Here is a 227133-nt window from a genome sequence, read left to right on the forward strand (position 1 = left end):
TTGAAGCAGGACAGGAATGAAAAGACTCTGACTCAGAAGGCTGTCAGAGTAAAACTCTGATTTAATTCAAAATGCACCGCTCTTTATACAGAGCTTCGTGCAGACCAATTCCATAGGTCCTGAAGTGAAAATAACTTACACCATTGGTGCAGAGTTCTTGACGCACAGTGATAGAACCATAAACAATGTGAACAATAAGGAGATAAACCTCTTATTTACATTCTTTTCCAACAGATTCCCAGGCTTCTGCCTGGTTAGAAACTCTCAGTTTCTCTCTTTGACTGAATCTGAGACCCACAGTGGCCCACTGACGTGCTGGGCTGGTAGGGATAATCACTGAAGCCCGATGAAGCCTGTGCAGGTTGTTGTGGGGAAAACAAAACCCTCTCCAATTCAACAGGAACACCGCGGTGGGAAGTGCAGGGAGCAGGGAATGTCCCTGAAACCTCTGTTCCATGCCTTGGTCTTTCGGTGGCAGCGCAGCACCATCTGTTGGGAACGCACGGAAACCAGCCAGGGCTGGGACCGGCACCGTGCCCTGCTCACACGGGCAGGTGTGCCCAGAAAAGCACCAGTGCCCTGGTTCACCCCTGTGGTTATCAACCAGAAAGTGGTAAACGTGTACCTCTCCTTCAGAAGAAAACCTTTTAAAACCCAGTCAGATCTGACACCCACCCCACACGACGGTGCTCCTTCTGCTGCTGGAGCTGGTGACTGCAGCAGCAGCAGGACGCAGCACGGCCCTCGGCAGTGCAGTGTGAAATGCAGGAGCCTCATGAAGAAGAGATGCCAGAGAGGGGTCACCACATCCTGAGCCCGTGCCACAAGCTGCACAGACACCATGGCTCATGGAAAATTGCTCAGCAAGGGATGATAGATTTGCTCCAGGAACAAAATTTAGCCCTTTGTGACCTTTTTGGACACAGTGCTGATCTTTACACTTGGAAAAGTTGACACAGGTTGAAACAAAGAATTACATTTGGATCATGGCTTTCTCATGGGAGAGCTCTGATTTCTTGTCTGAAATTCAGGAGGGCAGGCCAAATGGCACAAACCTCCAGACTCCCTTCCCACTGGCAGGCACAGTGCCCTTGCACCAGGAAAGCAGCCAGAGCAAGAGTGTTACCTGTGGAAAAGGTGAGCACACCATAAGTGGTCCTTGTATGCTGAGCAGAGCCCATGTTTGCATTTGGGCTGATCACCTGCTACCTGCCCAAACAATTCTAAACTTCATTTTCACTGAGAAAAGCCCTTCTCAATGCCCTGTGCCAGATTCAGGGATCTCAGAGCAGTGAGTCCTGCCCTGGGAGCTGAGCTGAAGCATTCGCTCCACTGGGCATTCCTGCCATGGCCTCTCTGGGCTGTGCCCACACACATTAAACCAGCACTAGCACTGCCCCCTCCTACTGCTGCCATGGCAGAACTGCCCCTGCCCTCTGTCCTGCAGCTCACTGACCACATTTCAGTTTGAAATGCAACCAACAGAGGCAGATTTCCAAAGGCTGTGTCTGCTGACCTGTGCTGCTGCGTGGCCTCGCTGTGCCTGGTGCCTGCAGGGGCATTGCCATCTGCCTCCATCCAGCACAGGGCTGCAGCAGGAGGATTCCTGCTGCACTTGCTCCATGTCAGCAGCACCTGGTGCTTCCTGGGCAGGCTTAAATGTACCAACCTGGAGACCCTCCTTCTGCTTCATTCCCAGCACCTGCAGTGACTCAAGCTCCACTACTGCTGCCAGATTCCTTCTCTGTGTTCAAGCACTGCCTTCCTCCCCTGGATTTCCATTTTATGTAATTGGCCATGTCAAAAGAGCCCTTACATAACCACAGCCACCCCAGGCACATGTCTTGAAACACATGCATGCCTCCCCTCTCTGTCAGTTGGGATCTTTTGCACATGGATGGATTCAGCCCTTACCAGGAACTACTAAAAATAAATAAACCACACTGGCAAACATCAGGGACTCACAGAGCTTGGCATAACAGTTTTTCATGTCTCTCACAGACAGTCTCTGTACACTGGAATATAAAGACCTGGGCACAACACATGCCAGTGGGAAAAAAAAATAACTTGCTTTATTGAGTTGCCTGCTCTGCATTCAAACAGAGAAAGTTTTCTTAATGGAAATGTTCTTTTTTGATCTTTGCAAGTGTGCAAGCCATCCATACAGATCAGGGACCTGTACAGAGGCTAAAAACACTTTGGACAAAGTTATTTTAATCATCTAAGTGATACCATTGATTTTCCTGGGCTACTTACATATCTAAATTAATCTGAACATTTGCATAACTTCTGCCCAAAAGTTTACTGTCTAAAAGCATTGGCACAACTCCCCATGAGATCAGCTTTATCACTGGCACAGGGAATCACACTGGATCATTTGCAGGGGCAGAGTATCACTTACAGATGAAACAAGCTGGAGCCTGTTGGGCAGTGGTGAACCAAGGGGCACTTTGGCACTCACTTCAGGGAAAGCCAGATCAGGGTCTAGATAACCATGGCATGATTTGTTTGCAAAGCTAGGAGACATTCACTCCACCTGACCAGGCACTGCAGCCTCACTTCTCTCTGACAGCAAGAGTTGGTAGTTTCTTTTTCTGTTCATCTCCCTACTCTGCTCCCACGTCCCTTGTGCCCTAGCAGGTGGCACTTCCCACCCCTGCTCTCAGTAACTGCAAAGCTGTTAACTCCATGCTAAAAGGAGATGGCATCTGGTCACATCTATTTAAATTATTTTGGCCTCATACAACTCCCAGAATGCTGAAGGCAAACAGTTGTTTGTTCCTTTTTATATTCAGCATTTCATTTTACAAGGCTCATTGCAGCAGCCCTTCAATTCCCACATAGACTACAAAAGTGTTGTCTGGCCTGAAAATCTTCCTAATTTATGAGATGATATCAAAGCCTTGGACTTGGGAGGCTGTGCTGACATCAGTTCACCTAATGATGGTCTTTTTGGAAGGATCACAGATTGTGTTAAGGTTATTGATGGTGATGGAGTCACCACATAGAGGCCAATCAGTAATCATTTACTTACATGAATGACTTTTCCAGCCCAGCAATTCAGCTGGCACAGAAATGACTGACAGTGGCTTCCTCCTGCTTGGATTTGGGTTGAGCTGGGCTTTGTCCAGACCTGGGCATCAGCTCACTGTCAGCCCCTGGGCAGGACTCTCCCTCTCTGAGATTCCCAGCAGCGAGGCTGCAGTGCCCAGCAGGTCACAATGCATTTAGGTACTCAGCATTTAGGGAAGGGCAGGAGAGCAGGGAATCTGGGGACAGGAGATAAACTCTTTTCACTCTTTTGCACTGAGATGCTCTGGTATTTTGTTTGTTTGTTTGTTTGGTTGGTTGGTTGGTTTTTTGGGTTTTTTTAATTTTTTTTTTATTTGTGGAATGGATTTAAGGTGAGTATGACTTAACAAAAAGTCACCACATTAAGGCAAAACTGTTGCATTTCTGATGGAAATAGTCAGGCAGTCGTGTGTTCAACAGCCTTCCTCAGACACAGGTGTTGGGTTGGCACCTGCATCTGATCTCTGCCTCCTGACTGTGCAGACTTCAAAATAATCCACATCTGGAACAACTAATCCAGCTGTCAGAAACCCCACCGCTCAGTATTCTGACAGAAAGTTTTCAGGCAGCTCTAATGAAAAATCAAAAATCCCCACGAGCCTCCTTTGACTGCCACCCACCCCCACCGGGCTGCTTTCCTTGGGAGAGCTCTCTGTCCTATGAGCATTAATTAATTAACTCCTCACAACACGCTTGAGCTGCTTGATGTGAGGTGAGGCAAGGATTTCTGGATGGCTTCCCTGCTGCCTGAGCTCGTCTGTGCTGCTGCTGCTGCTGCTGCTGCTGCTCCACTGCTGCTGCTGCTCCACTGCTGCTGCTCCTCTGCTGCTGCTGCTCCACTGCTGCTGCTCCACTGCTGCTGCTCCTCTGCTGCTGCTGCTCCACTGCTGCTGCTGCTCCACTGCTGCTGCTGCAGAACCGTAGAGCACGGCCCAGCCAGAGCAGCAGTGATGGGGAAATGTGGGTATGTGCTTGGGAACCCAGAGACAGGCAAGGCACCCACTGGAGTTTGCTTAAGCTCAGTGCCTTCCTGCTGTTAGGAACAGTGGATGGGCTTTTTCTGAGCTGGCTGAGATTCCCAGCAAAGCTATTTTACTTTAAAAGTTAAGCTCTCTGTAATAGCAGAACTGCATTACGAAAGATCAGCAGCCTAAACACTCATCAGAGCACTGAGAGAAACACCCAATATGGTTTTTGTTTGCATTTTCCCAAAGATATAATTCAATCATGTTCAGTCTCAGAGCAGAGCAAATGAGCAAATGAGCAGGGATAGGGAAGCACAATGCAGTGCACACAAGCACTACACAAGCTAAACCCTGTTTTCCTCCTCCTGGCTTCCCACAGATCCTCCATATCTCTGCTCCCAAATGCACAGGACTGTCATGGGAATAAATGCATGAAGGCTGCATGTCCTGAGCTGCAGTGGTAGGTAGGACCATAACACAGAGCAAATACCTTGCCAGAATTACAGAAAAAAATTGCATAGAATTGTTCATATGAGAGAAGTTTGGCTCATTTAGCTTCAAACAACATCTAAGTGAGTTGTTCACCCATTTCCTCTTGAGGCACAAGGACCTTGCTGAACAAACACAAGTTTACCTCTGAGCCAGCCACCCACATTCCCAGGTGTCAAAGTCAGGAACTGGGATCTGGCAGCTGTGGTCCAATACAGAGTTCATCATGCTCTGCACGAACACACAGCAAGGACATGAGCATTGACATAAATATGCTTCTATTTTTGCTGAGATGGCACTGGGCTGCCAGTGACAGATGCCAGGGGTAACCCTGCAGACCCAGGGACCAGCACAGAAGGATGCTCTAGGTGGGAGGCAGCCTGATGGTTTCAGTGCTGTGCTTAGCAGCAGTTTGGGTAAAAATGTTAAATTCACCCCAATTTTTTAAAAGTCTGGTTCAGTATTGAAAAGTTTCTTCAGATTGAACAACAAATAATGTTTTAATAACCAATCAATCTTTTGTGGTCAGTCACCAGCCTCCCTATTTACCACATACATCCCCCCTGTTTATTCAACCCTGCTCTTAACTTTTCCTGTGGGATTTTAAATCTGCACTTGGAAATTTCATTTTACTGTCTTTATTTCCCACCTTCCTTTCCTTTCTCCTGTAATCAATGCCATAGAGCAAAACACTGGGATTCTTCATGGAGCTGAAACCAAAAACCCTCTGGCTTAGGAGTCTTCCTCAGCAAGCTTTGACAGCTCCCCCAGTTCCAGGAAAGTAAAGCTGGGTTGAGTCAACAGCACAGCTCGTGACAGCACAAAGCATCCATCTCTGGGGATAAACAAGTTATTTGCATGCTTTTTCACTCTTCACCATCGTGCTTTCCAGCCACTGTAAACAGCAAAACAAAGCCACGCTTCATCCTGCTGGCCAGGGGCCTCCATCTTCTGAGGGTGCAATGGCAAACAACAGGCAAGTGAATTCTCTCCTAAATACAAACAAAACAATGATTCAACCCAGTTGTTTTTCTCTTTTTTGCCACATGGGTGTACAAATGAAGCTGCCAGATTAGGAAAGTATAAATATTATGTGGGTCCATCTCTGTGTGCAGCACCTGGAGCAGTGTTTGCAGGGAGCTGGAGCTCTCACACCCCCAGGAATGGGACCTCTCCACTGGCCAGATCAGAGCTGGGAAATACCCGCAGAGCCACGACACTTGAGGGACTTGCTGACGAACACAGTGCTGCTTGCATCCGTGTTTGCAAAATCAAACACCTTAAATGCACTTTCAGGCTTCAGTCTCTGGCTGTGGCAGCCCAGCTCCTGCCCCAGGGCACGGCCCCTGGTCCTGCCTGCCAGCTGGGAGCACTCCAGGGCTGGTGTGCACAGCCAACAAATGCTGCCCTTCCAGGGATGCTGCAGAGACAGTCTGTGTGCACAAATCCCATTCAAACACAGACTTTCTGCCTAGGCAGCACCTGTTTGGATATCATTCCTTAAGGCCAAGAGTTCATTAAATTCAACCATTAATATTTGTAAAATGAAGTTTGTAATTTTCTGTCTGTTCAGTTTGTTCATTTTAGATCCTGAAGATAGAAAGGGTCTTTTATTCTTCCCTACAGCAATATTAACCCCAAGAAAGAGCAGAAACCAGAAGGAGCCTGGAAGAACATGACCCTCGTGACCTCAGAAATATCAAATGTCCTCCAAAGCCCCTTCCAATATCAGCCAGATTTGCAGCCTGAACCTGAGTAAAATAAAATCCTTCTGTATCATGTAGGAGGAACATCAGCTGGCCAAAGGGAGGGGGAGGAAAAGGGCCACATTTCTGCAGCTGTGTTTGCTAGGTAGCTTTGCTAATGATAATTTAATCCATAGCCCCACTGGTCTGGCTGTATCTGGTGGCACTGAGTGCCCCTTCAAGAGCTGCTGTCTCATTGCAGGCCTCAGACTCTCCAGTTTTCCAGCTGGCTGGATCAAGGACAACCTGCCCTTCCATAGCTCCAGGGAGGCAGAGGAAGGGCCCAAAGTCCTGCCCAAGAGGCAGGAGGGAGCACACTTGGGCTGCCTCTTGTCAGCAGGGCAGTGGCTCCTATAAAAGCATCCTGACAAATGTGTGTTTCTGGCCTTTCATTGCCTCTCAAAGTGTGACAGCAGTGGCACCCTGCACCAAGGAGAGGGGGTGAAAGGTGCAGGTCTTTGAATTAGGTACACCGAAACGTCTCCCTCATGGTGAGCTCTATGAAGAAGATCAAAAGGCTTCTGACCTCAAAGCTAGGCATCACCTGAAAGAGAGAGAAAAAAAAAAGACAGTTAACTTTCTAAACAAATTCAAAGTCAAACTACTGGTGGCAGAACATGCTGCTCTCTGCCTACCCTATTTGAAGGCTTGGCTGCGAGTCAGTGGCGTTTGAGCTGCAGCCAGCTGTGCCTGTCCAAGTGGATCCCTGGGGAGCCCCAAGCCTGGCTGCTCCCTGCCCACGCCTCTGCAGTGCCCTGATCTCTGTGGGACAGGCTGGATGCTGTGCTGCACGCTGCAAGCCATGGCTGAGGCTCCCCAAGAAACCTTCTCCCAAGCTGCCCAGCCCAGCTGGTGTGGCTCCCCTCTCCTCCCCGGGCAAAGGCAGCATTCCTGAGGGCAGGTGCCAAAGAAACCTCCTGCATCCATGACACAAGAGCTCCACTCTCCTTCCTCAACAACCTCAGTCAAAAATGCTGTGCCTTGACCCAGCCCCAGCAACTGTGTCAGCCCCAAGCTTTGGGCAGATGTTCACCATCCTAGCACTGAAATACAAGACAGAAACAGTGCCTGTTAACTCTGGGGCTGTTTCTGAGGGAAGGCACATGAGCAGGATTGGCTCATCTCACTGTGATGGCCCTGTCACCAGAAACATCACTGAGTCCAGACAAGCTTCAGGTGATGAAAACTGTAATGCAGCACAAGGACTCTTGACCTTCAATTCTCCTTTTGCTGAGATACGTCACTGTGCTCTCACAGCTTGAGCAGTGCCTTTGCTGGATCCATTTGTGATGTGTCATGTTCTTGCCCAAACTCCATTTCCTTCCTTCCAAAGCACTGAGATTTGCTTATGACTCAGCCTCAATAAAACACACAGCAAAGACCATCAAAATGTATGTGCAGTGCAAGGATAAAATTCACAGGCTACATTCTTTAGGCTCGGATCTCCAGTACCCTTTATCTCCCCTCAAAAAGAATATTAACTCACACTTAGGTCTCGGTGCAAAGTAAATCTACCAGCAAAAGAGAAGTTTGATAAATAAAGTGATGGATGGGGCTGCAGAGGCTGTGATGGCCCTGCAGAGCCCACGCTCCCAAGCCTGTAGAGGACTGAGAGCAGCAGAGCTGCCCAACCATCCCCTGCCTGAGCAGAGATCCCACCAGCTCCGAGGAAATCACTTGCTGAGCAGTGTGGGCGGGAAGCAGAGAAGGAAGCCACGGGGATTTTTTCTAGTTTAGCATTCACAGATTTGAAAAGAGCATTTCAGGCAAAGCCTCGTTTATTCTCAATGAAGATGGAGAGGCTGTGGGTTCGCCCTGTTGGTGTTTGAGAGCTGGCTCCAGGGCTTATCTGGTTGTGAGCCAGGGCTCTTCAAGTTCTCCTGACACAGACTGGCCTTGAAGAGCCTTGCTCTTTACAGCAGCACGAGAAGGGAGAAGGGAGGCAGCTCTGGGGCAGGTAAATGGCATTAACTGTTCTGCACAGGGGTGGAGATGGAGACTCAGCACCCTGTATTAATCCACCAGTTTCAAAAGTCTCTCATGATATGCATTTGAAATCTGATCCTAAATTCTTTGAAGTTATGCTTTTCACTGAATTTAGTGGAATTTCACACAGTCTCTAATCTCTCTGGTTTTCTTTTTTAAGCAGACACTTGGTGTCATAAGACAGACATCCAGGCACCCCATGTTCTCTAGCAACAATAAAATTTGTAAGTGTCCAAGCACAAGAATGGAGTGAAGGGAAATAAAAGGAAATTATAAACCCAAAAAGCAACCAATCAACCAAAAAAAAAAAACCAAAAAAAAAAAAAAAACCCACCAAACAAATAATTTTAATTTCTAATAAGAAATAAAAATATGGCCACTTTACATAAATTCACTTCTAGGGATTGACTCCAGAGTCAAAAAGTATCTTGTGCATGAAATCTATTTTTTACAGATGTGAATTAAGAGGCTTATGGGAAAACATCCATTAAGAAAATCTCTTCTTAAAGTTTCAGTATGACATGCAGCACTGAACTTGAGGGTTACTTTAGACATGCTTTCAGGCAGCAATACCCTGTGTAACACCAAGTGAGCTGAGGATAATTGTAATGAAACAGCCTCTATGGCACCAGCTTTCCTTCCTATCAGCAATCCTGCAGGATGCTGGTAACAAAGCTCAATTACATAAGAAAAAAACAGATTTTTGGGAAGAGTTCTAGAGAGTGTTACTCCACTGGAATAAGAGGTGCAGTTCAGCACCTGTTGTACAGTTCAGATCTCATTTCTGTGCCTGAAGCAGAAAAATCACAACTGAACAATGCACTCCAGGCACTGTAGTAACCTGCTCTCAGGTCTGGGGGGAACTTCTCAAAACGAGGAGAATAAACCACCCTGCAAACCCTCATTCCAGCTGTGAATTCAGACTTGCTCAGATTTACACCAGCTGAGATTCTGGCCCAAAGACTGGCAGAAAATGAGCTATCAGTGACAACAGATGGAGGGCAGGACAAGGGCAGGGCTGAAAGAGCTTTTCAGAGCAATTCTTTTCCTTTCCTGCAAAAGCTCTAGTGTAGAGCCTCAGTAAAGGTCCTTTGATTTCTGTTGAGCTCTGCTGGTCAGTACAAAGATGTGACCCTTTCCTAAGGTCATCTTGTATCCATGGCTTAATGTGACAGAAATCTGCCACAGGCGGGATAACCAGCCTTTAGTTTCTTTTTTTTTTTTTTCCCTTTCCCCTGCTTATTGGTTGTAGCTTAGTTTGCCATAGTTAAGCTTACTTAAATTTACTGGAACCAGCATTTTACCCCACATGTTTACTGTGATTAGAACTCAGTTTCCTTCGCATTAAAACTGCATTAAATTTAAAAGTTTTATAAATGAGGAAGCTTTCCTGGTCTACCTCCACTTACAGAATTACCATCCTGTTTAGAGTTAGATAAAGCAGAAACATCTCAATGTGCAATTTCTAAACTCATACCTGAGAATTTAATCCATCAGGTCCTGAGGTTTTTCCCGAGATCCTGGCGAGCTTCTTTGTGGCCAGCAGGTGACAGTCTCAGCAACAGAAACTCTGAGCACATCACGAAGAGGAGATTGTCCAATCCACTGCGGGTATGCAAACTTTTTTTTTTTTTTTAAGATACATAGACAGTCCACAGCAGGGGCCAATATTTTTCACCAAACATGCCCCTAAAGAGGAAGGAAAAAAAAAAAAAAAATTCTGGGTATGATTTCCTACTTCCCTGAGGAGATATTACAGATAAGGGCATTAATGACACTGTATTCAAGAGGTACCAGCACCATTCTTAGCAGCATTCAGAAAAAACCCTTTACACCTCAGCATAGGCGTGAAACCAGCAGATGTAAATAAAAGCACTTATAAATCAAACCCATTTGCAGCATAAGTGCAGTCAAGGGTGGCACAGTTACACTGGCTGGTATCTTTAATGTTGAGGAGTGAACAGGATGTAGAGAATCTCTCTGTGCATTGTAGGTGCAGCAGTCACCCTAACAAACCTCACTGCACCCAGCACCATGCACAGATACACACCAGAAGGAAGCTCAAGGTTCTCCAGCAGAAGTTGCTGTTCTTGGCCAGGGTCACTATCTCCCCAACACAAGGAAGTTTTCTCATGCTCAGAACAGAAAGCCACAAATCATTTGCTTGATCAAATTCATTTTAATACAACTGGGACTTTGTCTGTGCAAAGGTCAAGTATAAACTTTTCAAATCCAAATGCTTTGGCCAGTTTGAAATTTATCTGGGCAGAACCTCAGAGAGGCTATAGCAATAACTCACTATACCAGAAATATGCTGATTTAAATACCTGTCTCTGGTGGTTTTCCTTGTGAAATGAAGATGTGAAGGTGTGCAAATTCCCAGTCACAAGAACTTTAATCTTATGCCTGGTGTCACAGACCATCCTGGCTCAAATTTTGTTTTAACTGAACTCTTACCAGCTGCATTAAATCATAAAACTTGTCCATGTTTCTCTACAGTTTAAAGAAAGCACTTGTGCATTACTAGTGAGATAAAGGAATGTGTTGAGAAAACAAACAAATGTCATATTGACTGCACTGTAAATCTCACCTGCATTGCTGCTCCCTTGTCCTGGTGTGAGCTGTGACTGTTACATGGAGGAGACTCACAGCCTCCCCTGTATGGCCAAACAAGTGATGGGTGAACCACAGGACAGGTTGTATTTATTACCAAACAGAAAAGGAATTACCAGTAGGTGTGCTGTCATAAAAGTGTGTCTTTCTCTTGGTTTGTTTAACCAAGCTGAAAAAACAGGGATAATTTGGATTTGAATGTGGATGTGACATCCAACACACTTTCCCTCCTGAGAGCACCTTTCTTTTGTGCCATGGATAGTTTTTCCAGATTGTGTTTCTCCATAATGTTTCAATAATTCTTTCTTTCTCTGTCCCCCGTGTATTCATCTCCTTCCTGATGCCCATCCTTTTCTCCATCGTGATTTCAAGATTCTCCTTTTTCATTTTCCCTTCATTAGCCCCACTTGGTGACTCAGACCCGTTTCACAGAACACCGTGGAGAGCAGACTCTGCCCTGGGCAGTGCCAGGAGTGAGGTGTGAAACCCTCTGCAGTGACAGAGAATCCATCTCACGGTGGTCACACAAATCTCACTGCCTCCTTGGTGCTGCCAACCAATGGGAGCACCAGGATTTGTATCCTGCCCTGAGAAAAAGCAGGGCATGTATTAAGCAAACTAATCACGCTGCAGGGATTTGTGTAATGAAAAGCACCTCTGCTCAGGGCTCAGAAATGGTGTGAATCAACCACACACCACTGCCAGGGGCAAATTCACCTGGGATCTCCTTATTCTCTTCTGTCATATTCATTATTGCAGCATCTCAGCCTCTAGGAGCAGATAGCAGAGCCTGGCCACCCCATGCTGAAGGCACTCAGCCTGTCTGGGGCAATCTGCAGTGATTTACAGAGGGCTGGCTTCCCCCTGTGCCTGCAGCCTGCCTGTGCCTGGGCCTCTACAGCTCCCCAGTGCAAACAAAGCAATGCAGACTTCCATGTGCCTGCTGCCGATCTCTTAATGAAATAGCCCACTTAAATTGCACTGGCACAAGCACAGCTCCCTGCTGGCAGGAGCTGCAAAACCGGAGTACCCAGTGAAAAGGTTCTGCAGGACAAAGGAAAGCTGGTGGTGAAACACTGCTCGACTGTTTGTGTGCCTGCTCCTGCAATAAACACACCTGCCAGGCTTTCTGAAGGGTTAAAGGAGAGCCGAGGATGGAAATTGCCTTTATCTCAGGTTGGGACTGGGGAAAACCAGCTGAAATGAGGAGGGCAGTCTGTGGGGATATGGATTTGGCATCCATGGGTGGGAGAGTGGTGCCCGCTCAGCGCTGCTCTAGCAGCCTTGCTCCCTCCTGTCAAATCCTGCTGGGAGCACTGCTGCAGAAGAGAAACTCTGGGAACATGCAGCACCACACAGACTCTTTGTTTACCTATTGTCACAAGCAGTAAACCAAATATTGGTGGGGGGGAAAGCTAAAAATTAAAAGCTAAATTGGTTTAATGACCCAATGTGTGTTGTATAGGAAATAGGAGGGGTAAAATTACTGAAAGCAGTGGGGTTTTCAAAAGTTGACTATGTTGCACACTCAGCCTAAAATAAAAACAAATAGATACTGTACATGCTCTTTGCTATTCCAGAGATGAACAAAAGCATCGAGCTCACCTTTTTTTAAACCATCAGCTCTTACAGAATTGCATGGTATAAGTGGAGATCTCTAAATTTTGCCTCTGCTTTGGCCTTGCACACGTCACCCCTTCCCCAGCTTCCTCTAAGCACTGATCACATGCAAGCAGTCACTGGCTACAGGCACTGCAGGGTCCCAGGAACTAGGAGTAGAGAGCACCATCTGAGATCAGGGAATTCACACAGTCTGCCTGGGTCACGGCACCCACTCCACCCTTCTACCTGCTCTCTCATGGTGAGGAAATGCTGAAGGTGCTGATGAGTTTGTGGTTGACTGGTAGAAATACTTTTCCCCTAAATAAAAGCCTATTTTAAGAGCATATTTTTCAAAGCTAACTAGGTGGAATGTAATGCAACAGGAGCTGTGATTTAGTCCAGCTATTCTACCAAGCCCTCCTATAATTTCCTGGATGATTTGGAGTCCTGTCCTATACTTTTTCATGGTAGCTAACACTAAAAACTGCTTCAGAAGGCAAGAAATCAGCCCTATTCAGTAGTGACCCACAAGCAATGGTTGAGAGAGGCATTATCTTCCCTGTTCTATCAGTACAAGGCAAACGAGGGAGGCAGTTTCCTTCAGGGAACCAGGGCTGTGTTAGAGACACAGGAAGAAGGGAACAATGCCCAAGATTTGCATTTGCTGAAGGGCTCAGCACATTGCTCCCTTGTGAGCCGGCCAAGACTGACCGCGCATGAATCCTTGTGATTCATCCTTCCCCCTGGTCTACCTCTCTGTATCCAGCACGGCACAGAGAACTCTGTGTGTTTATTTATACACAAAAAGGTCTTTGCTTGGTACTGTAGTATTTGGGTGCTTGGCTCAGGCTCCCAAGATGGAGCAGGGGTACAGACTGATCTGTTGAACCAGTATTTTCCACTTTTCTGCCAGACTGCTGGGTGACCTTGGGCAGTTCACAGCAACTTCATCTCTCACCACTTCGGTTTCTGTAAAATTATCCTGCTTAACTTTGAATGGAGTGTAGCTGTCAACTGATGTGAGGGCAGGGTTTGCTGTTAACATGTGACCAAAAAAAAAAACAAACAACCATACAGTGCCTAAAACCTGAAAGCAGCAAGATAGAGAAATTGAGAAAGAACAGAGTGCAGAGTGGAAATGTGAAATTGTCCCTTGGCCTCAGCTTTTCTTCACCTGCTGCCCTTCCTAAACACAGGCAATTACAGTCCAACCCCACCATCCAATTTACTCCCTGTCAACCACGCTGAGAAGTTCAGGTTACCCCCCAAGGCATCATAAATGACAGGTAAATAAGCCCACGCACGTTAGGAAGAGTCTCTTTAAAGGTTACAGTTCTGCTGCACTGCAGAACGCACGTTTCAGGGCAGATATTTCCCCTTGGAAGGCTCTGGATATGGAAACCTGGCAAGAAGGGCAGGTGTTCAGGAAGGACACATTCCACGTACTCCCTGCTGCTGATGCCATGTCAGCTGTGCCTGCCCAGACTGTTGGTAGTGGTTTTAGGAGAAGAATAACCCAGGAAGGCAGGGGTGCATAACCCAGGGATGCACAACACACTGAGGCTGTCGGTCATGGACGTGTCAGGCAGATGGACTCTAAGCTGTTGAAATGGCTCATGAATTTCTGCTGCTCATGCACATCATATACAGAAACTGTCTTTTCTTCCTACAAATAACTCCTCCTGGAGTTTGTGGGAAGCCCTGGCTAAGGGTTCTGACTGTCTCAGGGTTGAGCTGTGGAGAAGCCGAGAAGCAGGGCAGCAGCTGCCCGTCGAGGGTAGGAGGCACACAGGGGCAGGGCCCAGCACCTTGGCAGGACCTGCCGCGCTCGCAGGGGCTGACCCTGCGTGTGAAGCGTCGCTCGCACCCTACACACGCTCCCAAGGTTTTCTCTTCCGAGTGTTTGTTTAGCTGTTGTCGCCGGCTGTGGCAGGTCGGAAGCTACACCTAGAGAGGGTTTGAACGTAAAAAAGCCCCCGTTGTCAGAGGGCTGAAAAGCTCCTCACCTCTGCACACGCGGGGCGCCGGGCTGCGGAGGGGGAGAGCGGGACTGGGAGGATGTGGTAGCGTGTTTGAGAGTGTGTGTGTGAGCAGTGTGTGAGCAGTGCGTGTGTGTGTGTGAGCAGAGTGTGTGAGCAGTGCGTGTGTGAGCAGAGTGAGTAGTGCGTGTGGGTGTGTGTGAGCAGAGTGTATGTGAGCAGTGTGTATGTGTGAACAGCATGTGTGAGCAGGGTGTATGTGTGAGCAGTGTGTGAGCAGTGTGTGTGTGTGAGTGTGCGCCCGCGCCCCCACCGTGCCCCTGCCCTGGAGCCGGGCAGCTCCGCGCAGCCAGGGCGCCCCGGCGCTGTGGGACGCCCCGTCCCTGTCCCGGTTGCCCGTGCCGAGCCGAGCCGTGCCGAGCGGGGCGGGGCGGTGGGAGGGGGCTGGCCGCGGGGCCGTGGCGCGGCGGAGCGGCGGGCGCAGAGCGCGGCGGGCACGCTCCGCTCCGCTCCGCTCCGCTGGGCGCGCACCGGCGCCGAGCGCTCCATGAGCCGCCGCGGGCGCCGCGCTCGCTCCCCGCCGCGGAGCCGCCGCGCCGCCGGAGCCGGGATGTGACTTGCGGAGGGCTGGCGGACAGAGCTCCCCGCCGCCCTCGGCCGCAGCAGACAGCGGGTGAGCCGGGGGCGGGGGGACGGCGGCCCCGGGCCGGCTCCGGGGGTACGCCCGGGGTAGGGCTGCGGGCCAGGGCACCCGGCTCGGCGCCCTGCGCTGCCCGCAGAATTAGCTCCGGTGGCCGCCAGCAGACAACAGGCTGGATATAGGAATCCTGGGGGGGATTAGATGGGATATAGGGCAGGACGGGGGGGGGCTCGGAGCAGGGGGCTGCGCTGCGGGAAGCGGGGCGGAGGGCTGGCGAGGAGGGCAGTGGAGTTCAGAGAGGATGGGGAAGAAGAGCGGGGACAGGCGGGGGACGAAGAGACGGCAAAAAGAAACCGAAGAGAGAAATGAGCGAAGGGACAAAAGAGCGGAGGCTGAAGCGAGATAGGTATCGTCCAGCAGGAGGAGGCTGCAGGCGGATCGAGGCGAGCGCGGAGCGGAGGCAGCCGCGCACCGGCCGCACGGAGGGGCCGCTTGGCCTCGCACCGCGGTCGTACGCGGGGTAGCTGCAGCCGAGCCCGGCACCTCATCGCATTCCCCAGCGGGAGCTCCGGGGCAGTGACAGGGAAGGAGCCTTTGTTGGTCCCTGGCCGCCGCGGTCCGGTCCCGGGGCTGGCGGGAGCTCCGGCGGGGTGCGGGTGCGCAGCAGTTTTCTCTCGAGTTAATAAAAGCTCTGTTTCTGTGTTACCTCTCCGCAAAGCCACGCAGAGAGAGGATTTAGCACTTATGTGAACCCTTTGTTTACACCTGCCCTTAATGTTTATCCCAAGGCTAACTGGATTTCCTGCGTGCTGAACCCAAACACCCAGCTCGGTGATCAGCGCTAGTACCGAGTAGCTGTTTAACGGGGATCCCCTTGCTGCTTACCAGCAGGGAATATCGGGGTTGAGGTGTTGTCTCGCTACATCAGGAGAAATCAAATGACAGATGTAGCCATCTGCTAGAAGGCTCTGACATGAATAGAAACAGTCGGAGAATTAGCAAAGAAAATAAAAACGTTGATTACTGTAATTGATTGCTATCGCTTGTGAATTCAACACCAGGCGCTATGGTCAGAAGTACCTGGGCACACGTGATACACAGATCTGACCACAGGGAATTCAGCTCCTAGAAAACGAGAGAGATCATTTCATAGGGTATTCAGCATCACAAAGTATTTCTAAATGAAAGCAATACGTTTTCTGCATATCCTTTTTGGAGCGGGGTCTTGCCTTCTGTAACCACGAGGCTGTAACAGAGCATGATGTGTATCTGATGCAGAGGCTGTCAAAATCACTGCTGTATTTTTGCCTGCAAAGTACAATTGCACTATTAATTATTATTCTGGAAATATACACGTCTCTTGAGTAGTCTGATCTCAACTTGGCTGTTGCTGCTCTGTTATCAGTCCTGGAGCTCATTCTTCAGTTCTGATCAAAAGCAGCTGGCAGAGATCCTGTGTTGTGATTAATTCCTCACTCACTCACATCTCTCCACAACAATTCGTGGCGGGGGTGGTTTTCTTTTGGAAATTACACAGTGAACCAGTCTTCTGCTTGGGTGGCAGAGCAGGTGACTATTTGTGCTATTATTGCTTATATTTACTAGCTTGTTTTTTCTTCTCTGCCATTTAATGCATCTCCCTGTGTCAGTTGACTAACATTTGAACTGCAGGTACAGGAGCAGATAATGCATCTAACCATGAATAGCCTAACCTTAACTCTTTGCATGATTACACATTTATTCTGTGTATATATTCTGCAGCAGCATACAGCCGTGTCTTTTTGATCCCTTTGTAAGCTTTGGTCAGAAGACTTTAGCTACAGAAAGCCTCATTGATTTTTAACTGTGACAACTTTTTGATGACAACTAGGAGATTTTCTGTTTCTGCTTAGTTGCTTGTAATTGTAGTTTGTACCCGCTGGGGCAGCTTTGTCTCTGCAATTTCTGTAGTGACTCTGTGCCAGATAATGGAATGTAATGAAGGGGACCTCACTCTGTAGAAAACAGTGGAGTTATTACAGCTGTCATTGAGAGCAAATTTTGAGCCAAAAATTGAGTACTGGATTTGAAGCTGCCCTGCTAATTGTTCACTTCTTTTGTTCAAAATGTGTAAGGCTTATTGATTAGAATATTGATTGTAAATGTTCCTGATTGCTCTGGTTTCAGGTATGCTGCCTTAATGGCTTTACCAAAATAAAATTTTGGAGAGGAAACTGGGAGAGAAAAAAAATCTCAAGTTACTTTTGTTCCCTGTGCACAGTTCATTGGAGTATGCAGGGGTTGTGTCTGTGCTGGAGTGTTTCGGTGGCACTCCTGTGGTACTGTAGTTCTCTGGCAGCAGGAGTGAAGTGCCAGCCGAATAGAGCGCTATTGTTACTACTGTGAGGTTGCATAACTTTTGTAAGACCTAATGTAAAAATACTCTTCCTCTACAGTTACTGATTTAAATAACAGCCAGAGAGAATGTGCAGTAAAATTTTGCCATAAAATCTCAAGAGACACAGAATTCTGCCATCCTACCCACTGCACAGGCTTGAGGAAGATACTCTTTTAATAAAACCCTCATAATGATGTATTTCTGGTTTTTGTACAAAAACAACTTTTCTGAAAAATAAACTTCACAGTTTTCCCTTAAAATGATAGAATCTGTGATTTTAGATGAAGTGTGGTATTCACTTGCCAAACTTGTGTGCTTGTAATGCAGTGTTTTCCCCTGTTTTTATAACTGTATTCACTGCTGATTATCAGCACTAGAAAGAGGAAATGTTTTTGGCTGGTAATGTCTCCGGGGGTAGATTATTAATATTGCCTGGTTTTACCCCATTAGGCAGAAACTGATAGTAAACAGGTTAGAAACAAACTGCTTTGTTGATAGCAGTTAGGAGGAAAAGATTCCTCCTTTGGAGACTTCAAGCTCTGCTTGCCAGCTTTGGTCTGGGCAGGATCTAGAGTTTAGTGAGACTCACTGACATTGGGTAGGAAGTTGTTTCACCAGGAATAACTGTCAGCAGCCCTAGAGATTTTCTTGGTCAGTACTGTGGCTGTCTGGGACCTTTCTAAGAGGACCACAGATTATGTCCCATCAGCTTTCCCAAAAGTAGAAAGTAACTTGGGAAATCTTGAGTTGAACACCTCTATATTTCAGAATATGTATTTTAAATTCTGAATATATTTTGTCACAACTTAATCCCCCCTTTCCAATACTAACCACTTCTTCATGGAGGGGGAAATACTCAAATTCATTAACCCTCCCTTCCCCCTCCCAAACACTTCCAAATAGGAAGAGGAAACAAATGATGCCCTGACAATATGACTGCTTACCCATGCAGCACAATCTCCATGGAAACAGACTGTCCTAGAATAGCTCAATCACATGAGGGTTACATGACATGAATAAAGTAACCAGAAAACTGGAAAATATCCTAGAACTGGGGATACTTGCACTTAATTAATTCCCCCCCAGGTCGTTGGAGAGTAGCTAATAAACAAAGCTAGCATTGGAAGCAATTTAGTCCATGCTTGCCATAATTTGTAAGTGATGGGATAGTGGAAAGTTAACATGACCCTCACTTTAGGGCTGTTTATTGTTTCTAGTTTGGGTGACATTTAGAATGAATTCTGAATCATTTTCCACATGACCTCCTACTTCTTGAAATGGTTTGGGGCATTGCCTTAGGAGATCCCAGTGGGTTTCCCCCTCGTGTGTCAGCAGGCACCGACCATTTCACACTTTTCAGGACGTTTCAAATACTCTAAAGAGGAAATTCACTAGTTGCAGTAGGAATTGACTGTGCATAAAAGGAATTGGAGAACTATCTTTGGAATGTTTTCGTCTAGTTAATTATGTACTTGAAGGGCAAGGAGGTTTATTGAGCATATATTCAATACAAAAATGAATATATTTCACTGTCTGTAAAGTCAGTGTTTTTAACATGGGTGTTGCAACAGAGTCAGTGAATAACCTGTTACACAGATCAGATATAAACAAGTGTATATTCTACGAATCAACCATAAAGTACCTTACTTTAGGTAAGAAAAAACCGAATAATTTGTCCTTAGCAGGTCATTGCATCATTAGAACATTGCAGCCCTTCCAGTAGTGCAAAGATTAATATCTATGGGCTGGCAGAGATTGCCCATTACCCATTTCCTGTTTGTCCAAGCCCACATCACATTATTTGTCACAGCTTCCACTTCGGAGATGAAGGTTTGTAATGGGATGTTTTGTACCCTGTGGGAGTGAAGACCATGGAGTCATTCCAGGTTTACATTGGCATGTTTGCAGTCTTGGTGCCCCTGATAGGAAACATCCTGAGCTTCATCATCTGTCTCTGATAGAGGCTGAAAATGGCCATTGATCACAACACTGGTTTGAAGATTCTGATGCTCAGGATTTAACTTTGGTTATTACAGGACTGTAAAGCACGAGAAAATCCATAGTTCTCATCTCTAAGAGACACAGTACAGTTTCAGACAGTCTATGTAAATAGTTTTTGTGTTGGTTATGACTGATAGTGCTCAATGCAACATTGCACCACTACTTTGAATTGTTAAAGTTTTCATTAAAAGCAGTTCTAATCTGTGAAATCTCTTTGGACAGGTATTCAGGGTTGTTGAATGGCTTACAAAAGAGCTCCTGATAGTTTGTCTGCTTTTCACTTTGCATCCTGAACATGTCCCATGAGCTGTGTGGCTCACATGGACTAACATTAGTGCCTTCCTTCCTCGTGGTCATGCAGTACCAGGGGGAGCCTGAAAGTGCCTCACATCAGTGAGGAGAATGCTGCTGGAACCTGCAGCACTGACTGCTGGTGAAGGTTAACAGAGTCAGGTTTCAGGTCTGCTCCTCACAGTGTTTACTCCGGACTGCCCTTACTGGGCTGTGGCTGAGGCAGACTGGGAGTTAAAGGTTACATTTTTTAACAATCTCCTTTGCCCTGTTTTGCTTAATGAAAGCAAATGCCATAATGTGTATTTTTAAAGCACCTAACCCATGTTATTCCTGAAACTAAGTTGGGATTTCTCTAGGCTTGTGGTCCTAGTGGTCAAGTGGGATGTATTGGGTTCCTGGAGAGTTTGCCATGTTCACTCTCTGGATCCAAGAAAGAGATGCTCTGGTTTTTGTTATTTGTTTCCTTTGAGTGGCTTTGGACTGGCTAAGAAGCACAATGAGGCATTTATTTTTGATTAGTTAATTGATGACACTGCATTTGTGCACCATTGTCACAGAACATGGCATTTTTCTAGACTACCATTCCCATTTCCAAATGCAATCTAATATCTGGGCTTTGGAAGAGGATGAAAGAAATGAATATGATAACTGCCTACTGACCAAGCATGAAAACAATATTTTTCTTTTTTTTTTTTTTCAATATACAATGTTTATTTTCCTTGGATTGCTTTATCCTTTAAAAAGTAGTAATTTAAAAGTGGTTTTGATTTTGTCTTTGTTCCAGTAAAAGGAGCAAAGGCTGTGGGACAGTCTAATTGTGATATTGCTCACACCTGCATCAGGCCCAGTGCCACTTAAACATGCTTTAAGAACCTTGATTTGAATGGCGTATTACATTTAAACAGGTAGTAAGTGTCCAAGTGTTGCAGATAATGTAATATTTGCAACAGGATACATAATTTTTTCTGGCTGGTGTAGGCCATTTGCAGGGTCAGAGTTTGGAAATGTTGTTTTCAATCTGTGCAAACAGAGCAATGAGTCACTTTTCATTCTGAGTACAACAGGCAAAAGCAGCTTTTGGGAGGGCAGTGGAGGGGGCTGGGGGAGGCTGTACCAGCTGCAAATCCAGTGCAAAAACTGTAACCATGGGCTACTGAAACGAGCTGGGCTTCAGTGACTGTGAAATCCTCCAAACTCAGCTCTAGCTAAACAAATACTTTGTTGTCTCAGACAGAAAAATGAAAACCTACCCAGCCATTGGTTTCTTCCTCCTCTTGGTGATCAGCTATGGCTCTTCAGAGAACTCCAGCACCCCTCGAGGGTGCGGGCTGGACCTGCTCCCGCAGTACGTGTACCTGTGTGACCTGGATGCCATCTGGGGGATCGTTCTGGAGGCCGTGGCGGGGGCGGGTGTGCTGACCACCTTACTGCTGATGCTGATTTTGCTGGTGAGGCTGCCCTTCATCAAGGACAAAGAGAAGAAGAGCCCCCTGGGAATGCACTTCCTCTTTCTCTTTGGGACTCTGGGACTGTTTGGGCTGACGTTTGCTTTCATCATCCAGGAAGATGAAATGGTGTGCTCCACCCGAAGGTTCCTGTGGGGAGTTATCTTTGCTTTGTGCTTCTCCTGCTTGCTAGCCCAAGCCTGGAGGCTTCGCAGACTCGTTCGCCACGGGAAGAGCCCGTCTGGCTGGCACCTGGCCGGGGTGGCCACCTGCCTGATGCTGGTGCAGGTCATCATCGCAACCGAGTGGCTGATCCTGACCATTGTCAGAGATAACAAGCTGGCCTGCAGCTACGAGCCCATGGATTTTGTGATGGCTTCCATTTACGTTATGTTCCTGATGGTATTTACCATGGGATTTTCGTTTTTCACTCTCTGTGGGAAGTTTAAGAAATGGAAGAAGAACGGAGTATGCCTCATTATCACCCTTTTCTTTTCCATTCTGATCTGGGTAGCCTGGATGACTATGTACCTCTTCGGTAATGCCAAGCTCCAGAGAAGAGACAAATGGAGTGATCCCACTCTGGCTATTGCACTGGTGTCCAGTGGCTGGGTGTTTGTTATTTTTCATGCCATCCCAGAGGTCCACTGTACCATCCTTCCATCACAGCAGGAAAACACACCCAATTATTTTGACACTTCACAGCCAAGGATGCGTGAAACCGCTTTTGAGGAAGATATACAGCTTCCTCGGAGCTACATGGAAAATAAAGCCTTTTCAATGGATGAACATAATGCAGGTAAAAATTGGCTATAAAGGACTATATTTTTTGTAGTGTAAAGAAGACTCTCTGTACGAGGCATTTTTAAGGTATTCAAAACAAAGGTCATGATAAAAACAATAATTTCCATACTACACCTTGTTCCCTTTTACAATTTTCATTAAAAAATTACCTAGTTAGAGAGAAAAAAAATGCAGACGATACATAGGTTAAAATTATCTTCTGCATGTTGATTTTTCTTTGAAAAATGGAACAATTTAAAATGCAAAGGCAACACCAAAATAATTTAAAAAATCATTGTGGAAAAAATAACCTTTAAATAATTTAAATGACATTTTTTGTAATTAGGAGTTTTCAACATTTGATACAAAATATTTTCTCAAAACTTCAGAAAAAAATGAAGTGGTCTGTATTACAAATTGCTCAATCACTTGAGCAACAAAATAATTGTTATTAATTGTCTTTCCATTGAAATAGATTCAGTGCCACTTTATGCCCTTGTGGGGGGAAAATGCCAAGTGGCTTACAGACAGTTCAAACACAGCCTTTGTTCTGAAGGCTTCAACATCTGAGGTTTCACAGAGGTTTTGAGGTAATTTGCCTGTGAGTAGATACCATGAGGGCAGTAGTAAAACAAAAAAAAATCACATGTATAAAAGAAGGTTGTTATTACTAATGTTCCAAAGCAAGAGGCAGTTGTACTGTGGACTGTTAAAGCCACTTTTTTTTTTTTTTTTTTTTTTTTGCTGCCCTCCATCCCCCATTAAATTAATTTAATAGTAAAGTAACTGCAGTGGCTTCAGTGAAGCTATTTCTGGCTAAGGCAGATCTAAGAACAAAATTGGATCTTTCACTCTGTATCATTCTCATTCATGGATGCATTTTTAAAAAAGAACTGGAAGCTCCTTTTTGATCTAATCATTCAGTAATTAAGGTTTTTTTTGTGAAATGGATAGATGTATGATACAAAATCATTATACTGTCTATTATACTGCAATTTATGTTCTGTTTTAATCTATCTGAATTACAGTACAATACAAAATAGATTTCCTTATCTGATGCCCTTGTTAATGTATACTGTAATAAATGCCTGTCATTCTTATTCCCATGGCATATAGGAATTTTTTATACATCAAAACAGATTAAATATTCTTTGCAGCAGTTCTTTAGGGACTGGCTTGGGACAGCAGTGTTTGGAGACAAACCTTAGTAGCATGGTAGAGACTTAAAATAAATACTTTAATAATAACCAAGTCATTAAGTCAGATCCCCATGCTGATGGTTGTCAGTGGCAAAGCACCTGGAGCCTGTGAGCAATTGGCTCTGCAGGTATGAAGAGAATGTTCTCTTCTTTCATCCATTTAATCAGACTCAGTTTGAGAATTCATCATCAAGAGTTTAGAAATTATTGGAAGGGTACTTTCTTCAACTACTTCATACTTAAGAATGATGTTTATGAATGGAAGATCTACTAGTTGTAAAGTTTGGAAGACATGATAAGCAGAAAACTGTAATACTTGTTTCAGTAAATAGTTAAAGTAGAAAATATGCCTGGACAAACATATTTTCCATTAATTCTTCTTATTTCCACTAATACTTGTATATAACAATTTCATAACTTTGCTCCTTTTAAAGATTTTAAGCAGCATTTCAAGAATCTGAACAGCATTCAGGCTCAAACAAGCATATTTCCTCCTTGATTCCTTCTTTCTTAGCACACCTTCAAGGTGTGCATTGCAACAAGAGCTGCTCTATTCCAGGGACAACATTAAGCATTAATAAACCAAACCTATTTTAAAGTCACTAACTTAAACACCATTTAAAGAGCATACTAATCTGGGATATGATAGGTTGAAATATCTCTTTAAAGAGTTATTTTCATAGGTGTGCCTTCTAAACTTATATTAAAGTATTTAGGAAGCCAGGACAAAGAGCAGTTGACTGAGTTCTCAGTGCCCTCTGGAAGTGCAGTGCACACTAGTAGGGCAGCCTCTGTAGGCAGAGAGAATTTGCCTTAAACAAGAAAAATCTGGATGTGAAATGTAGAATGCTACAGCTGTCAGGAAACCCAAGCCCAAGTAGCTCTGGTATCATTAAATTTCATTTAATAACTTTTAGTACTACCAGTCATCGTCACAGCCAATGCCTAAAAGCAAAATGAACAAAATTTCAAAAGTGTTAAAAAGAGGCATTGACAATATCAAATATCCTCAGTACTGCTTGTTTTTTTACCTATACATACCCTATGCAAGTGGATTTGTTAATTAGTAATGTAAAAAGTACAAGGAAAAATAGTAAAACTGGTGTGAGAAAAAGAATCCAAAATGAGTATTTTGTCTACAAGCTTTGTCACAGATTCTCACGTCAAAAAAGTGTAGCTGTTTGCAGTAATAGGGAAAATTTAGCAATATGAAATTGAATTTACTGGCTCTTTAAGATAGCTTTGAAATGATCACATATATTTTGTGTAAATATCCTGTATAAATATTTTCATGATGGTGTGCATGATACAGGTTTTTTTTGTGTCTGTGTGTACTAGCAAATACCAGTGCAATCATGTGTGTTTATCACAAAAGAAGCAGTCAAATAGCAAAAAAAAAGTTACTGACCTTGAGATGGTTAAATATCTAATAAAAAATATTTAGTTCCAGTTTAGGCATTTTCAAAATTTTTTCTCCCAGTGTTCTGCAAAAATATGTAATTTCCAAATAGAGAGCAAGTGAGGGTCTATATGTATCTGATGTCAACAGCTGAGCATTTGCAGGGTGGAATTTCTAAATTTCCATGCTAAATCAGTACTGTGCTTCATCTTGGTGCACAACTCCCCAAGAGAGAAGTAGCAGTGCATAGAGGACAGCATATGGCACTAGGATCCATTTAAATCTTCTACACAGAGCAACTACATTGGAGATAAATCCTGGCTTCATTAAAGTCTCTGCTGAAATTCTCATAAATTTGAGCTCATTCATGATTTCAGCGAGAGACTGTAGAATTGTAATTTGAATTAAATCTAAGAGAAGTTCTTGCCCCAGGTGCCTGAACTGGGCACGTTTCTGTTCAGCAGCTGACAGATGAGTTTTGCCCGTTGTGACCGCGCACATTGTGTGGATAAATGAGCTCTGTTCCCTGGCCACGTCCGAGTTCGCTGAAGTCATTATTTACCCTCAAAATTAAAGAGGGAGTTTGTATGTGCCAATCCTCAGACTGCTTTAGAGAGAGCAGCGTGTCCCTCATTATGCATAGCTCATTCAGAATTTACATCTTGAACCCAAACTTGTACTAAAATTAATGGGGAGACTGTTTAATTCCTGGTATAAACATTCAAAAGGACACTCAGTATCTTCTCTTTGGCTTCAGTGATTTGCCATGTTTAAGCTATTCAAAAGCAATATTTACTCCATCTTTCTAGTTTCTCAGAGTAAATATAATCTGAAACATCTGGAAAACCCTTATATGCTAGCCATGCTGAAGTAATGCTCAGGGGGTTGTGAGCATTGCTTACTGGCTTGAGCAAGGCTTTGGATCCCTTTCCACTGAGTTTGATAGAAAGCAAAGTCTAACACATTACTTAACCCCACAGTATCCAGACTAACTCAGGGAGCACTTTGCAAAACAAATTGTGCAAGATACATCACAGGTTTGGTGACTAAAGACACTGAGCTCCCACTGAAATGAGATTAAGCAAGCTTCAAAAATTTGGTTCCGTTTTCCCCCCTCCTTAGAAACAATTCATTTAATATAAATCTCATTTTTCTGAGATCCATTCCCAACATGCAAGGGAAACAGCTATTCAAAAGCAACATGGAAGTTAAAATCAGTGGCCAAGTTCCCAGTAACTAAACTGGAGGTAAAAGGCTCTGTGATTGCACAGCTTGAATTGTGTTCTAAGAGTGATCTCTCTTTTCCAAACAGCGCTAAGAACAGCAGGATTTCGGAACGGCAGTTTGGGAAGCCGGCCTAGTGCTCCTTTTAGAAGCAATGTTTATCAGCCAACTGAGATGGCAGTTGTGCTAAATGGTGGGACTGTAAGTATCAAAATGTGATGATTTAAGGAATCTTTGAAATGCACTGATATATACAACCATTGCTAATGGAAAAACCTGCTTTAGCTTATTTACAGTAGGGGGAAAGCTATAAATGAAAACTTAAGGCAGCAAGTATGCATGTAATGTTTCCCTTCCCTCTAGAAAATATGTAGTTAACAAGTATTTTGCATATGTTTACTTGGCTATTCACATTTAGCAGTGCAGCTTCAGTGAACCAAGTCTTTTTGTAAGTCAACATATTCAATGACCCTTTCAAATTAAATTTGTGTTAAGGTATTTAAGATAACTATTAAGTGACACCATTTCTAACCTGATTTTTTTCAAGATGGTGTGAGTTACACAGAGAGTACATTACTTTAAATAATTGTAGATAATGGTTGTCTCTCACATATATTCAATTTTCTTGTAAAATACATGTGATTCTTTGTAACTTACAGATTTGTACATATTTTGAAAAGGGATTCATAAAAGAGGAATATACAATATTTTCATGTTAATAGCATCAATTTTTCTTCCTTGGACAATGGTTTGGCATATTGTTGATAGACCTGTATTTTGCAGCCTGGTTGTTGTAAGAGTTATATAGTGATGCCAAACGGACTTTACAAATGTTTTTCACATTATGTCTAATTTTCACCTAAGACATTTCATATAGAAGGCATAGTGTTGAAAAAGAAAAATTTTCATCCCCACATTTTCCATGCATATTTACATGCTTCTTAAAAATCTACTCATGAGCCAGTTTGTACTCATGTGAGTTGAGCTTTCTTTCTTTTGAATCATGAGCTGATTCCATAACTCAACCTCTACATTTAAAACCAGTTTAAAATGAACTGATCGGAGGTTTGGTTTTGTTCTTAAGTAAGTAAAGTTTTGGTTGATTTTAGTGGACAAGAGGGATTAGATACAAGAATTCTCCGTGGGTAAGACTGTGTGAAACATGTCAACTTGAGTAAAATGAAAAGGCTTGGCTTTGCTGTCAGTAATGGATTGCATCTTTCTGATGTTTCAATTCATCTCTGCCAGAATGTGCAGCTCAGGGAGAAGGCAAAGGATGAGAAGCTTGAGAATTTGTTTTGTTTGTATTGCTTTATTCTGAGCTGGATACAAAGCTCATGTGTATATATAGTCATGGTTTTACAGAGAGAAAAATGCACTGTATGGGTGGAAGATGAGTTTCTTTGTATCACTTTGCTCTAGAACTACCATCTGGAAAGCTGTCGTGTACATGTAGCGTGATAACACTGATTTTTGAACAGTCTAGATCTCTCAGTTATGGGTTTATTATCCTTATTTCCAGATACCAACTGCTCCGCCAAGTTACACTGGACGACACCTCTGGTGAAAGGCTGTAGGCTGTAGAGAGTAAGAATCCCTGTTGCAGATGTTGTTCCCTGGCAGTGTGTCTTTGAGGGAAGGAATCCATAACAGTACCAGAACAAAGCAACAAAACATCCAGGATCTTTCTAAGTCCTACTGAGGATTTTGCCTAAATGTGAACACCGTTGACTGGAGAATTGCAAAAGCAAAACTGTAAAACCGAAGCTGAATCTAATTTAAAACAGAAGTAGGCACACCTTAAATTGGCAGAGGGGATACTGTATTCTGAAGTGTGAGATATTCTCCTGTCTGTAACTTGTGTGCCTGGCAAGCCTGGTTTAGGTGGTTGCCAGTTGCTTGCAAAATACCTTCCTCTCACCTAAAGTTAATTCATGTTGCCACAAGAGATTGCCACTACAGTGTGAAAACACGCGGGGTTTCTCTCCGTTTCTCTCCTTTTCCCGTCGTGTTTCGCCATGAGGAGCCCCGCGCAGTTGTGAGCAGCCCCACGCCGCTGCGGCAGGCGCGGTCCGCGCTGTGCGGGCGCTCTCCGCGCTCCCTGCGGAGCGCCCCGGCGGCTCCCCGGCCCCGGGATGGACCCGGCACGCAGCCCCGGGCCGGGTGCGAGCCCCAGGCCCGCCCGGGGGATGTTCTGGCCAGGGCTGGCAGCAGCCGAGGAGGGGAGGAAGGCGCTGCGCCGGGCTGGGGTCAGGCAGGGCTGGCAGCGCAGGGGTGAGACCCCGAGCCCCGTTCGTACGAGCGGGCCGCTCCCCTCGACTGCAGTTGTTCGTGCATTTACATGTGGTTGTGCGTTTAGTGCCTAGAGAGTAGAATCTCTGTGCTGGAGGTGGTTTGTTGTTGTTTTTGTTTATTTAAGGTGGTTTCTTCCCTAGTCCTCCCCTCCCCATCCATTTTCTTGAGTTGATACAAGGCAGACTTTTCAAAGCTTTTCATCTTCGTTTTTTCCAGGTTATTTAAACGGTTCCCATTGCCCATTTGTTGTGCCACGGTTTTTCATTATGTTCAAGCAATCATTCCTTTCTTTAACATTTAATACATATCGGACATTGAAAACATCACTGTATCCTCACTGTTTGGCCAATGTTAATCTTAGCTTTCCTCAATACTAAAAGCTAATTGTTTTTACTTGAAGGCATAGGAAACGTATAACAATTAAACTTCGCATATGCTGTAATAAAAATATATATTTTCAAACTAAAAAAAAAAGTACAAATAACTGAATAGCTTAGTAGCTTCACAGAGGGAAGTTACTTGCTGTATACTGCAGAAGAAAGACAAGCTTTTTATTTTTCAAGAGTCTTCCTGATCCCTCATGTACCTCCATTTCTACTGAATTAGGAGCCTAGTCCTGCAGACCTGTACTCCCACGAGTAGTCCCATCGACACCAGTAGGTCTTCGTAAGGTACAGAGGCTGCAAGACCAGTCCCTAAGTGTTGCACACAGATATATGTATATATATATATATATATGGAAAAATATCTATTGCCATTCTTGCCATGATCATCTTATGGGGTTTTATTTCAAAGCCCTTCTCCTCCAGAAGCAATGTTTTTCTGTCATGCATGAGTGAAGGAGTCATGTCAGCTCCCCCCTGCCCTCCCCTCCTCGAGGCAAAGGAAGCATGTGCTTGTTTTAGGGATCCTTTATTTCATTTTGTATGTAACTAGATGGCCTTAGTAAGCAAGTAGGGTAGGGGTGGATATTGCATGCTATCCAGTGACTTAGAAATACATTTTGCTTGTTATGAGCAGAGCTTTGATCAAATAAGGTATTTAAGATAATGATAGCCGCCCAGAAGACACGTAATTTGGAACAATAAAAAAACTATTACCACCACTTGCCTGCAGAATTTTGCTTTTTAAAATCAGTTAGAAAAAAAACCCTCATAAAACTCTTACCATAAAAACATATAAGATGACCATGGCATAAATGGTAGGACAGGTTTCTTTTAAAAAGTTTATCATGCTACAACCAAGACTTATGAATTATAATACACATTTTACAGACCTTTGACAAAATCTATACAGGACATTGTTATCGTAAGAAACTTTCTTTTTCTTTTTCTAGATGTGACTGAATTGATAAATAGAATTCCCAATCCTGCTTTTGATGAAGTTCTTTGGAATTTCAGGGCTTATGCAAAGATATGGCCAGATCTTACAAACTGCAATTCACATGACTAGTCTCGCTGGGTTAGTCATGTGGACTATTCACTGAATTAAAAATTAGCAGGATTGGGTTCAAAGTGTGGTGGTGAAAGTGTGGCAATAGATTTAGGAGGGTCTTTATTTTCCAACTTTATACAATTAGTAATGAGCAACTTTTTTTTGTAAGTCACTAGTCTGTGATGTAAAATGCTCCAAAATAAAACTGTAATTGAAGAAAGGCACCTTTATGTTAACTTATATTTTTGTTACAGTATTTACTTTTGCCTTTTTTGAAAGTTTTCTAGAATGTAGAGCATCTGTGAACAACATGAATAAGTAACTAAGCACAAGCCTTTCACAGTTCTCCTGATTATAATTAGCTTTTATACTATAAAAGCTACTATGTTGTCCCTTGATGGTTATGTGCTCATGGTGTTTCCATGCAGAAAAAGGAAATCAAAAAGCATCTGACAAAAGCATGTTAGCAAAACAAGATTTAAAATGACCAGCTTTTGATCAGTGGCAGGAAAAGAGTTCCAAGTCCTACAGATCGTGTCCTGCTTTCAGATGGGTTGAGGGTGTTTGATACTTGCCAGAAAATATGTAGCATCTTCAGAAGAACACTCTCAACACATCCAGCTGTTTCTATAAACAAGGTACATGAAATACTATAGAATTAGCTGTTTCTGCTTTTAGTCTAAACACAGGCATCTTGGTTGGCTTTGTTTGAGCTCGATGCCTTGGGTCTAACCAAAGGCCATACAAAAGGGAGCATTGTAGCTTTTATAATAAAACAATTGGATTATTCTACCAACTTACAGGATTACAAAGCAGGTGCTTTTTATTAATTGATGAGAGCTAAAGCTCATTTTTGATAGATAAATATATATTTATTAAATGTATTAATGTGTATTTTATAACGTACCCTTTTTTCCGCTGATTGTTGCATACTGGTATCTTATTAAGGACATCTTTAAAGGATTTTCAAGACAATCAATGTGTACCATGATGACTGTACATAAGTATACAAAACTACAAAGGTTGTAAAGCATGGGCAAATGTTTTATTTTCAAAATGCTGTTCTTAACGAGAATAAAGGCTTTACTATTTACTTACAATGTTTGTGTCCACTTGGTTTTCAAATCCACACAGATTTTTTTCCATTGCAGTGAGATCCACACAGATTTTTTTTCCATTGCTACAGACAGGATTGCCCCTTGGTGCAGTTCCTCAATGTAAGCAAAGCTAAACTGAAGGAAAGGGCTCCTAAAGCACATTCCTGCACCTTTGGCCACATTCCCACACTTACCCTCAGCTCTGGCACCTCTCAAACCCATGGTGAGCCACTCAAGGAGCTCAGCAGCCAAACTCTTAACACAAAAGGGATATTTTTTTCCCCCTGTTGGCTCAGCAGTTTCCTGTTCTGGTTCAATTGCTTGTGCTTGTGAAAAGAAGGGGACAGAAGAATTCAGCTGGGTTTGAAGAGTGCAGAATGAGAGTTTTTTCTTCAAATGGTTTGATTTTCCAGATCTGGTGCAAGAACAATCATCACCAACCAAGAAAAAAACCCAAGGGGTGGGTACTGGTGTAACAGTGAAGACAAAGTCTGTGCAAGTGAAGGAAGAAATCCCTGTGGAACCACAGCAAATACTAGAGACCACCCATGTTTTATTAGTCAAAACAACTACACCTTTAACTTACATGGAATTATTTCTAGTTCTGCTACTATCTTCTCTAATTGTGAAATTATAAAGGCATAAATAGGACTGTTCTTGACAGGGCTAAATTAAAAAATAATAAGGGTTCCTTAGCAAGGAGCCCAATCTGATTTTTACTGTGCTTGGACCTGATATAAGTAAGTAGCCTGCATAAGATTGCTGAAAATGCTGACACTGGGATCTTAATTCTACACTTTCTCAGCACATGTGCTAAATGGTAACAAAAGGGCCTTTGACTTTTCTCCCCTGCAGAAATGCAGAGCAACCCCAGCTCTCATTGCCTTCCATTGGAATAGCAGGGGCACAGTGTTTCTGCAAATTAGACCGTTCTGAACGGAGCCTGGATTTGTGTAAATTGTTGTAGCTCTGCAGGAGTCAGAGAAGTCCAGTTTATGATAAATGAAGATTTAACACTTGCCTACATGTGGGTAGAACCACATTTAATTTCACCAGACTTTTGTTCCTGTCAGAAAAGGTTTTAAGTGAGCATTCAGGAACACAGGATAAACACAGATTCAACATTTTTGGCTAGATGTGCCCCATTCCATCTGTTTTAACAGAATTGTGCTTAGACTAAGATTGAATTTTGTCTTGGCATGCTGGGTCCTTACATAACCTGCCTTTGATTTACAATACCTCACATGTAAAACTTTAATGCTAAACGCGTTTCTAAATCGGTATCACAAAGTCCATGAGCTCTGAGCTTTGCAATTTTAGTGAGGAAACTAAAACTGAGATGTTGAAGGATTTGTGTGCGTTAGTCCAGCTCTTCTGATTTGCTTCCCACTGCAACCATACAAAAAAAAAAAAATTAACAGAAACAAAAAAGAAAACATCCATACTTCTACAGCAAATACTCTGTTGTTCAATAAATAAATAAAAATCCCCTGCCTGACCCAAAATGTGTATTTCTTCTTTGCATGGCATTTATTTTTCATGTTTTGACATAGCTTCAGCACTCAGATACTTGCACACAGATCTTTGTGCCAGCTGTGGGAGTTGTGCATGTGTAGCTGAGGGCAGAGCTGTTTGCTAGTAAGAAGCCACTGGATTGTTTAAAAAAATTGAAAGCAGCTCTTTGAGGTTTTTGCTTTGAAGAATTTTCAATTAAAAGTCAGTGATGAAGTCATTCAGTTCACCTAGCATATAAATATATTTTTGTCACTTAGGACAGCAAGCAAGGTCAATAAAGAATGGTTTCTCTATGTCTCAGTGGAAAGAAGAATGTTATCCATGTGATTGCAAAGGGTCTGCCAAATGGGAAAAATCAGTCAAACAAAGAGCACAGGGTTGCTTGCTGGAGTAAACAATTCTAAATGAACAAAAGCTCTACATAAAAGTAAAATGTCCCACCCCCTAGTGAAAGCTGTTTTCAAAGCTCTGTATTCTTTCAGAATGTTGTAATACAGATTAACCTAATGTTTTTCTTCTGCTGATACAACAGTGTGGTTCCTCATTCTACTTGCATGATTTCAGCTATCTTATTCTGGTTTTGATATTTTAAAATTTTACAAACTGCCTTTCAACTTTAAAAAAATCTGCTTTTCTATTTCCTACACTTCAGAAGATATGTCTGTACTATACACCTTTTATATCAAGCAAGTTTATTGGGATATTTAAATATAAAAGCAATACTAGAGGCAAAGAAAGCTAAATAAGCCCCCAAAAAAATCCCCTTTTGAACATAGAGTTGCAGGAGAGCTTAGTTACCCTTCTAAGGCATGCAACTGAAAACCAGCAAACAAAATCCTCTTGGTACATAGCAGGAATACTGGGCTGCAACAGGCCCATGTGCTAATTTAAGGTGCTCAGTGTGCTCCCAACCTGGAGAATGTCAGCTCATAGAAAGCATACAGGAAAACTGCTGTATGAGCAGGGACACAGCAACCCCCTAGAAACCCAAAATGAGACTGCAGCAGCAGGAGAAATCCTGTTTTACAATGGTCAAGGCAATATGTGCCCAGTGCCTCGATGGCACAAGACCTTTCTGGATTTTAGGGCTTCTGTTTGTACAGTTAAGGAGAAAAATCAAGAGTGGATTTAATATCCCATATGACTATGAATGTCCTGTATACAAAATAATTTCTATTGCATTGAATTTTAGCTAATATTCCTTGATGTGATGTGGCTGACATTTGCAAATATTTAATAAAAATTGCAACATTCAGAAACCTCAGGGCTCACACACTTCCACATTAAAATGAGCAGGTGTTTTAGGTATCTGCTAGCAGTGCTTTTAGTCAGTAGTGTCCTTGTCTTATCATAACCTGTGTTACTTAAGCATAACAATTTCCAATCACATCACACCAAGCAGGAAGCACAGGCTGTCAGCATAAATCTGGATTTCAGGCAGTTATTTAAATAGTTTTTGACATATACTTGCTTCCTATGCAGATAGAAAAGTAAGATGTCCTCAGGATTCAGATAAGCTGGAAAGATGGAGAAAGAAGCTGTCTGGCTATGTTTTTTTTTGCTAGAAGTTTCCATTGGAGAAATGTATTTTTCAGACTGTGGCACCTCAAACTGAACTAGCTTGCTTCAAATATTTTGAAACGCCTAAGGAAGATGTTTAGAACAACGTACACCGGCTGATAACCCAACCCATTTCTATCAGATAACATGTATCTAAAGCAATGAACAGTGGAAACATCAGCATCAACAACCTGGCTTACAACTGTGCCATTCCTTATGCTGAATTTTCACCATTTCCGTCCTAGAAGTCCTATCATTCTTTCAACAGAGCAAGAAACCCATTTCAGTTTTCAGTGCGCTTCAAAACTTATTAAAATCTGAGCTTGAGCAGCAGGGTTCCCATTGCAGCTCTGTGTCCCCGCAGTCACCGTGTGCAGCCACGCAGGGCCAGCTCCCCCACTGTGATTCTGCTGCACTGGAAACCATTGCCTCTGCTCTGCTGAGATTTCCTGCACGCTGGGGAAAGGTGTAGGGACATCACTGGGCAGAACAAACTGCCCCAGGATGCCATCCACACAGCACATTTGCAACTGTGCACTGCTGCCAGTCTCGGGGCAATGCCAAGAAAACTGCTCTCACAGAAAGCTGGATTCAGGAAAACTACAAGCACTTTAAATCCCGAGATGTTTGTGTGACTGAATGTATGAAAATTATCTACAGAGAATGCCTAATTTAAGGAGGCACTATATTAGAATTAAACAACACAATCATGCTCATGGCAGCATGATCAGTATTTTGAATACTTTTAAAACATCAGCTCCTGTTTGAAGTCCTGAGACACAGAGGAACTGAGGCCCTTAAGTGCTGTAACAGTGTAAGTTAAGACAAAAATAAAAACTCGCATCTCACTTATTTCTTCTAGTACCTGTATTTCTACCTGAATAGGTCATATGGTTTCTCCTATCAGAACAGTTTAATTTTTTTAGCACTATGTTTCAGTCTCTTTACTGTATTTTTCAGACTTTTTACTCATTACTCTTATTTTTTTATAGTCAGAAAACCTGATTAAACTATGCTTTAGTCACATGCAAATTCTAAATCACAGGACACTTACAGCCACCACTGCAGTAATAAGCACCAGTGGGGATAAGTAATTTATTTGGAGATGAGCTGGGGGTGTTCTTGAGGAGAACAACTGTTACCTGCTATTTTTGACCTGCTACTCCTACTAGAATAAAGTAGTCTATTACTTGGTCTGCCACGTTCCTTGGGAATGCAGCTCATTTGACACAGTTTATCATGTCTGTGCTGCAATGCTGAGGCACAGGTGATGGCTAAAGGAAACACTGGAATGTATCTGGGAAGGAAAAATTCAAAAGTCTGCAAAACTTGGAGTGGAATTTTGTCTTATTTATTTAAGCAGTAAGTTCAAATATCCTTATCATCTAATTTGGATGGTAGACATAATTTTCCCTCATCTTAATGTACAGGACTGATGTTTTGGTTTGACATTTGGTTGTTTCAGCATACAGTGAATAAACTATGGCCTACTTTGTGCACTACTGAATAACACAACTGGCTTGTGACAGTAGCTTAGGAAAGGTTTATGCTCCCACACTCTATAAAGAGTGCCCTTCTTGATCAAAGGACTCTAAGAACTACATTTAGTAATTGAAACGGTTGAAATCAGGAATGAGAAATACTATAGACTCAGACTGTAAGAAGATGAAAATCCATTAAAGAAAATATATTGGAATAACTTATTAGCAGGGGCTTAGAGTAAAATATATATATAGAAAGGAGTTTCACCCTAGCCTCCAATGAGATGCCAAAGAAGCCTGAACATGAAATTGGAGCCACCAGCAATCTTGCTGAAATAAGACCTGACTTTTAAAGAGACAGTTTTTTTATAAAGTGTTTATAATTTTAGCCTCTTACTATTGGAAGTCTGCCTGTATACAGTTATTAGTGAAACCTTTCATTCCAGGAAATATTCAGTCACTAGTGATAGGGAAATGATCTATTGAATACAGATACATTAACCAAACAAATGATAAAATGGAAATGGTACCTAATCAGAGACACTCCTGTAAGTCATGAATCTGAAATGGAACTGTTAGAGGATCACTCGGCAGAAGAAGCTTCTGCAAAATGGATTTTTAGAAGTGACAGGACACACCTAATTCTCCAAATCAGGAACAGAGTTTGTCAAATGCTTAGCCTTGCTTTCATGATTGCAGAGGACAAAAAGGGCATTTTTAAATTCACTTAATATCAGATTAGCAAAGCAACAGCTGACATACAGGAGACTTCCGAACACCAACATTCAGGATGCACATGGGAAATAAGGGCTGAAAGATCTCTAGCAGAATTTGTTTGTGTAATGCACCAAATATGTCTTCATATTTTGACAGGAAGATTCAGAATTCATTAGAATATATCTAAATGGTATTTTTACAATTCAAGGTGTAAAAAAAGAAGAGAAACATGGGAATATACAAGTATTGGAGTAGATGAACAACAGCCATTAACACTTGACTTAGGAGGAAAAAAAACCTACAGAGAATTAGATGTACTGGAGACTATTATTTAAAAGTATTCAAGTGTCCTCCAAATCATTCGATAACCTGAGATTTATGAAGAGACAGCCACAGAAACACAACAGTTTATGGCACACAACCCTGGACTGAGAAGAAAATCTGGAACGAAGGCAACAAGCACATCTCCAGAGCATCTGATTAATGCAGTATTTTTCAATGTAAATACTCAAGATAAAAAAAGAGAATGATGAAAACAGAAAGAACTGACCAGAAATAGAAATCATCCTAGAGTGGCAGGCCCTCAGCTAAAAGCATTTGGGGATTTACAGGCAGAAACCAACACGGGCAGAAACCCAGAACTCCAGTTTTGCTGGGCAGCTTCATGAAAACTGCATTTATACCCATTAGCCCCTCTTATTTCTGACTTGATTCCAACTTGCAAAATGTGATGGGTTCTGTGAGGTTACCCAATTTAAACTCTTGTGCAGATTAAAACAAAGCATCAGGTAAGAAAACACATCCTGGTGACTGATGCCACCGGGAGGGCTCCAAGGGAGCTCCTGGGTGCTGCAATCTGTCAGACACTTCCTTGTATTCCCCGAGTTCTGTTTCAGCACTCCACTGTCAGCTCATGGTTGTTCTTTCCCTGCTCCACTTACCCCCTTCTTTTTTTTCAACCAAGAGTTTCAAATCTTGTTTTGCTGCAGGACTATTTGGAGGCTTAATTTTTCAGCTGGTGACAGCCCTTTCTCCAGGCTTCTAACACATCTTATAGTTATAAATAGAAATAAATAGAAATTTGGGGTTTGCTTATCTAAATGGCTTATAAAAAACACCAGCACCATTTTCAATAAAAATGCTCCAATGTTTTTCACATTTAAGGTTAAAAGCAGAAAAAGGAACCTAAGAAGAATGCAGAACCCATGAAGAATTTATTCCCTCCTTATTAAAAAAAAAAAAAAAGTTTATATAATCAAAGGAAAATCACCAAATTGCAATTTTCCTTTTTTTTTTTTTCCCCCCATTATATATGATTATTAACAACTGCAGAGTGATGAGTGAAAATAGAGCTTTGGTGCTGGAGGATTAGTTCAGACTTGTGCTCACAGGCCCACTGCTGTGCTTGTGCAAGCACAGTTCAGAAGATCACATGCTGTAGTTTATCTAAATGATCATCTTTCCCTTTTATTTTTTCAAACATTCCCAACGTAGTTTCAGAAATTAAATGTTACTGTAATCTTTATAAATTTTCAAAGATGTCTGAGTCCGGGGTGTGGACTAATAAATTGGATTCTGTATCATGAGTCTTATGACTTTTATCACTACATTCTCAGCTGTTAGTGCCAAGATTAAACTTTCAGAAACATCTCAAGCATTTTGAATTAAGCTTGATGAAAACCACCAGCACATACTCAGCCTTCGGTACTGCTTTGTTCTTTGACTTTTTTTTCTTAAAAAAAAAAGAAATTTTAAGGTCTTTTTCCATGTAAGTCAAATTTTATACATGTGCTTTTAAATCAAAAGCAATCACATATATGCTCCCTTTAAAACCATTATAACTGCAGCACTTACGTTTTCAGAAAGAAAAAACAAATACCTGTAAATACAGTAATGTTTAAAAAAAAAGGAGAGTGAAATTATTTTAACTGCAGTGTCCTAGTGACAGCAAGCAGCCTTCCACTTTTAACCTGTTTATAAAGCTTAGTTTGAAACCAAATTATTAGAAAAAAATACATTCAACATATAAGATCTTAATATATATATGTGTGTATATATAAATCTGTTATATAATATAACAGATTAGAAGTGTAAAACCATAGAATATGAGGAGGCCATCACTTACAAGAATTCCATTATGAGATTAATTAAAGAATTACAACTCTAATAAAATGAGGGCAGATGAAATTAGAAACAAATTATTTTGTTTAAAATCTTCCTCAATTATTTCAACCACCCTTGGTGAAAGTGGCAGGGGAAAAAATAAACTCTCACATAAAACTGATTAATTCCTTACATTTTACAGGGCTGAATTTCCTAAATAAACCACAGAGATGCAGTCTTTAAGAAACCCACTAGCTATTCAGAATATGCCTTTTCCTAATCCAACATTATTACCTGCAGTAATTTTAAATATTATCTTAAGCCTAGTGTAAGATTTCCCATTTATAAATATATCCTCTTTTCAATATTTTCTTTGGGAAACTACTTAGTCCTACAAACATGCATGTGGTTGTAGCTTCATTTATGGCCCAAATAATAAGGATGTTTATGGATTTAGTTTAAAGAAATTTCACAGTGTAGCCATTTTTTTCTGGTTCTGAATTTAACATTTTTCTATTCGCCAATTAATTCTGCTTTGATGTGATATGATTGCATACAGGCATCCTTCAAAGGTTTGCAGACTAGACTCCTCCTGTTCAGTTTAACTTGATATTTAGCTTTTCAATCCTTCCTCAAGGTTCAGCTGGAGGCATCACAGCTGTAGAAGGAGTGAGTGAACTGCATTTCTTTGCTTCTTGACACTCTGCATCTGTTCCTGCTCTAGCACCATAAATATGCAGCCTGTTCTCCCCTGTATCTCATTGATATTTGCAAGGATATTCCAGAACACCTCAATTTTGAGTTCTTCAGCATATTGCTGCATGCATCTTCCCAAGGGAAAAGAGTATTGCCATGAAAGAAGCATTTTTAAAATCTCTCCAGATAGGTAAGTAATAACTTCTACTGCCAAAGGAAAAATACAGCTTGACAATTGAATAGAATATAAAAGAATATTCCCTCCTGTATCTGGAAATCACCCCCCTCACCTGCTGTGAAGATTACTTTCTGTCTTATTTTGATTTAAGTACATTTTCCACACACTGTGCCCTCTCTGTTACACAAGTGCCTTGCAAATCCTAGGCTATGGTTGATTTATAAGACCTGCCAGCTAACAGGGTCACAATTGGTATTGCCATAAACCCAGGAATATTTTTTTCTTTTACTATTTTCCCTAAGAATACTGATTTTTAAAACGAAAATGTTACAAATTTAATGCAGATAAGAACAAGAAAAAATTCCCTTAGGACATAACATAGCTGAAAGTACTATTTGTGTAACAGCAGCAATGGTCCTTCCAACAGCAGAGAAGCAACCACTGCAACAGAGTGTCAGCAGAGGGTTTGGTCACATAAGTGATGAATGAAGATTTGGTATTTTCTTTAAAAAGTTTAAATATTTTTCTAATTCTTTTCATTATAGGACAGACACTTTTTCAGTTCCAGTGCTTTCCCATCAGTACTAAATCTGCAAAAAACAATGCTCAGAACCAAAATCTGCTATTCACTCATATTCTCTGGAGGTTGAGTTTTAATTAACTGTATTTTCTGAAAAAGCAAACAATTTTTTAATTCTGTAAAAAATTGTGGAACAAATTTATCCCATCAGCTGTGCTATATTAGAGAAAATTCCTTCTCCCCTCAAGCCTAAAGTTGTGAGCCAATAAACTGAGTCTTAAGTGTTATGCTTATCTCTATATTTTCAGTCTGAAATTGTTCAGAGTAAGGACTGTCATACCTTAAATATAGATCATTTTGTGGAATGTAATTTTACACAGCAGTGAAGCAGTATAGCAAATAAAATGTCAGCCAAGAATGCTGTAGCTTTATTATCCTGGATACATGCTGAAGGAAACACACTTTTTTCTTTGCACTCAAAAAGAAATTTTGCCAGCATATGCATTAAGAGGTCAGTGGTCCTGCAAGGTGCTATTAATGCATAAAGTAATCCTCATGCAGTTTTCACACTTTCTATCCTAGGGCACTTTGCAAAACTAATAATAAAGAGTAGAAAAGATGGACTGAGAGAAGACTAAAGAACCTCACAGGAACAAATAGGAAAGTTTCTCATGCTGTGAAGCAGGGGCTGAAGCAGTGGTTTGCATGGGGCACCATCACAGCCCTGCCTGCAAACCACGCAGAGTTTTTGGGATTGGGACATGTCCTAGGGCACAGCAGCTCCTCTGACACCCAGTGGCCATCCCAGAGGGGCACCTCTCCTCCCCTGCATCATGCTGCACCGTGCTCTGCATGCAGGGCTGTGGCACTGCTCTCCTCCCCTGCATCACTGCTGCACCGTGCTCTGCATGCAGGGCTGTGGCACTGCTCTCCTCCCCTGCATCATGCTGCACCGTGCTCTGCATGCAGGGCTGTGGCACTGCTCTCCTCCCCTGCATCACTGCTGCACCGTGCTCTGCATGCAGGGCTGTGGCACTGCTCTCCTCCCCTGCATCACTGCTGCACCGTGCTCTGCATGCAGGGCTGTGGCACTGCTCTCCTCCCCTGCATCACTGCTGCACCGTGCTCTGCATGCAGGGGCTGTGTCACTGCTCTCCTCCCCTGCATCACTGCTGCACCGTGCTCTGCATGCAGGGCTGTGGCACTGCTCTCCTCCCCTGCATCACTGCTGCACCGTGCTCTGCATGCAGGGCTGTGGCACTGCTGTCACTGGGCTGGTCAGGCTGAGCCAGCAGAAAAGCCTCCCAGGGGTGGCAGAGCGGAGGAGCCTCAGTGAAACCACCAGTGCCCCTGCCAAGGGAGGGGAGCAGGGCAGCAGCCTTGGCCAAGGCAGCACAGGGCTGCCTTTTAATGGGGAAGTGCCTGGATCACTCCATAAAAATGAGACTTTTGGTCTCAGCTGGAAAAAGAAAAGACCCTCCAGAAGTATTTCATTCTGGTGCAGTTCTAATGAAAACACAGCTGTTTGTTTCAAAATTAATGGACATGTTTTAACACACTTTCTGAAACCCAAAAATAAGTGAAGAATTACTTTGGATTTTTTAATTACAATCCGTTTACATTTCTAATGTCTTCTTACTATCTTTTTTAAAGTATCATATACAAATATATTTTCATAAAATTGTTTTTACTTAGAACATACCCTTTGCAATAAGGTTTCATTGTGCTGAAAAACCCAACAAAGCAGACTCTGCCTGTTAGCTCACATTAACTGAGTCTTTGGCTGATATTTCCATGGAAGGTATGCTGATCTTTCTAGTAGTGTCAATAGAATCACATTACTGCTCGAGTCATCATTTTCTAAAAGCTATTTGGCAGCTCACCATTCATCCCCTACAGTTAGATTCAACACTGTTTACAGCATCTAATAAACAGAGTTAGTTATATACAGGTTAAAGAGATCCTTCATTATTTTTCCTAGTGTGGTTAATTTCATAATAAAATGCTCTATCTACTTAAAAATGCTACTTTTTTTTTTTTTTGGACCATGAATCTTAATGCTTTATTTGTGATAACTGAGGTTTTAGTAACAATAAATGCTTTGTCAGCTTGATACAAGGAGTTCAGTGGTTTAATTAAAGGGGATTAATTGAATTAACTGAATTAATTAATTCAGTTAAACCAAATGCTTATAAAGACAAGGTTAAAAAGTAGTTGTGTTATCCTATTTATTACTGTGTGTGCTCACAATCCACTTCAGCACAAAGTCAGCTGGGTTGGATGGAGTCACTGGTAAAAGCAGTTAAACTAACCTTGCTGGCTTTACAATTAAATAGGGTTTAATGACACTAATAAGCAGCAGGATAATAAGAGCAGAAAAAAAGAGCAGCTGGAGCACTAACAAAATGAATTATGGCATCACAGCTGAGATTAATAATAAAAACCCCTGGACAGTAACTTCTCCAACTAGTACAGCTGTTTCCAAACAGCCATCTGTCTGGGCCCCAAGGCTATTTGATGTGTGGATACTCTTAAATTAACTTAGCAGAGCTCTTTAAGAAATTACAGAAACAGTGTGATAATATTGAAAGCTGATGTGATATTAGCAATATAAACTTATACTGGTTTAAGAAAAAAAAAATTGAAAAGGGGTAATTTTGCATCTTTCTTGGATGTGATGAAACATCTGTGTGTCCTAGAGTCCTACAATAAATGATTTGATGACAGGAAAGCTCTGTGAGAGTGATTAAAAGGAAATTTGTTTTTCCTTTTGAAACAATTGGCAAAGGAAGTCTTAGGACTACATAAGTCTCCAAAACAACTTCAGCATAGTTTATAGGAAGATCAAATTTCTTCAGACACAGGAGTTTTTTAATCAATTCAACTGTGAAATGACACAGCCCACCCTTAGCCCCTATTTTTCTTCTTTGCAGCATTCTGAGAATGGGTTCACCTTGTCTTCTGAAAATGAACTTGCAATTTTCTCTTTTAAGATTTTAGATGCATGAAGACTGAAAATTATGACTGTGTAAGCATCTAATATCATATTCATCCTTTTTAATATAGGTGTGTTGCAATATATAGGTTTGTTTCTTAGAAGTGGGAAACATGCATCTCTAACTTTTTCTGGTATCATGGACAATGGAATGTGTGAAAAAATATGCCTTGATGAGATGATAAAAATATTAACAAATTTAAAACAGATTCCAAGCCACAAACATTAAATTGCAATCACTTAAAAGGCATTAGAAAGCTTGCGAGCTCAACCCCTACCATTATCTCCAGAAATGCAATTTTCCAACAATTAACACTGACAGAATTAACTATGTATTACAAAGAGAAAAATGTATTTATTATTTTTTCTTTTATGTTTGAAATTTATGAGAATAGTTTTATGATAGAAAATTAGGATTCAGTGTTTTGAGATGCTTAAAGCCAGATATATCTGTATTTTCTTTTAAAGAGAAAAGATGTCTACAATTTTTTACCAACTCATAATAAACTGTAGTAGAGAGGCTATGAAATCCCAGTTGAAGAAACTGGTTGCTCTGCCAAAAATTTCTTTCTATGTCAGTCAAGTCTGCTGGAAGACAATGTCTCACTGATTTTATCTTTTCATCATTTTTTGTGCACTGTTACTACATTATTTAATCTTCTAGGTCTAACGTACTAAAACCAAGAATTTGACTTCCCTTACAGCATATGAACACCCCATATATACAAACATATATAAATAGTTTTTCCCTATTGTGATGTATGGTTTTGTTCCTCAGAATTAATTATTTTCAGCTATAAAATATCCCTTAGGCAATTTCAAGGATTGGTAAATAAAACCTAATATGTCATAGATTAAAACTGCAACATAATATAAATAAATGTTTGAAGAATCTACGGAGCCCTTGTAACAAACTCCTGTCACCAACACTTACCACTGTCCTGTAGTTCAGGGCAAAGATTTGCCATGTGGGAGTACAGTAAAATGTGGCAAACCCTGGCTCAGGGAAGAAATGCTGATGTCTGCCTCCAGATCAGAAGGCTGAAGGATTGCTTTATTAAAACTATACTATATTACATTAATATACCATTTAAATAGATACTATACTATTCTTCATACTTTCTTCTTACTCACCTATCTAACTAACTCAAACTCCTGACTCTGCTGAGAGTCCAACACAGCTGGATCCATTGGTCACTGATCCCAAACAACCTTCACCAGAATCCAACCCAGCAATCACTGCAGGTAAACAATCTCCACACCACATTCCACATGGGCAAAACAAAGGAGCAGAGATAAAGATTGTTTTCTCTTCTCTCTGTGCTTCTCCTGAGAGACAGAATTATGTTTCTGTGTCCTGAGAATGTGAATGTCACATGAGAGCACAGTTGTGGCAGAGCCATCAGACTGGAGGGCACATGGTGCTGATGCTACCACACCATTTCCCTCTCTTCCACAGCTGAACAAACCTCAGAGCTCCTCAGCTCCTGCCATGGGTGTGCAGGTCACTTCCTGCACGGATCAGGGCTCAGCCAGCCACAGAGACAGGAAAATGCAGACTGGCTGAGGAGCCAGTGAATCCTGCATTAGCAGACAAAGAGGCTGGGCAAATAATCATAATGTGATGATCATTATTATTTGTGTGCTTAAGTGAATGGTAACTTGGCCCTGTCAGTAAAGCCTTATCCACAAACAGGAAAAGAAATAACACATTACAGTGCCAGTTCTTGAAGCAATATGGCCTTAATTCCCTTGGCAATTTTTTAGGTTGTTTGGGTTTGTTTTCTATTTTTTTTTTTTTTAGTACTATACAGACCAAATTCTGGTGTAAATAACTACAGGAAAATGCCAACAGAATATCCACCAGAAAGAAATCCCACAGTTCAGAAAAATTGGACTACAACCCATCTGGTAAAAATCAGCTTTACATGATGAGTAGCTGGTAGGTGTCTAATCATGCCCTAGAAAATACTGTGCCAGCAAATTGTCATAGTTTTCTGAAAATATTGAATTTAGGCCCTATATTGTATTTTCCATTGCCATTTTCAGCTGCACAGGCAACTGTAAAGAAACAGCCAAGCATTTCCACCAGACATTACCTTCTCTCTCGAGATTAGTGTCCTACTGTGTAGCCTATTTTTTAATACAACTCAAAATATAAAAATTCAACACAATGTAAAAAACAAACCAACTAACCAAAAAAACCCACAATTTAATTCACTTACCTTTGGCTTCCTGTTTAGCCCAGAATTTTTTCACTACCTCATGAATGTGCCTCTCCTCTCTCAGCTTCTTTTGCCACTGACGTAGCTCTTGTATTTCACTATCACAACGAACCTGTGAAAGGGGAATCAGAAAAGTAAACAAAAATTATATACCTTTGTATTATCCAGGATAAGGATACAATTTTTTTCACAAGGCTGTGGCTGAGCAAACATGTGACAGCCATCCTCTTTGCCAGGTCTGAGATAAAAGCAAAATCCCAGAGGTTTTCCATTTTCAGCTTACACAGAAATAAAATCCACATAATTGACAAATCCAATTGAAAACATAAATATGCCTATTAGGAGATCACTTTGATTACCAAGGACTCCTGAGAATGAGATTGCAGCGAGATGCTAATTCTTTGAGTTAATTAAAATTTAAAGCCTTATGCTGAAGGGTATTAGTGCCTTTAGAAAAGCATAACACTATAAAACCAACCCACTGACCAAAATAATAGAGTAGAAGAGGAGCATGAAGGGTCACGCAGAAGAAAATTTATTCCATCAACCTGATTCACACCTGCCACCAGCTGCAAATAGGCTGACTGGCAATCCCACCCACACAATTTTCACAAACAGGAGAGCCATTAATCTGTTATTTAAAGTAATTGCACTGCATTACATGGTATCTATTCTTTGTCAGTCAGTCACTCCCTAAAAGGCATAATTCTGCTTCCACAAAAAAAATTTACAACAGTCAAAGGCCTAGATATCATTTAGATATAAACTGAATTTTTCCAGTATTGTTTTTGTACTGGTGTAGTTCCTACTAACATAAAAGTGAGCTAGCTCTGCATCAACAGCTTTTACCACTCTGCTACTTACACTTGTAAGCAGGATTTGATTAATTAGCAGTGTGTTGCCCATGGTTGGCATTCACACAATTACTGCCTCCAGTGCACGAGATCCCGTCCTCAACAGAAGTAGAAAGGGGCATGCCAGCATTACCTTGGACACTGAGGATTATTCTCTTTGAGTCATACCCAAATTGTAGTAGAATTATTTTTAAAATGCAGTTTCTGGTGTTTGGTTTTTTTCCTTAAATGTTACATATAGAAATGTCATTATGTTTCAGGACTACATTTAGAGAAGCTGTGGCTGCCCCATCCTGGCACTGTCCAAGGCCAAGCTGGATGGGGCTCTGAGCAACCTGCTCTGGTGGAAGGTGTCCCTGCCCATGGCAGCAGGGTTGGAAATGGATGGTTCTTAAGGTTCCTTCCAACCCAAAACATCTCATGATTCTAAGGTTCAATGTCCAGTAATTCAGTCTGAAGTGGAACAACATGGTAGAAACAAGCAGCAATAAGTTCAGTTTCTCCTGGAGACATTTTTGCTTGTAGGAAGGTAACAACTTAGTTCCCTAGAACATTTCCAAATAAAATTGTATATCTTGAATTCTTACAGGTATGGTGAAGAGTTTGCTCTGTGACTTGAACTCTATTATAGACTCTTCTCCATTACACTCTGCTTTTCTCCCACTTTACTAAGACACATACAGAGCAAAAGAGCACAACTTAGTTTTCCACTAGTTATAAAACAACCCCAAACCTTAAAGAAAACAGTTTAAATTATTTATCAAAAGTATTCTTTCCTCCCAGGATTCCTCCTCTGTGCTGCATCTAAGAATGCAATAAACAGTAGCTGGACTCCCATAGCACTTTTCAATCCACTTAGGAGAAGAAAACTTGCTATGTTTCAGACAGTGCACTGGCAGAGCAGAAATACAATACAAGGTTACTCGATCAATAAAAACAGACAAGACTTTTGCTCGGTGACTTGAGATCAGATACATCTTACACCTCCAATAATATTCCATTATACTGATATAGTTTTGTTGTATCTTCTATAAAAGTTACAAGGACTTCTTACAAGGTTTCTATGAAATTTAAAAAAAAATAAAGAAGTTACAGCTACTAGAGACATCTTCAGATATACAAAAAAAAGGAGAAATTTTTCTATTAAATTAATTAAATACTATTGGCAAAAATATAATCTAAACACAGGATAATTTATTTAGGCTTGCAAGAGACATTTTTTCTTTTATGCTGCTATGTATGGTTTTATACGCCAAATAATTCCTTATTCTATGGAGTCAGTTTGCACAGGAAAGGGTTAAGGAAATGCTTATGGGACACAAGTATATGAATGACAGAAGTGCAAGAGGCAGGGAGATAGAGAAATTACTACCTCTATATGTAAATACAGAATTTCTGAAAACATGATGTGTCCATTTACAACTTCAGCTGTGTAAGATCTGTATTTTGGCCCATGACAGGGCCACAGCTCTCTATGTATATTGAAAATAAAGACAATAATTCCTAACAGCTAAAAGATAAAAGGCAAGAATAGTAGCTTCTGTATAGTCTCCTTAAACAAATAAAACAGTGGCAGTGCAGTGAAATGCCCAGTGAAATACAGAGTTCTGAGATAAAGCAGAGTCAGATACTCAAATACTCCAAAGTCAGCATTAAATCCAAACAGTAAAATGAGCTCCCAGAACAAAGTGTCTTTTTAGAAAAGTGACCAAAACCAGGAAAGAACACAGATATGCCACCTGCAGTAAAACAGGTGATGGGAATGTAACAAAATATATTTACAAGTTCCAAATATGCTTAATAGATTATAGTTCAGCATAGTTATAATCTAGTTTAGCCTACTCATAATGCCTTAGAAAGTTGTTCTGCTTTGAAACCAGAGTGCAATGCCAGCGTGATGAAAAGCCATGACTTAGCAGCAAAATCTCCAGGTAAACACAGAGAGTCCAGAATCTTGTCTAAAGAACTGAAGTGTCTCTCCTGCAGACCAGCACTGCCTGAAGCCCTGGAGGTGTTTTAGCTTTGAAGGGGGAGTTCACTCCTACGTTTGCTGTGAATAACAGGGAATATTTGTGTGACCTTCTGGGTTAAAGCCTTTGCTGGTAGCCACAGCTTGCTAGAAAGCAATATAAACTGTGATAGCAAAAGCACTATGCCTTGCGAGATACAAAGCAAAACTGGAGCATTTTTATCTTCAGCTTTTGCTCAAAGGATGTGTAGTATAAAATAGCACTGATTATTTACATAATGCTGTCCAATTTCAACTCTAAGATCTTACAAGATTTAGTCCAAAATCCCATGCTTTCAGTGCTAGGTGAGAACATGTAGCACAACAGATAAGAATAACACTAAAGGTTCACCCCCAGACATCAAAGGAAATTCTACTACTGAAAAATTTCTGTTAGTCTAGAATAGTTATGCAAATTTTAAAGATTAAAAAGATCACATTAAAAGTGGCACTAAGCAAAGATTCTGCAGTAGAGGGATGAAGGAATATATCATATTTTGCTGGAAAAGTGCCTGGGAAATTGACACCTAGCTGAATACTGCCTTGGCCTGCGACAGATGAATGGGACCTCAATAAAAAAGGATGGTGGAAAGTGAAAATGAAGAATTCTGATGACAGAGCTGTCTCAAGTCTTGCTTGAGTGCTCCTCCTGGCCCTCAAAGAGCCCTCTCAAGATAATGTCCTCCTTTCTGTGATCGCCTCACAGAACTCAGCAGCTCTATTTTCTACTGCTATTTGTTGTAGAATTCAGTTCTTGATTAAACTTGAGTGCCCATCAATGTTTTTGTAGGAAAGACTGTAGCAGGGACTTAGTTGATGATACAACAATTAAACAATGTTAATTGATACAACAATTAAACAAGTGTTTTTCTGAATGTGCTGCAGATAAGGATGAATTTACTGTTTTGATCATGCTTTATTTATCAGAGTTCTCAAGATTCTATACCTATAGCTTTTTTCCCCCCATTACATTTTACTGCCAGACCCATTTTTGCATTTTTTGCCATGTATTTTTGATACTGGCATGCTCAGACAGCTGGAGGTAGCAGAAACAAGTGAAGTATCAAGAGAAGACCGATGCTCAGTCAGTTATATAACTAGATAAACTCTACTGCCTAAATCAATGGGGGCAAGAAAGTACCTCAAAAATGGTCTGAGTCCATAGAAAATGTGTCTTAGAAGACCAAGGATGAAGTACCCTGTTTCTCCATCAGTGTCACATATCTGTGTGCTAATGTTTAATTACCCAGTATTATCACACTGTGTAAATTTTTATTTCAAAAGCAGTATGTCAATGTTCTAAATCCTCTGAATTAAAAAACAAGGTTTAATGAAAAACTTCGGAAAATAATTTAAAACTTTGACACAAAAATATCTTTAGAATGCAAAAAGGCATTATTTGTAAGTATTCAGTTATTACCAGCTATTAACATTAAATCAGCATTAGCTGACTGAGCTATTTATTTTAAAAGCAAATAATCTGAATTCTATCATAATTTTTCATAACATACTTATCATTAATGTGATGAAATCCCATTTAAGCTTAGTGTTCTATTAATCTGCAAGCCCAAGGATAACACATTGCTCTATGTAGCAATTCGTTACTAATGGTTTTTATTTTATATTCTGATTGCAATTTTTAATTTTTAAAACCCCATGTTCCTTCACCTCAAATAAGGTAAAACATTAATAGCTAATTTTATAGCCTGAATTATTTTTTATGTCTCCTACCTTTTATAGCTAGAGTTTCTAATTTCTGGGAATTGGTTTAGAACGATAAATACCAGTGTGAAAATGCTGAAGTTCATCTATGCAAGGAAGGATTGTGCCCTTCACAAGCTTCCAGAGAAGCAGAAGATATCTGAGCAACCTTGCAGTGTTCAGCAGACATAACTGTTATAGGATAATGGTTGCCCCACTGTAAGGATGCCTGCAGGGATACTGTCAGTGCTAATTAATGTTAGTGTCAATGCCGCCTCGGCTCAAAAAAAGAATAATAATGGAAAACAAACAAGCCAAAAGAGCCACAAAAATCCATCAGTCAAGAAGAACATTTCAAGGTATTTCATTGTCTTTGGCTGCACAGCACATTATAGGAGCCACTTATATATTCATGCTTGTTAAAAATAGTAGAGAACTTAACAGAGAGTGTTTTAAACTATTGTTCTTTAAACAACACCTGACATACAGAGATGTCTCACTGTCCATCACAATGAAATTGCTGCTATATCTGGAGGCTACTTAGAAGGTTAAGTTTTGATAAAGGAAGTCAAAGACATTTCTTCATGACCAGAGTCACCTGAATTTCAAGTCCATTTCTTCCTGAAGTGTGAAGGCATAGAGCTTTTAAAAAATATATTTGACAGAACTTGTTCAGGACTTTCAAAATAATTTATTTAGTATCCTAGGGTTAGCATGGCTGTTACCCTCCAAGATAATAGCATTGGACAATTTTATTTGTATTTCTCTTATGCACCTTGCTCTTCCCCCTTAAACTGGAAATGGCACTAGTGCTGTGTTACTAGTGAGCCTTAAAACATCTGCTTGTCATTTTGTTTCCCTTTTCCTTGAACAACAGCCTTCATGCCTCTCATAAATCTCCTGCCTCATTCTTGGTGTCAATTCCTTGTCCTTTCTTTCTGTATGCTTTTATTTCTCAACAGACCTCACCAATCCTCCTCATGCATCTCCACACTCACTCACATATCCCTGCATGAAGCAAAATAACTCTCCACCCTTTAGAACTACCCAAAGTAACTTTCAATTAAAGAAAGAAAATTGTTCAGTGCTAACTGTACTCTGGAAAATCGAATTTCTGTGGATTTTCTGTTGTTGAGGAAAACAGTGAGATTACATCAGCATAAATGCCTATGAAAAAATTGTAGTCACTGGGCATAAGGCAGAGCAACATCCAAAGCCAATGAACCATAGGGGTCTCAGCAGCTATTTATAGTATCCCCTACTTAAAATTTATGTAAGGATTTTCCCTGGGGCCTTCACAGTCCTACAGTTTTCAACATCAAGCAAAATAATTATAGATTACTCTTACCCGATAACCTCTCCAGAAGGACTGAATTAGTATGCTTGCTTCTTCTTCTGATAGAAGCAGAGACAGAGGAACTGGTGGTCTAGGACTTAAAAAAAAAAAAAATATTAACAGACAGCCTATAAATGTAAAACACTTTCATCCCTAACAGTATATTTTATCAAAAAGAGAAATGTTGTTCAGGAGCCTGAAAGACACAGCTTCTTATGCTCTGAAAACAATGCCCAAAGAATGTCTCCTTTACAAATATATTATTATATACACTACCAGAATTCCTTCTTCAAACAATAATTTACAAATGGCACATCAAGCACAGTAATCTTTCTTATTCTTCTACCCCTATTTCAAACTCCCCCTATTATGGTAAGGTTTGGGGTGGCAGTGGGAGGTGGGCAAGGGAAGGAGTCTGTCATTTGTAAAGCAGGGAAGGTTTTAGTGTGTGTGCAACAATGAACAGGCTTATGATGTAAATGTTTATTACATTAAATACACAGAATATAAACACATCTTGGTGCATTAATTTACATTATGGTGTCACTTTAAATTGCAATGTGCTGAAAAATAATGATTATCCTATCTGCATAGCATGAATCCATGTTTAGAAATGTTTAAACTAGTTCTTAAAATGCTGAAATTTTACTTTTGATACCATATACACTTTCTTTTGATGATAAAAAAATATAATACATTTGTGAACTCAACCATTTTCAGCCAAAATATATGGTAGCTTGGAAGTACATTTGGTGATTCTGTTGTAATCAATTTTAATGGGAACAAGCTAGTAATTAAATTCAGCCATCACTAGCAAAACCCCAAATTACTATATCAAACCTTGCTTCCCAAAAGCCATTTTCTATGGGCGTTGATTTATTTCTCAGACACAATGATAAAAAATAAATCATCCATTGGAAAGGACAAAACAAAATTTGTTTCTATACTATCTTTTATAAGAAATGTAATTTGCAGCCAAAGAACTACAGCATAATAACACTGCAACTCATGAAAACACCAGTTCTGAAGAGAAGACTTGGCACAGCATTGGAATGGCTGCCAAGAGCCACTCTCCCTGCATGGGGAACAGACTGAACACAGCCTTGACTTGGAAGAACACATCATGATGAATTTGGATGCAGCACCCACCTGCACGTGCCCATGCAGGAACATGATCTATAGTATTTCTATTATAAATACACTGCAAAGCCCATCAATAACAAGCTATTTATTTATGTAGTCTTACATTTTCTGGTTAAAATGCTGCAATATCTTTTGGAAATTTATTTATGGCATATTACAGCTCAAGCTAGGAGGCCTGACAGCTTACATTTTCCTTTCACTTAATTTCATTCATATTAGTCTCTGCCCTAGTAAGCTGCCTATGCTCTCTGACGTCTTTCTCTTAGGGCTTGTCTTCACTGCAGGAGCATTTCAACTTGGAGCACAGCCTTAGCTCTTATCTAATGCTACACTGACTCCACTGGTTCACTCTGTGTACTCAGCTAAATTGGTCTCATCATCATGTCAGATGGGTTTTGCCCTACATTTATTTTAATGTGAAGTAAAACCTTGGTCTGTTTGGAAAAGTTGAAATAAGGCAAAAATAAAAAGCAGTCTCTCCATTCAGCTAAACTGTCTTAGCTCTGTGAACATTAATTAGCATTTCTCCTGCTCAGGGGAAATCATAAGTGCTGGACAAGCAAGGCTTCCTGAGATAACAGCTTCTTATAATCAGACTTAAAAATCTGAAGTTGGACTGTGCTGGTTTCCCTGATAGACTTTCATCCTCTGTTCTATTTTAGATCTTTTTGAAGACCAAAACTTAGGGAAAATCACAGGAAGACCTACATATTTTACAGCAGTTATATCAAAGACACTGAATTTTCTCTATGAAAAAGTACATCTCCAAAGAACAACTTGAGATTTCTCCTAGCCTGCAAGGTCAACTCTAGCATTTCTTTGGTTTCATTTTCAAATTATAAAAATGTCTAGTTTATAATCCAACACTAAAACTGAGAAAGAAATATAAAAAAATCAAGCAAGAACAGGAATTAATTTTTAGTATGACAGTCACTGGCAGAGATATCAATCCTTTCAATGGCACAATTTTAAAGACCAGATGTCATGCCAGGTCCAGTTTGGTCTAAGAGAATAAATGGAGAATATACACAATGTCTACAGGTCAAATAAAAATAGAATCTGAGCAGAGGCAATCACCCCTCAGCAGACAACGAGGGAAAGAGGAGTCTGGCATTTGTGGCAGAAGACAGCTGGATGCCTGCAAGATGCAAACTGACAGTACAATGTACACTGACTATATGCTGCTTATTTATTCCTGGATTATGCACAATCTTAAAAGCCCACATATGAAACAGTGCTATCTATTTAAATATATATGTATTGTTTAACACAAGTTGCACCTGTAAAAGAGCATCAGAAAAAAAGATTTTTCGGAAGTATTTTATTTTACCAAATCTGCATAAAGCAGACACTGACCAAAGTTAAATTCCAGAAACATGTTTCTTGCTTTCTGAGCAAACTTGTACAGATCTTGATTCTGTGAGATACTCACTACTCAGATGACATTATGAAAGTGGAATTTTGCACCCAGAAGATACAAAACAGACTTGTATTAAATAAATGTAGGAGGCATTGAAAAGAGCTCTTAATGAAGACATGTATCTGATTTCCTCATGGACAGAAGATGGGGTTCTCAAAGAATTCTGAAAATGGAGGAAAAGAGTCCCTCCATTTTCTTGTCTCCAAAACATACAAAATAATCTCTGGGGGTTCATAGCCCCAGTGAAGGGCACTGAATTCAGGCAGTATTTCCATACACTAATGCCCAAAAACTCTGATTATTTTCACATTCTGTCTTACAAACAGGCCTGATTCCTTCCTTGGAAACAAAACATAAGAAAAAATATAATCAAGAGAATGTTCAGCGTATATAATTCAGGGTTTTGTAATGGCTGCTCCTGTTCCAATCTGTCCCCTAAGAGCAGCAGTGCCTGGGGCTCCTGGTGTGCAGGCGAGGCTGGAATCTCCAGGTGCAGCCATGGAATGGCCTGGGCTCCTCTCTGCTTTTAGAAAGCTCTTCTCTAGAAATATTGAAGTGACCCTGATGCAAAGGATGAGGCTTCCTCACTTTCAATACATTGGCCACAGCCAGATTCATTTCACCTTTAGCTTGACTGTGATGGTAATTGTTCTTGAATGTTTAGATCATGTACAAACACAGGCAATGACAGAGTCACTGAAAAATTCATAATATAAAGGAACAGACCACAGAACAGGGGTAAATATAATACACACAAGTAAATGACCATGGTGATCTGCATAACTTTTCAAAACAGGATTCTGAAAAAGTCTTTGTTTTGGGAAATACACAAAAAAATCATGTGCTGATCTGAATAACCAAAAAAACTCTGCTGAAAATTTCTCAAAGTACTCATCTTTCATATTTGCAGTATTTCTAATTCCTAATCATGGAACCTAGAAACACAACAGCAACAGATTTTTTTTTAGGTCTTTCATCTTACATGCCTATCCAGATCCCCAAAATTGTACAATAATAAAAAGTATTATTTTGATTCAAAATAAATGTCTCAAAAAATCTGTTTATAAATACTACTAAGGTCATTTACCCAAAAAGCAGGAAAATGGTGGTTCATGAGCAATCAGACACTGAAGTACTGATTCATCTGACCTGGTATTTAAAATCAATTACATATATTGATCAAATATTACACAGGCATTGTATAAGCCTCTCAGATTTCCAGGGAAATATTCCCACAGACACTTGACAAAAATACCCTGGAACATTTTCACAGGTCAAACAGAGTGTGAACTGAGACCTTTCTTTTTAACATTTTCAGTATTAGTACAACTATTCCATAGTCAGAAATAAATTCCTAATCACTAGTTTTCTTTTGCAACAATCTAAATGCACAATAATAAGATTATTACTATTTTATTTTAAAAATCCTTACAATATATAAGAAAACACTTTCGTGCACTATATGGAGAGTACATTTTTGAAGGATTGTAAATGTGGGAATAACCAAATTTAAACTTCTTGAAAGAGGAACTGCAACCAAGTAGACATCTTAAAGTGTGACTACTGACAGTTAGCAGGAGTCTCAACTCTTCTTGTCTATCATCTTGTCCAAATAAAAGGTCCTTTATACTGTCAATAGTTAATGGAATTTAAAAATGTTATAAATACATTTGAGAGTGTTATCAAAGTGACCATAGTGATAATATGCATTCAACTGCTAGACACATACCAACTATTTATATACTTGCTTATCTATTTATAATGAAGAAAAGACAAGAGAGTGTGGAACTAACATGAGAAAGTTGTTATGTGGGGAGGCAGAGTCATGTAACCAACAGGAGACTGAGGCAGAACAGGTGATTTGTAACCAGAATGTCAGAGGAATTAGAGGAAGCACAGCAAGAAGTCTTTGCAATGAAAACATGCCAAAAAATAGCAGAGCGAGAATTTTTTGTCTTCAGTTCTGTCTGAAAATCACAGTGGATTTCTTGTCTCAATAGACTCTCCTTGGGAGGACGTGCCCACCCTAATGCTCCAGCTCAGCTCTCCTGTGCTTGCATACTTGCCACATATTTTGGAAGTCACAAAGCATTGCCTCAGCTTTCTCTCTCGTAGGACCAATATTTATGTAGTCTGTGAGAGTGTCTGTGAGCCTGGACTGAAGGAAACCAAACATGGACCTGTTCCAAAAGCCATTCATGTCAATGGGAAAATTCCCATCCATGTTTGTGTACTTTGGGTCAGACTTTATAAGCTGAAAACGTGAATAACTCCCCTTAGTGCTCCAACAGCAATATGAGGAAGATGCCACAAAGCACTAATAAGTTTTCAGTTTTCTCATTGCCATTTTGACAACCTGTACATAAATTTAAAGCATTTTTAATGCATCAGATATTACAGCCATAACACCTTCAACCCCATAAAGCACCGCTACAAAATATAACTATTTTACAGAGAAAATTTCTGCAGTCTTTCAACACACAGTTTTTAAGTAAAAAATTTCTCCTTTGTTAACCTGAGTCCTGCCATATTACTTAAATGGCAATTTTCACTTGGAAATACACAGAATAACATCCACAGAGATGTATTTGCTGGACTTCCCATTATTACAATAAAATGTTATTTAAAGCTCAAATTATTAATGAAAACCAAAAAAGAAAATATAAGGCAAATCAAGCACACTCCAAACATGGCTGGATTAGACACAAACCAATGAAATATAGCAGTGTGCAGAAAGCACAGCCTGTAGAAACTGGGCATATTATGGAAAGAAAAAAAATCAGTCACCCGTGCAAAATTACCCCTATTGGCCATCTGAGAGCTGACAATGAAGTCAACTGTAAAGGCAGCTGAGACCAGCAGACTTCACCCAATTAAAATATCTGGGGGAGGGAGAAAAAAATATTCAATGTATATATATGGGTATACAGATATTTGGCAAAAAGCCACTACTCCAAATTTAGTAATAGTTTATATCTTAGCTGTCCACTTCAGTAAAGCCATGATAAAATTATTTCTCTGTGTCTGTACACTTGTTTTGGTACACACAGACAGATTAAACCAGGAAATGTATCCTTCTGAACTGTGTAGCAAGTAAATATCTCCAATAAAAAAGAAGAAAATGCAGATTAAAAAAATCTTGTGAGTTATTTTTTATCTGAACTTCAAAATCCAGGAAATGCTTGTTCTAACATAGGTGCATATACCACATACCACTCTCTCTCGTTGGATGTAAGGTCAAGGGTTATGTTGAACAATGCTATCATATTATTACATTTACATGACAGGCTTTTATGATATCACAGTTTTTCAGAGCACAGGAACAGTGTTTTGTTGGTTTCTTCCTATTTCTTTCATTAATATGCTAAAGAAGGTTGGGAAATGATGCTGTTATGTTACTCAGACTATCTATGCCAGAAGAGTAAAATTTCAGAGGGATAAGAGCATAATCAGAGCTCACTGACTTTCCCTGGCCCCCACTCAGTACACAGAGCTTGGTTACTTGCAACTGAGCTTCAGGGCTGTTCAACCAGAAACACCACTGGAAAATGCTGACAAAAGGCAACTGTGGTGCTCATTAGCATATTCATAGGATTACAAAACATTCCCAGCTCTAATTCTATTTCTTCACTTGGTTCTTTCTGCAGCCTGGAATGGAGGAACAGGTACATGAGTTTGTATCCCAGCAGTGCCCAACAAACGTGTGCTGGGCTTGAGTTCAAACTCCACTTTCCTGCCCTCTGAAAGGTGCAGCTGTCCTTTAAGGCAACAGAAATGTCTGGCATGTGATATGGGGATTACCAGTCAGCACTGAAGCTGCTCCTTCCATTGCTTTTGAAATCTGTTTGGGGAATTGCAGATTCCCAAGAGATGGAATATTTTGTCAGCAGTACTGGTAACATGCAGAACTCAAGTGGAAGACAAGGTACCTATATGAAGATATCACAGCTATTATTACACTAAAGCTGGAAACAAATTCAAAATTTACAAGCTCCTTTACCTACAAAAACTAGATTTTTAAGGTACAAGATCTGCATTTAAAATTCTGAAAACCAGTGCAGCATTTGGGTCTCCATATTAGGGAAAAGTAGGCTGCAAGATCTCATTTAGAAATGCATTGCACAGAAAGTGAAGTTCATAAGACTGTGGCTTTGACTATTCTTAAAAAAAAAAATTGAGCTTCAAAGAAGAAACTGGAGGCACTGGAGGAGAGCCAAAAAAGTCATACTCAAGTATGGAATATATTAAAAAAAGCTAGATCCTGGATAGAACAAAAACAATAGTCCTCTGGGGGTTTTTGGTTTTGGTGTTTTTTTTAAGCATTAAGACTGCTTGGCACTGATAAATCCATCTAAACAGTTGGGATAAGGATGATTGCCATCCAAATTTGACCAGCACTTTTAGAATATTGTCTCTTACATATTTTTAATCCTGTTAAAAAAAATTGAAACGCCTCTAAAAATAGAAATGGAAGTGACAATAAGAAACATAGAATCAATTACAATTTAAGTGTGATAGCTGGAAGGATATAACAATAAACTATTTATGACATATCTAGGACATAATAATAAATTCTCTTTTTTTATTCTTATTTAATATTGCAGCCTTTCACTTTGCTCCAATAATATTTACTTCAGAAGCAGCATTTTGTAAATCTGAAATTTTAGGACAAGATCACTAAAAGTAGTTATTTAATATTTTATTAATGATTAATATATAATCATTTTAATAATTATTATTTTAAGGGCCTACTTGTTTAGAGGATTTAAGATGAAGGGTAGCAACTTAAGTAGGAGTCTGACACTCCAGTGTCCTTGTGGAGCTGTCACCACGTTATTTAGGAGCACCACCACTAACAGAAGCTATGAGTCATCCAGGCTGTGATTCCACAGTGTATTTCTCTTGTTGGCAAAGCTGACTTAAGCAGTTCCTGCCACCACCTCTCCATCTTAGCAGCTCATTTGTTCTATTCCCCTTGCCGAGTCCTTCATTTTAATCCTTTGTTTGTGCCAATACACAGGTTTGCCACTCTCCAAGGTGAAGCAGACTGGAGAAATTACCTGTTCTCAATAGCTGTACAAACCCTGCTCACACATTTTGGCAGAGAGATTCCTAACTCAGAGTAGAGCCCTGATCAGAATAATCAAGCACCCCACCACGCAGACAAGGTGGTATTAGGGTGCCTACAAGCAGGCTGGGATGAAGAACAGGAGAGAGCAGGGAATGTTTTGTTCAACTCCAAGAGAAATTTTTGAAAAACTGTGACCTTAAAGATTTTATCTTTGGCCAAAAAAACAACCATCCACAAACCCACAGTACCAAAACTGCTGTACTGGCCAAGGGCTCTTCTGTGTGCTTAAGAAATGGGTACAACAACCAGGCTGCAGTTCTGCTCACATTACAAAGCATTAAACTACACCTTAAATGGGCATCTTGTTGGCAAGAACTGTGTTTGACAGAATGAAAGAGATGTGTCCCACCAGAGGCAGGTTTGAACAGCAGTGCCAGGACTGCACGATGCCTGGGGGTACCAGAGTTGAGATGAAATGGGTCATTCTCCAAATGGGTCTTGCACTGCAGAAATGTCCTACACAGCTCTGACCACATGATCACCTCTCAGGGAACCAAAGTTAACCAATCTAAGTTAACCCTTTTGACACAATTGCCAGCTTATCCACAAAGACCTCTGATAAGGAGCTTTCCTCTTGCTCCATTGGTGTCTCAAGGTCCCAAGTGTCACATGTCAAAAACTGAAAAAAATTCTATTTCCACTCACATCATGTAAAAAAGTAAATGTTTCTACAAAGATATTAATCTCTATGTTTTCACCAATTCTCAATCCAGATTCCAGTTAAGTTTTCAAAATGAAATTTTTCTTTAAAATCTGACCTCTCTTAGTTTCTTATTCCATCACTGTGGACTAATCCTTTGCTTTTCTCACATAGCAGCTATATTTTAAAGTAAATGCAGTCTCAAGAACAGTAGCATTTCTTTCAAAACTATTGTGCTGTTTGGTTCTAAGAAAATAACAAGGACTATATAATTGAGGCTGCCAAAAACAAGTGCTGATTTCTCAAAGTCATAAATGTCTGCAGAAATGTATCCTGATGCCATGGATTGTTACAGGCATTTTGAAAGCAGCTGCTTACAGTTAAAGAAGAATTTCTTGACTATACTCTCTAAGATTTCCAGAGGAGAAAGTAGCACTGAAAACATTGCTTTACTCCTTAACACAAAGATGTTCATAATACTAGAAGACTATTAAAATGCCCTACATTCTACATTTAAAATGTTTAGGAATTCAAAATTATTTTTTCTGTGAACAATGCTGGTACAAAATACCTTGTAAGTAATACACTGGCCAGTTAGAAACTAGCACATAGTTCTTTGTTGCACACAGTAAAGGGCATTTTTGAGGTCACAGCTGCAACATATTGAGGCTCTATTACTTTTTTAGGATAGCAGAGGCAAAAGAATAAAAGGAGAAAAAATTAGTCTGAGTACTGCAATAACTTACTGGTCCTTTAGCCAGTCCTTAACAAAAGGAATGGAAAACAATTCTGTGAATGACTCATCCTTCCTCTTTGGATTATTGCTAAAGAAAAAGAAAAACAACTCATCTTAATTTAAATTTCAGCTATTCAATTTGCAAATTAATGCCTTGGAATCACTGCACATACTTAAGTAGCAAAAAAACATGATTAACTTACTTGTATAACCACTCAGTTAGGAAATCAGAGGGAATAAATGTGGTTCTTTTTCCCTAAAGACAGAAGAAAGTTTCAAATTATTTATTATCTTCAGATTGGTCATATGTTTAAGATAAATTGACTGTTTTTGTTAAATAAAATATACAGTACATTACTATATCTATGCTTTATTCTACTGCCAACAGCCAGTGACTCAGCCAAAACTTTTAGAAATTTTGTGGAATTATTTCAATTCAAATGATGAGTGAGAAAATTCTACATATATTATCTTGATATTTGATGCAGTATATCTAGAACAAAGATCTCTGAATGGTGCTCTAAGAGGCAATGTCATTGTGAAGAAGTTAACATAATTCATTCATACATGAAAATATGTTGTAAATTCCTTGCCATTTTGTTAAATTATCATACTCAAAATACTTATTTTCTTCCAAAAGACAGAGGGAACATTGATTGGATATTGTTTCCTCCTGCATGGAACCAGCTTGAAGATGTTGTGAATACCCACAGGCAGAGTATTGTATGGCTGCTCTGACCAAATCGTCTGCTGGGCCCAGAAAGGAAGGCAAAACCAAAGAAGGGCTTTTGTCTGTCCACAGCCACAGAGACCATGGACATTACAGAGAACCAGGTAAAAAGTTCAAAACCTGGAGCTTCACAGCAAAACATTTGTGCCCTTTGCTCCCAGTTCTCAATCTTAACCAACAAAGAGGATTTTTCAAAATGTTTTGCAGCAGGTTGTCCTTAGGGACTCAAGCAGCCAGTACCACAGCCAGCCATTCAGAGCCTGAATTTTGATAAAGCCAGAATGGATTAGGAAATCTTTTTTTTAAAAGCATTTCCTCTGACATTCCATCTTGACAGATTGAATGTATAAATGATACAGGTGCTCATTCTGCTTATCACAAACCACAGTACCCATAATGTGGAAAACAGAACATGGAGTTGTGGTTGGAATAACAGAAGAGCTGGATCAGCAGCTTCAGAACCCCTCTGACATGAGATGTGCTCTGGATGGACACAGTCACAGTGAACCCTAAAAGACATCGAGCCCCTGCAGCCCCAGGGCACCAAGTGCTTCATCACAGTAGCAGCTAAAAAAGCAAGCTGAGCTCCTATCCCAACACTTGCCCTGCCAAACAGGAGATTCAGCTGTAATAATTGCTTCTTAGGAGAACAATTCACACTGGTCAAAAGCTTTTGTGAAACTGCTTAATGTCACAGAAGAGGCTGAAGTATTGATTAAAATGTAAGAGGTTAAGATACTACTACCACTTGCTAAGGAAAAAACAATAAACATGTAATTGAAAATTTAATGCATGAAAAATTAATTTATTCTATGCATTATCCTCAGATGTGAACAGAGAGGCAGGAAAAAATGTTGTAAATAGTATAATTCTTTCTGTTCATGGGATATGTCATAATGTGGGGGTCAGCCACAGGTGAAGTGGAAGAGGAACAGGAACGTCGTGTGAGGTGCTGACTGCCCAGGGGAGAACACAGGGCAGGCTCGTAGCTGGGGGATGACAAGTGTGAAGTTCAGTGCTGGACTGCAGGGCAGTCCTACAGGATACCCAAGAAAGCTTTTAATCTTCTAGGAGAATCTTCCCCTTGGTAGAAATACAGTCTGACTCCAACAGGGAAAAAAAATTAAAAAAAGAAAAAAAGAAAAAGAAAAGAAAAAAAGAGAGAGAGCTTTAAAAAAAACCAAGAAAGCAGAAGAACAGAAGATGACATCATCATAAAACAATTTTTAATCCTGAGCCATATCTGCCTTTATGATCTGTTTTGTGACAACCAAAGCTTTGGGGTACAGGTAGGGCTCCATTAAGTGCTTGGTTAAGAAGAAACACAGATCCTCGTGCAATTTTCATACTTATGCTAATACCAAATGCTGTTCCAAGAAGCCTAACACCTAAACCTTAAGAGACCAATACCTTCACTGCAGAGCTTTCTATAAGTAACTTCAAATGTTAAATGGACAAATCTTGCCTTGCACAGAAGCTGTAAGCAAGCAGCAGAGTCTGAATGTCACTGTAGAGCTATTCTCAATCACAGGATGAAAAGGGGTCTCATTACTTAGGGAATTGTTTCAGAGAATAAATTCTACACTTTGACAACAAAATTTGATTTAATCTAGCAGTTGTAATTTAATCTGTTTTAAATAAATTGCTTTTCCTTTGCAATGGGAAAAAATTATCAGTACAGGGTTCTCAAAACAGCCATCACCAAAGTGATCAAATTCATCTTGTTTTATCCTTTTAGAAGCAGTGAACTTAGCAGAGAGGAATTCAATCAAGCTGAATATTTTTTTATTTTCTTTGCCAGGAAACAGTTTATTTTGCTAGTGATTTAAATCATTAGTTGCACAGCAGTCAACATTTATAAAGGGAAAAAATTACATAAATTGACCTGCCTTTGACACATTCCTCCTATGCTGCATGAATCCGGATAAAAAACAGGAAATATCTGTACAATGTGCATTGTTAACCTGCAGATGTGTTTATAAATTGTTTATACTCAGAATTCATTTTCCATTTTTCAGTTTAAATATGATGTGCTTGGTAATAATAATGAAAATATACTGGTGATTGGAAGATGGCAAAGTCATTAGGAAACCTCCTTCCATTCCCTTTCCCTGATCTATCATAATTTTAAATATATTCCATTACAGAGCCTGATACAGCTTCCTCCTTTTGTGATAGCTAACTAGAAAGAAAAGTCAGAGTTATTCTAATAAAAACATTTATACATTGTTCAGTTTAATGCTGAAAAATGAATGCATTAGTTGGTTCTCATGAAAGAAAATATTTAAGAAAATAGTCTTTCCCCTGTAGGCATTTGACAGCAGATGGGATAAAACACAGGAGAACTTATGATAGGAAAAAAAAAAAAATCAGTGAGGGAATACACTGGGCAAAGTAATAGGTTTCTTTCATCTCTAATTTAAAAATGAAGCTTCTGCAGACTGCTGTCATATTTATGTCAGTTTGAAGTCTGCACATGTATCTAGCAGCTGGTGGTTTTTCTAGGCTTTAGCTTTTCAGATTTTTTGTATGCATCACATAATGCAAGAGAGCCTATTTTAAATTAAATGTATAAATTGTTATGTTTCTTTATCACCCTTCAAAAAAGATCTTTCCTACACAAATCCCTGCTTCCAGCATAACCATTTCCCTTTCCTGACTTTCCCATGTGATTGTACAATTCTTCCTCTCCAGACATGGATGCACCTTCTCTGATCTCTCCCTTGAATTCCCCTGTTGGCCCCAGGATCTGATTTCCTTAACACAATTTCAATTGCTCAAAAGCTCTCCTATTTACCTTTTCCTTCTCTTCTCATTCATCCTAATTTTCTTTCAAAACATGAAAACCTTTAGTCCCTCTCATCAAAATCCCACTCTTCTTTCTCTCTCACCATTCCCTCTCTCTTCTCCCGGGCTCATTCAACATTGATTGCAGCCAGTCTGAGTATTCCTCCCTCCCTTCCAGTGCTTCTTCCATTTATCTTCCACTGCTTTATTCTGTACAAGTGCCCTTTGCAGGCTTCAGTGACTCATGTCTAGCCAGAATTTAAACCCAATATTATTTTCTCATTCTTCATGATTTCGGTAGCTTCATCACAATTAATCTTCTTCATGTCCTGTTTTCTCATGAACTCCATGAATCTTTTGAATCTTTGTTGTCCTCTTGTTTTTGTAACCTGTACTCTAATGTGTTTGTCACAAGATCCTTTCTCCCTGTTCCTACTTTGGGTTGTATGGACTCTGCTTTTGATCCTAAAATTCAGTTCAAGTTATTTCATTGGCCATTTTAACACAAATTATAGCAATTGGGTTTTTTTCCCCTCCAAATAAGAACATATTTCTTACCAACTAAAGAATAACTAAAAATCACATATTTATGTCAGATAAGGAAACAGAATGTGCAAGTTCAAGTACCTGGACAACAATGGAAAAGAACATAAATATTCAATTATATGGCAAGCATAAAGAACTATTGTTTTCCCAGTTATTGTTCAAAAGGAGGAAGAAATTAGGTCACAGTGGAAAACTATCCCCTGACCTCAGCCTGCTTTCCTGAGCTTGGATCCCCAATAGTAGGGTATCTCTTCACATAAGTGTGTTTTCTATAAGCTGAACTGATTTTTATCAAGCTTCTATACATTATAAAATAATTGCTTTTAGTAGTTTTCTACAAAGCAGCACACAGACCCATACAAAATCCATATTCAGCACACAAACTTTCTCATATACCACTAAAGATTTGTAAAATTTCTCAGATTAAAAATAGACAAATTAACCTTAAATTTGTTCTGAGTTTTAAACAGAAATCTTTCTAAGAATGTCAATATTTTTAAAATATCTTTCTATTTAAGTTTTATTGCCTTCAGAAATAGCTATCATCTATCAAAGCCTGTATTTTAAACCATTTACAAATGGTTTACATGCCTTTCTCCTAAAGGTTAAATGCTTCCAAAAAAAAACCCAAAAAGAATCAAAATAGATTTTATTAAAAGTGTGATGAGTAATATATAAGTTCAATCTGTTCTTGGCTAGCTAATGTATATGTGATGGCAGGAATGACAGACAGATGTCATATAAATGAACCATTTTCCTATTTGACCTGTATTCATCACAGCTTATAGATATGTATACACACATGTAAATCCATCCGTTTATAGACACACAAATTTTGTGAAGACTGAGAAAAACTTGAAATAACTAGTATTAAATTTACAGGTTTGGATCTGAAATTCAAATTGCCATGGTTTGAGAAAACAGCAGTAATTATGGGAATCCTCCCAGCTCCCAGTACCTAAGCTATTGCTGGGGCTTTGCTAGGCTGCTGTGATACAATGAGGAATGTATTTATACTTTATTTTGCACCAGTCCTAGTTCAAAATAAAGCACTATAGACAGTGAGGAATGTCTCTCTTCTCTAGACATATACTGAAAACAAATTTAGAAAAACACTTGTAGCAAACAATTATTTTTAAATCTGCATTTTTATAAGCTCATTCATGCCAGATACTGTCTTCTAGTTAAATGGGATTTACAGAGAAAAACAAGCTCAAATAGAAAATTTTCGTCTATTACAATGCCAGACCAGCAAAAATAATTGAGTTACAAAGTAAAATTCAAGTTCTGTACATCACCCTCAAATGAGTGGAAAGTATTAATGTGAAAGGAAGCCTGTTCCTCTAAAACACAACAATATTTAGGCTAGATACAATCAGACATTTAAGGAGGATTTGTAGAGAGCTAGAGATTGTCATAATGATCAAGTTCATGTAGAATGTAATCTGCTCTGAATTACTGGAGAAAATAACATTTAAAGCCAAATCCAAAAGAACCCATGATATGTTATATGATATTATTGTGGATGGTTATCTTGCAAAAGACCAAATTTAAAAAAATACTGCCTGGGAAATATAAAGGCTGTAACTTCCAGCCAGTGATTTGAAATGAAAACTACAAACTAACCTCAAAACACTTCTCCTTCTCTGTCTCATGCAGAAGTGCAGCCAGTCCTGGTAAGACCACTGGGAAGATGTAAAACTCCAAATATTCTCGAGGAGAGCCTGAGCAAAACAGGACAGCCTTCACTTACAGCTAAGCACTTGGATTTCACAAAAACAGCACCATAAGATATCATAAAGTCAGTACCAGTCATTTTGTCAATACCATCACAGCTTGGACAAAGCAGATTCAATCCCTTCACATACAGCCACAGGTTTATCTTCACTTCTCAACACAACACAAACTTGGGTAAATTTCAAACTAAATGTGCACCAATACTGCAAACTCAGTGTGCCTCAGAGATGTCAGATTTAGTTTTAAGAGAATAAACTCAGACACCAGAAGCAGTTTAGTCACAGAAGTGAAAAGCTCTGTGAATTAATTTATCCTGACAGGAAGAAATTAGCCTGTGCTGAACTCAGTGCTGCTGCAGTTAGACCACTTTGGTATCTCATGCCCTTTACAATCTGCATTATCAGAGTTAGTCATAAAACTGAATTTCTAGACAGAGGAAAAACCAAAGGTTATATTTTAGTGGTACTGTGATTTCTCTGTCATAAATTGCTCCACACTTGCCATATCCTTCAGAGATTTTAACATGACTCCATGTACCCAACCTTTCCCCTCTCAGAGGGCTGCCTGCATTGCACCTCTCCCCATTCAGGCACTATTCAGGTTTTGGTGGGATCAGCACAGATTAAGTCCTAGGAGTGTTCTCTTCTGACAACACAGCTGAAACACTGAATTTATTCTCAGCTTTATACCTTTAATTGGTTCATATACTGCCAGAAAATGCTCATAATTGGGAGGACACTAGTTATGTAAAAGCCAAGGGTAACATTGCTTCTGACCTGCACCAGGAGTTCCTAATGAGCAAGAATGAATGGAAGAGAAGACAAAATGAAGGGCTAAAATGCATAATAAAAACACACTGCTGCTTAGTAAATTTATTATAAAGTACAGGAATTGATAAAACTGGAAGAACAAAACTTCAGAGCTGCTTCCATTCTCGTCTGAAATCAGGTGGGTAAAGACAGTATTTTGACAGCAGTTCTCAAATTCAATTGTCTACTTAGTCTATTGATCCTAGTTTTGCATTATTAAATCAGAGGAAGAAATGCCTGCCATTTCTGATTTAAGTGCCTAAATAAAAAGTCACTTATTCAGAAGAGCACAGAACTACCTTAGCTAGCTGATGGTTTGTAATGCATAATTTGATATTTCTTCTTGACCAAGTGGCCAAGCTGGTTCCCTGTTTTCAGAGCAGAGGCCTAACCATGCAAATTCCCCACAAGCAAAGCTGTTGTTGCTGCTAACACTCTAAATTAAATAAATTACAAGTCCTTGCCATGTGCAAGACAAATAATCACAGCAGGGTTCAAGGTAATATACTCCTACTCACATTTTTTTGGATCAGGGGGTTCTCCAGGGGGAGCTTCCCCAAGTATGGGAAGCAGATATTGGGCTGCAGGGGCAGAAAAAAGTTGTTCCATAGGAATAGCTGCTTCCAAAGGCACCTGCTCAAAATAAATGTATCCTGTATAAATACCCCAACAGACTAGACAAAAAAATACAAACAAATTAAACAGAAAAAAATTTATAAGGTCAGTTAAAAATTATGGAATTATAATGTCTAATTCAAATGTTGTATTATTTATGTATTTTCTGAATCCTTGAAAATATATAATTACACTTTAAAAACTTCTGCAGTTTACAACACAGTAAAATCATCCAAACCTAACAGAAGGTATATGACACCTTTTAACAGAATATGGTGACATATCACAATTTATAAAATATTTTATCCATTTCAAGAAATAATAATTATTTGGAAATTAATACTGGTAGCATTTTCTGAATAAGTATTTTCCACTCAGAAGTTTAAATATCTCTTTCACATTGTTCAGAAGCCCTGACATTCACCTTTTAAAGAAAATAAACTTTTCTTGTTATCATTATCCAAGTTGTTTTAAATACAAGCAATTATTTGGAATATTACATTTGTTGGTTCAAAGAAGTTGCTTGAAAAAATAATAGTTTTGTTTTCATTTTATGAATGAGTCTACCCTCTGGGTACCTAATTTTCACTTTTAGTTGTATAAAATATTTTAAATACATCTCTATGGAGATTTTTTTACTTGAACTGCACTCACTGATTCTTGTTTTGATACAGGATCTTGTTTTGATTGAGGAACATCTGAAACTTGAGGCTGTTCTGCTTCATGCTCTAAAACTACCAAAAAAAAAAAAAATACATTTACCAGGAGACTCTAAAAAAATATTTATTTTCCTCCTAAACCAACATTCTTTTTAAGGTATTTATTTAGGTTTGAAAGAATAAAAGTTAGTATGCAATAAATATTTGTTTAACATGAAATCTAACGTTTTGAAACAAGCAAGAACTTAAGAGACTCTTGTCATGTCTTCTCTTGAGCTTTAAGTCAAGTGCAAGGCTCTCACTAACAAAAGAACCCTTTATTGGGAAAAAGGTTTTTAACCAAAATAATCATACAAAATATTTCAACAGAAGTAGAATGCACACGCTTGCACTGAATTAACCATTGTTTTTACTAGTGGACAAGACTACTTTCATAGTGGATTCCTCTATAAACAATTAAGTCCCACGGACATTGCTAAGTATTACTGTTTCCACTTTGGAAAAAAAAAAAAGAAAACAAATAAACCTACACAAACAAATTAAAAAACCGACGAACTAAAAGCTGTACACGACCCTCAAGGATTACTGAGTGACTCAGGCTAAGAAAAATAAAGGATCAAGACAAGGATATGAGAAAACCCACAGCTCCCACAGCGCAGAGCCTGGGACCCGAGCCCGGCTCAGCTCCAGCAGCGCGCTGAGTGAGGTTTGGGCACCGCCAATAAATCCATGGGTCTGCAGGCCCGGCTTCAACAACCGAGCTCCTGCAGCGCTGGAAAGGGGCACTGGAGCGCAAAACGCCCGCTCTGGGCGTTCGTGAGTGCTGAGGGAAGATATCCCCGCTGGGGGAGGCAGTGCAGTCTCAGACTCTGGGGCTCTGCTATCAGAATGCTGCCCTGAGAACAGTTTTGTATTAATTTAACGTCAATTTAACGTCCATTTAACCAGCAGTGGCACAGCCGGCTCTGCCTTCCCTCGCGGGGCACGCACAGAGCGCCAGGCCAGCACAGCCGGGCAGAGCGGGGCTGACAGAAGCTGCGGCAGGCCACGAGCAGAGCGCTGCCGGCGGCGTGGGGCGCTCGGCGGGGCGCGGCCCGCAGCGGTGCTGAGGGGAGCGGGCGGCCCCAGCCCGGGGCGGGCCGGCAGCGGGCACGGGCGGCCTGAGGGGCCCCGAGGGCCGGGGAGCGGCGCGGGGCCCGCCCGGGCGCTCGGAGCGGGGCCGGGCCGGTGTCCCACCCGCGCCCGGGCCGCCCGCCGCCATGGCCGCGTCCCGCGCGTTGCCCGGCAGCGGCTCCGGCCGCGCCCGCGCGGGGCGGGCACGGCGCGATCGCTTCCGGGGCGGCGGCGGCGCTGCACGTGGCCGCGGGAGGTGAGCACGGACCGGCACGGCACGGCACGGCACGGCCTGGCCGCCACAGGGACCGGCACGGCACGGCCCCGCCGCCACCGCATCCCGGGCCGGGCCCGGAGCGGGCAGACTCGGCTGACGGCGCGGGCGCGGTGGGCGCGGGGCTGAGCGGGGCCCGCACGGACAGCGAGACCCCCCGTGCCTCCCTGTGCTGGGCGGGGGCTCCCCGGGGTTTGACAGCGTGCCTCGGTGGTGGTGTAAACCGAGTGGGAATCATTGAGTTTATCAGTAAGTGGGTGCTAAAGGCTTCTGTGTTGTAACCAGTTCATTGGCGTAAGTGTCGTGAGAAAAGAAACGGAGAGCAAGGATAGGAAATCGCCCATAGAAGGAAATTGAGGGTAATGATTCCGGTGCCGTGGAAGGGTCGGGTGATGCTGAGCGGGCAGTAAAGCGGTGTGAAGTTCTGTGCTAAGTGAAAAGTCACAGGTACCTGGAAAACTACTCTGTATACACATGGATATGTTTTTCCCTTTAGAAAAGATATTTTGAGGGTAGGTATTTCTGTGGAAACCTTGTGCTCTGGTGCTGCAAAACAGACAAATAGAATCTTATAAACTAAGATAAGGTACACTAAACAACATGATAAAAATAATCACCCTAGTAAACAGTATTTTCTGTATGTGTCTGTATGTCAGTATGTTCTGCTTCCCATCATGGAAGGCAGACTGAAATTAGAAAGAATGTTAGGGACAATGGGAAATCAGGAATGGTTTCAGAATAAAGGAAGACCAAGTAGATTGGGACTTGTATCATCTCTTTGAAGCAGTTCGCTAATAGCTTCATTTCCTTTTTTAGAATGATAAGAAAGAAAAAGAGAAAAGAAATTAGTGAGGAGCCTATTCAGAAAAAGAAAAAGGTGAAGACTAGCGTTAAAATTGAGGAAGATGTTCAAGCTGTCAGTGAAACTGAGGACAATGGTCATTTCAAGAAAAAGACGAAGACAAAGAAAAAGGAAAATTTAAAATATGAATGCTTACACAAATGGCAACCAAAGAATAATAAGAAAAAGAAGAAGAAAGTTGGCTCTGAATTACTCAGAGAAGGTAATTTAGAAAGCTTTGTGAATAGAAAAGGTCATTTGGATTTACAACTTCAAGAAGAATCAGAGAAACAAATTAAAATAATCAAAAAGAAGAAAAAAAAAGTCCAGTGTCATTTCTCCTTGGAGAATAATGAGAGTAGTGATGTGGAGCTTTCAAATCATCGCACAGATGGTACTAAAAAAAATGAATTATCTTTTAAAAAAAAGAGAAAGAATACTGCTTCAGATTTGGAATTGGATGGTGAGGTAACAAAGAAAAAAAAGAAGAAACGCAGTTTTTTGTTAGAGGACATCCAGGACAGTGAACAAAGGCAATCTGCAAAAGTTGGTAAAAACCCCCACAAATGCACTTCACATGAAGCAGTTTCTATGGGTGAGGACTATGACACAGAAAATGCCCAGAATGGTGAGGAGAGTTATGTGAGAAGAAAGAAGAAAAAGAAAGGTAAATCTGATTACTTTTTACCACTGGCAGTAAATGAGGACTACATGCATCGAGTTCCTGGTAGCCCTACTGCATTAAGTGACTTCAGAAAAAGGAAGAAAGATAATTCCTGGGAATTTACATTGACAAGCAGAGAGGAAGAGGACAAAATTAAGAACTTTGGGCGTATCAAAGAGATGAAGAAGAAGAAAAAAAAAGCTGTTTCTTCCTCAGCCTATGAAGATAAGCAAGACTGCAGTCACTGCATTCCTGATAAGCATCTCCCAGCACAGCAAGAAGTTGAGCTTGAGGAAGAAGAGCTGTCTGGAAAGAAACACAGGAAGAATTTAAAGGATAATAATGAAGTCAGTAAGAAGAAAAAGAAGAAGATTAAGAAAAAGGAAAAGGAAAAGGAAACAACATACTCAGAAGTTTCTTTAAACAATGACAGTGCTTCTGAAAGCCAAAAAACACTTCTACAAAGCCATAAGAAGAAAGAGAGTGAAATGGAGCGAGCTCAGTGTGTTACAGGGGACACTGCAGATGGGGCATTATGCAGTAGTAATCCTGTACTCTGTGACAGAAAAAGGAAAAAAAGAGAAAAAGTACCACCACAGGACTTAGCTGAAGAACCAGGTTCAAAAGCAGTTGCAAGAGAGATGAAGACAGAATCGCCATGGAGTGAGTCAGGGGTAAGTTGCAGAGAGGAGAGTAGCTTTGCTCCCTCCTGCTGAGGAGCTGGAAGCCTTTGGGGCAGAAGCTTTGCAGGCTGCTCTGCCTGTGGGTAACACTGAGGGCCCCACTGGGTGTGGGGATCAGGATCAGCTGATCCATTTCAGCAGGTCCTAGTTCAGTTCCCAGGACATTCTGGGCTGGAAGGGACCACGGGGATCATCACATCCAGCTCATAAATGAAGGGCCCATACAGGGATCAAAGCCCAGCTGAGCTGATCTGTAGGGAAGCACTGATGCCTGCTGCTGTCACCATGCAGTGCTGCAGTTGTGAAAATGTAAATATTACCACTAGCAGCAAGTATTGGCCCCAAAATAAAGTGGGGTTGTACAGTCGTAAATGCTCAGTCGCTCTGAGCAAAGTGAAAACATTCCTCATCACACAGGAGTTGAATTCCATGTCATTTACCCTGAGCAGTGGTAACCTGGCAGCATGAGTTCATCTGTTTGTTGGACTTTCCTCAAGCTTTGCTGCTGTCATTGCTGGAGTTAGGTAATATTAGAAACAAAGGGAAAAGTTAGCCAAAACCTGTTCACTAATTCCAACAAAACAGAGAAAAAAAATCTTAGGAATCCTAGGTGTAGACTGGACCAAGAGCATTGAAATACAAATTCTGATAGAAAAATACTAAAGACCTAAACACACAGTTTTAATTAAAACAATAAATCTATGCAAAAAAATAAATAGATGTAAGAACTGTGTGAATTGTAACTGAGGATAACTGGGATTGTATCCTGACTGACTGGTAAAGGAAATCCCATCCAAGAGTCTTGCAGTACTTGCCATTTCTGAGGTAAAATTATCATGGGGAGGAACTGATGAAATATTTGACATACAGACTTTTTTCTTTATATAAATGAATATATATAATATTTCATATCAAATATTTTAAAGCTAAGGGTGCCAAAAGTTAGTACCTACATGCCCAGCTTCTGTTGTCATCATTGGAAATTCAGATGTTAGACGCTCAGAAAATCAAGAGGTATCTATTGTATTTTTAGCTGCTTAAACTTAATTTTGAAAACGGCACATTGCAAGTTACTAGGAGGTTGTTTTTATTCCTGTAGATAATAGGAAGCTGCACTCCAGTTGCTTGCTATCAAGAATTTTGAATGCTTGGCTTATTTAAATTTCAAGCACTAGTTAAGAAAGTATCACAGAAGAATTTTGCAAGTTAAGGGTAGACCATAATGTGAGCTGCTTTTCACTTCATTTGCTTTGTCATGCACTCAGATGCAGTTACCTCAAGTTCTATGGAAACCTGGTGTCTAGTGCTAATAATTAAATCTAGATTCATGTGGAGACCCAGATACAGGCTTTTTTCACAGGGGCTTGTGAGGGGAGTGTGTATGCTTATCAGTCATGAGGTGAGCAGATGTTTGGGGCTTTCAAGGTGGATTTCTCCTTTTGACCTTTCAAAGGACAAGGTGGTTTTATTGCTAGATATATTTTCTAATTAAATTGCATTGCCTTTTTGAGATTGTCAGACATTATTTGGATTTTGCAGCTGCTTACATTGTGTGGAGGCAAGATAAGCCCTACAATGACATGTAAACTTCCATGACCAGTTAATATGGAAACCACAGCAAATACCTTGCAAACTGTTGAGAAGAAGGGAGTAGAGTGATGCATGTTTTGTTCCTCTTTCCCATAGGCAGCTCCTTTAATAATATCAAACTACTCAAAAGAAAACCTGAATATTGAGAGGTCTGTGTTAGTCAGCTCTAGCAAGTTCTAGTTCCTGCCAGGCCAAAAGACACTGCACCAATAAATGGCTGATAATGTGCTCTTGCATTTAACTGTGCCAAGTCCTGAAATGTTTTCATCTACAGCATGTCACATGCTCTGCATACCTTGAAAAACCTTCTGTTGGGCTTGCCCTGCAAGTAAAAGAGCAAATTTTAAAAATGTGGAGTGACACCCATTTAGTGATTGGTGTTTTTCTCGTTGGATCCCATTGCAAACAGCTCAGGCAGTGAGGAGTGAGGACTCTTTTTACTGCTTTGATGCTGTTTGCCAGCAGACAGCATAACCCTACCACATGTGAATGTGCTCCTTTTCCCTGAAGTTGGAGGGAGCTTGGCACACCTCCATGGGGTACTTTTTTCCACTCAGTAACCCTCAGCATGTCAGCACTGTGCTGGGAATGAGCTGGGATGGGGGTGCTCCCTCCTTCCAGCTAAAAAGAAAAAATATGCTGCAGTTGTTTGCAGAGTCCTGTCAGGACAGTTTACCTGCTTGTTTTAATATATCTGAAAAGACAGTACCAGGCCATCTAGAAGTAAATTGGGGGTTGTTTTTGGCTTCTTCTGTTCTTCCAAGAGCATGAGCTGTCCTTCCTGCAGACAGTGTTCTCGCATTTTTAATAGTGCATGTACTTGTGTGTGTGTGAAAGCAGTGTTTAAAAGGTAGCTTCAGAAAATGAGGTAAATCACTGATAGCTTTTAATATAACTAAAGCCTCAAAAAAGTAACAGGAGGTTCTGCTGACAGAAGTATGTTACAAATCTTTTCCTTGTCGTTTCCCTGGCTGTTTCATGCTTGGTTTATTATGTTAGCCGTATCAATAGATCTTCTCTATGGCCACTTTTTCCAGGCTGGTCTAAAGCTTATGGCTCTCATTTACCACTATCCTGGACTTAATACTTACCCTGCTGTACTGGCTGCCCAAAAAGCTTCTCCTCATTACAGATTTGGAAGAGAAAGGCTGGGAGCAGTGGTTTAGGCACGCCAGTCACTGGGAGCTAAAGCTGCAGAAGGGCTGCGCTTCGTAGAGATGTGATCAGGGTGTAGTTGTGTGTGGACTCTCAGATTTACCTCCTGCCATCCAGCACATCCATTCCTTCTGGGGCTGCTCTGTCTCTTCCATCAGCTCCTGTTCCTTGCTCTCAAAGGTGGAATGCTGTGCTGCTGGCTGCCATTGTAGGGGACAGTTCAGGTATGAGTCCTTCCTGTCCCTGTGCTCCTTCCACACTGGGAGCTCCCTGGGCACCGTCATCCACAGGGGAGCACAGTGCAGCTGCCTCTTGGTTGGCTTTTGTTTATTGTTTCAGAGAGACCTTTATTTATTTTAACTCCAACTTCTAACTTTTTTTTAACTTTCACTGTCTCTGTGCCTTTCTTCAAGTATAAATTTAAGCTTTTACAAAATGGTTTAATTTGAAATTACTCTGCCTGCAGACATTAGTGTGCGTGCCAGTGTTGTTGGCAGGTTCCTATTAAATGTGTAAATCTAAAAATCATTTATCTTGATTAAAGAAGAAAATCTCTGAGGTTTTTCCATAGGAATACACAGATTTAATTGGCATTTTCATCTTAGAGCTGACTATTTCTTCTTGCCCCTGAATAATACTACTGATTGTTTACTGTTTTAACTACTTTTGTGGTAAGAGCTGTGTAAATTCCAATTAACCAGAATGTATAAAAATAATCATACAAGCTTTTTCCTGTTCTACAGGAACATCTAGATGACTGTGTAATTATTGTGCAGGAAAAGAAAGGAAACTGTGATGAAATTAACATAGACAAGGTATGCTTTGTCCTAACTGGGTAAGATCTAAAGCAAGTCAGCATTTAACATATGCATAGGAATTGATACCAAAAAAAACTGTTTTGTTGCTTATCTGTACCTAGATTTCCCCAAATAAAGCTCTGCTTAAAATGTGCTTTATGAGTGGGTTAAGTCCAAAATGTACAGTCAATGTCAGAAGTTACTTACTAAGTTAAAGGCACATTTCTTTGTGCCTCTCATCAGTGTTGGCAGTTAGAAAATTAGACTTACCTGATACAGAAACCACTCATTTAACATACACTAAAAAATTACGGTTCTCATGTTGAATGTGTGAAAGGATCCCATGCACCTTTTAATTATCCTTGCAAAATTCTGAAAATAACTAATTATTTTGGTTTTCTCTTATTATTTCATTTTGAATTAATTGTCATTTAACACATGGGACACAGTCTAATGCTGCATGTGGAATTTTTCTGCACACTAGGTAAGGCGGCAGGCCCTGCAAGAAGAAATAGACAGAGAATCTGGCAAAACCAAGGCTCTCAGTTCCAAAGTGGGACAGGTAATGTATGAGTTTAGACCTCAACCTGATGGAAATACTGCCTGTAAAAAGCACTGTGCTCTTTTTTGTATGGTGCTCATGTACAACAGTGTTCCTTCTGACTGCAGATTTCAGGTCATGCTATAGAAAAGTTGGTCCAATGCCAAGAATCTGAGAGCTGAGCAGTGAACTCCTTGCCATTGCACAGTGTTCCAATTCCCATCATCAGTCCTCAAAAGCAACATTTTTCTCTGGTTCCTCTGGAGAATGGGCCATCAAAAATTGCTACAGAAGCATTTTCTGCTTACTGTGAAATACAAGTAATTTTTGGGTTATAGATGCAGCAGTCACTGAAGTGTATCTGATTTCTTACCTGCAAGGCTTTGCACACATTCAGCAACAGGGACACACCTGGAAAGGTAAAGGGAGTGGCAAATGTTAACACACGTGTGATATGTAGAGTCAGTCCTCTCATGGCTTCTGCATCTTCCCTCCACCTCTTTGGAAGATGATTCCTGATTCTTTGCTTTTGCATCCTGCTCAGCCTGGCTCCTGACAGATTCACAGTAAGGTAGTGGAAACTTGCTGCAGTATTTAGCCAAGGGTAAGAAGATTGAGGTGGAAAGAAAGCTTTGCTAGTAATTCCGGCTTCTGTTGTTTTACAGGACTGCCAGAATGCCTAGAAAGCTGGAATATGCCTTAAAAAATGCCAAAAACAACTTCTGTAGATCTAACATAGTGGGAGGGAGTCTGCATAGCTCTGGAACTACAACTGTCTAATAGACTCTGAAGTCATTGAGAAAAATGACATCCTTGGCAGGAGATCTCAGTTCTTTGGCACTGATCTGTCTCTGTTTAGTAGTATGCAGAAGAATAGAAGCTGTGAAAACTTAATTCATCAGCTCCACAAAATGAGCTGGAAATGCTTCAGCAAAAGCTGGCTGTAGTGCCTGCCAGCAGCTCACTTAAAAACAGAGTTTTGACAAGCCATAATTATATTTGCATCTGTGCAGACGTCTCCCATTGCAAAGGGAGGAATTATATTTATCTGTCTTGTGAGTATCTGGATGTGTGCATGTATGTGTGTCACAGACTGGGCTTGTGCAGCAACTTGCAAGGTCGAAAGGCTGAACTATTATGGGTAGCTTTCTTTCAATAGCAGGTATTCTGGCCTGTGATAGTGAATGATACTCCAGCCTTGCATTTTTTAATTTTACAGTTGTGTAGCATGCTGTGTGTCATGTTGGCTGTCTGCTGGAGAATGACTGTTTGATGCAAGCTGCAACTGTTCTGTTGGAAGGATTTCAGGCTGACATAAGCATATCACTGAATTCACTTTTTTTTTTCCTTTGATGTAGCCAGCTCAGTCTGTTTAATTAATAATTGGACATTCTGCCATTTAGTATCATGCCCAATTTTAAAGAAAAAATTCTGAGTAAATCCTGCCAAAAGCATTTATAAGTGACTGCAAAGCTGTAGCTCAGGAGTCAAATACACTTGAATAATGAAGCCTGTTCTTAAGTAAGCCAAAAGTTCATGAACTCTGTAAATCCTACAGTGTATCTGGGTTTTCCACAAACAGCTGAAATCTCATTTTGGCTGGGTATTGTCTCTTCAGAAAGGGGCCAGAATCTACAGATAGAAGAAAAATCTTGAAGGGGTGAAGTAGTTCAGAGAGTACAGTTAAATGCAAGTACAGTAAATACAAAGAGCACAGCAAACTGCAAGGGAGGGAAGGCTTTAAGAGAACTAGAATTAGTCCTGTTGGATAGGGGAGGCCCTCTGGTTTTGCACCCTTGCAATATTAGTTGTAATTAGTAGGATTAGAATGCTTAAATTTAAAAGTGGGATGAGAATTACTTAAAGCTTGTAAGCCAGATTGAACAGTGTCCACAACTAACATAACACTGCTGAAAACAGCAGCTCCCTAACTCGGAAGTGGAAGAATGAAAAGATAACCCTACAAAGTGACAGTAGAAGAGGATTAAGGCTGACAGTTTTCTTAGAATAGGAGATGCTGTCTGGCTGTTGGAGCAGAGAGGGAGCAGAAAGCCAAGATTGCTAAGGACAGAGGGGAAGGAGAGTCTCAAAGCTCATTAACCCCTGGCTCCAGGTGAAATGGCTGAAATGCTGATGAAGGTGCACTCAGGCAGAGTTGGGTCAGTCTTTTACCAGATCCCTGGAGAGGCACTGCCCATGGAATAACACTTCCCAGCTCTGCCCCCCTGTCAGGCAGGCCCCCCCTGTTTGTGTTCTGTTCTCATGGTACCCAGCCAGAAATGATCTTCCTTGGTCTTGGTAGTTTTAAATTTTAGTGTTAACTTTGTTTTGCCTTACAGGATACGAAGCTTGGACAGTGGAGTACAGCTACTTTTAAAAGTTCTGAGCAACAAATGAAGTTTTTTAGACTGATGGGTGGCTTTAAAAAAGGTTCTGTGCCTATCCAAAGTCCCTCAGCAAATACAAACAAACCAAATATGGCTCTGAACCAGGAAGGGCAGGAGAAGTTACAGCAGGCTCTGAAGATGGAGTTTGATAAAGCAATGGACTTGAAGCAACGCAGAGGAATTGGTCTTGGATTTCAGCCTAATGCCAACAAAAAAGTATATATAGACAAATATGCATCTAGATCCATAAAATTTGAAGATTAAAACTCAGAAGTAATAAAGACGTGAAATTTATTTTTGCCTTCTACATCTCTTTACTTGAAATAAAATAACAAAATGCTGAAGAAATTTCATTTATGAAGTACTTGAACAACTGCATGTACCAGTGGAGCTGGGTCCTCACTTCATCCAAACAGTAAGTTTTTCAAACCTTTATCATGTTCTTCAAGGCAAGAGACAGCCTGCTTTAAAGATTGAAGATGTGTGCCATGCCTGCAATTAGTTGAAATTCAGTAGTATTTTTTTTAAATGCTGATTTAATAAACTTATTTTTTCTATATCATAAGTGATTCAAAAGGATTTCATTGTTTTGTAAAATCTTCACATTTTTTACACAGTGGTACAAAATGATGGTGCTTTACTTTGAAGACACAGTACTGGTGTGCCCTCAAATTTGATGAGGGCAGACTTTTAACTGATAAAGTAATTCTTAAAAATCTAACATCTTCCTTATAATAAGACAGCATTGAAGATCTCTGTATTTGAACTATGCTCTGACAGTTGGATTTTCAATCAGCAGCTGTTATCTAAAAATGAAAGTATAAGCATTTTGGAGATTAGCACAAACAGAACTACCTTTCTTTAAGACAGCTTCACTTTTCCACAAGAGTTTTCTGCAATGGACTGCTGTACCTGAAAGCATCTGCCTCCAGCAGAAAACACACTTAACAAAGCAGCACTTGGTTCTGATGCATTTTGGGCAGCTCTGGAGAGGAAGTGAAAATTCTGCTGAGACTCCACTTAAGGGGTTGCCATGAATCCATTCCTGTATCTGGGAAGAGGAAGATGCTCTTCCTGCAGGGTCTAAACTTCTTGGAGAAAACCTCCTCCTTTAAGGTGTCATTTAAGCCACCACTACCTCAGCATGATGCTGATTTGCATCAGTGCTGTCAGTGTTCAGCACCAGCTTCCACCAGCCCTTCTAGGTTTTGGCTCTTGTTTTACTGAAATTCAGGTAGTTAATGTTCTGTTTTCTCTTCTGGTTTGAAACAAATGCTGAATTCAAGCCCTCAGCTGCAAGGAGTAAAAAAAAAAAAACACTAAGCAAAATTAGTAATAGATGTAAGGTCTTAACATGGTTCCTTACCATGGGGCAGAACGGATGAGAGAGATTTTATTAGCAATAGTAACAGTACATGTAACTGAATTCCAGAAGGGTAAGGTGATAGATTTGTATACACAAACACCCCCAGAACACACAGATGAGCTGCAAATTGTTTTATTCAGTGATAGTGCTCTTTGCAAATATAGAGGACTTGGCATCATTTCCATTTTCCTTTCCAACACTTAAAGATCCTTCTACTTTACAAAACATCACTGGACTAAAATGCAAACATAAACATGTCTATGTAAATGTATTGTAGAAATTAGAACGGTAACACCTCAGCCATTTTTCTCTGCTACTGGAGCCAGTCAGACAAATGCTGGCAGCATCCCAAAGCAGAGGCACAACTTAGTCTGACTGTTCTATGGAAATGCTGCTTTCTGCAGAGGAGAATGACTGTTCTGCAAGAGGGATGAAGTTTTGAGGCTGTGAACTCATTTGTACAGACTATCTTCCTTTTTTGTTAAAATTACAACAGATCTCAAAAGGCTTTTGCAACCATAGAGGCTCAAGACACTGCTTACTCAATGTAAATCAGCATTTAAAATAACAATACTATGGTAAAACTGGATACAGAAACTCAGGTTAAATTATTGCACTCAGAACAGTTTTACCTTTGCTGTGCCCAAGTAAATTTGTCTCAGTAAGGAAAATAAAAATACACTGAACTCCTGCAGTGAAAATGTAAATCAGTGATTTCTGGCCTTGGTTCCATGCTCCCTTGTGCAGGTGACTCCTTGGAAGAGGCACTCATCAGGTCCTGGACTGCAGAGGAAGCCGGAGGGCCAAGTCTGTGAAATGACTCATTTCAGGTTGTTTGCTTCTCCTCTTGATGTACTCTAGGGTTTTCACCTAGATTTGAAAAGAAAGGTATTTGGAGATGTTCAGTGTCTTATTTCACAGCCGTCAGTTCATCTTTCTGAAGGTGTTTTATCATGCTCATTATCATGTGTATGTTTCTTACAGGCTCTCAAATGCCACTTTACAAGCTTTCACCAGGCAGTTCCTCCACAAAATAAAAATGCAGCATTTCTCTTCAAGCTAGTTTTCTGTACTGAACAAAAAGTTAAGAACAATCAACACTTTCAGATTTCTTAATGCCTGTCATACTATTAAAATTCTAAAAAGATGCAGACCACTTGAAATAAGAAAAGCTGCTTGTTCATTAAGAAGCATTTAGAAGAATAACTTGCTGGGGTTTTAAAATAACTTGATTTTTTTTAAGTTAGCTTGTAAAGAGATGAGGTTTATTCAGATCAAGAAAATGTTACCTTTTCCCAAATAAAGAGTGGGAAAAGATATTAAAAACTAAAACCTCTCTGCATTATCTGTCTCACTCCCTTACCATAGTCTTGGTGTCAGCAAAGCCATGCTTCTGAGCGAGGTTCCAGAGATTGACTGAAAGCTGGTTCAGTCTGTTGTTCCGCAGGTCCCCATGAGCCAGGATGGTGTTAAAGAAATAAAGTGCCAGCTGGCTCTGCCGCTTCAGGGTCTGGGATGAACACAGAAATATTCCCATGTTACTGTCCACTCATCCCAAAACACCCAGCTTAACCTCACCAGCTTCTCGGAGCCCTCACAAGTTCAAAGGACACTCCTTTTGTAACACACAGCAATAGTTACAGACAGAAGAATACAGAGTTTTCATATTCCATTCAAAATGCACCAAGCAACACTAGCTATAAATCAACATAAGCTGCTGTGAATAAAATAATTACTCAGACTGCTATGTGTCATACCACTTTGGCACAGCACAGTATGTAGGTCTGACACATTTACAACTCCAGACTCCCTACAACTGCATAGAAATCACCCTCCCACCAACCAGCCTTGCACTTAGAGCACCCTAGCTGTAAATTTTTAGAGACCACTATCATCAATCTAAATGCAACTTCAGCCTTTTTTTTTCCCAGTCTATTTCTACTTTTATTTATTTATTTAACCAAAGATGTTTTTTTCCTGCTATTCTTTCACTGAAACTCGGTGATATGAACATATTTGTACCGTATTTGTAGCTACTTCCCCTAACATTGCTGAGGAGGGACCTTAAGGTGCATAAGAGTAGTCTTCCCCACACAAAGCAGAGAGGATTCACTGCTACATGTTCTCTTGACCTGAAACAGCTTGAACTTTACAGAACTGTCCAGAACTAAAAATTTCCATTCCAGCACTGTCACATAAATGAAGCATTCTCTAATACTGTGAAAAGACCACACTGTGTTAACAATAAGATGCATTGTTCTCTTCCAAGTTGCCATTTTGGTGAAAGGATTTTATTGTGAGAAAATAATTTATTTTCCTTTATAGCTTTTAAAGGAAATGAACCAATATAAACACAAAATCATTAAAGTCTTGTTCATTTAAATGAGCAGCCAAGAAGATGAATAATAAAAGGTCACCAACACTGAAGCAATCCAAATACCAGTGATTTTATGACCAGCTTTACTTTAGCACAATTAGAGCTCTCTGACAATATTCTCATCACTTCTATTTCCTCAGCAACAACAGCTTCCTCAAACAACTATTCATTCTTACAGAGCAATTTTTATCTAAATCTCTCAATGACTTTCACTCAACAAAACAAAACAAATGGTCCCTCTTTGCAAATAAGGATGGCCAGAGGAGCAAATCCAAGGCTGCAGAGGCAAAGGCAGGCCAAGCACCTGTATCTGTGCTGCTTAGCCTTAAATCAGTTTTCTATGCAACAACAGCCTCAGTGAACTAACACAGGATCTCCCTACTCAAAGTGTGCTTGAAAGGAGAAAACAAACAAAAAAAGCCCTTTCAGAAACCGTAGATTTCAAGTCCTACAAACATTCCTACACACAAATTCCATACAGGAGTCAGATGCAAACAAACCCCTAATATACAACCCACAGTCCTGAAAATTTTAAATTTTCTTCTAAGACCTGGAACATTGGACATTCTTAGCTGTGCTAGAACGGTTGTTTCTGCTGCACTGTTCTGAAAAAGAACTATTATTCCCTGAGGTGATGTGTACAATGATGCAGAGGATTTGAGCAAAGGATATTTTCATCTTATATCTCTGCTATTGCTCAAGGAAGGACAAACAGGATAGCAAAAGCAGAGAAAAGGCTAAACTTAGCCCAGTGTCCTCCCAATATGTATCACTTAACACATTCTGTATTGGCAAACACTCTGGGCTACTGTGCAAAGAGCCCATCTAAAAAATTCCATCCCATCCATCACGCCCTGCCCTCCCATTCCAGGCCAGGAGCCACAAGATTTCTATCAATAGCAGCCATCAGTGAGGGCTGATTGGGAAGCTGTCCATTCTCAGAAACAGGTACATGAACAGAACACCGAGTTCTCATTATTTCAGCAAACATCAGTCACCTGCCTTTCACATACAATCCATTAAGCTAGATTTGATCCCTCAGAGCCTCTGAATTCCAATCAAGAAATCCAATAAGCTGCCTAGAGTTTATTTTATATTGAACAAATATACTAAAGTCAGAGTAAAGACAAAACAACTATTTCCTCCCTCTGTACCTCTCTCCTGACATCATCTCAGTGCCTGGGATGTGAAACTTTTATAATTAGAGGTGGCTTTTATTGTATTTTCCCCAGTAATAAACTAACTGTGAATTCTCACTTTGCTCATTACAGAATTGGACATCATTAGGTGCCTACCACAAGCCTGCCTACGTGATGGTCTCACTTTCCAAACAAGTTAAAATACCCAATTTCCTTTTGTTAAGAGGTTCCTGAAGCTTTTGAAAAGACCAAGTCCTGGTCAAAGGTGATCTGTTTCTTCAACTCCAAATTATTTTTGGTTCTGTATTGAGTAAGAACTGAAGTAAGAAGCTGAGTAAGAACATACCTCCTCCTTTCCCAGGGTTTTCAGGTGATCCAGGATCTGTGACACCACTGTTTCACTCAGTTTATTAATTTCAGCCAGGAACTTGGAGTCTCCACCATACAGAGCATCATTGGAATCAACTGCAGAGATGAATTCAAGCTCAGGCCTGGCTAAAGAGCTATACATTTATTTACTATTGGAAACATAATATATTGATAGAAGACCACATTTGGAAGTCAAAACAAACTGCATATTATTTTTTTTTCCTTAAAATAAACCCATGATTACCTCAAACTGATGGATAGAAATTCAAAAGGCATATTTTCAGTTTCAAAGACCTTAAAGGATTCTTAGGAGGGAGAGAGATCTTCAAGTTTTTACAGCTTATGTAATTGTGATTTTAAACATGTCTTTTGCCCTAATTTATTTATGTTCTATTAAGAAATAGGGTAAAAGAAATGTTTAGGTTTAAATATATTCTAGGTAAATCAGAAAGCACAAAAGATGAAAGATAATCCCCTGTTTCCAAGTAAACTTTAAGATGCTAAGGTACAAGGTCCACCTAGAAAAAAACCCCATTGCTCCACTACAGGGGAAAAATTACTAATTTATATTTCCACACTTCTCTCCATTAAAATCTAATTAATTTAGATTTCTCATCTTGGGATTATGCAGCTATTTCGGTCATATAGAAAATAGAGTGAAATAAAAAGCTAAATCACACTTCCTTACAAAACTTGAACAGCAGATTTACTACAGAGTAGCACTTCCACTGACAGCTATTTTCTATGCTGCTAGCTGCAAGTGGTATTTTGTCATGGGTGGTAAATCTGGCAGAACTGCAGAACACATTCCAGCCTTCCCCTCTGTGAAAGTCTGTGCAACTGAAAGAAAAAGTCAAACCATCTTGGCCTCTCTGACTCATTAATCTTCAGGGTGCTTGAAAGGATTTTTATTTATTACTCCACCTTAATTCAGTAATCTATAATCAGAAGGCAAATATTCAAATTTTAGAACATATATCAAAATATTCCAAAAATTATTACAAGAAAGATGATAGCTGTTTTTCAAAATGTAAAATCTTTAGAATTTTCTAGCTATTCTGAATATTTTTGTAAGATACTACAATTTCCAGAACTCAAAGCCTGCCTTCAAAGTATCAAATACATAATTTAAATAATGAAGACAAGGCTTTACATCCTGAAAACTGGAGTTGTTAATAAATGTGGATGAAATACCAGTGATAAGTATAAATCAAGTTAATGCTTTTAGACTTAAATAAAACCCTTCATATGCATAATCTTTACTTGAAAAGTTCACATTTATGAGCATTTGCAACAACACCACCAGAAGCAAACCAAGTAACCCACTCTGCACAGATTCACTTTAAAAAATAGACTGCAGCTGTTCAGGAGCCAACTCCTGGGATTATTCTAAGTTACAATACCTGGAACTGGATAGAAAAATAATCCATTCTGTGAGACTCATTACCACTGGTCTTCATTAACTGGCTGTGGTGATTAGACAATACTACAAATGTCCTGGTGGAATGCAAGGAGCCAGAGCCCCCCTTAGGTATTACCTTTATCTACGTGGTAGATAAATGCTTCTTGAGTCATTGCAGACAGCAGATGCAAAACGTTGGTATAAATCCTGACTTTGTCATCACTGTTATCCTCCCAGGTATAATCCTGGATCACATTCAGTAATCCTCGCACAAGAAACAACACTCCTTGTTCTGGATGGTCCTACAGAGAAGAAAAAAGATAGGTCAAAACCAACACCACAACCCCAGAACAAAAACAGGATTATTTGCAGTCATTCGGTGGTGTAGAGTCACAGTTTGAGCTCTATAAAAGCAGAATTACAATATAATTAAATCTGACAGCTACTTTTCTTAAGTGTGTTTCCTGCAAAACCTTTAAAATTTTTTCCAGTTTCCATCTAAAATTCCCATTTAACCCATAATTAGAACATGATCCAGTCAGCCTCCACAGACAAACTTTGAAATGCTTTGTTTTGTAGTCATGGGGGAGCAGTACAAAATTAATTGTCAGCTTCTTAACAGCTAAGCCTCTAAAATTAAACGCTGGTAGATTTCATTATTAAAATTGTATCAGTAAGCTGTAGTGTATTACTCATGTAATTAGGAGATTCAGAAGAACTCCTACAGTGGGAAGTCAGTTATAGACAATAAACAATCTTTTCACATGAAATGAAAAGAAAGACTCTGCTTTTCATAAGCTGGGAGTTTTTACAAGCAGCTTTATACTGCACTGGGCTAATTCCAGCTGGCAGCTGGAGCAGTGGCACCAAGACACACAGGACAAATCCCAGTCCACTGGGGACACTTCCTTTTGATCTTCTGTAAATAGGGAACAAAGTTAGGGAAGCTAATTTCTGAATGCTGGCATCTCATCTAGTTATTTTTCCTTCCTGAATCTGAGAGGTTGTGTCACTCCCTTCTTCAATCACCTGCTGATGATGCCAGTCACCCCACAGCCTTCCCTCAGAGCCTGACTCCTGCACTCATGGAAGCAATGACAGCCCAGGGGCAGCTTCCCCTCCCCTTGCAACAGCACAGCACAGCCTCTCCACCTTTCTGAACTGCCACTGCAGCAGGGGAATGCACAGCTCTGACAGCAGGGATTTGGACAGCACCACACTGTGTGCTGCTTCACCAAACAGGCAAAGGAAAAAGGAAGGAGAAAACCATAAGGGAGGTTTCAGTGAGCAGGAAAAACCCACTCTCTCCAAGAACAAATGAATATACAGGTAATTTACAGTTCCCCCTCATCTTTTAGGTATAACTAAAAATACTGGAGAGAAAAATTACATCTCTCTCTAAACTTGACAGTTAAAAACTGGAAGGATGTAGAATGGTAGTACTTTGTGAAATATTCATCAGAAGAGGAAGGTTACGCCAAAACACATCTTCTAATTATTGTTTCCACTCCAATGATTAGGCAACCTATACCAAAGTAACTGAAACTAGTAGGAACTAGAGCTCTATATTTCCCCCCCCATGTATTACAGATTTTTGAATACTCAGCTAATTAACCAGTAAATGATGTCTACACAGTTAAATAATGGTGAGATTTCACTCTGCCCCAAATCCACTTCTAGTGAGGTGTTGCTGAGAGTGGCAGGGCTGTACCTCCACCTTCACACAGTTCTTCTGCCTCCCCATTTTGCATTGGGGTGAGTGATTTTGCAGTCAGTGAGCACAAGAGTTCATCTTTTCACAGAAAACTAATCCCTGCATTTCCCACTCCAGAAGCCCAGTCTACTCTAAATTTTTAAACAAGAAAGTCAAAATAGTCTATACTAACCTGTGTGCTACTCATACACACTCAACTTACCGGAACAACTAATAATGTGGAAAAGAAATTACACAGGAATTCCAGGAGGAAGGCATCGGAGGGTCGCATCTTTCCATCTACACTTATCATTTTTGGCACTTCAGGAACAAGGCTCACTGCAGCTTTGAAAAAAGCATCAGCTACAAAATAAAAGTAGAGTTGTTGTCATATCACTCCAGCTGTGATGACAGCCATGCCTGTAACCCAATGATTGTTTTGAATTTCTTTCAGAATTCGAAGAAATTACAGAAAATGAATGTGCTGAACTGCAAAGAAACCCAAGACTCAGCAGTGGTCTGATTCTTGAGAAATCTGTTAATTTGAATGAAGCTGTTTCTCCAAAAGAAGTTCCCACATCACTCAAAACTTCTGAAAGTATAACTCTTCTCCTTTGCATAACATGGAGACACCATCATTTCATATGTATTGCATATATATTAAGAAATTAGCACAGGATTCAAAATTGACTTATCAAAGAAAATTCTTATGCTAGGAGAATGGAAAAGGTTCATGTTATTTTGTTCACCAATTCATACACAAAAAGCTGTTAAGTTCTATGGAAGTACCAACAACTTCATATTTCTAATTATTCATAATCCCTAAAAGTAAAATATTAATATAGTACCAGAACCTGGGGTATTGCTGGTTACCTAGATAAAAGAGTATTTTCCAAGAATCACAATATAGGAGTAAGAGAAACCATCCACCATTACAGCCTTGGCAAAATAGCTATTAAGAGGTTTTTCATAACTCTTTACTATGTCTCTAATCTTACAAAAACATAAATTCCAAACACTAGAACATCTATTCCTACGTTTTTTAATATTCACAAATAATAAGTAACAGTATTTTCCCTCTTACACTAGAAGTCCTCCTATATATGCTGGGTTCACAAAAACAATTCTGACAGCAACACTGTTTTGCACTTTCTTGGCAACATTTCAGAATATCCAAGTATCCACATTCCACTCAAGTTGTTGAGCCATATACTTCAAAGCATCCTTCAGAATTAATATTGTATCTTTATTTTACAGGAACAGAGACCCAGGCCATGTAATCAGCTTTTATCAAAAGCAAAAGGAGAATTCTTGGTGAAAGCCAAGAGGTGTTACATGGCTGGGCTGGAGATACCACTGACAGGCAGGCATGGGCATTTCCAGGAGCACAGCTTGCTCTGGAAAAATTCATTTGAGACTCCAAGCAAATTTGCTAAATATAGTACCAACTGATATCTAATTTAAGCTTATGAGGAATACCAGAGAAACATGTGCTTTGGAAAAACTGTAGTTCTTCTCACTCTTGTTTTTTCAGCACAAGTGCTCAAGGACTTTTTAGTGCTTAGAACACAGACCCCTTCCATCAAACACTGTCCTTCCTTCTATTCTGCACATTTGTTTTGAGGTGAAAGAATGTTAATTTCAAACAACTTATAAGTTTAGACAGCCAACCCAAAGGAAGGTAAGCAATCTTTCTCTGCTTTATTTGAGGAAGGAAGGCAGCAGCAGATGTTCATTCTAGCACTAGTAAATGAATCGCTGTCACTTCCACAGTTGTCTCAGCAGAAAAAAAATGAAAGTGCATGTCCCACATCACCATACAATAAAAACATGTGACCAGACAAATGAAAAAATGTGCCTTAGAGAATAGTCTGCATACTAAAGTACCCATGTCTGTGCAGGGAATGCTCTTGCCTTCTAAGTTATTTCATAACAGGACGAGAATGACCTGTGCAGCAATCAGCATCCACAGTGAAAAAGAGCTGCAAAATACCTCACCCTAATTTGCCTGCTCTCCCAGCAATCACAATCCTTCACATTATCCTCTAAACTTCTGCCATAGCGCAAACCCAAAATCTCTTCTATTTGAAAACCTGACATTTGATTCAATTTACTCTCCTTGCCTCCCGCTGGGTCTGTGAATGAGAGCTCCAGAGCCAGCAGCTGCCAGGTTCCTCGGGCTGCTGAGAGCAGTGCCCAGCTGCCCACGGACCTGCCCGTGGTGCCAGCAGCTCCCTGGGCTCCCATCCGTGCCCTCCCTGAGCCTGCAGCCACAGCTCTGCTCCTGGGCTGTCTCCCTGTGGCCACAGGGTCCCCCTGCAAGCCCCAGCACAATGTGGGGCTCCTGCCCCACACTTCTAATCCTTGTTCCTTGCCTTTCTCCCCTCTGCTTCCCCCACTCAATGCAGCGAGGCAAGCCAAAAAAGCAACACAGCACAAAACAGTTGTACTTCACTTTGCTACATCCAGAACTGGCAAAGGAGAATGTGTTCATTTTGTAGTAAGTCCTGCCAATCTGTGCTAACCATGGAATGGTTTTACGCTGGAACACTAAAAGCACATTTATCCAAGATATATGTGCTTCATAAGAAGAAAAAAAAAAAGCATATCAATGCAAAGGTTTTTATTTTTTTTATTACAGATTGCAGAAAATGACCTGTCCTCTAAGCATTACCATCCTGGCAGAGAGGAGTTAGAGTATGCATTACATGCTGTGAGTTTAGAGAAAAGCCTCACTAAAAAGGTTGTCACAGACATGCTGCTTTTTCAAGTATGAAATGAGCATCAGTGTTTAATTCTGAACTACATTAATTATGAGGTTATGCAATGATGGTTTCTCTGTATCTTTAGAAGTCATTTTTTAAAACTATTACTGTAGAGATGTTTTAAAACAAAACCATACATCACTTTTCATGGCTTCCAAAAGATATAAGGAACTACTTAAAAAGCACTAAAAACCACAACAATCTTGATTCTTGATTAAAAAAACAAAAATAAGATAAAAAAGGCTTCTTCTGCTGAAGGATGATGTTTTCTTATCTGCCTGAAGTACAACACTGCTTCTTAAGTGAGCCACTGTTAAACTGGATAAGGGGAGAGCATGCTGTGCATTACAGCAGATCACCATGATGGAGTTTCCCCAACTGCTGCCAATATCTGGTGCAGTGCTCTGAACATAACATACTTCATGCTTCACTACATTCATCCTTTCACAGCAGCTCCTTCATTCTGATTGACCATAATCCTATAAATCTTTCCCCAAGCATACATGCTGACCTTCAGGCTACAAAAACTAACAGTCTTGGATATCCAAGTCAGCACTTCCAGAATTAGCCTTCTACAGAAGAAAAAACAAGTGAAATTGGTGCTGAATGTTCTGCTATTGACAATATTCACTATGACACATGTACATGTTTAATTGTACCTACACACAACTCTATGTACCTCCATATATTTCTACAAATCAATCCCTCTAGATATAAAAATTCAGCTTGCATTGTATTTTCTGTATCTCTGATAGCTAATTAAAGTGCACAAATTCAAGTCTTCAGGCAGGCAAAAATAAGGAGGAACAAAGTCACATGGGAAAACAATTAAACTCCTTAAGGCCACCTTCAAAGAGCAAAAGGGAGCGAGTTTAACATACCTACCCAAAGTATTTTTAGTCACAGCTACAATTACAGCAGGCTAAGTCCACCCAAAGGACAAAACCATGCACATCTTCTGCATTCCACACCACTTCCCTGTCTTACACTGTCAAACCTAATTTAATACTCTGAAGATTTTACTTCCACATCCAACAGATGTTGGAAATTTAATGAAGCTTATACTGTAGTGCAAAAAATTATTGAGAAGCAAGAGTGGGGGTTTTGTTACTCTATTTTTTCTGTTAAATAAATTAATCCATTATTGTTTTGACAACCAACATTGTAAACAGTTGAATCTTCTTCTTCTTCTCACATTGATGAGGTCACTGTGAGAGTTTTGCCACATTCTTGAAATGTAGTTTTCCCTTGAACTCCTGCTAATTGTTCTCCATCTTAAAGATCTCTACACATCACTTCCAATCCAGAAACAACCAAGAATTCTTTGAAGGAAAAAACTTGAAATTAGAAAATGAATGCACTGCTGCTTGGTGAGCTGGAATGTACTATGTTAATTCATACTATGAATTAGGTAGTTATGTGGATGAAACTTGGCAGAGCCAGTTTTAGGCATAGCTTGATTAAAGATTGTTACAAGGCATTAGTACTTGGAGACAAAGGCCTACAGAGACATAAGTGGAAGATTCATACAGGGCCATCAGACAGTATCAGCAAGGACACTGGACACAAAACATTCTATTCTTAAGGTGTAATCACACCCCATCCCACTGCCTCCCCTCCAACCCAGAAAAAAACCAACCACAAATTACAGCCTGCCTCTAAATTCTACTATGAGGTACCACATCAGCAGCAGTCTCTAAAGAAAGCTCCACTGAAAAATTTGAAATAATAAACAGTGCAGTTAAATATTATTGTTTCTACTGTTATTATGAGGCAAAAAAAAAAAAAAAATCAAATGGGCAGACATACAAAAAATATGATGTAAGGCTGGAAAATCTGTATGTTTTTTGCAGAGAGACATCATTTCTCAGAAGTCTTCCAAATCATTCCTCTCTCAGGTTTTCCAAAGAATCAGTGAGATTGTGTTTAAAAGTAATTCCATTTATAAATACTTATATTAAAAAAAAACTTTTAATATTTATCCTTATAGAAATGACTCTTCAAACAACTAAGCTGAAAGAAGGTAAGGAAAAAGGTCCTCATGAGGGTATGTAACCTAAGAAAGGATGGGGTGGATGGGGGAAGGAGAGGGAAGAAAAAGTTTTCAGAGTGGAGCAAAATAACTACTGCATTCCTTAAGGTTTGGCAGAGACATGTCCTGAGGATGAGCTGGGAGGTGACAATGTTTGCAGGCTGGTCTGGAACGTGACTGCAAAGCATCACAGATGGACCTCATGATTCTGAGCAATAAAGCAGCAGATGAACTCTAATATTAGTATGGCATGTGGGGAAAGAAACAGCCCTTGCTATAAGTATAGAAAGAGAAGCTCTAAATAGGCTATTTACACTCATGGAAGGTTTTGGAGTCAGTATAGATGTTTCCTGAAAACTACATCCTAAACAGCTGTTGAAAAGGCAAGGCAATTGTAAGAATCACTAGGAGAGTAAAGGAAAACTGAGGAGTCATTGTATCATTCAGATTGCTGTTGGGCATTTATACCTGGAATAACCTAATCTAGTTACAATCTTCCCATTTCCAAAAGCACAAAAAGATAAAAAAGGTGCTAGGGCTTGGAACTGTTTCCTTATTAAAAAAGGAATACTTACAACTTCTTTGGGAACTTACAGACTACATTATCTCATAGACAGCAAGAAGAAAATGAATCAGGAATGAGTGAATTCTGCTCCAGCAGATCAGCTGCATGCTCTGAGCCACTCACCTAACATTTAACATAAATTAATTCCTAAACATTAGACTTCCAAGCAGCAAGTCACTGTGGAATTCACTATGACATGAAATTACAAAGACCAAAAGTAAAAACTGATTAAAAATATTAAATTCCCAAGGACTGGTCCATCTATTTTATTAAATACCACGGTCCGGTCCATACACAAGCTTTGTTGAAGAATGTATTAAATCACCTGCACCTGAAAGCCAAGCAGCATCATTCTACATTATTGTTTCCCTAGTAGATGCTACAGAACACTTTCAAAAACAGGTCATGGGCTAGAGAGACTTGAAGAACTGACAAATTGCTATGAAGTACCAGTCTGAAAAGCTTACAGAGACAAGAGATGTCCCCTCTCTCACATCATACAGAAAAAGGATTGGCTGGGATAAAGAGAGGAACAAAAATAAGCTCATGGAATGGGAAAAGTCTCCAGCTGTGGAAGTCCCAGGTAACAGAAGAGGTCACAGTTCTGTCCAAATGAAGCAACACTTAGCAATGCTAGTAAGGAAAACAGTATGACATCTTGCTTTTCCCAAAGCTCTTTCACTGCCTTCAAGGAAAGCAGTATTTAAAAAGATAACAGAGTCACCATTCTCACCAGAGAAACATGAGCCAAGAAGTCCTAGTATCTGTAATTAGGAAAATCTCCTCATGTTCCTATTTCCCTAAATTCATCATCTCAAATTCTCTCGTTTATATTCTTCAGATCTATAAAGATTTCAGATTAAACAGAAATACTAAAAACTGTTTTCTAATGGTACTTAGAAAATACTCTAAACCATGATTAGATTATGATTTAAAATTACTTATTAAATATTCCACACCATACTTTTTCCAGAGTGTGACTAAAGCATTTAGAGAATACACATGGAAAAGTAACATTTTCTGCAATAGAAATGAAATTATTTTCCAATCTACTAGGTGTAACTGTGTTTTAGCCACATTTGGAAAACAAAACAAATATCTAGAAGTGCATTAAGCACTGTATGCTTCAGAATTAAAATCTGCATTTTCTTAGGAAAAAGGTCTGCAGCAGTTGATCGGAGGGAGGAGGCTCTCCATTTTTATAAAGTTTAATGTTTGACAATATGGCAGTGAAATCAGTCAGACAGAATCAGATTAATTACCTTATTCACTCAGCATGTTATTTTTCAAGTGAGGCAAAGATTTCACAGTCTTTAAAACAAAAATGCTGCTTCACACACATTACCACAAAGTTATGTCATCTCTACCACCTGCTGAATGCTGTGACCAAACATTAAAAACTCATGCTGTCTCTTTCTTTTTGACAGACAAAAATAGCATTTCCACAGGGAAAAAATGTGTGCAATGAAAACCATACCTGTATCTCAGAAGCCCAAAAGAGTGACACAATGGAGCATGCATTTAATCTCAATTTAGTCCAAGCACCCCCATGACAGAAAGCATGACCAATGAGAATTTATTATTCTCTGTTGGCAGCATGCAGTGCTCAGTGGCTCAGTTAAGAAAAATGAAAAACTCATCTCTGTAAAATCTAGCATCCTCATTTAACAGGTTCTCCAGAGGTACAAATTATGCATCCAGAGCAAATTCACCTAAAACATTTTAAACATAATTACAGATTAATTTCATTTAAAGCAGGTCTTGGGATCTGGCCAAGAAAGAGGCAACAGTCATTTTTAATACATTCTGAACATTCCCAGACAGACATCCATCAGTGTATTAATACTGAAGTTTCATGAACCTATAAATTCACAGTTCTGACCAACGTCATTGTCTTAAAGAAAATCTAGTCCATGAAGAAAGTACAATTTTCTAATACTGAAGTATTTGGATGAGTTCAAACACTTGCATTTGATTTAAAGTGTGGCAAATCCAAGCAAGTAAGGCTGGGACAGAGGAAATGGGAGCAGCGAGACACAAGGACTGATGGTTACTAATTCTGCCCCTTGAAATGGGGAAAGAGGCAAAACCCAAACTTTCCTAAGCAGATTAGCTGTGGCTCTCCAATTGCTGATAGTTTAGAATGCAATCTTCAGACTCACAAATCCATTTATTGTTATGACCTGCACATCCTTCCTTTTTCAAGATAGATACTTTGGCAATTTAGAGAAATCTTCCTATTGCCAACAGAAGTTGTGGAACTCAATTTTATTACGTGTTTAAGTGAAAAGTCAACTCACTGAAACAGCTGGACTCCCCACAGAAACTTAAAATTGAGAAAAATCCAAGACTTCACCTTGCTACAAACACCAGCTGGAATCTTCAAAGAGGAAGTGCATGCACAAAACTCATGCATGCACCACTGCTGACTGAGCTATCAGATCAGGTACATTACCTTTCAGCTTTATTTCTCTTCACAATTTTAAACCAATTAAACTAATTCAAATCAGCATGAAATAAAGGTTACAGACAAGGCACAGTTTCCCTTCCTGGCCTAATGCTACCATTAATGGCACACTCTTAAATCTTCACTTCATGCTGCATTGGTTTTAGCAGATCAGTGTCTAATTGGCACCAGTTAACTGACTGGAGTGAAATTTGCTATTATGAATTAATCAGTACTTCTTACTTCTTACTCATTCAGTTGAGATACAGATTAAACTGTGTGAAAAGTAACTTTCAAGGGCACATTATATGACTTCAGTGCATCAACACATGGAAAGACAGTTCACAAAAAATGTCCCAAGACAGTGCCTGTTTAACACATGCTAAATTACTCATGCAAGTGACATGTCTCTGAGTACAACTTATACCCAAAATAGCTTTGCTAGGGGAGCAAAAAAGTGAATAACTAAAAAACCTTGGTAAATGCAGTGAGTTACTGAACATCAGTTTTGCTCTTGCTTCATTTTAACGAAAGCAGAGATGGACCAAATGGTCCTCTCTCTAACTTGTGGGTCCAAAATTCAGGAGAATATGGTTAATGAACCACACTTTAGAGACTGACTTCATAATACTTTGCATATATCTGCAGCCTTAAAATATTTCAGGATGAGGATCCTGTAAATTGTTTTGTGAGTACACTGTATTCATGTGTCAAACAAGAGCTGTGCAGATTTGTAAACTCTCACAGCGAAAAATCGGGACAATTGTTGGGGCCCAGGAGTCTCACCCAGAGAAGAATTGGCTCACAAAAATAGTTGAAAAGCAGTTTATAAGTTGAAAGATATTAAATCACAGAGTGGGTCCCAACATGGCCAGAGAATAATTCTCGAAGACCAAATATTACAGAAAAACTGCTTTGGATTTGCTTCCAATAAGAGAAGCTCTGCAACACAGCAACAATAATAAAAATTGACATACAGGATAAGGTAAGCTGATCAATTAAATAAAAGACCATACAGAGAAAAGGTGAGCTCATTTTATGTAAACTCTGAAAGAAACTGCACAATGCTATTTGCACAACAACAGACTTTGCAGATCTTTTATTTGCACAACAAACTTGGACACAACAGTCAGCTTTACCCTAAATCCCTCTGCTTTGCTGTATGGGCAACATTAGATTCAAAACAAAGAAATGCAATAGCCATCCTGCAATAAAAAGTCTTAATCAGCATCCTAAGTGAGCTTGTTTGTGCAGCTGGAACTTGCTGGTAAACGCAGAGCTTGGAAAACAAGCTCTCATGAAGAAGCACAGAGAATTAATAGCCACAACAAAAGATGTTGCAAAGTAACCCAATTTACTACTCTCACAGCTCCACTAGAAACAGGAACATGTAAATGAAAAGCATTTACTATTGGAGAGCAGACATTTAAAGTCAGGATTAAAATTGCAAAACAAAGTAGAATGACATCATTTCAAAATGGAAAAGAAGAATACTGCAAGTAGTTAAAAGTACATGAAGACCTGGAATTGATATCTGACTTCCATTTGTAACATGAACAAGATCATACTAAATGGTGATACAGACCTAATGCTCACTCTGATGCCAGAACAGCTCCCACTCTTCTCTTCAAATCACTTTTTGTCAGAATCTACTATTACTTAACACTGAATTAACTGCATGGCTGAAAATGTGCTCCGGCACATTTCAAACAATAATTCAGATCCAAAAAAGAAAATATATTTTTCAGTCTTCATATGGTCTGATATTACACCATTGTTTCACTCTGATATAGTGACACATTTTCCTGGCTAAGCATTTATCATGCAGGTGTGCCTACGTTGCAAGTTTCTGCTGTCACTGACCTAACCTGGAATTCTTTTCCAGCTCATTGGTGAATTTTGTCAGGCTGTGAACCCCTACACAGATGGCTTTATTTCTTTTTTCAGTTATAATAAGCATACTATTTGTGATTAGAGTGTTTGCATAATTATGCAGGAGAAAACCTACCTCATGGCCAGGGCTGTGTCAACTACAGTCAGCTTTCCTGGCTGCTGAGATCACATTGAGGAGCTGCTTTAACATGACAAGGTTTTGCTTCACTAGTTTGAAACAGAACTGTATTTTAATTGCATCATAAATATACATATGACTTAGGATATCAACCAAGTTATTATTCAGTTAGATTTCTGAAATAAGAGAACCTTCAAGTAGACAAATTCATGCCTTACCTTGTGAAAGGCACTGATTTGCCAGAGCAACTTGTCCAGAGTGTAGATACAGATTAAGACGTGTGAAGATACTGCTCAGAGATGGAATTGTTATGAAGCAGAAGGCAACACAAGCCTAAAGTAAATTTTAAAAAATTGAATAAATTCCTATCTCAGAGTTATAACAATCTTTACTGATTTAACACACAATTAGGAATCAAAATCTGTAAGTCAGTTTTGGAAAATATTTTTAATACAAAGCAAATATTAAGTGAAGCCCAAAATCAGCAATTTTAAATTTCTAATGAGAATTTCAATAATTATATATTTTTTAAATTGTTACTATTGCTAGATAAGCTCAAAACTGATTCTCTATTACTGTAGCTCAAAGAGTTCCTCTCTCCTCAGGTATCCACCTTGCAGCTAAGCAAAAGCTAAATCTGGCAGAGTGGTCAGAGGAGGTGCCCTGAGTTACAGGGAGGAAGCAGATGCAGCCCAGGTGCTGCAGCTGCAGACCTGTGGGCACAGCCCAAAGCCTGGCCAGAGCAAGGAGGCCCCGGGCAGGGAGAGGCTGCCCAGTGCCAGCCCCTGCCCAGGACACACACAGGTGCCAGGAGCTGGGGTGCCCTGCACACACAAACAGCTGCCCACTTGCACATGGACACACCTTGGCTGCCACATTTCAGCTTAGAAGAAGGGAACACAAGCAACCTGGATAGCCAGTGATGGTCTGTGCACAGTTCAAAGCACATTTGACCATCTCTATACAGACTCAGAGGCACTAGAGCTGAAAGGAGAACCTTATTTGAAATTCAAATCCTGATTTCAGCATATCAGCACTGATATTATGAGACAGAAGTTTGAATATATTTTATACCCCATCTCCCACTCTCTCTGTGACCGAGTTACATAGAAATTTGGTATTTTATTTCAAATATAATTTGAAAAGCTGAGCTTTCCAGAATTCACACAAACACCTCTCTGGTGAACCTTCCTTTGGAGAGGGAGTCAATCTTGCTGCTCTTTTTCAACACAAAACTGCTATTAGATGGTTTGGGTCTTTTTTTCCTTAAACAGCAACATTTGGTCTTAGAGAGGAAAGACTGCTCTTAGCAGGAGAAAATGGGACTACAAACAGTGTTAAAAATACTAACATACTGGTTTTACAAAAACTATAAACTTAGGTGGCAGCAGACAGTATTATCTGCAAAAAAAGCAGGCTCAGAGTTTATTAGCCAGACTTACCCTGACAAATGCAGCAGTCTTTCTGGAATGATTTCCTTTCATCACCCTTCTGGTTTCCATTGCTAGTTGGTTCACAGACTACACAAACAAAACAAAAGCAAACCATTAAGAAAAATGCACAGCCTCAGTGACAAATAACACCCTGCATGTTTTACTGCATGCATTTAGAGAATAGCCAGTGTCCAAGAAGCCCTGATACAATGTGTCCCCACTGTACTATTTACATTTTACTGGGAGAATTTTAGTGACTGTTCCTTAAAGCAAATATGACTCAATTTGTGAAAGTAGACTTTATTCAAGTCTTTAGCTTATAATTTCCTTCCCCAGTGCTGTCACCTCCTTGCTAGCATAACAATCACAATTTCTAGCTAACACAGCTTAAAAACCATAAACCAAGATAACAGAAGAATTTAAGGGAAGATACAGTCTTGCAAAGGAATCAGATGTAGCTAATGCACACCTGTGACTCAATACAGAGAAGAGATTAACCTTCCCAAGCACATCAGGACTCTGCCTGGATCTGCAGCCAGACACAGTCTAACCTTTCCTAGATGGAGGATTACAGAAGAGGCAACCCAAATTCTGAATGCACAAAAGTGCCATTTATTTTATTATACATGAAATCTCTTGCAAACTAACCAGTTTTCTTTGTTGCAATGATACCATGCATTCCTGTCAAGTAAAACTTCAGAGTGTTTCAGGGAATAAAACCAGAGATGAGATCAACGTTCACTTTATAAACACCTGATTAAAATACTTCAAGGTTATTGTGCAATAGACCAATAATTTGAGCAAGGAATGGAGAAATGGAAATATATCCCTATTTGTTAAGGAAATGTAGACAAACTGTGGCTTACATGAATCAGCTGGACTAGAACAGGCTCCAGATTGCAAAACATTGACCTGGCTTCAACATAGAAACTCAGCTGCTGCTCAAAGTCACGGCCAAATGAAACCTGGAAGAGAAGAAAGGCCCCTAGACTTCACCACTGTATGCCTTAAATAGATGTAAAACTGCATGGAGATAAGCCACAGATATTCAAATGTCAAAATCCCCATATATTGCCAAGGAGAAAACCCAGTAGCAACAAATAGCAGTCAGAGGATCTCTGTTCTTTTAACTGTCTGAAATACTTCAGTTTCAGGGAAATTTTAAGGTTTTACTGTTTTGGTATTTTGGGGGATTTTTTGTCTATACTCCATATGATGGTCTATTTTACAGGTTAAGTATTTTTCAAAAAGAATTAATTCCTGTTTATGAAGTGTTTTCAAGTGTTTTCATTCTTTATGGGAGAGATGAAGACTTCGTTTTGATCATACTTAGAAAGCAAGACAAAAAAAACCCAGAATAATAGCAATAGATCTGTGAATCTCTGTTCAGATTCCTCTAATTTCTAGTTGATAAAGGGCCTTCAACAGAAAATAGCATTTTTCCTAATTAGATAAACCAGTATGAAAAGCAGGTTTTCCCCAAGTTTACTTAATTAATACCTGTTTATATAGTATGGCAAAAGCCTGTAACCTTGCATTCTGGCAGGAAAGAAGTCAAAAAACAACCTTTGTGTGAGAACAACCCTCTTCCAACCCTGTAGATTTAAAAAAACCCAAGTGCTGTCAGCTGGAGTGTCTCAGCTGTCAATTAAAAGCAGAGCATGAGGAACAGTCTCCAGGCAGTTTATGTATTATATTAGAATTTTTTTTTCTAATAGAAGTAAAGGTTGCATTATTTATCATTTCTCAAGTCACATGCAGAAGAGTTTTTTACAAAATTAGAATAAAATTTACATTTAATCCATACAGTGAAAGATCAAAGAAACTGCACCAGAAAACAAAGGATTGCTTCTCACATTACAGACAACTGTCTTTGATTTTCCTCTATTTGTACAACTGCTGATTCTTGAGCCCTAGTCTCAAGAAAACATACTCAAAAATATAAATTTTTCCACAAAAAAGACTGACTGTAACAATTGCTTTTCTCTCCACATCTTAATGTGTGCTGGTTTAAATGCATAAAAAGTCATTTTGCTGCTATGAGATTTTCTTCCCCCCAAACCAGGACTATCAAGACACATCAAATTTTGTTCAATGCAAGAAATCCTGCTAAAGGAAATTATACTATATTATACTGCATGTAAAGCTTAATAAAACAAGACTATATCAGAACATTAATTAGCAAATTATTATAGTTGAAGAAAAAACAACCATCTAGAGTAAATCCATAGAACTGCAACACAGAACAAAGAGGACAAGTAGACACAGAGCCTGTCAGCTCAATGTGAAAGAAAAAACAGGCATTGAGAGTACATTAGAAAATACAAAAAGCTTGAGAAAGTCTCCCTAAAACACCCCAACATCTCAAAACCAACAGAGACCAACAAAAGATTTATTGGAGTAAGAGTAAGAGGGATGGGTTAAAGACTAATTTCAAGACAAAACATCTGGAGTTCTCCAGGGACTACTAATTTAATGATAGAAATTATCTTATAAATTAAGATAAACAGAGATAGAATAACAAAAAAGTTACACCTATTTTGTATTTTTGAAAGCTGGTATTGGTTCCATTTAGAGCTAAGTAGTGGAACTTCCTCCACATAAACCAGTGACACCTCTCTGATGCTTCAGTTGCTGTTTTAACTTTTAAACACATCCTCTCTGTTTTACAGGAGATTTACAGAACTAGCAGAAAATACCATTAAATAAACAACATGTGTACTTAGAACTTCATCTTGCACGGAATCAGCTTCAGCACTGTGTGACATTTCTTTGAACACAGACACACTTATCTCACTGAAATGCACTGCCTGTGGTTTTCAGTGGTCTTAAGCAAGTCAGAGACTGGGCTCTGATTCAGCCACAGGCACCTGCTCCCCATGGGCACCTCACAAAAATCTGAGCTCTAAAGTGCACCCAACACTTGCACACAATTGTCACTCACCATTTTTATGAATCCATTTATCAGGGCTGATAACATTCTTTTCTCATCCTCAAGTGTTAGTGCACTAGAAAAAAAATTATTTGGTAGATTTTAGAATATTTTTTATCCAATTTATCTATAAAGGTTCAAATGATACATAATATTTTATAAATTCTTTCTGTATAAAACAAATTTTTAAACGAATATCACCAAGTCAGCCATGAACCAAACTAAATTACAGATTTTTTAAAAAGTAAAAATTGCTGAGTCTTCAGATTCTCTAAAAAACTCAGACTTTGGCATGTGGAGAAGGAAACTACACCTGTTTTTTATTGTAGCAAACAAATGGCTTCAGTCTTGTGCTGCAACATGAGAAGTTGAGTAAGAATTAAGTCTAAAAACCTAAAGAAATCAGTAAGTCTATTCTTAGAAGAAAGTTTTCCTATTTAAGGAATAAAAATTTTGAAATACCCTTTAAATATTATGCACTGTATAACTAGTTTATTGTTTAGTTTGGGGTTTGTTTTGTTTAAGGTTTTTTGGTTTTTGTTTCAGGTATTTTGTTTTAACTTTTTGCCTCAGAATTTAAAAAATAACTTCACATTGCTACAGTGCTGGTTTTATGTTTTAGTAAGAACTGAACTAAACTGCTATGTAAAAAAGGAGTTTCTTTTCATAACTATCACAGATACCTATTCTACATCAAGAGTCCAAAATCTGATTTGAAACAAATTTACATCACATAAAAATCCAGTCAGTCAAACCTGTTTCACTGAAAACAGATGAACAAAATGTTAAATTACAATTAACTAATACAATTTAATCCCTTTAGTATTATATGCTTGGCTACAGCTTTGACCTTTGGTGTATCAGTTACCAATTTCCAACTCAGACACCAGATGGGAAGAGAACAATAGTTTTACTATACAAATTCAGTAAGGGAGGAAAGAAAACCTCAGCATGATTAGCTCATTAGTGCATTGCCAATCAAAAGAGTCAAGTGATGGGCTCTGAAAGGCTCAGAAGGCTGGTAATGAGATCTCCAGGTCAGTAATAGGTTTCCAGTTCAATTGTGAATCAGACCCCTACCAGTCTAAAGGCTGTTATCCTCCAACAGCTGGTACAGGGCTCAGCCAGCCCCACACAATGGGCTGGGAGTTTCCTCAACCAGGATGCAAAAACAGATGCAGGAGCTACTTAAACGTATCTGGAATTTAGGATGATTTACCGAGAGATGTACAACCATCTTAGCTCAGGAACTGCTGGTTTAAGGGATTTTAAATGTCCCAGTAAATGATGAAATTGTTTTGGCAAAGTGTCAGAGGAAGCACAATATGGATTGCTATAAACTGTTTTATTTATTTTAATAAGCTGGTTTAGGTACAATATGTTGTTCTATTTAAAGCCTGAAGTGGCTTTTAGTGCAATATACAGCCAAATAAGGTACTCTAATCCAAAATAAAGCACTCTAGCTGGTATAAATTTGAATTACATGATAAATCTGACCTCTTTATTGACAATAAATCTTGCATTCATGGCCTATCAAGGATGAGAAACTTTTAAGTTCCTTTGCAGCATCTGCCATACTAAGAGGCTCTGGGCTCAGAGTGGCAAAAGAGATCGTGTCCTTATAATTCAACCTAAACCAGAAGGAAAAAAAGGTTTGTCTTCTTGAGAGCTGGAATTTGCAGCATTTGTGATCCTGGCTCTGTTTTCAATCAGACACAGATTTCAGTGTGATTTTTGCAAATTACATCTAAACCACACTGCACACTGCTTTCCACACTGCACAACAGTGAGGGTGCAACAGGGCACAGGGGAGCCCAAACAACCCCAGCTCTCAAAGTCAAGGGCAAAATAGAAGAGGAGGAATTAGGAGAAAGATATAGATGGTTCAACAGCTTCTCAGTTCTAGCTTCTCCTATTGAAGCTTCTAGAGATCTTCCAGGTATCTTTTTAAAGATTTCACACCATTTGTAATGGCTGAAAACACTGATCCACAAAAAGTATAATTGAATAAGGCAATCTGTGCTTTAGTAGCTACATATTCACTTGAATCTCAGAAATAGCTTATTATTCACTGTAACTCAAAGATTATATTGGTTTCACTCTCAAAGTGTTTTGAAATTTGGATTGCAAAGTGTCTCTGCTTCTAGAAAACTACAAAACCACTGCTACTTCCTTTTTAAAATTCTGCTTCAGTATTCAAAATACAGCAGTAATTAAAGAGCAAATGGTACGTGCTGCCACTTCCCTGCACAGCTCTTCCCTCAGCACTAATTGGATTCATGTCTTAATCCACCTTGAAACAAACAGCCCCAGAAACACGAAAGCACATCAGGCAGCCCAACTCTGCATGAATGAGAGCTCTCAGCAGAAATACATCTTACTTCACAGAATCATGCATCGTCTTGCAGATGTGCAGGAGAGCATTGAGGATAACAGGATCCTTCGTCGACTCCTGCTGGTGCCTAGAAAGTGTTTGAGAAAAAGTGATGAAAAATCCTGCTCTGTCAAAATGGAAAACAATGACTACAACAACACCCATTTAATGCATCATTTCAGTCACCAGCACTGTATGACACAGCACAAGTTTTAAATCCATTTGTGACCCAATGAACACATGGTTAATAGGGGTAGAATTCCAATAAATACAAGCCAAGAAATATTATCTTAATATACACATTTGCATTGCCAAGCCACAGACTCTGACTCCTTAAGGGACACAGTAAGGTGGGTATGTGATACACTGAGGCAATCTAAAGAACATCAAAATAAAACAATCCTGCATTTATCAAGATATATTATAATTTCTCAGCTACTCAGGGACAGGCAGGAAGGATCAGTGTCAGGTTTAGGTACAGAGGCACATGTGCAGTGCAACTCCACTAAGATGATTAAGGGGCCACAGCATCTCTCATATCTTGGCAGTAAAGCCAAGAGAGCTGGCCCCGTGTGCCCTAGGGGAAAGAAGGTCTGGGGGGGCTCAGCAGTGAACCTGAAGGGAAGGTGGAAATGGAAGGAGAAAAATGTTTTAAGAATATTGTTAATTATTTGAAAAGGACTGCTTGATTTTCAGAACAGTTGAAAGTATTTTCATTTTCTAAGTACATTTTCAGCTGTAGCAATACTCTATTCTGTGCTGTCACAGCAACTGGAATGTGAAATAAATTTCATAAACCAACTAAGGCAACACAAAAAAAAACTAGCTCAGAGAACAACTATTCTGTTAACCCACAGCAAGTCAGTATCAATACAATTACTTCAACTTTCTTTGTGAACAGTCAGACAGTCCATCAATAGATTAACTGACACATTTTCTTTTTTCTTTCCCATAGCCTGGAAGACCTTAAATTAAATAGCCAGTATATTGACTCCTCTTCCCTAGACACATTTCAGTAAGTTTCTCAGAGCCTCCAAAGCTCATTTCACTTCAACAGTCTCCACTTACTTAATAAAAGATTCCATAATGCACTTGCAAACCTCCACTCTCACACTTTCCTTCTGGAACATATCCAGAAATGGCAGGAATTTCTCCTGAAAGTACAAATACATAAACAAGTAAAATTAGGTATGTTACAAGCAACACACTTCCTTTGGGTAAGTTTCATAAGCACAGATATTTAGATAAAACTATTTTCATCTGTTTTGAAAACAGTAATTAATTTCAAAGGATGAAAAAGTGGAACTAATGGGAAAGGACTAATGGCTGAAAGATGTATCAATTTATTGATTGCAGTGATCCAGAAGGGAACACAAAATACAGAACTGTTTGACTCAAATGTTGCACTTTATTTCTAAAAGCAATCATATGCTTCAAACAGCTTAGGGTCATCACAAATTCAGACATCTATGGGAAAAAAAAAGGTAAGATATTATAAACAATTAAAATAGTCTACACATCATCAACAATGTCACATCTATCCAGAGCAAGTTAAAAAAATTTCCTTCAAAAAACAAGGGTCTAGGTTGTTTAACATACTAAAATACTTAATTTCTGTATCATCTCAAGAATATAGTGAGGGTAAGCTTTTCAGAATTATCCAAGCAATTTCTGAACAAGACTTGACCCCAAATCCACAGCATCAGTCTTGAGTTTCACTCTTCAAAAGGTTCCTGTACTGTGAGACACACTTGCTGTCTTTGTTTCTATTTTTCTACCTCATATACAGTCTCTGTCCTCCCTGAGTTCCACTTTGTTTCAATGCCAAGTGTAAGTGCTATGAGAAGTGCTATGATAAGTATGTATCATAACACAGAAACAGCATTAATTACATTAACACACACACACACATAAATAAATGGTATTTCATCTTCCATTCATTGTCACTTATGCCATGGTAACAAACAAACTTTTTGGAGAATTTAACAGCCTAATGAAAAAAATAATAAAAAACTGGAACTGGAATAATAAGTACTTAAGTGGTAAGCAGCAGAAAGCTCACAAAATATTTCTGCACTTAGCTACTTGAAAAAAGTTCTTGCATTCTGTGAACTTGCAAACAATCTAAATATCCCAGTCAAGGTAAATGCTCTTACAGAAAAACTGCCAAACAGTTCTTCCTAAAAATTTGTTAAAGAGAGTATCACTTACCACTGAAAAAAGCAGAGCAAAGTCATAGATATAGGTAATAACTTTCTGAATAATTGACTGCAGCTAAAGGAGAGAAAAGGGAAAAGTTTAAAAAAGGGGAAATTATTGTAATATGAGTTAAATTAAGACTGTCCACACTAGAGATTATTCTTCTTTAGCTATTCATAGAAGACTGTTTTGAAAGATGCTTCAAGCATTAATCAACATAATTTCTTTTCTCATGTGGTACAAGCTATAGCTATGCTGTTCCTACACATTTTCCTACATACCCTTCAGAACCCATACTGAACAGAGGCTGACCAGCCTGCCCAGGCTTTATTGGCCCTTCACTTCCATAGTTAGGCACATTTTTTTTAGAGTCTCCATGTCCTCCAGCTCTCTGCACTAAAAATCTCAGCCAAATAAACAAAGAAAAAACACCCCAAACCAGTTTGCTAAATCTTCTGTTGCAGGCACTTTTTCTAGGCACAAAGTAACCACAAAAACCTTCTCAACTAATCCACATCTCATTTGGCATTCAATCTCAAGAACTGGACACAATAATTCAGTGAAGCCTTAACAATGCCTAGTAAAGATAGACTATTTTATGGTTTGCTTCTGTTTAAACAGACTATCATGATTGCTAATTTCATTCAGCAAACCACTGCTGATGTAGGAGTTAACTATTGCTGCTTTCTAAGTACATAATCATCCAAGTTTAGCATTTCTCAGAATTAAAAGATTGATGTGCATGGAAAAAAAAGAGTAATAAATTACAGCATTACAGTGTTCCAATAGGCTTCCCACTTTGTAGTTACTGTTTAAAAATAATTATTTTTTTATAAAATTTATCAGTAATGTTTAAGAATTGATTCCATTTAAGAAAATGCACACCAGATTTTTACAGATTTGGCAAAATGAACTCTTTACCTGTGGGTAAGCATCTTCAAATGCTCGATCAGGAGTCATGTGCTTGATGACATCAGCCAGAACTGTATTGACCTCTCGCTTCTGCATAGCAAAAAACAAGGTTACAAGTGAAATTGGCACATAAATCAAGTCACTAAACACCAGCTGAGTAGGATAATTTATTTCCATTTGCCAAAGCATCAGCTTTTTACAGAACTCTAGTTAAGCCAGGAACTTTAACCATAGCTCCTTACTTAAACTGATCCATCTGCCATTAAAACAAGAGGATAAGAATTGTTCAGTGCTGTGGGGTAGTAAAGCTTCAAAGCTGCATCTTTTGTCCCCATTCATCTTTCATGAAAGGAAACATATTTTTTCATTCCTACAGATTTATACTGAATAGTCAAAGCCTTTCGATCTTTAATACCAGGCTGCTGACACAGCCACTTAGTCTGAATCAGAAAAATTCAAAGGAAACAAAGTAATTTTCACCTACCGTAAAATGTCTGCAGGTATACTCCACCCACACTTCAGCACAGTTGATATAATCCTAGAAATACATGTGTCTTATGACTACCAATATTTGCAGGAGACTGTGAGAAATACACTTGTAAAAATTACACTTAAAATAATTAACTACTGAGGTATGATTCATGCAGACCTACAAATCTAGAACCCCAAAGCTGCATTTGTGTAGTAATGTTATGTAAAATTAAGTTATGCTTCAGCAGAGCTAAGAAAAGCAGGGATGAGCCAAAGATATTACGGCCATCACTAATTTTTTTGTAACTGTGTGTATTTAGAAAAGGCAAACAATGCCATGCCTGAACAACTGGCTACAACTTTGCTCTAAACACAGAATCAGTAGTGAAACAGAATGGACAGTAACTCACCTGTGGATTCTTCAGTTTTGTTATAACCTTCCAGGCTTCATTTAATATTTGAAGGCGATCATTTTCAGGCGGATCAGCCAATGCCAAGTTTAATCCCAGGGAGCGAAAGAGGAGATGCTGAAAGTTAATGAGAAATTTTAAATTAAAAGCAGACAATCCACGTCCATCCAAAACTGGTCTGGCAGGTGTAGTGTGCAGAAAGATTCTCAGATCAAACCACTTGAATAATTTTATTCAAGTGACACACAAGTTATGTAGGCAACTAAGAGCATAAAGACCTCTGTCAAATGAAAAGAATTGGTACAAATGAGATACAAAATGTTACCTTTGGGAATCCAGACTCATCACACTCTTTAATCATGCCAATGAAGTCCATTGATCTCGCAGCAATAAACTCTGCTCTGAACGCCGACATGACTGAATTCAACAGCAAAGCACTGCAATCAACAACATAGATCAATACAGCTCAATAGACACTCAAATTTACTAGTTACCTGCATTTACATTAATCTGAACTTCCTAGACTAACAGCTGTCCAGCATCTATCATAAATTTTAAAAAAGAAAGATAATAAGGAAAAAAAGCAAATCCCTAAGTATTACCACCTTCCAAAGGTTGACAGCAGCTTTACAACTTCCCTTGCTGAATGCCTGTATGGCCTGACTGTAGCCAGTGGAAGACAGGGGGAAAGAAGGGGAGGAAAACCCAGAAAAGTGAAACAAAATCAGGCATCAGAGACATGGCTAAGGGAGAACACATTAGATGTCTAAACTTTGGCTTAGGAGCCAGAATGCAGCAATCAAGTTAAACTAATTAACTTCAGCTTGACAAGTAATCTACCATATTTTAGAATTCATCTCTGGAAAACAGATTTTCATAATTATGATTTAGTAAGCTACTGGGAGAATGAAAGCTGCACTATGCATCCAGTTTCCAAAAGAGAGAGAACATTATTCCAGGGACTCAGGGGTACTCATTACAGACTCCTGTCTTCTACACTCTGCAACACTTACTTGTTCCCCAACTTTTTGCATCTCTCCATCATCTCAGTAAGCAGAACCTGGAACAATTATGTATTAAAATTAGTGAATAGAGACTTTGCAAACATATTCAGCTTTATTTACTGTACTGAAATCTACTAAAAGCTGTTTTAATTACCTTTCCAATACATTCCAATAGTCCGTTTTACCCTGTATTTACAGCACAAGAAAACAGTGGTGTAGCTAAACATAAAACACACCTTCTGGAATAGGCATAGTGGTATTTCAATCAAAACCACCATTTTATGGAAGTCAAATCTGCAATCCTTCATCAATGCCATTACTCCAGGTAATCACTATTTGCCAGCCACGTCAGTTATCTCTGGCAGGAGAGGTGAAAACTCTGCCAGACTGACAGAGAATAAAACAGCTTGTTCACTATGTTAAGTTACAGTTTAGTCAAATCATTTGTATATCTGTGGGACAAAAGAGATGGATGAATTCAGGAAATAAAGATTAAACTAGCTAAAGAACAGCATGAAACAAACAGGAATGCTGCCTCTGAACTTGAAGTGGTCACATTTGAGCTTTGTGGAAGCAAACATTCTTCCTGTAGAGAAGAGAGCATCAGACAGTCCTACACAGGCTCCTTTTACTTGCCTTCACACTCGTAAAAACTGAGGGTTTGCTGTTTAGTAGGCAAAATTAACTCTTCACCACAACTTTAGTATTGAGGATTAACACATTCACTTACATCTGGAGCGTGGTAGGCAATACACTGTAAAATCCAGTCTATAGCAGGAGAATATAGGGTCAAATACAAAGGGATCTCCACACATTGCACCACCAGCTGGTTCTGAACTGTATCCCCATGTATCTGTTGAAATAAGAGACAAAAATATGTTGCTTTGTAAAGGTATTTAATGGAAGATATGATAAACTGGTTAAAGTTTGTATATGAACGGAAATTAAATAGATGATAGCACAAGGATACAGATATTCTGAAGCATTCCTTGCAAGCTGGGGGAAAAAATATTAAGCTCCTAACATTTGTTATTCAAGTCTGGAAACATGCTGAATTGAGCAGTTTCCACTTACCAGAATGTATGTAAAATTTCCCATACTATATCTGGATACAGGAACACCCCTAAATCTAGAATTGAGAACTTCTAAGATTTCTTTTGAAGTATGTGGCAGTTTGATTAAGGAGTGTTATTTATCTGATTTTGCAAATAAACCACTTATTTGCTTACTTGTTTAAATGTTAGGAGAAAGTCAAAAAAGTTTTTATTCAGGCTTTCTTTGAGTTGTGGTGCCACTTCCATCCCAACCTGTATTAAAAGAAAAAGACTTTATCAGCATCTATCAATTCTCCTTCAGAGTGAGATAAAGATGCATTTGCTGAAGCAATACACCCAAGTCACACACATCAAATCAACAAACAGCACTGAATCACATACTTTTGTCTGATTATTTCCTTGCTTACTGTTATAGTCATGTCCACTAACAAACCCTGAGGCAGTTACAGGTGTTCTTAAACACAATCCTAACATCAGCTCCAAGTATCTGCAAGCACTGAGGAAATCAGCAGCTACTCCAGCGCACTGCAACAGCCTACAGCAGCACAGAAAATTATTCTTACTTATTACAAACACTTAAAGAGAGATTCCCCATCTGTAAAACAAAGAGAAATAATTTTTTGTTTGTTGAATGGAAGAGACAGGCTGCTGACTACTTGAGATAAAAGCAGTAGTTCCTTGAAGCAGCGGCAGCACAGGCTGCAGTAAATCTTTGGTACAGATCAGAGGAGGTAAATGACACCTACCCTGCAAAGGTATGCTCTGGCATAGACTGCAACCAGTGGATCTCCAATTCCTCTAATCATAGATGTTAACCGTGGGAGACATTCCGAAATGCCCCTGTTTTTATCAGAAATGAAAATGAGCTTCAGCAGTCAACAACAGAATTATATCACTTACAGATGACTTCAGTAGCTGCCTTGTAGCCTAACAACTGAGCATGAGTTATAGAAATATCTATCAAAGAAGAAGAATACTAGCACAAAAACTTATGAAATAAGTAAAATTGTCTGTGTAAAGTAATACATATCCTATATTCAAATTGCAGTATTTGCTATTCAGAGCAAGACAAAACTAAGCAGAGCTATGGAAAAGCTGTAACTCAGTGCAAGGAAAGGAGATGCTTAAAGCAGAACTAGAACAGGCAGAGCTGTACTAGTGCCTGGATATGAGGCCCACTAACTCCAGTAAAAGAACTGCTTTTTAGGGATAATAAAGTTGTCACCATAGTAGCAATTTGGCTTCCAACACTCATTTCAAAATATAACTGAAGAAGGACAATTACAAGGGAAGGAACATTTTCTGCTCAGCAGCTGGTACTGCTTGGCAACACATTAAACTTATACCAAAGTTTTCAACAGATAGTGGTTCATTGCTCCTAAATTATTTCTCCTACTCTCTCCCAGTATGATATCAATATTTTCCTTTCAGTTTTCTATTATTTTTTCTACACTCCTCCTGTCAACAATCTTCCTTCCCCTCTACCTCCAGAAGCCTCTGGTTTTTAATTTGCACTGGGATTTTTGACACCTCGTGTCACATTTGTACTATGTTTGAAAACTGAGAGCACTGTTGTATTTCAAAGTATATCAGAGCTCACCTTTAATATTTTCATTAAAAATTCCAACACCTCTCTATAGTGCTTCTTCTTAGTTCTACTAAGACCCTACCCACCATTAATCACAGACCTCTAGTGCTTAATTAATTTAATTAGATCCTAAGTCTGCCCATTCCTTCCCATACTTAACATTATTCTTACGTTTTGGATAGGAACTTGTTGCACTTCAGTATTGCTGCTTCCACGTAACTAAATTGAAGCCAAGTCAAGGAAAAAAACTAAGATTCACAACCACTGAAAAACTATAAGCAAACATACACCAAATGCATATTGACCAAACTATTTTAAGGCCTTCTGTATTTAATGTCACTACACTTTGCTGATTTTTACAATTTATCAACAAGATTTTGTTTCGAAATTCTTCATACATCATCTCTGTCACTGCCAAACTGCTCAGAGACAATAATTAAGCATTCAGTTTACTATGAAACATGACTCAAAAGTACATTCAAAACATACAGCCTGAAAAAAAAACAAAACAAAGCCAGTATAAACATTAGATCCTATGAGTTTTATTGAAACAAACGTTCACTTCTGGACAAATCTACAAAAAGCCCGCAGAGACACTGTGAGGGTCTCATTTGACAAGGATACAATCTGGGAATAAGTTCTCTGATTGAAGCAATCTTGAAAAACCAGTTTAAGCAAGTTTCTTTAGCTGTATCGTTAACACTCTCTGGAGAGAAGTTATCTGGGAAAAAAAAAAACCCAGATATAGTTACATTCTTTCTAGAAACAAGGTACTTTTCATGTTAGGTTTAAAACTGTATTCTCTTTCCATTCATTAAGAAATTAAGTTTACAATAATAAACTAGGCAATACATTTGCTTCTCAACTCTCTTGAGCAGCAGAGATGAGTACATAACAAGAGAAAGTACAATCTTGTAGTAAATAATATTTCAAAACCTGAATTCAAGCTCATCTTGGAGCTCATCTCAGAGCAGCTACTGAGAAATCCAACCTCTGCCTCTGCTCTTCCAAAATCAGAAATTGTAAGAAAAAGTAAATACAGAGAATCTATAACAAACACATATATACAAATCTACAATGACTAGAGAACATACAAAAGATATTTAAGCACTCAACTTGTTTATTTTTAAATGCTAATATAAATTTTAAATAACAATATTGCAAGAAATAGGAAATACTGAACATGGACAGAAGCCTTGTTTCTGTACCCTGAACACATTCTCTTACAAACTCCTTCCGAAACCATTTTAAACACCACTCCTGCTTCCAGAAGGTGAGAAGCTCCACAAAAAAGTTTCCAACTTCCAACAAGAGAGAAGCCACATGTTAGAACTCCCTGCACTCACTATCCTTCTCATCTAGGACCTCAGCTCTCATTAAACTTGGTTTCACCTGGTTCCCAAGGGACAAGCTCAGAGGCTGGGCCTGAAATCCCCGAAGGTTCACATGCACAGTCAGCACAGCACAGATTTTCCTTCTCTCCCCCACTTTTAGAGCTGTTTGGGAAGTTGCCACCGGCAATGCCTCTGGCAGCTGTACAGCTGCAGCAGGAGCTCAGCTCAGAACAGAGGTAACTGTGCCCAGAAATCATGACCTGCTATGGGAACTGCCTGCCTTCATTAATGTTTGTAAGAGCAGTTTGTCAGATCTGCAACAACCACATTTATCTGAACTACTTCCTCTAGGTTCATTTCAAATTTCAGTATTTTCTGGTTTCAAGTTTACAGCTCCAATCCTATGGATTTAACTGCAAACTAATGGTACTGTTCCACTGCCAACTACAGAATGTTTATCTTGCAAGGATGTGCATATAGTGCACTTCAAATTACAAGGAAATGCCTTTCCACAGAATCTTTCAGTGTCTTGCTAAAGAGGTTCTTTTGCCTGCAATGTCAAATGAGATTTTTACATTGTGTTGGAACTTCAACTGAAAAAAGGGCCCAAGTTAAAAAGATTATGCTAAAAGCAGCCTGCTGCTACTTCCAAAATTCTTCTTTTATTACAGCAAAACTATTAAGGTTCCAGTGTAGCAGCAAAAACACCTATTTACTAAAAACTGAGATTTTCAGTTTTGTTACATTTCTACCATTAACTTCAACCTTCTAAACTACAGTACTTTAAGAAGAGAGCATATAAGACAAAAAATTTTAAAAAATCTTCCTTAATCTAATTTGGCCATTCCTGTTTAATTCTCCCTCTGACTAATAAACTCTGTATTAGAGAACTTACATAATTCCTTGTGATTTCAAGTCTCAGGAAGACTGAGTTTACATTTAGTAACAGCAGAGCCACAAACATACTTTACTATATCCACAATTAAAATGTAATTTTGCATGAACACTGCAAACAGTGGAAGCTGTAAGCAATGGATTTTACTCTGTTAAAAACTAAAAGCTGCTAGATTCAAATCAGAACCTTTTCTATAGGAGATAGAGTAGCAATGGTCCGCTATTTAACCTTCCTCAAGGTTGGACATGATTTTTTTCTGGAGCACGGTGGAAACAAACACAAAATTACCTGGCAGAGAGACTCGGTTATCCACACACATTGACAGAATTCTTTCATACACCAGTTTCCCTGGTTAAAAAAAATATAATTTTAAAAATTCAAACTAATTAACAAACTGTAAAACACAAAATGCTGGCACAAAGGTTCCCTTTCCACCATACAATGAAATTAGAAGGAAAAAACGTTCTAGAACACTGACATTTTGCTGCCCTCTAGTGAGGATGAAATGTTCAGTGTGATTTAGCACTTCTCACACTATAAAAACATCCTCTGGCTCCCTTAAGTGCAGAGGTAACACACAGGTCAGATTTCTCCCAGGCCAGGAAAGGACAGCTGCTGTCCTGACTTTGCTGAGTTTGAATATTATGTTATCTCTAGCAGCCTTCAGCAAGTAGGAAGGAGCACAAAGAGGAAGCATGACCCAAAAGAACAATTGTATCTCTGTCGTAGCATATCCTGCTGCCACCAAAATACTCTTCAACTTTCAATACCACTGTAAATATTTTCCATAACATGGCAGAAAAATAAGGGAATCACATAAAGTGGATGACAACTTCACTTACAAGATTAAAAACATATTAAAAAAATCAGTAAATACATTCTTATAATTTCATAGTCCCTATTCAGCCAAAGAAAACTTTCTGACTTCCTCAAAATACAAAACTAATGAAATATTGAGTCAAAAGGCTGCTAAAATAAAAAATATTTTTATAAAGACAGTGTGTTTTTAATTTCAAAATGCAGAGATCATGATTTTTCCTAACATTTTGTTCTAGATATTCACTAATACATAAAGCATAGAAGCACAAAGTGAAATGTTTTCATCTTAAGAACTTTTGGCTCTTAGGAGATTTTTTACAATTATATACCATGTTTACCACTGGTGTCCAAATGTTATGTTGGAAATATTCCATGGTAAAACTAAAAGTCATTTTAGCCCTTTTTGGATAACTTTGATACTTTCTAACATTACAAAAAAATAATCTTATTGACAATTGTGTAGTAAGACTGGCAAGGTAGATACTTACCAAAAGTATCAAGGATATCTGTAATTAAAACAAATTTACTTGGATAAAACTGGATTACTGTTGTGTCTGAAAGAAGCTTAGAACACTAGAAGGAGAAAAAAAAAAACAAAAACAAAGAAACATTTTTAGAGGCCAACACAAGTTTATGTTTTTACTCCAGAAAAGCTGGAATGGATGATTATCCACAGGTGGAAAGGGCCCATATGAACTATGAAGCCAAAGGCACAAGGACATCTAACATAACAGACCACAGTGCTTGTTGTAATTGTCAGGTTATTCTTCATTTTCAGAGCTACACAGACCTGGTTTTCCTTTATACATATATAGGGTAATCCACAATGCAGAGTTTCAGCTGACCATGAAGACCTGTGCATTTATTCAGACAAGACAAATTCTCTCCCAGAAAAAGCACTGACACTTCTTCGCTAAAATCACTTTTTAAAAGGACACTGTTCCATTTTTTTACCATCTAAGCATCCATATCAAACACAAATTGTAACATAGATTACATTAAGAAACAATTTTAGAAGTGTAGTTAATGAGCTTTCCAATGCATTTTTGCAGCTCACATAACTAGTTCAAACATTCTGGAAACAGACTGAGCCACAGTCAGCTCCAGAAGGACTCTGTAATCCACCACCACCCACTGGGACACAACCTGATCATGGCATTGGGACTGCAATGATGGCTGGAACAAAGTCACATTTGAAAATGTATTACCCACTTAGTTCTACTCTCATGGGGTGTTCAGGCCAGGAAGGAACATGTCCATTGATTGTATTAATTCAAAATACACACTGAGCAATGAGGATATTTCTAAGATGCTTATTAAGCTATACTTTGTTTTCCAAGATTAAATTGGAGTCAAAAACTTTGGCAGAAGGTTACTCACAAAAACAGACCAGCTTCTACCAAAAGAAAGTAGGTGAATGACTGACTGGGGAGAAATCCACCTCTTCCTTGCTTAAGCCAAATGTGGCCTCTGGCCCTGAGTCTTCTCTGGTCTCTAAGACTGACAGTATTTTCTATGAGCTCCATCCTTTCTCTCTCCTTCACCAGGAGACAGTTCTTCAATCTCAGAGGAATAAATAAAGTTTAAACTTCTGCTACATTTCAAAAATCCAGGACGCAATCCAATACTTCACAAGGCTGCTCTGTTTAAAGAAGGAAATCACATCATTTGAACATGCTTTAATAAGGGGCACACTCAGTCTTTTTCATTTATTCATCAGGGTAACTTGAAGAGTGCACCAGAAAGACAGGTGAGAGCATTCACATCCTACAATCAAAGCAGAATCTTCCCTGCTGTGTGCTAAGTCAGTCACCTTCAAAGAAAGGTAACTCAGTAGCTGTTTAGGACCTACACGTAGCACAAACACTGAATTACCACTTTTCTTAGAGCTCACACACATAATCAACTTAGTCCAGCTTACTCTAAGTAGCTTAGCATATTCCATCTTGACAAGTAAAGTATCTTGCAAAAAGGCACTTGAGGAATCACAGAATCGTAGAATTGCTTAGGTTGCAAAAGACCTTCAATACTGTTGAGTCCAACCTGTAAACCATCACTGCCAAGATCACCAATATAAAAACTATCCCCAAGTGCCACATCTAGACACCCTTTAAATACCTCCAAGGATGGTGATGCTATCACTGCCTTGGGCAGACTGGTCCAGTGATTGAGAACCCTTTTGGTGAAGAAATTTTCCTAACTAAAGCCAAACTCACTCCTCCTACTGCATACTAACCAGTCTGTAATAATAATGGCAGACTATGTATAAAACTATAGCCTGATACCAAGAGAACTGCTCAGCTCTTTCAGAGGATACTGCACTCTGCAGGACAAAGCACAACAAGTAAAGTTCAGTGAGGGTTCTACCCTATCCTGCTTTATAACAACAGAATTATTATCCTTCATGAAAAATTTTAATTCATTAATTACACGGGTACCTGTTTCATTCTTGGGCAGTCTTTCAATTAGTGATAAGCATCTGCAGCAGTAAGTGCTAAGTGCACAACACTTGAGCAGAGATAAACACATTCAGCTTTGGTACCACCTTCCTAAAAGGAAGCACTGGGTCCCAAGTTAGAAACTGTATTATTTCAAAATTGTTGGTGAACCAGTTGCAAAAGAACATATGGAAGTATCAGTGCCTAGACTATCACTGCATTATCACACACACAGATATATATTTCACACAAAGCACAGTAAGTACAGTACATCCCTGCTGCTCTTCTTCTCATCCAAAGACCACATTCACACTTCACAATCCTATATATGGATTTTTTAAAAATAACAATAATAGTGCTGATTTCATAGTATTACAATAGTACATTAGTCACCCTAGGTCACATATAATTGTTTGATCTGACTTCATTAATGTTTCATTTCCTTTTTTGTCTTTACCACAATTTAGGATGAAATTACTTCAAGCAGTTTTCACAAGAGTATCCAGAATGACCAAAAAACCCATGACTTTATATAACCCCACTGGATGACTATGAGCATTACATCAGTTTTACAGCTTTTAAGGATGTCATTATCTCATCTGTCCTCTGCTGTACTCTGCCTCTGGCCTTTTTTAAAGGCCAAGCCAAACAAAAGAGCATTTAACTGTCCTATTTCCCCATGCCCTCCTCAAAGCACATCACCCCAAATGACCCAAAGGAAGACTACGGACAATTTATCAAACAAACAAACAAAAACATACCCCATACACACAATTTTAAAAATCTGGAGCTGTTTTTGGTAGCTTGCTATGGTCCTAAATCCCTTTATTTAATTGCCCTACTAACTTTGGATGGGTAAAATGCTGATGCTCAAAAAGCCATTCTGGTATTATTTGTAGGGAGCAAAGAGCTGAAGGGGAAGAGGACAGGAAAGGAGATTACACATCCTACAAAGAGCTGATTATCACTACATGGTATTTGTTCTAACTACCGTTAAGCAGTTAAAATTTCCACATCTGTCATTTGGGGACTCACTGAGAATTCTATCCCACATAACCTAGTTAAAACCAATATGTAACAACAAAGCTGAAAATCCAACTACTGTCAGAAGTCATAAAACTCTGAAAGAAATGTGTTTCAGAGAAGAACAAAAGAAAATAATACAAAAACAGTATAAAGTCTTCTTTTCCCAAGAAGGAAACTGGACAAGTTGTATCACGAAACTCACTGGCTCTGCACAGAACAACATAAAACTGACCTGGATGACTATTTTCAGAGCTTTTACTTTCTGATCAGAGGACCATGCATCCTTTAAAGACTGGTTCAGTTCTTCAATTCGGTTCATGTAATCCTGCTGAGTCAAATTCAACAGCTCTTTTTGTGATCCCTGGCAAGACAACACAAACCCTCTTAGAGCAGGAGGGAAGGAAGAACAGTGCTGCTATTATAGATTCAAATCACCATGTTGTGGAGGACAATCCTACAAAATTTATCACAACTTCCCTTCAGGTCTTAGGAAAGTAGGTTATGAAACATCTCAGCTTTGCACAGTAAAATACTGCAGCTTGAGAAGTAACTTCAGTACTCAGCATTTCTATCAAGCTCATAATTGTAGCTTAAATTAAACTCAGGTACACATATGCAGCTTCTGCAACAGGGGCAACCAGAATTATCAGATGTTAAGAATATGGGGCTCCACAAAGTTTTACAGCAGTAAGAAGGTAAATCAACAGCAACGGATCAGGTAAACTTTCAAATCACAATTTCTAGTGATACAAAAGTATGATTCTTCCTAGATCCTGTAACAATAAGGAGTAAAATCACTAGAGAATTCCTAGAGAAAGTACATATTTATCTAAATACTGCACTTGCAGAATCAGGACCTTTATAAAAGGTTTCACAAAGATTTTTATTTCACAAATTCCTTTCACTATTATAATGATGCTGTAATTTCATCTGAAAGCTTTCTCACCTCTTCCAGATCATCCAGTTCTTCTAACCTTGTTCTCACTTTTTCAGAAACTGCTGAACCAGTAGTGGTGACTTTTCCTGCAAAGAATTACAGATTTAGGTTTCTTTAAAATTTAAACACTGGGACTTCTAAAGAGAAACAAAGCTGAAGAAGCCTGACAGGGACCAGTAATTTCTGTGACAGAAGACAGGTGGTCTGGTTCTTTTAGTAACTACTCCTGAAGACACACATCTAAACATACCTACAGTGCATTCACTTTTAACAGGGGCAATGGCAAGTAAGCAGAATTGAATATGAGTGGATTTTTCTGCAAGTTTTACCAGTAAGAAAAGAATCATCAGATAGAGCCACAGGATAATTAAGGACAGAAAAGCTCTATGGAGGTCTGTGCTCAACTCTCCTCCTCAAAGCAGGTCCAGTTCTGAAGTTACAACCGTTGCACAGGGTTATATCCCGTTACTTTAACAATATCTAAAGGTACAGATGTCACACTCTGCCTGCACATCCAGTTTCAGTCTCTGGCCATTCTCATTGCAAAAAAGTGTCTTCCATTTTTGCAGATGCTGAAATGCTGCATGCTTATTCATATAGAAAAATCCTGATTTACTATGCTATGATTACCTTGCCCAGATTCCCTTTTGCTAGAAAACACAATAAAATATTTAACATTTGGTTCTTTTTTAAACACCCAGCATACAGTTGAAATCACTTCACTTTCATGTAAAGAGAGTAACTGAACAAGTTCCCAAAGGACTTGTTTGCTTTCCTTCCAGCTAGCAGAAGAGTTGATAAACATGATCTTCCAAACATCACTGCTCATTTAAATGGAAAAAAGTTTTAAGCTACAGTGGAAGGCTGTGCAGTGAAATAATCACAAATTCATCAGCCCATAGGAATAAAAGGTGGTCAGGTGGCTTATTTTCAATAACTATTTTAAACAAACATCCAGACATCCACAAAAAAGCAAGGACCATGATGTCAGAATGGGGGAGGCAGGAAAACACATTTCTTGACCACAAACCTGTCACTGCACTCTGCCTCAAGCAACCTCTGTTACTGATAAAGAAAGTGCTCACCTTTTTCAGATCCCATGTACAGATTCTGTGAAGAAGCAGAAAAAGCAAACAGTTAGAAAACATGTACTCACCAGCATTCCAAGAATGCACAGGGTAATTACACTGCTAATCAACCCTCTAATCATTTAGAAGTAGATGCAAGACTACAAGTTACTTGCATTGTTACAAAAAGACAAAGTGATGGCTTCTAAATATCACAAGACTTGGATCCAGCTCTAAAACAATCTTTACAAGTGAGAGCTTGTGATTCAGTTTTCTACAACATTAAAACTGAAATTTAAGAGTACCAGTATATACCCATGAAAGCATTATAAAATAGCAATATCCAAAATCCATTAAAGGTCTAGTACAAATAAAAACTGTGGTAGCCACCACTTACAATAGAAAGCTTCTCTGTTGTTGTGTATCTAGCAAGGATTTCACCACGTTTGCTTGACCATGGCTCAAAGTCACTCCCGACTGCTGAGCTCTCATCTTTATCCCGTTTCCTTCGTGCACCATCCTGTCACAGGAGTACAAGTGCAAAAGTTAAATACAGATCTAGAAAAAGAAGAGAAGGCTGAAAAAGGTCAACTTAATGTTTCAAGAGCCAGCTGATCCTTTCAAAAGTTACAGTGTTTTTTAAAAATCCATATTTAAATAAATATGTCAACATAAAACCAAATGAAAGTAGGAAAATAAAACAGAATATTCTATTAATATGGTATATTTCCTATATTAACCTCTTCACTGGTGAGACAATAAATTTTATCCAGGATTGGCTTTATGGTTTTGGTTTGGTTTTAGTTTCCTTTTACTTAGTTGAGACAACAGCCCTCAGAGTTACCGTGGGAGGAGCAGTAGTCACAGGATCTGCAGCTGCTGCAAACAACGACAAGGGATCAGTGCCATCCAACACACTGCTCAGAGGGTCCATCATTGAACTAGAGGAAGAGGAGGAGGTAGAAGAAGTACTTCCCTTCCTGTTCATCTTCTTTGTCTTGGATTCAGTAACCTAAAGAAACATTCAGAACTATTAAACAAAAAGGCTTTCTCTTCCCTCACTTTTCTTGAATTCTTTTTCTTCCCGCGTTTTTCCCAGAATGTGGAGGCACTCATTCTTCAGTAGCCTTTCCACTACTTTTTTTTTTCCTCCCAATTTTAGGTCTACAAAATTGTAAGAACAACCAGAACAACCACTCTGAATATCCTTCTAGTACCCCATCTCTACTTTATTAGGTTTGTCCCTGTCCTCCAAACTCTTTCTTGCTATTTAATTTCCTCTGCCAGTTCCATCTTTACGTTTCCTGTACAGCACTCAAGCCTGGACCATAAAATCCATACCTCAGGCCAACATCTTCTCTCCCTACTGACCTTCCTGAGCAGAAGTTGCTGCCCATTTATCATTCATTGATGGATAACTCACCTCTTTGAAGCTGGATTTTTTTCAGTACATCTTTAAAAGCCTCTTACACATCAAAGAAATTATAAATGTTTTAAAGTACACAGCTGACTGGAAGCTAACCCAAAACCAAACCTTACATCAAGCAATTATGCAGGTCATTTGTAATACAACAATTTGATTTTAAATTTACCTATTATTCAGCATTTAATGCAACCAAGAAAACCTACAAGCTGGAGGTGCTGTATTTGTCAGGAGACTGTTTCTGATACATAACAGAACCAGCAAACTCCTCTGAAGAACAAACAGAATAAACTTTGATGCATCTAAAACAGGCCACCAACACAGAAAGCAACTTCACAAGTACCATAACCAACCTCAAAGCCTTTTAGTTTTAAATGAACAGATGTAAAACGAGGAACACAACCAGTCTGAATTCAGATTCCTTTTCCAAAAGCCAAACAAACTCACTGTAATGGGTTTCAGTGGATGGTAATCACCGAAATCCAAGGGTACAGATTCCAGCTTGCACACTTCAGATTCTGACACATAGTTCCTTGATCTTGCATGCCTTAAAAAGTAAGAGTGGAGAGAAAGTATAAATGCATATAAATAACCACATACTAAGAAAGAAGCATTCCTACATCTATAAAGATGCTTATTTACAAAAAAAGCCATACTGAAAAATAAGCAAACATAAAGATCCAAATTATCTACTGAGATAACATAAACTAAAACTGGAGAAATTTTACTTTCAGCCATTTAGTTGTATTCTTTTTTAGCCTTTGGAACATGCAGAGCTGCTAACTGTTCTTTTCTGTTTCATGCAAGATGCTGAGAATGTTTATAGTACATCCTCAGCTGAATGAGGAAAATCAGGGGATACTCACAAAAAAAAAAAAATCTTTAATCAGACCACTAACAAAAGCAAACAGCACTACCCCCATATAACACACATCTTTCCCAGAAAAATTAATCCAAACTTTCAAATAATTCCATTCCTACTGAAAGGCATAATTCATTTGGAAGATTTTTAGTAGCACTAAGCAGACAGCTCTTCTACAGATACCATGTCCAAGTTTCCTTAATAATGAATTACAGATTAGACAATTTATGGCTGTGCCACTCCAAAGAGAAACTTTTGACATCTAATGAGATAAAGCAGAACAAGAGAAAGAGTCCAGTGAAATCCACATGCTTATTTGTTTTCTTGTTTTGTTTTCTTGATCTCCAGTTCCTTTTCTTTTTGCTATTGTCCCATTGTTCAATGACTCTTCTTGCTCATTTGCACCATGGGTTAATCAGCACCTGGGTGGAAAACCAATCAAACTCTTTCTGGCTACAAAATTGTAACATTTCTTTAACTGCTGACAGCTGTCTCAGCATCTCCAGCTCAAAATCAACTGCACTCTAATTAGTGTAAGCACACTGAGCAAGTGCACATGGTAATAATACACAAGAGCTGCAAACCCTGCAAATAAGTATTCAAAAAACTTTTTTTACAACGTGGCTATTCAAGTGATAAGACAGCTTGTAACAGAGCTAATACAGAAGACAAGATCAAGTTTGTTCTGGCATTATGTTCTGCTTACTCTCCAGGGAAAGGAGATTAAGCATTCCTTTCTTAGCCACAGCAGTGCAGCAAACTTTTGAGAAGAAATAAAAATAAGACTCTGATCAAGCTGGGGTTTCATCCTCTGTACATCCTGCATGATTACACTCCTGCTTCAGCTGCTCTTTTAACAGTGGATTTCAACCTTTCCCACACATGAGCACCACTGCACTTGCCACCACTCCTTCTTCTCTCCTCCTGGTAAAATATCCTTTTCCCTGGGACAGCTTTCAGGCACACAGCACCCTCCCAGAGCCAATGCTTATCCTAAAACAAGTGCTTCAAAAAGCTCACAGGGAGCACAAAGGAGCCAGGCATATAAAATGGAAGAGAGTCCCTTTACAACACTAGACATGTATTGATATTGGTAATACAATGAAGCACATACCATGCTGACTGTACCTATTATTATCTGAGTATTAGACATTAAAAAAAATTATCTAAGTATTTATGCACAGCTATTATAAAACTGCATTGTAGCCCTGTGCTTTAAATTATTTTAATACTTTTTACTTCTTTAACAAATTCATTGAAATTTATAAAAATTGCTTAATGAATATTATGTTAATACAACTATTCAGCACAACAGGTGCTGTTTTTTCCTCATATGCAGACTGATGACTGTGCAGACAATAAATCTGCAAAACAGCTTTTTAACATTAACACTGCTTTAAAATAGCTAGGGCTCTGCTAAGCCCCCTAAGATGAAAATATCTTCTGTATTAGGTAACAGCATGATCAAAACATCTTACTCTGGTAAAGGTCTGCTTATTTCCCCATGGCCACTTCTACAACCAGTGTTGCTAGACCTATTTATTAGGCTGTTGTTACCTCATTGCTGTACTATGCAAAAATAAATTTTTCAGCATCTCTGCTGCTCTGCTGTTTTGCTACTTCTTTTGTCCATAACAGAAAGAGTGCCTCTTTTATCCTTCCTTTACCAACCAAATACTAGACTAATTCCATGTCCTACACAGTGCAGCTTCCTCAGATGCACACATCTTCCTGTAAGGAAGCTGTCTGTAGCCCCTGTCTAGTCCCAAAGCGCCTGTGAACGATAACAGAGGCTGAATGTCCAGTATGGGCGAGCAGCCAGCACAAGCCCTTCGGCCCCAGGGCCCGCAGAGCCCCCGCCCGGCCCTTCGCTCCGAGCAGGACACGCTCCGTGACACCAGCCCGGCCACAGACAGCGGCGCTGCGGGAACTCCTGCTTCTTTTCGGGGAAGTAACGGGAGGCTCTCGGCTCACAGCTGCGCCGCGGTCCCAGCAATGTGCTCGGCCCCCTCGGGTCTCCCGGACAGCAGCGCCGCGCTGAGGTCGCACGGCTGCCCCAGGCCGAGCTGCCCGACCCCGGGGCGCAGCGGCCCCGCACCTTCCCCTCGGGCGCACCCGTGGCCGCCCCTCCTTAGCCCCCCGGCCGTGAGGGTGGCCGGGCATGCCGGCAGCCCTGCCCGGCCCCGCCGCCTCACCAGGGGAACGCCGCCATCTTGCGCCCGCTCACATGACCGCGCGCCGCCCCGCCCCGCGACAGCACAGCAACGCCGCTGCTTCGAGGGACAGAGTTTATTGCGCACAATGCGGTCAGAAAAAGGCGAGACTCGTCAAAGTGAAACAAAGTACAAAAATAAATAGACTTCTGTAATGGTGTCACAGTTCCACACAAAATAAAGAGATAAATATGTATAAATACAAAACAGCAAGTACAAAACCAAATTCTGGCACTTGACAAGAGAAAGGCCTCATGAAAGTTAAAAAAAAAAAAAAAAAAAAAAAAAAGACCCTTGTGCTATAATGCTTTATTACACACTGGAAACATGCTTGAAGAACAAGAGGTTTAGATGTGAAACCCTAAGAGAAGGGAAACATTAATTTCTACTAACACACTAAACCTATCTGTGCATCAACATATTGCCTATGCTAATAATAAATACAGCACATAAAACATCCATTAAAAGCATCAATCTTTAGTGGTGCTGTATCAACAGCACCTTCTGTCATCTGTGATACAGGTTACTCTTGTCACTGTAAATTCTTCCCCTCTTGAGATGTTTTCCACTCCTGAGGAAAGCTGGGAACTAAAACACAGCTTTGTTGCCCACCGGGTGAGCAGGAAACTTGCCTCGGGCATTTTCCGTACCACAGCTGCGATGCTAAAGCAGCACAGCATTTGTATGGAGGCTGGTCTTCCACTGGTGTAAACTCTTCTGTTTACACCATCAGGGGAGCCCCTGGCCCCCGGCTTTCAAACAAACCGAGCAGTGCCATTCCTCAAGGTGCTGGGGCAGTGCTTTTGCCACTTTGCAAGCATGCAGTTTGGGTACCTTAGTGCCTGGAATAACACACCTGCTCTGAACAGCAGCACGAGCTGCGGAGGACAGACTTGGTGGCAGGTAAAAGCCACAGGCTGGTGCCACAGTCAAGCCAATCCACTCACCACTGCCCCTGACATAACTGTCCTCATCCTATAATTAATGCTCCTCTTTCATGCTATTTACCACAATTACATTTGCAGTTTGTCTTTCTTCTCTTACATTCCTGTCAACATATTACAAAGCCTCCAAAGTTTAGTGTGTTGTATTATATTGACACTGGGAAAGTAACAAAATATAACCTAATTTACATTCTGGCAGTCAATTCTCTACTGCAAAGATTACACAGCTGAGCTTTTCTCTCCACAACTTTGTTAATATGTCTCAAGTTCATTAAAAGAAGGTGGAGAATGATGCTCTCCTCAAATTGATGGATAATATCCATCAGTTGGAAGACTAAGGTAGAATATGACCATGATCTTTTAATGTCAGATATTCATAAATATGAAAGTGTTGGGATTTGGTAGGGATTCCTGACCTGCAGAAATCATGACTTCAGTACAAGGACTTGTTAGATCACACAGCAGAAGATAAACTGCTCAGAAAATCTGCCACGGTCACAATTAAATATAATGTATCTGAATTACTATTACGGACTGAAATAACAATTTCAGTCTGAAATGGTAAAACAGTTAAAACCTTACCTTCTGAAGTTTTTGTAGAACACACATTTTGTAGAACACACACATCTCCATCTTGGACAGATGTTGTTTCCATAACAAAATGGAGTAGACAGCAGGGCAATAAAAACCCAGGGCTCTTTCAGTAGAGTGGTTTGATCTACCACACATATAAATGCACATTTTTGGTTTGATCAGTGTAAGTATGTCCATCAGCTCAGCAGTGAATTTGGACCACATCTGTACAGCTCAGCAGAAATGCAAAACATTTGGTACAAGGCCTTTAGTACTGCAATTGAGATGATCTCATTCCTACAGAAAAGTACATTCAGAACAGTTTCTGACAAATTCACTGACTTGAAAGCTTACTTTTGTTTAAATTAAGTTTGGGGTTTTCGTTCACATTGAGCTGCTTTAACTTTATGGTATAAAACTAAATATATACCCATGACTTACTTATGGTGACACTCACAAAAACTGCAATTTAGGTAATGCAAAAAACCTATGTCAGACACTAGAATTAGGAAGTGTGGAAAAGTCACAAATTACCTTCATGTTGCCCCGTGCTAGTCTTTAAATAAACAAGATTATGAATCTTTTATATATTAATACTAGCCTGTACACAAGTTCTAGCATGCAATTTTCCCACAAGCGTTAGAGCTTCAAAGCAGCTTCAATATGATTGTGTTTATGCGTCATCTGAAAATGACAAAGTAGGTTTATGATGTCTAAATATACATCTATGTAAAGAAGATTTAATACTAAAAATCAGTGCTGACAAAGTCATTAAAACACAGCCATTTTATCCCAGTGAATGTTGTCTTCTTAAATTATCACAACATTTGGCTTCTTTCTTTGGGTTTTTCCTGCATATGCTCCTAAAAATAAGTAGAAACATTACCACGTTACAATTAATAATCATGGGTTTTGAAACAAGATTATCCAACAAATATAGCTGAAAAAAATCAGGACAGTTTTTTTTTTTTTTTTAAAGCAGTAATATGCATTCAAGTGACTACTTTTAAAACTACAGTTTTCATAATGGTACACCCCAAAAGCCTTATGAAAACTACCTATAGGTTTAAAAGTAATGACATTTTATAGCATTGCCTTACTTGATAACTATTCTGTCTTCTTTTCTGCTATTCTAAAACAACTACAACCACAATTTACAAATTTTTAAAAGAACTATTGCATAACCAAGATAGATGAAATGGCTGATTAAGGTTAACTATGCCATGTATTACTTTTAAACAAATTATCAATTAAAAAATATTATACAAGTTGAATACTTAACATAACTCCTTCCTTTTGTCAGATTAATTAAAACAAGAGATTCCCATAAGTCAATAAGACAACCAGAATTAGAGGAGCAGTATGAAAATCATCAGGCAGAGCCCTTAAAAAGGGAAGGATGCTTAAGAAAAAAAAAGTAATAAATGAACAAATAAATAAGTCTTTCCAGAGGGAACAAGTACATACATACATGTATTAAGAAATCCATATTACACTATGCATAGCACAAGTATCTTCCAGTAATGAGGGTTCAGCACTGCAGGCTGCTAAGAGGTAGCACAACTCAGCATTCTTTAGGTTCAAGCAGTTATCAAGAAAGTGCAGCAGAGTGAGCAAACATTTACACAAAGCAGTGAAACCACATCACAGGGTGCAGAGCAGTGGGAATGGGAGACAGCCATGGAAGAGAAATGACTACCAGGCAGTAAATGAAGTGACAAAGGAAATGCCAGTCCTTTCTGGGCTCTTTGGTTACTCTTGGTCAGAGCTGCAGTGGTTAGTTACTTACAGGTGTCCCGGGGCTATGATCAGCAGAGGCCAAAGCAGCTTTGGGAATGCCCAGAGCCCTCTCATCTCAGCAGGCTCCCACTACACAAAAGACATTCTCACTGGCCCTGCCCTCCCCCGTGCTGTGCTCTTCAGATACCTGGGATCTCGTAGGACAGACAACCAGGCTGACAGACACAGCCCTTTTTTAGTGATTAACACTACCCCTTGACTCACCTCAAGTGTCCTCCAAGTTATATAAAAATGTCACACAACTAAAGGGTATTACAGTGATAGCATATGAGTGTGCAAAAATCCCACAGCAGTCTAGACTAAGGAACTGCAGAAGGCAAATTTGAGTAAAATCAGTGACAGCTCTGAAAACAATTATCACTCATCCTTTTCCAGTGGCAAGGGACAATCACATGAGGCCTCTCTCCTGGGACAAAGGACAGACCTGATACTCACACACAGCAGGTCTGAGGCTTCCTGAAGGACTGGCCTGAAAGCCAACACACTTCACAGCCCCCACCACCTCACATGGGCAGCCTGTGCCCTTGGCTTGGCCAAGAGCTGCCACTACCCAGATGTTCTGCGTGCCTCCTGCCCTCTATTTCCTTTCCACACAAAAGGAAACTGGGCAGAAGATGAATAGGAGCAACCTGATCTCAACCACCTTCTGTCTAACACAATCAGACCTCATTAAATGCCCTGCCTGGCCCCACTTGCAGGCTATTCATGGAACATCTCAGCCTGAATTAAACTACTTGAATTTAAAAAAAACCACTGATTTATGAGTCTGTACTTTTCTCTTAAGCACAGAACTTTGGATTGAATGAGTAAAAACCAACGAAAACTAAGTTTAGGATTGCCACTTGATTCCTAAAGAAAATGTCTTCTTGCCAGAAAAAGAACAATCCGTCTGAGCAGTATTACAGTTGCAACACACTTTGCATATAAAATTTAGAACAACAATCAGGAGAACAAAAGAAAAAAATGCTGGACAAGTATGTTATTTTCTTCTGAGGGTTTGTCTCCTATTGAAGTTGAATGTATTTATAATAACTGTATCTTACTAGCCCTCCTTCCCTTTTTGTCCCTCTAATAAGCACAATTTAATTGGTAGTCAGGAATGAACAAAGAAAAGAGATTAAATCAACACCCTATTTAACATACTGCCAGACTTCACTATTCACATTTCATACATATATAAAGGAAGCCATATTCTATTTAAATATATTTAAGTTCTTTCATTATTGCAAAATTATGCAGATTGTTTCTTTCATGCCCATGTAATAACTTCAGAATGCATTTCTATTCATTTAGTACAAGAAGTCTAACCTATTTCTCAAGGAGCACACAGAGGTGTTGGCATTGCACCACAGGAACATGTGTGATGTCCAAGCTCTACATGAGGTTACACTGAGCAACCAGAACTAACCAGCATAAAACTGGTTACCACATCTGCCTGAAATTCCAAGAAAGCAACATTTCCCTAATTAAGCCCCAAAATTCCCGAATTTTATACTTGACTTGTGGAACTCTCCTTTGAGAACAAAGTGTAATTCCCGTCTTAAATAGTTTTAAAGCCTATCAACCACTTTACCTTTTGATAAATCTAGGTTTATCACTTAAGAAATTTTAAATCTAATTTAAAAAATAGAAATTGTGTAAGACTATTCATAGTGATTTATTAGAGGTTCAGCACTGTTATCAATCCTTTCATATAAAATGTAACCAATCAGTAATCGCTGTATGGTAGCAGACAAATACTCCACTTTTAAGCTTGGGTCATTGCGACTTAAACATGCTGTAAGATGCTACAGGAATATATATATAAATAAAATTTTAGGACTGTATGATGAGTGAACACCCTCTGAGGAGACGGAAACTGTCCTTCCTGTCCTTTCAATACACTCCATGCTGAAGATGTTTGCACAGAACTAAGAATCAAATTACATGAAGGTTCTAATCCAAGTCTATTTTGACTACTAGCAATTTCTCAACAGTTCCAGTGAATGTATCTGGCAATGTTTTTTATGACTGGGCATCTGGTGAGTGAAAGCAAATGAGCTGTGCAGCACATTCTATATACTATGTTTATAGAATTTGAAAGTGGATGGTTCGGTTACCAGCGCAGATTTGTTTGAAGAGATAGGTTAGACTTAAGGCATAGCAAAGCAGGTGCACAAGGAAAGGAAAACAATATATTGCCAATTTACTTTTTCTAGATACTAGTAACTTATTTAGTATCAGATCCAAGCACCAATTTTCTACACACCTGAAACAGCCTTGTTAAGCACTCTGCTCCCTGAGGCCTTCCTTCTATTTTGCTCAACCCCATTCAATGAGGTCTTAGGGGTTCTAATTAAATATAAAACAGTTAATAAGTCATTTGCAACAAACTTGAAAGGCAGTATACAAAAATATAGACACTATCAAAATGTGTTTGGCATGAAATAATTTTTTGCAATATCCCACAGAACCTCTTCCTGAGCACCAGTACAGTTCTTATTGATATTATTATTGCTTACATAGATACATTAAGCAGGAAAACATCTCCCCATGAACAGATTGAAAAACTCTATAGTTGAGAAACTGATTTAGCTTAGATACCATGGCATTACAGTCTACATATAAAAATACAGTATTTCATTAAATGGAAGCAAAGCTTCATGGAATGAATGTTACAAATAGAAATGTTGGAACAATGTAAATGAAGACAATACACAAGAGGATGACAACAACAAATATTTTTCTGTAGTATAAAGTAAAACAAAGCTTCATCACTCTCTCAAAATACTGAGAGAAGTAATTATTTTTACTCTGAACAACAGTTGTACTGTTATGTATACACATTATGTATATGTTATGTGCAAACATTATTCCTCAATCACTTGCACTTTGAGATTAGTTTCATCTTCAGGCTAGAAACATGCTGTGCTCTTACCCTTGTCTGCAAAGCAGTCTATGAACTGGAGCATTCTGTCCTTGGTTTGGTTGAAGTATGCTGTTAAAACACAAACTTTTATTAGTGCTTTTTCCCTTTAAAAATAAAAGTCTCTAAAGAAATACCAAATTATGCATCATCTTTCACATAACAAATTTCAGAAAGGCTAACAGGTTTTGTAATGCAAATGACATGTAGGCAAACTGGCTGGAATTAAAAGTCCACAATGGGATTACTTCTTCCACTATATAAAACAAAGCATGCAGGCAGATGTCCCTCAACAGTGCCTTGGGTTCCAAGTCATTGATGAGAACACACAGGAAAAAGGGCTGAATTGCTCACAGTAGTCCTTGAAAGCTGAAATGTATGAGTAGACAGAATGTCTTCAAAGCTTTTGGGTAAACCTGGGATAAAAACTGGTTTTGAGAGATGCCAGGTATCTGACTTCTAATAGGAGATAAACATGCAGACTCATGCTCTCATAAGCTGTTATCTGCCTGAACAACACGTGCTGAACACTGTAACTTCTGTGATCTGAGCAATCTCACAGTCAAGGAACAAAATTTTCCTCACACTAGAAAGCCACTACTTTTCTGACAGCTTTCTAAAGATAAGCATTATCAATAATTCCACTGCAAAGTAAAGGGTATTAGGAAAAGTAGTAGTGCCAAACTTTAGTTTAATAGTGCAGCTCAGAGAAAAACCTTAAAGCTGAGCACCAAGATTTAAAACCATAAATAAATAACTTCTGAAGATAAAATTTCAGAACTGACTCTGAAGAAAACGTATTTTCCTAACTTATAATGAGCTAATAAATCCTTTTCTCAGGCCATGATAAATCAGATTTCATTAATTTTCATGACAATAGTAGCAGGAATTGATCTGATCAATGGCAAACCAACAGTACACATCATCACAGGATCCATTACTGTAACACAGTTTCCTAAAAGCATTTTAATACAAGTAACCATCACCTACCGATTTTGAGGAGTTTTTTGTTTTATGATTATTTTTTTACTTGGTATTCCCATTTCTGAAGCCCTGGAGAAACAAAAGTATTGAAACATATTTCAATTAGCAACTCATCCTCTGGGTCTTGAACAGAAAAACTCAGAGAAAGCCTACAAGAGAAATTATATCGACCTGTAATACTGCCAGAGCAGTCCTACAAATTACCATTTCTTTACTCAGAAGCAATTGTAACAAGTGTCCACCCTGTTGCAAGATAAAGCCTGCTACCATTTCCCAGAAACACTTTTCCACAGATACTTCATTAAGTGTCTCTATTGCTAGGCTCTTTAGATCGATAAAAATCACTTTTTACCATTTGCAAAATCAACCATAAACTAAGCATCCCACCACTGCATTATAGTGTAAATGCACAACTTAGAACAAACATTTTTCTCCTTACCAATAAGAAGACTTTAAAAGTTAAGAGCAAAATACAATTGGCAAGACGCCATAAACCTCATTCTTCCTAGCAGAGATGGCAATTTGCAAAGAAATTGTTATTCCATAAACTTCTCCTCATTTCCTATGCCTCCTACTCCTTCTCTTGCACCCCTTCCACCTATCCTCCCCACCCAAGGGAGAGCTGCACATACTTCATGCACTTTTTCCTGTCCAGAGATTTCTGTGTAGCTGTTGAAAGTTTCACTCGCTCTCTTGGGCTCTTTACTTTATCCTAAAAAAAAGAGCATACAGAAGAAAGTTGCCTACAAAAGCATAATCAAAAATTTAGATTTAAGAAACATTATACATGGTGAGAAAGAATCTCTTAAAAGCAAAATTACTCAGTACTCAAAGTCCTGAAACAGTTCACATTCCCTGTAAGATAACACACCATTTGCCTGAGCATCTTCTCTTTACGAACTTCACGATCGTGACGCAGAATATTCATTCTCTCCGATGCAGCCATTGTGAAAAAGATGTCATGGATGTCATACAGAGCAGCTCGCAGCTGGAAAGAATCGTTAAAATGTTCATTAAATACTCAATCAAGTTTACATGCCCATGGTTTTAAACATCAAGCTCTTTTTGCTTTCAAACTAAACAAAACGCTTCATAATTTTGAAAACCATTTTTTGAAATAAAATAATTTTGTATCAAGAAAAAAGATTGAATCTTCTCTTCTTTAAACGTTTTACTCTAAACAAAACCACTCTCAAGGTTTAATGTAGTTATGTTACAAAAAGCAGAATAGCTAGGAAAGACAAAAAAAAAGGTTTGAATTGTGTCACCTGAGCCATTACTCTTTCATGAAGGGATGCATCTTGTGCTGACACGCTTCCTCCTTTCAATGGGACTTCAGACTGAAAATTTTTTATGAACTCCAGAGTATCCTGGGAAAGATGGGAAAATAAGAGTAAGCACCAGGCACAACCCTTCATAACAAAATAATCATTACAAACAGTACACACAGCAACAGATTCTTTGGTTGACTTGGACCTTGTTACACTAAGCAATGCAACACCCAAACATGTTCATGTGCAGCCCCAAAATCTTCCAAGAACAGAAAATGCAGGATTGCATCTGTCAATGGAAGGCAGAACAAAAATAAACAGGAGAAGCTGCCTATTACAAAAAAAAAAAAAAAAAAGATTATCTTACTTTTACAGTTTGCTTAAGATGTTTCAGTTTTTCTGTCTGTAGAAGTCTACGAGTGAGAAATCCCTTTGCCACTGCTGTGATCTTGTCAAACTTTGTCTGTATCTCTGGACTGAAAACCTTAAAAAAAAAATTCAGAACGTTTTATAAAAAAGCAAGAATTATGAATTATTTATCAAATAACATCCATGAAGTGACATAAGTCTCCAAGTAAGAAAAAAGCTGTTGATAAAGCTTTGACTGGGCTCAAAGTACCCACTATAATTTAGCAGAAGCAATATATTGCTATGATTATTTTGCATATAGGAATAAGAAAAATAACCTACACAGCTCTCTTACGCAATCAAAGTTGACACAGGAACAGATACTAAAATTTTCTGTTACCGGTGCCTTACAAAAACATGAGGACCTTTTAAGATAAAAATAAATCTGTCTTTTCCCTTACCTGAATCCACCTAGTTTTGATCCTATTGCTTGGCCTGCATACTGAGGTCTTTATAACTCCACTACCTGATGGTCCCCAGAGATAGAATGAAGTTTCACTTGTTGAAGAAAAGGTGTTGGGTGTTGTGTGAGCAAAACCTGCACAGAAAGCAGAACACACAGTTCAACACACCCTTCTGCCCATGAAGTAATGCCTACATCTGTGGATATGCTCAGCTCGAGGGTCACAGCTTTGTCTACAAGGTCAATTATAGGCAAGAAGCAAGCTGAATATTTCTGATTGATTTCCATGCAAAATTTGCTAAACAAAAGACAGAACAGAACACCTCTCACAAAGTTCTGGAACAGGTGAGAGGTGTTCCATCAGCCTGCAGTTGGAAACCCCTTGCAGAGCCCCTCAAAACCTCCACACAAATGTGACCACCTGGCCCGCTGCTGTGCAGCTACATGGCACAAGGATAATCCTTCTGGGACATGACACAAATCCACATCCTCATCCTTGCTCAAAGGAGGCTATTCTTAGCTTGTTTTCCTTGGATGTGCCCTAAAATAGTTACATAACAAATGCAGTACATGGAACTGTTCAAGGATGGCTGAACCTGTGCTAAATGCCAGTGACACAAAGATACAGCAGACTTTGTTTCACAAATGCTGCCCTCAGCTGAGGGCAGCAACCCTCTGTGCACCCTGAGCAGCCCTAGGGCATGAACACTGCATTTATCCACACAGTGGGACAGCTGATACAGTCAAGCACTGTAGAACAAATTATATTACAACACTTAATCTATATTCTTCTCTCCCTGTTTTACCAATGCTGGTGGAGTTTGTGTTATGGACTGTCTCCAGCTGAGACTGCACACTTTCCAGCAAGCCACTTTCACTTTTTTTCCTCCATTCCAACTCCATCCTGCTGTTAATATTCACTTTGGAAATTTCTATTTCCGTCGTAGTAACCTTCTCTCCTTTTGAATTCCTTTTTTGCTCTTCCAGTTCCTACAAAAGGAAGATTCAATCATGAGACTATTTTTCTAACCCTGCGAAGTAACAGAATATACACTCAAACTCAATTGCTTCCTGACAAACTTCCATACAATACAAAACCTTTGCTTAGAATTTTTCCTGTTGACCTTACCTTCTTCAATTCCTCCTGTTCTCTCTCTTGTTCAGCTATAAGAATTGACAATTGTTGTGCATGATGTTTTTCAAGTCTCTTTTTCACTTCTTCAAAGGCCAGCTCATTAGTTTTTAAAATATCTTCTGAGAAAATATGCAAAAAAGAATCAAATATTAAATACTCTATGATCTTTGCCAGAGACATCTAGCCTTTATCAGAGGTAATTTACATCATCAGTAAAAAGTAAAAAAGATGCCTTTCATATCACGTTTCCTTGATATCAAGTACCCATTATGTATTGCACAGAACCCCATCATTTACTAGTCCTTCAAAATATTTGCACGTGCATATTTGTGAACTAAACTTGTGGATGGAACAGCAGTAACACCAAAAGCCTATATTAAAATAGGGACATGGAAAATCCAGCTCTAAGAATTGTTACACTTGCTGGAGTGAATTAACATTATTTATGCCACTTCAGCCTCATTTAGTAGAGACACATGTAGACGTAACATAGTCTTGAATTTGAAGAAAATATCTATATGGTTTTCTTTTAATTTACGTGGGCTATCTATCTTTTCTTTTAGCAGTCTTATTTCAACCTCGTGGCATAAGACAATTGTCTTAGTAAAACTAAATTCCAGCTTCTAGACTGAAAAAAGAAATCAGTATTTGTGGAGTCAAATTAAATTAGAGAAATGAGGATTCTGAAAAAAAACACCAATAACTAATAACCACTGGGGATTTTCTAAAATATTTATAAACTGAAAAGCAACCCTTAAGCACAGGAAATATTTTACCTTTTGCCATGTTTTCAAGGACTGCATTCTTGGTAATGTAAACTGATCCCACAGAATATTTCTGTTCTTGCAACCACTGCTTCTCTTGTCCTTCCATTCCAGCTCCAAGAACACAGGAACTGTTTTCTTTTTGGCAGTAGTCAGTGTCCAAATCAAGTCTACGTTTTACCTTTTCAAAATTTTCTGGGAACTGCTCATTTGCTGAGGAAACATTTGGAGTATTATCCAGCTGCTGTTGCACATTCTTGCTCTGCATTAGTAGTGGAGATGGATTTTCCACATCATAAGATTTATTGAGTTCCATTGGAGAGTTACATTTAGTGTTTTCTGCCAAAGTAGCTGGTTTCATTTCATTCACAGCCAGGATCTTCTGTGTCACTGCAGACTGACTGATGGCAAAGGGCTCATTCACTTTTGGAGGTGCCATCCCAGTACTGCTCTCTGTTTTATATGGCACTCTGCTGTCCATCAGCACCGGTCCTCCCACCACAGCCGACACTGCTCCTCTGCTTTCAAAGAGCCCGAAGGAATGGCGCTTTGGTTTGCCAACCCCCAAGCCATCACAAGGGCCTGAAGAACTCCTGCTGACACCAGGAACTCTGCCAGGGCAGACCGCAGTGAAGTCCACCATAAACTTTGGCACCGATTCAGACACATTGTTCTTATCTGCAATATCTTGCATGATTAAATCCATTGTTCTACCCTTGCCTTTAGGACTTAACTCGTAAGCATTCACAGGGTTGTTTATAATGATGTGTCCCATGGATAAAGGTCTTGGGCGCCGTCGGTGCATTTTAGGGCTCATGCTTGGCTCTGGGCTTGGCAATTTGGCATAAGAGCCTGTGAGGCTCCTGACAATGCTACTGTCACGCTCCAACATAGAATTCTTTTTCAAGTCCTCATCTGAATCAGAATCCACCAAAGGGGGTGTTCCAACTCTCACAGGTATGTCTACTTTAGAAAAACTGGATAAAGTGGATGTACTTGTGCTATTTGTATGAGTAGAGGCACCATGGAGAAGGGTATTTGATCTATTAAGACTGGGTTTATCAAGCATCTGAGCAGTGCTACTCCTGCCTGTAAGCTTTGCCCTCTCTTTCACAGAGTCAGTTGTTTTAACACCATCATTTTCTTTATCCGAATGACTTTCACTCGTACTCCTCTTTGAATTGCTTTTTGAGGTACGCTTGCTCTGCTCTTTCTCTATGTACTCCCTAGACTTCTTTATCAGGTTCTGAAGACTCATTACACATGGATCTTGGACATCCTCATCTGATGGTGACCCCACTCGTCCCTCCTGCTTCTGCAGAGCATGAGATGGGAGCTTGTTACACACCTTGTCAGGAGATGCAGCCCTCAGACACGGCGTATCTTCCACGAAGCGACTCTCACTTGGCTTTGAAAAAACATGATCTTCTGCCACTTCAACTACATCTGTCACATTTGATGTCACTTGCCCTGCAGTACCTGATGGTCTAAGTTCTGATGTCTTTTCCAGGTCCATGGAACTCTGCCTTTCAGGAGTACATGCTGAATCGATATCTGATAGAGGTGTGAAGTAAGTCAAAGGCTTTGAATCCAAATCAGGGCAAGAACTCTCAGCCTTTGATGTGTTCACATCACTCATCCTAGATCCTTTCTTCATCTGCAAATTAAAATTGTAAAAAATGACAGATTTTCAATGAAATCTCAGACTCCTGCAAACTTCACTTGAACTTAAAAAAAATTTTAAAAACCAACTTTATTTAAGTGAGAATTACATGCTACTTCCAGCCAGCATTTGTTTAGAAGGATTTTCATACAATTATCCTATGACCTATGTCTCAGTTATCAAAAGGACACATTTGGAAAAAACAAAACAAAACAAAACAAATTTACATTATTTTTGCACTGAACATACTTTCCTTGTCTGCTGGTCAAACCCCAAGCCAGCTGACTGTTGCCACACACACTCAGTAAACAATGCAAACTACAAAGTGCTGTTTGCCACCTTGGTAACTCAACAAACTCAGTATTAACTGTTTAAGCAACAGTTTAATCTAAAGGCTGTATTACAGCGGTCCCAAAGACATACAATAACTCCTTGATTAGATGTATGTTGTAGTCTTTTAAATTAAAACCTCTACTAAATTCATCATTAAAGCAGCAAAGAAAAAAAATAATCTTAAGTAAAAAAATTTTTAAAGTACACAACAGAATTTGAAGTTGTTGTGAAAGTAATTTTAATTCTGTAATCATGAAGTTCAATATAGATTATTTTATGATTAAGCTATAAGCTTGCAAATAAAGCAGCTCTAACACAGAGGAGTTGTTCACTTGTTTAACAACCTAGTTGTTTCCAACACTTACAAAAAAAAGCAGTGAGCTCTGTCTTTTGCATATAGCAAAAGAAGCAGTGACAAGCAAGCCCCATGCACTACAGTGAGTATCAGTAAATGATCACTTATCAGGACACACAGCATGAAATAGTAGCAAACGCTGGTTCTGCAGAGTTAGCTGCAATTCATTTCATGTTTATCTTGGGGAATACTTCAACCCCAACACTTTCTCAGAATGTCTATAAGCAGGGATTTTCTTTAAATCTATAAGGCAGCTTTGGACTAACACTACCTGGACATTTTTGACAATCTCCTCAACACGATTCAATAAAGCTTTTTTCCGGGACTCCCGTTTCCTGCTCTCTAGCTCCAGTGCTTTCTCTTTATATTGCTGTATTTCCTTTTTCTTTTCAAGGCTAAGCTGCAAAACAGAGTGTAAGAAATATGGTTGATATCAATAAATGCAAATTTCAATACAGAATTACAGAAATAAATCAAAAGAAAAACAACAGAACAAAACAATTAGAAGAACAGAAAACACCTGAGACTTTGTGCACATGTTAAATGCCAGCTTCTTCTCAACCAATTTTTTAAGGGAATGTGTACAAAATGCCTTCTTGGAACAGGTGCAAATGAACGTGAATTTAAAACACCATTTGTAAAATTTTCTATGAACATTACATGCTAGGGTATCAATCTGACACAGGATTCAGAGATTTTTTCTAAAAACCCTTACAATATCCATGCATTTGTAAATGAAGCATGTGACAATATATCCACAATTTATATATGTATTATGACTTTTGGACACTGCTGGAAGAGACTCTTCCATTTCTTCCCATCACTGAAACTAGGAAGACAGCTGAAGTATTGCAGAAACTACTAACAATCTTCAGCTTAGCTCTGTTTGCATTAGCGCAGAATGACTTAACATAATTGATGAGACTGTGGAATACATTAGAGGAAGATGCAAATACATGCAAAAAATTTTTTCTTAAAAGCTTTTTAACTATCTTGGTATTTCTTATTCGCATTTTTACACCATTAAAATAACTCACATGTTCAATATTTGAAATATCAATATGATTTTACATGAAGCTCAGCAGTAACATTATTTAAAACATTTGTGCTCCCCTTAGGAAGATAACTTCTAAAAAATTCAAAGGAAATGTAGTCAGTGTGAAGGGGAAAAAAGTATATTTAACCCCTTATTTTGTAAAATTAAGGTTAGGAATGCTTAGAATACACTAAGCAGCAGGTCAGATGACAGCTGACACAGACATCTTCAGTAGAATCATTACATGTGCACATCAAAGCCAGTGCCAATAGCACAGTTAGCACACCAGAGAGGAAAAGGAATAAAACAAGGCCTTACCAGAGGGGAAAGCACAGGAACTCCATAGAATTGAATGAGGGAGATATTTTTGTTCTGAACAGTCAAGGAGGTTTTTCCTTTTATTGCCTCTTCTTGGATTCTGGAAAGATGCTTCCTACAGAATATTTCATAGTCCTCCATCTTCATGTTGTCTAGCCTGCAAAGAATAATAACATTACTCATCCATGTACTTCCAAGACACTGAAGGGGAAAACAATAACACCACTAATTCTGTGTCTCTACGTTTTGGGAAGCAAATTCTACGTTAGAAAACTGAATTAAGTTTGTCTTCTTTCTACCATTAACAAAGCCTGCAAAATTCTTCCTTATTTTCCCCTATTAAAGGAGAATCTGCATGTAAGAGCAAAAATTATGATCACGGGCACACAGAGAAGAAAGCACGCATTGAGATAATTAGGATTTACAAAACTGTACCTACTATAGATAATTTCCATCAAAGACTAAATCTTTGAGATCTTCCACAACGAGACACATCCTATCAATTGTTACAAAAACCCCAAAACCCGGCCCAAACAAACCTGCAGCCCAATTGAATTAAAAAAAAAAAATTAAAAAAAATTAAAAAGCCTTTATATGTTTAGGGGGCTGAGAGGAATTCGTGTCTCACTCCCGCGAGCTTCCGCGTCTGTATGAACAGACGCCAATACTTACATCACAAAGAAAAAAAAAAAAATCAAATTGCAGCCTCGTATCCTTAAAAGCGGCCAAATACCTGAAAGATGTCTCACTGCCCGTCCCCACCGGAGCGAGCCCCGCAGCGCCGGGCAAGGCCTGACAAGGCTTTGTTCGCCGGCACGCCGCTTCGGCCGGTTCCTGCCCGCCGCTGCGGGGCACGGAGCCCGCCCCAGCCGGGGCCGATGCACGCCCGCCCCGCCCCGGCGCTCCCCCCGGGCCCGGGCCCGTCCAACGCTCGGTACCTGCGCGGGACTGGCGGCAGCTCCGGCAACCGCCGCGCAACGGCCGGGCCGCCGCTCCACGGGCCCGGCGCGCCCCGCCCGCCGCTCCGCCCCCAGAGCACGGGGGCCCGGCGCCGCCGACACCGTGTGCGCTCGCACCGCGGGACAGCGAAGGCAGCCCCGGCCCAGCCCGGTGACAGGGGCTGCAGCGCCGTCCCGCAGCTCCCATTTCCAGCCATTTCCACCCACAGCTCCCCCAGATAAGCTCCCCTGCGAGCACGGGTGTGATCTGTTCTGCTTCATCCCATTACAGACCACACGGCTGTGCGGTCCCTGTGGATGTGCCGCTGCAGGTATCAGTTTCGGCGAGCACGCTAAGATAAGAGAGATAAAGGTGAGCACCTGTTGCCATGCTCTGCGAGGACAGCATCCACCAGGACAGCATCCATGCGGGCATCACCAGACATCCTATCCCTCCCGCCCGGGCTGCAGCCAGCTGCCGGTCTAGCCAGTCCAGCAGCAGGTAACACTCACCTGTCAGGCAGGTCAGGTGGAAGGGAAATCCACACTTGTTTGCCAGGCATAATTAATTTAAATATATGGACGCATCTAATTCCCAGCATTTAGAGCTGTTAAAGCTGTCATTCTAGTTTCAAAAAATAAGTTCATCATCTGTTACCTCTTCAGTGATCATTGAGGAGATTTATTTTTTTAAATTTCATCTTTAATCTTAACAAATGCTATTGTTTATCAAAAGCTTTTAAAAGTATGTTAGACATCTAATTAGACAGCCCATTAATTGTTGTGTTGTGCAATTGCATGTATATCTCTGATTTTTCTTCAGCTACACCTGGCAGAAGCGCAAAGCCACTGACAGAGTATCTGAGATGCTCAGAACCAGCTAGGACATTATGTGACAAATCTTCATCTCAGCAATTTAAACAAAAAACAAAACTAAACCAAAAAAAAAAAAAAACCCTACAACCATTCAGAACATGGTCTTGTGCCTGTTCTACCTCTAGATGGACAGAGCTCCTCACTGGAAAGTCAGTTGCTTCCCATACTTCCCACAGATAGCCAAAGAGGGTCAAACCCACCAGTCACATCAACACAAACTGCTAGTTCCTCACTTTGCTATCCCACTTCTAGACTAATCCTGCTCAGGTTCCCCACCCTTCAGTTAACCGGTTGTTTTCGTGCCTTGTTGCTCACCTCTGGGTTCTTGGCGGATGTTCACAGGTGTCGGGTGGCCGGAGCCGCGCTCCCTGGCCAGCAGCCGCCTCTGGCCGGGCAGGAGGCACCGCCTGCTCCTCCCACGGCTCCCGGGCTGGCCTGCGGACAGGCACGGCTGCATAGAACACACTATATATAACACTGTCTATAACAAACCCAGCAAACAGCTGGAAAATAATCACTATGGATGTTATGTTTCTAATTAGCTAGCTGGCATAGCTGCGGAGAGCCCTCAACACTTTCCATCCACACGGGTGTTCTGCGACTCCCTGGACAGCGCTGCCTTTCCTTCCATTAGCACCCTTCACTTTCATCCGCACCATGTTCCATCAGGAACACCCCGCTTCCCTCAGAGCCCCGTGTTCCATCAGGAACAGCCTTTGTTTCACTCAGTGTTCCATCAGGAACAGCCTTTGTTTCACGGAGAGCCCATGTTCCATCAGACAACCCCTGTTTCCGTCAGTGCCCCGTGTTCCATCAGGCACAGCCCTTATTTCCCTCAGTGTCCATCAGGCACAGCCCCTGTTTGTTTCTCTCAGTGTCCATCAGGCACAGCCCTTATTCCCCTCAGTATCCTTAAGGCACAGCCCTTATTCCCCTCAGTGTCCATCAGGCACAGCCCCTATTCCCCTCAGTGTCCATCAGGCACAGCCCCTGCCGCTCCCCTCAGTGTCCTTAAGGCACAGCCCCTATTCCCCTCAGTGTCCATCAGGCACAGCCCCTATTCCCCTCAGTGTCCTTAAGGCACAGCCCCTGTCGTTCCCCTCAGTGTCCATCAGGCACAGCCTCTTCCCGCACGCCGCTCCCGGCGTTACCTGAAGAGGAGCCTGGGGCCCGGGCCCGCCCTCAGCGCGGCAGGCGGGCGCCGCGCGGACACTGCGGGCGCTGATTGGCTGCTGCGGCAGACAGCCGAGTGCTGATTGGCTGATGGCGCCGCCGTCACCGTCGGCGAGACGGCGGCCGCGGTTCCGGCCCGACAGCGGCCGTGACCCCGGCCCGGCCCCGGCCCCGGCCGCGCCATGCTGTGCCACGGGGAGGGCCTGCTGAGCCCGCTGACGGCTCTGCTGGTGCTGGCGCTGGCGCTGAGCCGCAGCCCGGCGCTGGCCTGCCTGCTGCCGGCCGGGCTGTACCTGGCGCTGCAGCTCTTGGCGCTGGAGCCCGCGGCGCCCCAGAGCGCGCAGCGCGTCCTGCGGCCCCGCGGCGCCGCCGGCCGCATCGCGCACCGCGGCGGCGCGCACGACGCGCCCGAGAACACGCTGGCGGCCATCCGACAGGTCAGCGCGGGCCCCGGGGCTTTGCCTGCCGATCCGCCCCTCCCGCGGCGAGCCGCCCTCGCCGGGATAACTCGGGCCGTCCTTCCAGAGCTGCTGGAAGCTGGGTGGGCGGGGGGTCCTTCATCCCAAAGGGAACTTCAGATCCGGCTCTTGTGGGAACTGTTGTAGCCTTGGTGCTGATGGGTAACTCAGCCGTGCAGCAATAATGAAATACTGGATTTCCCTGATGTAGCAACAGCACACAGAGAGTGCACAGCAAGTCAGGAACCGGTTGTGTGTTTTTTTAAACCTTGAAGATCTGTGATGAAAATCCACATTTAGGAGAAAATTCTGGTGCCAGATTCACTGTGGGCAGCCCTGCCATGCCTTACTGCTGCCTCATCTGCAAGGCACCAAGGCACAGCCAGGATTCACAGTCTCTTTCTGAGAATCATTTGAGATAGTGATTACCAGTCTCTGGAATGTAGTGTTTCTGTGAGGCTGAGACGTTGCTGCTCTGAGGATCTCTTGCCTTTGTGTGAGACAGGATTCTCAGTCCTGATAAATTCTGAAGCTGCACACTCCTTACAAAGCAGACACCTGGAGGCAACCTCTGTACCCGGTGTTTGTCCCTTTTCCCAGGAGGGCATTTGTCCTTCAGAGCAATTGGTGTTGTTAACACTTTACTCAAATGTTTTTCTAAAGAGCTTTTGGGAAAGATCCAGGGCAGGAACAGGGTGTATGAAATGTTCTAAGGCAGCCTGGCTGCTTCTTGCTCTGTGATAAAGCCATTCCTGAGAGGAGCAGGGATTTGCCATCCATCTGCTGCTTGGAATACACGTGGTGAACAGCGTTGACTGCATGTTAAAGTGTAGACATTTGCTTCTCTTGTCTTTTAGAAAATAACATAAGGACTCCAGGGTTATTACATCAGGAGAGAGCAGGATTCTTTTCTGCATTTTTATCCTGAAAGTTCCAATCCCAAGACTGAGGCAGAATCATTATGATTTCAGCTGTAAAATAGATTAGATGGTTCAGCTGATTTTTGAATGCTCAGCAATGACTTGGATAAAACCTACTTTTTTCTGCAGATGAAGACAACTGAAAAGTCCATTAATGTTTTATTATTTTTTACCAAAATACAAGCTAATTATAACTGTACCTGTGTCAAATCTATAAAGCTGTCTCTTCTGTTGTGATTTTTAAAATTTTTTTTAAGGCAGCTGAGAATGGAGCAACGGGTGTGGAGCTGGATCTTGAATTTAGTGCAGATGGTGTCCCCATCCTCATGCACGATGACACAGTTGAAAGGACAACTGATGGGGCTGGGAGACTGCAGGACCTGACTTTTGAGGAAATCAGGAAGCTTGATCCATCTGCGAAACACAGGCTACGGTAAATGAACTGTTCTGAAATTACACTTTTGACAGTGGGAAAATAATTCTAGATGAACAACATTATTGATTTGATCTGTCACTGATTAAATTTTTCTTTTAATTTAAAACTTAGTCCAAAATTTGACTAAAACTTAGTCAAATTACTTCTAATTTGATTTTTTAGGCATATGAAACTATATCTCTTTACTCATCAGTAGATTAAGAACAGTGAAACACATTAAAAAAAAACACAGTCAAGGACAAAATCCACAGGCATCTGATGTGAAACAGGTCAATATCTACATAAGCTTGTCCTAAATTGACTGCAGGACACTGAAGGTGCTGGGATTTTCATGATATGTCAGAATTGTCTAGAGGAATTACTTCTAAGATTAGTTTTATTCACATGTATTTCTTGACTGATTGTGTTTTGGAGATCTTATACATCAGGTTTATACTGTTAAAGAGGAGCTGGACAGATTTTGGGTGGTGGCCTCACTGTGACCCTAGTGGCTGATTAGGTCCTTCCTAGGGGTATGCAGGGGAAAATATTTTTATACATTACTAAGAATTTGATAAAAATGTTATATACATATAATATATGTATATAATATAATAGTACATACATATAATAACATAATATATACATATAATATATGTATATAATATATAATTACAAAGAATTTGATAACAAGGCAACTTCTGCAGTATCATAAGTGAGTCCATTTCAGAGGAAGAACTCGCAGTGTGTGCTCCTGAGACACTGTATTAGGGAATTCCAGAGCTGCAGAGGTGCCTCCTGTGAGTGTGTGGCACAAGGAGTATCTTCCCTGTCTCACTGGAAGGGTGATCACTTGGGCCATGCAGGGGGAATTTCCACAGGCAGTGACTGCTGAGCAGCTGCTGTTCACTGTCAGGAGTGAATGAACTGTCACCCCATCAGGAATGATTTATTGATGGGTTGTTACTTTGGTTTTTTTTGAGAGTTTTAAAGTCCTTTTAAAAGTTCTTACACTTTCTGATATTTACATGTTTTAACTGATTTTTCTCACACACTGTTTATGCAAATAATGATTGTTTTGTGTTTTTCTTTGTAGGTAGAGAGAATTGATGAACTGTTAGTTTGACTAGTGTAATTAGAGAGGTGGTAGTTTCACCCTCTAATCTGCTGTCATTTTGTTATATATATATATATATAAATATATATATATTTGTGTTATATATATATATGTTGTATATATAGGGGAGTTAGAAAATAAAGTTTGCTTTTCAAAGTTCGTTTTCTTTCCTTTTACACCTAGCCTGCTTCTGAAAGTTATTTCGTGTCACAGTGTAACAATGGGTGAAGCTGCTTCTGCTAAATCCTCAGCTTGTCTTGCCTGTTCTGCCAGGATCTGCATTTCTGACTAGGGCTGGGAAGTGCAGTGGGAGCAGGAGGAAGGCAGCAGTTGGGACTGAAAGCTTATTTGTGGGATCTGGGGAAGGAGGTGAAGAACTGGGGCTGGTGTTTTGGGGCAGACACGGGGCCTGTGAGCACTGGATCCCAGCTGCAGTTCCAGTGCAGCAGCAAACTGTGCTGGAATCAGCCCTGTGTGGGTGGCAATATGCAGGCCCATGTATGTGCAGGTGTGTGTTGGCTGCATTCCAAGGAGTTCTCTGTTTCTACAGGAGCCAGTTCCAAGATGAAAAGGTACCAACTCTGAGAGAAGCTGTTGTGGAGTCTATGCATCACAATCTCACAATCTACTTCGATGTCAAAGGCCATGCAAACCAGGTACTGCTCACTGCAGCATGACACCTCCCCTCACCCCTTCTTTGGGTTTCTGACCTGCTGTTGTGTTGGTCTCAGACCAAGTCCCTTCTTTAACATGAGCAAGCCCAGGTCTGCTGCTTGTGTCACCCAGAGTTGTCCTGGGAAGCTGCAGCTTAAAATTGCCCAAGCCTTGTGCAAGTGTTGCACTCAGCTCACAGCACTGCTGTGAAACAGAGCAAAGGGAATTCCCTGCGGTGCTGAGGGGAGTCAAAACCTCATCTTCAGCCTCCAGAAAGGGATCTATAATTTGCATTAGTGAAGGCAGATGCAAATGATCCATCACTAACATTTTATATAAATTAATTTCTTTCTTTAGTTTAGCAAAACATAGCAATAAATAATTTTCCTCTTCAACTTAAGCTTAGGTAGTACTAAAAAATTATATCCATGACATATTTAAGGGTATTTCAAACACTGAGAATCCTACTCGTTGTAAATAATGAACAGAAATTCTTTTGCTAAAAACCAAAATACCATTTCTGTGTTAATGCTATAAACAAGATGCTATTTTTCTTCTCCCTTTCTACTTCAATCTGGCAACACAGCAGGGAAGTGTTTTTAAGATTGTTGTAAAATGACTTTGCAGTGTAAATTAAATATGAGTGTGTGTATAACATCTCTGTGTGTCTCTAATTGCAGGCAGTTGATGCCCTGAAACAACTCTACCAGGAATTTCCACAGTTGTATAACAGCAGCATTGTCTGTTCTTTCATGCCAGACGTTGTTTATAAGGTGATGTTTCCTAAAAGTTTATTTTTAATTTCTTTAGTCCTGTCTGGGAATTTCACTATGGTATTAACCTCCCAGTTCCAGATTACTTTTTGGCTGTTCAAATGCCTAAGGCTTTTATAAACAAATGAAGCATAATGCATAATCTTATTACTTTACTCATTAGATGCAAATAGGAATCTACAGCAATTCCTTCCCTTTTGAAAGCAGTGCAGAGAAACGTGCTTTGGTCTTCTAGTTGGTGTCTGGCCAGGTATCTGTGCGCAAAGTACCGGCTAAATAAACCTTTTATATTTTACATTACTCCTAAAACTCTATCCTCATTCTTACTGCCAAGTGTGTTTATTTTTTTTTCCCCATTATATACATTGCATGACTGCTATGTAATTTCTTTAACTTAAGAGCTGATGCTTATTCAGTATGATTTGGAGGAAGAAACCCTATAAAATACAAACATCTTTCTAAAAAAGTTACAAAAGAGTCTGGAGGGGAAGGGCAGAAGGATTCTGGTAGAGTTGTAAATGCAAGCTAGGAGTTTGTATCTAATCCCTCAAATTGTATTTAATGCTGCTGGGTTTTTGGATGAATTACAGTCTTTTCTCCTTGGTCCTCCAGATGAGACAAGCTGACAGAAATGTTGTGACAGCACTGACACACAGGCCCTGGCAGCTGAGTCACCTGGGCGATGGGACACCCCGATTCAATTCCTTCTGGAAGCATTTCCTGTACATGGTGATGGATGTCATTCTGGACTGGAGCCTACACAGCTTCTTGTGGCGATTGTGTGGGGTTTCAGCTTTCCTCATACAGAAAAATTTTGTTTCTCAGTAAGTGCTGGAAGTTTGCTCATATATCAGGAGATACTCTCTTCTGTTAGTGTATAGCGTGGAGTTAACACAGTATGTGCTTATCAAAATGTTCCATTTAGTGTTGATAATTTCTTTACTCTGTGCTGTTTTATGATTTTAAGCCTCTATCTTTTTATCTGAATTTTTACCTTCTGTTAGAACCTACATTTAGTCTCAAAGAGAAAGTGTATTTGTTGCTTTTGCCCGTTTACAGTAAGAAAACACAAAAAGGTGATGTTGCAGAACGTGGCACACTGTTATTCCTTGATGTGATGCTGATGCAAGACCGAAACTCAGCTGTAGCCTCAGCACTGTCTGCCATAACTCTGTGTCGTGTCAGGCTCCTCTCAGGGTGTCTCTGTTCCTTGCAGGGACTACGTGAGGCACTGGTCTTCCAGAGGAATTGGAGTGGTTGCCTGGACAGTGAACACGTTTGCAGAGAAAAGCTACTACGAAAGCGTCCTTGACTGCAACTACATGACGGACAGCCTGCTGGAGGACTGCGACCCTCACTACTGAGCAGCCCGAGCACGCTGCCCTGCTGGGGCAGCCCTGCAGCCATCAGGGCACCCACAGTGCTGATGGACTGCTGAGGAGAGCTCTGGGAAGGGCACAGCAGCACTTGGCTTCTGCCTGTGGTCACACCTCAGAGTCTGAGGAAATCACTGTAATGTGAAGGAATCAGATTTGACAACCCCGTTGGGCCAACCACCTTGTCTCTGCAGGTGGCTTTATAATTCTCTGGCTATTCCTTAGCTTTGTTTAAATTTTGGTTCTAAATTTTGGTGTTGGCAATTTTGGTGTCAAAATTTCAAATCATAACTTGATGCTAGTAATTTTAACAGCATGTTTTACAAGTGTTTACTAATTTGAGGTTGATTTATAGCACCTTAAAATCATTTACATTACTGTTCTTAAAACAGAAACTGGAAATAACAGTCCAATGGTGCCAAAATAGAAGATGAGTATATTTCCCTGTCCTCTGTTGAAATTTGGCTGTACTGAATCCTGTTGAGGAAGAAAAAGCCAAATTTCCATGTGTGATGTGATGTGAAGGTTATGAGAATTAACAAAGAAAACTTGAGTAGCTTCTTATCTTCCAGACCTTTTAAGAGAACCAAGGGAGGATAAGAAATTGTTTCTTCTAGTGAAGACAAAACACAGCACATGAATGTATTTATTTTAAAGATAAAGCTATATATTGAGTGCTGGTAAGCAGTAGAATAAATGGAGCTGAAATGTCTTTTTAATTGCCTTTGGTTGCATGATTGAAGGGCACTCAGAGGGATATGGAAACTGTAATCCAGATTTAACTTGAACTCCAAAGAGTCTGCAGTTACAATAAACAAGTCTTTGAGAATTCATCGGGAAGTGTTCTTTATCAGCTAGGCAGGGCATTTATATAAAATGTCAAAAATTAGTGTAGATTGTCCTAATTAGGATAAATCCAAACTTCTGGAATACCACAGATCCATGCTATGACCTGCTGGGGAGGGATGGATTTTTTGTTTGTATCCTGAGCTCCGTCCAGGCAGAAATAAACACAGAGGAGATGCTTTTCTCTGTCAGGATGACAAAAACCTCTGCCATTTGTTCACTCACGCCCCTGCACTGCAGAAGCAGCAATCTCAGCCTCCTGGTGCACATCCTATAGAATGTGTAGGTTTGTGTCCAGAGCCTGTCCTGCCCCTTCCTGGGTACTGAGGCCTCTGCTGTTACTGCTGAGCCCCTCGAGGGCTCCCGTGGCCACCAAAGGGCAAATGGCCCTCGATCCAAAGGTCAGGTGTTGGTGCTGCTGGATTTCCTGGCACTGCTGAGTCACCATCCTCAGTGCAAACACCAGGTCCACGGGCAGTGCCACAGCCAGGCTCCACGGCTGTATGTGCAGGGAAACAATAAAATTGAACCTCTGCTCTTGCACTGTGTGTTAAGCCTGTCTTTTTCTCTGTGCCTGTGGCAGCTGGGTTGTCTTTAGCCTAAGTTATGAGCAAGATGAAAAGATATGCCTCTTCCCAGAGCAACAAGAGAGGAAAAAAGCAGGCACTAGTAGAAAATGAGCTAAACAAAACCAAAAAAAATTATCATGGTGGTGGCAAAGTTGTAGCCTTGAATAAAAAGAAGCTGCAGCAAACCTCAGTCATTTATGATAAAAAAATAAGTCTTAGTTGTGTTACTTCCAGTCAATCCTTTAGAGGAAAAGGCACGTGAACTTTCAGTTTACAAGCAATAGTTTTACAGAAATGAGAATTTGATAAGTAGTCATTCTTCGTTTTGATGGTTTCATCAAAGCTGCTTTTAAGTGACTGTAACAAGCTAAAAATGGCTCAGAAAAATGAACCCAGTTCACACAAGTTATTTCACAGCCATTGCAATGTCTCAGTCATTAAAAACAACTGCACTTCAATATACTTCCGTTTATTTGACCAGTACATCAGATAAAAGCTGATAAAACAGATAAAACAATATAACTATTAGAAAAATATTTTTTTTAAATGAAATTTTTATTTACAGTTAGGCACAATTTCCCTTCTATTTAGTCAACAGCACGTGGTCAGCTGTGGAGGGAGCCTTCTGCATCGAAGTGATGCCAGTCCTGGGGGAAGGCTGTCACCAAAAACCACTGCTGCAAAACAACCCCAACAAGCTGGATATTCCCTATCACAGTAAAAAACCAAAGTCCCAACGCATTTTGCAACCTGTTCTTCTATTTTATTCTTCCATTTGGATGTAAAAACAGCTGTTCGAGAGATTCCTTTAGTCACGGTGAAGAGAGGATTGCTCCCCGCAGCCCGTGCCGTCAGCGGGTGCTGTCCGTGCGTGCCCCGGGCTGCGGTCCCGCGCCGCCGCCGCTCCCGGCCCGCAGCGCCGCTGCCCGGGCGCGCAGGGCGAGCTCCAGGGCGCGGGCGGCGCCGGGGCTGCGGCGGGCCGGGCTGGGCTCCCCGCCTGCCCGGCACAAGGCAAACGCGTTACCGGCACGGCCACCCCGCCAGGCGCCCCAGGTCCCCAGGGATCAGTTCTGTCAAGCTTTTCAAATGAAGTTACGTGCAAGTTCAGACTGCAAGATCCCATCGCCTTGTTTTATTCTGAGCATCTAGGGACTCTACAGCATTAGTAAGCTTTTCTGAGATTCACTCCAAGATGTGGAGTCTGTTTCTAAAGGGATTTAAACTTCTTGCTTATCGGTTGGGTGCTCCCATAACACAAAACGGCTCATTTATCCAGGAATTTCACTCTCTGGTACACAGAAGCCGGTGGTCAATCTTTAGAAGTCACCACCAACACCAGAACAAACTACTAAAAAGCACAACCTGTAGAAAAAATTCACCCCACAAGCCCAGTCATTTTGTTTTCTCTTTACACAAGATGCTAAAATGCTGTGTCCCTGACATGTAGCTGTCACACACTATGTCTGTACATCAAACATTTTTACTGAGCTGAATTTTTAAGAGCATTCTGTGTTTCATCTTAGTTGCTCACCTGATGGAAAGTCACTGCTGCTTGAGATCTCAACAGAAAAGGGATGCTGAAAACAAAATTCACAAGCAGATTTAGGTCATTATTTCCCTCCCATGTGTGTTATCTTGTATTTGAAAATATATCAGTTATCTGTAATAAAACCATACTCTCCAAGTCTTGAGCAGGTTTGTGATTATGAGTGTTCAATAGCTATTCTGATCACATTTTTATCTCCGTTCAAGTTAATTTTTAAAGTTATTTCCACGCATACAGGACTTTGCTATACACACACCCATCACCTATGCCACAGCCCAGATTCTATGTAGGGGAATCTACATTTCCCTCTTTTGGCCATCTCACCTCATTGTAGGATGAGTTTTGGTTTCTCTCAAATGCCCTTTCTGGGTAGTCTGGCACCTCCTGGGCAGGTTGCCTGGATGAAGAGGCACTTCTCTGAAAAACAGTATTTGGCATCAGCAGTCTGATCTGGCTCTCAGCTGTGACTGTGTATCAGCACTGCTCATCTCCCTTGTCTCAGGGAGATGGCCTTTCTACTAAATCCACAATGAGATCATTCTGGCATCTCTTCCTGAAATCTGACCTTAACAACTACAAGAAAGTCCACACTTGGTAGGTGACCAAATCTCCCCCTCAGGACTCCCTCTCATGACACTCAACACGGACACATGTTGTTTGAAAATTCCTAGCACATAGAAAATGTCCCTTCATATTCAGCTTACCTCTTTACAGTCAATATTTATTTGTATTATCACACACATAATTATAGTTAACAACAGTTCAATATCAATTATTATCTGTATTTGGGTTTGCATTTCTGTAATCATTTTAATGATAGCCAGTCATACAGGGGGATTTAGTTTTTTGGGAAGAAGGACAGGAACCTGCCAACACCTTTTCTCTATCAGTATTTAGGTCAAGGAGCTTTTACTCAACCTAAATAAAAACACCAGACAGCACCTATATGACCACATTTTAACACTAGATTGATGTCTCAACACGCAGGACTGCACTGAAAAATAAATTCAAGTTTAGTTATCAGTGTTGTATGGGATTTTAAATGGGGTTAGGTCAAAGCCTCAGTTTTACCTCCGTTGAAAATAACCACAAATCACAACCCCCTAAGGAAACCCATTCCGGGGAGGAAGGCAGCCTTCTCCTTAGCCTGGGCAAGGTTCAAGTGTGTCCAAACCCTTTGGTGACCATCACTGCACATGAACATTAGGAATGTTTTCTTGAAGTTTCATAACCATAAATTATGCCTGGTGAGGGTAAGGACTTTTCTACATCCAGATTGAATTCCAGCCTGGAACAAATAGGGAACTTTCACAGCATCCTTTTGGAGTTAGATTGCAAACATTTAGATGAAGCTTTAAGTACAACCTTTCCCCAAACTAGCAGCCTGTTTGCACAGCTGGAGGAGCCCCATGGACCTGTACCAAATAATTAAACAGCAAAAACTGAGTAGACTGACCTGCTGGCCTCTTCCTCCCAGTGCAGACGAGCTTCGCTTTGCCCTTTGCAGTGTCAGTAGCTTCTTAAGCAGAAATATCTTATCTTTTCCTGCCTGTAGTCAAGACATATTTGATCATTAGCTAGAATGCATTAATTATCCTTGAGAGGCTCAAGGCCTGTAAGTAAGCAGCAACCAAAAAAATTCCTTCTATTCTAAAATAATCTGTCTACAGAGGGAGCTGCAGCAGCACATATTGAAGACAAAATTATTTTGCTACAACTCTATTTGTGAGCTAGATTTCCCTGCAACTCCCATGGGGATGGGCTCCCGCCCTCCTACTATACACAGTTATAGGAAAAACAGGTTACAGCCACACAAAGCTGGATGAGACAATCAACATAGAAGCCAAATTATACAAAAGATACAAATGAAAGCCAAACTTACATTATTAATTTGCTTACGTAAGAGCTCAGTCATGGTCTTTCTTCCTTGTATTATTTGCCAGTAAAGATAAATAACAACTCTAAACAAAACAAACAAAAGGTCCATCATATGAGAACTTCATTCTAGTCAGTGTCTAGATAGAAATGTATCTTGTTCATTTTAACCCATTAAAAGACATATATACACACATCTCACAGAAAATAGATGTATACAATTACACAAGGAATGGCAAACACATGGATTTTCCTAAAATATGGTAAATGCATGAAATTGCTTAAAACATTCTTTTGGAAAAGACCCAAAAATTTATGGATTTGTATTCAAGATGAGAGGTACCTTTAAGTGAGTCATCAATACAAGATGCATTTCAGATAACAAAATAATATAGAATGACTCTGTCATTGCCAGTTTTTTCCACTTAAGGCCTTTTTCTAGTTCTTTTCATTAGCAGATACTTACAGTAAAACACTAGACAGGATGAAGAAGAAAAGTTCACTTGAAATTAAATTATGGTAGATCCACACTACCCATTTTGAGGCAGTGTAACTTTGCAGTATTTGTATCCACTCATCGACTGCAGCATACATAGACGACAAACCTCTGAAAGGACCACATTCTTCTGAAGGCTTTAACCTGAGAGGGTGAAAAAACAGCTACTTACTCATATGTTAACCAGTGAATTAGTTAATACTGTGATTGTGTACATCAAGATGGTCCTCAGACTTCTATAGCCCTCTACTGTCTCTGGACTCCCAGGGTACCTCCATGATCTGTATTTCATTTTTAACTTGTGTCCCTCTCCAGCCATTAAATGCCCACCCCAGACCATGAAGTGAGACATGATGCTTGCTGCAATGGATCAGTACCAAGCCCTGTAAGCACAATCTTGGCATAAATATAACATGTCAATCACTGCAGCACACGCTACAGGAAATTGAAAAACTGGATTTTTTTAACTCTTCACCACAAGGTGAAATCTTTTCACCTTGCCTTCAGGGACATGAGTCACTGCAGATCTTCAGTAACAACAGAAGGTGGTAAAATAAGAGAGCCCATTATAAAAATTAACATTTTCAAGTAGACTGAAATAGGAAAGTGTTTGCTTTGAAACTGAACCACTCCAGACAGCCTGAAATTCCCACTTGCCATCTGGAAATTATAGCTCTGATAGCTTTCATCCCATTTGGTTTCATGTGCAGTCACCTGTCTCACTAAACACCAAAATCATGCTGCTGATTATTGTCAAGAGAAAAGCGTATCCATGCTGCCCTCCTTCCTGTGACCAGAGTAACACACACAAAACCAAAGCAGCTTTAAAATATTGGTAACAACCTGGATGCATTACTACAGGGTCAGCACTGCCTGCAGAAAGAGCCTCTGAAGTTCAGGAATAATCCAGAAGCTGACCTCAACTGAGTTTTCCCAGGTGTTTCTCTGCTGCAGACCCAGAATCACCTATTCTATAAGTTCGGAACTAGGACTTGGTCACAGAAACTTTTTTAAGAGGAGGAAAAGTAAAATTTGATGCATTTAAATAGGAATCCAAAACTTCAATGCAACTTTGGTTCTCCTCCCACTTTCTCACAGGACAAGTTACTCAGTGAACCACATTCTCACAAGGTCACAGAGCAAGTCTTGTTTTCAGAATACAGAACATCTCATGAACACCCGAAACCTTCCACAAGCAGTTAATATAAACTTCTTTTATAGAGAAATGCAGACTCTTCTGCCTGGTATCAGGTCACACAACATGATTTAGTAGGCCTGTGTGCCAGTGATCTTCCATACCTCCAGACAGTGACTCCAATGACAGACAGGACTCCAAGGAAGGAAGGACAAAACAGCAGGAAAATGAAGGATGTCATCATCTGAGCAGTTCTCCAGACTTTGCGAGGGGGCTGGCAATTCCTCATCAGACTGACCTTTAAAGAGATGAAGGTGCTTTGCAATGCTGCTACCTGCCACTTCAACTTGGTTTAAGTCAATCCCACTGAATCTATCAGAAGTTTCCAAGAACAACTTTTATGTGAATTTGATAGATAGAGTGTAGTTTTAGAAAATTTCAATAATATAGTCTTAAAATAGTTAAGAAGCAAAATGAGGTTCTGATGGGCTCTTCATACGTCTGCTGAGTAGAGTTTGCTTCTGTAGTATATGCAAACTCAAAGTTCAGGGAAATTTGAATCCATCTTTCTACCTACAGTTTTCTTCTTCTACATTTCACACTACAAACTGCTTCATGGCCTAACAAACAATTTATCATCTGGTCATACTACCGAGACAAAGAATTCTGAAAAGAAGACATTTCCACCATGCTCTTTAGCTGAATCACCCTGCCTACACCTAGATGACTTCACAGGGGGGAGTTGCGGGGGAGCAACTGAGAGGCCAAAGTCACAGCCACCAGCTGAATATCTGTATTAACATATGCATTTGTCCACTGTTAGTTCTCCAGCCTTTAATTTTACCACTTTGTTATTTATGATGAATACATACAAAGTTTGTTACCTTTTTCACAAAAAATACTATAAAAAATGCTATCATCTGGATACCAGGCAACAGAGGTGAGAACAGGATACCAATCCTACAAGGAAGGATTTATAGGAGAAAAAGGTTACATCTTCACTATTCACCATTCAGTTCTCAGTGCATCGAAAGCAGAAAAATACCACAATAACTTCATATACAGATAGTGTGGGATTAGTTGGAAATGTGATTTTGTTACCCTTGATCCTCTAGCAGTAATACACCTTGGAAATTATGCAATTTCAAACACACGTATCTATGTACAGATCTGCAGAACCTTCTTATAACTGGAGTAACATACTCATTCTTGGAAAGAAGGCATCTTTTCCAGCATTTAATACTGAGCCCATTTAAAGAAGAACATCATCCCAGTGAGGAAGTAAATAAAACTCCAGGATATACCTGCAGGAACCTCTCAGGTTTCTCCCAGACCAGGTGGCCACTAGGTAAACTACTGACTGAAATTATTGTTACTGCCTACATAATTACCTTGGCAAGTCACAATCCTTACCAAAAGCACTGAACAGCTCATCTCCCAGTTACTTATCCTGTTCTTTCTGGGAAACACCCACAAACATCAGAATAAGAATTTTTCCATGATAGTTCTATGTGCAAATGAAGTTTTGGCCATAAATTTAACACTTACCAGGTCAAAGTCTGTGCATAGATCAAATCTAAAACATTTCGTCCAATATCAAATTCTGGCAGCCCTAGGTTCATGCAGACTGTAGTTCCAATAATTCTGGGGGAGGAAACAAAAAACTACAGCACAACAGCATTTGCTAAATGACAAAGTCCTCTGTAGAAATCCCTGTAAATAACCTTCTGAAAACAAGTATCAGTGACAAATTATTTAGAGGCTTCATTAGCATAATAGAAAGCAGCCACAGCTTGTTCATTAGCCAGCACAGCAAAAATGAATCAATTTGGCAAAAAAAAATCCTGTAAAACAAATCAGGGTTGAAGTAAGACCTAGTATATATTTCACACAACTGAAACAGAAAACCAACAAGGATTTCTTACTGTATCAGTACATATCTGTACTATAGTAACTACTTGTTACTTTAAGCAAAAATATCCTTGTGCTTAAGCAGCTGAAATGTCAAGGGACCTCAGAACAAAACTGTAACAGCTTTTTCATGTCCTGAGAATTTTCAGTGTCAATAAAAAAGAATTAAATTTGTACACTGATACTTTTAATGTACCCTCAAATACATCCTACTTCAAACTAACTGAGCTTACAAGGAGCTGAAACAGAGGTAAGCAAGTACTAAGAGGATTCCTACTGAGGACCAATGATCCTTTTTTGTCACCTCATTTTTTATGAGCTGGGGAGACTCAGTTTTTTGCCTTGTTGTGGCAAGAACAATAAAGATTTTGGTAACTATCACATTTTGATATCACCTTATCAACTGCATCATCAATAGAGCTGGGCTTTCAGGAGGTTACTCTGAGCACAAAATATTAAATACAAGCAATTGTACTTTGAACCTTTCGTATGTCTATGTCAGGTGCTTTTACGGGAGGCCTAACATTCATCACAGCTGACATTGCAGTTTTAGTTCTGTGACGTTTTGCTGGGAGGTGTTTTCCTACTGAACACAACAAGAACAGGAGGATTAAAGTACACTGGCAAGAGCTGTGGAGGAAAAGCCTTCAAGAGCTTCTCAACATTGTCTTGTATAAATTTAAGAAAAAGTTAACAAAGCTCTACCTTGCAAACCAGTCTTGTTCCAATCATGAGCAGAGAGCAAACAATGGATCTCCTACACAAAAGTATGGCCAGGGATCTAAATGCTCTGTAGAGCTGGCAAGCACTTAAATACTGCTTAAGCCATAAGCAATGTTTGGCACTAAGAAGGTTCACACAACAGATGTCAGAAGTAAATTACTCTTTCCTTACATCCAGTCCACAATACTTTCTCATTTATCATGCTGGAGACCTCTACCTTTGAGAGACTCATTATATGCTTAATAAGACTGATAAAATCAGATTTTAAACTTGTGAACACTATAGTGACATAACTAAGAGGGAAAAAATCACAATGGGTACAGCAAGGAAAGGCAGCAGTGTACCCATGCATATGCAGAGAAGATGGATTTGTGCTTGAGACAACTGGTTGTCACCTCAGTCTCAGGAAATCCATGAGAGTAGAATGTGGCTCCCTCCCTGCACGTGTTTCCATCTCCAAAGGGAAAAAGGACACGCTGACCTTCTAAGGAGGAACAGCAATATACACAAGACATGTACACAGAGACTCTGCCTGGTAGGGAAAATCAAGGAAAATTCAGTGGTCCCACAGCCATGCTTCTGCTGGACTTGTCTCACATGGAGAAAACAGATCCTATCTTTGATTAATGAATGAAAAGTAGATTAGAAAAGTAGTACTCACCTTCGTAAAAACTCCCCAAAGAAAGAGCCAAGCAAACAAAATATGAAGTCAACTAGAACAAGACGATAAATATCTTGGCCAACCAAAGTTTCCCAGCACTTTAAGAAACAGAAGGAAATAAAAAAAAAAAACAAACAAAATCATACTAGAAGTTATAAACTATGCTATTTAAACATTGTTCCCAAATGCTTGGGCATTTGAAATTTGATCAAAGATCTGAAATCTTGATGAAATATATTCTAGCAGCCTGGTAAATCATAGTTGACTTCTCAGTGAACAATGCTGCCATCCAGCTGAGATTTGAGCTGGGCCATTCATTTTTTTCTACAGTTGATTTCTCTCAAGTTGCTAATAAAAATTTTTAGGGTAGGAAACTCAGCTTCCCAAGACACCACATGTGCTTCTCTTTGCTAAATCAAGTCTCTTATCCAAGTGGTTCCTAACCTGGCACTGCAAGTCAGAGATCTGTGGTTTTGAAACTTTACCTGTGACTCTGAGGTAGCCACGATGTTAAGCCAGTAGTAGCACAGTATTCCAACAATTGACATTTTCAGGATGGTATTTCTAAAAAGAAGAAGTAACAGTAACTACACCAACAGCTGGTCCGTACCTGGAGGGAGTGATGGCAGGATGAACACTGGTTACACTTTTTTACCTCCTCTTGGCACTGCAGAGTGCCAGGACTAACAGGAGGTCTCCTGGGAGCTCGGGTGTGGCATTGTTCTATTGTATTGGCAGGAGGGGAGCTGGGCATGACAACCTTGGCATGACAAATGCTTACCAGGCTGCTGGCTGGGTGTGGGGGTTCCTTGAGGGAGGCAGGGCTGAGGGACACCAGGGGTTAGGCAGTGTAAATTCCAGACACCTGTTTTTAAGTAAGATGACCTCAGTCCTCTCACTACTTCCCTTCCTTTCCTGGGGAGGGGCCAACAGCCCAGGGATCAAGGAATGCTACAAGCCCGGTGTCATAGTGCACCCAGCTGAAAGGGAAAGCATTCCTCATCCTCATGCAGAGATATAACATCCCAGAAGCTCAGGAAAGACAAAAGGTCATGATGCAAGAGGGTACAGAAGCCTTTGGAGAAGATTAATTCTCCTCCATAGCTCCCTATTGCCCCCACACCACCCAGACACAGCTTTGTATTGAAAAGAACTCAGCTTCAGGCCAAAAGCACCAAGATGTGGCAGCAAGAAATACCTGGTAATAGTGACATATATGTGCTGTCCAGGAGTCTGAAACTTCTCCAGGTGCCCAAGCCAGGAGAAGAAGAATGGGATCAATGTGTTGAGGAGAGATACAATCACAGGTAGCACCAACATGACAGCTTGGCTCTCTAGATCATTTCTATACCCTTTCATAAACAGCTAAGAGAGGAAAAAAAAATAATGATACAACCCAAACTTAGAGCCCTAACCAAAATGCTGCCTCAAGGTGTGTCCACAGGGAAGCCCCCTGGCTCGCCTCCCTATGTTCTCAGGTTAGAGACTGTCAGACTGTCATGTTTTAGGGGCCCATGAGCAGCAGTACAGTGACCCTCTCCCCTTCCCCTAAATTATATGTGTACCAAGGGTGGGAGCCCCAGCTCAAATGCAGCTCCTGGGAAAGAAGAAGGGGTAAGTCTTGCTGGGGCTGCTTCTTGTTTCTTCCCAGATCACCAGACACACTGTCCTCAAGCTGACCATGGGCCCAGGCAGGCAGCTGCTGGAGAGAGGAGGGGGATTTGCTCAGACCCCTCAGTTCCCTCACTCTTGCCATAGTGCCCAGTGGGGCATGCCTTGCAAAGGCAGTTCTTTAGGCTCAGCAGAATTTGTGTGTGCACTGGAAGCAACAACAGCTCTGCTGCCCTGTGCTCCTCGTAGTGAGCAAACCAGTCCTCACACTCAGTGTGAAATTTCTGTGTAGAAAAATGCAAATTCTGGCCTTACCTTGAGGTTATTAATGGAGAGGAAGTAAACAGCAGCACAAGCAGCTACTGCTGTGCCCAGGGAAGCAAGCCAAGCAAGAAGATGAGTAGCAATACGAGCAAACCTCTCCATCACAGAAAAATTTTGAACTTCTTTGTTGACTTCAGTGAGACTTTCCTGCAAAGAAACAATTCCTGATGAAGAAGTTCTTAGTCAACAGCATAAGGCAAAACTTGTTTCAAGGTACTACCAGAGAAGCTGAATGAAAGATTATTTTTCTAGAAGATGGCAGAGTATCCTAGGAACATTCACTAAGCAACTTTGTGTTCATATCCTAGAAGTGAAGTTTCACACACAATATTTCCAGCCTGCCTTTTGTTTATAAAATATTTAAATAGCAGGAAGGAGAAAAACCTGAATAAATACTCCGTATGGCAAATATTTAATAGTCACAGAGACTCATTCCATAGAACAGAAGCACACAAATATTTATATGTAGCTTCATAAGAAAAGAAAAACAAGCTGCTAAGCCAATGCCAGGAGCCCAGAACAAATAAAACTCAGGAAGTCAGGAAGATTTAAATCTCTTAGGCACAGGACTAGCTCTCTTGTATCACTCTGCCAGAGACTTGTCTGTAGACACACAAATTTGTATGCACAACTAAGTCCCCAACAGAATGACTCATGCACATAAGTTTTGTACTTCTTGTGGTTTGTACCTTTATTTGTGTGTGGAGATTCTTTTGTTGCAGTTTCACAGCTTTTTCATTAGTTATATTGAAGTCCCAAGTGCAGAGCAGCTTGCTGGCATTCACAGAGAATGTCTGAGAGTTAATGTTTCTGGAGAAGAATTTTGCCATGCTGCAATGAAAATTAAATTGGTCAGATGTGTGACAGGGAAATTAATCAAGTCTGTACAGCAGGGCAAGGAGGGAGATTTGTCAGCTTTTCCATCCCATCATACATTTATTGGACCTATGTCAGAGCATGTCACATACAACAATGTAGAAAATAAACTTTATGTAAGAAACTCTAGCATTTCCATCTCAGGATTGTTGCTGACAATCTTTACCTCTGGAAGGCCACATCAATAAGAAACAATGTTAGGAGCAGCATCTTGCAAGAGGATTACAATATTCCCAGTTTGAAGTGGGATTCTCTGTATGTCCTTCACTATTTTGCAGTTACTTTTAATTTCTGTAATAAAGGTTTGATTCCTGGAGACTATCTTTTGAGCAGAAATTTCTACTTAAACTCCACAGCTGTAAATAGGACTTATTGGAAACATACTCAAGTAATTATTACTTCTAACTGTTGACAGGATGGGGTTTTTTTATTGTGTGGCTATTTTCCACTTAACATAAGAGACATAGGAATTCACAATCAGTTTACCTGAACAACAAGATAAGAAAACAGATGACAAAATATATTCCAACAGTGAAAATATAGGCCAGCTGCATGTTGTAAGATGGACCATTCTCCACTTTACTGATTGTAGCATTGGTGTAAAAGCCATAGTAGAGCACTGTTTGTTGAAAATAACCCTGAAAAGACAAGAACATCATTCAGAATATTTGCTGGCAACTCCATGGTGGAAAGCATCATCATCTGAAGACCAATTATTGGAGGTGGGAGCTGTCCTATTCCTTAACATGAAATCACAGATGTGATTAAATTTAAATACTTACAGCTCCAGTGAACACCTCCAGGCCCGTGAATGAAAGGTTATTTGGTTCTGCTGCAAGAAACTGAGGAATTGTGATGAAACCAAAGTTTATGAGGAATGAGAAGATGTTCAAATTTAGCAGCCACTTCAAGAAAACAAAATAAGAAAGCACACTTGTTCCAAACTCAGCACCAATGATCTTCAGAGTCTTGTGCCATAGCCGCAGTTGGTGGAAACATTCTGAAAGGGTATTTCCAAACCGCCGAAATGACTGAAGGGGAAAAGAGGACAGAGATGAATCTCAGCAAGCAAACAGGACTCAATTTCACATAATAAAGCTTCACATTTTAATGTTACCACTTCATTTCAGTGTTAACAACGGATTTGCCCCACTCCATGCACCATAAGGTGGTGAACTGGTGTTCCTAAGGGCTCCTGCAGCACAAGTCATTGTTAATGAACACTGCAGCAATTAACTGGATCTTTAATAACATGAGGCAAGACACCAAATTCCTCTGGAGACAGTGGTAGCATTGCAGCTAGAGTGGTTTGCTCTGTTGTGACTGACAGAAGCTTCTGGCACTTACCACTGCTGCTCCCTGCAGACACTGTGTACTTTGAGCACCACGATGCCTTGATTTTTTTGTTATTTCTTTAAGAACTTTGTTTCTGTGGAAGAGCAGGGCAGGGGTGACAAGCATTATAGTATGAGTTGTAATTGAATCAAGAAGTCCTAGAAGATGCTGCAAATATAGTTTCACCCCTGTGCACATGAAGAGAATTAGTACAACATGGAGATGTTCTTACTGGTTCATTTTATATTAGCTGGTATCTTGGCTCCTGTCCCTGCTGTGACAACATGTTCTAACCCCTCCACTAACTCACACTGGCAGCAGAATTTAAATACATTTTGTGAGGAGACAAAAGGATGGTTGAGATTATGTGGTCTCTTCTCCATTTGCAATGGCCAACATCCAAGTTTCCTTCGAAAATAAATCTTAAATCTCAGGTCATAATTTATAACTAAATCTCAGGACCTTGATATTCTGATTTATATTATCATTAGATATTCTTCTTATCTCTATTGTTAAATTATTTTCTCTTGCAAGACCTTAACTCTTTAAAAGTGCATTAAAAAGTACTTTGTTATAAAGTGGCAAACCACAGCTCACCAAATGGCAAACCACCATAATTGATAGCTAGATGTTGCTAGAAGTCAATGTTTTTAAAACCAAAAAGATAAACTTTTTTTTTTACCTGATCTCTCTTTTTTTTCTCATGGTCTCTGGCATCTTCTGGATTGCTTTAATCCTTTCATTGGTGGACATACTTGCAAGACTTCCAACTAAATCTTCCTCTGCATCAAACCCATGCAAAAAACAAAATTTTGGGATAAGAATACAGTAACTTTTATACACAACCAGAAGTGGCTATAACAACATCCCCCATTTACACTGCTACCAAGGTGTGCAAGCTTGAGACTTAATAATATTGCCCAGAATATCTCCAGCTCCTACAGAACTCTGAGATGCAAGTAAGTAGTCCAGTAATGTTCACAGAAAGAACTGCAATATACAGGAAAATAAACTACTGACAAAACTCCAAGATTCTGGTCCATTGCTTGATCACTGTTTGATAGTGACACTTCTATGATGCTACTTATTGACTTGAAAGCTAAACTTTTGCTTTATTTCTTCTGTAATTTTAGTTGATGTTAGTGCCCACACTTAGCACTACCTATGCCACAGACACACCTCTCTGACCTGACAATCAGGCAGCTTCTGCACAGTTGGAATTTGATGCTAATTCCAGACACAGTAGCTGAAAGCAATCTATTAGCTGGTCAAACAAATTCTAATAAAGAGCTTATCATTTCTTTCTACAATTTAACACCTTCATACTGCACTGCATTTCATTTATCATGGGATTTGAGTGTGTTAGGAGAGCATAAAAGATTAATCAGTACCATAACACAAATCTAAATTGTCCCCATAACCACATAAGGGCTGTAATGCAGTTCTGGTGAGAAACAGAGCAGCATCCACACACCATCCTTGTACAAGACACTGTCAAATATTGAACCCCTTATCTAAACCCCTACCTTCAGTGCACACAGGATCTGTTTCAAACATGCTGGAAGAAGTGCTGAAGATCTCATCAGGCGGTCTTCGGTTGCGTCTCCGAATGAAGCTGTCTGAATAACATACATGTCCTGACAATTTGACTTCTGAAATTCAAATTTCACTTTCACAAGAACAAGTTAAAAGTCTGCACTTCAATCTCACCAATTTCATGCAAACACACTCCCCCACTCCTTTCCTGGTCGTCTTTGACAAGCACAAGCACTTTTTCAGATAAATGCTGGAAAAGAGGAACTGAGCCCAGTCTTCAACTGTCATGGAGCACTCCATCTAACCCATTCACAAATGCACACATTAATTATTCAAGACTTTATTCCTAGAAGACAAGGCCTTTCTTTAAAAATCCTTCCCCAGCCTTCAGGGGGATCATTTTAGAATCACACTCCATCATGCTGGGTAAGTTATATGTGCCAAAATCCCATTTCCCTGGGGCCAAAGTTCAGCTGCTCTCTCCACCTCCTTTCATCCACTTTTTCAAACAGGTGACTACACTCCTTAGAAGCATCTGCCTTCCAGCCATGACACAGATGAGTTTAGGCACAGCTTTCCTTGCCTGACCTTCCCAGCAAGATAATGGCCAGTCCCAGTGTCACATCCCAGTGTGGAGCTCAGCTCTCTGATGTGGAAGGACCCTGTTTATGACCCCTTTTATTATGTGAAGATATCCATGCCTGACCAAGGCTTTAAAATATTTATCAGTATTATTTTATGGAGGGTGAGGTTGACATGCAATCCTTACCTTCTGATCCACTGGAAATTCCATTAATGTAGGGATAATCCAGCATATGGAAGGTAGAATAAGGGGTGTAAGTCTCTTCTGGCTCAGGCTCATCTGTTGAAGCAGATCAGAGTTACACAAAGTTGCAAACTGCTATGGGTTATTTATGGACACAGACTGCCAAGCCTATGACAAAATACAGGTCTAGTGCCAGCACAGCAACTTATTCCTCAACAAAACTCCCATATTCCACTCCAATGTACATCCTAGTACTCAACAACTTACTCAGTCCATATAAGGCATATTTATTAATCTGCTCATACAACAATCCATGGATTTGCTAATAAAACACATTAACTGCTTAAAAAACCAAAAAGCTAAAAATATTTAGAGTTGAGCTTTGCAGAGCAGCAGGACTCCCTTGGGACAGAGCCAACTGTTATTTGTTCCAGGGATTCTCTAAGCTGGTCACATGAGAAATTCCATACCTGTGAAATTTCCATATGGACCTGTTCTGGGTAAATCCTGGCTGTAGTCAGAGCCAGGTCCCAGGGAAGCCATTGGGATGGCAACAGGGTAGTTCTGCTCCCTGCCTCTGTGTTCTCCAGAGGAACCATGCAGAGATGAATCATAAGGGGTTTGGTGAGAGAATCGATTCCTTTGAGAACTCCCCCTGTGCAAGCAACAAAAAAGAAAATCCTGACTGTCATAAAAACCCTCAATAGGTATCCTGAATAATCTGCTACCTATTATCATCAAACTTAAGTACATTAAAGATATTTTGTATTTAGAACTTCAGCAACATAATTCTGATTTGATCATAAATTGAAATAAGAAGGCTAACATTTTCTCCACCTGAAGTTATCTTAGACTCTAACTAAACAGGAATACCTGCTTGGAAAACAAGGATATCTAAGGTTATATCCCATTGTGAAAATTACTCGAACTAAAAAATATGTACAATATTATGTCATAAATACATTTAACTAAAAACTATCCAACATGTAAAAAGCAAACCATCTCCTTTGATTGCTGCCTTCCTGGTAACAGTTTTAAAAAATTGTCTGAGAATGAAAGCATAAAGGAGGGATTAAAATAAATCCACAAATTAAAACCTCACAGAAGAAGTACCTTCTACATCTAAATGAGTATTTCTTATGGCACAGTCACAGAGTAAAATTAAATAAACTCACCTTCTATCAATTTCCAATGTCTCTGAGAAGTGATAGTCTGGATTTTCAAAGGCTTCATTGTAATGATAAGACATGACAAGTCCTTGGTTTGAAGGATGAAACCTTCCTTATTTTTGTCACTACTGCTTCATTAATATGCTAAAAGGAAGACCCATTACAGACCTGATTACAAAACAGATACAGATGCATAAAATTAAAAGGAAGGAACTCCATTTTACCAACTTAGAAGATTCTGCTATTCTACTAACAAATAACATGAAACAGTATAAATCAGCAGTGGTTGTAACTTCATCACCTCACCATCGGGAAATTGGGGTCCACCAGAAATTGCAGGTCAAACAGGAACTCACATTTCTCTATAGTTAGGTCTCTCCAAACCTACAGAACTGCAGTGCCACATTCATTTTCCCAACACTAATGAGGCCAGGCTTTAGAAGCATGTCAAAACACTAAGAAAAAATAAAGTTCTCTCTCTCCTCCTTAAACAGCAAAAGCCAAATGCACAAATTTTCCCCAAAAATTTACCTACATTTCCAAAATGAAAGAGAAGGTGAAACCTGCTCTGCTCCTTGCTAGCAGTGCATCTCTAAGCCTTAGTTGTGAATAAGGGGCTGCAGGACCATGCCTTTGTACAGAGCTGACAATATCTAAAGACTCATTCTTAATGAGGGCTCTTCTAAAGGTTTAATGCCTCAATCCTTTAAATAGGCCTGGTTTTAGATTTCTCACATAGTGCTCCATTTTAATCTTAAACAAGCCAGACTTAGTCAGAATTTATTGAATGGGAGTCCTCATGAGCAAGTAAAAAGGGAATGTTACATTAGAAAAAGAGAATCCAAACTAAGCAGGCAGTTCTTGCAATTAATCAAAAATGGTACTCAAAATAAAAAAGCAAACTATTTTTAGCATTTCTTCTTAAAGGCACCATGCAAGTTTCCTAAGCTGGAAAGCTATTCCACAGCAGGGAAGGGAAAAATAAACTATAAAGGGCATAGCTGGTAATAGCCAGTGGACCCTATTTTTATTTCAGCTCCATTCCTAGAAAAGCAGAGCTGAATCTCACTTAACAGTAGAGTCTCAACAAACTTTACCATTTGCTGTGGATTTTATTTGGCATTTTTACTGCAGCAAAGGAAGTATTATAGGAAAAGTATCTTCAAAATGGATAATTATACAGTGTCTAGTCTCTGAGGGCTTTTCAAAATCTTATTCTGCAAAAGAAGCCCTTAAATTACTATTGTGTCATTTACATGCCTTAAGAGCTTGGAACACAGTCTAAAATCTTGCAGTGTGATGTAGTTGTAAAACAATGCCTAGGTTTTGCACTCTGACTTGCAGAGTTATGTGTATAAACATGAGGGATTGACTGAATTCAAAGTCCTACATTTTAATCAGACCACTGACTACACTTTGATTACAGCATGAGGAAGGGTGCTCTGAGGCCCAATACCCAGCACATCCAGTAAAAGCACACTGGACAATGGGAACACACAGTGCACACTCCTGCATCTGCAAACAACGGGGTGTGATCGCTGCCAAAAAGAAACCATAAAATGGTCTCTCCTAAGTGACGCTTGTGGGTTTTCAGGCGACAGTTTCATACCTACAGAGACAGAATGAGATTCTCATGAAAGCACAAGAGTAGTTAGCAGAGCCCTCTTTCCTCATCTCCAAAAAAACTTAATAAATGCCCCATGAATCCAAGGCTTACTTAAAAGAAATCCAAGGCTCTTACTTAAAAGTCATGAGAAGCTTAAATCTCCTGTAGAGGTAGATTTCCTTTGACAGGAACCACTTAGCTCTTGGTGATCTTTTGAGAACTAGCTCAGAACATATCTGAACTTCTGCACAAACCCTTCAGGAATTAGTACATTCTGTCCCTATATTCTATTAAAAAGCATGGAAATGATCTTGAAAAATATTATTGTGGTCTTCTGCAAAGACTTGCTTGGAAAACGAAACGTCCCCTATAGATGTGGTTTATATTTCAAACTGCAATGAAAAGCTGAAGATGGAAGTATTACTTTCTCAGGGGAAGAAAATTCTGAGACAATTCTCTTTGAAGAGTGTGCAAAATTACATTTTTCTATTTTTTTTAACTGGTTTCCCAGGAATCCAACTCTCTTGAACTCAGCTATGCAAAAAGCTGAGAAGGTTGCCAGCAAGGCAGCTGGAAAGCTGAGCACTGATTTAAACAGTTTGCCAACTTGCCTGGTCTTCACTGGAGCTGTAGAGAGCATAGACATTTTGATGGAAGTGTATGGGTTGTGCAACCTCAGCATTACCCAGAAGCAAACTGGCAGAAAACATCAGCCATCCATATCAACCAACTTGCTGACATCAACCAAACAGAAGAAACAGATCAGCCTGGCTGGAAAATCTACCCAGCATTTCGTTCTCTTACTCATTTGAGAGACCTCGAGCTTTATCCATAAAGGCTTCCCCAGAAACTCAAAAAAGCCCAACATACAGATTCTCTGTTGGCTCTGTCATTATCCACTTTATTTTCTTTGAGTCTTATGATGCATTGCATGCCAGGATCACAATGAAAATCCACAGAGACATTTACAGTCTAACACTGAGCCCAGCATCTGAAAATACAGTTTTTTCTCCACTCACAAAGTTTTAATGACTTGAAGTAAATTTTCAACATATGCTGAGGCAAATTCAAATCCGGCAGTTTATACATTTCTGACCAGTTATAGCTCACTGGAAAGAACCCAAAGCAGGTAATGCTCAAACTAAACCATCTCTTTCTTCCTTTCACCCTATGATGGAATGCAGCAAACCATAGTTCCAGGAAAACATAGGATATTTAGACTTAGTCTTCCCTTTAAAAAGTATTTAGAAGGAAAAAAAAAGTAGCTGGAGGACAGAGGTTATTTGTAAAAGGCAGAAAGTGGAATCTTGACAAATCTTCCCATTGCAGAGTGGCATCCACTTGTGGGTTATGTTTTTGGATTTCAGCAAGAAACTTATTTTGCTGAAACAAACAAATCCTGTGCACCTTCTCTGGAGTGTTTAGGAGAAGTGTTTAGGAGAAGTGTTTAGGATCAGTGGGTTTAATGATCATTGATACATAAATAAGTTAGAAGATCTGTGGAGGGCAGGTGCTTTCCACTTAAATCGTTCAACCCTGTAATGATATAACCAGGAAACTCCAATCAGTGCAGACTCATACTTCTGAATCATCTCCCAGAAAAATAACTACTTTCAAGTCACAGATCAACAGCCTTGACAAAATATTCCAGATTAGTTTCATTTCTTCCTGTGCAGGTAATGTTCTGCTATAGACACTAACCCTCATGTAGAATAGAATGACACAAACATTAATGTCTTGCCAAAATAGCACTTTGTCCTGGCGTCAAGTTTCAGGAAAGCCACTTGGACCTTCAAGCTCTTTAGCTGCAATCCCTTAGTAAAAAAAAGATTTCATTAAGCAAATCCTATTTGCACACATCTTGAAGTGGAATAAAAACCGGGAACTCCAGAACTACATCATAGATAACTTAATAATGTTGAATGAAGGGAATAGAACTCATGGAAGAAGTGATTCAGAAGGCTGAATGTGCTCTATTTCCATAAAGATAGTTTAGTTTTATAGGGTATTACTACACAGGGCTTCACCGTTACTCAAGTTTTATTCATGAATGCCTGTCCTGTTCCACATGTTCCACACGTCTTCAGGATGATAAAGAACCAGACTGATTTCTGGAAGCCAAAAGTGAGTTTGAGAGACAAGCCAGAGTTTTACATTCTGCATCAGCAGCTGGATTCCAGTACTGATCACTACTCTTCCAATGTCTCAGTCCAAACAGTTTCAACACTTTTGCAAAAGACCAGGAAAGCCTCTCATAAAATGTAAAGAGCTGTGTATTGACACTAATCAAACACTACACTGGAGAAAACCTCATCTCTAAATGATGTATTAGCAATGGAACCAGCATGAATCATACACGGAAGCAAAGGCCACTTATCTTTACTGCATCTTGCCAAAGTACCCAACCAGCACCAGCAAGCACCACCTCCTACAGGCCTCCCTTTGTAGTTTTATTGAGATCAGCAGGGTCCATTACAGCAACCAACATCAACTCTGCTATTTTACTCCTTGAATTCAATTTAAGCAATCTAAATTGTGCCTCTGCTAAATGAGATCTTCCCAGTGACAGATGACATGCAGCAGCACTAAAGACTCACTTACTATCGCATAGGGAGAGACAAACAAATGGGAAGAGAGAGTGCCAGCATCCCCCTCACAGCCACCATGCTGCTGTCTCTCCCAACAGCGTGTTGGGTCTGGACCCCAAATGGATTTACTTTCTACTCTTATAGTGCAATGGCACCCACCAGAATCCAGATCCCACTCTGCCTATCCCTCACTTGTCCTGTAAGAGTGGGGTACAGAATGCAGCCAGGCAGAAGGAAGCAGCAAAGTGTCTTTTTGCCTCCAGCTGTTCTTCAGTATCATGAGCTCTGTTCCTTATTTACTCTTTATCCATTTTTCTGCACCTAGTCACTTTTTTGCCTTATCCCTTCCATTTCACATTCCTCTTGTAAATCCCTCACAATATAGTAAGAATACAGTATTTTCATTGTGTTCACTTTCTTTGCAAGTTAAATCCTTCATATCACCTGTGGTTGCTTATGTAAGGTTTTTGGGAAAGGACTGCCAGCTACTTTGTGTATGCAGTGTCTCAGAGGTTCCTACTTCTTCACCTGAGTTTAGAAACCTGCATTATAAAATTGTCCCAGAAACACCTAGAAAATTGTTACAATATGTAGTTAAATTTTAGCGTCCAGTAAAGTGTTATTAAGTGGAGGCACATACAGTTTTTGCATAAAGGGAGTGGGTAAAATTTCAGATACTTCATTAATTCTGTGAAATTCATAGTACTCTCCCTAATCTACCACACAGATCCCTGATTCTCCACCCAAAAGGCCCCACAGATACAATTCCTGTGGACTGAAGCACTCATGACAATGACTTTGAATGATTTAATCCTTTACCTGAAAGCTCCTTTGAGAGCAACTCTCCGTGTTTCCTGCTTTGTTGCTTTTATTCTCCTAACTCTGACAACAAGGGCAAACTTAGTTCATTGGGAAAATCATAAGCACTAAGATATATAACTATGAAAATAGAGAGAGCTGAAGAGCAAGAACAGTATACCTGGCATAGAGAGGCAGGGTTAGAGAATAAGAAACAGAATGCTACATTATTTCTTTAACCATCAAAAACCTAGCTCATCCTGTGACCATTATGGGGAAGAAAAGGCTGAAGCAAGAATCATTTCAAATCAGTGCAAGTCAGTCTTGTGACTAAATTTCCAAATTGCAGACTGTCACATTCTCTGCATTTAGCAGGACTAAATCTTACTTTGCAAAACAAGTTTTTAAAGTCTATTAACCAACATTACCAGCTACTTGCATTTGAAGGAAATAACTGCTTACAAAAAAAACCCAGAAGGAAGTGAGTACCTGGTTAGAATTTAGAATTAATTTTCTGCTTTCAGTGGAAAGGCAGCCAGCAACACCAGGTCTATTAGAAGATACTGCTTACTAGAACAGCTCTGACTGAAAGAAAGCCATAAAAGAAAGCTCTTTTTATTCTGCACCTGCTATGGATACCTCTCCACTTGCAACCTGCAAATTGTACTTTAACAAGCAGTATCTGTTACAGGAGTATCATTCACCAGTTCAAGTAGAAAAGCTTATGAAGACTACACATATTATCACTTTGGATAATAAACAGGGGTTTCCATACACTCAAGAATCTTGGGCTGAAAAAGGACATTGTTCTGTTTGTAATTTCTGGCTAAACTTCCTGTTATGAATATTGTTGTCCTGTTACTATTTGCACAAGCAGCATTTAACAGGACCCTGAGGGAAAACAAAGTTTATCTGTCAGAATATTGGGAATACCCAGAAACTAGAACATTTATAGGGGGAACCAGTCAAAAGAAGATAACAGGTTTTGTCAAAATCCTTATATGCAGTTTTCAAATTTTATGACAAGTAATTTCACATAAACTGAATACTTTTAATTTTCCAGACAAAATACAGCTCCATTAAAATCCAATGTAGCCTACTAGCATGTTAAGGGTGTATTCTGCAATGAACATACACAATCTATGGACTATACAAGTGGCAATTAGAGAGAGACTTCTTCATCAATATGTGAAGAGGACAGCACTGTAAAGTTCCAGTTCCTCTTATATCTGCCTATACAGCACTTTATCACTTTCCAGGGTAAAATTCCTTCTGACAAACATACTTTGAGGGAAAAAACAACGAACAAAACAAAAAGCACCAAAAGATAAACCCATAACTAAAAAAAACCACCTCTAAAAAGTCAGAGATTAATTGCTTTGGGTGGGGTATTGCCATACCAGCCCAGCAGAAGTGCCGTTTGAACTGCGCTCCTTTATCACCTGCAGCCTGCTGCTCCCTCATCCCGCACCAGGGCTGTGTCGTACGGGCAGGGACCATCACCCCACGAATTATCGCACCTTGAACGTGGCTCTGGAGCCACGGACCGGCTGCTTCTGCCACGCGGAGCAGGATCAGGCTGCCGCGGGTCGCAGGGCTGGCACAGGACACAGTGGTGACAGACAGGGGAAGCAGAAGTCAGCACAGCTCCCGTGCAGTGCCACTGCTTGCAGGTTTGCTTTACTAACAGAGCATTACTAATGACAGCGGCTTACCAATAAAATCCAGGACATGAAGATTTGGATTTTAGATGTACATTAAGTATTTTGCATAGAAACGTTTTAGCCTTTGTAGGTTAAATAGTAAGTCTGTGTGTTTTCAGGGAGTGACAGAGGGAAGGACCAGAAAGAACACGAATATTGAAGCCCGAGATTTTCCCCACCTATTTAATACAATTTCCCGTTACCTATTGTAATACATAAAACTCATTGCCTACTACTTGGACAATACAGTGCCACATCCATTCACTAACTAGCAGACACCAACACGCAACCTCCACCGAAGAGAAATGCCACGCTCTAGGCTGCGATCCCAGCCAGGCTGGTGCCACACCTCAGAAGGAAGGGTGACACACTGGCTAAACACCTCCGGGAGGTGTAGCTGGCTCTCCCATGGGACCTTCCAGCTGAAGGCAGAGGCAGCTCGGATGTGACCTGCGGGGCGATCGAGCTGCGAGGCGCGGTTCGTGCGGCAGGGCTGACCCCAGGCTCTGGGCGGTTATTCGCCTCGCAGCGAGCACAAGCCGAGTACAGCCCGGACGTGCCCGCAGCCCGGCCGTTACCGTTCCATCATTCTAAACGAGCCGCAGCCTCTGGGAGCGGCAGCCACCTGTCCGCTGGACCCTGCCGCCAGCGCTGCCCGCTGCAGCCCCCGGCCCTGCCCAGCCTCTCCGGGACACAGCCCCGGAGCTGCCCCCGCAGCCGCTTACCTCGCTCCCTGGCTGGCCCCGGGCGAGGCTGCCCGGCCCCGGCTCTCCCGCTCCAGGTGCCGCCGCCCCGCCCCTCCCACCGCCCGGTACCGCCTTCGATCGCCGTGCCGGGGGACCCGCTGTGGCTGCCGGCTGCCGGCTTCCCTTCCCTTCCCTTCCCTTCCCTTCCCTTCCCTTCCCTTCCCTTCCCTTCCCTTCCCTTCCCTTCCCTTCCCTTCCCTTCCCTTCCCTTCCCTTCCCTTCCCTTCCCTTCCCTTCCCCCCGAACGGGCTGTGCGCGGAAGCGCTGCCCGGAAAGCAGAGCTGAGGTCCTGCTCGTACAGCTCAAGAGACAGAAAAACAGCTCCACGAAGTTCTTTGCTGTTACCTACTGTGCAACACGTTGCTATGTTTCTGTTTGGGCTTCAAGACGTTCACTCTGCTTCTCCCACGAATTTAAACATGCTTTCTTTTGGCCTGGGATAGCAACAACACCACAATAAAAGGACAGAGAGACAGTTGTCAGACACAGGATGCATTACCTTTATCCCTGGATTAATCATTTGTAGAATGATCTTTCCTCACATATTTTTACTTGAATTAAAGGAAGGCTCTTCTAAGGGTGAAAAATTAGTTTGCTCTAGTGAACTCTAGCATATGCTCTCTAGCATAATCCACAATTCCTGGACAGGGAGTTTGATACCAGCCCTTCCTGTACTCTGTATGGACCAGAAGGAACTTCTGCTTTAGTCTGAGAGAGAAATACTGATTTTTCTTGTCTTTCTCCTTTCCCTTCTTCCTCCCATTTCAGGTAAATGTATGAAAAACTATGGATTGGATAAAGCTCCAGCTGAGCATGAGGCAGGGTGCAACACAGAGAAGCCAACAAAGTGCTGCAGTGGTGTTTCTGACGTGAATTTCTATCCCAAAGCAGGGATACCTGCCTCACCTTCACTCACTCCACTGCAGCTGGACTCAGGGATTCCCCAGCACACTGCAGGCACTGCCAGGGTATTCCCAGGGCCCTTCCCAAAGACCAGTGTTTTGGAGCAGGAGCATCTTCAAACTGAACAAGGGGCTGAACAGCCACCAGTGGGGTGGGCACAGATAAAGCAGCAAACAGGGTAATGAAAAGACTGGCTCTGCTGTCCCAGACCTGTGGCCTGCCTTTTTCTTTTTTGCTAATCCTGTATAGATTATAGACTCCCAGTTGCTTCTGTGTTGATATAGCTTCTTATGCCATTTTGGCATATTTTATCTCCCCAGGAAGCCACACATTTTAAAACTTCTACCAACTATTCCTAAGTAACTTCTCTGGTCAGCAAGACTAAAAATGCAGACAGATGAAAAATACCCCTGTCAGCCTGTGGACTAATGCCAGCGGGCAACTGGCAATAAATAAATCAGTCCACTCTGTGTTCAGAAGCTGTGCTGGTGTAACTGCTGACTTTTACCAAATGACTAGTGCTTTTCCACCTCTTGAACTCAGTAAAACGTGTTTAGCCTGTACCAGACACATTCTACATAAACTTAAGTGAAGTTTTCTAATGCTACTTTAAGATTAGGTTTTGCCCTAAGCAACATTCCTGGCATGGCTACAGAGGACATGTCTGCAGATCTCCTGTACTGACCCAGAGCTGCCTGCACCATGCACAGGCCATACACAAGGTACCAGGTCAAACAGGAGATCCCCATAAAATTAAAGCAATCACTCAGAACTTTCCTGAATGCTTAGAAGGATTTTGGAGCTGTGGCATTAGGAAGAGGAACCATACAAAAGAAAGATTGTCCCAGGAATGGATGGTGTTACTAAATGTGACAGACCTATCTCCAGCATCCTGGGAAACAGAATATGGCACTGGCTTCCATGCTCAGCACAGACTGAGAGCTGCTGCTTTTGTGGATAAGGAACACTGGATAAATGATGTACCAGTGGAACTTACTGCATTCCCTGCATGTGACTGTTGTGCTCTGGTAGAATCATCCATTCTTTCCTCCTCAGCATGTCTGTCTTCCTGTTTTTCCACCTGGGATTGCTGTGATCCATAAAATTAATTGAAACATTTCCAAGTGTCATAAAAGCTTTCTCAACTGAAAAGAAAATAATGTTAGAGAATGTTCTCACAAAATTCCTGGGGAAGTCAATCTTGTTTCAATTCCTCCGATCTTTATTTAAATTTGTTCTCATGGGATCATTAACACAATGCTTCTCTAGAACACAGAGTTTCAGAAAGAGTCTCTTTAACCTCAAGTCTATTATTCACCTTTCCTCTTTGTATTTTTCATGGTAAAAAAAGAAACATAAAGAAAAAAGTGAAACTGCCACCCCAGATGACACCCCAGGGCAGCTTTACCCCATAAATATTCCTATTTAGGGCCACACAAAGACAGCCCATGCTTGGGTGGCTTCAAGCTACCAGTAACAGTGGGTACAAATGCACATTCTTATCCAGCACATGAATCACAGGCTCAGCACTAATGCTCAACAACACTAAAAGATTTTTCAGGAGTGCTGCTGAGAGGTTTTATTTTCCATCCCCTGAGTTTTCAGAATGATCAGCTGGAGTTTTCAAATTAATCCCATGAAATGTGGTGCCCAACCAAGGAACAGCAATCACCTGTGCAAATGGGTATCACTGAGGTGTCCAGCTCTGTCACCAGCACCCCAATCCTGCTGACACACTCACAGCATCAGCCTTCGCTATACAAAAAATCCCACCTGGCAAAACCCATCCTGATCTCTGAAATCTCTGAGCTCTCTGAAAAGGAGAAAGGAAAAAAGTGATAGGCCTCTAGAGTGATATACAGAAGGATGAGGGCAAGTTATATGTTGTTCTCATCAAAAATAGCTAAAAATCCATATTAGTTATAGAATCACAGAACCATCAAGGCTGGAAGAAACCTTTGAGATCATCACAAAGACAAACCTGCCAGCACAACGGCAAGAACACCTCCACAGTGTGTTTCTATGTTGGTTTTTAAGTCATTCAGTGCAATAAGGAAGTTGCTGTGCTTTAATTCCACGTCTCTGTATTTCACAACAATTCCCCTCAAGATATACCTTTCACCTCTGCTGGTAACACTGATTACAAACATGTACATCTAAATTACTTTGAGAACTTCTATTTTGATCAATGACATTTTATGGTTTTATTATGAAAATAGATTACCAACATAGATTGTTGCTAGAAAAACAATTTGAAAATTACATACCTGAGCTGATGACACACAGAAGAAACAGAAGCTAACAAAAGCTAACAGAAGAAGCATACTCATTTGTGTCTGATTCAGCATTTTGAAGCCTCATAATGACTTATTTTTAAAACTACTGCAGAAAGTGCATGAAGTATGTTCAGAAAAATCTGGTTATCTTTTAAATATCAGCAGAATAAAGAACGGCTAGAAATAATTTTCTCCCCTCCATATAAGGCTTTTGAGACTTCTGGAGGTTTCATTTCTTTATTTGTCACATATACTGCTATTTTCACACAAAAGGCAAGAATTGTTCCAATAAATAAGCCTCTCTGAGACGTTTACTACAAGTTCACACAAAACCCACCCTCTCTTTCAGATGGGAAAAAAGGTTCCGCATCTACTGACTTTTTTTGCTCCAGTTCACACCAAGTTTTCACATTCAAGAGTAAAGCTGTGCTGCTTCCACTGCAGCCTGCGCCACTGCGCCCAGTCACAGAACAAGCTGTGAGTTCGGGCTTGTGACCTAACGAGAATTGACAAGGTATCGAAGTTTGTAAGTTTTCACAGCACTCAACATCAGTACGGGCAGTTAATACTGACGGAAGACATTGAAACTAAAGTTATTTCCAAGCCAAAGGTCGGTGAGAGATGCCCAGCAGCCAGAACACCCCAGCCCCGCACCTGGGGTGCGTGAGCCCCTTCTAGCGGAGAGGGCGGGCTGGCGGCAGGAGCCTTCACACCCAGCCGTGTATCGTCACGGCAAGTTTAAAACAAGCCTGGGGTAAGAGGAACAGAAAGACTCTCATGTCCCAAAAAGCGATCCTGCTGGCGGCGGGCGCCCCCGGCCGGTGTGGGCCGGGGGAAGGCGGCCCCGGGGCAGGCTCACCCCGCCCTCCAGCCCCAGCCCGACAACCGCCGCCCCACGGCCCCGCCGCGCCCGGAAACGGCAGCACCGGCGCGGGGCTCCGGCTTCCCCCGCGGACATGAGCGGGCTGGGGGCCGCCGCGGGGCCGGCATGGCAGCGGGACAGCGGCGGTGAGGGCGCGGGGCAGCCGGGGCCGGCGGGGCGGCGGCAGCACCGGCGGCCCCGCAGGTGGCGGGGGGATGGAGGCACGGCACGGGAGGGAGCGAGCGGCGCTGCCCTCGCCTCGCCCCTCGCGGCGCTGCGGGGTCCCGGTGCCCGACCCCGACCCGCAGCCCCTGTCTCTCCCTCGCAGGGCTCTCTGTCCTTGCCGAGGAGCCGCACGCCGCCGCACCTGTGCATTTCCTGCAGGAGCTGCCCAGCTGCCAGTCGGCGCGGAGGCGCCGCGGGGGCACCCAGGAGCGCCGGCCGGCCCTGCTGGGCGCCGCCGGCAGCCGCGGGGACGCGGCCCGAGCGGAGACAGGCGAACTGGCTGATCGCCCTGCCAGAGAGCACCCGAAATCCATGGCAGAGAAGAGGAGAATAAGGTTAATCTTCACGCGTTTCTTCTTCTTTTTTTTTTTTTTTTCTTTTAATGACTTTTTCCTAAACACAGCCCAGGTGCGCTGGAAGGGTGAAGCAGAACTGGGTTTGGCTGTATCTGTTTTACCCTGTGGCATGTGATTCTGACAAGAGGGTGCCCGAGTGCTCTTGGCTGGCACGAGGGAGTCGCTGATTAGGGGCAGAAGTAGGTTGCATTGGAAGAAATTAGTCAAAACTGGCAATTACCTGTAGCAAACAAATGGGTTTCTCAATGTTTTCTGTTTTGGTCTTTTGTTACTCTTTTGTTTTTTTCCTCAGGGTTTTGTGCTTTCAGGGGTCGCTGTATGTTATCTGCATGAACACACACACATCCCCGCACCCTCTCGCTGCTATGCGAGTGCTGCTGCTCTTGAGTCTGCTTAGCTGCTCTTACACAATGCAGGGCTCTCTGTCTGCTGTAGCTCTGTACAGTTGATAGGAAACTTCCCAGGCCCTTTGCTTCTTTTTATCTTCTCCCCCCCGGCCCATTCCTTTTTAAATGACTCTTTCCTGTGGGCTGTTCATGCCCCCCTGGTGGTAACCCCCTGGAGGGAGGATTGCAAAAACCTTGCTTTGCCCCGCCTGAATTTCAGTGCTTGTTATCTCATGTCTCACTGCTGAGCTGAGAGCTGCTTTGAGGACGACGATACAGGATGTGGTTTTGCGCTGTCAAACAGCAGCTGCACCTTTAAATCAGGTACACTGTAGTTGTAGTTATGAAGCAGAAGAGAGGTGGAAGTACAATTAATGTCTGGTACTCCAGGGAGAACAAGAGCTACACTATTACAAGAGCAGTGGCAAACAGCCTGACCTTGGAGTTTAACTCTATGGCCTGTACACAAGAAACAGTAGAAGATCTAGGTCATGGTAAAGGAAAGTGCTCGATACTCTGAATTTTATTTGAAGTTGGGTGTCTAAAGTTCAGCTCTTCAAGAAAAAGGAACTGGAGGGAGGAGTGGAGTTGCAATGTCCCAGGCTTGTTTACACATGTTAGCACTGAGAGATTCTGGTGGGGTTTCTTGGCGCTTCTGCAGATCGGTGATCTGCATTTGTGCAGCAACTGCCAACACAAAGTGCTTGGCATAAATGTCCTGAGAGCTGAACACTCAACTTCTGTAGCTCAGATGAATATGCAGCCCACGCCTCTATTTAAAATGCAAACCAAGCATGGGCCAGACAGTTCTGCAGAGTTAAAACACTGCAAACTGCAGCCTGTAGTTTCCACAGAATGAAATCTCTTGAGAGGAGCTGTATTCGCTCTTAAAGCTGAGGTCATCTGCTGCCTGATTCTTTGTATAGGTTTAATTTGACTTCCTGCCAAAATGCTGGAATAGAAATATGAGGAAACAGGCAGCACAGAGCACACATGGCAGTGCATCCCTTGGGCACATGAGTAGAGTTGACTACAAGTCTTTTAAAACTGAAACCTTGGTACCCCAGCACCATGTCCTCATGGGCACTTACTTAACTGCTGCCCTTCTTCAGTGTGTCGAGGCTGGAAAAGAATTTGCTGCATACAAGTCCATTTTCAAACTATGTTTCTGTGAAGTTTTGTCTGGTATTAAGGTTTCTTGAAAGAAATAACAAAATGAAAACTCTGACCACTCAGAATTCTCCTTGATGCTGTTGCTGACCAGGCAGCAATTTTTAAAATGCAAATGTATTCATATAGTAAGAAGATCCATAAGTGAGTGGTTAAAAATTACAGTGACACATTTTCAGTGTTTTGCAACATGTCATTAGAAGAGTGCATCCCCAGAGGTGCTGGCAAAAAATATTTTCTCAAATTCATTGAATTGTCACTTTCCAGCAACTTTTTCAAAAAGTTATTACCAATTTTGTTTTGTTTTGGGGGGTTTTTTGTATTAATTTTTTCTCCAAGAAAGGTGAGTGTTTTTCATGAGACAGCTTGCCCTATTTGAATTAAGTTTAGAGCATTAGAGCAAGATCAGATGGGGAGAGCTTGTGTGTCTGTAGCTATTACCCTGAAGGCTGTGGGCAGGCTCCATCCTGCTAAGCCCTGTTACATAGAAAGAAAAATTATTTCTTGTGCTCAGTAACTGTATTTCTGGCTTCTTAGGGACTTTCAGCAGGCTGATACAGAACATTTATCTAAATGGAAGAAATGGAGAAGAACTAGCAGTAAATCATTGAAAAAAGCACTTGGTGAAGTCAAGGGCTTGTCATCTTACCTGGTGCTTTGGAGACATGATATTCGCAGCATAGAAGGTATTTCTATTCTGATGTCCATTTCTCCTCTGGGAAGTTGCTTCTGTTATTGGCAGTTTTACCTGTGTGAGCATAGTTTCAGATATAACTACATGTGTTTAAGAAGTTACTTTCTTCCCTTATTATTGCTGAATGTAAAATGCGTTATATGGTAGAAAGAAATACGTTGGAAAAATTATTAATATGTCCAACCTGCATTTCAGTTATATTGCTAAAAGTCCGTAGTACTTAAAACTAGCTTTAACAATGTTTCTTTGGTTCAGTGAAACTATTTTATAATCTGCTTTGTCTGTATTTTCAATGGTTTTATCATGTTAATTATTGGCACATGTTTCTTTTATTCCCAGGGAAATTTGGTACTGGCATCCAGTCCTACTTCTCCTTCCTGCGCTTTCTGGTCTTGCTGAACTTTATAATTTTTATCCTGATGTTCAGTTTTGTTACTCTTCCCACCATAATTTCTAAATACGGAATATTCAACAGTACCATTGCTTACATTTCTCCAAAGAACATAGGTAAACATCTTCTCTGTGTACAGCTGTTGTAAGATTCCTCCTTTCCATCAGCTTCCTCTCCACCTCCCAGAAAAAAAGGAAAGCCTTTTTATAAGAGTGGCATGTTTGAATTAATGTGATCTTGCAGTTTGGTGGGCATTACCATTTGAGTGACTTTTCATGCCTTTCTTTTGACAGATGATACCTGCACCATTTATAAACCTAGTGGTAATAAGGGACTTGTTTACTTCTATACTTACCTCAAAGATTTGCTCAGTGGCACTGTAAGTAATTAGTTGGGTTTTTTTAAATTAAGTGTCTCATGTAGCATCTAAAATGAAAAGAAAAATTACTTGTGGAATGAAGCTTTGATAATTTTGAAAAATGGTAAGGCATATGCATCATTGGGGTAGGTTATCTCTGAGAAGGGCAGTTTTCAGACTGGCTTTACTGAGCGACCACAAGGCCTGGCTGGCCACGTGCTGCAGCCTGTGCCTCTCTTCCCCAGCTGCTACCCTTTATTATTCTGGAGCACACTGCCTATTGTGCTCTCTGTGTACGGTCCCAGTGTCTGTGTTCTGCAGTTCTTTGACTGGAGAGGGGAGGGATTTTAAGCACACAGTGCCTGCACTACAGTTTGGTAGAGGCAATGGGAGTATTTAGAAGCTACAGACTTGTACCTTGCTGGGGGCCCTAATTTTAAATTTGCAAAATGATTGCTTAATGTCAGGTTCAATTTAATGGGGCAGTTGTTGCTGCTGTTACAAATTCTATTTCAACTTCATTTTCACAGGGATTCCTTGAAGTGACAAGTTTGTTTTATGGCTATTACTCAATAGATGCTGTATGGATCAGTATCATGAGCTATAACTTGCCACTTGCATACCTCCTGGCTACATTTGCCTACCTGACCTTAAGTTCTCTCTGGATAATAAAGAGGTAAACATTTTGGTGTTGTTTATTTACTGTTACTTGTTGCACAGTTTAGATTGTACTCCTTCTTGAAGGGAACATACTGTGTTCTAGAGCTGTTTATGTGGAAAAGTGGAGCCTTTGCCTGAGGATGTTGAGCCACAGTAGCCTTTTGAGTGCTTGGGAAAAATGAAAAACTGATACTTCAAATTGTTTTCTATGTATGCATACCTATAAGTAAAAGCTCCTCTACTATACTGAATTTTTGGAGGATTTTTAGGGGGTTTTGGTTGAGTTTTATTTGTGCCATCTCAGTTTCCTTTGCTGGGTCTGGATGAGGTGAGAAGGTGTGACTGTGGTGAAGTGCAGGTAGGAATAACCTGTATTAGTCAGGGTCAGCTGCTGCAGAATCTCACACTGAAAGAGTCCCAGACACTGGCTGGTGCTAAGCAAAGGGGACAGTTTGCTTACAGAGGGGCTCATTTAGTCTTTGATCAGACAGGTTGCTTGTGTGTGTTTTTCCTGCGCCTAAAATACATCTTCTCACAAATTTCTCTCTAGGTCTGTGGAAGGCTTTAAGCAAAACTTAGTGCATGATGCAGATCCATTTCAGAGTTATTGTAACAAAGTCTTTGCAGGCTGGGACTTCTGCATTACAGATCCAAGTGCAGCCCGGCTGAAACATCGCAGCTTGCAATACGAGCTCCAGGTGAGTAACTTCTGCCTTTTTGTGATTATGGTTTCATTCAGCTTAGATGACTAAAAAGAGATGGGTGCAATTTTGCAGATAAGGGAATAAAGTTAAGAAGGATTGAAGTTGCTTGTTTTGGGGGTACAGGCCACATCCTCTTGCATGCTTTCTAGGTAGCTGGAGTCATGGTGCAACGTGAGAAATTGGCACGGATGTTGTTGGCACTGCCCCCATCCGCTGGGGACCCAGGCCAGCCTGTCAGCTGCTTATCTGCCTCTTCCTCACACTCCAGTCCTGCTTCCTGTGTTAGTTTCTGTATAGTCCAACAGGAAAATCTGTCCCAGCTGCAGGCAAAACCCTGCAGGGATCAGTTGGAGTGTTCTGAGCTTTAAGCATGCAGTGCAGTAAGCAGTAGTCTAGGGAGAAATAAAATTTAGATGGTGCTCTTTGTACTGTTTAAGAGTATTGTTGCAGTAAGGAGATACTGAAAAGTTCTCACTAGGTAGGTGTCTTTGGCACACATGCACATACAAAATGCTGATGCAGCTATAGATTTCCCAAAGCAGAAAGCTCTGAAGAGTCTGAAAGGCTCTTGTGGTAAAACAAGGACCTTTTTGCTCTCTGTACACTGGAAGCAGAGATTTGTGTAGTGAAAAAATTACCTTTGAGAAGATGATTCCACTTCAAACCACAAAGTGGTAATTACAGATTTCATAAATTACAGTGAATTGCTTTCTGCTCCAGTGAAGTTCACAGTAATCTATTTTCATCATAGAATCAGAACCTCCTTCATGTGCTACACTTTTGCCTTCAGAATACACATCTTAGAAGAACTAGCCCCTTAATAATACTGTTTGATGGACATAACTCCTCTGAAAATACACTCATATGGGTGTTAACGTGGGTTTCCCAGGTTAAATTGCCTTCACAGGAGATACTGTATCTTCATGTCAGTTAAGGTGAAATACGCCAAGTTTACATGACAAGCTGCTCAAGACTCTTCTTCCTTCTTTCAGTGTCATTGCCCAATTTTTCTTCACAAAGAGGAGGAATTTTGAGCCATAGTGGTGAGGGCTGGTTATTTACCTGCAGAAGTAATGGGATGAATGACTGGTTTACCCATTCAGAGTTTAGTTTCATGCTGAGATCAGTCTCTCTCAACAAATAGGCAAACTGTCTGTCCTCAAGGAAATGTATTGCTGATACAGTAGAGAGAAGAGGATTGCAGGACACGTGTTTTTGGCTACAGAGCCCTCAGCTCAAGGAGGCTGAGCACACAGGGGCTTCCATTCCTGCATGGACCTGTTTTGTCAAAGAAAAGACACTGTTCTGTGTGCTTGGGCAGGCACTGGAGTGATTCTCCTAGGACAGGCTACAGATTTGCACTTCTCAGGGTAGAAGACATAATGTTAAGTGTTGTATGCTGCACCCAAAAACTGCATCTCTTTTTCCTTTTCTTTGTAGACGGACTTGCAGGAAGAAAAACTGAAGCAAAAAATAGCTGAGAGGAAAATGGGAGAAAAGCTACGCATCTACACTCTGAGAATATTTATAAATATAATTGTCATTGCCATTTTATCAGGATGTTTTTACTCAATTTATAGAGTAACTGTCTTCTCTCAAGAAAACTCCAGTGTGAGTATAAGAAATGACACTAGGACAGATTTGGTGAAGGCTGGTGATTACAGCAAGAGGAGCTATTGTGAAAGAGTCAAGTATCTTAATATAGCACCTTTCATTTTTCTCTCCCCCATGTAAGTTCCTGGTGTGATGGACTTAGCTGTTCACAAGGAAAGTAGTGCTCATGTGGACCTAACTCTGAACTTCTGTAAACTGCCAGGATTGCACAGACAGAAGCAGGAAATGGGGACTAAATGAGTTGATATGTCAGAGGTATTGTTTGAGGGCAGAGAAGAGGACTGCACAACACTGAACAGCTTCACTTACTGTGGCCTCTAAGCAGAAGGGTTGTTACCTTGACCTTGTCTTAATGAGTTGGAGGAGCTTGTCAGGATTGTAGGAGAGTCAGGGGAGTTGCTTGGCACCAGTAAGAATAAATTGATAAGTGTCTGCTCTTGGAATAGTTGTAAAACCTGGTAGCCTTGGTGCTGGTTAGCAACAGTCAGACACAAACATTGGTGAGTTGAACCTCTTTAAACAGAAGCTTTGAGGAAGCACAGAAATACTATTACCTGGAGGGGGAGGGAGCTCCTAGTGAAAGGAGCAGGAGAAAGCAAGCAAGGGTGTGTAGCAGCAAACTGCAGAGACAGCTGTGATCAGGCTTATATAAAGGATAGCGACTTATTTTCCATGAAACTTGATTGTCTTGAGGTATTCAGAATCAGCCCTGGGTTTTCCATTTATGTTGCCTGGTGCAAATGTTGGTGGAGGATGAAGAAGGAGTAAAAGATGCTGCCTGAATCCTGAACAAGGCAGGCTGGTGTAGCTGCAGACAGCACGCTTAGGAAGGTGTGTTTCTCTGAGTATTGTGTTTGTCTCATCTCTTCTCCTGCAGGACACTGGCAATGTAAACTCCCAGGTTAATCTCTTAGTGCAGTATTTGCCTTCCATGGTGATCACACTGGCCAACTTCATCGGTCCTCTGATCTTTGCATTTCTGATCAGATTTGAAGACTATACACCAGCCTTTGAAATCAAGCTGACACTCTTGAGGTAAAGATGATTTTATTGTGTCCTTGGATGTTTCAACAACTTCTTCTTGGTATGCTATATGTATTGTTAACATTGAAACATCAGGAAGTAGAGAAATTGTCACTGGAAACCAAGGAGGCATTGTTTTGCCAATGTTTAATTGGAAACTTTAAATGTGGGAACAATGTGTTTTGATGACAATGCAGTGCAATCATCTCCATGTCCAAGTTTTTGCTTGGTCCATTTAGCTATGTGGTCTGGACATCTTCAACCTGAATAAACAGTCAGTAGAGAACTTGTGGCTGCAGAGCTGTGGATTCACTGCTTTGCATGCAGCAGTTCCCTAAATAAGCAAAAGTGAGTGTACAGCAGTGACTGAAGCACATCTTTGCTCAAGGCAGAAGTTAAAAGTTTTGGGGTAAAAGATGTGTCAATGTAAGAGCTGATGTTCAGCAGCTTAAGGCAGTAAAATCTGGGCTGAAGCACCTGAGCTCTGCAAGTCCATCCTTTGTATCTGTGATTTGGCCAAGTGCCTCAGAAAGCCTGAAGCTACATGAAATGGAAATGCTGCACACAGAACTGTACCTGAGGGAATTGCCACCCATTGCAGCATCGAGGTCTGCAACCTCGAAAATGAAATGACTCATCTAGGAACACTACTGAGAAAAGAAACAAGGGACTATAGCCTACAGCTGGGAAGGTCAAAAGGAATTTTAACTTACTACTAAGGAAAGAAATGTGTTTATTGTCTGGCTGGCTGCCCTGTTAAAGGTCTGCATGACCCTTTTGTGTTTTAAGGCTTCCTTGGACTCTGTACAAGGTGAGCCAAGTGTTAACATGACTGTTTTTTGGCACGTTTGGAGTTAGGTTTTGCCTTTCTTCCAGGTGTGTCTTCGTGCGGTTGGCCAATATTGGCGTTCTCTTGTTCTCACTGTGGAGTCAGATCGCCGGCTGTGGCAGTGACAAGTGTAAGCCCTGTGGATACAATTACAAACTCTATCCTGTAAGTAGATTTATCTTGGTATTTAATCATCTGAGCTTGTGAGCAGAGGTTTGTTTTCCATGAGAGTTGCTTGTCTAGAGGTGTTCAGTAGGAGCCCTGGGGTTGCCGTTCAGGCTATACCTGGTGTTAATTCCCACTACTCAGTGCAAACCAATACAGTTGTTGCAGTTATTTGCTTGTCTAAAAGTCTGATTAGAGTTAGTCCAGTGGCAGATGATTCCTTAGCACAGACTTTCTGTCTGCATGAGGATTGTCTGAGGTAGCTGTGTTTTGGACACATTGTGCTACTGCCTTTTGCAGCATTAAGACAAATGGGTTTTCCTCAAAAGAAAAAAAAAAAAAACACCCAAAAAAAAACACCCCAACCACCAAAACCAAACTAAACACACCCAGCCACCCCCCCCCACCCTCCTACCCCACCCCACACAAAAACCCCAAAATCAAACAAAAAAAAAAAAGTTAAGAGCTTGGCATGGGAACTTTAAAACACTTGAATATTTTAGAAATTGCCGTTAAATAGCATTTGAACTTTCATGGTGTTAACTGAAATGGTTATTGCTTTAGTGATAGACAGATTTTTCACTTGTTTATTTAGACTGCTAATCCTGTTTTTCCTGACTTGTTTTATAGTGCTGGGAATCTGATGTTGGGCAAGAAATGTACAAACTGATGATATTTGATTTTATTGTAATCCTTGCTGTGGCCCTGTTTGCGGACTTCCCCAGAAAGTACGTATCTCTGCTTTTTGAGCATATTTTTACAAATGACATATGAAACACATTGTCTTTTTTCTGCTTTAAATTCCCCATATTGCTAACCAAATTCCTAGTTTTAAAATAAAGCATAAACATATTTCTGGTGGTTTGAGCACCTGTTTGCTCCTCAGATGGCTGTATAGGTTTTGCTATTTGAGAGCTTTTCTTCTTCAAACCTTTTCTGTTACATTGTCTAATGCTTAAATGCTAAGTTGTGTGTGTTTCAAATGTGTTAGACTGCATCTAAATTCTACAATTTCACTTTAGGACTAACAATATTCTTTGGTTTCAGGTTGTTAGTTACTCATTGCTCTTGGAAGCTTGTTCAGTGGTTTGGACATAAGGAATTTGAAATTTCTGACAATGTCCTGGAAATCATTTATGGGCAGACTATTTGCTGGATTGGAACATTCTTTTCACCACTTCTCCCTGCAATAGCAACTATAAAATACTTCATCATCTTCTATGTTAAAAAGGTAATGGAGGCACATGCTTGATAAAGAATTGAGCGCATCTCTCTGTTTTTTTGTAATGCAGGCATATAAATATACAGGTGATCTAAAACCAACAAAAAACCCTAAAACCACCTGTGGATTCAGTGGATGGAATGAGCCAGTGATATTCCATTTTTAATAAGGTTTTGTGCTTTTAACTGACAGAATTTTGCTTTGAAATCAAACAAAGCCAAAACTTCTCAAATTATTTGCCTTTTTTTTTTAAGAAAAGCTTTTTATGTACCAAAACTAATTTATAAGACTTTCCTGCAAAAGTCTTCCTGCAAATCTACTTACTAGCAACACGGCTTAGAATGTGGACAAAATTCTGCAAAACTTGTAAAAATTTGGGAGCAAAATGGAAAAGCCAAGCTGGGTTGGATGTGCATGTGATTTCTGACTATCAGAAGTTTTGCACAGTGACCACACAGCTCCTTCTGTGCCTCCAATTCTTGCTGATGCTTTAGGTCTTGCAAGAGGGGATATATCCAGTGAAGATGTGGCAGAACAAAGCCAATGGCAGTGCCATGGATTGTACACCAAATGCCTGCGTCTGTTGACTCTGTGCAAGTGTGTGAGGTCCTCTGGATCAAATTCTTACACAAATTAGGAGACATTGACTTACACCAAAATGTGAAGCAATCTTCTCAGCCCATGCACATCAAAGGATGTGGTTGTGTGGTAGCTGGTGGCATGGTTGAGAATGGAAAATTCAGTTGCTTGGGGAAGTATATTTGGATGTATATCTGTATAGATGTACTGGTAACAGTTTTACTCACCTTCCCTCTTCAGATTGTTTTGATACACACACGCAAACCTGCAGCAAGGCCTATAAGGGCATCAAGCTCCAACTTTTTCTTCCTGGTGGTGCTGTTGATAGGGCTCCTCTTGGCTTTTATCCCTCTGGGATTCAGCATAGCACGGTAGGTGACAATTTTAAGTTCTGTGAAGTTGACACTTGTTCTAAGCTTGTCAGTTCTGTAAAAGCAGACACAACACTTTAGAATGATTAATGGAATAAAATATATAGGGTATAACACATAAACTTATAGCTTAGTTCATATAAACAAAAATTACAGTTTTATAGACATAGGACACTTTTACTGATTCACCAAACTGGTACTGGGCTTGTGTTGGATTATTTTATTTTTACATTTGGGTGTAACATCTTTCTGTTCTACTTCTTTGACAGTATCCCCTCTTCCAAGGCATGTGGGCCATTCAGGAATTATAACACTTCATGGGAAGTTATTCCAGATACAATACTTCAGTTTCCAACAGGTCTGCAGCAGATCCTTTTTGGCATTGCATCAGAAGCCTTTGCAGTGCCTTTTTTTGTGATCCTTTGGTGAGTACTGTGGAGACTTGATTCACTTAGGCAGCTGGATTTCCTTGCTTACTGAGCTCATACCAAGCATCTATTAGACCAGATTTTCCATTTGCAGTCAAAAGCATCAAAACCCATGTGAATCCTCAGCCCTTATGTCTTTGCCCATGTGTTCATACTCATCAGCTTTGTTCCAGTTCCCCTTGCACATCCCATATTCAACAGTGTCCTTCTCAATAATGTTAACTGTGAATACTCTGCAAATTAGTACTATAAGCCCTCTAATCACAACTTCCATCCAAAAACCCTAGTCTGAAAAAACAAAACTCTCAAAACAGTCATTCTATAAGATGAAATTCAGTGTAGAATTTTTAAGGTTGGATGTCATCTGTAGAGAGAATCTAACCCGATTCTCCTGTTAAAAACAGGGTCAAGTAGAGCAGGAACCATCCCCAGTTAAATTTTTTAGTATCTCCAAAGATACAGAGACTCCACAATACTGTTCCAGGGTCTGGTCAGTCTTCCAAAAGGGGTGTTTTTCTTAAGTTTAAATGGAGTTTTTTGCATTTCAGTTTAACTAAATGGTTTTCAAATTTTTGAGCCTTATTACCTGATGCTATCTAAAACTTCTATGCTTGAAAAACCATGTGGCTTATTTAGGACTCCACCCAGCCCTTCCTTTTGTAGCACACATTTATGTGTTCTCCTGAACTGAACTTGTTACACACATAGGAAATCTCAAGTCCTCCCTTTTTGTTTGTTGTTTACAGCATCATAATGTTCTATGTTATTGCCTTGGCTCGAGCACACAAACGAGTGGTTGAACAGCTGAGAGAACAACTGGTTTTGGTAAGATCTGGCCCAACACTTTACTGACACAACAAAGAGAGCTTTAGGGGTACAGAAATGAGGCATGCAGAGGAATATTGGTTTTCATAGTCTCCTGGATATTTGGTGTTTGCAACAGGCAGTAAAGAATGTTTTACAAAATACCCTGGAAAAATAAGCAAAGCATTTCTCAGTGGAGTTGATTTTCTTGGGTACCAGCTGCAACTGCAACAAGGTCTGGTTATATCAGGCAGCACACATGCAAGAGATATGCCCGTGAGAAACTGTGTCCCTGTTTTTCATCTGTTGCCTTGTTTAAATCCACTTATCTCCATTATTTTTTTTCTGTCAAAGAAGAACATCAATCCTGTGTTTCCTGTCCTCTCCACCATCTTGCACAACCTCCACTTTTGTTTCTTTCTCTGCCCTCACAAACACACACCTGACTCCCTACCCTTCCCTTCAGGCCTGTATTTCTACTGCATCTTTTCTGGTCTTGTTCTTGAGTGTAGGCTCAGAAGTGCTTGAGCAGGTACTGAAAGTGGAACAAGTCACCACTAATCAGCCTTTTGGAGAAGAGTTCCAGTGCAGAAATGCTGCTTTGTGGCCATCAAAAGCCAGGCTTGGCAGCATTTGTGTGCTGTGATCTGACAAACTGCTGGAGTCAGAACTCAGCCTCAGCAGTGAGACTTCTCACTTTCTTATTAAATAGCCCATTTCTTGATATTTCTTTTAGATATGGCATTTAACAACCTGTGTGCAGTAAAACACTACTGGGGGGAGATTTTTGAGGAGTGAGGTGTTTAGGAACAAAAGCCTTCCTGCTTTTTGAAGGGTTCAGAAAAAAGCTGGGAATTCTGAAAATTCTCCTGTGCTTTTTATTGTTGCTTGCTTGCTTTTGTTCAACTTTCTGGAAGCACAGTTTTATATGTTGAGGTGTGTGAGATGTTTCTACTAGGCTCAATGCAGAACTATTAATGTGTTACCTGAGGTGAGATAAATGAAGTCATTGTAAGCTTGAAGTTTTTCAGACAGTTGAGGCAGCTGGGGGAGTACAATGTGGTGAGTGCACCTATTTCTAATGAAGAAATGAGCTGGTGTAGATGATTTGTATTAACACTGTTCATGTGGAGCATTCTTGTTCTTCTGTCTTTCCAGGAGAGTCGTGACAAGATGTTCCTAATCAGAAAGATAGCAGAAGCTCAGAGATATCCTTGAAAACCACACAAGCCAAAAGAACTTGACTTCCTGAAACTCCCAGAACAAGAAGATAACAGCAGAAGCATTTGCAGCTTCTAAAACCTGAGCAGCTGACTGGCACCCTGGGACTGTGGTCTGTGTAATGGCTGCCTGTGGTCTGAGGCTTAATGTTTCCAAAACTTGCAAATTCAGCTGATTTATCTGTGATAGAGCTGTTCAAAAAAGGATACTTTGACGCTCACACAGCTTCAGGGTTGTTGGGATTTGTTATATCCCTATTTTTTCAGGGAGTTTGGATAAAATACGATCAGAACTGAAATCTCTTTGTACTGTTTTTACCAGTTATGTTGTAAGAATCACAAGAAAGGGAAAAGGTATGGTTTTATATGTTTTCATTTGCTTTGGTTTTAAAAAAACATGTATGGAAGTATGTTGGAATAATGCATAGGAAAAGAAAATTTGGCATGGGTTTGAAATCAGTTTTCTAAATCTTTTTAAAGGTGAGGGTTTGCTGTTTATGCTGCTCTGAAGCAGCAAGAGCAGTTGGACAGTGGATAACTGGTCACAAAATGTCTCAGAGAAAACAAACTGATAAAAGAGCTGTGAATAAACACTCGGGGGAGGAAGAAGCCAGTAGGCACAGCACTGCTGGGGCACCAGCCTTGCTGCTGTGGAGGGGCCTTTCTTGGGTTTTTAATGTTTTAAGTCCTTATTATTTGTATTTTATTCTTGTATGAACATCTTGACTACTGGTCTGTGTGTTCTAAAATGTGAATATTTCAGAGATAAATTATTGGTTGGCAATACTGTGTGGCAGTACCCCTTAATTTCCCATTTCCTCTGTGTTACCCAAACTGCTGGACCATGTGTCTCAGTGAGCTGTGTGTCCCTGCGGGCAACTAACCCAGTCCTTTATTTAAAGACTGTGATTAAGGATTTCTTGTACAAAAACCGCGGTTATTGTTTGAAACCTGCATTAGTCCGCTCTTAGTTAATGTGAGACACTATCCTGTTAGTATAACGTTCTGGAGTGTTTTCTGTGCCCGTTAATAAACGCTATTTATTTTACCGTCCGGCTGTTGTCCCGCTGTGGCTGTGGGGGCCCTCAGCGCTCCGCCGCAGTTCCCGCCGCGCCCGCCAGGGGCCGCCCTCCGTTCCCATGGCAGCGGGCTTTGATTGACAGCGGCGCGGAGCCAATGGGAATGGCGGCGGGCGGCGCGCGGGGCTGACGGGAGGAGGCCGGGCGCGATGGCGGCGGCCGCGGCGCTGCGGCGCTCGCCGCTGCTGCGGCGGCGGGCGGGTACGGGCCCGGCCCCGCTCTCCTCTCCCTGCCGCCCTCCGGCCCGGGGCCGCCGCCCGGGGCCGCCTCAGGGTGGGAGCGGGGCGGCGGCGGAGCGCGCGTCACCTTTGTGTGTCCCACAGGTGCGCGGGCCGGGCCCGGCGGAGGGGCGCCCCTCAGGCCGAGCAGCGGCGGGGCGGCGCGGGGGGACATCAGCAAGCCCGTCATAGACCGCATCCTGCGCGTGGACCATGCCGGCGAGTTCGGGGCCAACCGCATCTACGCGGGGCAGATGGCCGTGCTGGGCAGGTCCAGCGTGGGCCCCCTCATCCAGGTGAGCCCTGCTTCATTCGCCTGTGATTGCAGCGGCCGGCTGACGCTGAAAGCTCGCAGCCTTCACGACAAGATTTTTTTCTGTTTTCTCTCTCTCTTTCTCTCTCTCTTTCTCTCTCTCTTTCTCTCTCTCTTTCTCTCTCTCTTTCTCTCTCTCTTTCTCTCTCTCTTTCTCTCTCTCTTTCTCTCTCTCTTTCTCTCTCTCTTTCTCTCTCTCTTTCTCTCTCTCTTTCTCTCTCTCTTTCTCTCTCTCTTTCTCTCTCTCTTTCTCTCTCTCTTTCTCTCTCTTTATTTTTCTCTTTCTTTCTCTTTCTCTTTCTCTTTCTCTTTCTCTTTCTTTTTCTTTCTCTCTTTCTCTCTCTCTCTTTCTCTCTCTTTCTTTCTCTTTCTCTCTCTTTCTCTCTCTCTCTTTCTCTCTCTCTCTCTTTCTCTCTCTTTCTTTCTTTCTCTCTTTCTTTCTTTCTCTCTTTCTTTCTTTCTCTTTCGTTCTCTCTCTCTCTCTCCCTTTCCTTTCTCTCTTTCTTTTTTTTTTTTTTTTCCCCAGTTTTTTTCTGAGCACTTCCAACCGTGTGCGTTTATAAAGAGCAGTGGGAGCACTTGGTAAGGGACTTACCAATGCTACACTTCCTGTAGTGTTGTCCTACTTTGCAAATGTTTTTATGTTACCTCCTTATAGCTATCCTCTCTGTCATTTTTACAACGATCTGCACCTGCCTTTCTTCACCATTCCTTTTCTGTGATGTTACAGTATTGCCTCAGCAATCACAGAATATGTGACCTGAGTTGTTTTGGTTTTTATTAGTTTTATTGGAAATGTTTGCCTGTTGTGGCTTTATGCTTTTCTGTAATCTGGCTCTTTTGCAGCAAATGTGGAATCAAGAAAAGGACCACCTGAAAAAGTTCAATGAACTCATGGTTGCATATAGAGTTCGACCTACTGTTTTATTGCCTTTCTGGAACGTAGCAGGTTTTGTTTTAGGTGAGTTTATATAATTACTATTATTGTTGTTTTGTGAAGCTTCAGTTGTGTTAAATTTTTTGTTTTGCTTCAGATTTTATTGTATTCATATGTCTGGTACCCCAATCCCAGGGGCTGGAAGTGCTTTGCTTGGCAAGAAGGGTGCAATGGCTTGCACAGTGGCTGTGGAAGAGAGTATATCAGAACACTACAACAACCAGATCCGAACTCTGATAGAAGAGGATCCAGAAAAGTACAAAGAACTATTGCAGGTATTTAACCATGACTTAAAAGTAGTTTAACAAATTGATTGAATTATCTGATGTGATTTAGTCCTTTAAGAAAAATATGCCTTTAGAACTTACAGTGGATCTTCCCGTTCTGTCACTTAAAATGCTGAAGTCAACAGAAACTATTAAGATAAAAGGATGCTTTTTCCTTCAGCAGCACCAAATTGATCAAGCAGCAAAATTAAAACATATGTTGGGTTATCTTCATCATGCTTTCAGTAATGCATGGTGTTCTTTTCAAGTGGGAGAATTATGCTTTAAGTTTGATTAATTTTAATTGAAAGGAAGGGTCTAGAGGGGAAACAAAAGGAGGAAATATTGATTGCACAATAGCCTTCCTCTGAAGACATTTCAAGTACCTTCACATGCTCCTTAACCTGTAGGGCCCAGAGCTGCTCAGGGTGAGCTGAGGTGACCCCCTCTCCAGCTCCTCTGCCCATGCTGTGTTTGATACATCCCAGGGTGAGGTTTCCCCTCCTGGCACCCTGTTCATGTTTGAGTCCTGGATGCTCTCAGTGTGTAAGGAGCTGATGTTTGTCAGCTCTGTGAGAAAACAATTTCCCAGTTTTAGATGTCCACCTGGGACACATTCCTGTAAGGTGAATGTGGGAAATTGAGCTGTTTCCACAGGAAGCAGGTAGAACTGGTTCATTTCCAGCCTTGCTGACTACCAGTGTGTTCAGCTGTGCATAGTGTAACATGGAGCAGAGTCTGACTATTCCAATGTATCCCTTTGTTACAGAAATTGTCTCTGAAGCAACCAGTGATGCTGAGGTGCACCAGGGAAATACCACCCCTGAAGATAATGATATAATGAAATAGATAGAGATGGCACAGAATAAAGAGAAAAATCCAGGCAGTGAGTTTATTCACAAGCCAGTATGAGGAGAACTGGAAGGGACACCAAAAGCAATGCAAACCTTTGGGCAGGGACAGTGCCCAGGTGTCTGTAAGTGATGAGCTCTTCATTAGGCAATCCTGCTCATCTGCAGGCATTGCAGGGGAAAATCCTCTAAACATTTTTGTCCCAGCTGAAAAATTAGAAAACAAACAGTTGTTCTTTAGAGTATGCTAGAATGGACAAAAAAAACTGGTTAGCTTACAGGGGACACCCTTACTGATTGGCAAGGCAGGGACCTTAATCCCTGTATTCAAATTATCAGAATAATATGGGGGTGTGAAACTAGTCAGTCTTAAAAGTTATTATGGCTATAAGTTTTTTTGAAACAGTGAAAAAATAGTGATATATTCATTAAATAGCAGCTTGAACTTAAAGACTTCTTTGGAGACCACTAGAAAAACTTCAGGTTAGGAGAGTGCTGTAAATAATTCTCTTCTTGCTGAATTGGAGGTTCAGATCTTTGAGGAGTTTTTGAGATACCCTGGCTTGCCATGGTGCACATCATGGACAGCAGCAGTTAGTTTTGTGTATGGCTGCCTTGATTTCTCTGCAAAGCAGGCTCAGTAGCTGCTGGTTTTACAGGTAATAAAGCAATTCCGGGATGATGAGCAGGAGCACCACGACATAGGGCTCGAGCACGATGCAGAAGCTGTGAGTAGAATGTTGAGTAACTGATGCTGTCAGTGAGAATGTGAATGTGCTGCTCTTTCCTTAGGAACTGGGATGTGATTCTTTGTGGTACTTAGAGATTTGGATGTGGTTTTTGAGAAGCAGAAAATAAGGCTCATGATATTCTTTCCCAAAGATACATATAAGACAGTCTTGCATGTTATAACTTTCATTTTTCTAGAACAGATCTAAATCTGTTGGAATTCATGTCAAGTATTAAAAATGCTTTGATTTTTTTCCTAAGAGGTGTCCTCTGCAAATTTTTAGATTTTCTTTTAATTTCAGTTTAAAAGAAATATTTTTGAAGGTAAGGCTAATAACTTCTATCCATACAGTGCTGGGAACTGGAGGCATCATCTTATTAGGAAGTGTGAAATGCTGAACTAAATTCTGTGCTCCCTTGGATACTGTATGGGGAATATGTGACTTCTCTCCTATTTTTTCTCTTGACTTTTGTGAAATGTACAGAATAGTAGATAAAGATAGTTATAAATAGTTGAGGGAATATTCTGAAAAGTTGATAGATTTTTACTTAGTTTTCTCTAGGATAGATTAGACTGCAAATACATGTGGGGTTTCTTGGCATGTGTGTGTTTTTACTTTGATTTTTAAAATAGTGCTTATTATTCATTATCACAGTCTGGTTCAAGAAAACACTTCAGTAAATGTATTTAATATTTTATTCTTTTTACAGGCACCAGCTTATTCTGTTTTGAAGACAGCCATACAACTTGGATGCAAAGCTGCAATATTTTTATCAGAAAGAATTTAGTTACATTTTTCATAATAGCTGTGGCAATAAACTGTGACACAAAAGCATATGGAAATTGTGGAAGATTCAGCTGTTTTATTCAGCCTTTTAAAATTTTCTGCACTAAGCACTTGATTCAGCCATCCTTTGTCACATTGAGTCCCTATTTAAAAAGTATCTGTATTAAAGTAATTTGAGCTAAATGTGAATAAAGGTGGCAGAATTGAGTCTGTGTGAACTAAACCTCCCTATTCAGAGACTGTTCACAAGGTGGCAGCACAATATGTATATACATGGTTTATATCTACAATATTGTGTATGGATGCACACAAACAAGAATGAAAAATACATTCTCTGTTGCCTTCAAATTTATGTATACTTGAAATAAGCTGGAGCAGCTCATTTTAAAATAGTTAATACAGACCAAGAAGAATATTTTTTTCTGTTTCCAGGATGAAGGAAGTAATAGTAAGTATTTATTTTCAGTCCATCTTGAATAAAAATTGGTTTTATAAGACCAGTTTTACTTAAAGACTTCTTTGTGTTTTGGGGTGGGCTGTTTGTCAAGCACAGTTTTGAATTTTTTAAGTAGAATTTTACTTACTGTGTTTTTTTGTTGTTGTGGTGGGGATATTTTTGTTGTTCAGTATTTTCTTGGGTTTGTTTGGTTTGCAGGTTATTTTTTTTTACCTGAGCATGTAAGGAATTGATCTCTGTCATAAAACAGGTGGAGAGAGCAATTTGGAGCACTGTGGAATTGCATTCAATATTCTATTAGAGTTTTCAAGCTTATCTAACTTAGCTTCAGACAGCAATTAATCCAGGGACATCTGAGCTTGCCTTTTTTAGTGGCTCTGTTAGTGTTTGTAGGTACTGATTGGTGTGTATTTTGACACTAAAAGTTTATTAAAGAGGATTATTTACCTTTTTTTTTTTTTGTGGAGGAGCTTAGGCAGAAGGCTAAATCTTAATATAGAGAAATTCCTATTCTGTGTGATTTTGTTATGACTGTCACTTTGTATGTTCTTTAAAATTAGTATCTCTCAAACTGTTGCATCATCCTGTTAGACTCAAACTACTGATGTTATTTACTTTGTTCAATCAAAGTAGCATTTGGTTCTCTGTCTGTGACAGAATAATGTGACCCAAGGAACTTGAAGCTACATCACAGATTCTCAGGGACTGCAGAATCAGAAGATAACTCTGAGGGAGTCTCATTTTACTGCCTCAGCCCATGAGTTGTGAGCAGTGTGTGTAAAAACTCGTTTGCTGAAGGTCCATGACATTACACTAATGCAATGTCTTCCCTAATTTGACCATTTCTCTGAACAGAAATGATATCTAGCAGATTTCATGTCTTAATTTCTCAAAAGTATAAAATATGCATGTGGACAATTCCCAGGTAATTTGTAGGAGAGAGGAATCAGCACAAAAGAATGATCAGCTGAAGTGGTTAGAGGGGTAATAAGTGGTGCTGGAAGCTTGTGCAGTTGTGTGAGTCACAGGCTTTAATAATTGAGTAAAAGAAGGAAAAAAGCTTGCTTGATGAATAGTCCATTGTAAAGTCTTTCATACCAGGGGCAGCATGGGATGGCATCTTTTATAAGTCCATTATTACAGGGGAGAGAGGGCAGGGCATGGTGTATTTTCACTCAAAACTGCATGTACAGTGTAGTCTTGTGACATAAACTGGAAACTGAGCCAGACGCTTCCTGGTCTCTTAGTCATTACATCAGGGTTTAAAGCTGAACGAGGCATCTGTGGGGTTTTTCAGGAGAGCTGGTACTCAGCTGAAGCCTTGTATTCTCCAAGGCTGTGGTTGCAGAGATGCTCTGAAGATGTCTGTGGTGTTCAGCAGTGGTGGGATTGGCTGGTGACGGACATGCTCATGTGATTGTCCAAGATTTGGATGGCCCCTGAAACCATTACACACTGCTCACTGGGGGCAACAGCTTTTAAGAGACAAATCTCATTTTAAATATATTTCATTTGGCTGAGGGCTGGGACCATCAAATGCCAAGAAATTGCCATGTGAGGCTTGTGTTTGGTCATATCTGCTGTAATTGAAAGTGCTCATAGAGAGTTCTTTGTCCTCAGCAGCTGAACACATCCTGCACATTTGAGAAGGGTGTCAGACAGTAACACTGTCTCCAGCTGCAAGCATGAAATGTGAACTGAGAGATCAAATCTGCTTTATGGTCCTGAGCAGGACTTGTTCTTTAATGGAGCAACAGATTTCTACCCATCCATTAAAATGTGGCTGGGCTGTTCTGCCACTTCCAAAGCTTGTGCACTTTCCTGATCACTGGCAGTTTACTCTTTTTGTTGTTCTTTTACAAAGAAAATGGAGTTGCTTTTCATTTTTCTCATAGAAAAGGGACTCTTTTTTTGTTCCAAAATCAGAAACAGGTTCTTAAAGACTAAAAAAAGTGGTAAAAGGTTACAAAAGAGCAAGAGGTGCTTAGTGCTGTACAATTCTATTGTACATCTGCTGCAAGGCTATAGTTACTTTTTATGTTGAGGCAGAACTAAGCTGAGTAATACCAGCCATCCCAGCAGGGGTTAATGGCAGGCAGAGGCCAAAGTATATATCTTTTACAAGTCTGTTATCATAGTCATCCTCAATGAACTCTGGTTGTGTTGACAGAGGAAGGGGAGCCTGGATCAGAGAAAGGCTGTGAAATGCTGCATTTTCAGAACAGGCAGTGGGGAAGATGACTGGGTCTTCACTGTGCCTTTGAGTTCTGTGGCTTCCTTGTTAATGACAAAATACACACATAATTTGAGTTTTATAATATACAGTGGGATGAAATCCTTCTCCTCATAGTAATGAGGTCTCATGGTAAGCCAGGGCTTGATCCCAGTTTGCTCCTGCAGAAGCAGTTGCACCTCTCAGTGAGGAGGAGCAGCAGTACCCATCCCTGTGTGTGCAGGGCTCTAGGGCTGTTACCTGCTCTGTGAACAGCATCTCACCTCTTGCTGGTTTCTTCCGTAGGCAGGGCTGGGGACGATCTGGCCCCTATTCTCCAAAGCTGCTCCGATCCAGAGATGAAGGTAATGGTGGTGCTGGGAGGGGAGTGGCAGATGGTGCAGTGCCTGTGCTGAGCACTGGGGCTGTTCTGGAGCAGGATCTCTGCACTGTCTGTGGGCACTGCAGAAGGCACGTGCCGTGTGCAGCTCTGGCTGTGCCAGGACACGTTTCAGCAGCAGGCAGGCAGAAATCAAATCCCCGTGGCTGGGATTAATGAGGTGATGCTGCCACAAGCTGAACAGACTTTTGTCAAGGGCATGTAGTGATAGGACAAGGGTTTATGGCTTTACATTGATAGAGGGCAGGTTTCGATTAGATAGAAGAAAGAAATTCTTCCCTGTGAGGGTGGTGAGGCCCTGGCACGGGTTTCTAGGGAAGCTGTGGCTGCCCCATCCCTGGGAGTGTCCAAGGGTTGGACGGGGCTGTTGGAAGGTGTCCGTTCCCATGGGAGAGGGCTGTGGAATGGGCTAAAGTCCAACCCAACCCACTCTATAATTCTGTGATTTATGATGCAAATTATGTAAAATGAGAGTCATAGGATTGTTTGGCAGACAGCTGAATTGTTGTCTGGGTTGGGCTTTATTTTTGTCTAGTAAATCTGTGTGGCTTGCTTGAGCAGACAGAGCGAGACTTGTGATCAGCTGAGGATGTGCCATACAGTCCCTGTGCTGGGGATGACAAGGATTCTACATCTCTATTTGTTGTTAGTATTACAGGCAGGAGTTATTTAATCTATACGCATCTGCCTTGTAATTTGACTTTAGGGAAGACAATTTCAAATGGCAGTCATTGTTTGTCACTAGCTTTGAAGTTGTGGCATGTCACTTGCATTGAATTCTGCACATATTTTTTAGCTTGGGAGACTTAAAGGGCTGAGGCAAAAATATTGGCCAGTTTAAAGGAGGAATGTGTGTCACAAGAGAGGAGATTGTTTAAAGGCATTGCCATTTTTCTCTTTGTTACTTCAGTTATCGTTGTGTCTGATAGGAAAAATCTGAATGGATTTAGGGGAATGACAGCAGCTTTGTAGTTTTACTTCCAGAGTGGCAGAACTTAGCTTGTGTTGGAGAACACTTGATGGTTCTCTTTTTTTAGAGTTGTGGGGCTAATCTAATATTGAGTAAATGCATTAACAGTTTCATTTCAGTGGGTAATTTATTTCTAAATGCTTCACTGTGTTAGAATGAAAATTCCAGTTGTTGTGAGGTGCTTTCAATGAATGCAACCTCCTGCTCACTTTATTTTTGAAAACTACCACCTTATACTAGAGTTTTGCAGAGCAGGGTAGTGGTATCTCTGTGTCCAGAAATTCAGCTTATGGCAGCAGCAGTGTGTTAGCATGCAAATTAATACACCTATGCTGATATTTTAAAAAGTGGTGCTTTTTTTGATTCTGAAGGTCTGTATCTCACCAATTCTGGCCATAGTACTGCCTTTACTTGTTCTTATTCTTAGCTGGAAGTAAATGATGATCTGATGGAACTCCAGGAGTCATGCAGTGTTACTTGGAAAGGAGCTCTGGAGGTCATCTTGTCCAGCCTCCTGCTGGACCCAGGACTGTGGCCAGCACTAAAACAGGTCAGCTGTGATTTTTTTCCAGACAGGTGATGAAAACCTCCAAGGACAGAAATTTCACAGCCTCTATGGTCAGCCTGGTCTGGTCCTGCATTACCCTACCAGTGGCACTTCTTTTTCTGATACCTTTCCTGGGCCTTCCAAGACTGTCACTGTTGCTGCTTGTTATGTCATGTAGCATCATGGAGAAGAGTTTGCCTCCACTATCTTGGTAAATACCCTTTGAGTACTTTTAGGCAAATATTAGATCATTCAGATTAGCTGTCCTTGCAATGCCTGGTTCCTGAAGTGGCACAGAGGAAAGGAAGAGATGCATCTGATGACCATTGTGACAGTCTCACTGTCTGCTTAAGACTTCAGGCTTCATATATCTTCTCTACTTGCAGGTATTTTCCACCCAATTGTTTGAATGTTGGTGATTTGTTTTTCAGTGTTACTTGCCTAGGACAGATGGATTTATTGATTTTATGGTACAGGTGGACATGTGTAGTCCAAGATATTAATGAAAGCAAGTCATACATACACTGGGTGGTTTTCATATTTAAAATACCTTCTCTGGACTGTAATAAAAAGATTATTTCTGGCACTAAAAGTGCTTTTCTGTTTTCTCCGTGGCTACTAGCCAGCCATCTGCCTGGGCTGTCCAGGTCAGAGCATAGGCAGCAGTGGGTGAGGGGGACTTGAATTTTCTTGCAGTTCATTTTGAAGACAAGCTCTGCTAGCAGTGTTTTAGCAAGCTGTCAAGAATTTTCCCAAGCATGTGGCTTGAGGGCACCTGTATAGTCAGAGGCTGCTAACTATATGTAAATGGATAAAATATTTAGTGGAGTGAAAAGCCTTTGCTTATAGATGCAGACAGACGTGCAGTATCAAGGCAGATGACTCAGTCCTGTTGATCTTTGTTGCTATCTCTGCATTAAAGTGAACTTCCTTTTTAAGCAGTAGCTTATGTCTAATTTAGGGCTGTGTCTCATCTTGCTGATGGTGAATTGTTTCCTCCCTCCTGTGGGGCACAGCCATGTTCCTACCAGGTCTGTGGCAGAAATACACTGGAAATACACATTGAGAGCAGCTAAATCTCCCTTGTGGCTCTATTATTGTCCTAACCATATAGCACTCCTGGTATGTGAAAATGTGCTGACCTTTCTTCTTTTAAGTTGGGTTTTATCCAGCAAAAGAACAGCAGCAGGATTTAAAATCACTGGTGAGATTATTCTGCAAGTGTAGCTTAATGGCTTGATTGCAGCCCTAACCTGGAAAGGTAACTGCTAGTGACAGATGAGAAGCTGTCTTCCACATATCATCTTGTCAGCTCTCATTGTTCTGACTTTGGCAGGAAAAATGCTGTTTACTTGAATACTTTGAAGGTGGTTGAAAGATGACTTTAGACATGGTTGAAATGTGATTTTTTAAAAATTAATAACTGTCCGCTTTTCAATTCCTCTCACCCAAATATCTCAGCATTACTTGCTAATAAGAAATAATTATCTCTCAATTTTAAGTGACACAAATGCTATTGTTTACACAAAATGTGAGAATCTTGTAAGACGTGGGGCATATGCTTGGAGGGATAATGCATGAGGATCAGTTCTGCCTTCTCAGGGAGCCAAGCCTTGCAGAGGAAGATGACAGATACATGTGTTTGTATACAGACTCTAGAGCTGGCTGTGTTTGCTTATCATTTGTCATGAATACAGAGACTCGCAGCACAGAACACTGGTTCAGCATAAGCTGGAACATATGGTCCTCTCCAGCAGATGTGACACAAATTCCAGCATTCACTGGATCTTTCAGGCTGATGACCAGCAAGAGGATTCATCCTGGTAAGATGGAATATTCTTGAAGCTTTCCTGTGGACTGCTGCTCCATTTAGGATTTTTCCTTGGATAGGGCAGAAAAAGTATGGCCTGGTTTTCAGCTTGTATTGCTGGCAGTTCACGGCTGCTGAAGCATGGACTCATGCTACCTGGACTCATCTGATACATTGCTTGGAAGTGATGTTGCAAACTCCTGGGATAAAAATACTTACATGAAGCTATTGCTTTGGAGTAAGCTGATAGTTCATTCTTTCTTTCCAACTGACTCATCATTCTCCACAAACTTGGTATTCAAACATAAATAATTCACCAGACCCAGTGGTGAAAGCCCTATATGTTGTTTTCTTTGACTTTCCAACTAACAAGAAGATTCATGGTTATATTATTCCCTCTTTTTACTTCCCCGTGCTTACCAAAATACACGTGATACTGCTACAGCCTTTGCTTTTACATGATGTGTTATGACACCCTCCATGTGTCACCTAGAACCGACCTGTAGTGAGTTAGGAATAATCAGCAGAACTCTTAACACATTTGTCTTTCTGATTTATTAAAAAAAACTCAAAAAAACTAACCCCCAACAGCCTAATTATCCCAGCCAAGAGAAACTAATAGAACAAATTACACACATGATCTGCATGTGTTATGAAAACTGCATAAAACCAAGAGAAGTTTGCAGAGATTTCCTAGAGAATATTCATCCACATTGTAAAACCAGTGATAATTTTTCCTGCATCTGGCAAATATTATGCCATACTCTGCTCTTACTCAGTGCTCACCCTGTTCATCTTAGGCAACACTTTCTCATTCCTGAGTTCTCTCACATACCAAGATATTAATCTGCTTCTCATACAAACAGTCAGTGAGCTGAAATTGCTGCAGCACACCAGCATGGACTTGATTCAGTATCTGGTTTTGTTTCCTTTATTTTGTTTGTTGTTAAGGAGGAAGAATCTAAAGTGCATCAAAGTCCATTTGGTGTTTGGAGATTCACTCATGCCCTTACTTAGCACCTCTGTGTTTAGATTTGCATGCTCTGAGGTTTTAGAAGTCACAGCCACTACCCATCTGTATTTGCCTTAAATCAAACAACTTCTTAAATGAACTTTAGGTGTTTCATTTTTCTTTGCATTTTTGGACATAAGTTGGATCTGATTTTCCTTGGGCTTTGCTTTCTTTGGCTTCTAAAATAATTTTATAAGGTGTTGCTTACTTGAATCACATGGCCATTGGCAAGTCCAGCTGTGCCCCTTGCCCAAAAATGCCTTTCTTCAGGGAGCTACACACACAATCAAAATCTGCTCCAAAGGTAATAAATTACATGTGGAAGCATTATCATGACAATTGACTGTCATTATTGATGGGTTGGTGACAGTATCTGTGCAAATACATATCAGTGTGTGCTTCTTTACCCTACAGCTCTGCTGACTCAAGGAGTGGGTGATGTGCCTTTCACTCAGAGCCTGCTCACAGAGGTAAGTGCTGCTGTGGCCTGAGCCATGTTTGGGGTGGACTCCACTGCACCTGGAGAGCTGACAGGGGCCAGGTGGTGGTTGGAACACGCTGCAGTTGGAGCCATTTACATTTAGGAGGGCTGGCAAGACCCTTTTACTGGCCCCATCTTCAGGTCTGCTGGGTGCTCTCCACTCTTGTAGCAAGCAGAGAGCACACCAGGTGTATTTATGTCTGTCCTGGACTCGAAACCTTCCAGCTCTTCCTGGTGAGCTGGTGACAAAGGGTGAGTTTGCACTGCTGAGCAGGAGCTGGGCTTCCCTGGAGCAGAGGAGAGGTGGTTCCATGGTGTCCCAATGACCTGCAAGCATGACTGGAGGCCAGGAGAGGACAGCCTGTCTGCCTCTGGGCTTCCACATAGCGGGCCACTGTCTGTTCAGTATGTTTTGAGCTGGATGCCTTGCCTTTTGCTGATGGATAAGGACGGGCACTAAAACTAAGTTATGCCCATTTCTACTCCCTGTCTTTGATCAATGGAGAGGCTGTAAATGGACTTGTTGCCTGGCTGTTTTGAGACATACCTATTTTTTGTAATATTCATCTACTTGGGGAACTAAATCAAGAGAAATAAATTCAGTGAAGCACTCAATCATCATGAATAATTCATTGTTCTCTAATGTAATGATATTTAAAATATATTTATTTGGCTTATAATTCATAAACCTGTCAAAAAATTGATCTAGAAAGAGGGTTTATTATTTATTCCAGAGCTAAAGGCTAAAGTGCTGAAATTGTGTGAACTGAAATCTTTTAGCAAGATCAGATACAGCCCTTAGTATTTCATACTTCTTAAATGACTAAAAATATTCCCACAGAGATGAGCTGTTGAAGCTGTGCTCCCTCAGAGCACATCCCAGAAAAGCTGTAACCAGAGCACAAGGTGTGAGCATTTCAAGTGTGTAACTTCCAATATCAAAGTGCTCTCAGAGAGAGCTTGAAATTCGTGCAGCCTGAGGCAGCTCTCCCCAAGCCTCTGTCATCTGTCATGCTGTGGCAGGAGGCAGAGCAGAGAGATGGAGGGAAAAACACATTAATATGAGGACAGTGTTGTGTCATTTAAAGAGATGCAATCTGTGCGGAAGCTTGGTTTTGGGTAGCTTCAGTTCTTTGTTTTTCAGTCCACACCTTTCATTCTTTGTCCACCACGGATATCCCTTTTCTGTGCTGCTCTCGGGATCAGAAAATTATTGCAGGGGTGGCTGGCCATCTGTGCTCTGCAGCACCACAGCCACAGTCCCTAAAGAGGGATCTGCAATGGGCTCAAGTCTCTGCTGCTCCACACTTTCTTTAACATTTGTGTCCTCCTTCAGTTGCAAGCATGTTTTTCTCCACTCAGCTATAAAGATCCTGTGGGCACTGGTGACCCTCTGGCTAGGGAAGGGGCTGGTTCTGGGCACTGCAACATGAATCCAATGCTGGTGAGATGTTTGTAAAGCCCTCAGTGAGGGATTCATTCCCTTGCATGGGTAGGACCTCAGCCAGGTGATGGATGTGTCTGTTCACACATGTGAAATGCTGAAATGGGGAAAGTGAACCTTTTACATTCACTATTCTGCTCCCCTGTTTGTAGGTACCACTTTAGGGATAGCAAAGGAACAGAAGACAGAATGTGTTCTGGAAGTAAAGAAATAACATTCAAACATGAACCAGCTTCTTGTAAAGGCAGTTTGTTCTTGACCTCAGTCTCCCTTAGCAGAGCCTGGGCCATTCCTGTTGTTCCAGTGGGTATAATTTGCATTTGTATCTATGTGAGAAACTTGTATTTTATAGTTCCAGGGAGTAAATATGATGCCTTCTGTATCATAAATTTAAAAAAAAAATTAAATTGAATTAGGTAGAACATGAAAGGTGCTCCCACCTCTGTTCAAGTGGTTGACACTGTAATAATGAAACCTATGACACCATATGTAAAAATAGCTGTTATTAAATGAGCTCATCTGAATGGCCTTAAAGATAGGAATACGCTGCCCTTGCTGCCTTGCAAATAAAGTAATTGTGTTGCTTTGCATCGATCTGTGCAAAGTTTAATCTTAGTTAAAGAGACACAGCCTGAGAAACCACTGTGGAGAGATGCTGGGAAGAGATCAAATTTAGCTCTCCTGGTGAGATTTCAGTCTCCATCACTGTACTGCTCATCCCCTCACAGGGCAGCCAAGCAGGTAAAGAATTTACTTTGAACCAGGAAGATTACATGACTGGGGCTGATTTTTAGCCATGATTTCAACAACTCCATGTGCAGACATCTAGACCAGGCACTGTGCTGGAAGCTTTTAATGTCAACTGCTGCTGAGCAGTGCTTGCAGCATCCCCCCAGCATCTTTCCACCCAAATTAGGTGGGCCAGAGCAGTGCCCAGGACACTGCCCTCTGTGGGCTGGTGTCACTGGGGTGGTGTTTCCTGATGGAGATAATCCAGTTGGGGATTGCTGCCAGGCTCCATGTGTGGGTTTGGTGTGAAATCTCCCTGAGCCCAAGGACCTCTGCTCCTAGCCTCTGGGAATGCAGTGAGAAGCAGTGCTGGCTTGGGTCCTTTGATAGTTTGGGGTTGCCTTGTTTTCTCTGCAGGTCACTTTCCTTTTAAGCCATTAGCTTTCCCCCTCTGTGTCCTTGGCAGGATGAGGTGAGGGTCCAGGCCAGGCCTTCCTAGAGCTGCCACTGCCCTCCAGCCCTGCAGAACAGGTGCTGTGAGCCAGAGCATCCGCTTTTCCCACTCTAATTGCCGAGTGCTGATAAGCCAGTTTCCCCAGACAGATCCTCCCTCACTCAGGTTTCCTCCCACGCTGTATTTTCCCTCCTTTTCCCTGGGTGGGTGATCCAGGTCAGGCTCATCAGGAGAGTGTCAGCTGAGCCAGGATCATCTCATTATCTGGGGCTGTAAGCCAACAACAGAGCTTGTTCCCCGTTGCGTGCTTTGCTTTGATCCTGCGAGCTGTATCTCATCACTTTGTGCCTAAACTTCAACTTTGTAGCTTGCTGCTGCAGGGTATTTGTCAGGCACAAAACCCCTTCTCTAATTTCATGGCAAGCTTAGGGGTGCATAAACCCAAAGCAGAAAGGCCCAGTAATGACAGTGACTGGAGGGGACGGTGGCAACTGCTGCTGCTTTGCTGCTCTTTGAAAGCCGCCAGTGACACTGACACAGCCCTGCTGAAACCAGCACAGAGCTGTGGGACAAGACTGGTGTCTCTTCTCCAGCTCCCTTGTCCTGGTCGTGAAAAACAGAAATGGCACAACCCCCAACTGGTATAATGAAACTGCTACAATCCTCATTTAAAATACTGTGCTTTAATCAGTAAATTAGGACTCAGCTATGTGATCACTTTTTATTAGTTAAGCAAGTTATGGTGCAAATACAGATTTCAATGACTTACCATTGATTAAGCTAAACTGTTTCAGTCAGTGGCTAAATTCACATTTGAACACACTCAAATGCATCCAAGTTTAATTAGATCTGTATTAAACTGGTTTTTGTTAAACTGTTTTAACACAAGCACATGCAAGGTTTGGCTCCATGTGATGCTTCTTAAACCTGGGGATTCTACAGTGGAGATCCTCAGACCCACAACATCTGCTGAGCCCTGGGGGTGGCAGGGAAAGGGAAGGGCTGAGGAGGCTCCCGCATGGAAGGTGACACACTGGGGCCTTGGCACTAGCACAGTGTGACCTCCTCTGCTGCCCTGGGACAGTTAGCAGGGCTTGCTGGCTGCAGTGTTTAGATACAGCACTGGAAGCTGTGACTGCAGTCATTCAAATGTGGATTACATCAAAAACTGAACTTAAAGAGCAAGTGCAAGACTTGGTCTTGACCTGGAGAGTTTTCATGTTTCCATTTTCAATGTAAGAGACATTCCCCATCTCTGCTGATAGCCCTGGTGTATGATGGTTGCTTCCTTTTCATGATGCTGTAGTTGGAATTCTTCACAACATGAGCTACTTCAGCTTCATGGAGACCATGGGACAGCAAAGTCCCAGACTCACAGCTCGTCACACAGAACTCAGTGTGCAGTGGCACTGATGCAGATGGGCTGGGGGTTTCATTCCTGGTTCATTGCTTAGCTGCAAATACATAGGCATGTCTTCCTGATTGCCAGGTAATGGGCAAGTATAAATAAATGCCCTGCTCAAACAAGTTTCTATGCAGAAAATAATCCTTGGGGGTTTTCAAATGATATGGGATAAACTGGGAGTGAACCATCTGATGCTAGTACTGATCAGCAGCATAGAGCCAAGATATTGTTTTTGATAAGGACAGGATTGGACAAGATATTGTTGTATGAATTACTCAGGAAGCCATCCTACAGAAAGGAAATCCTGTATTGAGCTGTATGTGGTTTACAGCAACCCAGTCTGCTTGCAGGCTCTCAGATTAAGAAGTAATACACCCTGCTGATAGTTAGTGAGCAAACAGACTGGCAGGAGTGCCAAGCACATACACCCTCTCCTGTTTTCCCATCCCCTGCTGCTGTGTCTGGCAGAGATCTATTAGTCCACAATCAAAAAATTGATTTATGTCTGTCTGATGCTGTTGGTTTGTACTGTAGTTAATAGTATCCCATAAAATCTGGAAGTCAGAGGAATAGCAAGCAAAGGATATTTATTTTGATCATGGCATCTCCTTGGCTGGACCGGCCAGTGGGCTGTGGTAGATATGTGCTGGTAGCTTTGCTTTCAGAGGAAATAATTAGAAAAGTAATTGCTGAGACGTGAAGCCAAGTGACCAACCATTCAGACTTACATTGTTTTGCAATCAGTCATTGTACTTTACTGCTATAGACTGTTTAATAGTGCATTATGAGAAGATGGAGGTATAACCCATTTGCTGTAGAAAAGCAGCTGTACACTACTGGTGCAGGAAGGGATCCCCAGAGACTTCCTCCTGCACCTGCAGTGGACTGTGCAGCTTGGGTTCAGCAGGGCAGATACCAGCCTGGGATAGCTGGGAGGAAATCTCAGGCTTGTGTCTCAGGTAGATCATAAAACATCAGTCAAATCAGTCAAATATCATCACCTGTTCGTGCCTTCTGTCTCCTCAGGTGGTGTGCTCTGCCTGAGTCTCTGACAGTGGCTGGTGTGCTGGAGCATGAACAGATCAGTCACACAGATGTATGAAATACTACCAGCTGTGGAGAAACTTTAATGGATACTCTGACCCACTGCTTTCTTTTCTCTCTGCAAATCCCCCCCAGGGCTATCATGAGCTATTTTTAGCTCAACTTGTTTAAGAATAACATTATTCCTTATTTAGTGAGCAGGATATCCTGTATATGGGACATTCTGGAGTGAGTGTTTAGATAACATTTAAACAATGGGTGATTTAAACAATGGTAGTAAAAATTGATGTTATGAATTTTCTCTGGTCACAATTTTGAGGTCATGTTTATTACTGTACAACCTATTCTTTTTCTTGAGTACACAATTGCTATTAAAAACTTCATAAATCTCAGCACCTCTGGGATGTCTCCCACCTGTGACATACTCAGCATTTTTCCCAGAGACTCATCCTGTGCTCAGGGAGTCATGAAGCAGCCAAGGTCCCAGAAAACCAGCCACTGGCCATCTTTCATCAGCTCAAGGCTCTACAGATTTCATCTTGCCTCTGGCTGAGGAGGAGAGAAAGGACTAATTTAATTTAAACAGCAGTGGTAAAAACCAGTGCTGTGGATGCATTCTGGTTCTGATGCTAAGGTCATATAATTAGCATTCAATCTGTTACTCTGCAGCCTGAGAGAGTGTCCCCCAGCACCAGCTGGGTGTGTAAAGCACGTGCTGAGCCTGTGATTACACTGCCAGGCCTGGTGTGGCTGGTCACACCTCTTGGCCAGCTGGCCCCGGGGCTGTGCCACTGCCTGGGGTGGCATCTGCCTTTCCTGCAGCCCGTGGGGCCCACGGCTGGCTGGGAAGCTGCAGCACTGCCCTGTGCACAAGTCCCACGGGGATAACTGCTGTGCTGGTAAGCTCAGGGTGCCCGTGGGCAGCAGGCATGGAGGGCTGTGCCAGCTCCTGCAGTTGCAGCTGTCTGTCTCCTGAGCGTGGCTGTGCAGCTAATCAAATCAACCCTGCGTGAAAAGAGAGTGCAGCCTGTCTTGAAAAATCAGTGTGCCTGAAGCAAGGCCCAAAGGCATGTGAAACATGCTGGGCTTGAGGGTGAAAAAACAACACAGGCTAGTAAAAATTGAATGTATGAGCCAAGGGTTCACAGAGGTCAACAATATTTTCCAATAAAACATCTTGAAGGATCCATTTAATACCAGGACAGCTGTGTTATTTAAACAGTTTGGAGTTTTGGGGGTGCAGGACAAAGTAAAGTGATGGGTCACAGGCAATAAGGAGAACAATGAATGGTTTTGTCCCCTCACTCAGCCTTGTGAAGAAATATAGGAAAACATGAAACAAGGAGTGGGAAAGAAAGATGCTTTTCATTTCCTGGGTTTTCTTTGCAAGATATGGCTGTTGTGGGATGATATTTCTGAGTAGCAAGGCTATGGACTTAGCTGGCTGGAGCTGTCAGAAAACATGCTTTTGGTTGTAGGACATGGAATATTTTGCTGGCTGAGATGTTGCCTGCTGTTTCTTGCCTTTACATCTGCTTTATTTTTAATTTTAAAAATCCCCAATCTCCTGATTGTAACTCCAAGAGTCAGAGTTGGAGTGATTAGGACTTCTCTTTGTATCTCTCAAGAGTACTCTTGACGCTCACCCTAGTTTGGTTACCCATGAATTAATTCAGGCTGCTTGACCTTGGTTACCTAGTTTGCCTTTGTGTGCAGCATCTTGGCTATGCAACATATGCTACTTCCTGTCAGGTATGATTTTTATGTACCTAAAGTTGTATTTTGTTTCATACAAACACAGTTATACAACCAAATATTTGTATGGCATATCTCTTGGTTCTCTGATCCATTCCTTATTACAGCATTTGCAGCTTGCTGGGTTCAGTCTGTTGTGTTCAAGCACTGCTTTTCACTTATGTGGAGCCACCCATGGCACTGTGCAGATGCAGCAGCAGGAACTTTATCACCCGAAATTAAACTGAGCTGAATGCTTACAAAGATGGTCCTTAAACTTCAGCAAACAGCTTCAAAACTCTGTAAATATTTATTAAGCAAACAGGAGTTGAGGATGATAACCCTGTCCCCATCAATATTTGAGGCAGTTTAAGATACTCCCAGCAAACTATGTGTTTAAAAATCTCAAGTATCTGCGTAGATTTAACCTCTGGAGTTATTTCATCTCTTAATTTGTTAATAATTTGGGCATAAGGTAAAAAACCCAAGGCTTTTGAATGATTCTGTGACTGCAGGCAGCTGTAAGTATGGCAGCAGCCCATACCCACCCTGGTGCACTGGCACTGATGGTTTTGCTGCTCCTTTGGCACCGAGACCCTCAGGCAGAGCTGGGAACCGCCTGCAGTGGGCCAGGCTTCTAACACTTAAATTTGAGGAAAAGCGTGCAACGTGGAGCTTGTGACACAACACCGCCGTCCCCTCATGTGGGGGCACAGAAACTCGCGGCTTCACAGCAGAGCACGCCGCAGGGCGCTGCTGCAGGGAGCGGGGCACGGAACCCGGCTCTCGCTCGCCTTCGGGCCGGCACGGCAGGGCTGCGGGAAGGCGGGAAAGGGGCAGACCGGGAAAGGGGGAGACCGGGAAAGGGGCAGAACGGGAAAGCGGCAGAACGGGAAAGGGGCAGACCGGGAAAGCGGCAGAACGGGAAAGGGGCAGAACGGGAAAGGGGCAGAACGGGAAAGGGGCAGAACGGGAAAGCGGCTGATCGGGAAAGGGGCAGATCGGGAAAGGGGCAGATCGGGAAAGGGGCAGATCGGGAAAGGGGCAGACCGGGAAAGGGGCAGATCGGGAAAGGGGCAGAACGGGAAAGGGGCAGATCGGGAAAGCGGCAGAACGGGAAAGGGGCAGACCGGGAAAGGGGCAGAACGGGAAAGGGGCAGATCGGGAAAGGGGCAGAACGGGAAAGGGGCAGACCGGGAAAGGGGCAGAACGGGAAAGGGGCAGATCGGGAAAGGGGCAGATCGGGAAAGGGGCAGAACGGGAAAGGGGCAGATCGGGAAAGGGGCAGATCGGGAAAGGGGCAGAACGGGAAAGGAGCAGATCGGGAAAGCGGCAGAACGGGAAAGGGGCAGAACGGGGAAGCGGCAGAACGGGAAAGGAGCAGACCGGGAAAGCGGCAGAACGGGGAAGCGGCAGAACGGGGAAGCGGCAGAACGGGAAAGCGGCTGATCGGGAAAGCGGCTGATCGCGGCATCGGGAAACCGCGACCTCGCGGGCGACGCCGCTCCCCGCCCCGGGCCGGCCCCCGTCGGACAACGCCCCCGGCCCTCGGGCCGCCGCCCGCGGCATTTCCTCTGAGCTCAGCCGGCGGCTGACGCGGGGCCGCGTCCCTCGGAAGAGGAAGCCGGCGGCGGAGCGGCGCGGAGCGGCGGCCGGGCAGGCAGGGGCGCGGCGGGCCGAGGGGCAGCGGCGCGGCCCGCGCTGGGGGCGGCCGGGGCGGCGGAGGAGGGGGCCGGCGGGGGCGGGCGCTCCCCGCCCGCGGGGCTGGGCGGCGGCGGCTCCCCCCGCGGCCCGAGCCCCCGCCGCGCCCTGCCCGTGTCCCCGCTCCGCGTGCGGCGCTTGTGGCCGCTGCTGACCGCGCTCTGCACCGCGCTCCTCTGCCTCTTCCAGGCGCTGCGCGGCAGCGCGGCCGGCGAGGGCGCGGGGGGCCCGGAGGACGCGGCGGCGGAGGCGGCGGGCTCCGGGGTGCCGCTGCTGAAGGGCTCGGCGCTGCTGCTGCTCGGCTGCCTGCTCGCCCGCTGCTGCGGCGCGGCGGGCGGCGGCGCCGGGCGCGGCGGGGCGCGGGGCGCGGCGGGGGCGCGGCGCGGGGCCCTGGAGCGGTTCCACGCGCGGCAGCTGCGGGTGTCGCCACACGTGCTGGGGCACAGCAAGGCGCACGTGGGGCGGGTGGTGGCCGAGCTGGTGCGCGCCGCCAAGGCGCAGGGGCTGCAGCCCGGCCCGCTGGCTCTCAGCCTGCGCGGGGACTTCGTGCGCATCGGCAGCGCCTACGAGCAGCACAAGGTGCGCAGCCCCGACTGCTTCGACATCCTGGTGCCCCTGCGGCTGCCGCCGCACCTGGAGCCCCAGCCGCGCTGTGCTGACGGGCCGGGGCCGTGCGGCGCCTTCGTCTGCGGCCTGCGGGCGAGGGACGGCTGGACACGACGCTGCCGGCCCTTTGCCGAGGGCTTCTGCGTGGAGCTGCAGGGCCGCAGCCACCTCTCCTCGGGGCTGGTGCTGCGCTGGTTCCAGGGCCATCTGCAGCGCTGCCTGGGAGCCGTGCGGTACCGGCTGCAGGAGCGGTGCCGCGTCAGCCTCTCGGCGTGCCCCGGGCAGCCGCCCACGCTGCACATCCTGCCCCGCTCCGACTACGTCTGCTGCCACATCTCCATGGCCGTGCGCCTCATCCCGGCCGTGCCCCTGGGCGACGCGCTCTACCTCACGGCCCTGCCGGCCGAGGGCCCGCTCGGCCCGCGGGCCCCCGAGGCGCTCTGGGGCCTGAACGCCTCGCGGCAGGAGCAGCGGCTGCTGGGCTGGCTGAAGGAGCAGGCCCCGGCCGCCTCCTGCCACCTCAAGTGCCTGCAGATCCTCAAGGGCCTGCGGGACCTCCGCAGGCACGGCCTGGAGGAGCCCTTCTGCTCCCAGTGGGGCCGAGTGCTCTCCTCCTACATCCTGAAGACGGCCCTCTTCTCCCTGCTGCTGCAGGGGCCCTTGGAGGCCTGGGACGAGCAGTTCCTGGTGGAGCGGCTGGAGGACCTGGTGCTGTACCTCAGGGACTGCCTGCGCAAGCAGGTGCTGATGGATTTCTTCCTGGGCAACGCCGGCGTGCCCGAGGCCGTGGCACTGCCCCGGTTCCTCAAGGAAGCAGCCCCCGTGAACTTGCTGTCTGCCTTCGACGGGCCCACGCTGGACCTCGTGGCCTTCCAGCTGATCAGCACGTGGATCCAGGCGCCGCACATCATCAGGATGTACAGCAGCCCCCGGTACTGGCGCCCGGTGCCCGCCCCGTGCCGCCACATGGCCGAGGCCAAGCGGGAGCCGCAGGGAGAGTGAGCCGGTGGCAGCCCGGGACAGCGCACACTCCCGGCTCGCTGGTGCTACGAGAGCCTGCATCTGCCTGAGCACGGTGGGACTGATGAAACGTGCTTCTGTGCTTCTGTTCCTGAGCGGAGAAGAGCAAGCTGAGACTTATTGAAACCGATTCTCATTCTCGTTGGTTGTACATGGGAAAATTGTGACATTTCTGGGGAAATGCCTTAGTCCGCAAGTGCTGTCTTCGGTCGACAGTTTGCAAACTAAAAGGCTCAAACTGACATTTTTAGAAATCCATGTTAGCTTCTTGTCTTAGTGGCAAAATAGAGCTTTTTCTGAGATTTTATGATGTAAAATCCACGTGGGATTTAAAAATTTTCCAAGTGCAAACAACACCTCCCACCCCAATCTATCAGTGTACCAAGATGTTCTTCAAATGTGATAAGCACTAGAGCATAGGTGTGGATCACAATTTGAAATGCTCAATGCCACACTTTAAATTTCCGGGGTAATCGAGCACATTGTGCTAAATGGAAGTGTAACGCATGTTAATGTAAACTTGAGGGAAGAAGTGAAACTGCTCTGATAACAAGATGAAGAATCTAGTTTCACATTTGTGTTCAAGGTGAAGGTTATATTGAAGGATTGAAGTGCAGATAGAATGGAACAAATAGCACTTTATTTTCACAAAGGCCTTATTTTTTTTTATAATTGGCTGCACTAAGTTTTGCTCTTGAGGAGGCATTAGTGTTTTGTTAAAGGAGTGGTGTTTGAATTATCCCAAGGAAAACCTTTTAAAGAAATACTCTGAGGTTCATTTGTTTGTGGGTTCTAGTTGAGGTTTATTATTTGTTTCCTGTAGTCAAGTGTTATTTCCTTAGAATATGCTTTACCTCAAGGACCAACAACAAAATAAGAAATTCTGTATTATATTTTGGAACAAAGCTTAAACCAGTCCAAATCTCAGTGCCATAAGTTGACTCTGGCACCCTCCTGCTCCCTGGTAGGAGTTTGGTGAGATTTTTGGATGACTGCCTAACCAGTTGTCTTGATTGTGTCAGTGTTTGAACCAAATAACCTTGATGGGATTTTCTAGTGCAGTAGTATAGCAAATTGTTATTTTGTTATGGGGAGAAGAAATTAAAATATTTCAGGGTACTTCAGAATTATTTAGCACTGATTTGTGGTACAGTAGCAGTCTTGGGCTACAGATTCTGGTGCCCTCTGAGTATCAGGCAGATAATTGCCACTTTTTGGTTATGTCCCAGTTGCTGGAATAACCTGGTGAGTTGTGGAGCCTGGTTTAAAAGTGTCCTTAGCTACTACTGCAGGTGTGCCAGGGTGTCATAAAATTCAGAAATTCAAACCCTTGCTTTTTTTGGTCGCCTGCTCGAGTATTTGATGTATTAAGTCCCAAAATGTGTTGCCAAATTGCTGGTGCTCAGGAAGCTAAGCATGTGCCTTATTACCTGCAGTGCTGTGTCCTGAGTGAGCACTCTCAAATTGTGAAGGACCAAGTGTAACTTGTGGGAAGCTTTAGGATAACCTCAAGTAACTAACCTGCTCTTCCTCTCTCCCTGATGTATTGGTGTGCCTTACTCACAGTTCTGTGCATCAGAGCATGAAACAAACATTCTCAAAATCTATGAAGCTTTATACAAATCTATTTTTCTAAATGGAAACACTCCCTAGGCAGATGTTTGCCTACTTCTGTCCATTTCTTTAACTGCTCTTGCAGTCATATTTTCAGGTAATTATGGCATAGGTCACACCCACAAGCTGGGTTATTTTTGTATTCAAAGCCCTGTGTTTTTTTCTACAAATACAAATAGTGTATTTATAGGTAGTATTGATCAAATGTTCTTTGCACATGGTATTTAAGACTAAGTCAGCTACATTCTGGGTTGTTGGGGTTTTTTTTTTTGTAGTAGACCATGATATGTACTATTTTTGCAGGCTTGTATTTCGTGGTATTTAAAATAAGATGTAGTTCTGCAATCAAAGCCATTGAGTTTTTTTGCCCAAAGAAGAACTAGATGGCCAGCCCAGGGTGTTGTGGCTGCCTGAACTCTTGACATGAAAATCCTTGAGCTGTTAATTTTGGCATCTTGATCACTTTAGTCAGCTGTCTGTTTATATCACTGCCTCCCTGTCTAAAAAGGGATATTTTCTCTGGAAAGGGGTGTGCATTTGTTTAGTATTGCCACAATACATGGAAATCTGTAATGGACTTGGTAAGGGCTTCCTGACTAAAATGTAGTAAGGTCAGGAGAAGAGTTGCATTGGAAAATACATGACAAGAGATGGTGGAGAATGTAAATTGTTTAGAAGATGAAAGTTGGGCTGAGGGGTGAGTAACAATGATGGTAAACTCTCAGTGAAGATGCAAACAAGCCAAAGGACATGGGGTAAAATTGGAGAACTATTGAAAGCAAGTGGATTTGGAGTGTAGGGTAAAGAGATTTAAGTGGGTTTTGTTTTGATTTCCAGTATTTCCAAAGCAGTTGAGTCCATCAAGGTAAAAAGTGAGGCAAACCCTCAGTTCATTAGCTATGAAAGTAGATCTTCAGTGTAAGTTTTTGCTCAGCAAGGCATGTTTTGAGTTCATGATGGAGAAAATGCATGTGTTTGCTTTCACCTTAATCTTGGGTGAGCCTTCTTGAAGTGAGGGGACATCCTGTTATGGGGCAGTGTGTGTGCTCCTGGGGGCTCAGGTGTACAACTGAGATATTAAATGTTTTCTCCTTACCTGCTCTAAAGCATGCATTCATGAATAGGATTGATGAAAGGAGCTGATAGAAGTTGGGTTTCTGTTACAGCATTCATCTTATTCCACAGAGACATGGCAGCACTGGGGCCTGCTGTGTGCTGGAGCTGTTGCAGGGCCTTATCTCCAGGGACGTGTACAGAGAGCTTGGCCCATATGAGTAATCCTGTGTCCCTTTTGCCTTCTTCCTCCTCTCCCAGCCCATGGATACACAGCAAGGTTATGCATACCTGTTTGCTAAGGCTGCAGCTATTAAAATGTGCCATGGATTCAGTAGGGTTGCCTGTGTGTGTGTAAACAGAAACACAAACACAGAAAAAAGGGCATGTTACCTAGCACTAACACGGGCTCTTGGTTCTCTTACCTGCAACCTAATTTTGCAAAGATTGTGCAAATGAAGTTGTTTTTATTGAACGTTGATTCGGAAGAAGAGTCACACCTGCTAGAGAATAAGTTAATTTACAGTACCAAAACTCATATATGTAATTTCATTTTGTATTGAAAACTGCTCTCTATTTCTCAAAGGCATTATATTTTATCTGACCAAATATCTTGCAAACATTCCTCTTTTGATTTTGAATCTCTGCAGAGTAATGTAAATTTTAAGTATCTCTTTGTAATGGACATTGCTGGTACAACTATTTTCTGCTGGTTAATCATAAGACCAAAGATGAAACTGAAGTGTTCAGCTGCTATTGTTTTGGATTTTTTTATGTGTTTATAGGCTCAAAGTGTCAGCCCATTTTAATGAAACGTTTATAAATTCATTTTCTATTTAATTCCAAAGTACATTTGCACTTTTATTGTTTCCATAAAAAGTTAGTGGTTTTGTTTGAATATTTCACTGTAATAATAAACAACTGTTTCAAAGCATCTGTGCCTCAAGATTTAAATTCCTTGTTGCCTTTTTTTCACTAATAGCTACCTGCAGCCACAGAACTGTAATTGGCAGGTTTATGTGTTCTTTAGGAGGAGACTACTAAAGTAGCAAAAGCATGGAAAAGCAGGAAGTTCCATGCCCTGGGAGTTGTACAGAGGGATGTGGAGGAGAGCCAGAAGAGAGCGGAGCACGGCTGGCACTGTCTGTGGTGGTGCTGACTTCTGAAATGGAGCACCTTGGGGTTTGTGGTTGCCTTGCTCAGGGTTGTTGTTTCCTTGGCTCCAGTGTTGGGTCGCTGCAAATCTGCTCTTTCTGGTGCTTGATGAAAAGTGAGGACTTCATTTCACAGTGTCTGTGTGATCCTTCAGCATGGTATGTCCAGACAGGTCTCTGTGCCAAGCGGTGTAGGTCATGCTTTTATTAAATATGGGAAAAGGCCTGCTGAAGCCAGCAGGAGTTTTGTGGATGGGCCAGCAAATTACCTGGCCTTTATTAGTCTTTGGTAAGATGCAAGAACTATACACGTGGCTTGTGCTGGTGTTCCCTATTAAAGAAATTAACAGCAGGACCCTGAGCTTTTAAGTCATTGAATCAAAGCCAGGCTGGAAGTGGCTTTCTCCAGGTCTTTGTGTGCCTGCCTTTACCTTGCAGGAGCTGCTTCTCTGAGAGGGGCAGCAGTTGCTGGCACAGTGTGGCTAACGGGCTTCTTGCTGGCAAAGTCTGGAAAAATGTCAACATTTAGTGTCAACACTCAGCCACCCAAGTTGGCATGGTGAAAATGTATTTAGAACTTGACCTCTAATAACATTATCTCTTATTAATGGCTTCCTTAAAAGCAACAGGCCTCCTCTGGTCTCCATTCAGTCCTTGCTCTGAAGTTACTCTGTTTGAAGCTCGAGTTCCTATTCAACAATAAAGAAACACAAGTACTTTCCTTTTGAGATAAATCTGTTAACAAAAAATTAACTTGCCTAAGGACTTGCATGCTTGGTGTTTAAAGAAAAGCCTTTTTGCAACCAACACATTGGATAAATTGTTTAAAATCTTTCCATCCTTGTGCAAATACCTCCTTGTAATGCAGCCAAGGTCAGCAGTGAATTGCTGATTAAATATTGCTAATGCAAGTTAAAGCTGTCTGGAAGGGAAAGGGACTCTTACTTGTGCATCCCATTTTCATAAGGCTCTGAAAGATTTCAGACATGGGAAGTTTCCTGTTCAGGTCGGTTTATTTCTTGTGTCACCTCTTTAAATGTATGCCTGGTGAGTCTTCTTGAGGTAGGTGACATCAATCAAGAAGAGCAGCCAGTCCCACTTTTCTCGGGCTGACAGCACTGGGAAGGTGGAGGTTGAGGAAGGAATGAGGGCTGGCAGCCCTGACAGCACAAGGATTCTCCTTCAGTGCTGGCTGATGCTTTGGAGCACGGTGCTGTCCTTACTGGAGAGGCTGAAGTAGCCCCAGCTCTAAAACAAGCAGGATATGGAGGGCTGACCATGGATAGACCTGTCTGGGTTTCTCAAACATGTGAGGTGGCTAATTAAGACACTGCCTCTGCTCTTGTGCAGCTACCTTTAGTGTCCTATTTAAAATAAGTAGCCGAGAACTGGTGTATTTGCAACTGCTTTCTAAGAGACCAGCAGCAGAGCTGTACAGGTAATGTGTGTTCTGTGCCTGTGAACAGCCTGTGGGCTCAAGTAACGATTTATATGCAAAACGCTTAAAGGTTGTTAGCAACGTGTGTGCATCAAATGTCACCGTGTACCAGGCTCTGTGTTCAGCCTTGGTTTTTTCCTTTTAAAGGATAGCGATGGTGATTCAGACACTCGGAAGAATTTGGTGTACTCCAATGACAAGCTGCTTTTCTTGACACCTCTGGGAGTTCCTCCCCCTGCCACCCTCCCAAAACCCCAAACTAAACCAAAACCAAAGAAACAAACCACCACCACCCCCCAAAAAAACCCCAAAAAACCAAAACCAAAAACAAACAAAAAAAACCCACAACCAAACCCCAAACCCCTGAAAAAATGGGACCAGAGCTGCATAAAGAATACTCCTCTCTGGGCTGGGCTGGATGTGACAAGGGTTTGTTAGTGAATTCATGATACCTTTGATTATCTATTGGCTTTTATCCCTGCCACAGGATCCCCAGGATGGGTGGGGGGAGGGAAAAAGCGGATGCAAGGAAGCAGCAGACAGGCTTGATGGGGATAGTGCTGGAAAGATTACCAGCTATCAAATATAAAGAAGAAAAGTTACCAAAAATAACCGAAAATTTATGATGGATTCCTAGGAGAGGAAGGGAAAGAGTTGTTTTGAGAAGTCTCACTGTACTGACTGAAAACAAATAGCTGTAGAAACAGGAAGAACAGCAGCAAAGTCTGACCAATAGCCCACTTCTCCCCAGCAATTTCAGTCCACTCCTTTTGGTTTCAAGCAGGGGAGAAGAGAAACTTGGAGCTGAATTCACCGGCAAATCCATGTGTGTACTGCTCAGGGGAGGGCAACAGAGAGGGCAACTCTTGGCTCTCTCTTTCAGGGTTTAATCCTGTGCAGAATGCTGAAATACAAAACTCCCATCGAGGAGTGTTTGGGTGCAGTTTGCCAGTCTGTCTCCTGTGCTCCACCAGATGACAATCAGGGATCGCTGGCTTTGAAGGCGAATGAAAATCCACTTTGATTTACACAGGCTGGAAGCTGCTCTGGAGTTTCCCAGCTCCTCCTGCCATGGCACAGGGAGCCGCTCTGCTGCCTGTGCGAGTGAAATGCCGGAGCTACAGAGGAAATGAGTCATTCCTCTATTTCTGTTGCAAAAAGACTTCTCTGTGCTGTGCAATGCATTTAGGAATATATTCCTACTGCTTCTTGGAAGTTCTCCTAGGATCAGGTTTAGGCATAAAAACATCAGCAAATGAACAGGCACATTACAGACTTTTTCTTCATTTAAATTGGCTGTGCAGGCTTGGCTTCTACAGGAGGGGTTTTCAGGAACCCTGACTTTTGTGCAGTTCTCACCTCTGGGTCTGTTTGCTGGTGGAGGGGCTGCTGCCCAAGAGGTGATTGTATGGGGGATGAATGTGTCTTCTGAGCATCTTCTTTTGTCGTGCCCTGTTGGAAGTTTGTTGAAGTGTCTTTCAAAAAAGAGAAACATGCTAGTCATAGGGATTGTGAATCATGGGCACTTCTCCAAAAAATATTTCTGCACAGAGCCTGTATGTTTTCCCCAGGAGCCACTTGAGCTCAGCAGTCATTCAGGCCCTACCAAAAATAATGACATCTCCTGAATAGTAAAAAAAGTGGGGAAGTGTGGAGAAAAGCAGCAGCAGTAGACTCTGAGAAAGCAACAGGCCCATTTCTTGCCTTTTATTTCAGTGTGGTGTTTTGCAGAGTGCTGTGAACAGACACTGAACTGCCTCTTGGCACAGGGTGGATGGGGCAGTACTTGAGAAGCATCAGGCCTCTCTGTGTCCTCACTGCTGCACTGACAGATGGATGATTAAATAAAATGAACTGGCACTCAGTTGTATCTTCTGCTGTGGGAACCCTGGAGAACTTGCTAAGAATTTGGAAAATTGTCCATTTTCAATCTCTCAGGAGTCTGACTTGTTCAGAATGAAGGAGGTCTTGGCCAGCTTTGTATGTGCCTAAGGATGAGTTTTGTCTAACAGCCTGTTTGTCTCTTGGCTCTTTGAGTGCTGTCTGCCTTGAAATGCAGACTCTTCACAATGTGCTGCACCTAGCTGGGGGCACCAGTTCCAGCAGAGCAGCAGCAATGCAACTTTACTGTGACATTAACTCCTGCCATTTTACAGGTGCTTCTTAAAAAGTTCCCACTTTCAGTTACATGACATGACTTTCAGACATGGTGAGTGCATGAGGGAGACTAGTAGCAAAACACACTGACTTCTGTGGTTTGCTCCTTGAAAATGCTACTAGTGCTCCAGGAAACCATATAAATCTTGTGTGCAGAGCTTGTGTGCACAGCAGCGTTTTAAATTTGCCTCTTGAAATCATTTCCCTTACCCAAAGGGTGTATAGGGGCACATAATGAGCTTTTAGCACTCAATTCCTCAAGGAAGAATTGTTATGGCCTTCCAAAACGATCCCTGTGGTAAATGGCAATTAAAAACTAATTATAATGAGATGCTGTTGGATGAGATTAGCATCTGACTTCGAATGGCAACAGAGACATCCAGGTAGATCAGAGATGGTGGGAGGAAGGGGTGAGCAGGGAAAGCAGCGGGTCCACTGCAGGGAGGGACAGGAGATCACCTTGGGGAACATGGTCACTACTGGGTGGTCTCAGAAGAGTCAGCCCTCAATGGGAAACATGACAGTGTTTCTGAGGGAGAACCATGGGATTTGCATGAGCCTCTTCAGCCAAAGGTGTCAGGGCTTGTAACTCTTGTGAAGGAGATGTGGTGTGAGCCCTGCATCCTGCCTCTGAAATGCCAGCTGGTGAAAGTGCTGCTCACCTGTCTCTGGCAGCTGGAAGCACTGTGTAAAGGGTCATTTCGGTGGTGAAATTTATCTCTTTGGCTGATAAAGACCTTCATAATGAGACTTTCACTTCAAAGGGCTCCGGCAGTGCAGCAGTTTGAGTATCTGTTTGCCTGACTGCCGCTAGAGTAGCTGTATGTGAAGTGCACAGGTATTTTATTTGTATTAAACTGCTCACTCTCAGAGGTCACCAAACACAGCTACCCCAGAAACTTTCAAGTTGCAGAGCAGAAGGTTAATTTTGAGTGAATAAGTTGTTTCTCTGATTGAACACAGGACCCTGCACACACCACCGTGTGCTGTCCTGACTGCTCTGGCACATCTTTGCCCCTTGAGAGCACCCAGGACTTGTTTTCAGCAGATCTCCCTGGCCAGGCTCACAGAGAGAGCAGGCCCTTGCAGTGAGGGGAGCAGATGGATGCCTCCTTTCTCTGTCCTGCACAGTATTTTCATAACCTTTCAGTGGCATCCCTGTGGAATGGGGACAAGATGGCAGTCACGTGCTGGCCACAGCCACTCCGGTTCCTCAGTGGGGGAGGAAGCCGGGATGAGATCAGATTTACTTTTGTCCCTTTTCTGCTTGGAAACTTATTTGTGTTGCTAGCGAGGTCCCCAGGCCAATGCTGTAAAAGGGATGCTGCAGGGAGGAGGAGAAGTAAGCTCCTTCCCATGGGAGATGGCTAAAGCAGTCCTTGACTCATATAAACTGCTTTGCTGGGGCCAGTGGAAAGACTTTGTCACCCATCGTGGCAGGTGACACAGACTGAGCTGTTGGCACAGTGGGATGAGTGCAGGGTGGGGCTGGACCCAGCCCAGGACCTTGCTCAGGAGCAGGGACACCTTCCCTGACAGCCTTGCTCCATCAGCTGCAAGTTCCTGGGCACATCCTGGGGAGGAACATAGCACGCTGCTGCCTGTGTAATATAGATCAAAAGTGTTCCCATCTGATCTGTAAGAACAGCGTTTTCAGCCACACACCCAGGGGAACTCCCAGCAGCAAGGAAGAATGTTATCACCTGGATTTTAGCAGACTATTGCATAGGAGCCTGGTTCTGTCTGCAATGAAAACAGGTTTGCCTTCCAAGCTCGGCTCTGAATGGCAGAGCACGGTGTGTGTTGTTGTGTGGGTAGTGATTTTGGTTTCCATTAATGTCCAAATAAGAGATGCCTTGTGAGAAGGATATTTTAATTTGGAAAGGACTCAGTTCCTTTATATTGATTGCATTTAGCTGGATTTGCAGCCTCCCTCAGCAGAGCTGTGTCCCACTGAAAACGCTGCAGGGTAAATGCATAGAATGGAGGGGAGGGAAAGAATTCAATAATAGAAACAGACAGGTGAAACCTGGGTCCCTTCAAGGCAGAAATATTCAGGAATTCCATTTATTTCTCAGCTACAGCATTGCAGTGCTTTAGAATGCAAATTGCCCCTTTAGCCCACCAAGTTTAGCTCTACTGCAGGATACAGTATTTTGCACATCTGCTTAATGAAATGTGCAAAATGGGAAAAACAGATGTAATGGTCTCTGCTGCTGAGAGGAGACGACTGGAAACAGAACCTTTTGTCATAAAAACAGTCATGCCCTTCTGAACCTGTTGAATTCTGAAGCTGTATTGGGCATATTTTTACAAATCATGATTAGGTATTTGCAGCTGAATGACCTTAAACATGGTCTTGTAGCTGTTCCTTTGCAGCTCAGAAGTGGGGTTTGCTGATGTTGATGTTGGTTTTTTCAACAAAATTTAAGCAATCTCTACTTTTCTGTTTTGTTAATTTTTTTCATAAATTAAAAGCTTTTCTCTTATGAGTTACATTTAAATGGTTTTGGATAACTTTTCCTGTATTTCACAGCTGCATGGCCCAGGGCTCAGTTATAAAGCCTTGCTGATTCAGTTGAAGAAACGTGTTTGACCACATCTGTTTCTGTGTTAATTTACATTTTTAAGCCACTGCTGGAAAGGAAAAACCTGTAAATTCTAATTCCTTCCCTGTCCACTTTCTAGGTTTGATGTAGTTTTTAATGCTCCTGTGAATGTGAATTGTGACTTGCCAAATTAGTGTGAATTAAATGGGAAGAGTCATAGCACAGTTATTCAAACTACTTCCAAGGAATGAGGCTGTTCTTCTAAAGAAGTTATCCACGAGTCTGTAACACAACCAAAGTTCTCAGCATTTATTTTACAACTGTCCTTGAGTCTCTGACAGATGATGTTGAGACAGAATTTTCCTTATTCTATAAAATCCACACTCTGGCCTTTTTAGAAGATATGATCTTATTTTTTAAGGTGGGCACTGGAAGTATCTTGAGTACCTTTATCTCTAAAGTTGTGTCACCTTGAAGGCTAGGTTCTGTCCCATTTGCCCAGCCCCTTCACCAGGATCACACTCAATCCCCCAGGGCTTGGGAAGCCACATCTGCTGCTCCCACCCAGCTCCTCTTGGTAGAAGTGACTCTCGTTCCACTGAGTTTATCTTCCTGAGAAGCGGGGACACTGCTTGGCTTCAAACTGATGGTCCTTGTTTCTCAGTCATTAAATGGAAAAAAGTATGAAGTAGAAATTTACTTCTAAAATAGAGCACTCTTCCTTAGGAATTTGCTTCAGTGGGGACTGTGAGATATTCCCTCTGTAATGATTTATATTACAAAAATAGCTCTGTCCTATGTCTGCAAACAGTTAGAAATGTGAGCCTGGAAAAGCAATCGAGCAGCTAACTCCTCAGCCCTACATCTTAAATAAAACAAAATGAATTACAAAAGCAACTGAAGAACTAAACTTCCCTATAAACACAATGTTCTCTCCTCGGAAGTCTGAAAATACTCTAGGCTTTCTAGCCTGCCCCAAAGCCTGCTGTATCCTGGCTTTTTTGGGAAGCGGGGGCCGAGGTGGGAGCAGCGCAGTCCCGGCGGCCGTGCCCGCTCCGGGCTCTCCGTGCCGGGCTGCGCCGGGCAGCCACCCACGGCTCCCGCCGGTCCCACCTCCGCTGCAAAATAGCTCCTGGAGAGAGCACCGCCTCGAACTCCTGTTTGTACATCTGACCGAGCAGTCACCCTGCCCCGTCAACACGTCCTGCCGATGACACTGGCTCCCACGAGTGACACCGGGTGATGCCACCGAGGCCGTGCTGCGCCGGAGCAGCGCTGGAACGGAGCACGGCCGCACGGGGCGGTGACAGCTCCCTCCAGGGACAGCTGTCCCGTCCGCAGGAACTCGCTTTGGAGTGCTCGGGACAATAACACACGGTGCTGCTTCCTCGGAGCCTGCCTGCCCTTTGGCTGTGGTTTTTATCTCTGTTTACTACAGAAAAAGCTTTAGCAGATTATGCTGTGTCATTCAGTTCCCTGCCAGGGCGTACGTTAGAGAAACTAGGAAGTGTGTGAGTGCAAAAAGAGTAGCTGTAATTTTTTTGTGGCATAGTCAAGGTCATTACAAAATATATGAGGCAATGAGGATGTGAGGATTTTAGATGATATTTAACTGCTTTATCTGGAGACTTAGGAGAAAAATGTGCTTTTACTGATATTACCAATTAGGGAGCTGCCAGGTGGCCATTTAATAACCCAGATGTGCTACAAGATGCAGCATCAGCAGAGGCTGTGTGTGCAGTGAAGCAGAGGAGAGTTTTCCAGGGCACAGCACCAGCCAGTTCCTCCTGGCTACGGGTGTAACTTGGGTCCTGGAGATGTGACAAGAGGGGGAGCCTGGGGTAGGTAATGCCAATCCATAGAGGGGTAAGAGCTTAGGAAAATTGCAGAGAAGAAGGAGGGAAATGCAATGAAATCCAAAGAGCAGCTGGCCACTGGCAGTGCAGAAGCCTGGAAACGTTGTCTTGACTGCACATCCCGCAGATGCACGAGCGTCCCTGGTGTTGATGGGCTGATTTAGAGGCAGCTGAGACCAAAGGCTGCGTGAGTCATGGAAATGGGTTGTAGCACCTTCCCCTTCTGTCACTAGCTGGAATCTGTGTCTGTCACACTGATGTCAGCCCAGTTCCTGCTGGAAACTGCATCATCCCTGGCACAAGATCAGCTGCTGTGACTCTCTCATGCCTCAAGGGACCAGAGCCTGAGATTGAGGCACTAAGCCCAGGCTTCTTGCTGACCCCTGAAGTACACCAGGAATGATGTAGGAGAAGGGGGTAACCTTCCACTACAAACTGAGCTGTCTGGGCATGATGCCCAGTGAGAATTTGGGAGAAAGGATTGAAGGGAGCAGCACGTGAGCCTGGGTGGCAGCCGGCAGGGTTGAGCTTGCAGCTTTGCCATCAGCAGGAGGCACAGAGCTCAGCTCAGCTCACTTCAGGCATTCCCTGCCACTGCCCCTGCCACGGAGTCGGTCATAGAGCTAGAATAAATTACAGGTCCCTTTGGCAAAGCCAAAGCTAATCCTTGCTGCTGACAGACTCGGGGGGCTCTCCTGGGTTGTAGGAAACAGTCCTGCTCCTGGCTGCCCAGAACTTCTTGAATAAAACCTCCCGGACTTGCCTCTTCAGAGTACAAACCCAAGGCAGAAAAAGCCTCAAAATCACACAGGGAAAGAAACTGCATTTCCATGAAGCCTGTAAAAAGACAAACATTGCTAGAGATGGTTCTGAAGAGTTAATTGCAGATACCTTTATTGGAGGGATGCTGCTGCAAGGAAATGAAGTCAATTCTGTAGCAACAAGAGAAGCTGGACCTTTATCAGCTGCCACCAGCAGTGGGGAAGCACCAGCTACAGTAGCTTGCCATATATAAAAACATCTGGAGATAAGAAGCTTATTTTTTGGCAGAGTGGTAACTGGCTATTCCAGCAGGCTCAAGTGGTGGTAATAAGGATTTGGCAAAAGAACAGCAGAGGAAGACACCTCATCTCACCTTGCATAGCCTCTGCTCTTCCTGCTTCCCCCTTGCAGCAGAAAGCACTGTCACCTGCCTTAGGAGGATTCAAATGAAAATGCTCTGAAATAGCCATCAGATTGCCTTCCTTTTTTTACTTTTTCAGAGTGATGCTCTTTTCTCTTAACTTTAAGGCACAAAGAGGCTGAAAGTCTTTGGGTATGTTTGGGCACGACATGGCATTTTGAATACCAGCATCCTGGTTTGGTTTGTCTGAGAAGCTGCTGAACTGCTTTGCTGTGCTGGAGGGAGATTTTGCAGCTTGCTGGGCTGGTTGTAATGGTTTGAGTGCGTGCTTTGGATGTAGCTGATGTTATTCCCAGTGTGTATTAGTAAGAATAGAAATCTGCCATAAAATCATGTTCTGCAAAAGCAGTATTCATTTCCTAGTTTTCTGCTTAAAAATTCTGCATTTGCAAGCCTCGCCATCTGCATCACAGGCATTACATGTGGGAAGTATGGAATGTGTCTTATCACACACAGAGCATGCACAGCAAAGGACATCCAAAGGTTATGTTGTCATCATGTCAAATGGATCTGTTTATTCTGAGTGCTGTAGAAGCGGAGCTTAATCAGAGCATCAGCCATATGCAGATTTGAAATTAGATTTTACAATAACCACCTGTCTACTGTTTTGAATCCTTGTCATATTCTTTGGGTTAGAGCTGTGCTTGCTTAGTGAATGTGTGTGCTGGGAGAAAATAATCTAAAAGCCTTCATGCCATGATGTAAAAAACACTTAAATGCATGTATATGTATGAGTGTGCAAGGGGAACACATGTACATCATGTCTTTGTGCTACAAGCTGCTACTAAAGCATGTGAAGGGGAAAAGAAGGCATTCCTTTCATGTAAAAATCAATAGTATTGGTGACTCCCCATATGAACATCTTTTGCTCTTCTTTTTTGGCTCATAATTTTTATATGTGTCAGCCAAAAAAGTCACTGTGAAGTGACGCAGCATTTGATCTTTCTCTTCTGTAAGTTTTTAAAGGAGTAAGTACAAACATGCACATAATGTTTGTGTAGTGCCTGCCACAGTTTTGTGACTCACAGCATTCTGCCTTTAAGGAGTCAAAAAAAATCTGTCTGAAAGCTTAAGCCTCTCTCCTCATTATGTTGCAACATAAAAAAAAAAATAAAATCTGTGCGTTTGGTTATTGCAAGCTGCATCAAGGCAGTGGTGAAAAGAGCAACAATAATCAAAGGTTGACATTTTAAACACTGGCACTTGGAAAGAAGTGGAATTAAAAAGAATTGCAAAGCAAAAATTGACAAATAACTTGTACCACCACTTAATCATACGCTCAAAACTGCCTGAAAAATGTAAGCACTACAGGCTTTTTCTTGCTTATCTCCGCTGTGATAATTATTCTTCTAAAGCAGTAGCTGCTCTCCCTGGGGACAACAGAGAGTTCATTTTTTTAAAAATTCAGAATATGGCCCTTCCCATGGAAGTCAACGGCAGTTTTTAATTTAATTCAATGGGAACTTAAAAGGGCCATTAAATGAGATCAGTGATGCAAAAGCTTTCCAAAGACATCCTGGCCCAGATGCTCCCTCCTAACCACAGGGAGCAGCAGTCACCAGTGTTCCTAGGCTGGCCAATATCTGAAGCTGTGTCCCCTTCTCCAGGAGATGTTTTCACCACTCGACACAGTAAACTGAAATGTGGTGAGTCAGAGCTGCTTCGAGTCAGGGAGGTGCCCTGACCGTCCAGCTGAAAGCTGCTGCCTCTCTGCCTCTATCCAGGGCTTAGCATGTACCAGGAAGGTGCCCCAGTGTAGCCTGAGAGCTTCCTCCAAAACCGAGGGCAGAAGCCTTTATTTATACCAGGATGCTGGGAAGCCTCCAATTTGTGTGGCACCAAGGTGGTGAGCAAGAGAATGGCCGAAAAGCTCCACTTTTCCTGTGCTCTCCCTTTCAAGAGTTTGACCTCAGGAACGTTTTGCTACTTGTGTTCTCCAGGTCTAACCACCCCCGTGGTGGGATTTGCCCATTGCTGGAGCACGTTCCCTCCCATCCTGGCTCTGGCTGGACCCAACACATCAGGGACAGGATGCTCACTGTGGTCTGTGGGTTACGAGCTCACTCCTCGCTCCAGCTCCTCGTCTCAGCTGGGGAAGGTGTGAGTTTGTATGTTTTGACTTTGTTCGTTCAAGCTCACAAAACAACCGCATCTCTCTTGAAACTCAGGCGTGTCTTCTCATCCAGC

General features: G+C 41.2%; 10 protein-coding genes across 44 annotated transcripts; 6 read left to right on the forward strand and 4 right to left on the reverse strand.

The window, feature by feature from the left end:
- Positions 1 to 14925: 14925 nt before the first annotated feature.
- Positions 14926 to 30642, forward strand: GPRC5B (G protein-coupled receptor class C group 5 member B). Of its 2 annotated transcripts, none has more exons than XM_021539795.3 (4): positions 14926 to 15124; positions 20994 to 22007; positions 25902 to 26014; positions 27336 to 30642. In XM_021539795.3, exons 2-4 carry the CDS (start codon positions 21002 to 21004, stop codon positions 27378 to 27380), a joined length of 1164 nt encoding a protein of 387 aa, XP_021395470.1. In that variant the 5' UTR covers positions 14926 to 15124; positions 20994 to 21001; the 3' UTR covers positions 27381 to 30642. The 2 variants fall into 2 exon arrangements, with proteins under 2 accessions (XP_021395470.1, XP_085448456.1); XM_085592330.1 differs by having other exon boundaries at positions 14987 to 15124; positions 20998 to 22007.
- IQCK (IQ motif containing K) lies at positions 30566 to 68799 on the reverse strand. Of its 3 annotated transcripts, none has more exons than XM_021539797.4 (9): positions 68718 to 68799; positions 67477 to 67556; positions 66726 to 66840; positions 65288 to 65385; positions 59802 to 59854; positions 59609 to 59686; positions 50541 to 50625; positions 44630 to 44741; positions 30566 to 32028 (listed from the first exon to the last, which is right to left on the reverse strand). In XM_021539797.4, exons 1-9 carry the CDS (start codon positions 68740 to 68742, stop codon positions 32000 to 32002), a joined length of 675 nt encoding a protein of 224 aa, XP_021395472.2. In that variant the 5' UTR covers positions 68743 to 68799; the 3' UTR covers positions 30566 to 31999. The 3 variants fall into 3 exon arrangements, with proteins under 3 accessions (XP_021395472.2, XP_085448458.1, XP_085448457.1); XM_085592332.1 differs by lacking the exon at positions 68718 to 68799 and adding an exon at positions 68125 to 68463; XM_085592331.1 differs by lacking the exon at positions 68718 to 68799 and adding an exon at positions 68012 to 68463.
- KNOP1 (lysine rich nucleolar protein 1) lies at positions 68741 to 80224 on the forward strand. 7 transcript variants are annotated; one of them, XM_085592322.1, is made up of 6 exons: positions 68741 to 68850; positions 69685 to 71047; positions 74545 to 74616; positions 75083 to 75160; positions 77479 to 77941; positions 79640 to 80224. In XM_085592322.1, the coding sequence occupies exons 1-5, from the start codon at positions 68741 to 68743 to the stop codon at positions 77788 to 77790; spliced, it is 1935 nt and encodes a 644-aa protein (XP_085448448.1). In that variant the 3' UTR covers positions 77791 to 77941; positions 79640 to 80224. The 7 variants fall into 7 exon arrangements, with proteins under 7 accessions (XP_085448448.1, XP_085448450.1, XP_085448449.1 ...); XM_085592324.1 differs by having other exon boundaries at positions 68811 to 69227; XM_085592323.1 differs by having other exon boundaries at positions 68811 to 69117.
- Positions 79009 to 123120, reverse strand: VPS35L (VPS35 endosomal protein sorting factor like). Of its 2 annotated transcripts, none has more exons than XM_021539798.4 (31): positions 123066 to 123120; positions 120456 to 120555; positions 119430 to 119597; positions 118983 to 119105; positions 118604 to 118628; positions 117528 to 117604; positions 116814 to 116942; positions 113606 to 113690; positions 112587 to 112646; positions 110694 to 110790; positions 110241 to 110288; positions 109228 to 109321; positions 108656 to 108733; positions 108157 to 108279; positions 107436 to 107482; positions 106748 to 106859; positions 106423 to 106539; positions 106026 to 106079; positions 105551 to 105631; positions 104642 to 104704; positions 103499 to 103584; positions 102438 to 102518; positions 100069 to 100132; positions 97991 to 98089; positions 97134 to 97211; positions 95910 to 96024; positions 86096 to 86235; positions 84316 to 84481; positions 82755 to 82873; positions 80256 to 80402; positions 79009 to 79762 (listed from the first exon to the last, which is right to left on the reverse strand). In XM_021539798.4, the coding sequence occupies exons 1-31, from the start codon at positions 123080 to 123082 to the stop codon at positions 79664 to 79666; spliced, it is 2892 nt and encodes a 963-aa protein (XP_021395473.2). In that variant the 5' UTR covers positions 123083 to 123120; the 3' UTR covers positions 79009 to 79663. The 2 variants fall into 2 exon arrangements, with proteins under 2 accessions (XP_021395473.2, XP_085448432.1); XM_085592306.1 differs by having other exon boundaries at positions 122969 to 123120.
- A 24-nt stretch (positions 123121 to 123144) lies between these two features.
- CCP110 (centriolar coiled-coil protein 110) lies at positions 123145 to 141341 on the reverse strand. Of its 13 annotated transcripts, none has more exons than XM_021539801.4 (16): positions 140941 to 140981; positions 140105 to 140240; positions 137976 to 138132; positions 136893 to 137021; positions 134283 to 135927; positions 133501 to 133625; positions 133178 to 133361; positions 132370 to 132506; positions 131928 to 132044; positions 131558 to 131659; positions 131161 to 131277; positions 130922 to 131001; positions 130296 to 130358; positions 129318 to 129377; positions 128649 to 128731; positions 123145 to 125463 (listed from the first exon to the last, which is right to left on the reverse strand). In XM_021539801.4, exons 3-16 carry the CDS (start codon positions 138120 to 138122, stop codon positions 125411 to 125413), a joined length of 3042 nt encoding a protein of 1013 aa, XP_021395476.3. In that variant the 5' UTR covers positions 138123 to 138132; positions 140105 to 140240; positions 140941 to 140981; the 3' UTR covers positions 123145 to 125410. The 13 variants fall into 13 exon arrangements, with proteins under 13 accessions (XP_021395476.3, XP_085448425.1, XP_085448429.1 ...); XM_085592299.1 differs by lacking the exon at positions 140941 to 140981 and adding an exon at positions 139208 to 139266 and having other exon boundaries at positions 140105 to 140620; XM_085592303.1 differs by lacking the exon at positions 140941 to 140981 and having other exon boundaries at positions 133501 to 133622; positions 140105 to 140627.
- GDE1 (glycerophosphodiester phosphodiesterase 1) lies at positions 141268 to 147504 on the forward strand. Its single transcript, XM_021539805.3, has 6 exons — positions 141268 to 141399; positions 142602 to 142773; positions 144423 to 144528; positions 145207 to 145299; positions 145912 to 146123; positions 146516 to 147504. Exons 2-6 carry the CDS (start codon positions 142667 to 142669, stop codon positions 146661 to 146663), a joined length of 666 nt encoding a protein of 221 aa, XP_021395480.2. The 5' UTR covers positions 141268 to 141399; positions 142602 to 142666; the 3' UTR covers positions 146664 to 147504.
- Positions 145075 to 174448, reverse strand: TMC5 (transmembrane channel like 5). 13 transcript variants are annotated; one of them, XM_085592312.1, is made up of 26 exons: positions 174380 to 174448; positions 174071 to 174211; positions 173396 to 173543; positions 171845 to 171929; positions 164061 to 164222; positions 163356 to 163540; positions 162889 to 162981; positions 162110 to 162235; positions 161266 to 161365; positions 160596 to 160677; positions 160031 to 160279; positions 159735 to 159886; positions 159062 to 159203; positions 158364 to 158519; positions 157636 to 157802; positions 156923 to 157001; positions 156438 to 156535; positions 154691 to 154786; positions 154027 to 154102; positions 153307 to 153440; positions 151978 to 152151; positions 151519 to 151597; positions 151093 to 151185; positions 149961 to 150053; positions 149622 to 149667; positions 145075 to 148020 (listed from the first exon to the last, which is right to left on the reverse strand). In XM_085592312.1, exons 5-26 carry the CDS (start codon positions 164132 to 164134, stop codon positions 147860 to 147862), a joined length of 2655 nt encoding a protein of 884 aa, XP_085448438.1. In that variant the 5' UTR covers positions 164135 to 164222; positions 171845 to 171929; positions 173396 to 173543; positions 174071 to 174211; positions 174380 to 174448; the 3' UTR covers positions 145075 to 147859. The 13 variants fall into 13 exon arrangements, with proteins under 13 accessions (XP_085448438.1, XP_085448440.1, XP_085448446.1 ...); XM_085592314.1 differs by having other exon boundaries at positions 171841 to 171929; XM_085592320.1 differs by having other exon boundaries at positions 162110 to 162202; positions 171841 to 171929; positions 174380 to 174445.
- Positions 174449 to 175530: 1082 nt separating this feature from the next.
- Positions 175531 to 189788, forward strand: TMC7 (transmembrane channel like 7). The gene is made up of 16 exons (XM_077786857.2): positions 175531 to 175682; positions 175865 to 176096; positions 178211 to 178359; positions 178707 to 178874; positions 179052 to 179137; positions 179647 to 179792; positions 180327 to 180474; positions 181921 to 182091; positions 182972 to 183129; positions 183994 to 184111; positions 184742 to 184839; positions 185159 to 185342; positions 186153 to 186283; positions 186553 to 186708; positions 187458 to 187536; positions 188674 to 189788. The coding sequence occupies exons 1-16, from the start codon at positions 175631 to 175633 to the stop codon at positions 188731 to 188733; spliced, it is 2136 nt and encodes a 711-aa protein (XP_077642983.2). The 5' UTR covers positions 175531 to 175630; the 3' UTR covers positions 188734 to 189788.
- Positions 189789 to 189904: 116 nt separating this feature from the next.
- Positions 189905 to 194413, forward strand: COQ7 (coenzyme Q7, hydroxylase). Its single transcript, XM_085592334.1, has 6 exons — positions 189905 to 190015; positions 190138 to 190328; positions 191192 to 191306; positions 191418 to 191557; positions 193059 to 193127; positions 193840 to 194413. The coding sequence occupies exons 1-6, from the start codon at positions 189964 to 189966 to the stop codon at positions 193915 to 193917; spliced, it is 645 nt and encodes a 214-aa protein (XP_085448460.1). The 5' UTR covers positions 189905 to 189963; the 3' UTR covers positions 193918 to 194413.
- Positions 194414 to 200242: 5829 nt separating this feature from the next.
- ITPRIPL2 (ITPRIP like 2) lies at positions 200243 to 215543 on the forward strand. The gene is given in 4 exon segments (XM_021539859.4): positions 200243 to 200325; positions 209271 to 210142; positions 210234 to 211861; positions 211863 to 215543. Coding segments are annotated over 4 exon segments (2787 nt in total). The 3' UTR covers positions 212067 to 215543.
- The last annotated feature ends 11590 nt before the right edge of the window (positions 215544 to 227133 follow it).

Source organism: Lonchura striata, chromosome 14 (genome assembly GCF_050655825.1).
Source record: "Lonchura striata isolate lonStrDom1 chromosome 14, ASM5065582v1, whole genome shotgun sequence".
NCBI classification, from domain to species: domain Eukaryota; kingdom Metazoa; phylum Chordata; class Aves; order Passeriformes; family Estrildidae; genus Lonchura; species Lonchura striata.

What these genes read in the sequence shown, in the direction of transcription:
- GPRC5B (XM_021539795.3), top strand. Translation starts at nt 21,002, where the DNA reads ATGAAAACCTACCCAGCCATTGGTTTCTTCCTCCTCTTGGTGATCAGC. An exon ending in AATGGATGAACATAATGCAG is followed by an intron (nt 22,008 to 25,901) that starts GTAAAAATTGGC and finishes TTTTCCAAACAG; the next exon opens with CGCTAAGAACAGCAGGATTT. An exon ending in TTGTGCTAAATGGTGGGACT is followed by an intron (nt 26,015 to 27,335) that starts GTAAGTATCAAA and finishes CCTTATTTCCAG; the next exon opens with ATACCAACTGCTCCGCCAAG.
- KNOP1 (XM_085592322.1), top strand. Translation starts at nt 68,741, where the DNA reads ATGGCCGCGTCCCGCGCGTTGCCCGGCAGCGGCTCCGGCCGCGCCCGC. An exon ending in ATGAAATTAACATAGACAAG is followed by an intron (nt 74,617 to 75,082) that starts GTATGCTTTGTC and finishes TCTGCACACTAG; the next exon opens with GTAAGGCGGCAGGCCCTGCA. An exon ending in TCAGTTCCAAAGTGGGACAG is followed by an intron (nt 75,161 to 77,478) that starts GTAATGTATGAG and finishes TTTGCCTTACAG; the next exon opens with GATACGAAGCTTGGACAGTG.
- IQCK (XM_021539797.4), bottom strand. Translation starts at nt 68,742, where the DNA reads ATGGCGGCGGGCGGCCCGGGCGCGG. An exon ending in GGCGGGCGGCCCGGGCGCGG is followed by an intron (nt 67,557 to 68,717) that starts GTGGGACACCGG and finishes TTTTTTTGGTAG; the next exon opens with TTTTAGAGCATGAAGCAGAA. An exon ending in CTAACTGAGTGGTTATACAA is followed by an intron (nt 59,687 to 59,801) that starts GTAAGTTAATCA and finishes CTTTTTCTTTAG; the next exon opens with CAATAATCCAAAGAGGAAGG.
- VPS35L (XM_085592306.1), bottom strand. Translation starts at nt 123,033, where the DNA reads ATGCCCGGCCACCCTCACGGCCGGGGGGCTAAGGAGGGGCGGCCACGG. An exon ending in ACGATGCATGATTCTGTGAA is followed by an intron (nt 100,133 to 102,437) that starts GTAAGATGTATT and finishes TTTTTTTTCTAG; the next exon opens with TGCACTAACACTTGAGGATG. An exon ending in AAATCAGTGCCTTTCACAAG is followed by an intron (nt 86,236 to 95,909) that starts GTAAGGCATGAA and finishes TTTATTTTGTAG; the next exon opens with CTGATGCTTTTTTCAAAGCT.
- CCP110 (XM_077786858.2), bottom strand. Translation starts at nt 141,341, where the DNA reads ATGCGGCCGGCGGCGCCGCGGGGCCGCAGGACGCGCTGCGCGCTCTGG. An exon ending in AGAAGATGCTCAGGCAAATG is followed by an intron (nt 131,002 to 131,160) that starts GTGTGTTATCTT and finishes TCTTTTTTTTAG; the next exon opens with GATAAAGTAAAGAGCCCAAG. An exon ending in AGACTGCTTTGCAGACAAGG is followed by an intron (nt 128,732 to 129,317) that starts GTAAGAGCACAG and finishes ATATTTAATTAG; the next exon opens with AACCCCTAAGACCTCATTGA.
- GDE1 (XM_021539805.3), top strand. Translation starts at nt 142,667, where the DNA reads ATGCACGATGACACAGTTGAAAGGACAACTGATGGGGCTGGGAGACTG. An exon ending in TCTGCGAAACACAGGCTACG is followed by an intron (nt 142,774 to 144,422) that starts GTAAATGAACTG and finishes CTGTTTCTACAG; the next exon opens with GAGCCAGTTCCAAGATGAAA. An exon ending in TGCCAGACGTTGTTTATAAG is followed by an intron (nt 145,300 to 145,911) that starts GTGATGTTTCCT and finishes TTGGTCCTCCAG; the next exon opens with ATGAGACAAGCTGACAGAAA.
- TMC5 (XM_085592312.1), bottom strand. Translation starts at nt 164,134, where the DNA reads ATGTCTTATCATTACAATGAAGCCTTTGAAAATCCAGACTATCACTTC. An exon ending in GTCTGCAGGGAGCAGCAGTG is followed by an intron (nt 160,280 to 160,595) that starts GTAAGTGCCAGA and finishes TTTCCCCTTCAG; the next exon opens with TCATTTCGGCGGTTTGGAAA. An exon ending in TGGCTACCTCAGAGTCACAG is followed by an intron (nt 156,536 to 156,922) that starts GTAAAGTTTCAA and finishes TGTTTCTTAAAG; the next exon opens with TGCTGGGAAACTTTGGTTGG.
- TMC7 (XM_077786857.2), top strand. Translation starts at nt 175,631, where the DNA reads ATGAGCGGGCTGGGGGCCGCCGCGGGGCCGGCATGGCAGCGGGACAGC. An exon ending in GCAGAGAAGAGGAGAATAAG is followed by an intron (nt 176,097 to 178,210) that starts GTTAATCTTCAC and finishes CTGGCTTCTTAG; the next exon opens with GGACTTTCAGCAGGCTGATA. An exon ending in TCATCTTCTATGTTAAAAAG is followed by an intron (nt 185,343 to 186,152) that starts GTAATGGAGGCA and finishes TTCCCTCTTCAG; the next exon opens with ATTGTTTTGATACACACACG.
- COQ7 (XM_085592334.1), top strand. Translation starts at nt 189,964, where the DNA reads ATGGCGGCGGCCGCGGCGCTGCGGCGCTCGCCGCTGCTGCGGCGGCGG. An exon ending in GCTGCTGCGGCGGCGGGCGG is followed by an intron (nt 190,016 to 190,137) that starts GTACGGGCCCGG and finishes TGTGTCCCACAG; the next exon opens with GTGCGCGGGCCGGGCCCGGC. An exon ending in TCGAGCACGATGCAGAAGCT is followed by an intron (nt 193,128 to 193,839) that starts GTGAGTAGAATG and finishes TTCTTTTTACAG; the next exon opens with GCACCAGCTTATTCTGTTTT.